The 288358-nt window shown below is 45.9% G+C and overlaps 4 protein-coding genes across 9 annotated transcripts in view; all 4 read right to left on the bottom strand.

Moving 5' to 3' along the window:
• VEGFD (vascular endothelial growth factor D) overlaps positions 1 to 10168 on the bottom strand; it is an 89212-nt gene extending 79044 nt beyond the window's left edge. Inside the window, exon 1 of the mRNA XM_068266211.1 lies at positions 9638 to 10168. Within this exon, the coding sequence (XP_068122312.1) occupies positions 9638 to 9724 (87 nt within the window). The 5' untranslated portion in view covers positions 9725 to 10168. The remainder of the gene's footprint in view (positions 1 to 9637) is intronic.
• A 5018-nt stretch (positions 10169 to 15186) lies between these two features.
• On the bottom strand, positions 15187 to 94958 carry LOC137547321 (pirin-like). 4 transcript variants are annotated; one of them, XM_068270786.1, is made up of 10 exons: positions 94872 to 94958; positions 89760 to 89998; positions 79588 to 79680; positions 59474 to 59557; positions 57966 to 58172; positions 44761 to 44845; positions 25394 to 25438; positions 21721 to 21803; positions 19665 to 19731; positions 15187 to 15810 (listed from the first exon to the last, which is right to left on the bottom strand). In XM_068270786.1, exons 2-10 carry the CDS (start codon positions 89988 to 89990, stop codon positions 15695 to 15697), a joined length of 1011 nt encoding a protein of 336 aa, XP_068126887.1. In that variant the 5' UTR covers positions 89991 to 89998; positions 94872 to 94958; the 3' UTR covers positions 15187 to 15694. The 4 variants fall into 4 exon arrangements, with proteins under 4 accessions (XP_068126887.1, XP_068126888.1, XP_068126890.1 ...); XM_068270787.1 differs by lacking the exon at positions 94872 to 94958 and adding an exon at positions 94481 to 94841; XM_068270789.1 differs by having other exon boundaries at positions 15188 to 15810; positions 89760 to 89907.
• Positions 94959 to 109920: 14962 nt separating this feature from the next.
• LOC137547322 (pirin-like) lies at positions 109921 to 145064 on the bottom strand. Of its 2 annotated transcripts, none has more exons than XM_068270790.1 (10): positions 144858 to 145064; positions 139575 to 139676; positions 136030 to 136122; positions 131382 to 131465; positions 128382 to 128588; positions 126113 to 126197; positions 122171 to 122215; positions 116599 to 116681; positions 115057 to 115123; positions 109921 to 113060 (listed from the first exon to the last, which is right to left on the bottom strand). In XM_068270790.1, the coding sequence occupies exons 2-10, from the start codon at positions 139665 to 139667 to the stop codon at positions 112945 to 112947; spliced, it is 873 nt and encodes a 290-aa protein (XP_068126891.1). In that variant the 5' UTR covers positions 139668 to 139676; positions 144858 to 145064; the 3' UTR covers positions 109921 to 112944. The 2 variants fall into 2 exon arrangements, with proteins under 2 accessions (XP_068126891.1, XP_068126892.1); XM_068270791.1 differs by lacking the exon at positions 144858 to 145064 and adding an exon at positions 142993 to 143061.
• A 9774-nt stretch (positions 145065 to 154838) lies between these two features.
• On the bottom strand, positions 154839 to 278666 carry ACE2 (angiotensin converting enzyme 2). Of its 2 annotated transcripts, none has more exons than XM_068270785.1 (19): positions 278606 to 278666; positions 256022 to 256397; positions 225621 to 225779; positions 218473 to 218563; positions 214329 to 214472; positions 212475 to 212587; positions 211249 to 211357; positions 209863 to 209960; positions 207633 to 207802; positions 206809 to 207038; positions 206113 to 206257; positions 197454 to 197552; positions 196020 to 196142; positions 195519 to 195697; positions 181862 to 181920; positions 174232 to 174332; positions 162134 to 162247; positions 157894 to 158088; positions 154839 to 156925 (listed from the first exon to the last, which is right to left on the bottom strand). In XM_068270785.1, the coding sequence occupies exons 2-19, from the start codon at positions 256208 to 256210 to the stop codon at positions 156760 to 156762; spliced, it is 2484 nt and encodes an 827-aa protein (XP_068126886.1). In that variant the 5' UTR covers positions 256211 to 256397; positions 278606 to 278666; the 3' UTR covers positions 154839 to 156759. The 2 variants fall into 2 exon arrangements, with proteins under 2 accessions (XP_068126886.1, XP_068126885.1); XM_068270784.1 differs by lacking the exon at positions 278606 to 278666 and adding an exon at positions 259770 to 259849.
• Positions 278667 to 288358: the final 9692 nt, after the last annotated feature.

Genomic DNA, 288358 nt, shown 5'->3' with positions numbered 1-288358 from the left:
ATATATATATATATATATATATATATATATATATATAAATAAAACACCTTAGCGCCCGTTTCTACTTGTGCGGTGCGGAATCCCCGCGGATCCCCCGCTGACGAATTCACATGCGGGAGCGAAATCGCATGCAAATTTTACTGCGATTTCACATGCGATTTTGCATAAGTTAGTGTATATGCGAATTTAACCATGTCAGTGCCTGTGTTCTTTTTACATTTCTTTCATGCGAAATTGCGTTAAAATTCGCATACCAAAACCGCATGCGATTTTCCTATTAAATACATTGAATGCGATTCATATAGCGGTGTCCGGTATGTGAATTCTGAGGGCTCTGCCGTGCAGATTTTTTCTGACAAGTGGAAACAGTCCCATCCACTTGTATTGTCTATGCGAATCTGCATGCAGGAAACGCATGCAGATTCGCTCTAATGGAAACGGGCCCTTAGTGAATTCAAAATTAGATTTTACCCATGAGGTAAATTATCAAATGTTTGATAAAGCTTAGGGAATTGAGGCCAATCTCTGTGCAGATAGTGCCCTGGCTGCAATTTAAACCTGGGACTGGCACTGCAAGGTGAGCGTGCTAACCACTACACCACCGTGCTGGCCAGCATAATCACACATAATATCTGACAAGGGCACCCCTTTGGGCAGCCATAATTATTCTTGTCAGACTATGTCTGACATTAAAAGGCTAAAGGGAAAAACTGTAATGTCGATCTGAAATGGCTAAAGTGAGCCCTTGAGAATAGAATTATGGAGGATGCCATAGCTTAATTGAACTGTATTGGCCATTTCCTCTTTCCTGGCTTGTTCATGGGTTTGGCATCTGGCATTTCTATTTTTGGTTTTATTGCTATCATTTACTCAAAATAAAAAGTCCTTCAGCACAATAGCTGAGCACATGCCTTTGATTAGCGGAGACATTGTCTGGTAATGTGTGGGGTGATTTCGGATACACATCTGGAACGCTTAAGATTGCAGATGTGCCGATGACCGCAGTGCAGAGACCACTCAATAAAAACCCAGGCTACGCTTGTCAGAAAGTCTTCGAAGGTCTCGAAAGGTCAGCTATAAACTCGGAGGACACAGGCTGGGGCTAAGAGGAATAACAATCCCGCTTATTGAGACAGAAGTAACAGCTTGCAATATTTTTACAAGGAGCTTTTAACTTTGAAGGTCAGACAACCCAAAACTGAGACTTATACTGTCGGTAGAGTGTAAAGAGTTAACCCACCAAAGATTCCTTTACAATTTACAAACATTCTGGTGCTGACTCTGAGATATTTGCAAGGAGAATTCAACTTTTTGGGTGGATTTTTAATGTATTTCGCATTAGGGAGAATACAGCAAGAACAACGGGAACACAGAGTGGGCAGAAAGGAACATCCAAGTTGTTGTCATCCAAACAGAAACAGAAACTAGGACAGTGAGATCTTCGCATTGGAGTCCGCGGAGTGAGAAGGCAATTCAATGCATGGGTGAGCCCACCAGGGTCGGACTGGGACACTGGGGGCCCACCAGAAAAATTTCAACCTGGGGCCCACACATCCCATGATTGCAGTGAAATAAAGGGCGTGGCCATGCACTGGAAGTTGGGCGTGGTCATGATGTATTATAGACAGGGCCAAATGTACATGATCTTAGCAGCATTGTAATTCAGAGACACTGCTGCCCAGCACAACTTTGCATAGAGTCCCCTCCTTCAATATAAAGTAATGTCCTAGTTACCATACATATGACATTGATTAGACTGTGAGCTCCTCTGGGGACAGTCAGTGACATGACTATGTACTCTGTAAAGTGCTGCAGAAGAGGTCAGTGCTATATAAACACATAATACAAATATAGCACACTAGGCTAGATATGGTGGGAATCATTTAAATGTGAGCAATGACAAGTAATGTCAGGTGCTAGCAATTGTGAGGCCCACCGAGGGAATAAACTGTACTACTGTGGCCCAGTCCGACCCTGGATCCGCCCATTCTTCATCTAGCCATGCCAGCACATGTACAATGGGCGTAAATTGGTGCTTGTGAACATATAATGCAAGGCTTTAGTGTCTGTCAATGTTGTGCTAACATTTGGTCACCAGACGCTTGTACATTTGTCTTTGCAATTAAAAGGACCACTATAACGAAAATCGTAAAACTTAAAATACATGTAAACACATACAAATAAGAAGTATATTTCTACCAGAGTAAAATGAGCCATACATTACTTTTTTCTTATGTTGCTGTCACTTACAGTAGGTAGTAAAAATCTCACAGAAAATACAGGTTTTGGACTAGCCCATCTCCTCATGGGGGGGGGGGGGAGGGGGGGATTCTCATGGTTTTCTTTATTTTGAAAACCACTTACTGAATGGCAGTTGCTCTGTCCTACTGCCAAAATAGTGTGCAGCGAGCAGGAAGGCTGGCCAGCATCTTTGTACAGATCCTTTCAGGGAGTGTCTTTAAAAAAAGTAAAGGCCATGCTGAGAATCCTCCATGAAAACATAGACTAGTCCAAAACCTCTCACTTCTGTCAGATTTCTACTACCTACTGTAAGTGACAGCAACATAGGAGAAAAGTAATTTATGGCTCATTTTACTCTGGAAGAAATGTGCTTCTTTTTTGCATGTGTTTAGATGTATTTTACATTTTATAATTTCTCGCGATAGTGGTCCTTTAAGTGTACTTGTTTTTGAGATAGTGCCTTGGATTCCATCTCTTTATAAATTGAGGGAGTTGCCTACAACCTTGAAAAGAAGCTCGAGTTCTGCTGCCTGCATGACTTTCATATAAACAGATAGTGTTGGTGTTCAAATTCGGGAGATTGAATTCTGAAACCCAAATTCTACCACACACCACACTTCAGCACCTGAAAAAGTGGACAGGGTCACGGGGAGGTCACTCATTTGCGGTTCACGTGGCCCTGTCCACTTCTTCAGGTGCTGAAGTGTGGTGTGCGGGAGAATTCTGGTTTCCAAATTCAATCTTCCAAATGTGAACACCAACACTATACAAAATGTGCTTCTGGTAGCTCTACATGGGCATCCTCTTTACTTGCCTTTCCTTTCAGATGGCTATGCCTGCAAGAAGAACATATCAATGCCTTAAAGGACAAATGAAGTGAGAAGAATATAGACCAGTGATGCCTAACCTTGGCACTCCAGCTGTGACAAAACTACAATTCCCATCATGCCTCTGCCTCCCCAAGTTATGCTTAGAGTAATGTCAGAGTATTGCAATGCCTCATGGGACTTGTAGTTCCACCACAGCTGTAGTGCCAAGGTTAGCCATCACTGATATATTTATTTTCTGTTAAATACCAGTTGCCTGGCCGCCCTGCTGATCTATTTGGCTGCAGTGGTGTCTGAATAACACCAGAAAGAAGCATGCAGCTAATATTGTCAGATCTGACAATGTCAGAAACACCTGATCTGCTGCATGCTTGTTCATTGTCTATGGCTAAAAGTATTAGAGGCAGAGGATCAGCCGGAGAGCCCGGAAACTGGCATTGCTTAAAAAGGTAATAAATATGGCAGACTCCCGCCCAACCATATTTACAGTTGAAAGTTTTTTGTATATTGTATGCATGCTTGCGGGCAGCTTGCAAGAGGTCTGCAAAAATGCTTACAATGTAAAGAGGCAAAATTTGTACTACTTTTGCCGGGGAGGTAATAGTATGTATGTAGTGTACAGAAAGTGTATGAGTACCTTCAGACTACAGATGAGTGTTCCAAATCATAACCCTGTTCCAAATGATTCGGAAGAGAACTTTAAAGGGAACCTAAACTGAGGAGGATACGGACTTTTCCTTTTTAAATAATACCAGTTGCCGGACTCTGCTGCTGATCCTGTGTCTCTAATACTTTTAGCCACAGCCCCTGCACAAGCATGCAGGTCAGATCAGGTGCTCTGGCTGAAGTCAGACTGGATTAGTTGCCTGCTTGCTTCAGGTGTGTGACCCAGCCACTACTGCAGCCAAAGAGATCAGCAGGACTGACAAGCAACTGGTATTGTTTAATAGGAAACATCCATATCCCTCTCATTTAAAGTTCCCTTTAAAGAGAGTCTGAAGCGAGAATAAATCTCGCTTCAGACCTCCTAGATAGCAGGGGCATGTGTGCCCCTGCTAAAACGCCGCTATCCCGCGGCTTAACGGGGGTCCCTTCACCCCCAAATCCCCTCGGTGCAGCGGGGGAGCGCTTCCTGGTTGGGGCAGGGCTAACCGCCGCAGCCCTGCCCCACGTGCGTCTGTCAGCGCGTATCTCCGCCTCTCCCCCGCCCCTCTCAGTTTTCCTTCACTGAGAGGGGCGGGGGAGAGGCGGCGATGCGCGTCTGATAGACGGCGCTGAGAGGCAGGGCTGCAGCCGTTAGCCCTGCCTCCAGGAAGAGAAAATTTTACGACCAACTTGCGACCAAGTCTTGCGGGGGTGGGTTTGGGGGTGAAGGGACCCCCGTTTAGCGGCGCTATAGCAGCGTTTTAGATGGGGCACACATGCCCCTGCTAACTATGAGCTCTGAAGCGAGATTTATTCTCGCTTCAGAGTCTCTTTAAGTTCAAGCGCAGCAGACCGTGGCGGGGAGGGTAAAGCCACCCTTGCTTCCGCCTCTGTGTGCTGCCCTCTACGGTGCGCTCCAGCTACTTCCTCCTTCAAGATGAGTACATACTTTTTTCCCTATGTCGCTGTCACTTACAGTAGTACAATAGTTTCCAGTAGCTAGTAAAAATCTGACAGATCTGTCAGGTTTTGGACTAGTCCATCTCCTCATAGGGGTTTCTCAAATTGACTTGGCCGAGGTCACCCTGCTTGCTCTCTGGCACTCCTCTGACAAGGAATACAAGGAGGGGGACATTTGGGAAGAGGGGCTGCCTATTGCCGCCCTCTAATTGTGATTCGTGTTGCTCCATGGAAGAATCGCCCCTGCCTGATTTACAATAAAACTATATAGTGATAGCCAGGCCAGCAATATTGAAATTGAGCATCTGTGTTATTTCTGCAGTCAGGGCCGGTTTAAGCTGCAAGGGGACCCTGGGGCAAAGGAAACCTGGGGGCCCCATAGATTACCTTCCCCCCCCTCCCCCCCAAGAAAAATCAGCTCAGCCTTCACGCTGGCACACCTTGTGGTCTGACTGCGTGCCCCGCTATTACATTGATAGGCAGGTACATACCGATGCTGGTCCAGCCAGCAACAGTCAGCACGTTCTCCTTACATGACATCCATGCCTGAGTCACATGATGGGAGGAGCGCTGCACTATGGCTAGCCCGGCCTGGCCGTGTGTATGTAATGCAGCCAGGTAACCATGGAGACCAGGACGCTGCCTGTCGGAAGCAGGTGCCCATGGCCTCGGCTCCCAGACCCCACTCTTTGCATGACTGCATCACTGCCCGCAGCGGCACCCAGCCCAGGCTGAGACCGCATGCACCCGGCCAAAGCATCCAGCGGCTGCCGTGGCCAGGACACACTGTGAGGGGAAGTGGCCGACATCTTTGGCTGGCAAAGGGGGCCCCCAGGGACTCTGAGGCCCGGGGGGCGATTGCCCCCTTTGCCTCACTTGTAGCGCCAGCCCTGTCTGCAGTCTCTTATATTACTCATGGCTGGAGACAGTGGAGAGAGAATCATTAGCCCCGCCCTGACCTTCCCCTGGACTTGGCCAGCAAAGAGATGTGCACATATCCAGAGAAAAGTTCAGTCTTCTTTTCTGTAAACTAAGGTTGGCCTGATTAATGACCAATTGAGCAAACAATTTCTGTCAGGAAACCTTTCAGTGTTTATAATTCTGCCCAGCCGCACGTCTGCTTCCTGCGCCGCGCAGTGACTCACAACCCGCAGAGTCTAATCGCCTCTCAACTTTCACTGTCCGGACTTCATGTAAGGTGATTCATGCTTATCCACAGTGACGCAGCATCAAAGCACAAAGTGATCGTTTTAGCCGTTCTCATAGGAATAGAAAAAGCAGACGGCACACTAGCCTTGCAACTCCCAATTCCAGAGATGGAATCCCGCTAAAAGTGGCCACACACAATACAGTAAAATGATCCAATTTTACGGCAATCCGTTAAAAAAATAAATAAATAAATAGGATTTTCCAAAAAATCGAAAGCTTTTTTTTTTTTTTATTTGTGCAAGAAATCTGATCGGATTTCCTATTTTTATTCGATAATAGTCTATAGGGATTGCTGGATTTTTCTGAACAATTTTTATGAAAACTGAGTGGTGTAAGATTGTAAGTTTTCTTACATAAATTTTCAAGCAATTTTCTCAGGCTGGGCGCACACATGGCTAGGCTGTGTATGGAAGGTCGAGTTTTCTGTCATGTGCATTTTTTTTGTGAGTGAGTTTTTAGTGTGTTTGCACTATTTTCCGCATATGCGGTTTTCTAGTGTTTTGCATGTGTTTTTACGCATTTGCGGTTCACATATACATTTTGTACGCGTTTCCCATGAGTTTTTTGATTGCATTTTATGCAAATCACTAGGAAGACACCAGGAAGCGGAAATACATCCGAAATCTGATATGTACGAAAACGCATGAAAAACGCATACAAAACGCATTGCATTGCATTACCGTTGACTTTCATTATGTGCGTTTTGGATGCATTTTTGAAAATTATGCAACAAAACCAGGGTTTTTAAAAACGCCCATTTGAAAACGCGTAAAAACGCATATGCGTTTTTTGATGCGGCACATTGACTACCATTAGGGGCAAAACCACTGCGTTTTTCGCTATGCTAGCATTTCTGCTAAGTGTGTCCCTAGCCTCAGAGTTTTCAATCATTTTTTTCATAATTGGGTAAAAATTGAACACATGTGGTACATTGGTCAGATTTTTTTTTTAAACGTTACAATCAGTCAGAAAAATGTATCGCAATTCTTGCAATTTTGTCAGTCGGAGCCAGTCTGACGTAAGCGAAGTGCGCGGTTTGCGCATCTCTCCAGCAGCCGCTGAAGAGATACATAGTGGGAACACTTCTCCTGCGTAGACTGGCCGCTATGACGGAAGTGCCGGGACCAGTTACTGGAGCATAGCATAACGTTTGCATCAACTCAGCATGATTATAAACCTACCTGTATTACTATTGTCAGGACAGTAGTGACAACTGCTGCACAAAAATGAATACGGCAAAAATAAAATATGTGGGTTGCTGCATAGTACAGATGATTTAACAGGTAATTGATTTGATTATAATGAACTGAAATGTCATTGGTAGCTGTGGATTACTGTCCTTTGCACATGATCACTGATTTATAAAAGACAGATAACTAACAGCTTTTGCTGTTCAAGACCTGCCAATCAGCCATAGTGTTGATCCTAATGAGTCATTTCAGTTCAGTAAAATTTGAAGGAATTCTTCCAAATACGATTCGTATCGCAAATACGATTTCATGGGTAGTCTTGGTTTTGTGCAATTTTCACACAAATGCACTGCAGTCTGTGAGGCACAAGAAAACACATTTTCGCATACATGCTTTAATAGGAACCTGAAGCGAGAGGGATAAGGAGGCAGCCATATTTATTTCCTTTTAAATAATACCAGTTGCCTGGCAGCCCTGCTGATCTTCCTGACTGCAGTAGTGTAGGAATACCTCTCCTGAAACAGGCATGCAGCTTATCTTGTCAGATTTTTGTCAGAAACATCTGCATGCTTGTTCAGGGGCTATGGCTAAAAGTATTAAGGTAGTTCTACATCTAGCGATTCTGTTACAATTGACAAAGCTATCAACTTTATTGGGCAATCAACTTCAGTTAAGTTGAACAAATATCGATTGACCAGAGGCCCAGACATTATAAGTGATAACTTACGTGATTCAACTTCACAAACCATTCTGACCAATGCTGTGTCTCCATGCTCTGAACGCAAAAATCAATTCAGAGTCGATTGATTGATATGTGAACAGTAGCCGATTCCTGTGCGATCAACATCTTGCATCCTGCTCGATTGACAAAGCTGGTCGATTCAACATGGTAATCGGCCACTTTTCACCGATTGGTCATACTGGTACACACTTTATTCTCTCTCAATTCGATAAAATGATCAAATCGAATGGTTGATTGTACAGCAAAATCGCAGGCTTATGGCCACCTTTAGAGACACAGGATAAGTAGGACATCCAGGCGACTGGTGTTTAAAATTAAAGGGGAACTGAAGTAAGAGGTATACGGAGGCTGCCATATTTATTTCCTTTTAATCAATACCAGTTGCCTGGCAGCCCTGCTGGTCTATTTCTCTGCAGTAGTATCTGAATCACACCAGAGACAAGCATGCAGCTAGTCTTGTCAGATCTGACTTTAAAGTCTGAAACACCTGATCTGCTGCATGCTTGTTCAGGGGCTATGGCTAATAGTATTAGAGGCGGAGGATCAGCAGGGCTGCCAGGTAACTGGTATTGATTAAAAGGAAATAAATATGGCAGTCTCTGTATACCTCTTACTTCAGTTCCCCTTTAACTAAAAAGGTCAGCCTCCATATCGCTGCTAGTACAGGTTCCCTTTTAAAATGCATATAAGCATAAGAAAGTTATATTTTCACATAATTATGCGTCACTGGGAAATTATGGATCATAATTACTATACATGCAAAATTAAGTTTGCAATAGTCTGAAATTTCACATTACGGTTTTGCATCGTCAATCCTTATTTCGTTGAAAAATAACTACGGAACTATCCGAAATGCAAGCTGATCATTAATCAGCCTCAGAGACTGACAAGTAAACCTACTATATACTGTACATACTGACTATATACCTACCTATACTTACTACTTACCAGGGACGGATCTAGGGGGGGGCAAGCGGGTCTCTTGCCCCAGGCGCAGTTTGTGTAATTCTTAAAAAGGCGGCAAAATTTGGATGGGGAATGGCAGTTTAGGCGCCAAAACCTGACCTTGCCCCAGGCGCAACTTGGGGCAACTTGGTCTAGATCCATCCCTGCTACTTACTGAGACACTGAAGCGAAAAAAAAATTATGATATAATGAATTCATTGTGTAGTATGGATAATGATGAGTAGAACATTAGTAGCAAAGAAAATATTCTCATTTTTATTTTCAGTTATATAGTGTTTTTCATAACATTGCATCATTCTCTAATATTTGCAGTTTACACACTACTCAGCATTCTAAATGATTTTACAGAGCAGGCCAGTGAACTATTGACCTGTCCTCTGCTGAAGAAAAAACAATAGTGACTGACAGTTGACATAACAAGCTTCAAAAGACAGAGCTCTCTGTGGAGCTCAATGGCTCTTTTGCATACAGTAGATAACTGGAGTTTCTTAACTCTTCCTGTACTGGAAACAATATTAGACGTATATGTCTCTGCTCCTAATGTTTTATTTCTTAGCTGTACTACACATACAAATCATATCATAATTTATTTTTTCGCGTCAGTGTCTCTTTAAGAGGTAGTTGGAAAAACGGAGGTTGGAAAAAATGAAAAATGTCTAGTGATTGGTCTACAATTAAAATTTTACATTCTCTGAGTTCTACGATTCGACTAAAATTACAGAGTTGAGGTAAATCGGATTTCCGATCTGAAATCCGGAAATTTCAATTCCGTGGTATCCGAATGTGAACCCCTACTTACCGCGGGTGAACCTACACAGCAAACCGCATTCTGCCACACAGGAAAACACGCCCCTTACCTTAACGCTTCCGCTGTCGTAGTCAAACGCCTGAAGAAGCTGCAGAGACGCCACGACGAAGCCTGCAACACCCCACAGAGCGCACATATTGGCTCGCTGCGTCGGCGGTAAGGATTATTAGGCGCTGGATAGGATGCAGCTGCAGACGCCTATTTTAATGTACATGATGTTAGGAGAAGTCCCACAAGGAAAACAGGCGGATTGCTGCAAGAAGCTCCAGTAATGATGGGAAGAGGCAATTAATGGCCAGAAATAGAACAGCTGCTAAATGACCTATGTGGAGTTCAGCTTGTGTCCAGCCTGTAGGACCATCCTGCAGTGAAGCCGGCGGACGACCAGGACAGGGATCACCGGGAAGCAGTCAGGAGGAGAGCTCAGGTCATTATCTCTGGACACTGGAGAGGGATCTGCAGCGGGTGGAGAAGAAGTAATCCACACAGAGAATAGAAAGTTTCCTCACAGCGCTGAGGGAAGCATGTGTGCTAAATGTGATACAGAGCTTGGCAGTACAGACAGCCTCTGGCTTCTCTCCCATCCCAGCTCTGGGAAGAAGATGACAAGAGCCAATCGCCTCTCAGGATTCCTCTAATGACTGACTGCTGCTCACCAGTATACCAGAGCAGATACCTGAGACAGGGCTCCGCCCACATCCTGCAGGATGCTGAAATCTTACTTGTTAGATTCATTCTGCCTGTTGCAGATAACTGGAAGTGGAAAATTATGTATTTAGTAGGGATGGTCAAGAAGTTACGTAAAATTGCCATCAACTTGGAATTATTAGCAAACTTATGCAGCGTGGAAATAGATCAAATGCAGTAGCGGCTACCTCTGATTGGGCCATTTCTGTTTTAGGACCATCTCAGAATTGTTAGAATGTCATTGGCTATTGATAGTATTTATATAGCACTGACATCTTCATCAGCACTTTACAGAGTACATAGTCATGTCACTGACTGTCCTCAGAGGAGCTCACAATCTAATCCCAGCATGGTCATAGTCTAGTGTCCTACCATATTATTATTATTTTGTATTTATACAGTACTGACATGTTCTGCATCACTTTACAGAGTACAGTCATGTCACTGACCGTCCTCAGAGGAGCTCACAATCTAATCCTACCATAGTCATAGTGTAATGTCCTACCATATTATTATTATTATGTATTTATACAGCACTGACATCTTCTGCATCACTTTACAGAGTACATAGTCATGTCACTGACTGTCCTCAGACTATGACTATGGTAGAATTACATTGTGAGCTCCTCTGAGGACAGTCAGTGACATGACTATGTACTCTGTAAAGTGATGCCCAAATTAACGCATTGGCCAATGTACCTGGATTGGTAGTCATCATTAATGTTCCCTTTTGTATATCTATTTGTAACTGTCCTTTAATAAGCACTGTGTAATTGTCATTGCAAAGCCACAGGCATTTAAATACAAAATAACAAAAACAAAAAACAAGCAAAATAAACAATCTGAAGAAAATTCTAGACTGAGTGATTTCAGTCGGAATACATGAAAAGGAAAACTGTCCAATTAGGTTTTTTAGAAATAAACTTTAATCACGACAAAAGACATAGGATTCCATATGACACTTTTTTTTTATTTCCTCCCATAGTATAAAAGGCACCTTTACGTATAGAAATGTATAATGGTTTGCTCCAAGTACTTTGGTTTCTGAAAACAAATCTAACGCTTGCACAGGACATGAGGAAAACAAAGACAATGTACCCTGTATGTATTTAGAGAGAGTGGCCTGTCTAATTTCCCCTCATCTGTGACTACTCACACGTGTGTCTACTTCCTGATTTCATGGAAGCAGACATAGGGTTAACATCCAGCATTTACACATTAGCTGCTCTGTTAAAGAGACTCTGTAACAACAAAAACCTCCCCTGGGGGGTACTCACCTCGGGTGGGGGAAGCCTCCGGATCCTAATGAGGCTTCCCACGCCGTCCTCTGTCCCACGGGGGTCTCGCTGCAGCCCTCCGAACAGCCGGCGACAGAGCCGACTGTAGCTTCAATATTTACCTTTGCTGGCTCCAGCGGGGGCGCTGTGGCGACTTTCGGCACGGAAATAGAAGGAAATACCCGATCTCCGTCGGGTCCGCTCTACTGCGCAGGCGCCGGAAACTTGCGCCTGCGCAGTAGAGCAGACCCGACGGCGATCGGGTATTTCCGCCTACTTCGGCGCCGACAGCCATCAGAGCGCCTGCGCAGGAGCCAGGAAGGTAAATATTGCGTCACGGCTGTACGGAGGGCTACAGCGAGACCCCCGAGGGACGCAGGATGGCGTGGGAAGCCTCATTAGGATCCTGAGGCTTCCCCCACCCGAGGTGAGTACCCCCCAGGGGTCGTTTTGTCGTTACAGTTCCTCTTTAAAGTGGACCCAAATTAAAAAAACAAGATTTCAAAAATAAAATCTATTTTCTAAATTATAATAATAAATAGCAGCCTTTTTTCAGCTGCATGATGACAAATATAAAATATTTTACATTTATTGGAGGAACCCCTCCCTTCCTTTCAAATTGCCGGGACAAAATCCGGCAAACTGGTGGAGTAGATGGTGTCCGGCAATGGAGGAATTGCTAATGGCTGCCCCCAGTATAATCCTAGTTATGAAAAGAGAAGGGTAAAAAGCATGCACTGAAATGCTCATAGGCTTGAAGGAGTATTTATTTATCTTTGTATGTGTCAGAGTGGTGCAACTAAATATTTTTAATTAAAAAAAATGTTTGGTTTGGGTCCGCTTTAAGGTGCGTACACACGTCTCATTTGATGCCTGATTGTCGCTCAAACCGGACGTTTGAACGACTTGTCATTCAAACAAAGTCGTTCAGACTCCTTGTACACACAGATGACAAAACGTTTGACATACTAATTAATTTCAGCTAATTTAAATGTCGTTTGACTGGTCAATAGACTGGATAGAACACTGGACCAGATCAAAAGACTGATGAAACGACTTGTTGTTTGAATGTCAAGTCGTTTGTACACATGTACAGATCTAACTGTCGTTTGAACAACAAACAGTTAATCCACAGATCCGCTGAGCGGATCAGTCAAAACTGCTGCTATCAGTCTAACGATCGAACATACACACGTTCAACTGTCGTTCAAACGGTTTAAACAGCAAGTCGTTCAGAAATATCAGACGTGTGTACGTACCTTAAAGTGGATCCGAGATGAACTTTTACTCATTGCATAATTGTGTTCCTTTCCTATTGTTTATAGGGCATTCCTCAAGCCAAATACTTTTTTGTTTTTGTTTTAATACTCTAATTCCCTATAAACTAAACAAGCGACGCCCACGGGTTTTCAGAGAGCCTTGGCATTTTCAGACAGTAGCAAGGGCTCATGGGAGCTCAGTCTGGGCAGGAGGAGGGGGAGGTATTGCTAGCCAGAGATTTCAGAGGCAGAGGGGAGGAGGAGGGGGGATTAGGTTTTTTTGCACAAGATGCAGATAAGCCTGCCTCCGTGTAATGTTTACAAACAACATGGCTGCTGTCATTGTATCAAAGGAAGAAAGAATCATATTCTATTAAAACGGTTTGCAGCTAGATTTGCTGTGTAAACTATCTAAACTTTAGATAAGATACATAGACAAGTTACTTGTTATAGTTAGTTTTTCATCTCGGATCCGCTTTAAGGCAGGCAGCTAACACAGCTGAGAGATCACACTAGTGATTAATCACAGATGAGGGGAGATTAGACAGGCTAAACTCTCTAAATACATACAGGGTGCATTTCTCTAGTCTTTTCCTACTGTCCTGTTCAAGAGTTCAGGTCCACTTTAAAGCAGAACCAGCCATAGTCATTATGAAAATACAGGTTTTTTTTTTTAGCTCATATAAATTGTAAACTGTAGCTCAAATATAACATGGAATAGCCCACTATCTGTTTTGTTTTTACTGTACTGTAATGATATATTGTGCAATTTTCCACACACATAAACATACACACGACACACAACGGTGCCCAGTTCTACATAAGCCCCGGCCCCATAAGCCAATAATTGGAGTAGGAGGAACTGACAACTCCGTAAGCTTTACTGTAAAATCTATGGCTGTTCCTCCCATAGTCTATAGTGGGACAGAGGCAGAGTGGGAGTCTAAAGTAAGCTCCACCCTCTCCTTCCTTTTTCATTAAATTAAGCCACACCCTCCTTTTTGAGACTTGCAGGAGAAAGGGGGAGTGGCATCATGGACCAGGCGCTCTATCATAAGGTGCTGCAAGCGGAAAGGGGGCACTGCAGGTTTTGCTGCTCGCCAACAGAAAAGCTTTTGACCGAGACGCCGGTTCAGACGCACATGTGAACCAGCCCTAATGCTGGAAATGAACTATTAACTATGGTATTAAATATAATTATATAGGCAAAAAAGCAAGCAATGGACAGACTGTCATCAAATTGCTCAGGGCCATTTTTGTCCCGATATAAAGTAAGCTTTGGTTGCACAGACTGTGTGTGGATTAGACCTATGATTATTAAAGAGACTCTGAAGCCTCTTTAAAAATCAGTTTTTAGCTTTTATTTATGTTAAGGATCTATGCCCAACCTAAAACGCCGCTATCCCGCGGCTGAACGAGAGTTTTATCACCCTCAAATCCCTGGGGCAAAAATCCACAACTTTCTTGGTAGTGTATTTTGCTGCCCGGGGAGGCAGAGCTTACCGCTGCAGCTCTGCCGTCATTTGCGTCAATCCACTGCGGATCTCCGCCTCTCCCCCGCCCCTCTCAGTGAAAGAAGACAGAGGGGCGGGGAGAGGCGGCGATCAACAGGGATTGATGTGAGGAGAGGCAGAGCTACTGCAGAAAGCTCTGCCTCATCCAGGAAATGCTCCCCCGTTTTTGCCCCAGGGATTGGAGGGTGATAAAACCCTTGTTCAGCTGCGGGATAGCGGTGTTTTAGGTCAGGCATAGATCCTTAAAACTGATTCAGAAGCTTCAGAGTCTCTTTAAGTTTAACTATGGGCACCTTTCAGCTTAAAAGGATACATGAGGCAAATAAAAAAAAAAAAAAAAAATCAGATTTACTTATCTGGGGCTTCCTCCAGCCCCTTGAAGCCTATGTGTCCCTTACCACAGCTCCGCTCTTAGGGATGTCTGTTGTGGTTTCTTTTGTAGCGGCCACTGACCCAGCCAGGTCGGCGCTTCTGCACTTATGCCGGCGCACTGCCGTAGCTGGGAGCGACCTGGCCACGGGTGCGCGACCACACGCTTGCACATGGGCAGAAGACGCCGACCTAGTCGGGTTGGTGGCCGATATGGTGGGGGCCCTGGGAGACTGGCTGAGAGCAGAGCTGAGATGAAGGACACATAGGCTTCTAAGGTGTGGGGGGAAGCCTCAGGTAAATTTGATTTTTTTTTTTTTAACTTGCCTCAAGCATCCTTTAATATAAAGGATCTGGAGACCTGGTGACTAGAGATGGCCCAGCCTTGGAGAACTCATGGAGAAGCATGTGATCAGTTTGATCAGCTGATAGATTTGTAAGTCTCTGATTTGCTGTGATGACTTCCTGGTTTAACACATGATCATGACCAGCAAATCAGAGGCTTACAAATCTATCAGCTGATCAAACTGATCATGTGCTTCTCCATGAGTTCTCCAAGGCTGATCCCTACTGGTGACCAGCATGCTTACTCCCAGCCTGCATGGCAACAACCCACTCATACAATATTGAACACATTGACAGAAGATACATCATTCATTCCCATCAACCAAAATTTATCATGACGGATTTAAACTTGGAGCTCAAACGACCCTCAGGCATCATCTCTTTCATGGAAGTTGGTAAGCTGAGGGCTGCAAGTCTTTTGTAATTTGAAAATCCTTCTTCATGCTCAGATACCACAAAAGACAAACATTTTGACCAACCTATTTTTTTTCCAGTCCCTAGCACACTCTACTCAATCAACAATACATACGAAGCAAGCTACACACAACGGCGTTCCAATCTGGCCAACACCCAAGCATCTGAGATGGCTTTTGTACTATCCTGTATCCATAATCAGAGCTTCAGGTATTGGGAGGAAGAGCAGGACCTGCCCGATTTATCTTTTCGCAATCTTAGACTGCCAGGTTTTGGCTTTTTCGAATCCATTTTTGCCAAGGCTGTAATCTTCAATGGCCTGCGAGATTTCATCTCTTGTGTTCATCACAAATGGACCTAAGAAAACAAAATGTTACCATTTAAAAACAAACAAAAACAACAACATAACTTTTTGGGAGGCGAGAAAACGTCTTCTTATATCTACTGAAAATGTCAAATGGAAAACTTTCTGCTGATTCATACCAAGTTTATTTACATGTAATGGAAAAACTCCAAAAAGATGAGAACATTCTGAAATGCTGGAAGTATGATCTGCTGGAAGTTATTACGGAGACGTGTAGAACTTCTTATGCTGTTTAGTCGCACGGTTGGTTAACTCACTTGTGGCACACTGCATAGCCAGAAAGATGACAACTCAAGTAATAGGTTCTTGCACCTTTCTGTGTCAACTCCCTGCCATGGGCTACTTACTGGATTATTAATGAGCAGTAGCAAGCTGCTAAGCTCCTCCTTGTGTTCGCTTCACTTGCATCCAAGCTGCTAAGCTCTTCCTTGTGTTCTCCTTCACCTGTAAGCCAAGCTACTAAGCTCCTCGTTTTCTCCACCTGTAAACCAATCTGCTATGCTCCTCCTGGTGTTCTCCTTCACCTGTAAGCCAAGCTACTAAGCTCCTCCTTGTTTTCTCCACCTGTAAGCCAATCTGCTACGCTCCTCCTGGTGTTCTCCTTCACCTGTAAGCCAAGCTACTAAGCTCCTCCTTGTTTTCTGCACCTGTAAACCAATCTGCTATGCTCCTCCTTGTGTTCTCCTTCACCTGTAAGCCAAGCTACTAAGCTCCTCCTTGTTTTCTCCACCTGTAAGCCAATCTGCTACGCTCCTCCTGGTGTTCTCCTTCACCTGTAAGCCAAGCTACTAAGCTCCTCCTTGTTTTCTGCACCTGTAAACCAATCTGCTATGCTCCTCCTTGTGTTATCCTCCACCTGTAAGCCAAGCTGCTAAGCTCCTCCTTATGTTCTCCATCTCCAAGCAAAGCTAAGCTACTCCTTGTGCTCTCTTCTGCCTCCAAGCCAAGCTGCTTAGCTCCTCCTTATGTTCTCCACCTCTAAGCCAGCTCCTCCTTATGTTCTCCTCCACCTGTAAGCCAAGCTGCTAAGCTCCACCCTATGTTCTCCTCCGCCTGTAAGCCAAGCTGCTAAGCTCCACCCTATGTTCTCCTCCGCCTGTAAGCCAAGCTGCTAAGCTCCACCCTATGTTCTCCTCCGCCTGTAAGCCAAGCTGCTAAGCTCCACCCTATGTTCTCCTCCGCCTGTAAGCCAAGCTGCTAAGCTCCTCCTTGTGTTCTCCTCCACCTGTAAGCCAAGCTCCTAAGCTCCTCCTTGTGTTCTCCTCCACCTTTAAGCCATGCTCCTTATGGCCTCTGCAGATGCTTAGATGACAAGATCCAGCAGTCCAGATCTGTCGCTGGCATATTGGGGGGATGGGAATAAATCGGCCAGTCACCTCAGCCGAGATCCATCTAGCACGTGGACAAGGCTTAAATTACTAAGCACGTTTTAGACGCAATATCCCTTTAGGGTGACCTACTGGAGCATTGCATTAGAAGGAATGGACTAGTTGCAGCAGCAATCTGTAGAGTCTAACAGTGGCCAGAGGAAGTGAACACCATTAAATTAAGACGTTAGAGTACCTTGCAACATGGCCTACCACAGAGAAGACATGTACATGCCTGTCCAAGGTCAGGCTGTTCTTAAAAACTGCTCAACATTACTATTATCAAATCATTATGTATTTATATAGCACCAATATCTTCCAGAGCTCTTTTACAGAGTATATGTCCAGTCTTGTCACTAACTGTCCCTCAGAGGAGCTCACAATTGAATCCCTACCATAGACATATGTCATTTGCAGTCTAGGGCCAATTTAGGGTTCTCCTTTAATGTTCTCAGACAGGAAATAGCTCATTATTTAGAGATTGCTACTTTACAGAAGGTCCCAGCTCGAAGCTTGCCTCAGAAACATCAGGTTTGTCACTCCAGACAGAGATCTTCAAGATGTTTGGCAAAGCAACGTGAACCCGGCACTTAAGTCCACATGTACATCTAGCACATTGTTTACAAAGTCATTATCAGGTGACCTTAAATGGAACCGCATGGCACACAGCTGTGCAGACTGTTGACCTTGAACACGGCATCCCAAATAATAGGGCAGTAATCACAGCTCATTGGGAATTCCTCAGTCTCTGCCAAGACTGCGACCTTAGATAACTAATACACTTCAGATAGTAGCAGGACAATAAATATCTTTGTCTCTCAAGCAAAATCACCAGGAGTTCTATCTTGCTGAAGTTCTGATAATTCTCCTACCCTGAGGTTGCTAAAGAGCAGAGAGTGTGAGCCTTACTCAGAATACCCAACATGCACTGCTTGCTTTAAAGGATACCCGAAGTGACATGTGACATGATGAGATAGACATGGGTATGTACAGTGCCTAGCACACAAATAACTACGCTATGTTCCCTTTTTTCTCTCAGCCTGAAAGCGTTAAATTATCAGGTATGTAAGTGGCTGACTCAGTCCTGACTCAGACAGGAAGTAACTACAGTGTGACCCTCACTGATAAGAAATTGCAACTATAAAACACTTTCCTAGCAGAAAATGGCTTCTGAAAGCAGGAAAGAGATAAAAAGGGTCAATAGTTCATAGATTTTAGCTCTGGCGTACTTCAATGAATGTGTCATTGAGCAAAAACAACAAAACAGTTAAAACTTAAAAAACAGATTTAAACATAAAATAAAAAACTGTGGTATAACTTAAAAAGTCATTTTTAAGTGAAGGAAGATAGATACAATCATTTATTTCATTCGTTTATTTTGACTTACCTGGTGCCCCCTCCAGACGTCCTGTTCCCACGGCGTCGCTAAGCGATTCTCCAGTCCCCCCGCAGCCACCCTTTTCCGGACGGCCAACTACAGCTCTGCATAGCCGCGCGCGCCCTGCTTGCGCAGTAGAGATTTTTTTCATGCTCCACATGCGCAAGCGCTCCCCCATGCACAGAGCACTCCCATCCACTGGAGCACTACCAGGAGGCGCACATCAAAACTAAAGTAGGGTGCTGCGGGGAACCAGAGGATCGCTTTGTGACAGCGCGGGCACAGAGTGGTTGCAGGGGGCTGGTAGAAGCCGCGGGTAAGTTAAAGTGAACCAGAGATGGTACACTGGCGCTTATTTATACTTACCTAGTGCTTTCTCCAGCGTAGCTTCCCTCGCCTTCCTCTTCAGCCCCCCTGTTCTGGTGCTATGACTCCGGTTAATCTGGTCAGTGGAAGTCCGTCATGGCCTTCTGCGCATGCGCAATGACCACGCTTTTCCCCTAGAGCACTCTGCTTACATGTAACAGGTTACATGTAAACGCATACAAATAAGTAGTATGTTTCTTCCAGTGTAAAACTGAGCTATCCATTACTTTTCTCCAATGTTGCTGTCACTTACAGTAGTTAGTAGAAAAAATGTGATGGGACTGACAGGTTTTTGACTATTCCATCTCTTCATGGGAGATTCAAAGTAATTCATTAATTATTTTCGAAAGCGCTCAATGGAAAGAATCTATACAAAGATGCAGGCCACGCCCCTTACCTGTTTGCACACTATTCTGGCAGTTGAACTGAGCAACCTGAGAATCCCCCCATGAGGAGTTGGGCTAGCCTAAAACCTGTCAGATCTGTCAAATGTTTACTGGCTATCACAGCATTGTCTGGATCTCTCGCCGACACATCAGGGAGGGTCGGGGCTGCCGCTGTACACACGCCAGATTCTCTGCAGAGGCGGCCATTTACGGAGCGCACAAGGCTAAACACAGAAGTTACCTGCAGAACTTGTCTGGCTTTATTAAGTGTCTTCTGTTAGTGGGGATCCACTTTCTTCACTAATAACAAATACATTTAGCTTAGGAAAAAAAATAATAAACTGCCTTACCATGCTGCACAACTGGCTCGTTTATGGGCTCTCCAGCAATTAAGACAAAGTGCGCCAATTCATCACCCTGTAGTAAGAAACATACAGAACTATATTGTTACACTTGCTTAAGAATGGTTTCTAATATTTCAACATATCATCTACACCATTCACCCACACACAGGCGACGTGAGCCCTGTCATTTATAGTGTGGTTGCCCTTGGTTACCGTCGGCACCAGCGAACAAATGACTACACTTAGGCCCAGTGCACACCAAAACCGCTAGCAGATCCGCAATACGCTAGCGGTTTTGGGAGCTGATTTCAGAGCGATTCTAGGTATGTTTAGAGAGGTTTTCTAAAACATACCTAGCGGTTTTGGGTGCGTTTTTGTGTAGCAGATTACACATATTGTTACAGTAAAAGCTGTTACTGAACAGCTACTGTAACAAAAATGCCTGGAAAACCGCTCTGAACTAGCGTTTTTCAGAGCGGTTTGTGTTTTTCCTATACTTTACATTAAGGACGAAACGCTTCCGAAAACCGCAAACGCGCAGCAGGAGGCGCGTTTGCGGCTTGGCAAAAACCGCAAACCGCCGGTGTGCACCATCCCATTGCAATACATTAGACAAGTGTTTTTAGAGGCGGATGCGGCCGGCGGATCGCTCCAAAAACCGCTCGGTGTGCACTGGGCCTTAGTCTCTTACCAGCTTTGACATTTAGGGCTGGTTCACACGGGCGTCTGCTGAGCTTTTGCTTGGCATTGCGTTCAAACGCCAGCGTTTAAATGCCAGCGTTTAAAAGCTAGCTTTTGAAAGCTTTTGAAAAGCGTTCAAGGCTAGCAGTTCTGGTCTCTGCTATTGTTTCCTCGCGTTTACTGCCTCTGAAAGCAGCATGTTGCTTTTGAGACTAGACGCAACGCTGGGATCTACTGCCAGGCTTTCATGAAAGCCTGCAAAAGCTAGCTCTAAACGCTCCCATTCACTTGCATGGGATGGCAGTAGATCCCAAAAAACGCTGCGTCTGAAACGCTGCGTTAAACGCCACAAAAACGCCCGTCTGAACCAGCCCTATCACACAGCTCTAGCAGGTCGATGTAGACCATGGACATTCGCAAGCGGTTTAAAGAAGAACTCCAGTGAAAATAACAATGAACAAAAGAGCTTAATTTTTACAATAATTATGTATAAATGATTTAGTCAGTGTTTGCTCATTGTAAAAGCTTTCCTCTCCCTAATTCACATTCTAACATTTATCACATGGTGACATTTTTACTGCTGGAAGGTGATGTCAGTGGAAGGAGATGCTGCTTGCTTTTTTGACGGTTGGAAACAGCTGTTATTTCCCACAACGCAATAAGGCTCCCACAGTGTGAGGGCAGCACCATGGTCCTGACATCACACTGTGGGAGGGGTTTCACCACAATATCAGCCATCCTCGATCCAGAACAGAAAATGGCCTGCTCAAAACTAGGACACAAACTTGCGCATGCGCAGTGCGGCCACATTCGTACATGGACGGGAGCGCGGCCGTGAGAACATACTCAACAAGCCATTGTCAAATATGTTCACAGGGCCCCAAAGCTGGATGGTGAGGAGGATGGGGGAAACCCCAGGAATATCCAGAGGCCTCCCACTACTAAGGGTAAGTATTTTCTTTCACTACCGGTACACTTTAATGCCCCAGTTAACCCCTGCAATGATATCCATTGCCACGTGTAGTTGTGGAGCTGCAGAGGGTGCAGCTTGTTGAGCAGATAAACTGACAGGAAGCTTCAGGTGGATAAAGCCCCATTCATTATCTTCACGTTCTGAGTACAGGTGGTCAGTAAGATGCAAATTGGACAGGCCAATCAGAAGGACTTCTAGTTGAATTTGATTTGCCGAACTCCAATCTGCATCAGAGCCAGAAAACGTATGAGTATGTTCTAAAACCTTGTTGACCGTCTGAAGTTTTGAGAACAACCTAACCTGTTTCAGCTACAATAGGATAAGGTGCCAATCCCGGCATGCACAGGCCACACAGACATGAGCAGGACGGACACTCATGAAAGCGGTTACCGTCTTCTCCAGACCTACCTTGTTCTCGAAGGTGACATTGTCTCCATCGTCCAGCACTGCTGTGTGGTGAGCTTCTACCGACTTCTGGCCATCGGCTGGTCCTTAAATGAAAGCCAGCGAGAAAAACAAAAACAGTAAACAAAACAAGGAACTGTTCTCAAACAATATCCAAATGTCAAAAAACAAAAACAATGCTGCAGTGTCTACCAGACAATATGGGGTCTAAGTTATTTTTAAATAATTAGCTCACCTTATTGGTTTTACCCCTCATCTATATACAATTGTTTCAGCACCCAACAAGAAACTACTAAAAGTAAGGTGAAAAAAATTATAAAATTAGGATCATTAGAAAACTTAATTTGAACGGGGGGTGGGGGGGGGGGGGGGGGTTGGAAAAAGGTGAACGCAGGAGGGTAGTGAGGAAGCATGTGGCTGGCCAGCTGTGTGAGAGATGCTTGCCAGGGGGGACTTTCACAGACATCATGGGGTTGAGGGATTTGAATTTTAAATAAAGTTATTTATACTTACTGAGTGTCTCGATGTCCGGCTTTCATGCATAGCTCCGCCCCCTAGCATAAGAGGTCACAAGCGCGTCTTTGAATGGTTCTAGAGAAGCACCTATGCCCAGTGGTGCTCATCCAGATTCCGGATATCCGAACTACCCAGATAATCCGAACTTTTTCAGCTATCCGACCTCGGATCCGGATTCCGGATTTCTGTGCAAATCCGAATAGCACTATCCGGGTAATGCGGATATTTATCCGCAATCCGGATATCTGGTCGGATATCCGTCGGATATCTGAATCCGGATACTGTAACCATGGAGATGACGTCCATGATGTCACTGAGCCAATCAGAGGGCTCCCAGCAGAAGCCCTAGCAACCGATCACAGAAGGGAACCCTGGCCAGCCCCTCCTGACCTCATTGGGCCAATCAGAGGGCTCCCAGCCTAAGCCATAACACCCAATCACAGAAGGGAACCCTGGCCAGCCCCCCTGTATATTAAAGAGACTCTGTAACAATTTTTTCAGCCTTAGTTCTTCTATCCTATGAGTTCCTATGCCTGTTCTAATGTGCTGGGGCTTACTGCAGCTCTTTCTAATTACACTGTCTCTTAATAAATCAATGTATCTTTCCTCTGTCCTGTTTGTCGGGCTAAGGCTTTGATTGTGTGGAATGTGCAGGGCTGCTTGTGATTGGTAGAAGCGATACACACCCTCTGCAGGCCCCCTGCATACTCACACACTATGCTTAGCTGAGCCTATTAGAAGCTGGTTAGTTTGTTTGTAAACATTGCCTAAAACTGTTAATTACAAGCCAGGATTGCAGCAGAGAGTGGCAGAAACAGCACAGAGGGGCACAGGAGAAAATAAGGAATAGAATGGTATGCTTTTTAGTGTAAGAATATTAGAGTACAGATTCTCTTTAAGGAGGAGTGCCATGATGAGAAATCCCGTCCTTGCTTGTGACTGCTCACTGAGAGACATGTTCCAGTGCTGCTGGCCTAGCAAGTGCTGTACACAGTGATAAAACTAAAGCTTTTCAGTGATTAACACCTTCACTACACTATTGTTCTATTGTTTATTAGGTAGCTAGCTTGATTTCATTCAGTGACAGTCAGAGTCTGTGGTGCAGGCCTGCAGCAGCTGCTATAGGTCCTGTCCTGTGTCTGTGTGTGTGCTGTGCACAGAGACCAGGCCTGCTGCTGGCCTGCTATTAGCCTTAGCTACAGTATAGGTTAGGAAATAGGATTACTGTGTTATTGTGTAGTTAGTACTGCAGTCAGTGCTAGTTAGTTGTTAGAGTAGTACTACTGTGTTAGCTTACTACAGAACTGCTGTACTGAGCAGTGTCAGTGTGACAGTTAGTGTGCACTAGTGTCTTCTCCTCTGCTGTCTGTCACTCCGTGCTGATTTGCTTTAAAGTCCAACCCCGATTTTAATAAAGTACAAGTACCTCACATCATGTGGCTGAAGCAAGTTGGCGCTGGCAGTGGTCAGACTCGGAGCACCAGAACCCCCTCTGCCACTCCTGCCGACACTGAGGCATCATCAGGCAGCCAGTCCTCAGTGGCCTCCTCTGCTCCCTCCACCGCTTCCTGAGCAAGGAAAAAACTCCGCCAGACCCTGTTGGGCGAGTCTTTCCCTGTTGTCGGTAAGAGGGGGACATGAAGTGGCTGGGAATCACTATGCTGGCCTTACCACCACCACCACAACCTCCTGGCTCCTCCTGATTAACTATTACTAACTAAGCCACCTGGTTCACAATTTTTTTTTACAGCCGTGGTACCACCAACGCTACGTGCCACGTACACATGCCGAATGCCACGTACACATGCCAAGTCCGGCATGCTCCTAGCACACGTTACACCTGCTGCTACTGCATTGCCCTGCTCCTGCTGCCTGTGCTGCTCCCACCGCCAGGGTGCCACAGGCCACTGCTGCTGTGCTGATACCACCTATATTTAACCCAAAACACAATTGCTGCGTAATTTTTTGGAGGTGTCCGGGCTGAAAACTTTTATGTCCCAGTTGTGCGGTTGGACTTTGGACACAATGTGGGCTGCATGACCGCTGTATGGAACCTAGTCCTGATGTTAATTGACAGCCATTTTTTTTCTTTTGGAATTTTAAGTCCCCACATCATCAATTAGTGTTTCTCTTTAAAAAAAAACCCATGATGCTACATGCCTCATCTACCCTAAAAAAACGTTTTAGAAGCAATTTAAAGGCCACTTTCGGTTTTCTATTCGGATATACAAATCCGCCCAGATATCCCGGATAATGCGTTCGGATATAATATAATACAATAACATTTGTAAAGTGCGTTTCTCCCATAGGACTCAATAGCGCATAGTTGTGTCTCAGATTAATACAGGGTTGCAGGCTGGGTTGTGTTACAGAGGAGATAGTCAGATGTTCATGAATGCCAAACTAAAGAGGTAGGTTTTCAGTTTAGACTTAAATGCTTCCAGGGATGGAGCTGTCCTGATTGGGTGTGGCAGGGAGTTCCAAAGTGTAGGGGCAGCATGACAACATGTATGCGGATATCAGAAAGCTCGGATTCGGATATCCGATCCGGATATCTGAGTATCCGGATCCAAATCAATTCGGATTTTGAAAAGGGGTATCCGAGCAGCACTGCCTATGACCTCTTCTAATAGGGGCGGGGCTACGGACAGAAACCGGACCTCAGAGCATTTTGTAAGTATAATAAAATTTATAGGGAAAAAAACAAAGCAACAAAACACTAATCCGAAGCACTGTATATCACTTTAAATCTTAGCCAAACACTACTGCAATTGCCCTAGGAAATCACTGCACACACTGCTGGTGCGATTTAAGGGCCGGTTCAGACGGGCGGCTGGCGGCGTCTCGTTCTGGGGCTTTTCTGCAGCGATCGTCGGCGTCCGTCGCATGAGGCGTCCAGGGTCGCCTGAAATGGTGGGGATATCGGGACCGGAATGCCGCGTTTGCGCAACCTACGGTAACCGCGCGATGTTAAACGCTCCCATTCCCTTGAAGGGGAACCTTTAACTGACGAGTCCCGGATGCTTGGCGGTAGACGCCACCAAGCGTCCGTGTGAACCGGCCCTAAAAGCGCTGCGGCGATTCTTAGCGGGTTCCAGCCCTAACAGTCTCATCTTGAGAACAACTCAACTGCAAAACGCTGCATACCCTGGAGACTTACCCACAGATATTACACCACACAGCGTGTAAATGAATGCCGTCCACCCTGCAAAGAGATAAAGAGGAACAATGTTGAAACGAATACTGGAAACAACGTCATATTGCAAAACTGTGGTCTCAATGAAATCATTGTGAATTTTCTGAGTATTCCTTACATGTTTCCAAGAGAAGTTTCCACACACAGACCTCTGTACAGCCACATACACACACTTAAAGGGAACCTGAACCGAGTAAAATTATTTAAAAAAAAAAACACATAATGTACCTGTAAATGAATATTAAATACTTACCTCATCGTCAGTTCCTCTCAGAAGCTCACCATTTGCTTCTAACAACGGTTCCTTCCAGTTCTGACAAGAGTTTGAAATAGGTCAGTTGCTGTCAGTTACAACTGAAAGGACAAATTATGAGCAAGGTCCAGGTTTCCCAATGGCTCAAGTGGGCGATATTACAGTTTAACATTGTGCTGACCAGGAAGCTGTTATGGGGTAATTGCCATTTTCAAAATGGAGGATGGAGAATTCCATTGATCACAGTGAACAAACAAGATGCAGGAGAGGAGAAAGAGATTGAGGAGTAGACTACACAGGAGGCAAGTATGATGTATGTTTGTTTATTTTGACTTCAGTCAAAATATTTTTTTAACTTTCAGTTCAGGTTTGCTTTAACCATGTTTGTCGCCAAACTACAGTATTTAGCAACAGTTGGTGACCACTTAAGTACCAGCGGACTCTGCCCCCTTAAAGAGAAGCTGTACTCTAAAATTATTACAGTAAAAAGCATACCATTCTATTCATTATGTTCTCCTGGGCCCCTCTGTGCTGTTTCTGCCACTCCCTGCTGCAATCCTGGCTTGTAATTGCCAGTTTTAGGCAGTGTTTACAAACAAAAGACATAGCAAGTGATAGGCTGAGAGGAGCACAGTGTGCGAGTCATACAGAGTGTGCAGGGGGCCTGGAGAGGGTGTGTATAGCTTCTGTTCAATCACAAGCAGCACAGCACATTCCAGCTTGACAGCCTCAGCCCGACAGAGGAGAGAAGATTAGATCATACAACTGAGATAATACAGCCTCTGTGCAAGTAGGAAAGGCTGCAGTTAGACAGAGCACATTAGAACAGGTATAGGAACTTATAGGATAGCAGAAATAAGGATGAAAATTTTGTTACAGAGTCTCTTTAAGGACCAGAGACCGCTGGTACCAGAAACGGCAGAATAGCGACGAATAGCCGCACTTACCCGCCGCAATCACCGCCACAGGTCGGGAACCTGGGCCAACCACTCTGCCATTTCTAAGACGGTAGAGTTCCTGGGAACCGGTCAGGCTCCTGACCCTGCCTATCAATGTAAGCTAATGGGAGCTGCCTACGTTGATAGGGTCAGGAGACAATGAAAATCGGCTCCTGACCGGCTCACAGGGCTCTGCTGTTATAGACCCACATTCATAATGATAACAAAGAATAAGATTCCTTGTTCTATTCTCCTATAAGCTTTAAAGAACAAGCGACACCCATGCTAACCTAGAAATAAAAACCACATATATAAGTAGATAAAAATACTACCTCTACTTACATGACAGATGTATTGTGCTATCCACATAATGATTCCTGTGAATTTTACAAAGGAAAAGCAGAAAATCCTTTTCTAGGCAGTGGCCATCTTGCCAAGATAATGCTGACATCATATCCTCCCTGACTCTTGTTTCCCCCCTCCCTTCTCTTGCTCATTGTGTATTCATTAGCTGCCCTCCTCCCAGAGTCTTTTTTTTTTTATTTACACATCCAATCACTGAGTCACCTCAGCCTTGCTTGTAAACACAAGTGATCAGCTAGGCAGGGAAATAAATGGAAGAGGAGGAATATATTATAGCTAAAAACAACTCCCAGCATTCAAAAGAACTCCCAGCATTCAAAAGAACTCCCAGCATTCAACTTTTTTGCACTGTTTGGCACTGTTTGGCACTAGGACCAGTGCTCCTATAGTATGTAATAACTCCAAACCATAACAGCAGAAAAAAGTTTTGAATGCAGGATTAGCATCTTTATCACTTAATACACTCAGACCAGTTGCTGTTGAAATTTGATTTTTATGGTGACAATATCGCTTTAAGAAACAGCTACCGTCATTTAACTATACAAGACCTCTAGGTTTAGCTACCCAGGTAATAGTTTTTTTCTTGTTCTTGTTTCTGTAGTTTCTATAGTTTGTTCATTTATGACAGCTATTAACCACTTCAGGACCGGCCGCCTAACCCCCCTTAAGGACCAGGGCAATTTGCATGGAGGGGGGGGGGGCTTGGTCGGGCGGCCGGATCCCATCTGTGGTTGGTTGGTTGGGCAGTGTCCCCCCCCCCCCATTTATGGTGGCAGGTGTCGGTGTCTCCCCTGTAGCTGGCAGCCATCACACACCTTCCAGGCTCCAGCGATGAGCCGCAGTAGCCACCTCTTCTTCAGCCGGCATCTGCGCCCCAAATGATGCTCAGGTTGGGTCGCGGCTTGATGACGTCATCAAGCTGGGACCTGGCACTGACGTCCGACAGAGCGGAGATGCCGGCCAAAGCAGAGGGGGGAGCCAATCGTCGCTGGAACGGCACGGAGGTGAGTGGATCCTCTTCTTTTCCCCCTTACCGCCGCAGCTGTCAAAGTGATCACTACGATCCGCCGGCGATCGTAGTGATCACGTGATCAGCAGCCATACGCGATGGCTGCTGATCACTTGGGGGAGATGCCAGCTGTCATCTGACAGCTTAATCTCCCCTTCCGGGTGCGCATGATCGCGTCGGGACGGTGTGTTAGCGCGGACGTTGAATCAACGTCCAGTCAGAACGGTAGCACCACCTGCTGGACGTTGATTCAACGTCCGTGGTCCCTAGATGGTTAAGCTCCACTGAAATAGGGTAACAATGTTGCATTTTGTCTAATAAAAATACAAGAACTGTCATAGTAGTAGATTTAGATTATTAAAGATACATTCTCCTATATATAGGATGCGACTTTGGGCCTTAGCAGGGTGTTTCTTAGGCCCCAGGCTTCAAAAGGAATCGCTCCTAGTAAATCTCCGTTTGTACATAATTGCTCCTACTCATAAATACTACTAAAATATGATGTAAAAAAATCTGATATTCAAATGTCCATGTATACTTATTCTTGGTCCATTATATGGAAAGATCACAAGCCTTAATGTATACAATTGTACTTATGAATATAACGATTAATTGTCATTTCTTTTTATCACAAATCCAATAAAAAATTATTGAAACACAAATATCAGAAGCAAAAGCTTTAATTTGATGTGTGTAGATTTTAGTTGCATTGGAATGATTCATTTGCAAAGGTGAATCTCTGCTTCAGTATTACCTGGCCAGTGCTGTTCTTTGCATATAAAACTACAGAGTTTTAGGAAAAGCCTTGGGTGTCAGGTTTCATACACCGTTACAAACCAGATACATTTCTCCTCTGCTCTCTGCAGACCGCTCATTCAGAGAGACACAGGCAGCTGCAGTTAAGCTAGTGAGACTTCTCACACACAGGGTTAACAGATGTAAGAAGAGGGATTTCCCCTCTCCTCATGATTCACTGGTCTGTCACCCTGCTCAGCCTGTCCCCATGAGTTAAGTGTGAAAGGAATTTGATAACAGTAAACAAAGATAAGCATTCAAATGTATACACCACTAGTTAGGAGCACTTCCCAAACTAGTCTCATCTCAATAAAAAAAAAAACGTTAATCGTTAGTGTTACTTTAAAGGAGTCATCAGCCAAATCATGCTGCCCAATGATATACGTACCCGCGGCTTCCTCCAGCTGACATGTCCCATGCAGCATCTCTGCTTGCAGCCGCCAGCCCCTGCCGATGCAGAGGCCGACCTCGAGGTCATCCTTTACTGCACCTGCGCCGCTGTCAATCAAGTCTACGTTGTCCGCAGTGTACTGTGGAATTTATTAACAGTGGTGCTCGCGCAGGCGCAGTAGGTGGTGGGTGGCCTCTGCACCAGTGGGGCCCCCGGAACCTAACTGTCTTTCAGAGGAGCTCACAGTCTAATCCCTACTAGAGTCCTATGTCTATGCATGTATCGTGTAGTGCATGCATCGTAGTCAAGGGCCAATTTTAGGGGGAAGCCAATTAACTTATCTGTACATTTTGGGGTGTGGGAGGAAACCGGAGTGCCCGGAGGAAACCCACACAGACACGGGGAGAACATACAAACTCCTTGCAGATGTAGACCTGGCTGGGATGACCACTACGTCACCGTGCTGAAGGTATGGAACTATTTGATTATGTTATGTGGAAGCATTTGACTTCTTCATAATTTTAATAATTTTTTTTTTTAGCTACTTTAATTTTGAGGTACTTAATTCTAATAGATGGGGTCCATGGCTACTCAATTTATGCATCCATGTCATTTTAAGTTATGGTACAATATTTGGGTAACCCACCTGCTTAACCCCCCTGGCAGTATGATTATATCCAGATTTTAGGGTCTTTTAGAAATGTTTCAGACCCTAAAATCAGGGAAAAAAATCATGCCGTCAGAACACCAGCAGCGGCCCCTTCTCTCACTCACCTCCCAGGGCTCCAGCGCTGCAATTTTACCTTCATCCTCTGGGTGGCACTGTAACTTTCATGCGATCAATGATGGCGAGAGTGATTCAGAGCCTCCGTGGACAGGAAGGCGAATGGCTACCGACGTCTGGATCCCCCGGGAGGTGAGTAAAAGCTCCCATTGCACGCTATACTCTGCATAGAGCTCCCGGCGGCTAGCCCGAGCATAGCTCGGGATCACTGCCAGGGAGGTCAATTCTGGTATCTAAGGACAACACAAGTAGCTTCTGCCATATCCCATGCACAAAACACAGATGATAACAGATATATGCGAGAAAAGAAGCTGTTATTATGGGGCATCTTACAATTCAGCACAATTTCAGTGTTTGCCATACTCAGATACGCCCCTGGTTCTGGAAGGTAGTTTTGCGTTCCCTTTATGGTGGGAGCACATCTGAAACCCCTTTCCTCATTACAAAGATCTTAGAAATCGTTGCCTCCAAATATGGACAGTGTCAGACATCTCCATTAACACGAGATTACTCTATAAACTTATCACAGGCTGAAGCAGGTCTGCACTAGAGTGCAGCTAATAGGAAAATAACCCCACAGCCAGCAGAAGAATGTTCAGAACAAACCATGGCAACACCGAGGTCCAGCCAAGAAGACAAAAGATTAACGACTGCGATATTTTAATCTTAGTATCCTCTTTGAAGAAGAAAGTTATATAATTTCCATCTTATTCCTTTACTAGTCAAAAGGCCCACTCGTTGAAAAACGGGCGCTAGGCCTCAGCCACGACCACCCCCCCTCCTCCCCACCACGTTCTCGATTTGTGCCATAACATGCACGTCCCCCTGTGCCCATCCTCCTCTGCTCTCTGTATGTAGGTATGCGTCGGCAGCGAGTTAGGCGCAGGGTGTGCCGAATGACGGCTCTTCCTGCTGCCGCAAAAAAAATCCCCGATGGTGTTATATACCATTTCCCCTCTGAGTTGTTGCAACTCGGCGGGAGAAGTAATTTGGGGTACAGCAACCGCCAGAGCCCCTAATTACATAATTACCCTTATGTGCCCTGCTTGGGGCGCCGAAACAACCTGCTTCACTCAGGAGGATGCAGCGACGGAGTTTATTATATAGGATTTCCTTATTTTACAAGCCTAGTTCTACTACAGTAACAAAGAATCTAGAAAGGTAAAGTTATAATAATCCTAACATTTGTATAGCACTTTTCTTCTGTTGGACTCGAAGCGCTCAAGAGCTGCAGCCACTAAGGGCGCCCTCAAGGGGCCACCCTGCAGTGTTAGGGAGTCTTGCCCAAGGACATCTTACTGAATAAGCACTGGCCCTAGCCAGGATTCAAACATTGGTAAGTGAACAGGAGATTTTGCTATCATTTTCAGATTTAATGCAGCCGTCTCAGAGAAATTCCCTATAGAAGTCAGTCACATAACCCAGAGATATGTGCACAAACTATAAAGGTGCCATTTAAGTGAGGGAACCTTCCTGTTCATGGAGCCTGACACTACCAAACTCTTCCCTCTGGGTGCTAAACAACAGCCATGACAGTCTGATGTAAAATTTGCTTCATTCAGCTGCAGAACAAAGTAGCAATGACTCTTTGAACATTTCAGTTCTAAACTGTTATCAGCAGTGTTTCCTCAGCCAGACAAAAGTATTTTGCCTTTTATTTACTTTTCAGGACAGCAGAGTGTATTCGACAAGCTCATTTGAATAGGGGACTACTTTTTAACACTTGCAGTGTAGGAAAATAGAAAGGGACTTCTATTTCTTAGCAAGAGGTCTAATGCTATATGTGCCCATGTTTAAGGTGGAAGGTTAGAGTTAGGGACTGTTTGGGTGTTATTTTAGGACAAAGTCAGACAGAGGGTTAAGCTGAAGCCACAACTCATTACAGACATGTTGTGCTTCCAATTCAATGATTGCGGTTTACCCATTTTGTTTCACTAGAACTGCAGTGATATCTACATTCATTCCAGAGTGTTTACTACCCTTAATCTTCCAAGATGAGGACACAGAACTCACATGAGTCATAAGGTAGTTAGGTTATAGTTTTTCCTAAGAATGTCTCCACTTGTTACGGGTACGTGAAAAGAATCCCCACTACTACAGTATCTCTAGCATCCTTGGGCGTCCCAGTACTGTATGTGCTTGTGCTTGTCCTAGCTCAGGGCTGTATGGCCTTGCACAGGGGCACATGCATGCCAGCAGCACAAACTGCTTTGCATTGCAATCCCGGGTATGGTAGCTGGCATGTGTACATACACATGGGAGTTCTTCTATGCCTACTGTAGATGGGTATTTAAGTCTCTTCCACTGGCAGGAGATGTGATAGTTCAGACCAGCTCCAGATCATGCAGAGAGTTCTCCTTATCCCAGTGTTTGCCTCCTCTCTGTTCTTGATTGCTTTCCTGCCTGTGTTGCCTGCCTCTTCCTGATCAACAACTCTGCCTTGCCTGCCACCAGTACTGACCTCTGCTTGTGCAACAACTCTACCTTTTCTGCCGCCAGTACTGACCTCTGCCTGTTCAACAATTCTGCCTTGCCTGCCACCAGCACTGACCTTTGCCTAGGCTGCAATAACTGCCTTGCCTACCACCAGCACTGACCTTTGCTTGTGCAATAACTCTGCCTTGCCTGCGCAATAACTCTGCCTTGCAAGCCACCAGCAATAACCTCTGCTTTTGCAATAGCTGCCTTGTCTGCCACTAGCACTAACCATTGCTTGTGCAATAACTGCCGTGCCTGCCAACAGCACTGACCATTGCATGTACAAAAACTCTGCCTTGCCTGCCACCAGCACTGACCTTTGCCTGTGCAATAACTCTGCCTTGCAAGCCACCAGCAATAACCTCTGCTTTTGCAATAGCTGCCTTGTCTGCCACTAGCACTAACCATTGCTTGTGCAATAACTGCCGTGCCTGCCAACAGCACTGACCATTGCATGTACAAAAACTCTGCCTTGCCTGCCACCAGCACTGACCTTTGCCTGTGCTGCAATAACTCTGCCTTGCCTGCCACTAGCACTGACCTCTGCCTGTACAATAACTCTGCCTTGCCTGCCACCAGCACTGACCTCTGAATGTACAATAACTCTGCCTTGTCTGCCATCAGTACTGACCTTTGCCTGTGCAAAAACTCTGCCTTGTCTGCCCCAAGCACTGACCTCTACTTGTTCAACAACAAGGCGCAGCCGCCGTGATGGGGAACATGCACAGCCGCACTATGCTTGCGCCGACTGGCCCAAGTTACCGGGACCGTAGTGGAGGATCCAGAAGGCAGAGGGAGCCATCAGGCCGAAGGGGGCTGGTGGAAGCCCCAGGTATGTAAAAAGGTTTTCTTTCAGGTTATCTCAGGTACATAAGTCAAGTTCCTCTTTAATTCGACTCCCCTGTATGCACATTCTGCTATTCGTTCACTCTTTATATACTTATGCTAGGTGAACCGCGTGCATCAAGAAGCAAAGTTTTGCTCTGAGTGCGCTACTTTTTGTCAATAGGCCCCACGGTTTTTAAGGAGCTGCCTTCAAAAGCATGGAGTGGAGTCAGCGAGCTCTGGATAAACTGGATCCATATGTCCATTATAGGTAACAGAATCCCGTTCATCTGATTTTCTATGAAGCTGTGCGAATGTGAAGAGCCCGATGGGTTTTATTACCCTGCAGAAGGAATCGATGTCCCTCTCTGCTGATCCCCTTTAATAGGCCTGGCTGCCGTTCCCCTTATCACACATACTGCTCATGCCAGAGTCCTCTCCCAGGAGCGGCCCTCCAGACTCCAGCAAAGATCCCAAAAACAGTTATCTGCTGAGCCTCGCTGTGTTTATAATGAAGCCTGGCTGCGTGTTTCTGGTGCCCAGAGACATATTTGGAGAGGAGATGGAAGGCGTATTTCTAGGAATGCTGCAGCAGAGCCGTCTTTTCGTGCAGACGCCGCCAGCGCAGCCTACAACACATCACTTACGTGGTTTATCGAAGAGGAACTCTGATGTTTTACTGGACTGGCCGTAGGATAAAGGTCCATAACCACAGCGCAATTTTTTGCAGTGACTTTTTTCCCGATGAACAATCGCTTCTGAGATTTTGTGACCGTGGGTACGTTTTCGCAATGACATGATAATTTTTGCAGCAATTGCGGCCGTCATGATGGATCGCATCACCACCAATCGTGTCATACCCGTCGTGTGTTCCTGTGGTAAAACATGGATCGGGGAATGATTGCTCATCGGGTCACAATACGCAGGGACGCAGCTAAGGCTTCTGTGTCCCGAGGTGGCCCATAATTTGTGACCACCCCTCATGTGCCTCTTTTGGCCCCCTCTAGAGATACAAAAGAACAAAAACACCCCTTATTTTATTAAATGTTAAGCACTATCTGTGAAAAAATACTGGTCAAAAGGCCGAGAGTATATGCAAAAAAGTGTATTGATGCCCACTACAAAAAATTAAAAGCAATACAGTTGTGCCTAGGTCATAGGGCCCCCTAGTATAATTAATGAAATGCCTGAACCCTGCAAACAAAAGATACAATGAAATGAATGTTAGGATATGTAAAACCTCTCTCAAGAGACGGTGGTCAGAATATAACAGTGTCCAATGAGTAAAAAATATATTGAAAAATGAGCTGACGCTGTGCCACAATCAAATCAAGGGAGAGGTGCACATAACCATCCTGTACGGATAAAAATATGGCTCTCAGTTTCCAATATCTGCACCAAAATATTGTTAAGGTGCCAGTGCTAAAAGTGCTACAGTACTACAAAAAATAGAAGAAATATTGTGCAAACGCCGCAATAAATGACAATCTATCACCCAATACGGTTATAATCTCGTAAACTTGAACACTTCATGACAGCATGCAAAAAACTGTGCTGAAATGCTTATACTGGTACTCCCAAAAATGGGTGAACAGTCTATAGAAATAAATATACATGTGAGGTAGATAAGAGATGTGAGGTAGATAAGGAAGTAAGACAATGGCCTCAATTCACTAAGATCATGCTGGAGATAATAAGGCAAGAGAAAATTTACCTCCACACAGTGAGAGAGTTATCTTATCTCTTCATTACTAACGTTACCTCCACTGTAGTTATTTTCACACACAGTTAATTAACAGCCTATCTTTACCTCTGGAGTTATTTTAAAGAGAATCTGTATTGTTAAAATCGCTCAAAAGTAAACATACCAGTGCGTTAGGGGACATCTCCTATTACCCTCTGTCACAATTTCGCCGCTCCTCGCCGCATTAAAAGTGGTTAAAAACAGTTTTAAAAAGTTTGTTTATAAACAAACAAAATGGCCACCAAAACAGGAAGTAGGTTGATGTACAGTATGTCCACACATAGAAAATACATCCATACACAAGCAGGTAGTGTTGGGCGAACAGTGTTCGCCACTGTTCGGGTTCTGCAGAACATCACCCTGTTCGGGTGATGTTCGAGTTCGGCCGAACACCTGACGGTGCTCGGCCAAACCGTTCGGCCATATGGCCGAACTAAGAGCGCATGGCCGAACGTTCCCCGAACGTTCGGCTAGCGCTGTGATTGGCCGAACGGGTCACGTGGTTCGGACCCGAACGCGCTCTGATTGGCCGAACTGTCACGTGGTTCGGGTAAATAAATACCCGAACCACGTCATATCTCCGCCATTTGTCTGTGGGTTTAGCTTTGGGTAGGCAGGCAGGGTAGTTCGCGCTCCAGCCACGCTAGCCAGGGTCCCCCCCAGTCATTGTGTGTCGCTGCTGGGAACAGTAGTACACCGCTCGTTCAGCCACACTATATAGCATTCTGTGTACTGTTCTGTGTCTGCTGGGAACAGTAGTACACCGCTCGTTCAGCCACACTATATAGCATTCTGTGTACTGTTCTGTGTCTGCTGGGAACAGTAGTACACCGCTCGTTCAGCCACACTATATAGCATTCTGTGTACTGTTCTGTGTCTGCTGGGAACAGTGGTACACCGCTCGTTCAGCCACACTATATAGCATTCTGTGTACTGTTCTGTGTCTGCTGGGAACAGTAGTACACCGCTCGTTCAGCCACACTATATAGCATTCTGTGTACTGTTCTGTGTCTGCTGGGAACAGTGGTACACCGCTCGTTCAGCCACACTATATAGCATTCTGTGTACTGTTCTGTGTCTGCTGGGAACAGTGGTACACCGCTCGTTCAGCCACACTATATAGCATTCTGTGTACTGTTCTGTGTCTGCTGGGAACAGTAGTACACCGCTCGTTCAGCCACACTATATAGCATTCTGTGTACTGTTCTGTGTCTGCTGGGAACAGTGGTACACCGCTCGTTCAGCCACACTATATAGCATTCTGTGTACTGTTCTGTGTCTGCTGGGAACAGTGGTACACCGCTCGTTCAGCCACACTATATAGCATTCTGTGTACTGTTCTGTGTCTGCTGGGAACAGTAGTACACCGCTCGTTCAGCCAGACTATATACCATTGTTTACTGACACTATATAGCAGACTATATAGCATTGTGTGTACACCGCTCAGCCAGACTATATACCATTGTTTACTGACACTCTGTGTACACCGCTCAGCCAGACTATATACCATTGTTTACTGCCACTCTGATTCTGCTGGGAACAGTAGTACACCGCTCGCTCAGCCAGACTATATACCATTGTTTACTGACACTATATAGCAGACTATATAGCATTGTGTGTACACCGCTCAGCCAGACTATATACCATTGTTTACTGACACTCTGTGTACACCGCTCAGCCAGACTATATACCATTGTTTACTGCCACTCTGATTCTGCTGGGAACAGTAGTACACCGCTCGCTCAGCCAGACTATATACCATTGTTTACTGACACTATATAGCAGACTATATAGCATTGTGTGTACACCGCTCAGCCAGACTATATACCATTGTTTACTGACACTCTGTGTACACCGCTCAGCCAGACTATATACCATTGTTTACTGCCACTCTGATTCTGCTGGGAACAGTAGTACACCGCTCACCCGCCACTGTATAGCATTGTGCTCTGTGTCACTGCTGACAATAGTGGTACACCGCTCACCCACCACTGTATAGCATTTCTGTACTGCCACTGTACTGCTGCCAGTCAGCGTGTACTTTAAGTGAAATGAGGAAGAAATCCGGTGAAAGAGGGAGGGGCAAGGGAAGAGGTGTTTCCCCTGACGGTTCACGTACAGGCCACAGGGGAGCACCCAAGAAAACCCACTCAATACTGCCCATGTTGTCCAGGACAACAACCCTCACAGATCCAAAAGAACAGGACCAGATAATTACTTGGATGACCTCTCAAGCGTCCAGCAGTGGGTTAAGCAGCACCAGCACATCACGCACGAGGTCCGAGTCCTCAGCCAGTTAAAGTCTGGGCTTTCTTTGAAGACTGCACTGAGGATGTTACCATGGCGATTTGCAAGGTGTGCAAGACCCGCCTGAGCAGGGGGAAAAGTATTAACAACCTCTCCACCACCAGCATGAGCCGCCACATTCTATCCAAACATCCCACTCTGTGGGCAAACGCGGCAGGACAGGGTACCACCGTACCACCAGCAACACTGCCTCCCTTGGGTTCACCAGACTCACCACCAGACCCGCCTCAGCAGCAGCAGTAGCCCAGCCATTGCGTGGTTCACAACATTCACAAACATCAGACGATGCTGACACTGTCACTTTCCGGACTAGTGCTCTTGAGGTCTCCCAGTGTTCATCAAACACAACAACCAACAGCCCTTCGGTGTGCAGTGCTACGGTTGAGTTGTCTGTCTCTGAGATGTTTGAGCACAAGAGGAAATTGCCAGCAAATGACCCGCGGGCCGTGGCAGTAACAGCCAGCCAGCATAGCCAAGCTTCTGGCCTGCGAAATGCTGCCATATCGAGTGGTGGAGACAAACAGCTTCAAGGGCATGATGTCAGTGGCCATCCCACGTTACGTGGTTCCCAGCCGCTACCACTTTGCGCGCTCTGCAGTGCCTGAGTTGCATGAGCACGTGGTCAGCTAAATAACCCGAAGCTTGAAGAATGCCGTTGCCTGCAAGGTTCACCTCACCACTGACACCTGGACAAGTGCGTTCGGCCAGGGTCGATACATCTCCCTTACCGCGCACTGGGTGAACCTTGTGGAGCCTGGCAGTGATTCCTCACCTGCTACGGCGCGGGTGTTGCCCACGCCGCAAACAGCTGCACCGCCGTCCCTCCCACTGGATAACAACAGCAGCACCTACCTCTCTGACTCCTTCTCCTCCAACGCATCTCAAAGCTGTACCTCATCCGGAAACGCTAACCCAGCACCAGCAGCAGTAGGATCGTGGAAGCAGTGCAGCACAGCTGTTGGCATGCGTCAGCAAGCGTTGCTGAAGCTGATCTGCCTTGGGGATAAGCAGCACACAGGGGAGGAAATTTGGAGGGGAATAAAGGAACAGACGGATTTGTGGCTGGCACCGCTGGACCTGAAACCGGGCATGAAGCTAGACACCTGGCACGAACTGGCAATGTACGCAATAGAGGTGCTGGCTTGCCCGGCAGCCAGCGTTATGTCGGAACGCTGTTTCAGTGCTGCCGGAGGCATCATCACAGATCGGCGTATCCGCCTCTCCACAGAAAATGCAGACCGTCTGACTCAAATTAAAATGAATCAATCCTGGATTGGAAACGACTACGCAACACTCCTGGACCCCAACCAAGTAACATGACCGATGAACATCTGGGATGGTTTAGCGTTTCCGGTCCCTGTTTATTGAACCTCTCATCTGTATTACATTTATGACTGCATGGCGGCAAAAAGCATTGCTGCTATATCCGCACGCTTTTTGTCCTCATGCAAGGCCTGGGTTGTTGTGTCTCACAAAGCGTGGCCTTCTCCTCCTGCGCCTCCTCCTGTTCCATCACGTGTGCTGCTGCTGCTGCTGCTGCTGCTGGGTTACCGTTGCCGGTCCCTGTTTATGGAACCTCTTATCTTTATTACATTTATGACTACATGGCGGTACAAAGCATGCTATCCGCACGCTTTTTGTCCTCATGCAAGGCCTGGGTTGTTGTGTCTCACAAAGCGTGGCCTTCTCCTCCTGCGCCTCCTCCTGTTCCATCACGTGTGCTGCTGCTGCTGCTGCTGCTGGGTTAGCGTTGCCGCGTGGTCCCTGTTTATTGAACCTCTTATCTTTATTACATTTATGACTACATGGCGGTACAAAGCATGCTCTCCGCACGCTTTTTGTCCTCATGCAAGGCCTGGGTTGTTGTGTCTCACAAAGCGTGGCCTTCTCCTCCTGCGCCTCCTCCTGTTCCATCACGTGTGCTGCTGCTGGGTTAGCGTTGCCGCGTGGTCCCTGTTTATTGAACCACTTATCTTTATTACATTTATGACTGCATGGTGGTACAAAGCATGCTATCCGCACGCTTCTTGTCCTCATGCAAGGCCTGGGTTGTTGTGTCTCAAAGCGTGGCCTTCTCCTCCTGCGCCACCCTCCTCCTGTTCCATCACGTGTGCTGCTGCTGGGTTAGCATTACCGGTCCCTTTTCCTGGAACCTCTTATATGTATTACATTTATGACTGCATGCCGACAAAAAGCATGTTACCTGTGCAAAGAAAACAGACATTTCCCGCATTTAAAAGACAGTTTTCCCTTTGAAACTTTAAAATCGATTTTCTCAAAAACTATAAGCTCTTTTTGCTAAATTTTTTTTTCCTCTTGTACCCACTCCCAAGGTGCACATACCCTGTAAATTTGGGGTATGTAGCATGTAAGGAGGCTTTACAAACCACAAAAGTTCGGGTCCCCATTGACTTCCATTATGTTCGGAGTTCGGGTCGAACACCCGAACATCGCGGACATGTTCGGCCTGTTCGGCCCGAACCCGAACATCTAGATGTTCGCCCAACACTACAAGCAGGCTGTATACACCCTTCCTTTTGAATCTCAAGAGATCATTTGTGTGTTTCTTTCCCCCTGCAGCTATCTTCCACTGAAGTGTCAGGCTGTTTCTTCCTGCAGAGTGCAGACAGCTCTGCCTGTATGTAATTCCTCAGTATGTGAAAGCCCAGCCAGCTCAGAGGAGGATTTATCCAGCTTGTAAAAGATAAGAGAGAAGAGAGAAGCTGCCCTACTCTAAATAATACACAGGCAGTGTGCAGAGAGGGGCCTGGAGGGGGAGATGCATCACAGAACCACAACACTGAAGAACTTGGCAGCCTTCCAGACACAGGCTGACAAGTCTGACAAGATAGAGATAAGTTGTTTTATTACAGAGATGGTGATAGTAGAACGTGCTGCAGTAAGCCAGAACACATTAGAATAGCTTTTGGAAGTTGTAGGATGATAAAAAACAGGATGCAATTTTTGTTACGGAGTCTCTTTAAAGACAGAAGAGTTAACTTTAGGTTTGCCTGAGGTAAAAGGTTTCCTGAATACTACATGCCTTATCACCATGGTGATCACTCTAGAAACGTTATTAAAGACAGGAGTTAAGCTTAGTGAATTGAGGCCATAGTCTCATAGTTCAGTAGAGAGACCCAGGAACGGCTGTGTCGGCGCGGGTAGCGCTAACACAGCCGTTCCTGGGTCTCTCTACTTAACTATTTAGGTGAGCCTTGCGTTGCTTCTTCCTAACTCTGCTCCATCTGATTTCACAGTCTTTTCTTATATTACTAACTTGAGTACATCTCAGTAATGATTAGAAAGCCAGCAAGAGAAATGTGTTGACATTCGCTGGTGAACGTCTGTTTGGCAACAAACTGATTTAGTGTTGTGTGGACACGCTGTGTGGACAGTCTATGTACGGGACATTACCCAAGACTCGCGTAAATAGCAGAGCATCTGTGTGGGACAGCAGGTGGAAGTGAACGGGGCCTGGACAGCTGTTTGGCATGTTAGCGCTTCCTATGTTGGCCGACGTGTAGTCCCAAGCACATGGAGCGCTGGACACATGAGAGCAGCTCGCAGAATGCTGCGGAGACGGGTAACAGACGATACTGGCTGAAATGTGTAAAGAAGCAGATCTGGGAATCCCCTGCCAGTAACTGCAGAATCTAGAATATAATCAGCTGGATACATTTTCTAGGTTCTAAAATTTAAAAAAAAAATGTTTACCGTAATTGCCATTACCTTACAAGCAAACTCTTTGGTTCAAATGAGGTGAAGGAGATGCGCAGAACCCGAGGTGAAAATAAACTAATGACAAACAATTGTATTTATCCTCCTCCTCCTCCAAATCACTTTTACTTTTTTTTTTTTTTTTTACATCCCATGGTTTTAATTTATGTTTAAGCATTTACAAAGTACTGTAGATTTTACATTTTTTGTCTCTGCTCAATAGCAGACTATTAAGTGTCCCAGAGCTAAATTATTTGAACTATTGACTTTTTCAATCTATCCCCATCCCTCAGATAGTTGTAATACCTCATCAGTGAAGGTTACAATATAATCCAAGAAGAGAGAAACTGTCACTTGCATGCCTGAAGGTTAACTCTTTCAGACAGAAAATGAAAATAAAAAGAAACACAGCCTAATTATGAATATGCTTGGCACTCGACATACATGTTTATCACGTCACCTCAGGTACACTTTAACCCGTTAGCAGCAATGCACCACATAAAAAAAAAAAATATCCCGTTTGCCACTATTAATGGCGACAGGGTGTTTTAATGCGTCGCTCCCCGCTGCAGCCATGCGCGTACCCGTCGGGAGTGACACATCTGTGATTGGTGAAGGGGAACAAGTGTTCCCTGAGCCAATCAATGTGCCAGTAAGGGAATGACCATGGCTTCAACAAGAAGCCAATCATCATTCCTCTAACACTGTCTGTGTGCTTGTTCAAAGCACAAAGAATATTGTGTGTAGGGACATAAAACAAATACAAATAAAATAATAATAAATTAATTATTATACTTTGCCTTCCATATCCCATCTCTCACAGTTAGCACAATATAATTTACAAATTGAAAAGCTCTTTAGACAACGTAATAACCAAACATTCATACGGAGGTGTGGTCTTTTGAGTGGCATAAGTGGATTTAAGGTATTTCTAAAGAGATTGTTCAGCTGTTTAACAGTATAGATAAGACTCGAGCCTGTTTGTAGAGAACACTGCATGAATATCCTTCCCTCCCTTTCTCTTCCCACCCTCCCCTTCCCTCTGGTTGTTGTGCCTCGATTTATCTGCATCCCAAAGCCAAAGTTTGAGGGCTTAGGGCCCTGCAGTTTAATCTTCTTATAAAGTGTTTGTTCAGTTCATAATATGTTCTTTATGCCTATATGTATTTATTGGTATTGACCACTTGATATTTGTTGTTCATTATTTGTGAATTGTTGTTTAACTCTCTTAAGCTACATGCGCACGGGAGACAATTGTCCCCCGTTGCATAGCTACAAGAGACCAGGGAGCGACAACTCCCTGGCGGCGACAGTTATCCACACATCTTGCCAGAAAGGCAGAGACGCGGCGGAAGCTGTCTGTGAATGGAGCATCCCCCAGCCGGATGCTGCATTCACTTGCATTAGGTCTCCTGTCGCTAGTCCGCATACACACGCGGACTAGCGACAGTTGCGGGGAAGTTGCGGCGACAGCTGTAGCCGGCGATTTAACAAATCAATCGCCTGGCGACAGCTCCGACGGGCGACGGTTCGGGCGCGCGCATCATACACACGGGCGACCTGTCGCCGCAACACGCGCGTGTGCATGAGCCATTATAGAGTACAGTTTCTTTATATTGTTCAACGATATTTCTTATTTTCATTCCGTTATTATTTTATTTGAATTATTTTTGCAAGATGTCTGGCTATTTGTATCAGCTGTAATGTCTTTAAAAACTTTTTTCAATAAAACGTATTGATTAAAAAAAAAAAAAAAAAAAAAAGGGAATTAATCAGTGATGATCAATCAGCCGCGGGATTGCATCGCTAATGGCCACCTTAACACCAATGTAAGGGCCAGAAAATGGAGTTGCTTATAAAGTGCCTTTGTAGAAGTAGTTTGATGTAGAAATAGATTTGGGGAGCGACACCAGGCAACAAAATCACAAAATGCTTGTTTGAAAGTAAAAAAAACTGCACAAGTCACAGATCGAATTACAGTGCATTTCTTGCCATGTGAAATGCAAGCTATGACTAAGGGCTGATTGTTGCCTGACATGTCAACTTCTATGATGTACGGTTTCTGCAAATAGAACATTTTATGCTCTCTAAAAGTGGGTTGAGTGGTCTCTCTTTGGATCAGGCAATATTATTATTTATTTAGTGCCAACATCTTCCTCAGCACTGTACAAATTATATTAACTACTGCAATGCCCTTCTGTCTGGTCTCTCTATGACCTGAATAGCCCCGCTGCAGTCCATCATGAATGCGGCAGCCAGAATCATCCACTCTTCCCATCACTCAACATGGTGGCTCCCCTCTGTAAATCCCTCCACTGGCTTCCTATCCAGTCCAGAATCAGATCCAAGATACTGTGTCTGACCTACAAATCTGTCCAACCTACATTTCCAATCTTATTCAGAGGTACACACCTAGCCTCTCAATCCACTCCTCCAATGAACTTCGCCTGACCGCCCCCCGCATCACCCAATCCCATGCAAGCTTCCAGGATTTCTCAAGGGCCGCTCCAACACTATGGAATCCTCTACCTTCCCTCATTAGGGCTGCCCCCTCCTTCAATATCTTCAAGAAGGCCCTCAAAACTCACCTTTTCACTCTGGCCTACCCCTACCCTCCCTGGTGGTCTAAACCCGCAGCTTAACTCTGGTCCCCTACCTTTCGTGTCCTTACCTCTCCCTCTAGATTGTAAGCCTTCGCCAGGGTTCTCCTACCTGTTCACGCACCTCCATTACCGTACACCCATCCTATGGATCTGAGTGAACTCGACTTGCCTAATCTCCATCTCCCTATGTGTCCCCTTCTCTTATTGTATCCTCCTTTGCTCCCCCGGTGTGTCCCCTTCCATCCTCCTTTGCTCCCCCTTCTACCCTTCTCTGCTCCCCTCCCCTCCAGTGACTGACTAAGCATTACTTTGTACTCCTACTATGCTGTATGATCTGGTTTTTCTTGTATTCCTGTATTGCCTTATTGCTGTATGTCACCCCTAAATATTGTCTGTAACCTTAACTAAATATTGTCTGTAACTTTAACTAAATATTGTCTGTAACCTTAACTAATGTTCAGCACTGCGTAATATGTTGACGCTTAATAAATATATATTTTAGTCACTTAAAGAGACACTGAAGCGAAAAAAAAAATTATGATATTATGATTTGTATGTGTAGTACAGCTAAGAAATAAAACATTAAGATCAGATACATCAGTCTAATTGTTTCCAGTACAGGAAGAGTTGAGAAACCCCAGTTGTTATCTCTATGCAAACAAGCCATTAAGCTCTCTGACTAAGTTTTAGTCGTGGAGAGGGCTGTTTTCTGACTTTTATTATCTCAACTGTAAGTGAACTGTTTACTTTTTATCTGCCAGAGGAGAGGTCATTAGTTCACAGACTGCTCTGAAAGACTCATTTTGAATGCTGAGTGTTGGGTAATCTGCACATATTATAGAATGATGCAATGTTAGATAAAACACTATATACCTGAAAATGAAAGTATGAGAATATTTTCTTTGCCGCTAATCTTCTAGTAATTATTCATAGTACACAACCAATTCACTAGATCATATTTTTTTTTTCGCTTCAGTGTCTCTTTAACTGTCCCTCAGATAGGCACAGAGTCTAATCCCAACCATAGTCACATGTCTATGAATGTATTGTATAGTTACCACAATAGTACGTGGCAGAAGACAGAAGCAATGCAATTTTACCATACATATTATGAGTTGCCTCACCTTTGGGCACCTCTTGGGTATGCTTTGCTCCTTTCTGTATTTTGAAGTCCAGGTACAGTGTTGGTGTCCGTGTGTAAACCTTTGACTGCAATTAAGACAATACGTTTACAGTCAGATAAACATAGGTCATTGGAAACATGTCCAACACAGACTAACGATAGCAGCAAACTAAATTCTGAAACTGATCCCTTTTTTTGTACAGTTTTACAGTACCAAATATGTTCAATATGGCAACAGGAAGCAGGTGAAAGAATCAGGTCAGCAAGAATGACTGATAAAATATGTGTGTGTGTGTATATGTGTATGTGTCTGTCTGTCTGTCTGTCTGTCTGTCTGTCTGTCTGTCTGTCTGTGTGTGTATCACATAGTTGCGTTAAACTGGACATTCTTACCTTTGCCACAATTCTTACAAAAATTTGCAGAAAGTGAAAAATGCATATTTTGGTAAAAAGTTGCTATTCAAATTATACACTCTTAATCAATATGACCTCTGCGAAGGGTTGGCTGGCCGAAACCAAAGACTTGCGATTGCATTATATCAGAATCAACACAAGTGTACACAATGCTCATAACAGAGCGTTATTTATCTGACACGCAGTGGTTTTTCCATATAAACAGTATTGCAGGGGGTCTAGTTTGTGTCTTCTGAATTGGTGCAAAATTTCCAGGTCTGCAGCTACAGTATGAAATATTATATACCACAGTGTTATTGTTAGAGAAACTGTAGTGAAAATAGGATAAGGAATAAAATTGCTTAATTTTTTACAAAATTCATTCATAAATTACTCGGATTCTTTGGCATATAAGATGCTCCGGATTATAAGATGCATCTAGGTGTAGAGGACAAAAACCAGGGGAAGGGAGGAAAAACAAAAATACATACTAAACCTGGTGCCTCCATGGTGCAGGAGCGTCTTGTAGATGTTCTCCACCAAATATTGTGCCCCACTTGTACTTCATGTCTCCTCCTGTGTCCCCCATGTGATGTGTCCCCATGTCCTTCTTTGCCCCCCTATGTGTCCCCTTCTCTTCTTGTATCATCCTTTGCTCCCCTGGGTGTCCCCTTCCATCCTCCTTTGCTCCTCTTCTGTCCTTCTCCGCTTCCCTCCCCAAGCCTCCTCTGCTCCCCATGCATAAATATGTAGCAGCAGCATGGCTCACCTAATCCATGGCTTCAGCAGCGACCAGAGACGTCTCCAATTCCTACGGCTCCCCTAGTTCTGGCTTCTGATGATCGCGTCATCAGCAGAAGCCGGCACTAGGGGAACAGAGAAGGAGGAGAGGTCTGATCGTCACTGATTAGGAGAGCCGTGCTGCCGCTACTTATATGTACGGGGAGCAGAGGAGACGGGGGGGGGGGAGCAGAGGAGGACGATACAGCCAGGCCTTTCCGGACATCGCGTTGGGTCGGCGGTCGTATCGGCGGGCATTTGTAAGTCGGGGACTCTGTATATTTGGCATAAAAGATGCAGGGACTGTTTCTCCCCATCTTGGGGGGAGAATAGGTGTGTCTTATATGGTGGAAAAAAAAAAACGGCATTTAGTGTTTGCTCATTGGAAATCTTTCTCTCTCTGATTTACATTCTAAAACTTAGCACAGGTGGTGACATCTTAAATTGCCAGGTGACATATTTGGTCGATAAAGAGTTTTGTTTTTAACCATTTACCGCCATCCTAACGTATTAAAACGTCATGCTTACCGCTATTAACAGCAACATGACGTTTTAATACGTCGCGCATTGCCGCCGCTGCTACCGCCGTGTGTCCGCCGCTACCGCCGCCATTACCGTCGGGATCCCGTGCTGGGTGATTGGGGAAGAGGACCGAACAGTCCTCTACCCAATCGCAGTGCCTGGAGTGAATGGACGTGACCGCGAACAGCGGCTACGTCCATTCACATAAACAGGAAATGTAACAGTTTGATAAAGTGTAAAAAAAAAAAAAAAAAAGTGAACACGTCCTATGAGTGTTCACTAGCGCCATCTTGTGGCCAAAAAGTATATTACACCTACAAAATACATACATTTTCAAGTATATACACATCATTAATAAAATTACACTTCCAACCCTCCCCCCCAAAAAAAACACTTGTAAAAAAAAAAATCAGCTTAAAAAAAATAAATAAATAGTTGCCTTAGGGTCTCAGCTTTTTTTATTCTATATTTTATGGGGGAAAATTAATTTTAATTTACCGTATATACTCGCAAGCAAGCCGACCCGCATGTAAGCCGACCCCCCCACTTTTACCCCAAAAAAAGGGAAAAAATGATTGACCCTCATGTAAGCCGGGGGTAGGAAACGCTGGCCGCGTGATCCCCCCAGTATGTCCCAGTATAGCTAGTATAGTGCCCAGTATAGGGAGGTAGTGCTCAGTATAGCTAGTAAAATGCCCCAGTATAGCTAGTATAGTGCTCAGTATAGCTAGTATAGTGCTCAGTATAGCTAGTATAGTGCTCAGTATAGCTAGTATAGTGCTCAGTATAGCTAGTATAGTGCTTAGTATAGTGCTCAGTATAGCCAGTATAGTGCTCAGTATAGCCAGTATAGTGCTCAGTATAGCCAGTATAGTGCTCAGTATAGCCAGTATAGTGCTCAGTATAGCCAGTATAGTGCTCAGTATAGCCAGTATAGTGCTCAGTATAGCTAGTAAAGTGCCCCAGTTTAGCTAGTATAGTGCCCCATTATAGCTAGTATAGTGCCCCATTATAGCTAGTATAGTGCCCCATTATAGCTAGTATAGTGCCCCATTATAGCTAGTATAGTGCCCCATATAGCTAGCATAGTGCCCCATATAGCTAGCATAGTGCCCCATATAGCTAGCATAGTGCCCCAGTATGGGTGGGTAGGTGCTGTCCCTCCCCGCTCCCCCGCGGCTGCCGCTGCTGCTATTACCTCAGGCGGCGCCGCTTCCTCTATCCCCGTCCTCCTCCGGTAACTCATTCACAGCAGCGCGCCTCTCGCTGCTGTGATGACGAGGAAACCATAGAGAGCGGCTTCCTGTAGCGGCGATGCCGTTACTATGGGAACCGCTCTCTATGGTTTCCTGCGTCATCACAGCAGCGGGGGGCGCGCTGCTGTGAATGAGTTACCTACCGGAGGAGGACGGGGATAGAGGAAGCGGCGCCGCTTAAGGTAATAGCAGCGGCAGCCGCGGGGGGAGCGGGGAGGGACAGCACCTATCCACCCATGACTCGCAAGCAAGCCGACCCCCCAACTTTTGGCCCACTTTTGGGGGGTCAAAAATTCGGCTTGCTTGCGAGTATATACGGTATTACATAGGGGCTTGTAATTATGGCCAGAACAAACAGAAAAATAACCACTTATATTTCAAAATAATATACTGTCGCCATACATTGTGGTAGGGACATAATCTAAACGGTTTAATTATCGGGACCACTGGGCAAATAAAACGTGTTTGTTTTATCCACAGGAGAATGTTTAATTTTAAAACTATAAAGGCTGAACACTGAGAAATAATGATTTTTTTTCTTTTTTTTCTGTTTTTCTCATTAAAATGCATTTAGAATAAAAAAATTCTTAGCAAAATGTACTATCCACAGAAAGCCTAATTGGTGGCGAAAAAAACGAGGTATAGATCATTTTCTTATGATAAGTAGTAATAAAGTTATTAGGGAATAAAAGGGAGGAGCGCTGACAACTGAAAATTGCTCTGGTCCGTTAGGATAAAAACCCTTGGGGGTGAACTGGTTAAATCTCATAATATGGCAGTTATTGATTGGTTTGTATCGCTAGAACCTGCAAAATCTGAATATCTATACACGCGATCTCTTAAAAGAATCAAAGACTAGGATAGTCATGTGACTATGGCAGGGATTAGATAGTAAACGCAAGGACCTTTAGTGACATGACTATGTACTCTGTAAAGTGCTGCAGAAGATGTCAGTGCTATATAAATACATAATTATAATATAGTAGGACATTAGACTATAACTATGGTAGGATTAGATTGTGAGCTCCACTGAGAACAGCCAGTGTCATGACTATTTACTCTGTAAAGTGCTACAGAAGATGTGAGTGCAATAAAAATATATAATAATAATAATAATAATAATATGGTAGGACATTAGACTATGACTATGGCAGGGATTAGATTGTGAGCTCCTCTGAGGGACAGTTAAGTGACATTCTGGGGAATTCAATTACCTTCTGGTCCTAGTGTCCTTATCTTATCTGAAATAAGAAGCTTTCTGTCATTTGCACGCCGAGATAAGCTTGTTACTGTAGATAAAATAACTTCCCACAATCTCGCTGCCACTGCACAGTTCCTGCAGTAAGGCACCCAGTCCAAGGCAATTATTTATTTTTTTTAAATGTTACAACCCCCTTTAGGACCAGGACGCTTTAGCCCAATTACAATCACAGGTTTCCAGAAATTTTTTCATATTTGTCATTCCGTGGCACTGGCGAGTGTAATATCGCAGCTATCAATCACGCGGAAGGAATTTACAGCCAGCGTTCCAGCAACCATACTGTAATTATTTATCGCCATTCCACACTGCAGTAACACTGCAAATAAACACCCATTGACTGTTTCCCTGTGATTGAGGGGAAAGGAAACTAAGAGAGACAACTGGCATCAGCCTATACATGTTATCAATTTACAAGACCGCTGTCTGCATTCCTTTTGCGTTCCCACAAAGCGAAAGCCGTACTTAGAAGATGGTAGGGGGCAGCTAAGGCGCTATGGGCCCCAGTGCAAGTTTAACATACCGCCACCGACCCCCGACCCCCGCGGCACGTTATATACAACAATTAAATGGCACATTAAAGAGGAACTTCAGCCAAAACAAACATACTGTCATTAAGTTACATTAGTTATGTTAATTGAAATAGATAGGTAATATCTCTTACCCACCATGTTTTAAAAGAAGAGGCAAATGTTTGATTTCATGAGGGCAGCCATCTTTTTGGTTGAAAGAAGGTGACAGGGAGCATGAGACACAGTTCCAACTGTCCTGTGTCCTGATCACCCCTCCCAGTTGCTAGGAAACGTGAACAACAACATAGGAAATACCATCATGCTTTGCACAGCATCAGGGGAAAAAAGCCTGGGCAGTTTTCTTTGATAGGGCGGAGCTTAGCTAAAAATGCAGCTAAAAATTAGACTTCTATAAGAAAAACAAAGTTCTGATGCTGTGAAACTGTTAAAGAGACACCAAGCCTTTTCAGTTCTGCTGAGTAGATTTTTAGTCTGGAGGTTCACTTTAAGACCTTCCAAGGACAGTGTCAGAGGTGCAAGAATGGGATGGGGAATAGTTTGTTAATGATCACTCCTAATTAAAGCATAGAAGTGATTATTACGAGCACAGGAACAATAGAGAGCTAATACCGTGGTTGAGGGTCGGCTCCTCGGGGCCCCTCTGGCCCAAGGGCCCCGGTGCAGTCGCAACCTCTGCACCCCCTATTGCTATGCCAATGGAAGGGGGCTGCTGTGCAGACAAAAAGATTTCTGGAGCCAATTTCTGTTTTTCTCCATTAAATATTATTATTTTAATGAAAAATGAATTTATAATACCTTTTTTTCCCCATCAGGTTTGTGAATAAATATTTAAAGGGAACCAGCAAGGGAAAAAATGCCTAATGTGGGTACTTACCTCAATAGAGAGAAGCCTCTGGAGGATCTAGATGCTTCCCCCGTCTTGGTCCTCGTTCTTCCATTGTTCCATTCAAAAATCTTCTTGTCGACCCTTGACAATGTGTAGTAACATGGCCCTGCTTGGGCGACAGCGCATGCATTTGCCATCCGTACATGCACAGTAGCACGGACTCGATTGGGCTTGTTTTTTCCCGCTGAAACCCGACCGGGTCCATGCTACCACACAGGCGTCGTGGCCGTGCTTCGGGGTCCGTGCTCACATTCAGCTTGGTGGAGGAAAACGGGAGAAGCCTCTTAAGGATCCAGAGGCTTCCCACTCCCAGGGCAAGTATGTTTTAATTTCCTTACGCCAACCTCAGATTTGCTTGAGGCCATTGCATTGCGGTGTGATGCTCTGCACCACACCACATCGCACCGCAGAAAACATTTATATGACCCTGTGGCAGAGTGCGCCGACAGGGTCATATGCATAGCGCCCTACTGGACAGGAAGTAAGTCACTCGGATTCCCTATCGTATTCACGTCATTCCACGCATGCATGCTGCTCCTGTTGACTTTGCTCATCTAAGATGACCACCAGGTACTGCCCCTTCTGGACAATCAGAAGATGCAGGCCAGATGGCCCCAAGCACTATGTGCCCAATGAGTTAAAACAGTGCAGAGGGAGAAAAGGGGTCTCAGTCATGAGTCAGTTTGGGGACCAGGACACTCACCAGGGAGTCAGCTATAAGGTTTAGGTTTACATGTTTGCCAAAAGATGAACTTTGTATACTTCTACGTAAGTGTGGCTAAATTAACAATCACCTGAAGTATACTCAAGGCAAATCTAAGCTTAAAAAGCAGATACCTAAGAAGCAAGCCTCTGGATCCAAGAGGCTTCCCACATCCTCCTGGTCCCTACCGTGGGGGTCTAGCTAGAGGGGAGCAGTCCCTGCGATCACAGTGGAGCTCAGAGCTTTGGGTGCCCCCCATCTACAAACCTTCCCATCCCTTCCCTTCCGCCTCAGAAGTGTTTTAGGAAGCTGGTCTAGAGGAACAACATGGTGAACCTTTGGAGGAACAACATGGTGAACCTTTGGAGGAACCAAAGGCTTCCCTCTTCTTAGGCAAGTATCTCATTTTTTACCTTCACATCGCCTTAGTTTCCCTTTAACTTATTATGTAACCTAAAAGTATCTAAAAAACAGACCACTAAGCTGTTATCAGAAGCAATTTCTAAGGAAACAAATCCTAGTTGCGAAATCCTTTCAGCATGGTTTCCGGGATGGAATGCACAATGCGGTCATCCCAGCCTACACGGATATTTCAGCTTTTGTTAGGTGATGACAGGTTGAATCACCGGCTGGGCTGCATACTTATATCTCTCAGGGGTCCAGCAATGACTTCCTAAGGAGGCTACAAAATTCCTATTCAGCCACAGGTCATACATCTGCAGCTAAACTTAAGGAAAACAAAAATACCCCAAAAATAACACTCACCTATGTAGAAGGAAGGCACCGAATCCCACAGAGCCTTTCCGGTCCTCTCTCTGTGCCTTTGGACCGCCGTCGTCCCCTATTGAAATCCCGAAACGTTAGAAGTCTTCTAAAGGCTCGAAAGAACTCGTGTCCCCGAGTGCACCCAAAGACATCGGCTTCATACTGTGCATGCCTAGTACTTGCCTTCTTGTCTTCAAAGGCACATGTGCGTCCAAAGCTTCGCCGAGGAAGGGGACGGGGCAGTGGAGGCCCGAGGGCATTGCTACAGTGAACCCAAAGCTAAGACAATTCTGCAATGTTTATATTTTTGGTGTCAAGGTGGATGACTGTGGAATATCCCCACCCGTTTCTATTGTGAGCGAGGCCATCAGCTAATCTCCCAGAATGCTTTGGGAGAGAAGACTGTGTGACCTCATAGCCTAGGCTTAACATGGGAGGGCTAATTACATACCAATACACACACAGCAATATATGTAGCTGTAAGAAACATTTATGTTGCTGAAACAAGAAGAATTAGGGTAAAAATGGGTGTCTTGAATAATTTATTAAGTTCTGTTATAGTTCATTACAGTTCAAGACCAATACCTCAGCTTTTTCTATCTCCCTGTCTCTACACAGTACCTGAAGATCTCTGAAAAATCATGATCACTACCGATGTGTTGTAGAGACTTCTTCACTACAGAAATTCTGGAGACCTTTCAGGTAATGCGTTCCTCACCGCTGAAGTTATAAATTAGACCCGCTGTTACTAAACAGCTTACAGTCAACTAGAGAAAGCATGGCTGCTGTTCTGATGTAGCCTGACATTGCCGAAGCAATTACCGTTATGTTGCCGATTTAAATGTGTATAAAATTCTCATCAGGTCATGCATGTAATTATTCATGACCATGTTTGTTGAGGGAATCAGGCTCTATGGCAAAAACAAAATATTCTGTTTCTCATTCTCTAATACCCCTTATTGTGTTAGTGGATAAAAGCACACAAAACAAACAAACAAAAAAACTAACAAAACATGTTCATATTAAAAAACAAAAATAGAAAAATACATCTAGTGTAGTTGCTCAGTTGTTCCATTTTTCATTAGTATTTTTTTGGTACAAAAACCTTAAAGTTACCATGACAGATTCCCCCTTTTCCAATAGAAATGAGAGAAAAAGGAGAGCTCCTCTTTGTGCAGTAACTTTTTATTTGTCTTCAGTTGCGCTTTTAAAATTACACTTACAGTGTTGTAGCAGTACATGGGCGCATCAATAGGCCTGCCAGCGAGTCGTCTCCACTCTCCTGCGCTTGGCCAGAGCTGCAGGAGCAATGTTCGTCGTGGAGCGAGGTGCGGTGGGCGAGGCCTGGCTGCACTGGAGCCGTCTGATGTCACGACGCGTTTCGGCGCTAAACCTTGCCTTTGTCAGGTCCCCCTTTTCCAAACCTGCCTTCCTATCTGCATTCCCCGTCTCCTGTCCAATCTGGTTTTGCTACAAACGGTCCCCACTACCTCCTGTCCATTCCTGCTTCCCTATCAATGGTCGCCCTGCCTCCTGTCCAGTGCTGCTTCTCTATAAATGGTCCCCACTACCTCCTGTCCATTCCTGCTTCCCTATCAATGGTCCCCACTACCTTCTGTCCAGTGCTGCTTCCCTATCAATGGTCCCCACTACCTCCTGTCCAGTGCTGCTTCTCTATCAATGGTCCCCACTACCTCCTGTCCAGTACTGCTTCTCTATCAATGGTCCCCACTACCTCCTGTCCAGTGCTGTTTCTCTATCAATGGTCGCCCTGCCTCCTGTCCAGTGCTGCTTCTCTATCAATGGTCCCACTAACTCCTGTCCAGTGTTGCTTCTCTATCAATGGTCGCCCTGCCTCCTGTCCAGTGCTGCTTCTCTATCAATGGTCCCACTACACCCTGTCCAGTACTGCTTCTCTATCAATGGTCACCCTGCCTCCTGTCCAGTACTGCTTCTCTATAAATGGTCCCCACTAACTCCTGTCCATTCCTGCTTCCCAATCAATGGTGCTCACTGCCTCCTGTCCAGTGATGCTTCTCCATCAATGGTCCCCACTACCTCCTGTCCAGTGCTGCTTCTCTATCAATGGTCCCACTACCTCCTGTCCAGTACTGCTTCTCTATCAATGGTCGCCCTGTCTCCTGTCCAGTACTGCTTCTCTATAAATGGTCCCCACTAACTCCTGTCCATTCCTGCTTCCCTATCAATGGTCCCCACTACCTCCTGTCCAGTGCTGCTTCTCTATCAATGGTCCCCACTACCTCCTGTCCATTCCTGCTTTCCTATCAATGGTCCCCACTACCTCCTGTCCAGTGCTGCTTCCCTATCAAGGGTCCCCACTACCTCCTGTCCAGTGCTGCTTCTCTATCAATGGTCCCCACTACCTCCTGTCCAGTGCTGCTTCTCTATCAATGGTTCCCACTACCTCCTGTCCAGTGCAGCTTCCCTATCAATGGTCCCCACTACCTCCTGTCCAGTGCTGCTTCCCTATCAATGGTCCCCACTACCTCCTGTCCAGTGCTGCTTCCCTATCAAGGGTCCCCACTACCTCCTGTCCAGTGCTGCTTCCCTATCAATGGTCCCCACTACCTCCTGTCCAGTGCTGCTTCTCTATCAATGGTTCCCACTACCTCCTGTCCAGTGCAGCTTCCCTATCAATGGTCCCCACTACCTCCTGTCCAGTGCTGCTTCCCTATCAATAGTCCCCACTACCTCCTGTCCAGTGCGGTTTCTCTATCAATGGTCCCCACTACCTCCTGTCCAGTACTGCTTCTCTATCAATGGTCGCCCTGTCTCCTGTCCAGTACTGCTTCTCTATAAATGGTCCCCACTAACTCCTGTCCATTCCTGCTTCCCTATCAATGGTCCTCACTACCTCCTGTCCAGTGCTGCTTCTCCATCAATGGTCCCCACTACCTCCTGTCCAGTGCAGCTTCTCTATAAATGGTCCCCACTAACTCCTGTCCATTCCTGCTTTCCTATCAATGGTTCCCACTACCTCCTGTCCAGTGCTGCTTCTCTATCAATGGTTCCCACTACCTCCTGTCCAGTGCAGCTTCCCTATCAATGGTCCCCACTACCTCCTGTCCAGTGCTGCTTCCCTATCAATGGTCCCCACTACCTCCTGTCCAGTGCTGCTTCCCTATCAATGGTCCCCACTACCTCCTGTCCAGTGCTGCTTCCCTATCAATGGTCCCCACTACCTCCTGTCCAGTGCTGCTTCCCTATCAATGGTCCCCACTACCTCCTGTCCAGTGCTGCTTCCCTATCAATGGTCCCCACTACCTCCTGTCCAGTGCTGCTTCCCTATCAATGGTCCCCACTACCTCCTGTCCAGTGCAGCTTCCCTATCAATGGTCCCCACTACCTCCTGTCAAGTGCTGCTTCCCTATCAATGGTCCCCACTACCTCCTGTCCAGTGCTGCTTCCCTATCAATGGTCCCCACTACCTCCTGTCCAGTGCTGCTTCCCTATCAAGGGTCCCCACTACCTCCTGTCCAGTGCTGCTTCCCTATCAATGGTCCCCACTACCTCCTGTCCAGTGCTGCTTCTCTATCAATGGTTCCCACTACCTCCTGTCCAGTGCAGCTTCCCTATCAATGGTCCCCACTACCTCCTGTCCAGTGCTGCTTCCCTATCAATGGTCCCCACTACCTCCTGTCCAGTGCTGTTTCTCTATCAATGGTCCCCACTACCTCCTGTCCAGTACTGCTTCTCTATCAATGGTCGCCCTGTCTCCTGTCCAGTACTGCTTCTCTATAAATGGTCCCCACTAACTCCTGTCCATTCCTGCTTCCCTATCAATGGTCCTCACTACCTCCTGTCCAGTGCTGCTTCTCCATCAATGGTCCCCACTACCACCTGTCCAGTGCTGCTTCTCTATCAATGGTCCCCACTACCTCCTGTCCAGTGCAGCTTCTCTATAAATGGTCCCCACTAACTCCTGTCCATTCCTGCTTTCCTATCAATGGTTCCCACTACCTCCTGTCCAGTGCTGCTTCTCTATCAATGGTTCCCACTACCTCCTGTCCAGTGCAGCTTCCCTATCAATGGTCCCCACTACCTCCTGTCCAGTGCTGCTTCCCTATCAATGGTCCCCACTACCTCCTGTCCAGTGCTGCTTCCCTATCAATGGTCCCCACTACCTCCTGTCCAGTGCTGCTTCTCCATCAATGGACCCCACTACCTCCTGTCCAGTGCTGCTTCTTTATCAATGGTTCCCACTACCTCCTGTCCAGTGCAGCTTCCCTATCAATGGTCCCCACTACCTCCTGTCCAGTGCTGCTTCCCTATCAATGGTCCCCACTACCTCCTGTCCAGTGCTGTTTCTCTATCAATGGTCCCCACTACCTCCTGTCCAGTGCAGCTTCCCTATCAATGGTCCCCACTACCTCCTGTCCATTCCTGCTTCTCTATCAATGGTCCCCACTACCTCCTGTCCAGTGCAGCTTCCCTATCAATGGTCCCCACTAACTCCTGTCCATTCCTGCTTCTCTATCAATGGCCGCCCTGCATCCTGTCTAGTACTGCTTCTCTATCAATGGTCCCCACTACCTCCTGTCCAGGCCTGCTTCCCCATCAATGGTCGCCATGCCTCCTGTCCAGTCCTGCTTCTCCATGAATGGTCGCCATGCCTCCTGTCCAGTCCTGCTTCTCCATGAATGGTTGCCCTGCCTCCTGTCCAGGCCTGCTTCTCTATCAATGGTAGCCCTGCCCCCTGTCCAGTCCCGCTTCTCTATCAATGATCCTTCTTGTACATTCATGTTTTCCTATCAATTACCCTTCCTATTCAGTCCTGATTCACAATCATAGGTTCCCCAGCCGTCTGTCCAATCATACTTCCCTATCAATGGTCCCCCTTCCTCATGTCCAGTCCTGCTTTAATATAAGTGCCCTCTCCTCCTTCTCCAATCCAATCAGTTTTCCCTATCAATGGACTTCGCTGCTTCCTGTCCAATCCTTTTTCGCCATCAGTGGTCCCCCTGCTGTTCAGTCCTTCACTATTAATAGTCCCCCTGCCTCCTGTCCGATCTGTTGCTTAACTAACACTTCATTGCTCCTCTGCCATTCAATTTGCTTCTGTCTTAAACCAGTACATTCTTACTGATTGCTACTGTCCAGTGCCACACTGTCACCACAGATCACTGCAACACTTCTTCACTCCCTGCTTCACTACGACAGATTCCATTGCCTCTTCCTCTGTCATACATGACAGTCACTAACCCCGAGGCCTACTGTTCTATCCAATGTTTCATCTCACTTTTCCATCACTCATTTGCTGTAGCCCCCTTTCCCATCTGATACACACTATAAATGCGTCCAATAGCAAATAATAATCTAGATTAGCTGAAGACCCGGCGTTGCCCGGGTATGTATTTGGTGGTTGTTGGGTCCGGCCACTTTTTCTAACCTTGACGCACAGTCACTCAATGACTAAGTTTGTGAGTTTTTGAGAACTTGGCATCAATAAAGTGGGAATGGAAGCAGTTTAAATTTTTCCTATTGAAATCAATCAAACAAATCTGATTGGCTGTTACCAGCCCCTCCCCCTTTTTAGAGTTTGAACCCGTCACCCAATGGCCGACTGAAGCAGGGTGTAAGCATCTGCCATTAACTGTGCAAGAATGGCAGCAATTTAAATATTCCCCTTGAAAATCAAAAGGTGAATTTGAATTGGCTGTTATAGGCTCCACCCACTTTCCTGAATATAAATCCCATTCACCCAGTGACCAAACACCAAGTTTGAGAGCCCTGGGATTAACAGTGTAATAATTGCTGCAGTTTACACTTTCTCTTTCAAAAAGAGTGGCTGAAATTTCATTGGGCTTTTTAATGCTCCGCCCACTTGCCCTGAATTTTTAACCTCGGTCACCAAGTGTGCCACGTTTGTTTAAGGGGTCTGGCTTTGTTACAGTGAGAATCAGTCAGTCTTTTAAATTTTCCCATTGACATGAATGTGTGAAAGCTGATTGGTTGTTTGTGGTTCTTCTCAGATAAGTTAGGGATCTGTATGCCAAGTTTTGTTGAAATTGGCCAAGCCGTTTTCCAGTGATGGTGACGCACACACTGGGTACAGGTTCATTATGTACATTTTTGACAACATGACATACCTTGACCCCCAGTGACTCTCCAGAGATGACAGCGACAGTGACTCCATCTTTGCTTGGTTTGGGAATGTCGGCGCTCTTCAGTTCTTGGTACTCAGGAGGAATCATCTTCTCTGAGCTCCTCAGATTGACCCAGAGTTGCAGCCCACGTGCTGGTTCTTGTGTAGAAGGCATTTCAGAATGGACAATACCGCGGCCTGCTGTCATCCACTGAGCAGACATTATGAAAAAGGCAATTGAAGAACATAGTTAATTATGTGAATTTTATTTATTTTTAATTTATTTACTGTATATCAAAATGTAGCAAGTATTCTGCTAGGCTGGAAATTATTTTTTAACAATGGCCTTTGGTTCTTTTAACTGGAGGCGTGCTTAAGGCCTGACGAGAGGTGTGGAAGTGTGCAGAAGGCCTGATGGGAGGTGTGGAAGTGTGCAGAAGGCCTGCATGATGGGAGGCGTGCTGAAGGCCTGTTGTGAGGTGGGCTGAAGGCCTCTTCTTCAATCCTGTTTCCCTATCAATGGTCCTTCAGCCTCCTGTCCAATCATCCCTATCAGGCCTGACTGGAGGAGTGCGGAAGGTGTGACTGGAAGTCTAGAAAATGAGAATGCCATTGATCACCTCTTATGTTATGTGCTTTAAAGTATCCCTTCCCTCAAACTTGGAGGCACCACAAAATGCCAGTGGAGAGCGTCACAAGTCTGGTGACAACAGTTTAAAGTGAAACTCCGACCAAGAATTAAACTGTATCCCAATCAGTAGCTGATACTCCCTTTTACATAAGAAATCTATTCCTTTTCACAAACAGACCATCAGGGGGCGCTGTATGACTGATATTGTGGTGAAACCCCTCCCACAAGAAACTCTGAGGACCGTGGTACTCCTGGCAGTTTCCTGTCTGTGAACCCTGTTGCATTGTGGGAAATAGCTGTTTACAGCTGTTTCCAACTGTCAAAAAGCATGCAGCAGCTACATCACCTGCCAACAGTAAAAATGTCGCCATGTAATAAATGTCAGAATGTAACTCGGGGATTTAAAATATTTTACAACGGGCAAATACTGACTAAATCATTTATACATAATTATTATATATTGTATATGTTATTGTGTGTTGTACGTTATTTTCACTGGAGTTCCTCTTTAAGGATTTAGGATTATTAATGATGTAAAAACCTGCACTATGATCTTTGTGGAATGGAAGAGAGTCCACAATCTTATTTATGGATGGATCATACCAATGGAAGCAACTTAGATTAATTAAAAGAGAAAACAGCATGATTAACAACACCATAGCTTTTGCCGTAAAAAGAAAAAAATACCCCCACAGCAGTGGTGTCTTCAAATTTTAATCACACTTTTTTTCTAAAAAGCCCAACACTGAGGTGTGAGTAATCTCCATTTCCCAATCAATGTTTGACTGGGAAGGATTCGAACGCTTGCCCTTGTGAGCGGTTATCACCCTGTGTATGGCTGGCTTTAGATCAAGCTCAATAGTTCCATCTATGTACCGTACCTGCAGATCCCCTGGATCCAGCCTGCCAGCGTGTCCACAGAAGTCTTCATGGTCTGTTGAGCCTCCATCAAGAAGATAAGTGACCTAGAAGATAATATAATACTTTTTTTCCCCCTTGACAACTTTATGATATTATAGATAGGAAGTGTCAGTGAGATGCAAATAATTCTCAGTTAATTAAAATATTCTGCTGTGTTTTCCATTCCTCGTGTTGTTGTTCCTTCCAATCCCCCACCCATTCACTTCTCTTCCTCACCAATTAAGGTGAATGGGGCGGGGAAGAGGAAAGAATGGGAGGAACATTGCCATAAGCCCACCTCTTCCTGTCTGAAAATTTGACTTTAGCAAAAAAAAAAAAATCTAATTTTTCAAGAAATGATTATGGAGACCAGGGGAATGAGGAGAGGAACGGACAACGCACAGAGGTATGTGGATCCAGCATGAATATACCTCTGTGCTTACCGTCGGTAGCTTTGTCTCAGGTCAGGTGTCCTTTAAAGGAGCTATCAGCCCAATAATGCTGCCCCCCGCTCTTCTTACCCAGGGCTTCCTCCAGCACCTTGCAGCTGACACGTCCCACGCTACAGCTCCGCCCCCACCCGCCGGCCCTGGGTCCCCACCGGTGCAGAGGCCGACCTCTACTGCACTTGTGCAAGCACAGCTGTCAATCAAGTCCACGTTGTCCAGAGTGTACTGCGCAGGTGCAGTAGAGGTTGACCTCGAGGTCGGCCTCTGCACCGGTGGGGACCCGGGCCAGCGGCTGGGAGCAGAGCTGCGACGTGGGGCGTGTCGGTTGCAAGGGGCTGGAGGAAGCCCCGGGTAAGTAGAGCGGGGGGAAGCATTATTGGGCTGATAACTTCTTTAAGTACTTTGGAAAACTGATGCACGATGAGAACACACAGCCGTGTCTGGATACTCAGTGCAGAGGACATGACTTGCGTAAGTTTTATTGGCCCTTATTTTGACTTTTTTATTTTATGACGACGGGACATTTCTCCAGATGTACCAAATATGGGTGGTCTGATCGCAGGATAAACAGAGCAGCCGTCAGCAATGTGATGATCGTTTCTTCAACAACAAAATACACAGGCTTGTTCAGTAGAAATGCCAGCAGTACGATTGTTAAAATGTATTGCCAGCAGGGGCGTAACTAGAAATCAACAGGCCCCCCTGCAAAACTTTGGATGGGGCCCCCTCCTTCCAAAACAAATCTATACATCTTTGTCTGCAAAACTTTGTATGATTCCTTATCAGCGGCTAAGCAGATGCAGTCATTGTTGTCAGGTGGAGAGAGCAGAAAGTTGTTTTCTCTCCTTGCCCTTAGTTGTCAGTCTCTCAGGACGGGGCCCCCTGTGGCTTATGGGCTCCCCTGCGGCTGCATCCTTTGCAGGGTCTATTATTACGCCCTTGATTACCAGCCAAGTACTCAAAAGACTGCAGCAGAAATTGTAAAATTAATGGAAAGGATATATTTAAAAAAAAAAAATCTAATTTTCTCAGTTTCAGATGGATGACCGTAATCAATGTAAGCAAAAGCACTCCCTGGAAAGAGTCTACATAAAGATGGAGGCTACCTATACCCCCCCCCCCCCCCCAACCACAAACACACACACACACACACACCTGGCAGTTGGGTTGTGCAACCGTTCACTAAGTACTTTTGCAAAATAAAGAAAACCCTGAGAATCCTCCATGAGGAGATGGGCTCATCCAAAACCTGTCATCCAGTCAAATTTCTACTACCAACTGTGACAGCAACATAGGAAAAAAGTAATTTATAGCACATTTTATTCTGGAAGAAATGTACTTTTTATGTACAGTATGTGTTTTTTTGTATTTTAAATTGTAACATTTTTCTCAATCGTGATAAAGGTGTCCCTCCCCAATCTGGTGAGTCCTACTCTACCATGCAAAATGCCAGTTTTTATCAGCAGTCTAGTGGGAACTAATCCAAAAACCCAAAAGTCAACTAAATGGGAAAAAAGGAAATTACATATACTCGCATACAAGCCGAATTTTTGACCCCCAAAAAGGGGGCCAAAAGTTGGGGGGTCGGCTTGTATGCGAGTCGTGGGTGGTGGTCTGCGCCCCCCGCCCGCCCGCTTGCTCGCCCCCTCCCTCCGCGGCCGCTGCTATTACCTGCTTCAGCGGCCGCTTCCTAATCCGGGTTCCCCTCTTCATCCTGCGGACTCCGTAAGTGTATCACAGCAGCGCGCCCGGCGCTGCTGCTGTGACGATGCAGGGGGCAGGAAAGAGCGGTTCCCCTGGTAACGGCGCATCGCCGTTACCAGGGGAACCGCTCTTTCCTGGCCCCTGCATCGTCACAGCAGCAGCGCCGGGCGCGCTGCTGTGATACACTTACGGAGTCCGCAGGATGAAGAGGGGAACCCGGATTAGGAAGCGGCCGCTGAAGCAGGTAATAGCAGCAGCAGCAGCAGCGGCCGCGGAGGGAGGGAGGGAGCGTGTGGGGCAGGGCACTATACTAGCTATACTGAGCACTATACTAGCTAAACTGGGGCACTATACTAGCTAAACTGGGGCACTATACTAGCTATACTGAGCACTATACTAGCTATACTGAGCACTATACTAGCTATACTGGGCACTATACTAGCTATACTGGGGCACTACCTACCCATACTGGGCACTTTACTAGCTATACTGGGACACACTAGGGGAATAAGGCTGCCAGCATTTCCTACCCCCGGCTTATATGGGGGTCAATCATTTTCCCCTGTTTTTTCAGGTAAAAGTTGGGGGGTCGGCTTATATGCGGGTCGGCTTATATGCGAGTATATACGGTAATTTATTTATAACTTTCCCCTGTGAGCCTGCATAACCACGCCCACCTCTAGCACAGTTAAGTATATAAATGAGTGGATTGCACATGTTCAGAGAGTTTGTTTGGTAGCTAGTGAAGGGTGAGGTGCTTTTAATTTCCTTTTTTGGGTTAGTTCCCGCTAGACTGCTTATAAAAATTGGCAATTTGCCTGGTTAGAGTAGGACTCACCAGATTGGGGAGGGACACTTTGGCGCAGTTGGTGAGCTTAAGCGCGTTAAAGCGTAACCAAGAGCCCCTGTCACGGTTTTCCTGTTGTGTGCTGCAGCCCCTCTGTATTTATAGATTTCTTATGGATATATATTTAGACACACAGTATATATCGCTTCGGGTTTGCTTTATATGAATGCATTCCAAACTTTCCCTTAAGTTTTTATATACCAGTGACTGATGTCTAACAGCGTACTTAGTCTGGCTTGTGTGTGATTTGCTACTTTATAAAACTGTAAAACTTATCCTGAATTTACATTGACAAGCAGAAGTACCCCTAATCCTATAACTCTCCCCCACCCCCATGGCCAGGAGTCTATACTCTAAAGCCAACCTGCAGTGTGGGGGTCACTGCATACTACTCAGCATTCCCATCTCAGCTTGCTGCTGGCCTCTGTCTGTGCTCTGTGAAGTTTGTGAAGTTTCGGTGAGTTAGCAGTGAAGGGGTGCAAAGTGATTACATATTGAAATGACATGGTAAGAATAGATCATCCTCCAAATGCCGAACATCACTGCAAATCATAAATCCACCAGCAGACTGACTACATAGGCAGATTCCTGCAGACATCTGAAAGACATCCGTCACATAAATGAGCCCTGGGCGATGGTCTGGACAAGAGAGACAGGCTGCCTGTGGAATTCCCAGAATCCTCTCTGGTGATGTCATCTCATCCATTGCTTTACATGATAATATGAACCTTTAGCAGATGTATTCCATGTGGTTCTTGTTTGCTTGCATGAAAAATACCAGTTGGTCTGAGGGCAATATATCCCAAATATTGTTTCACTTTTCAAACAGTGGGGCATATTGGTCAAACCAGCACAAGAAAAGTGGGAGCGGAGGAAAGGTGGAGCAGATGCCCAGATCAAAGGTTCTGATTGGTTGCCCAGAACAGCTGCTATTTTTTGGGTAGCATCCGGACTGGGCATGCATAAGTAAGGTTCGCACATGCCCAGTAGAACGAAGCACTTGTACATGAAGGAAAAAAGCCATGCATGAGTGTCTTCATTCTACTGGGCATGCATGGAAGTTACTCACTTATGCCCAGCCAGCTTAGCCATTATGCAACCTGGCATTTCTACATAACCGACATTAAAGAGACTCTGTAACATGAAAAAGATCCCCTGGGGGGTACTCACCTCGGGTGGGGGAAGCCTCCGGATCCTAATGAGGCTTCCCATCCTCTGTCCCACGGGGGTCTCGCCGCAGCCCTCCGAACAGCCGGCGACTGTGCCGACTGTCAGTTCAATATTTACCTTTGCTGGCTCCAGCGGGGGCGCCGTGGCGGCTTTCCGTTCCGAACTACACGGAAATACCCGATCTCATTCGGGTCCGCTCTACTGCGCAGGCGCAGGAAACTTGCGCCTGCGCAGTAGAGCAGATCCGACGGCGATCGGGTATTTCCGTGTAGTTCGGAGCCGACAGCCGCCAGAGCGCCTGCGCAGGAGCCAGGAAGGTAAATATTGACGTCACCGCTGCACGGACTCCACGGAGGGCTGCAGCGAGACCCCTGACGGATGGAGGACGGCGTGGGAAGCCTCATTAGGATCCGGAGGCTTCCCCCACCCGAGGTGAGTACCCCCCAGGGGATCTTTTCATGTTACAGATCCTCTTTAAGACTAGGTTCATACTTAAAGGGTCACTTTCAGCCAGGAATAAAAACAAACCGTTTTTCTTAGTTAATGGACGCTTAAGCCAACAATGAAAAAAGTTAGTTTTACTTGCCTGTAGCTTCTACCAGCTCCCTGCAGCCGTCCTGTGCCTTCGCAGCCACTCACAGAGCCTCCGGACTCCCGCTGCCAGCTAGTTTCATTTTGGCTGACAGGTCAGACAGGCCTGGCCACGCGTATTTTTCTTCGCGCTCCCGTCCGCAATAGCGTCCTGTGCCTGTGCAAGACACTATTGAGGGCAGGAACATAAAGGATAGGCATGGCCAGGGGGGCGGGAGGCTTCGTGACTAACTGCAAGGGCACGGGACGGCTGGAGGGGGCTGGTAGTAGCCCCAGGCAAGCAAGACAGATTTTTTTTTTATTCCTGGCTTAGGTGTCCCTCTAAAGGAGTAACAAATGAACTTTCCTCACGTGGGGCTTTCTCCATCCAGCTCCTTGCAGTCGGCTGTCACCTCCGCTGTCCCGCTCTCGCCGCTCGGTATTGCAGCTGCGCAAAGCGCTGTTGTCAATCATGGGCACGTGGGCCGCGGCGAACTGCGCAGGTGCGGCCCACGTGGCCATGATTGACAGTGACGCTTCACGCAGATGCAGTAAGGCCGACACCGCAGTCGGGCTGAATACCGAGCGGCAAGAGCGGGACAGCGGCGGGGAGCCGCGTGGGACAGTCGGCTGCAAGGGGCTGGATGGAGAAAGACCCATGTGAGTAAAGCTCATTTGTAGTTTTTTTCCCCGATAACTCCTTTAACCTCCTTGGCGGTTAATTTTTTTTTGCAAATGGGCAAAAAAAACGTTTTTTTAAATTTTTTTTTTTTTGTTTCATGTAAAGCTACCAGAGTGGTAGCTACATGAAACACCACTAGAGGGCGCATGTGGCCCTCTAGTGCGATCGTCGCCGGCATCAATAGCAAACAGGGGAGCGCGTATATAACGCGTTCCCCTGTTTGGCTTCTCCTGTCGCCATGGCGACGATCGGCATGACGTCATGGACGTCAGCCGACGTCCTGACGTCATGCGCACTCGATCCAGCCCATAGCGCTGCCCGGAACTCATTGGTCCGGGCAGCGCAGGGCTCTGGCGGGGGCCCTCTTTCGCCGCTGCGTGCGGCCGATCGCCGCAGAGCGGCGGCGATCGAGCTGTGCGCGCGGCTGCGCGCACAGCACTTTGAATGGGGCGAATCGCCCCAGCAGGCCCTGAGAAATCCTCCTGCGCAGCATAGCCCGAGCTCAGCTCGGGCTTACCGCCAGGGAGGTTAAGTAAGAAAATGCTTAAATTCAGAGGGGCACAAACGGATGTGTAAAAAGCACACACACACCTCCAGAACCTCTGGAACGCATTGACGAGTCAGCTTGCTTATCATTGCATTCCAGCAGTTTCAGACAGGGCTGTGGAGTCATTTTGGGTACCCGGAGTCGGAGTTGGAGTCGGTGGTTTCATAAACTGAGGAGTCGGATGATTTATGTACTGATTCCACATCCCTGATTCCGGGGGAGTGTTTAGCCATCAGGGACAATTTGCATATTCAGCAGTGATGCATCATGGTAGACCTCAAATGCCCACTTTAACCTGAATGTTAGCACATACCTTATGTTTTAAGAAGGCAAAATTCTGCTTTACATGAGGATAAGCGTAAAACAGAAGTATCTGCGATTATTCAGGTTGGAGTGAGCTCTGAGGTGCCCCACAATGCATCGCTTCTGAATATGCAAATCATCCCTTGATGTCCCTGTGAGCTAAACACACCTCCAGAACCTCTGGAGTGCAATCATGTGTCAGTTTGCTTATCAATGCAGTTCTGGAGGCGTGTTTAGCTATTAGGGACAGCAATGGGGCGTTTTGCATATTCAGCAGTGATGCCTTGTGGGGCACCTCAGAGCTCCTTCCAACCTGAATAGCTAAGAAGGAAAAATTCTGTTTTGCACAGTTTTTTTTTTTAGTACATAGGCTTTTTTAGTACTTTCCAGCCTCTTACACACTCCGGGACACTATGAGCTTGCCGGGCAAAACCTGTAAACCCATCAGGTTTACAGGTGAGACTGGTGAGACTAAAAAGGAAAGGACTTCGCTCTCCAGTCCCGGCCATCCTCCTGGCAAATGTATGCTCCCTCCCAAACAAGGTGGATGAGCTACTCCTACTGCTTGACAGCAAATCCTCCATCGCCAAGAACACTCCTGTCCTCTGCTTCACCGAGACCTGGTTGAATGACAACGTACCGGACAACTCACTACACGTGCCAGGCTACAACCTCCTCCGTGCAGATCGCGATCAGGCCCTTTCCGGGAAAAAGAGGGGAGGAGGCATATGCTTTTACATAAACACCGCTTGGTGCACTAGCTCAGCAACCCTATGTAAGGTCTGCACACCAGACGTTGAGCTCCTAGCCTTAAATTGCAGGCCACAGTATGCACCCAGCGAGTTCTCCTCATTTGTCCTCATCGGGGTCTACATCCCCCCGGATACTAACACCACGAATGCCATTCGAACACTTAGCGACACCATCTCCCAGTGGGAAACTGCACTTCCGGAAGCCCTCTTCATCATTCTGGGGGACTTCAACAATGCAAATCTGCGTCAGGAGCTGCCTCGGTATAAGCAGCACATCACGTGCCCCACCAGAAATCACAACACCCTAGATCATTGCTACACAGTTCTAAAGAACGCGTACAAAGCTGTTCAGGGAGCTGCCCTGGGGAACTCTGACCATAACCTTATCCACCTGATCCCCACCTACAGAAGGCTCCTTGAGTCCTCGAAGCCCATCACCAAGACTGTCAGGAAATGGACAGAGGAGGCAAAGCTTGAGTTACAGGCATGTTTCGACTGCACTGATTGGACGACCCTGGAGGCACCCTCCCTGGAGGAGTGGACAGAGAACGTCACTTCCTATATCAGCTTCTGCGAAGAGTCATGCGTCCCAACTAAGACCTTGAAGGTCTTCCCAAACAACAAGCCTTGGTTCAACAGCAAGCTGCGCCGGCTGCGAAAAATCAAGGAGGAGGCACACAAGTCCGGCTCCCCTGAGGATTTCAGGGCAGCTAGGAACTCCCTAAACCGAGAACTGAGAGCTGCAAAAAGGGCCTACTCTGACAAGCTGAGTCTTAGTCTCCAGTCCAACAACCCACGGGAGGTATGGAAAGGCTTTAGAGCGGTGACGAACTTCAAAGCCCCCACACATCATGATGCGATCCCAAGCACCGAACTGGCTGCAGAGCTCAACGAGTTCTACTGCAGATTTGAGCACCAATCTGTGCAGCTAGGGGTCCCTGCACCCGTGCCAAGGGGAGCTCCTCCCCTCCCATCCCCACCGCCGGATCACAACCCCCCTGTGCCAGTTGTGGTCCAGGAAGTGGACGTACTGAGACTCCTCCGCAGAATCAACCCCAGGAAAGCCGCCGGTCCAGACGGTGTGTTATCAACCTGCCTGAGAATCTGTGCAGATCAACTTGCTCCTGCACTGACCCCCATCTTCAACAGGTCCCTAGCGGAAGGCAAAGTACCCTCCTGCCTCAAAAGATCTCTGATTATCCCAATTCCCAAAAAGCCAGGGAACACAGAACTTAATAACTTCAGACCTGTAGCCCTTACCCCTGTCATCGCAAAGATCCTCGAACGTCTTGTTCTGGCCCTCCTGAAGTGCTCCACTGACGCCCTCCTCGACCCGCACCAGTTTGCATACAGAGCCAACAGGTCCGTGGAGGATGCCATAAACATCAGCCTGTCATACATCACAGAGCACCTTGACAAACCAGACTCCTATGCTAGGATCCTGTTCTTGGATTTTAGCTCTGCGTTCAACACCATCTGCCCTGTCATCCTGCTCGACAACCTTAGGCAGCTTGGAGTCAATCCCACCCTGTGTGCATGGGTCAACGACTTTCTCTCCAACAGAACGCAGCGGGTTAAGCTCGGAAAATGCTCCTCCCACGAAAAAACCACCAACGTAGGGGCTCCGCAAGGGTGTGTGCTGTCCCCGCTACTTTTTTCTCTGTACACCAACAACTGTACCTCATCTGCAGACTCCGTCAAAGTCATCAAATTCGCAGACGACACCACTATCATCGGCCTCATCGACAACAGAGGTGAGCACACTTACCAAAGCGAGATTGAGAGGATCAGCAATTGGTGCAAGGGAAACAAGCTCGTTCTCAATGCGACAAAAACTGTTGAGCTCATTGTAGACTTCAGGAAGCACCCCTCCACACTCTCCCCAGTCCTCATTGATGGAGATACAGTCTCCAGGGTGTCCGACGTACGGTTCCTCGGTACAACCATAACTAAGGACCTTAGGTGGGAGCAAAACACCTCCAGGATACAGAAGAAGGCCCAGCAGAGGCTATTCTTCTTGCGTCAACTGAAGAGATTCGGTATGCCACGCGAACTGCTGACCAGCTTTTACACTGCTACCACGGAATCCATACTCTGTTCCTCCGTCATTGTATGGTATGCAGGGGCATCCACCAAGGACAAGTACAAACTCCAAAGGGTAATTAACACGGCGGAGAAGATCATAGGATCGCCCCTGCCACCACTGGACCTCCTCCACACAGCGAGACTGGGGTCGAGGGCTTCCAAGATTTCACAGGACCCCTCTCACCCGGGGAACCGCTACTTCAAATTTATGCAAACAGGCCGACGTTACAGGACCATCTATTCCAGAACTACCAGGCGCAGGAACACATTCTTCCCTCAAGCTGTCCTCCACCTTAACTCCAAACCCTCCCTCCGTCACCGTCCGCAGCACCTAGCCCCTAGCCAATGCTCGGATCCTTGAACTCTCACCACTGTGGGCAGTACTGCCCTTCACTCTAGCTGCCAGTGCTCTCAAATGAACTGTTCCCCAGTTTCTACAATCTATGCTACTATATCTGTCTCGTTGTATATTCCTGTCTGTTCTTGTTTTGTCCGTCATGTAAGAATGCCTATGCCATGTGTACCACAACCAATTCCAGGCACGACAACTGTCGTACTTGGCGAATAAAGTGATTCTGATTCTGATTCTGAGGTTCTGTACATGAACTGAAGCATATCAACTTTAGTAAAACAGTGACCTCTAGTGGGCATTTTGCAGACTTCTAAAACAAAATATTAAGAGAAGAGAACTGCCCTGTATGTCTTATCTGTCAGAACTGCAATGTTGTGTGGCGGTAGGTGGCCTGTCTCCCTCACACTGTCTGACATTTTTCTGAGACAAAAGACCAATTTACCTCTGCCTAGAATCAGCGATCCTCCAGCCTCTCTCCCATAGGCAAACAGACTGCGTATCCTCATACATGTGTCGCCTAGCATAAGTGTGCAGGAGGTGGGACCAGCTGGATCTAGCAGACAGGAGTGCAATCCTAGCTTCCTGCAGAATGATAGGCGCTGGCAGAGGGCCAAGCCAATGACCACTACATGACTGAAAAGACAGGCAGGGCAGCAATACTGTACTCACAGCACTATCTCCGCGGCTTGCTTTCCACTTTTTCTTTAGATGGGCTTTAGCTAGTTACTGCACAGCATGCAGTATTTCTATGTCCTGCAGTACATCATCTGAAGTGCCAGGGACATAGATATTAGTATACTGCTGCTGTGCCCACTCTCTGATTGCTCCCGAACCCACCTTCTCATCACTACCCGTTTGTTCCCATTCACCACTGTAAATGCCCATGATCAATGAAACTGGTATCAATGAGATGCTGTGGTCATTGACCAAAGTGAAAGTAAGGCATACACGCTTTACTTCCTGTAACGCGAATATGCAGTAAAAGATACACACATCGGAATAAAGAGAGGGGGAACATCTAGAGACCAAATAGTAAAATTACACCTACATACATCTCATTAAATATACATACATAAAATCCCCTGCACACCCCAATTAACCCCCTTACCGCCCTTCCCATATTTACAAAATAAAACACTTTTTTTTTTCTTTTTTAAATAAAAAGTGACATTTAAAAAAAATACATATATAAATTGTTACCTTAGGGACTCAACTTTTGTAATATGTAGGTTATGAGGGTGTATTACTGTTATTTTTGCAAAAAAAAAAAATAGCGTGTAATTAGTGAAGGACCCAAAACAGAAAAGGGAACCTTAACTGAGAGGGATATGGATGTTTTCTTTTAAACAATACCAGTTGCCTGGCAGTCCTGCTGATCTCTTTAGCTTCAGTAGTGGCAGCTTTTGACACAGTAGGTAATCCCCTACTCCTTCAGTCCATGGGAATTCACGACCTCGCCCTGACCTGGCTTTCATCCTACCTCTCCTTCACAACCTCTTTCAATGAGTCCTCATCCACCCCCAACCACCTCTCGGTGGGAGTCCCCCAAGGCTCGGTCCTTGGCCCCCTACTGTTCTCCCTATACACATTTTCCATTGGCAAGGTTATCTCCTCCATGGGTTTTAACTATCATATGTATGCTGATGACACCCAGCTCTACCTCCACACCCCTGACATATCCCCCCACTACCATGGACAAGGTCTCCTCCTGTCTATCAGCCATCTCCTCCTTGTTGTCCGCTAGGTTCCTGAAACTAAACCTAGACAAAACGGAATTTATGATCTTTCCACCCCGGACATCCATAAACCTCCCAGATGTGCATGTCACTGTTAACCACACTACCATTCACCCTACTTCTCAAGCCCGCTGTCTGGGTGTCACCCTGGACTCCGCACTCTCCTTCACTCCCCACATCCAAAACCTCACAAAGTCCTGCAACTTCCACCTTCGTAACATCTGCAGGATCCGCCCTTTACTGACCTCTGCCACCACCAAACTCCTCATCCATGCCCTCATAATTTCCCGCCTTGACTACTGCAATGCCCTTCTGTCTGGTCTCCCTATGACCCGAATAGCCCCACTGCAGTCCATCATGAATGCGGCAGCCAGAATTAACCACTGCTCCCATCGCTCCACCACGGCGGATCCCCTCCTTGAATCCCTCCACTGGCTTCCTATCCAGTCCAGAATCAGATTCAAGATACTGTGTCTGACCTACAAATCTGTCCACAAAACCTGTCCAACCTACATTTCCGATCTCACTCAGAGGTACACACCTAGCTGCTCACTCCGCTCCTCCAAGGAACTTCACCTGACCGCCCCCCGCATTACACAGTCCCATGCACGCCTCCAGGACTTCACAAGAGCTGCTCCAACACTATGGAACTCCCAACCTCCTCCCATTAGGGCAGCCCCCTCCTTCAACATCTTCAAGAAGGCCCTCAAAACTCACCTTTTCACTCTGGCCTACTACCCCTCACAAGTGCTCTAAACCCACAGCTGAACTCTGGTCCCCTACCATTCGTGTCCTTACCTCTCCCTCTAGATTGTACGCCTTTGCGTAGGGTCCTCCTTTTGTGTCCTACCTGATCTTGCACCTCCATTACTGTGAACTCATGCTATGCATTTGAGTGAATCTAACTTGCCTAATCTCCATGCTCCCCTCCAGTGACTGACTAAGCATTACCTTGTACTCATACTGTGCTGTGTGATCTGGTTTTCTTGTATTCCTGTATTGCCATATTGCTGTATGTGACCCCTAAATATTGTCTGTAACCTAAACTAATGTTCAGCGCTGCGTAATATGTTGGCGCTTTATAAATACAATAAATAAATAATAAATCACACACCTGAAACAAGCAGCTAATCCAGTCTGACTTCAGTCACAGCATCTGATCTGCATGCTTATTCAGGGGCTGTGGCTAAAAGTATTAGAGACACAGGATCAGCAGGAGAGTCAGGCAACTGGTATTATTTTAAAAGGAAAAACCCATATCATTCTCAGTTTACGGTCCCTTTAAATGGTGTAATAACTGGGACAAATGGACAAATACAATACGTAGGTTTTAATTACGGTAGAATAAATCTAGAACGGCTGAAAATGCTAAAAAAAAAAATAAAAAAAAATAAAAAAAATTATCCATTTTGTTCGTATTATTCCCACAAAAATGCATTTAGTATAAAATAATTCTTGGCAAAATGTACCACTCAAAGAAAGCCTAATTGGTGGTGAAAAAAACAAGATATAGATCATATTGTTGTGATAAGTAGGGATAAAGTTATTGGTGAATGAAAGGGCGGAGCACTGAAAGGGGAAAATTGCTCTAATCGTTAAGGAGCAAAAATCCTCAGGCTGGTTTCACACTGTAAACCAGCGTCAGCGATGCAGTGCGTCACTTCCGCCGCACCACACTGCCAAAAACAGGCCTTCAGGGAACACCGCGTTAGTACACAGTGTTCCCTGTCTGGCCACCAGCCAAGCAGGAAGTGGTGTGAGCTTGCGGTCACTTCTTGCTTCGGGTATCCGGAAGCGTATTGTAAAAATACGATTCCACGCCGCAACACCAACTTTAAAAAAACAAAACAAAACAAAAAACACTATGTTACCATAGAATAACATGACTTCTGCGCCAATGCAGATCGCTGCAGGTCGCCACGGGTCCCGCACAGTAACATAGTTCAGCGCTAGCGTTACATTTCCCACCTCAACGTGGGAAGTAAGAGCTTCCCCATAGGGTTACATTAGGCTGCGGTAACTGTGCGGCAATTTGCCACAACGCACCGCGCCAGTGCGAAAGGGCCCTGAGTGTTTAACTAGTTAAATGCATTTGATTTGTTCTGAGGTTAAAGCAGGAGGATCAGCCATACTATGGCCTTGATTCATCATTGAATTTGAGATAACTCTTTATAGTTCGTTAAACTACTGAATTCGAAGTTTATCGATTTCTAGTTGTATTCATCAAGGTTTTTCCGCATTCGGTGTGAATTCGATAAAATATCGATAACAATGCGGTAACCATTCGGTAACGTGTCGATATTTCTATTTTACAGCAGTAATTTAACACAAGGCTATAAGATTCCCATGGAATTGTGGGTAAAAGGCAGTCATTTGAACACCACATAGCAACATTCCTAATAGGGCTTAACACCTGGACCAGGATTCTGGAAGTGGCTTGGGACAATCCCACAATTTCGCCAGCTACAGCTTGATAGGAGCCTTTTCTGAAAAAATATAGTGCAGCTAGCAAATTAGTTAACCCTGGCACTGCCTGACTGTGTGTTCTCTTACAAGATGATTAAAGAGAAGTGCCGATGTCCTGTTATAGCAAATAAATCCATTCTCTTGCAAATTGATCTGGTTCTAGACCTTATTGTTGCCCTTCTGCGCCTTTGAATCACTCTCAGCTGATACATAACCACTTCAAATGGCTCCATCTTCTCTGTCAGCAATGATCTGACAGGAATAACGACAGAGCAGTGAAGGAGATGACTAATCCTAAATTTAACGGTCAACCACGCCCACTTTCATTTTCATGAATTGCACCTTTCTTACGTTTTACCGCATCATTAACGAATGATTACCGAATGCTCGCTAACAGCTGTAGATAACTATGATGAATCCTGAAATCAACTTACCGAGTTCGGTATTTTACCGAGCTGTCAATAATTTATTCGATAAGTTTTGATGAATTGAGGCCTATGCCAGGGAAAAAACACACACACACACGCACACACACACACACACGTTTTGATTTCAGTGAATATAGTAAATGAAGAAAATTCTGTTCCTGGTGGGAACCGTCTTTTGCCCACAGTTTAGACTAAATCCTGATGTAATTTCTGCCCTTTACTTTTTTTCTTTTGTCCTCCAATCGCTGAATCACCGCAGCCTTGCTTGTAAACACAAGTGAGTAGGGGATCATGTATTGGATAAACAGCTAGGCAGGGAAATAAATGGAAGAGGAGGAATATATCTATATATATATGTTACGGCCAGAACCCGAAGTGTGGCCACTTCTAGTTCTGGCCGGCCACTTCGGGTTCTGGCCGGCCAATGTGCGAAGTGGCCGCAGCGCAGCGGCCAATGTCAGAAATGTAATGTTTACACTTATTTTACGGCCGTCTCGCTGCGGCCAAATGTATTAAAAGTTGCTTCATATAATTAAATATAGCCGGCGGCAATGAGATGAAGCCGCCGGCTTTCGCACTGCCTCCTCCTCCTCTCCCTGCCTCCCTATACGACATACGGAGCAGCCGGGCGGGGACACGCGTGTCCCCGAGAGTCGTTCGTCGCGGCAGGGGAATCCTGCCGTTCCTGCAGAGCGGGCGCTGGCAGAAGCAATGTCTGCAGCCTCCCCACTCTGCTCTCCTGCCACGACGAACGACTCTCCCGGCGGCTCCGTATTGTATGGAAGGCAGGGAGAGGAGAGAGGCGGGGGGGGGGAGGAGGAGGAGAGGAGGAGGAGGCAGTGCGAAAGCCGGCGGCTTCATCTATCACATTGCCGCCGGCTATATTTAATTAAATTAAGCAACTTTTAATACATTTGGCCGCAGCGAGACGGCCGTAAAATAAGTGTAAACATTACATTTCTGACATTGGCCGCTGCGCTGCGGCCACTTCGCACATTGGCCGGCCAGAACCCGAAGTGGCTGGCCAGAACGCGAAGTGGCCACACTTCGGGTTCTGGCCGTAACATATATAAAATCGGGGGGGGGGGGGGGGGGGGTGTGCGTGTGCGTGTGTGCGCGTGCGTGCGTGTGTGCGTGCGTGCGTGCGCGTGCGTGTGCCGCGATCACGCGAAAACGGCTTGACCGATTTGAACGAAACTTGGTACACAGATCCCTTACTACCAGGGATGATATGTTCTGGGGGTCTCGCGGCCCCCCTGCACACGTGGGCGGAGCTACAAACAGCAAATCAGATTTTACCCATTCAAGTCAATGGAAAAAATGTAAAAGGCTGCCATTATTACAGTAATCAAGCCAGAGTCCCCACACATGGCACAGTTGGTGACCGAGGTTACAAGTCCAGGAAAAGTGGGCGGAGCATAAAACTGCCAATCAAATTTCAGCCATTCATTTAAATGGGAAAATGTAAACTGCAGCCAGTCTTAGACTGTTAATCGCAGGGTTCTCAAACTTGGTACACTTGGTCACTGGGTGAATATGATTACGATTCAAGAAAATGGGTGGAGCCTACAACAGCCAATCAAAATTCACCTATTGATTTTCAAGGGGAATATTTAAACTGCTGCTATTCTTACACTTTTAATGGCAGAGGCTTCAAACCTGCTACAGTCGGTCATTGGGTGACTGGGGTCCAAATTCACTAAAGGGGCGGGGCCACATACAGCCAATCAGATTTCCTTGGTGAATAAACTGCTTCCATTCACATATTTTTTATGTCAGGAACCTGAAAGCTCACAAACTTGGTCATTGAGTGACTGTGTGTGTGTCAAGGTTACAAAAAGTGGGCGGAGCCCAAAAAACTTTTATTGGGAAAATATAAACTGCAGCCATTTTTACACCTTTAATGGCAGGGTTCTCAAACTTTGCACAATTGGTCACTGGGTGACTGAGATTAAGATTTTGGAAGGTGGGTGGAGCCTACAACAGCCAATAAAAATTCACCTTTTGATTTTCAAAGGGAATATTTCATCTGCTACCATTCTCTTATACTGTGAAAAGCAGATTCCTCAAACCTGGTACAGTTGGTCGCTGGGTGACTGGGGTCCAAATTCGGAAAGGGGGCGGAGCCACAATTAGCCAGATTTGTTTATTTTTCAATGGGAATATACAAAGTATTGATACCAAGGACCCCAAAGTCGATAAACTTGATAACTTAGTGACTGTATGTCAAGGTTAGAAAAAGTGGGCGGTGCCAACAACTACATTTTTAACATGGCAGGGTTCCCAAACTTTACACAATTGGCCACTGGGTGACTGGGATGAATATTCAGAAATGTGGGTGGAGCCTACAACAGCCAATCAAAATGTACCTATTGATTTTCAAGGGGAATATTCCCATTGCTACCATTCTCACACTGTTAGTGGCAGAGGCCTCAAACCTGATACAGTCAGTCAGAGCCGGGATAAGGTCCTTCAGCACCCAAGGCTGATACAGCGAAGTGCGCCCCTCCATCCCTCCCACCCCAGCCGCCACACACTAATTGCTGTTAGACTAAGACAGACTAGACTAAGGGCCCCCAAAATCCCCAACACCTTAATCTCTAGTTATCTGGCTTCCAGTCACTGCTATGTATGCCCTTTTCTTATTTCTTTGTGCTTCAAGCACAATAGGGAATGACAGCAGAATGAATTGTGCGCCCCCCTCCTACACTACGCCCTGAGGCTGGAGCCTCTTCAGCCTCTGCCCGGCCCTGCAGTCAGTCATTGAGTGACTAGGGTCCAAATTCACTAAAGGGGTGGAGCCACAAACAGCCAATCAGATTTGTTAGATTGATTTCAGCCATTCTGTTATTGGCAGGGTTCTCAAACGTGACACAGTTGGCCACTGGGTGACTGGGACTAATATTCAGAAAAGTGGGTGGAGCCTACAGCAGCTATTCAAAATTCACCTTTTGATTTTCAAGGGGAATATTTACATTGCTGCCATTTTTACACTGTTAATAGCAGAGGCCTCAAACCTGCTACAGTTGGTCATTGGGTGACTGGGGTTCAAATGCTGGAGAGGGACGGAGCCACAAACGGCCTATCTGATTTGTTTAATTTCTATGGGAATATACAAATTATTGATGCCAAGGACCCCAAATCTCACAAACTTAGTCATTGAGTGTTTGTGCATTAGGGTTAGAAAGTGGGCGGAGCCCACACCAGTCAAATACATACCCGGGCAACGCCGGGTCATCAGTGGGTGGAGACAAATACAAATTTCACTGGGAAAATGTAAACTGCAGCCATTCTGTTAATGGCAGGGTTTTTAAACTTTGCACAGTTGGTCACTGGGTGACTGGGAATAATATTCAGAAAAGTGGGTGGAGCCTACAAAATTAGGCTCCACCTATTGCTTTTCAAGGGGAATATATAATTGCTACCATTCTTGAACTGTTAATGGCACAGGCCTCAAACCTGGTACAGTTGGTTATTGGGTGACTGGGGTTCAAATTCAGAAAAGGGGGTGGAGCCACAAACAGCCAATCTGATTTTTTCATTTCAATGCAAATTATTGATACCAAAGACAGCAAAGCTCACAAACTTGGTCATTAAGTAATTGGGTTAGAAAAAGTATGCAGAGCCAACACCAGCCAAATACATACCCGGGCAACGCCGGGCAATCAGCTAGTTATAGATAAAAAGAACCCCCAGCATGTAACTGTTTGGCACGAACTACTAAAGAGCCAGTGCTCCTTAAAGGGAAGATCCGCGCTGCTGAAAAAAAACAAACAAAAAACTGCACTCACCTGGGGCTTCTTCCAGCTCCTGGCAGTTGATTGGTGCCCTCGGCGCAGCTCCTCTCCCTCCGGGCGTCCAGCGGTGAAGAAGCCGACCTTGCCAGGTCAGCTTCCGGGTCAGCGTCATGTGCATTCCGCGGAGCGTGTCACGTGGTGTACGTGACGTCATCGGGTCTCTACTGCGCAGGCATAGAGACCCGATGACGTCTCTACACCACGTGATCCCGCGCCGTGGAGCGCACGGAAGCCGACCTGGCGAGGTCGGCTTCTTCACCGCTGGACGCCGGGAGGGAGAGGAGCTGCGGCGAGGGCATCGATCGACTGCCAGGAGCTGGAAGAAGCCCCAGGTGAGTGCAGTTTGTCTTTTTCAGCAGCGTGAACCTTCCCTTTAAGTATGTGATATAACTACAAATCATAACAGCAGAAAAAGTTGTGAAAGTTTTGAATGCAAGGTTAGCATCTTTATCACTTAATACACTCAGAGCAGTTGTTGGTGAAATTTGATTTTTTTATGGTGACTATACCGCTTTAAATCCTTTCTACATCACATCCAACTATCATCAGCATTTGCTATGCAAATAACTAAGTACGGGATGCAAATAAACTGCAAAAACTTGAAAGCACACCACCAAAAATGAAAGCGGGTGTACACAATGAACTACATGGAGATGGTCTCAGCACTCACAGTGAAGATTAAATAGTGACACAGTATTCTCACAATAAACACAATATAATAGGACACATTAGAAAATAAAAGGAAGATTATGTGTAACACTGAACTACCAATTAATGGTGTTACATAAAGCGCACCTGACTTGAGGCAAAGCTATGCAAGGTTAGCACAGCAGTATGTTTATGCTGGAACCACGTACCTCTGTGTGTTGTCCGTTCCTCTCCTCGTTCCCAGTGATCCCTGCAGCCACTAAATGGAAAATCTGACTTTTGGCTAAAGCAAAAAATTTCCAATAGGAAGAGGTGGGCTTGCTGAGATTTGTTCCCAACTCCTCCACCATATCACCCATTCAAGATATCACCAATCATCATTCAAGGAGAATGAAGGGAGCGGGGAAGAGGAATGGAAGGGAACATTGCATCAAGCCTGCCTCTTCCTGTCTAAACATTGGACTTAAAGTGTAACTGTCAGGCATAAAATCAAAAATCAATTCTTTACTTTTATCTGGTAAACAAGTAATAAGGATGCTAACCAGGCAATCCAAAAGTTTAAAGTCACTATTACTTTTATTGTTTATAAATGATCATTCCCTAGTTTACCTGAGTCTTATTTGGTACGTTGCCGCACAAAGGAAGTTGCAGGGCATGCTGGGTTATCTTTTTTTTTTGCTTCTTTATTTCCCCTCAGACTTAACTAATGTACAGAAGCATAAAAGGACAACCCAGCATGCCCTGCAACTTCCTTTGTGCGGCAACGTACCAAATAAGAGTCAGGTAAACTTGGGAATGATCATTTATAAACAAGAAAAGTAATAGAGATTTTAACTTTTGGATTGCCTGATTAGCATCCTTATTACTTGTTTACCAGATACAAATAAATAATTGATTTTTGACTTTATGCCCGACAGTTACACTTTAAGCCAAACTATTCAAGGAGCCATTTCAGGGACCAGGGGGAGCAAGGAGAGAAACAGGCAACACACACAGGGAGAGGTATGTGGATTCTGACCGCTGCAGCACTGCAGAGGAAAGAGTCTCAGAAAATGGAGGGGAGGAAGGACAGCAAGTAATCAATTCAGTGGACAAGCTACAGACCTCGGGGCCCCTTATGTGGAATTTGGACCCCCTCACCCACTTTAAATAATGTGCTCCCTCCCACACCAGTGTATTCGACGCACTCCCTCACCCTTCCCCAGTATGGTAGCCAGGTAAAGGCTAGCAGCACCTATGAGAGGGAGCTTACTCACCAGCTGCATGCATTCCAGTGCTGACGTCACTCTTCAGCAGAAAAGAATTGCATGCATTATTCACAGTGTGAAAACACACATAATACTCCCCTATGGACAATCGCAGGTAAGTGGAGTTCATGTGTTTTCCCACAGCAGTTCCCTATTGCCGACAGTCAGCTGCTCTCAGCCAACACTGCAGATTGGTTTCCATTTTTTCAGACTGAATAGCGACTCTTGCCTCAGAGTTCTTCTTTAACTGCTTGGTAAAAACCCAACTGCACGTATAGAGGTATAAGACACTTATATAGCGGTAGCTCTTACGGTTTCGAAGCCTCGGTGAGGGTGGTCTGGGAAACCGGCTGGTCGGCCAACCTTGAACTCATCCAACATCAGGAACGGATCCAAATTTCTGAGCTAAATAAAAATAAAATAGCTTTGCTTAACTGCTGAAATACAAGTAACATTTGCAGAGTTTAAAGAGGCCCTGTAGTGATATAGAGCCGAATGCAGTATATTATTCAGGATAGCCACTTTTAATTACATTTTCCTAGTTTCAGCAGAAGAACATTTCCTGTAATTAAATATTGCTGTATATTGGTATGCAATGCCCTCCTAGTGATGTGAGGTTTAGCCTAGGCTGATTAGCTATGCGGAATTCTTCTCCAAGAGCATTCTGGGGTGCCAGGTGTATTTTGGAACTGTAAGTATCCAAACATTCTGCAGAGCTGCAGCTGACAGGACTATAAAGGTCGCCACCTGTGATACTTTTCAAAAATGTTAATCAAAGTGAGGAAAGATTTTACAATGGGCAAACACTGACTAAAATCTTGGTGAGCTGCGCAAGCACAGAACGCTTCCAGCCCCAGGAGTGTGATTGAGAGAGGCGCGCGGACGCCTCTCTGGGTTTCAGCGTAATATCTCAGAGGGATGAAGGGGGGAGCTTCTCTTTTTCCTCATTTCACATGGCGGTGCTTGCAGACTCTCCACAACAGGGGACAGACTCAGGCCTGGTGCACACCCAGCGTTTTTGGTAGAGTTTTCAAAACCTCTTCCTCCCGTGCGGAAGCAGAGCTGACGTTCGCGTGCAAAAGTCTGCGTTATTGCACGCAAATGTCCGCGATCGCAGCACTTCACGTGCTAACTGTTTAGCACGCCCGTGCTAAACAGTTAGCACGGCTTTGTGAATCAAGCCCATTGTATTACCACCAGTGCATTTCTTCCCACTCTACTTGTGTGATTTAACTTACTTAATCATAGCTCTCTTTGTGGGTAACACTGCATAGATACAGATATCTGTGTGGGTTACTTGCACACTGCATACAGGCCACAGTCAGTTTCTGGGCCTTGTAGTTTTAATATACTCTTCTAACTGTTGCAAGCAAGCCAGCACAATGTATATAGAGGCTCTATTGGGGGTGATGGGGGCACCTAAACAAGCTAGCCTAGTGCTAGGTAACTTGTAATAAAGCCACTAAACCCATTAGATTTACACTAGGGACCACCTGAGGCCAGCAAAACCTCTGAAGCGGCATGCCTGACACAGTGTCGGGCATACTGCTCAGGAGGTTAAAGAGAACCTGTACTGAGTAAAAATATTTAAAATAAACACATGAGGTAACTTCAAATGAACATTACATAGTTACCTTGCCATCAGTTCCTCTCAGAAGCTCACCATTTTCTTCTGACAATAATCCCTTCCCGTTCTGACAATATTTTGTCAGATCTGAAATATATCAGTTGCTGTCAGTAATATATCAGTTGCTGTCAGTTATAGCTGAGAGGAAAACTGGTGTACCAGGTAATGTCCATGTTTCCCAATGGCTCAAGTGGGCGATGTTACAGTTTAACTGTGTGCTGACCAGAAAGCTGTTATGGCTAATGGCCATTTTCAAAATGGAGGACGGAAAATTCCCTTGATCACAGTGAACAAACAGGACGCGAGACAGGTGAAAGACACTGAGGAGTAGACTACATGGAAGGTAAGTATGACTTGTGGATGCTTATTTTGACTTTTAATTTTCAGTTCAGGTTTTCTTTAAAGGACCACTATTGAAAAAAAAAATTAAAATTTTAAAAAACAGATAAATAATAAAAAAAGTACATTTCTCCCAGAGTAAAATGTGCTATAAAGTACTTTTCTTCTATGTTGCGGTCACTTACTGTAGGTAGCAGAAATCTGAAAGGTTTTGGAATAGCCCTTCTCCTCATGGGGGATTCTCAGGGTTTTCTTTGTAAGCACTTAGTTAACAGTAATTGCTCAGTCCAACTGCAAAAATAGTGTGCAAACAGGTGGGGGCGCAGCTTTGTATAGACAACTTCCCAGGAGTGTCTTTGTAAAAATTAAATACTGAGAATCCCTAATGAGAAGATGGACGAGTCAAAAATGCGTCAGTTTCGTCAGATTTCTACTAACTACTGTAAGTGATATCAACAGGGCAGTTTCTAGGCTAAATTGCACCCAGGGCGAGGGTGTAAAACGTTATGCCCCCTTCCCCCCTCGACTCGTGAACCCTTACTCTTCAGGGACAGTCACACAGTCACAGATCACAAGTCGATCTGCCTACTTACTAGTGACCAGCTGCTCATCCAGGAGGAAGCAGGGACCAGGAAAACACGCAGGGGAAGAGAGCCCGGAAAGACGACTTCTCCATGGGCGGCGCTCACGGACAGCCTGCAGTACTGCTACAGGACATCAGGGGTCATCCCACGGTGGTGACGCGATGATGACTTGACGTCTGACGCAGGCAGCAAAGGGGGAGTCAAGGAAGGTGATTGCGCTGGTAATCCTCTTTCTTCTTCCATTTGGCACTGTGCATCACCAGCTCCCTAGCGGTTATGTCCTTCTGCCTGCGCCACCCTTCTTCTACTTGCATGTCTGCACCCAGGGCGGTCGCCCTGCCTGCACTGCCCAAGAAACGGCCCTGGATATCAACATAAGAGGAAAGTCATTTATAGCTCATTTTACCCTGGAAGAAACATACTTATTTCTATACATGTATTTTAAATTTTACATTTTTTTGTGATAGTGGTCCTTTAAGAGGAAATAAATAGGGCAGCCTCCATATCCCTCTCAATTCAGGTATAGCGATATAGAGGGGAGCCAGACTGTAGTCAGCTCTGGAGAGGCAGGTCACATGATTAAATTAAAATGAGTTTTAACTGTAGGAGCCTCCTTTAAAAAACAAACAAACAAGAAAAAGTAACCTGAGCACTGTGTTTACGAAGCTTCCTGATGGAATATGCAGCTCACTCCCTAGAGATGAGCTTATAAAAGGCTGAAAAACATCAAAGATAAAACAAAGTATGAAGCATAGTTTCCTTCCACAGACAAAAGGATTCGCTGGATGTGTTCCTAATTTGTTGCGCGATCGTTTACTTTGCTAATACCAAAGAAAACAAGAATGGCGTCACGGAATGGCAGTTGGCAAGATCTGTTCAGCCGAATGTAAGCGGAGGCCAGGAGAACACACTGAGGGCAAGTCAGGAGAGGGAAGGGAGGGGAGCCACTGATCATACAACAGGGTTCAACAGCAAGATATTACTATCTTAGCTATATTAGCCAGAGCATGGACAAGGTCCTCCAGCACCCAAGGCTGAGACACCAAAGTGCGCCCCTCCATCCCTCCCACCTCAGCCATCACACACTGATTGCTATTAGAATAAGAGGTGCCCCAGGGCCCCCAACACCTTAAAGCGGTTTAAAACTCTGACAAAATATTCAACAAAAATGTTTTTCCCTAGTTTTTATAACCCATACAATTATCATATTTGCTTTTGTGCACAAGTATTATAATTCATTTAGAAATAACTTCCCAAAGTTCAGTTTATTTACTTTGAAAGCTGCTGGTGCATTTTATTCATAACGGCTGTAGTTCTGTTGTAAATGCAGCAGCAGTGATTTCTGACCTGTGTTTCAGGGCCCATTTCCACTATCGCGAATCTGCATGCGTTTTTCGCATGCAAATTCGCATAGCAATACAAGTGAATGGGACTATTTCCACTTGTCAGGATTCCTTTGCGTTTCTGTGCAAAAAAAAAAAAAAAAAAAAAAAAAAAAAAAAAATCGCATGGCAGAGCCATCATAATTCACATACCGCTGTGCGAATCGCATACAATGTAGTTAATAGGAAATTCGCATGAGGTTTCGGTATGCGAATTTTCATGCGAATTTGCATGCGAATTCGCATAGTAACAATGGAACAGCACACCAGCACTGCCATGGTTAAATTCGCATACATCGTCATCCATGCGAATTCGCATGGGCCCGCATTTACCGCGGCGATTCGCACCGCACAAGTGGAAATGCAGCCTCACTCCAGAAATGCAGGCCTCACTCCACACTCACCCCAGGACTCATTAGCATAAGTTTCTGCACAGCCAGAGAATGTTTACTTAATTGTATCAAGTAAAGAATCTATACAGAGGATAAGCTTATCACCAGTTCCTATGGGGGCTGCCCCTGCAGGAGAAAAAGTCAGCCCTGTGATGTAACCCTTTAAATGCGGTTTTACTAAAAAAAAAAAAAAAAAAAAAGTGTTAGTATATTATATGCTGTAAATAATCTTTTAGAAATACTGGGTTATATTCCACTTCAATCTCTAGTTATCTGGCTTGCAGTCACTGCCATGTATCCCCTTTTCTTATTTCTCTCTGCTTCAAACACAGCAAGGGAATGATAGCTGAGTGAGTTGTGTGCCCCTCCTACACTGCACCCTGAGGCTGGACCCTCTCTCCCCTCGGCCTGGCCAAAGCAGGTCATTTTGGCGCACGCTCTTTCGTCCCCGCGCTGCGCCTGACCTGAGTACCGCCACAGACATGTTATCTCTAAGGCAACGCCGCAGTGTAATTGGAGTGCTGTCAACGATTGGACCCCAAATTACATCTCCCACAAGTTGCTCGGAGGGGGAATAGTATTTAACGCCGCCGGGAATTTGAGTAGCAGAAGCGAAAGCCGTCATTCAACTCGCCTTGCACTAAAGTGATCGGGTGGTGAAAACCCATGTGCACATCTACAGTGCAGCTAAACTTCCCCAAATTAAATGAGTTTCTGGCCACTGAACTCTGGGACAGGAGCCGACCTGCAGCAAGCTCATGGGGAACCAGGACTGCTAGGAGTGCGTAAGGACCAAAAAGCACTCTTACTACTCTAAGGCCCTGTTCACACTTGCAGTTTTTTAGAAACCGGAACGGATGTCCGGACCGCACCGGATCCGGACCGGACCTGATCCGTACGGTTCCTATCCGGATCCGTTCCGGTCCATTTGCATCCGTTTTCCGTGCGGTATGAACATGGTTGCGGTCCGGATCCGTTTGAGATAACAAGCTGTATAATAATACCTGGGGTCTGGGAGGTCGGCAGAAGCTCTGGGGTCGTTGTAGGGCCTCACCTCCTCGTTATCAGACGTATCGGACATGTTGCTGCCGGGGAGCTCCAGCGTCAGGTCGCTGCTGCTCCACTCTGTGGGCGCTGGGCCCATGTGTCCCCGTCCAGGATGGCCGCTGTAGCATGGAGGAAGCATGGGAGGTGGGGTGGAGCGTCCGTTTTTTACGGCCAGTGTGTTGTGCGCTCTCCGGTTCTCATTGCTTTGTATTGGCCGGATGCAACAGTCCGGCTCCGCTCCGGATACGTCTGCCGGAGGAGCCGGACCAAAAAATAGCGCATGTTGGGTCTTATGCCGGAGTCCGGATCCGGTCCGGCTCCGGTCCGGACGGAACGGACGCATGTGAACGGACGCATAGATTTTCATTGCTGTGCCATGCGTCCGTTCCGCATGCGGTCCGGCTCCAGCACGGCAATTCCGGACGGCGACCGCCAATGTGAACCGGGCCTTACTTACTCGTAGTATGCTATTCTTAAAAAAAAAAAAAAAAAAAAACACACCTCTGGGGGATACTTACCTCAGGGCCCCAATCCCAGCTGCAGGCAATCAGGCGCTGTCTCCCCCGAAACACCCCCTCTACCCCCCAACAAGCTGTAATATATTTACCTCTCCGGGGTCCAGTGCAGGCGCAGTAGCGGCTCTTAATTCTGGTAAGGTGGAAATAGCCGCACCTGATTGTATCCGCTCTACTGCGCCGGCGCAAAGGACTCGCACCTGCGCAGTACAGCGGATCCGATCGGGTTTGACTATTTCCGCCTTACCCCGAACAGAGAGCCGATGGTGCACCTGCGCAGGATCGCGGTAGGCAAATATTTACCTCGGTTTACCACGGTTCAGGAGGCTGCAGCGCTGGATTGCCGAAACACTGGAAGACGGGGGAAGCCTCGTTAGAATCCAGAGGCTTCACCCCCCGAGGTAAGAATCCCCCAGAGGATTTTTTTCTAACAGATTTCCCTAAAGTGGATCCGAGATAAACTTTTACACATTGCATAATTGTGTTCCTTTCATATTATTTATAGGGCATTCCTCAAGCCAAATACTTTTTTTGTTTTTGTTTTAATACTCCTATTCCCTATAAAACTAAACAAGCCTCGCCCACAGCTTTTCAGAGAGCCTTGGCACTCAGTCCCAGGTAGCAAGGGCTTATGGGAGCTCAGTCTGGACAGGAGGAGGGGGAGGTGTTACTAGCCAGAGATTTCAGAGGAGAGGGGAGGAGGAGAGTGGACTGAATTTACACAAAGCCAAGCTGATAGCATCTCCAGCCCTCAGCCTGTGACAATGCGACAAACAGAACATGGCTGCCCTCATTGTAGCACAGGAATAAGTAATCATAAACTTTGGAAGCTGTTTGCAGCTAGATTTGCTGTGTAAACTATCTAAACTTTAGATAAGATATATAGACAAGTTACTTTTTATAGTTAGTTTTTCATCTCGGTCCTGCTTTAAAACAGAAGGTATTTCTGTTTGCAATGACACATCATTTCATTCCAGCCGTTCTGGAGGTGTGGCTAGCTTAAAGGGACAACAAAGAGATGATTTGCATATTTAGCAGTGATGCATCATGGGATACTTTAGAGCTCACTCCAACCGCAGATACCTTCTTTTTTAAGAAGGCAAACTTCTGTTTTACGCCTATCATCGTGTAGAACAGAACAGAATTTTGCCTTCTTAAAACAGAAGCAATTTGCGATTATTCAGCTTGGAGTGAGCATATGATGTCACCCACAATGCATCACAGCAGAATATGCAAATTATCTCTTTGCTGTCCATGAAAGCTAAACACACCCCCCAGAACCGCTGGAACACAATGATGTGTTGCGCTCTCGCCTTGCAGCGCTGCGTTCCTGATTCGATCCCGGCCAGGACATCGAAATCGGTCAAATGGATTGATTGGGCATGGCAGAAAATGTCGGTCTCAAGAGCTCAATCAAGCGTACAACAGTGTTTGAATTCACAAAGAATGACGGACCCCAGCCTGTCTCCCGGCTGTAGGCATCCCTTCCCGTACCAAATGCTCGATTATCTACCGGCACAACTCCTCCTTCGGTGTCACCGTTGTGGTGAACATTACGGAAAGTTGTGTGTAATCGCCAACGATTTTCGTATGGTCCAGCACCATTACTGTCAGTCCTGTGTAAATGTACAATAGATGTCTTTTCCCTCTCTTCTCTTATGGCCCATACTCACGGGCAAGCTCGTCGCCAGGTCCCTCCGCTGTGTGTATATACACACAGCGGAGGGACCTGGCAACTGATGCGGCGGAAGCTGTCGCTGTTGTCCCTCCCCCCGCCAGAAGCGCCGTCTATTTGCAATTATGTTGCTGTCGCTAGTCCGCGTACTCACGGGGTGCGCGCCCGTGCAACGCCGCATACTCACGGGCGACCTGTCGCCGCAACACGCGCGCGCCGCATGTTGCGGCGACAATTGTAGCCTGTGAGTATGGGCCATTAAAAGCAGAGCCCCTCACCCCCTCCACTTCCTCCAGCTTTTCACACGTAACTGGTGACACATAGGTGTTACAAGCTAGGACTAAATGGTGGCCATGGAGTAGCTTCAGCAGACTCAGCAGATAACAATCAGCCCTTCTCCCAAAAAGCCAGCTCGAACTGGCAGAGGTAAGAATCCCCGCCAAAATCATACAATCAAACAAAGAGAACTTTTATTTATTAATAATTCAAAATAGGCTTGTCACAGAAAGACAAAAATTACATTTTCTGATACCCATAAGCCAGTTCTATCATTCATCTGAATTACAATTTTCTAACGGTCCGGAATCAGTAGGGAAACTGCTTTATTCAGCCTGCATAGAGCGAATGCGATAGAATAGGCATGTGTAGCCTCATACAGGGTTGCAGGCCGCTTATAAATATAGCCTCGGATTTGCGATGCGCCACTCTGGGGCGGAGCCACACAGATTATTAATAAATGGTATATTTTCTTGCTCTGAGTCTGGGGGTGGCAACCTTGCTGCCAGGAGATAACCCCGCCTTCCCTCCAACTTATTTGGAGGTAACCCAGCCCCAATTCTAAGATTGTATAAATATGGGGCCAGCAGAGCCCGCCCCTGTCTTTTCATAATTTCATCTGCTAGAGAAGAGCTTGGAGCATGGGTTCAAGGAGGACCGAACTCATGCTGTGTTTCAAGGACTCTTAACATTAACCACCTTAGCGGTAATGACGAGCTCAGCTCGTCCATTACCGCCGCAGTGGATATCTCCGGCCCCTGTGGGCCGATTTTGATCATTTTTTTTTTCATACATGCAGCTAGCAGTTTGCTAGCTGCGTGTAGAGTCTGATCGCAGCAGCGTAAGGGAGCCCCCGCCCAGACCCCTTGCACAGCCTGGCCAATCAGAGCCACGCTGCGCTATTGGGCTGGATCGGACACCCCCCGACTCCATGACGTGGATGACGTCATCCCGATCGTCGCCATGGCGACGAGGGAAGCCAAGCAGAAAATCCCATTTACAACGGGATTTTCTGCTTGCTATAAAAGCGATCTGGCTAGATGGGCAGATGGGCCCTCTAGTGGTGAATCATGTAGCTAACTTTCAGTTAGCTACAATGATTCACAAAAAAAAAAAATGAAAAAAAAACTGTCTGCACGCCACCCTGGCGATTTTAATGGAACGCCAGGGTGGTTAATGCCTAAACTGTTTCTTCATTCTCCAAATGGACTTGCTCATCCGTAACTAAGTAAGAACTTTCTAATTTTATCACTTTTATTTTTAAGCTTTGTGTGTATATGTTAATTGGTGTATATAACTGTATGTAATGCATTTTTGCTATTAAACGTTTTAAAAATCGTTTAGCGGTTATGACCTGTTGCTGAACATACACAATCGTACTCATTCTTCTGAAATCGCTACCCTGTGTTTAATAGAAGTATACATTTATAACCTGTATGCGAGAATCCGGCTCAGATAGTCAGAGCTGACCCAGATTCCTGCATACTGCAAAGGGTTAACAGAGCGTTCTCGAAGTATTAGCATAATTACAGTAGCGGGCTGTGTAACACGCTTGGCGGCAGATCTTTGAATTGTATGTGTGTGGTAAATCCTTTGGCGTCCGAACGCTCCCTCCATTAGTCAGTTCATCAAACTGCAAAGTCAGGTTTACGCTTCGTGATGGACAAAATGACCGTGTGAGAGGATTTCTGACTCTGATCGATTGACCCGCCCGCAGACCGGCCTTGCGTGACCCCCTGACCGTGACCCCCTGAACTCCGCTACACGGGCGCATGCATTGATGTCACTATCTCTGTCTCCAGTCATGTGTAGAGGAACTCAGAGTCACGCCCACCACACATATACTTGAAGGGAGGGGGGGCGGCCTGGCACAATTTCCAATGCTGAAATCTATTGAAAATCACAGTGCAGTCAGTGTGTGGCCAGGCAAAAGCTTCCTCTTTGATTAGATTGGGATCTAACGAATGGTCGATCTGGCCTACATCCAGTGATGTATGGGCACCTTAAAAGACAACTGAAGTGAGAGGGATATGGAGACTGCCATATTTATTTCCTTTTAAACAATACCAGTTGCCTGTCTATCCTGCTGGTCCTCTGTCTCTAATACTTTTACCCATAGACCCTGAACAAGCATGCAGCAGATTAGATGTTGCTGACATTATTGTCAGATCTGACAAGATTAGCTGCATGCTTGTTTCTGGTGTGATTCAGACACTACTGCAGCCAAATAGATCATCAGGGCTGCCAGGCAATTGGTATTGCTTAAAGGGAACCTAATCTGAGAAGGATGTGGATTTTTCCTTTTAAAATAATACCAGTTGCCGGACTCTCCTGCTGATCCTGTGTCTCTAATACTTTTAGCCACAGCCCCTGAATAAGCATGCAGATCAGATGCTGTGACTGAAGTCAGACTGGATTAGCTGCATGCTTGTTTCAGGTGTGTTATTCAGACACTACTGCAGGCAAAGAGATCAGCAGGACTACCAAGCAACTGGTATTGTTTAAAAGGAATCATCTATATCCCTCTCAGTTAAGGTTCCTTTTAAAAGGGAATAAATATGGCAGCCTCCATAGTCCTCTCACTTCAGGCTCTCGTTTTTCAGTTAACATAAGGTTTATATCAAAATCTAAAGTTTCATGCACATACCTCATGCCTGCCGATACTCCTGCGGACGCGGGCCCCGACGCCCTCCGATTGCTCCACACTGAGGACAGTCTTCACCACTTTTCTGCCGGCCATCCTTGCTGCTTGTGAGAACATGCACAGGTCGGGGTTCTGGTTGTGGAGCGGCGATCTGTAACACGAATCAACAGCCTCAGCCAGAGAACTCAGTGCAAAAACCCTCCACACAAGCAGCAGGCCAACAGCTATAAACATGGGACTTCCTGCCAAAGAGGGAAAAAAACGTACACTGTTAGAGGATGACTGTGCTCCACTGCAAATGCAAGAAAAAAATAAATAAATAAAAACACACCTTTAAAATGTATCTGAAAAAAAAAGAAAAAGCAAACATAAAGAAGTTTTCTGACTGCTCAAAGGGAACCTGAGACGGGCGAATAAAGACAATCTGGGGCTTCCTCCAGCCCGCTCTGGCCTTATCGCTCCCATGCTGTCCTCTTCTGACTCTCCGGTCGTCCGCAGCTGGCTCCGGAAAGTCCTCAGGTCTGAGGCCAACTGAGCATGCCTGGGCCTGACCGCGTTTCCGTGGCCTGGTGCGTTCTGTGCCTGCGCTGTACTACTGCGCAGGACGCTCCCGGCGTTGGGTGCGAGACGGGAGCGCGCCTGGCCGGACGGCACCAACTCAGGTGCACTTTAAAGGAGAACTGTAATGAGAGGGATATGATGGCTGCCATATTTATTCCCTTTTAAACAATACCAGTTGCCTGGCAATCCTGCTGATCTATTTGGATGCAGTAGTGTCTGAACTACACCAGAAACAAGCATGCAGATAATCTGGTCAGATCTGACAATAATGTCAGAAACACCTGATCTGCTGCATGCTTGTTCAGGGTCTATAGCTAAAAGTATTATAGGCAGAGGATCGGCGGGATAGCCAGGCAACTGGTATTGTTTAAAAAGGAAATAAATATGGCAGCCTCCAAATACCCCTGCTGACAGTTGTCCTTTAAAGGCATATACAAAAATGTCATAATTGGTAAACTCTGCAATACCTGTATAGCAAATATCAGGCCAGTTCTAAATCTGGGCACTAGTCTAGTTTAGGGAACCCAGCAGGAAATCAGGGCTGTGGAGTCGGTACAAAAATCTTCTGACTCCAACTCCTCAGTTTATGAATCCACCGACTCCAACTCCGGGTACCCAAAATAGCTCAGAATCCGACTCCTTAGTCTAATACTTACCAGGGCTGTGGATTTTGTAAAAAAAATCATCCAACTCCGACTCCTCAGTTTATGAAATCACCGACTCCAACTCCGGTTACCGAAAATTACTCCGAATCCTCAACTCCGACTCCAACTCAGCAGTCCTACAGGAAACCTCATAGGGGAATTCTGCCAACGTGTTTGGGTGGACGGCACCCTCTCGAACTGCTAGATTTCAGATAGGCTGTAGTAAGCTACACATGATTCTGCCAATCCCAACGCTTCGCACTGTGGAGGGTGCTGTGATTGGAGAACTGTTCCTTATGAAGTTTGCTGCTGGGTCCACTAAACTAGACCAGCAGCACCACATTCTAACTGGACGAATAGTGTGGGCATATTATCACTACGGTTCAACCTATCTCAAACCTAGCAGTTCATGAGGATGCTATCCATCCAATCATGTTACCCGAATATCCCTATGGACTTTCTAGCTGGCTCACCTCAATCATACTAGCTCCTAAAGTTTCCTTCTGCATCCCCAAAAAATATATTGATAAGTTAATTGGCCCTAGACTATGATGGACTGTGGACATAGGAGTATGGTATGGCAGGGATTAGATTGTGAAATGGTGACAAGACTATATGCTCTGCGCAGTGGCATAGCTGGGGGGGGGGGGGGGGGGGGCGGCAAGGGGGAACTTCTGTCGCCGGGCACAGGATCTGGTGGCACAAAGGACATGCACGGCTGGTTGCCCACCTGCCGCCTCTCCCCGCATGGCCACATGGCACTGGCAGTAGTTTATTAAATAACCGGAGTCCCCGGTGCCAAGACCCTTCCTCCTCCCTGTGCATCACTTGCCCTCATAAGCCGTCATCAAAGAGTTGGGAGGTGTGGGCCAGCTGTGTGCTGCTGCTAGGCAAGCTAGGAAGCCAGGCTCTGTAGCGGCACCAGCTTCCTGCAGCGTTGCCTAGCAAGGTAGAGAAGAGTGGCCCAACTTTAGCAGGACAGGGGTGAGTGAGTCTGCGCAATGTAAGTCCAGGAGGATTGGGTGATGTCTGGCCCCATCACGATTGATCAGGAGGACAGAGGATAGGAGGCAACAATGACAGCGAGTACCCTCCATGCCTCTGGAGTGGATGTCAAGGACGGTCTGTGTGGGACAGGGAGCGATGTTTCAAGGATAGCCCGGTGGGGCAGCACGGTGGCATAGCGCTGAGTCTCCAGTTCAATGTATGTGTGGGTTTCCTCCAGACACTCCGGTTTCCTCCCACATCACAAAAACATACAGATAAGTTAATAGGCCCTAGACAACGATACGTACACTACATGATGACTATGGTGAGGATTAGATTGCAAGGGACATTTAAAGGACATCCGAGGTGAAAATAAACTGATTAGAAAAACAATTGTATCTATCCTCTTTCTCCTAAAAATGACCTTTTTAGATATTCCACCGTTTTATTTTATATTTAAATCTAGATTTTTAAGTTGTTACTGTTTCATTGTCTCTGGTCAATGACACCTTCATTGAAGTATGCCAGAGCTCACATCTATGAATTATTGACCCTTTTCATTTCTTTCCTGCTCTCAGAAGCCATTTACTGAAAGTGTTTTATGGCTGTAATTACTTATCAGTGATGGTTATGCTATAGTCTGACCCAGTCCGACCCGGGCAGTAACTGTCACTTGCATACCTAATGTTTATCTTTTTCAGGCAGAGTCAGGCCCAGTGCACACCAAAACCGCTAGCAGATCCGCAATATGCTAGCGGTTTTGGGAGCTGATTTCAGAGCCATTCTAGGCATGTTTAGAGAGGTTTTCTAAACATACCTAGCGGTTTTGGGTGCGTTTTTGTGTATCAGATTACAAATATTGTTACAGTAAAAGCTGTTACTGAACAGCTTCTGTAACAAAAATGCCTGGAAAACTGCTCTGAAGTAGCGTTTTTCCTATACTTTACATTGAGGCAGAAACGCTTCTGCAAACCGCAAACGTGTAGCAGGAGGGACGTTTGCGGCTGGGCAAAAACCTCAAACCGCCGGTGTGCACCATCCCATTGCAATACATTAGCCAAGCGTTTTTACAGGCGGATGCGGCTGGCGGATCGCTCCAAAAACCGCTCGGTGTGCACTAGGCCAAAGAAAAAAGGGAACACAGCCTAGTTATTTGTGTGCTTGGCACTGTAAATACACATGTCTATCTCATCATGTCACATGTCACCTCGGGTATCCTTTAAAGCGGAACTGTAAATTCCTGTAATAAAAACAGTTTCACTTACCTGGGGCTTCCCCAAGCCCCCAGCAGGCGTCCTGTGCAGCGCCGGTCCTGCACGAGCCTCCATTCTCCCAGACCAGCTACTTTCATTGCCGCCGACTTGCAAGTCAGCGGCAACTGTGCGCCCCGGGCTACGCAAAGCTTTCTTCGCGTTCTAGCCCGCAATAGCGTCCTGCGCTAATATCGCAGGACACTATAGCGGGCAGAAATGCAAAGAAAGCTTCGCATAGCCCGGAGTGTGCAGGCGCAGTTGCTGTCGACGGCAGTAGCGAAAGTAGCTGGCGCTGGAGAGCGGAGGCTCGTGCAGGACCGGCGCGGGACAGGACGGCTGCAAGGGGCGGGCAGAAGCCCCAGGTAAGTGAAACTGTGTTTTGTTTTTTTACAGGAATTTACAGTTCTGCTTTAAAGAAAATCTGTAACGAAAAACCTCCCCTAAGGGGTACTTACCTCGGGTGGGGGAAGCCTGAGGATCCTGTTGAGGCTTCCCCCGTCCTCCACGGTCCCACAGTACCACGGTGGCGGTGAAAATCCTCCCGGGCGGCGGCAATGTAAATATTTACCTTTTGGCTCCAGCACAGGCGCAGTATCCGCTCTTCCCATGGAGACAGGCGGAAATAGCTGATCTCCGTTGGGCCGCTCTACTACGCAAGCGCAAGTCTCCTGTGCCTGCGCAGTAGAGCGGACCCGACGGAGATCGGCTATTTCTGCCTATCTCCGTCAGAAGAGCCAAAACAGCGCCCCCTGCTGGAGCCTGGAAAGGTAAATATTGAACTGGCTGTCGGGTCGGCTTTGAAGGGCTGCAGCGAGCCCCCGTGGGAAAGAGATTAGTACCCCCCAGGGGACGTTTTTCTTGTTACAGTGTCTCTTTAAGACAAAACAATAAATTTGGTTAGGGCGCCGCAGAAGATGTCAGGGCTACATAAATACAAAATAATAATAAGGGACATGCTGCACTATACCAAATGCAGGCTGCTATAAGCACACTTGCGTTGATGATTACGTGGGCGCGCCACCCAGGACCACACCCACATTCTAATACATAGCCACGCCCTTTTTTGCACACCACAAGTGTTCCCGGGCACTCCAATGCTGTATTTTTCCCCCAGGCTCTGAACACCATGGCTATGCCTCTATACAGTGCTGTCCCATATCAACAAGCAACAAATAATGTAAATATACATCAATAAGCAACAAATAATGTAAAGATACATATATGCAGCACACACATATAGGCTAGAATAGATTATACAGACACATATAATGATAGTTACCTGCTGCAGCTCAGAGGAAGCCTGGGCTGAAATGACAGGGCAGTGTGTGCTACAAGCTTATATAATGACTGGTTGTTACACTAGTTCACAATGATTCAGCATAAATCCAGCCTGCTGTGTAAAGAAGGGATCAGCAGTGACTTTCACTATTCATATAAGCTATGACTGTACCCCAGCTGTGACTGTGGCTGCCCTGCACTCTGCATGACCTCACTCACAGATCAGGGGCTGCATAGTTACTAGGGGGGTACTATAGATACAGAAAGCAAACTTTTGTTTTTCTATAGATACAGAGGGAGGTTATTCTGCTCATTAGAGTATAATGACAGCATGACATTATTTAACATGCAGCCAATCAGGAGGAGCCATGCTGCAAATGCCAATCACTCACCAGTCAATCAGCTGACTGCACCGGTGACGTCACGCACTGAAACCACACATGCTGCAGACCACTCTGTGTATGAGTACAGGAAGTCCCGCCTCCTCCTAGACTGACAGGAAAGGGAACCAATCTCGGAGAAGCTACAGTTACTAGGGAGACAGCTTGCTGATTTGTGAAGGAAGTGTTTGTTATTGTGATTATATTGTGTCATATCCTGCCTGATGCTGGAATATGTACACACACAGCAGTGCACAAGTTGAGGCTCAGCCCTGCTAAAAACATTGAGAATGCAGATTTTCTGCTTTCAGTAGAACTGTAGAAGAGCATCACTGATTGAGTGGCCATACATCTGTTTTTATAATCGTTCATTATCGATTGTGCCCATCAACTGAGATTATTTACAACCAATCCGATCAGAATTTCTGATCGCTCAGCGATTTTTCGCTAGAAATTGGACCGTTAGTGGCCAGCTTAGGAGCCTACACACTAGTCGATTTCAGCCATTGATCGATCAATCAATCAGGAATCGATTCTATCAAATTCTTCATTCGATCGATTTGTGGCCGATTTTGATCGATTTTTATGGATTTGATCTATCTGACAGGAAGGAGAATCTAGGTCGATCTGCTGCTGGACGCAGATCGATGGCCCATAGAGTTACATTGGATCTAATGGTCCAATAATGCATTTAGATCAATTTCCAATAGATTTAATTCTGAAATCTATTGGAAATCTGTTCCTAGTGTGTGGCACACATCAGATTTCTGTCAGATTGGACTTGACAGGCATCTGCCAGAAATCTATCTGATAGTCGAATCTGCTGCAAATCTATACGTGTATGGCCATCTTTAACCATTTGTCCCTCTTTTAGGACTGATGTACAGATCTATGTAAATATATGAATTTTTCTACTGAAAAATGTGTTTAATTGACTGACTCTAAACTTTAGTCCCACCCTTTAAATTGATATATTTCTTATTTTCCAATGTTAATATGAAGGAAAATGAACCAGGATAGAAAGGACCAGTGTGGTTTGAATTATAAAACTACATATATGTACTATGAAATCTTTAAATGACAACTGTAATGAGAGGGATATGGAGGCTGTCATATTTATTTCCTTTTAATCAATACTAGTTGCCTGACTGTCCTGCTAATCCTGTGCCTCTAATACTTTTAGCCACAGCCCCTAAACAAGCATTATTATTATTATTATTATTATTATTATTTTTAGTATTTATATAGCGCTGACATATTACGCAGCGCTGTACAGTATATATATTGTCTTGTCACTAACTGTCCCTCAAAGGAGCTCACAATCTAATCCCTACCATTAGTCTATATTATGTAGTGTAAGTACTGTAGTCTAGGGTCAATTTTTTAGGGGGGAGCCAATTAACTTATCCGTATGTTTTTGGAATGTGGGAGGAAACCCACGCAGACACGGAGAGAACATACAAACTCTTTGCAGATAGTGCCCTGGCTGGGATTCGAACCAGGGACCCAGCGCTGCAAGGCGAGAGAGCTAACCACTACGCCACCGTGCTGCGCCAAGCATGCAGCAGATCAGGTGTTTCTGACATTGTCAGATATGACAAGATTAGCTGCATGCTTGTTTCTGGTGTGATTCAGACACTACTGCAGCCAAATAGATCAGCTGGGCTACCAGGCTATTGTTATTGTTTAAAAATAAATAAATAAATCGGGCAGCTTCCATATCCCTCTCCCTTCAGTTGTACTTTAAGGTATTTGTTAGGGTGTGCCAGGGACTTAAGTGTCCCTCTTTCTTATATCAAAAAGTTGGTAGCTATGACCATCCGATTTGATTATTATAATTGGATTGGAGGAAAATAGGTGCCGCCAGGAGCATGCCTGATTGGCGATGCGCCGCCAAACTGCATTACAAGTGTGCTGGCTGTCCCAGCTGTCACTTCTCCCTTACTTCACTTGCCCATCATAGGTAGCTACGGGTGCCCTTTAGTATTAGGTAGCCAGAAGTACCATCAGTATTAAGTAGTTAGAGATGCCACCAAGTACTAGGTAACTAAAGGGATTCTCAAATCGAAAATTGCGCAAAAGGTGGATCAGCGCAACACCAGGCCGCCTCCGAATGGCCTCCAATTAGAGATGCGCTGAGCCCCCCCAGGAACTACAAACGCACCTTGAACCCAAACAGAAGCTCTGTATATACACCAAAAGCTTTTGGTGTATATGCAGAGCTTCTGTTTGGGTTCAAGGTGCGTTTGTAGTTCCTGGGGGGGCTCAGCGCATCTCTGATGGAGGCCATTCGGAGGCGGTCTGGTGTTGCGCTGATCCACCTTTTGCGCAATTTTCGATTTTTCAATTTTATTTGGTAGCGCACCCAGGCTATGCATATACATAGGTTAGGATTTAGTTAGTGTTAGGCCCCTCCCATGGAGGATTGACTTCTTTGCAGTGGGAGGGACGAGTACTTAATAGGTTGCATGCAAGCTGTTACAGGAAACCAACATCCTCCTCCAGTGGTAGACAGGTCATGTGTATGCTCGGTGTGTATTCGACCCCACAAGTGGGGCTTGCACTCTTTTGCAGGTAGGCACTAGTCTGTTTTTAAGTAGCGCTGCTCATTTCCTTGCTATGCACTAATTTAATTTGTTTTTGGTCAGCTGCTCCCACTTAACAGCCATGCTTTTGGTGTATATGCAGAGCTTCTGTTTGGGTTTAAGGTGCGTTTGTAGTTCCTGGGGGGGCTCAGCGCATCTCTGATTGGAGTCCATTCGGAGGCGGCCTGGTGTTGCGCTGATCCACCTTTTGCGCAATTTCCGATTTTTCAATTTTATTTGGTAGCGCACCCAGGCTATGCATATACATAGGTTAGGATTTAGTTAGTGTTAGGCCCCTCCCATGGAGGATTGACTTCTTCGCAGTGGGAGGGACGAGTACTTAATAGGTTGCATGCAAGCTGTTACAGGAAACCAACATCCTCCTCCAGTGCTAGACAGGTCATGTGTATGCTCGGTGTGTATTCGACCCCACAAGTGGGGCTTGCACTCTTTTGCAGGTAGGCACTAGTCTGTTTTTAAAGAGGAACTCCAGTGAAAATAATGTAATAAAAAAGTGCTTCATTTTTACAATAATTATGTATACATGATTTAGTCAGTGTTTGCTCATTGTAAAATCTTTCCTCTCCCAGATTCACATTCTGACATGTATTACATGGTGACATTGTTACTGTGGGCAGGTTATGTAGCTGTTTCTAGCTGTTCTGGCTTTAACAGACAGCTGTAAACAGCCATTTCCTGTCTGTGAACATTGTTACATTGTGGCAGTTTGCCCAGAGTACCGCGGTACCAGAGCCTCTTGTGGGAGGGGTTTCAGCACAAAATCAGTCATACAGCGCCCCCTGATGGTCTGTTTGTGAAAAGCATTATATTTCTCATGTAAAAGGGGGTATCAGCTACTGATTAGGATAAAGTTAAATTCTTGGTCGGAGTTTCTCTTTAAGTAGCGCTGCTCATTTCCTTGCTATGCACTAAAGGGATTCTCAGTACCCCATTTGATGGGAGATCTCATCAGTGAAATGCTGAGAACACGGTGAGTAACCTGTTTCCAAGATGGCGCTGTAGCAAGACACCGCGGCACACAGGGCTCCGGCTCTTCTTCTTCTATTGCTCTTCTCCCCCGTTATCCACCCGTTTTTCTGGGCGGGATGGATCCCTCTCCACCAGGGGACACAGGCAGGCCAGGCGCCGGTCACCGGAGCGCCAGCGGTCACGAGTAGCCGCTCGTTTAAGATAGGGTCGCCACCCACATGGCTGGCCGCTGATCCCCATGCATGCTGCCTCCTGCTCCGCTCTCCAGCATCCGCCGCTGCCAGCAATCCAGTAACCCAGGACACCCAGCTAACACGACTGGGAGATAGGCAGGCCGGGTGCTGGACACCAGAAGCCCGTGCACGCAGCTCCTGCTCCACTCTCCAGCGAGCCGCTGCCAGCGACCCAGCGACACAGGCAGGCCAGGCGCCAGCGATCATGAGGGGCTTCTCGTTTTTGGGATCGCCTCCCCTTCATGCTCCCAGTGGGAGCCGCTCCGCGTGTGCAGCCACAGAGGACCAGGCAGCCGCTGCTGAGCCTACCGCGGGAGCCGCCGCTGCCTTCCAACACAGGTAACGGGTCTGGGAGCCGCAGACAGGAGGTCCAGGCTGCCGCTGTCTCCCTGCCAGGACACATCTGCCGGGTCAGGGGGGCTGGATGGAAGCACAGCAGCGGACAATCATCATCAGTCCCTTCAGGCGGCGCAGGCCAGGCTAATTTTTGCAAATCTGCATCGGGAGCTGTGGGGCCGTGACTATTAAGGACCATGTGGACTGTTTAACAACCATGGGGACGAAGGGACTCTGTGTCTATCTCTCACTATATGAGTGCCGCTCAGATTGTGAGAGCGCCGCTCAGATTGTGGCTGGCAGCTCCACTCGACATAGCTCTTGGACAGACCCCTCTGGTCTTTCTTTTCTTTCTATCGTCAATGTGCAATGTGTTCTATGTAAGGTATGCTTTGAGAAATGCTTAATGTTTGTCTACTGTAATTGTTTTTTAACTTGTGTAATGCTTAACGTATGTTTACTGTACCATCACCGACCCTGCTTGTGCCAAAAATAATTCCGGGTACAACTCACCATTGTACTTGGCGAAATAAATGATTCTGATTCTGATTTACACTTTCATCAGGACTCTCTATAGGGAAGGAAAAAGGGAGGCACTGGGGGAGGGGATTGAGCCGCCTTCCCATCATCAGGCGCCTGTAAGCACGTGCCTACAGTGCCTTATGGTAAATCCGGCCCTGAATGGTGTGTACCAGGCATTAGGCGCGGGGCCCACTAGCAGTGCTTTTCCGATTTCAGAAATGACTTTTGATTCCTGAAGTTGCCAAGCCCCGTGATTACTCAATTCTCAGCAATTGCGGCTTGCCCCTCGTCCCTTGAATGCTATCGCTCTGGGATTGCTGGGATCACTCTGCGATAGCTACTGGAACCACCCCCTACTTTCCACCACTGCAGAACTTTGCCAATTGCTGACGATCGCCAACCGCTGCAGGAATCGATCTAGCTTGTACCATGCACATGTGGGTGATTTTTTTGTTCAAAAACCCGATCAGATTTCCATATTTTTTTTTTCAATTGGGTACGAACCAGTCGAGAATGAATCAAAAGGACATACACATAGAGATGAGCGTAATGACTTAATTACGATTTCGCGAAATTTCGCGTAATTAGTGTAATTACGATTATGGCCGTAAGTACATAATCGTAATGAAGAAGGATTTCGCGAAATTCCACGTAAGCGTAATTTTTGCATTACAGTGGGTATCGCGAAATTACGTTTGCCTTGCATGCAACCGTTTGTAAGCGTAGTTACATAACGTAATTTTGCGATAGTTCATATTACTGTAAGCGTTAATTTTCGCGTCATTTTCGCGTTACGGTGGGTATCGCGAAATTACGTTTGCCTTGCATGCAAACGTTTGTAAGCATAGTTTACACCCTTGAACTGTGCATGCTTAGTTTTTACATTATTTAACGCGAAAAAGCGTTTATATGCGAAAATTTGTTAGCGTTCGTCTGACTACCGCTGATTCGCTTCTGATTGGCTAATGCGAACAAGTAATTTTTTATAGCTAACAAGTAATTACGAAATTCGCGAAATTACAAAGAAATGCGAAATTACGGTATGGTTTAACGCAAAATTACATTATGGTTTAACGCGAAATTATGTTATGAACAAAACGCGAAATTACGCGTTGAAAATTACGCTTACGGTATTTTCAATTACGATTTTAATGGCAATTGCGCTACCATAATTTCGCATCGTAATAGCAAATTTCGCATACGTAATTATAGTAACGCGAAATTTCGAAAATTTCGGCTTAACACAATATACACCCGTTTGTATGCCAGTATTGATAACCATATTCCGTATATAGGGAAACAAAAGAAGTGATGATAATATCCTCTCAGGTGTGCCACAACACCTACATAGACTTTATACTAATAAAAAGGATATATATAGCAAAAAACTGAAGAAACTTGAAGAGTTTATATGCAAAAATACAAAAGATTTTTATTGAAGACAACACTCGTGCAAAAATATTCATAAAAAGTATCCGTCAGGGAACATTTTCCATAGCAAAGAATGGCAAAAATGCATCAGTTGTTAACATCAAGATTAGTGCAGTTGTGCAAATTGAGGCGACAACGTCGACTTGTTTCGGGATAAACCCTTCATCAGGCCTCCACAAATAGAGACAAATCTAAAAACAATAAATATAAAGACATTAAAACCATATGGCAATGAAATACAACTGAAAAGTGAAACATACTGGTTGGTGAACAGAATTAGAAAGTGAATATGGGTGAAAACAGTAATAAAGAGCACCGACATAGTGAAAGATCAATAGAGCCATACTGTTATAGTGATAGGACCCAAAGAGTAAAATACCAGGAACCCTGAAAAGTGATAGCAAAAGCCACCAATTAAATAATAAATTTCAAAGATATCAAACAGGTACCTGTATAGTTAACACATGTTCTTAATAAACATCTGGACAACATCAAGTCAGGTATAACCACCTATAGAATTATAAATATACTCTATCACTAAACTGATACACAAAGACCAGCAACCGGATCACATAAGGCGACCAAACAATGACCATGGAGATTACTACAAACGTTAATACCTTAACAATGGAACAGGAAACATCCAAAATTACTATGCCATAAAAAGAAATAACTATGCCATAAAAAGGGGCAACATTGTGATGGTTATAGACCTAAATACAAATCATGGGCTAAAAAACAATTCCACAAGTCTATCTATATTAACAATACAGCAGTTACTACTTACTCATCCAATTTTCAAACACAGGAACCGCACAAGGCAGGAGCTGGAGAGGAATGGCAACTGAGATGAACTGCACACGGGTTTAAATACCCATAACTCCACCCACAGAGGCTAGACCCAAAATTTCAAGAGCCAATCACCATCAAACATGACCAAATAAGGAGAAAACAGATCAAAGAGGGTCACAATACCAGAAATCCGGCCACAAAGCATGCTGGGCGGAAATGACGTAATGCGTAACAATGCGTATAAAAATACGCATGACCAATACAAAAATACGCATGTAACATACTACAGGCATAAGAATAGGACGCATACTAATACAAAAATACGCATGGGACACATACAAAAATACGCATGGAACACATACTGCAGATATACGTATGGGACGCATACTGATACAAAAATACGCATGGGACACATACAAAAATACGCATGGAACACATACCCATACGCATAGGCTACCAACTAATGCGCATGATTGCTTACAAAAATACGTATGCATATCAAAAATAGAAAACTATGTATAGAACCCAATTCTATCCGACTTCCCCCTAAACGGTCAACTATCATGGAAACAATCAATATTAAACCCTCCAAAAGATAAGAGGCATAGTATAATGAATAGAATATAGAGAGAGAGTGTATGATACTTGCCACCCAAGACAATAAATGAAATTAGACACCAAAAGGTGGGCCTTCACCCGCAGGTAAGCCATGGACCTAAGATGGAGAAAAAATAATAAATGACAGTGGACAAAACCATCACAGAATAATTTTCAAGGACTATAGTCCAAATTCATACCATATGGAACTAATGTATTTAAAAATTTGATCCAGAAAGCCTCCCTTCTTAATAGATACGCTTGGCGATCTCCTCCCCTGCGTGAAGCATAAACTACTTCAAGAACTAGAAACTTCAGTTGGCTAACAGAATGTTTTGCTTCCCAAAAATGTTGGGCAACAGGTGAAGTCAGTGTAGACGGGTCACCATTGCGTTTAAAGGCTAAATTAATATTAGAGCGATGTTCCCCTATACGGTCTTTAACTGACCGTGTGGTTTCGCCTACATAAAATTTGCCACATGGGCATTTAATGCCATACACAACATATTTTGAATCACAAGTGGCAAAATTGCGTAATTTAATGGGAACTCCACTCATAGGGTGATTAAATTCTTTTCCCCTTAAAATATATTTACAATTTACACATTGCAAACAAGGGTAAGTGCCACAACGCAATGGCGCCAGTCTAGACTGTCGACTCGTGCTAGACGGACCAATATCAGCCTTTACTAAATGATCCCTAATTGATCTAGCACGCTTATAAGCCATCATTGGAGGAGATTTAAACGCAGGGATTTCCGGAGACAAAGCTGACAAAACATACCAGTATTTCTTAATTAATGATGAAATTTGATTAGATAACGTGTTGTAAGAAGTGACACACACCATTCTGTCAGGGGTCCTATCCCTAGGTTTTGGAGATAATAACGCACCTCTATTCATGGAGGATACATCATGTTTCAAACGATTAACCAATTGAACAGGATAGTCACGGTCAATGAATTTTTCCGCCATAGATTGCAATCTACAATAACTAGTATTGGGGTTGCTAACAATTCTTTTAACTCTCATAAACTGAGATTTAGGAAGGGACTCTCTCAGTTGCTTGGGGTGGAAACTTCTAAAGTTCAATAAAGTATTGCGGTCTGTTGGTTTACTATATAGATCAAAACTCAAAAGCTGACCAACAATAGAAACATTAACATCCAAGAACGGGACCGAGACAGGACTAGTGTGTGCCGTAAATTTCAAAAATGGGGAGGCTTCCTGAATTTCAGAGAAAAATACATTAAATGAATCAACCGAACCTGTCCAGATCATGAAAATATCATCTATGTAACGGAGCCAACATAAAACATGCTGGCTGAACATCGAATTTACATATACCCAAGATTTTTCAAATTGTTCTACAAAAACATTAGCATAAACGGGTGCTACATTGCTGCCCATAGCAGACCCTCTGAGTTGTAAATAAAAAGAATCCTGAAATAAAAAATAATTCCTTCTGAGGACCATATCCAACAAGGTAAGGACAAAATCAATCTGTACTGGATTGACTAATTCATCAGCAATCATAACTTCCTTAATGGCATTAAGACCCTCATGGTGTGGTATACATGTGTACAAAGATTCAATGTCCAGAGTAATTAATAGGCAGTTTTCATGCGGTAATATAATACCTTGAATAGAATTTATAAAATCAGAAGTGTCCCTCAAATAAGAAAGTTGATTAATCATATATTTCCGAAGGACACGATCAAGAAAAATTGCCACCCTACTGAACACTGAATCAGTACCTGCCACGATAGGTCTCCCTGGAGGGCTAATTGGATTTTTGTGAATTTTAGGTAAACAATAAATCACTGGGGTAACAGGTTTTTCATTATACAAATAATCATATAGCTTTTGGTCTATAACCCGGGTGGACAGGGCCTCATCCAGAACTAACTTAAGGTCACTCAAATAAGATCTTGTAGGATCAGCATGCAATTTACAATATACTTCTGAATCATCCAACTGTCGTACAATTTCAGCAATGTAATCAGTTTTGTTCATAACTACTAGAGCTCCACCCTTATCCGCGCTTTTAACTACAATAGAGGAATTTGATTTTAAAGAGGTCAAAGCCTGTTTTTCCTCCCTTGTAAGATTATTATAAACATAAGGACATAAGCCTCGTCTAAACTTGGACTCCAACGTGCTCAAATCATTCTTAACCAATTTAATAAATGATTCAATATGAATATTATCATGGGGAGGTTTATTTGTAGTATTGATCTTAAGATTCAAACTTTCACTAGTAAATAACGCCTTAGGTCTTAAATTTGTAAAGACTGGCCTTTGTTTGGACCAAAAACCTTTCCACCGTAATGAGTTAAAGAATTGAGCCATTTCAGAGTCCAATCGAAAAAAATCTGGGGTGGCTGTAGGACTAAAGGAAAGACCTTTTGACAAAACTGACATTTCAAAATCCGACAATACATAATCAGAGATATTTATTATTGGGGAAAGCTGACTCTTCATAATGGGCGACTGCGCATGAAATAAGGGTTCTTGTAATTCTGGGGTAGTTGTCGCCTCAATTTGCACAACTGCACTAATCTTGATGTTAACAACTGATGCATTTTTGCCATTCTTTGCTATGGAAAATGTTCCCTGACGGATACTTTTTATGAATATTTTTGCACGAGTGTTGTCTTCAATAAAAATCTTTTGTATTTTTGCATATAAACTCTTCAAGTTTCTTCAGTTTTTTGCTATATATATCCTTTTTATTAGTATAATGCCAGTATTGATAGCCAGTATTTTCAATCAATAATACTATAATATCAGCTTGTCCGATCTGCTTCCGGTCAAGAAACATGACTATGTGGTTGCACCTTTGAGGGTCTCTGACCAGGGGAAGGGCCACAAATGATGTGGTGCTTGGGGCCATAAAAACTATAACTGCACCCCTGAGATAAAGGATGCGTCTGTACTAGATCATGCCCAGAACTCTTGCCCGAGGGGCCTGATCACAACAGGCAACACTGATTGCCTTCATGTACGTAGCTTAAAGAAAACCTATACTGAAAATTAAAAGTAAAAATAAACATACACAAGTCATACTTGCCTCCCATGCAGTCTACTCCTCAATCTATTTTTCCTCTCCTGCGTCCTGTTTGTCCACTGTGATCAATAGAATTCTCTGTCCTCCATTTTGAAAATGGCCATTACACCATAACAGCTTTCTGGTCAGCACACAGTTAAACTGTAACATAGCCCACTTGAGCCATAGGGAAACATGGACACATCAGTTCTCCTCTCAGCTGTAACTGACAGCAACTGATATATAACTGGCAGCAACTGATATATTTCAGTTCTGACAAAATGTTGTCAGAACTGGAAGGGATCACAGTAAGAAGAAAATGGTGAGCTTCTGAGAGGAACTGATGGCAAGGTAACTATGTAATGTTCATTTGAAGTTACCTCATGTGTTTATTTTAAATAATTTTACTCAGTACAGGTTCTCTTTAAAGAGGAACTCCAGTGAAAATAACATAATAAAAAAGTGCTTCATTTCTACAATAATGATGTATAAATGATTTAGTCAGTGTTTGCCCATTGTAAAATCTTTTAAATCCCTGATATACATTCTGACATTTATTACATGGTGACATTTTTACTGCTGGCAGGTGATGTAGCTGCTGCTTGCTTTTTTGGCAGTTGAAAACAGCTGTAAACAGCTATTTCCCACAATGCAACGAGGTTCCTAGACAGGAAACTGCCAGGAGTACCACGGTCCTCAGTTTCTTGTGGGAGGGGTTTCACCACAATATCAGCCATACAGCGCCCCCTGATGGTCTGTTTGTGAAAAGGAATAGATGTAAAAGGGGGTATCAGCTACTGATTGGGATAAAGTTCAATTGTTGGTCGGAGTTTCTCTTTAAAGGAAACCTGAGATAACTGCTTCCTCCAGCCCACTCCAGGCTTGATCTGTCCCTCACCATCCTACTCAGTTGCCTCATTCCTCTGCTATGGCTCCCAGAAATTTTGGGCTTACTGAGCATGCACAGCCTTGTCGCACTCCTTTGCCAGGAGCGTTCAGCGCCGACCCAGAACGCTTCCGCCCACGGCCCCAACTGGCCAAAGTTAACAAGAGGACTGCGGAGGATCCAGGAGGCAGAGGATCAGGCAGAAGGAGGCTGGAGGAAGCCCCAGATATGTATACATTTTTCATTTTAACTCAGGTACACTTCAATGCTAATTCTCTCAAATAGGTGAGTTGGCCAGCCGGCTAGAGAAATTGTTTAAAATTTGTGCAGGTGATAACAAAATAGGTTTGAATTATAAAGTTTTTAAATTGTTTTTCGAAATGAGCTGGACAGTAATACTGCTGCACTGCAACAGCCTAACAGTCCTCAGCAGGCTGCACCCAACCCTTATTCTTACCTCCTGGGGCGTGCTGTGGCCCGCTATGACTTGGCATCTCTGTGCTTCTTCTGTGCCAGGAAAATCACAGTGTTTAACTAACTTACCACAAATCCCAAGTACTTGCTAGTACCTGTACTGTACACTGCAAGACGCACAAACACTGAATCTCTTCCATGGAAAAGCTTTGTTGCGGAAGTCCCTGGCACACCTCCCTACTGTCCTGATTTGCTTTGGACTGTCCTGGGTGAGAAGGTATGGTCCTGTGTCCCGTAGCAACCCCCCTGTGTCCCGGCACGAGCCCCCTGTCCTGTGCGCCCTCAGCTCAGTCTATGCAGAGTGAATGCGCAGCGATAGCCATGCTTCTTTTGCCTCTTCTAGGCTCCGATGATGTGTGTGCGTCCATCCTCTCACCTCTAGTGCCTGCTTCTCCTCCTGCGTTGCACGATTACCGTAGTGACAAACAGTACAATGTGGTAACAGAGGCGTAGCTAGGTTTTTCAACGCCCGGGGACAAAGACAGTTGTTGTGCCCCCCTCTGGTAAAAAATGGGCGTGGTCACATATCAGAATATGGTCAAGGTCATGGGTGGAGTCAAATATACAAATGCTGTTTAGATAGCCAGATGTGCCCCCTTCCCCCCTTTCGATAGCCAGATGTGCACCCCCATAGATAGACAGATGTGCCCCCTGTTTAGATAGCCAAGGGGCCCCCCCATAGATAGCTAGATGTGCCTCCCTTTAGATAATCAGATGCCCCCCCCCCCTTTAGATTGCCAGACGTGCCCCGCTTTTTCTGCTGCTTTTAATGCTTCTGCACTCCTCTGCGGAGGGAAAGAAAGAAGCAAGGGCACTTCAGGCAACCAGCGAGCCACCTCTCATGCATGTGGGGGTACAGCGACCGTACTGAGCCGCCCTCATAGTGCTGCGCCCAGGGACATATGTCTCCCCTTGCACACCCATAGCTACGCCTCTGTGTGGTAAATGCCAATAAAGATGAATTGATTTATTTTTGACTGGCTATTCTTTTCTCTATATAACACTGCATTTAATATATATTCTGTGACTACAGCAGACTCTGTCCGGTGCATGGTGCCGCCCACCCATGGCCTTTCCTATAGTTTTCTGAACCTCATGAAGAATTAGACGGATAGGAAATCCGAAGGAGAAAGAAAACATTGAAGCCGAGTGGTGGCATAACGTCATTAATCTGTGTATCAGACCCTATTCCTAGACATGTGACTGTGCATCTATCCCAGCGCTGTGCAGACTACAGCCCACAGGCTGTATCTGGCCCGCATACGCTGTGAATCCGGCCCGCCGCTGGGCAGTCAGATTCCTCTCCTCGATCCCTCCCTCCCTCCCTGCAGCGTTGCGAGCAGGCTTAAAGAGGAACTCCAGTGAAAATTATGTAATAAAAAAGTGCTTCATTTTTACAATAATTATGTATAAATGATTGTCAGTGTTTGCTCATTGTAAAATCTTTCCTCTCCTTGATCTGCATTCTGACACCTATCACATGGTGACATTTTTACTGCTGGTAGGTGATGTAAGTAGTAGTAGCTGCTGCTTGCTTTTTTGGCAGTTGGAAACAGCTGGAAACAGCTATTTCCCATAATGCAATGAGGTTCACAGTCAGGAAACTGCCAGGAAAATGGTCCTCACAGTCTCCTGTAGGAGGGGTTTCACCACAATATCAGCCATACAGAGCCCCCTGGTGATCTGTTTGTGAAAAGGAATAGATTTCTCATGTTAAAGGGGGTTTCAGCTACTGATTGGGATGAAGTTCAATTCTTGCTCACGGTTTCTCTCTAAAGCTAATGGGAACCCTTAAAATTTTTTTAAAAAAAGTCAGATATTCACCTAAGGAGAGGGAAGGCAAGGTCCTAATGAGCCTTCTCTCTCCTCTCCCGGTGCCCCCGGTGCTGCGCTGGCTCCTCCGTTCACATCCCCCGCTGAGGGGACTTCGGAAGTCTTCGGGAGCCGAGTCCTCCCGAAGACAGGCGGCTCCACACTGCGTATGCGCGAGTGCATCATAGAGGGGGCTCGCACGTGCACAGTGTAGAGCGGCCCGTCTTCGGGAGCACTAGGGCTCCTGAAGCATTTCCGAAGCCTCCCTTCGGCCGGGAGACAGCGGTATTTGACCGAAACGGTTGAATACCGCTACGGAGGAGCCAGGACAACAGCGGGGACCTGGAGAGGTGAGGGGATGCTCTATGGGACCCAGAGCCTCCCTCTCCTTAGGTGAGTATCTGACTTTTGTTTATTTAATACGGGTTCCCATTCACTTTAAGTGAGAGGGTTAACTCACTTAACGGCCGCTTCCAGCATCTGGTCTCTCATGTGTTACACGCTGGCACTTGCTGACGCTGTGACACATGACGCCGCTGTGGCCATGGAGACCTGACCCTGGAAGTGGCCATTAACCTCCCTGGCGTTCTATTAAAATTGCCAGGGAGGCTGCGGGAGGGTTTTTTTTAAATTAAAAAAAAACTGTTTCATGCAGCCAACTGAAAGTTGGCTGCATGAAAGCCCACTAGAGGGCGCTCTGGATGCGTTCTTCCGATCGCCTCCGGCGCCCAGAATAAACAAAGAAGGCCGCAATGAGCAGCCTTCCATGTTTTGCTTACATCGCCGCCATAGCGACGAGCGGAGTGACGTCATGGACGTCAGCCGACGTCCTGACGTCAGCCGCCTCCGATCCAGCCCTTAGCGCTGGCCGGAACTATTTGTTCCGGCTGCGCAGGGCTCGGGTGGCTGGGGGGACCCTCTTACGCCGCTGCTCGCGGCGGATCGCCGCAGAGCGGCGGCGATCAGGCAGCACACGCGGCTGGCAAAGTGCCGGCTGCGTGTGCTGCTCTTTATTTTACGGAAATCGGCCCAGCAGGGCCTGAGCGGCGACCTCCGGCGGTAATGGACGTGTATACTCGTCCATACCGCCAAGGAGGCTAAGTGGGTTAACCCTCCCACTTAAGCCCACCTGCAACTCTGAAGGAGGAAAGGAGAAGAAAAATGTGGCCCACGGCCTGAGCCAAGTAAAGTTTGCCCAGCTCTACACTGGGCCCCTGTGTGGAGTAAATAAATGGAGCCCCATGTGAGTGGCTGTGGTCATAACAGATCATGGGTGGATCCAAATAATGTCAATAAACTGAAGGTACATGAACCCAGGTCACATTCTGTAGGCACTGTATTAATATAGCACACATTTTTAGGTAAGTTTTTAATAAAAGTTTTCAGTTATACAAAAAGAAAAAACACAGTCGGTTCATATACAGCAGAGCCGTCATTTTAATAAACACACAACACAACCTTAAACATCCCAACCACCTGCGTGCTGCCAATAAATACTACCCCTCCCTTCCCTCTTGTTTGAGAATGGTTGATCTCAGTCTCCCCTCCCCCAGTCCCCGCCGCAGTCTCCATTCCTATCCTGGAGCCATAATGATTTGCATATTCAGCAGTGATGCCTCGTGGATGACATCATATGGCTCACTCCAAACCGAATTATCGCAAATACCTTCTGTATTAAGACAGCAAACGTGTTTTGCTTTACAATTTTCCAATGTTTTTAGGGTATATAAAGCATTTCAGCACATCCCCTTTATCAGTCCAATCTAGTTTAAGTTTGTAATGGCTACTCCTACAATTTGAGTCTTTTAAATATTTTCATGACATTCCTATTTCCTACCTTTGTAAACTCCCTTGATCAAGGGATCGGGAATGGATCTAGCAGCTTGCTAAGGAGCCCTGGGGGTGGTTTGGTTGGAAGGGGGCATCAGGTCGGCCTCGAAGTTACTTTTGACCCAAGGACCCAGAGTAGCTAGAACCGACCCTGTTTGTAACAATAATAGACCACTGGAATGCTGTCTGGCCGCATGGAAAGCAATATTGTCCTACTGCTGTGATTGGAGATATGTATTGGCCTCTCTATACTTATTGGTCTCTTTTTACCTAGCTCTCGAAACACACTTAAAGAGACTCTGAAGTCTCATGAAAATTATCTTTGTATTAAAAAAATGTGTTTAGCATGCTAGCCCTACCTAAAACGCCGCATCCCCGTGGCTGTAATCTAACTAAATCCTCCCAAACTCCTTGGGGGGCAATCCGGGCAGCGCTTCCGTGAGAGGCAGAGCTTTCAGCTGCAGCTCTGCCTCTCAGCGCGTCTGTCAGCGCCAGATCGCCGCCTTTCTCCCGCCCCTCTCAGTCTTCCTTCACTGGAAGGGCGGGGGAGAGGCAGAGATCCGACGCTGATAGACGCGAATGGAGGCAGAGCTGCCTCCAACAGCAGCAGAATCCACGACCAAGAAAGTCGTGGATTTTGAGGGAGGGAGTTAGGGGGGGATTTAGTTAGATTACAACCACGGGGATACGGCGGTTTAGGTTGGGCTAGCATGTTAAACACATTTTTTACATAAAAAGTTGATTTTTATGACACTTCAGTGTCTCTTTAACCACTTCCCAACTGAGGGATTTTACCCCCTGACCACCAGAGCAATTTTCACCTTTCAGCGCTCCTTCCATTCATTCGTCTATAACTTTATTATTACTTATCGCAATGAAATGAACTATATCTTGTTTTTTTCGCCACCAATTAGGCTTTCTTTAGGTGGAACATTATGCCAAGAATAATTTTATTCTAAATGTGTTTTAATGGGAAAAAAGGAAAAATGTGGGAAAAAATTTATTATTTTTCAGTTTTCGGCCTTTATAGTTTTTAAATAATGCATGCTACTGTAATTAAAACCCATTAAATGTATATGCCTATTTATCCCGGTTATAAAACCGTTTAAATTATGTCCCTATCACAATGTTTGCCGCCAATATTTTAGTTGGAAATAAAGGTGCATTTTTTTCAGTTTTGCGTCCATCCCTAATTACAAGCCTGTAGTTTATAAAGTAACAGTGTTATACCCTCTTGACATAAATATTTAAAAAGTTCAGTCCCTAAGGTAACTATTTATGTATTTTTTTTAAATTGTAAATTTTTTATTTTTAAAAAAAAAAAATTGGGGAATGTGGGAGGTAAGGAGTTAATTGTTTGTGTAAAACAAGTTTATTTGTGTGTAAAAAATGGTTAGGGTGTAGTTTTACTATTTGGCCACAAGATGGCAACATTACAAATTTGTTTCATGCGACCTGCAAGCGTCCTTCCGGACGCTTGCAGGAAGTAGAAAGAGGCTGGGACTTTGTTATTTTTTCAGCCGAGCGGCAGCAGATCATTGCGGGGCTGAGATCAACGAACGGGAATGGATTTTCCCTTTCGTTGATCTCTGGGCGAGCGGGCGGCGGCGTGTTTACTAGCGGCGGGCGGCGTGTTTACGAGCGGGAGCGCGGACAGCGGCGGGAGTGCGCAGAGTACGGATTTCTCCGTCCCTGGGGGTGAAAGGATGGAAAAAGGGGCGGAGAAATCCGTACGCGCGGGGGTAAAGTGGTTAATACCACCCATTAAGCATTTGTACACAGGAAATAATTTATTTACAGTAACATTACAATGGGCTCGATTCACAAAGCGGTACTAACCCAGTAAAAGACTCTAGGCATGATAACCATTGCACCACGCTGGTGAAAAGCCAGTTTAGGTGTGATAAGTTTAGGCGTGATAAGTTTAGGCGTGATAAGTTTAGATAAGTTTAGATCGCGCGCAAAGTCTCGCACACAAAGCAGTGCCATTAAACTCTATGCGAAGTGCACCAGACTTTGCTAGCGCAAAACTTTTGATCAGCTGTGCATTGCGGTGCTAACCCAGTTGGTGCTTAAACTTATCACGCCTAAACTTATCACACCTAAACTTATCATGCCTAAACTTATCACACCTAAACTTATCATGCCTAAACTTATCACACCTAGGCCCATATGCAATTCACTTTTTCCCCTGAGATTTCTCCTAGGGGATAATTTTAAACTTTTCAATAAAATGACTTTTAAGCCACCGGAAAGCAAGAAAATACTAAAAATAATTTTGATAGTACTTTTTCACCAACTTTTTGGTACTTTTTGAATTGAAAAGTACTGGAAAGTTATTTTAAATCGAAGATGAAAAATTATCTCCTAGGAGAAAGCTCAGGTGAGAAAGTGAATTGCATATGGCCCCTAAACTTATCATGCCTAAACTGAGTTTAGGCGTGATAAGGGGCTTTTCACCAGCGTGCTAACTGTTAGCACTGCTTTGTGAATCAAGCCTATTGTCTCCAATATTGCAGCATCCACAGTTGGAAACGGCTGATTTACTTTATCTGTTCCCAATCTTCGATTTCCATGTCTTAGCATTTTCGAATCCGTTTTTACATGAATTGTAATCTTTAATGGTCTGCGCAATTTCCTCTTGTGTGTTCATCACAAATGGACCTAGAAAATGAAAAATCAACATAAAATACACAAAATGCACTTTGCACATCTAATGACAACGTTGAATAGAAGAGTTGCTAATTCCTATCTACAAGTCACAGTCTGCCGTCACATTGAACATACATGCCGACTTTTTTTCAGATAAGAAAGAGGGACACGTTAACCCCCGCTCTGCCACACCTCTAACCACACCCCCTGCCACACCCCTCGCCATGCATATCACAAAGAATTCAGAATAAAAAGATGTAGTTTTATCATTCAAACCACACTGGTCCTCTCTATCATCAGTAGTTTTCCTTAATTTTAACATTTGCAAATAAAAAATATAATACATTTAAATTGATGTGAATAAAGTTTAGAGTCAGTTAAAAACATTTTTTTGGGGAGAAAAATTCATATATTAACACAGATCTGTACATCAGTCTTAAAAAGGAACAAAAAAGAGGAAGACTGAGGGACAGAGGGACTGGGTTCCCAAAGAGGGACTGTCCCTGCAAAAGAGGGGCAGTTGGGAGCTAAAGTGTACCTAAAGGGGAAAAAAATCCCAAATTGGTACTTACCAAGGTAGAGGGAAGCCTCTGAAAAATCCAGAGGCTTCCGTCATCCCCCTCCACCTCGCCGTTCTAGTGCTGAGACCCAGCAAAGCCTGCCGACAAGAGCTTGTTGATGGAGCTTAGCCACACTGCGCCGGCATGGAGAGCTCGTGCCTGTATGCTAACATGGAGCCAAATGGGCCCAGCCAGCTTATTGCAACCACGCTCGTTCTTGTATGTGAGCACGGGCAGTAGCTTCAGGGGTCCTAGCCCTGGACTGGCGAGTTGGAAGGAGATGGGAGAAGCCAGAGGCTTCCCTTTACAGAGGTAAGTACACTAGAGTTCCAGATAATTAGAACTCAGGCATCCGACAGTCTCAACTAAGATACCTGGGAGGAATAATGGGGGTGGGGCTTTTGAGTTTTGCTGAGCTTTTTCTTCTATACTTCCTGCATCTCCCAGGGGCTTTCCTGCATGCATGTACAGCTCCCGGTGTGTCATGTGACCTGTATTTGGAGTTGTACACAGAGGACGCAAAAAAATGCTGGGACCTGCAGGAAGTGTAGAAGATGGCACCCAGAGATTCGGAAAGTCACTTCCGCTGTGCACAGATCTGCAAGGGAGAGGTTCGTGTTTTATCACCAGTTGCTTGACTTTTCAAGCAACCAGCAAAAAGTCAGAAGAGAGTTTCTCTATACAGAATTCAGAGACTTTAGGTGAAGTGCTTTTGATTAAAATGGATATGTTACAATGACAGCTCCCAGCACTGCTGTACTGCTGTACTTTGAGCTGGAGGACTTGTGATTTTTACACAGATGACCTTAATTTGGGAAAAAGAAAAAAGGATAACTATATGGAAAATAAACAGTGGGGAAACAAGTTTTTGTTGTATGTTATGCCATAACATACATACTCTAAGACCTCCTTCAGATGAGTGGTGGATGCATCCACCCCTATGGTTTTCCCCACCTGGAGATATCCAGTCAGGGAATGCATCAGATGGGGGCTTGCACAGTGTAGAAGTAACGGCAGCTGTAGTTTGGTTGTCCTGAAAGTTCGGAGTGGTATGCAGCTGCCATGTGGCACATGACTACTGCAGTGTGAATGAGGCCATTTGGTTCAGTTCACACTTTAATAGGAGGATAGGTGCACTTTGGTGTGTTACTCCTCTTATGCTGGGATTACAAGTTAAGTTTTTTGCGAATAATCATTCCGATTGAAAGCCTTCGATGATAAAATTCCGACATGTCCGATGTTCCGCTCAATTCTATTCCGCTTGATTTCTCATAGAAGTGAATGGAAAAAAGATAAGAAAAACGAGTGGAAGATAAGAGAATTGAGCAGAAAATCGAATGGCTAATAGATCGTGTGCAGAATTGAACGCGAAAAACGTAATGTGTAATCCCAGCATTCTACTCATATACATGCACTCAGGTACATAGCCAAACAATAAAACGTCATACCCCGCTGCACAACTGGCTCATTTATGGGCTCTCCAGCGATCAAGACAAAGTGGGCCAGTTCATCACCCTGTTGGGAAAAAAATGAATGTACAGTATATAATTAATTAGATGACCTTATACCGGCTGCGCGTACTGGCAATAATTACAGCTGCACTGTTACCGAAACTTAGCCATGTAAAACCCAAACTCTGATTCAATATACCTCCAACCAATGTGCCTAAACCTCCTTCCGAGATGCCTAACCCTAACAGCTAGCCTTCCCCTACACTGTCCTTTAACACTAACCCTCCTACCAATATGCCTAACAGTAATCCAACTACCTCCCACATCCCAAAAACATACAGATAAGTTAATTGGCTTCCCCCTAAATTGACCCTAGACTATATGATATATACACTACACGATACATACATAGACATACGACTATGGTAAGGACTAGATTGTGAGCCCCTCTGAGGGACAGTTAGTGACAAGACAATATACTCTGTACAGCGCTGCGTAATATGTCGGCGCTATATAAATACTTAAATAACCTGATACTAACTCTGCTACTGATACGCCTAACACTATCTATACTACGGATACGCCTAACACTAACTCTCCTAGTGATACGCCTAACACTAATTCTGCTACTGATCATACGCCTAACACTAACCCTTCTACCAATACTCCTAACACTAACCCTCCAACCAATACGCCTAACACTAATTCTCCTACCGATATATGCCTAACACTAACCCTCCTACCAATACGCCTAACACTAATTCTCCTACCGATACGCCTAACACTACCCCTTCTACTAATACTCCTAACACTAACTCTTCTACCAATATGCCAAACAGTAATCTTCCTACTTGACACTAACTTTACTACAGATATACCTTACAGTAACTCTCCTACCAGTATGCCTAACACTAACTCTGCTACTGATACGATTAATACTAACTCTCCTAACGATACGCCTAACACTAACTCTGCTACTGATACGCCTAACACTGATATGTCTAACACTAACTCCTACCGATATGCCTAACACTAACGCTCCTACCGATACGCCTAACACTACCCATTTTACCCATACTCCTAACACTAACTCTTCTACCAATATGCCTAACAGTAATCCTCCTACTTGACACTAACTTTTCTACAGATATACCTTACAGTAACTCTCCTACCAGTATGTTTAACACTAACTCTCCTACCATTATGCCTAACACTAACTCTGCTAGTGATACGCCTAACATCGGAGCGCACATCACACTATCCTCTCCCGCTGGTTCGGCACAAGTGGGAGCTGAGCCTAAAACTGATAGAAAACTGATGCAAAACTGACAAAACAGGACAGGACAAGACCGCAAATGTGCAGATTTATGTGTGAATGAAGCCTGACGCTTCAGGCACATTTCTTTCCGTAAAACACTCCACTGACGGTACATTCAGATGATAAACAGCAGCCAGCTCAGTCTACTGGTATGGGGGCAGCATTAGAGATAAGGCTAATTGCTGAAGTAAATGTTGGCAGTGATGGTTGGAGGCTCTTACCTTGTTCTCAAAGGTGACACCCTCTCCATCATCCAGCACCGCTGTGTGGTGAGGCTCCACCTCAAACTGTTCACCCGCTGGTCCTGAAAGAAAACATGTGACCCTTTATAGGTTATCCAATGGGAATGCTGAACCACGAGGTGTGCGAGTTATACTACCACATGTTTCTCAGTTCCCCCAGCTTCTGCCCAAGACGTATTCCTCAATCCGCTATTAGGCTGGGTTCACACATAAAGCAAGTGTGGCCATCAGGATCTCCACACCCATAGCATGTGTAGCCACAAAACACCTGATCTGGAGTATCAGAGGAAGGGAAGGTTATTAGTTGGGGCCCCTTCACACCTGTGGGCCCCCTGCAGTCGCATGGCTGTTCTCCCCTAGTTACGACCCTGGGCACTTTGAAAAGGGATCTGCTCAGGATACGCTGTGGTCCATTGCATGTCCGTGCACGTTGTTCACATTATATACAATGAACAGAGGCGCCAAATGTATAAGATTAGATTAAATGAGCTTAAAAACCAACTTAAATGGCAAAATTGAAGGAGGAAGTGGTGGTCTTACCTCCCTCAAGCAGACACGACAACGACTGCGATTCAGACAGTCAAACACATTTATTAGGAACTCCAAAAAGAAATGCAACGCGTTTCGCAGGTTCAACCCCGCTTCATCAGGCAATATAGGGAGGAGTATCAAACAATCTGCACAAGGATTCAAATTAAGCGCCTCTGTCCATTGTGCACCTACTGCCGCTATCCATTCAGTTCCACTGCCGCTGCTGGCACCACCGCTAGCATCCACTGCAGGGTATAAACGCAGATATACAGATGGCAGAAGCATATGGGGCTCCCCATTGGATTGCAGCAGTTGGAATCCTCCCTTTCACCAGGGAGGTTTCTTATTGGTCCACCACTCAGTGAACCAATGTGAATCCTCACTGAAGAGAAAGAATTCCCATTGGCCTGTTACAATCCAATCTCAGTGTTTTTTATTGAAATTTTTCATTTTCAAAACATACAGTCAAATTAATGACATATCACTTTACATATTAGCCTTGTACATATATAAAAAAACATATTAAAAGAGTTAACAATATACCCAAGGTATACTAAAACAGCTTAGTTTTACTTTTGAACATGTGTTAAATTACAACATATAAATAAACGAAGTTGTTACATTGAATATTATTAAATCTTAGGGAGCAGTACTACCAGGAAATGGTGGTAAAAACCAACCTACTGAGATCCTGGAAGACGCATCCCGTACTATTCACTCTTTTTAAGGTTGTAGCAACTACATAAGGTAAAGGTTGTTCTTGATTAAGGCTGCTTACACACCAAGACGTTACAGGCGCACGTTAGTGCGCCTGTAACGCTCCCCCAACGCACAGCAATGTAACACAAGTGGGCTGTTCACACAGCCCACGTTGCGTTACATGTAACGCTGCACGTTCTGTGCAAAGTGCAGCATGCTACGGCGTTGGAGCGGCTATAGCCGCATTAGACTGTTTGCACATGCGCAGTGGGGGGCGGAGAGGAGGCGGGGAGAGCCAGCTACAGTAGCCGCGCACATGGCTACTTAATATTCACTGCACTGGCGCCACTCTGGGAGACATTATAGGACTCGAGCCGCCTAACGCGGCTCACTCTACCGTCGGCTCTTGCAGCGCCATACGTTGTGTTAGGTGCACGTTATGCGACCTTAACGTGCCACCTGATGCAACGTCTTGGTGTGCAAGAAGCCTAAGGATATAGATATGCCATAGAATAATTCTAACTTGGTGGAAGTATTGTGTTTTGGTTAAAACACAGATTGTTATTTGGAACTATTTAAACGATTCTATACTACTCTAAACTACACTACACTACACTACACTACAAAGGTAAAGAACTTGAGGTTCTGAACTCAATTGGAGGTACCATCTTGGTGTTTGATCATCAGATAATAGTAAGATAACAATTAACATAAATCTTAAATCATATAATCTATTTGGCAGAGACAGGTATTAATATTATAAATGTGAGAAGGAGAATCAGTCATACTCTAAAAGTCTAATAATTTAGTATTAGGGTAAAGAGTAGGCCACAGGCTTGCCCTGTTGAGAAAAGACTGTAAATCTCCACATCGAATTGCCCAAGATCTTTCAGCTATTAAGTTTGAGTCGACTCTTTTTAGAATTTCTTCTAATGTAGGAATTACTGGTGATTTCCAGTTTTCTGCTATACACATTTTAGTAGTGATACATATGTGGTTAAATAATAATCTTTCCTTGGGGGGCAAGTCTGTGGTCTTCAAGCGTAGCAAAGCCATACTAGGCGGAATTGTTGACAAAGACATAGGTAGTTTTCTAAGGAGATTGCCTATAGAGTCCAATAAACCAGAAATTTTTGGACATGTCCAGAATATGTGAATTAGTGAACCTACATTTCTACAGTTTCTCCAGCATGAGGATGATGTTTTGTTATCAAATTTTGCGATCTTCTCTGGGGTAAGATACCACTGCCAAGTCTGGTGGCTGGAGAGTGTACTGGTTAAGGGCTCTGCCTTTGACATGGGAGACCAGGGTTCGAATCCTGGCTAGGTCAAGTACCTATTCAGTAAGGAGTTCAAGGCAAGACTCCCTAACACTGCAGGGTGGCCTCCTGAGCGCGTCCCAGTGGCTGCAGCTCTTGAGCGCTTTGAGTCCGACAGGAGAAAAGCGCTATACAAATGTTCAGATTATTATTATTAAGTCAATTTGATGAAATTCTCAGGTGGGAAACGCAATGAGTGGATTTTTTGAGAGACCTATATGCCATGTACCAATCATCTTGATCTATATCAACTTATAGGAGTTCCTGCCACTTCCGTAACTGCCATTTGGGAGTTTCATTCTTTAAGGATAATAAGGTTTTGTAGAATACTGAGGTACCCTTCATTTTATGATTCTGTAGATCAAAAAGCTTATCTATTTGTGGAGAGAGGGGGATTGGTTGGGAAATATATTTGGATAAGAATTTTTTAATTCTGAAATATTTTGGTTTATCTGCTAAAGGGATCTTATATGAAGCTTCTAAATCTTCAAAGGTTTTGATGTCTGTGTTTATCATTAGGTCCTCTATCCAAATAATTCCATTTTCAATCCAGTTGTCTAATGACAAGCCCTTCAAGGGCATAGTCAGGTTATAAATGGGAACTTTTTTAATTTTTGCCAATGGATCTGTATTACAGAGTTTAATAATTTCTTTCCAGATTCTGAGGGTATTAGCTGATATGGGGTTAGTTATCTTTGGTGGGACTTTCCAATTGAGTCTGGATTCTAAGAAGGATATGTAGTTGTTGTTAGGGAGTTGAATTTGTTCTATTGTAACCCACTGTTTGGATTCATCGTTGATCCAAATTGCTCTGGATTGCTCTAAGATAGATGCTTTGTAGTACTTTTCCATGTCAGGTACTCCCATACCCATTTCAGATGTATGAGTAGTGAGGATTTTATTAGAGAACCTTGAGGACTTATGCATTAAGACAAATTTATTGATAGGTTTTGATTTATTGATAAGTCTCCGTCTAGATTGTAAGCCTTTGGGCAGGGTCCTCCTCCTTTAGTGTCCTACCTGATCTTGCACCTCCATTACTGTGAACTCATGCTATGCATTTGAGTGAACCTAACTTGCCTAATCTCCATGCTTCCCTCCAGTGACTGACTAAACATTACCTTGTACTCATACTGTGCTGTGTGATCTGGTTTTCTTGTATTCCTGTATTGTCTTATTGCTGTATGTCACCCCTAAATATTGTCTGTAACCTAAACTAATGTCCAGCGCTGCCTAATATGTTGGCACTTTATAAATACAATAGATAATAATAATAATAATAATGGTAAAAAAAGTTTGAGGGATATTTATTGGTATATTTCTGAATAGGTACAATAATTGTGGTAGGATAATCATTTTAAACGCAGCTGATCTGCCTAGCCACGAAAATTCAAGTTTGGCTAGTGATTCTAATTGTAGTTTCAGCTTATTTATCCACGGTTCAAAGTTTTTTGTATGGCCTGTTACAATCCAATGGGTAGTCCCATCTGCTCTGATCTGTATACTGGCACTTCTACCCTGCCATGTACTGATCGGCGGTGGCAGAACCGGATGAAATGGTGGCAGGTGAGTAAAATTAGCCAAATGTATGCAGCAACCAGTATAGTGAGGACAGACACTCTCCGTTCTGATAGGCTTCCGCTGATTACATTGGCATCCGCTTCGGTCCGTATCCAGAATGATCTTGTACTGCAAATTCTTACGTTCTGCTCATCGGATTGGAACAAACCAGAGATGGACTAACATGTAATGGGGCTCAAGGCAAGGTAGTAGATTTGTGCAGGGGCGTAATTAGACATCACTGGGCCCCCCTGCAAAACTTTGGATGGGGCCCCCCCACCTCCCTCGATTTCTGCACAAGAAAACTGAGGACCAATGTGTTTTCCCCATGCAGATAAAAACAGTTACACTTAAAGGAAACGTCAGGCAATCTATGCTACAACTAGATGTACTTACCCGGGGCTTTCTCCAGCCCCTTGTAGCCAACAAGTCCCTCGTTGCAGCTCTGCTCCCAGTACATACATACACACACAGCTGTATCATTTTACTACATGAGAGCACATGCTATATGGAGGAACAACAATGACATGCTGAACATAAGATATAGTATCACTGTAACTTTGGCAAAGCATTCAGAATGTCACTGATTGATACTGTTATTACAGGATCTGGGACTCCGTGTGAGACAACAAGCTCTCAATGAGACAGCGACAGTCAGACATCAATCTTACCCACTCCACTGTAATCAGACACCATAAGGTCACTAGCCTGTGTGTGGTAAGAATCTAGGAATCTCTTCTGAGGGATTGCTGAATGAGGACCAGTCTAAAACTTTTTTCAACCTGTGACTCCTTTGTTTGTAAGGTTGTACATGAAGTCATCAGAACTTTGCTACAGTGTGAGAAATGTGTTTTTTACGAACCCTAGAGAGTAGGGACAGTGTACAAATTCCAAAGTGTGTATGATTCCTTATCTGTGTGGTGGACACATGCAGTCATATAACAATGGTAGGAGAGCCGAATAAGTTTTCTCTCCATGCCCTTAGTTTTCAGTCTTTCAAACTTCCCCCCCCCCTTCCGGGGCCCCCTGTGGCTTCTGGGCCCCCCTGCAGAGGCATCCCTTGCAGGGTCTATTGTTACGCCCCTGGATTTGGTCCCCCTTGTGGTCCGTGTGATAAGCTGAAGTGGAGAGAGGTCAAGGAAGGTGGCTGGTGTGCCCCTCACACCCACTAAGCCCCAGGCACCTGCCGAGGTTGCCTAGCAGATGATCCTGTTCTGGAACAAACGGATTAGTTCTGAATGGACTGATGTGAATGGATCCTACTGCTTTGCAAATAATCCATTCACTTGTCTCCCTGCCAATCCATTCAGTTCTAAGTGGGACTTTATTTCTGATAGTGTGAACCCAGCCCTAAACAGTGCGTCATCTGCACCTCCTCATCCTCATGACTGCACAGAAATAATAATAAAAATAATAATCTATAAAGCATGTTGCAAACTTACCTACACATACCACACCGCTCAGTGTATAAATGAAGGCAGTCCATCCTGCAAAGCAATGAAAGATTTATATACGAGGTAACAAAACTGCATACTACGAAATAAACATTAAAACTAACCTTCTTGGGCAAAACAAAAGGAACAGGAGGAGGAATATTGGCACAAACTGCAAGTAAATCCTTGTAACAACCTGCTCCTTTAAAAAGGTGGATCCTAGATTGCGCACCCAACGCCAGGAGCACAATGTGCATGCGCATGACATCATGACTACGTCATGCACATGTGCAGAGTGGGTGATGAAGGACGCCTGTAGCCAGCGCCTGCGCACTGTTGTGCAACTTGTCAACCCGGAAGAGCCTGCAGGGGGGCATTTAGGTGACAAAGCAGGAGGACGGAGGACAAAGGGGGAAGTGGTGGGCATGGGGACTGCTTCTCAAACATGCCTGCTCCCCTCGTTTATCCAATTGCTTTCGGCTCTGGCATCCTTTAAAGAGAGTCTGAAGTGAGAATAAATCTCGCTTCAGACCTCATAGATAGCAGGGGCATGTGTGCCCCTGCTAAAACGCCGCTATCCCGCGGCTTAACGGGGGTCCCTGATCCCCCAAATCCCCTCCGTACAGCCGGGGAGCGCTTTCGCATTGGGGCAGGGCTAACCGCCGCAGCCCTGCCCCACGCGCGTCTGTCAGACGCGTATCTTCGCACACATGCCCCTGCTAACTATGAGCTCTGAAGCGAGATTTATTCTCGCTTTAGAGTCTCTTTAAGTAGCCCATACACTTGGTCGAATTTCCCGGCAGATTCAATCATTATCAGATTAACTAATGAGCAGGGATGCTCACAAATTCGAATTCGGATGAAATTCGAATAGGGTTATTCAAATTTCATCCCACTAATTACATCAGCTGTGCAGGTGGACGGGAGGGGGGGGGGGGGGTTAATCTTACCCATCAGCCATCTTATTGCTCCATCCCTGGGCACCTCCAACGCTGCGTTCCAATCTGCCGTCACGTGATTACATACACTTCCTCCTTCCGGGTGGAAGGAGGAAGTGTATAGTCATGTGACGCCGGAATGGAACGCAGCGTGGGAGGCGCAGAGGGACGGAGCAAGAAGACACCAGATGGGTAAGATTAACCCCCCCCCTCGGCCCCCCGCACAGCTGATGTAATAAGTAGGATGAAATTTAAATAACCCTATTCAAATTTCATCCGAATTCGAATTTGTGAGCATCCCTGCTTATGAGATAACTAATAGTATGTGTGATAATTGTAAATAGAAGATTAGTAACAGAACATTCTCATATTTTTATATTCAGTTTAAGATCTAAATTTTTAAGACAGAATCCTAAACAGCAGCTGTGACGGTCTGATGTAAAATCTGCAAAACAAACAGAAGTAATGACCCTTTAACCTATGCTGGACAAGTAATTGAATCAATTGTCACCAGGGCTGGATTTCTACAAAGGCCACAAAGGCCCAGGCCTTGGGCAGCTGCACAGAGTTGCTGCATAGAAAAGAGGAGGCTAATATTGGGGAGCAACACATGGAAAAGAGGAAACTGATGCCCAAGGGAGCTGTTCATGAAAGAGAGGGTCTGCTGTACATGGATGATACACATGGAAGAGAGGGCTGCACATGGAATGGGAGGGGCACTGCTGCACAAGAAAGGGGAGTCACAACATACTTGGCCAAGGGGCTCGATAAGTGTAAATTCGGCCTTGATTTTCACCGCACACTTCTGCCGTACTCGTTGCTACTGCAGTCCTCTTGCTTAGCTGTCTATTGACAACTGAGCTCCATACGCCGATCAGGAGCCGATATCATTCACAGTGATCACAGCTCAATTCCGGCAAAAAAGGGTCTGGTTCCTTAGGGGCAGGGAGCTTGCCAGTACTTACAGGGTTAAAGTTTCAGCACTAAAATATCAGCATTGTTTCCTGAGCCAGATAAAAGTGTTTTGTCTTCTATTTACTTTTCAGGATAGGCTGTGTTGGACAAACTGTTTCACTGTCTCACTTGCATAGACAGGAGTTTGCTTTCTTAAAACAGAAAGAATTTGCGATAATTAACCACTTCAGCCTACAGCTTCGAAAATCTTATGCATCCAAGCAATGTTCACCTCCCATTCATTCGCTAATAACTTTATCGCTACTTATCAAAATTAATTGATCTATATCTCGTTTTTTCCGCCACTAATTAGGCTTTCTTTAGGTAGTACATTTTGCTAAGAGCCACTTTACTGTAAATACATTTTAACAGGAAGATTAAGATAGAAATGGAAAAAAAACATTATTTCTCAGTTTTTAGCCATTATAGTTTAAAATTAATACATGCTACAGTAATTAAAACCCATGCATTTTATGTGCCCATTTGTCCCGCTTATTACACCATTTAAATTACGTCCCTATCACAATTTATGGCGCCGATATTTTATTTAGAAATAAAGGTGCATTTTTTCAATTTGCGTCGATCACTATTTACAAGCTTATAATTTTAAAAAATGTAATAAGATACTCTCTTGACATGTATATTTAAAAAGTTCAGACCCTTAGGTAACTATTTATGTAGTTTTTTTTTTTTTAATTGTAATTTTTTTTATTATTTTTTTTAATACAAAAATGTATTTGGGTAATTTTAGTTTGGGAGGTAAATAGCCAATTTTAGATGTAAAATAATGTATTTTTTATTCAATACAGGTATGTGGGTGCAGTTTACTATTTGGCCACAAGATGGCCACATTCAAAAAGTTCCTAGATGCGAACGATGTCGCATCTAGGAACTAAAATGAAGAGAAGTTGTTTCCTGGGGGCAGAAATACCACGCTCTCTGATGAGAAAGCGTCGGTATTTCTGCCGGGGACTTGGATCGGTGAATGGGAATTATATTCCCATTCACTGATCGGGGGGGCAGCGGGAGGTAGCGGGGGCGCGCGCGGGCGCGCGCCCGATCGCGCGCAACACACGGCTGCAGCACCACTGCCTATCTGGACGGATATATGCGTCCAGATATGGCGAAGTGGTTAAGGTTGGAGTGAGCTTGAGATGTCTCCCAGTGCATCACTGCTGGATATATGCAAATTAACCATTTAACCTGATTTATTGCAAATTCTGTTTTAAGAAATCAAACTTTTGTTTTCCTTAGTATTTTAGTAAGGGGGCTTTTAGGACCATTGTAGCCCCTTACACACCCCAACGAGTTCTGGGTCACCATGAGCTTGCTGGGTAGCCTGTACCTCTCGGTGTTACAAGCCCTACTGCATAGAGCCAAATTAATCCATGTCATGCACTGATGAGGATCAAACAATCCAAAACAGTCTGTATGCATGTTGGATTATTCTGGCTCTGTACAAATTAACAAGCTGACACATCATTGCATTCCAGCGGTTCTGGAGGTGTGTTTAGCTTCTAAGGGCAACAATGGTTAATTTGCATATATTCAGCAGTGATGCACTGGGAGACATCTCAAGCTCACTCCAACCTGAATTATCGCAAATTCTTTCTGTTTTAGGAAAGCAAACTTTTGTTTTCCTTATTATTTTAGTAAGGGGGCTTTTAAGATCATTGTAGCCCCTAACACACTACAATAAGTTCTGGGTCACCATGAGCTTGCTGGTTAGCCTGTACCTTGCATAGACAGAAGCACTATTTTTATTTATTTTTAACACTTGCTGTAAAGTAAAATAAAAAGGTTAAGATTATTAATTTAAGATTATTTATTTATTTCTTTGTAGGGCTAGTACTACAAGTAGCTACAGTATATTTATCCATAATCTCATCATGTCAAATGTCCCTCTATGTACCACTTAACAGCAGAGCAGCCTTAGCTGGTTTGTGGCATTCATGGCATTAGTACAGTTATTGCTAACAAACAAGTTAGCAAGATGAGGCAAAAGTGAAGCATTTAAAGAAACGACAAAAGTGAGGTTGTGGTTAATGTGTCGGCTCACCTTTCGGTGTCTCCTGAGTATGTTTTGCTCCCTTTTCTAGCCTGAAACCCAGGTACAGGGTGGGTGTCCGTGTGTAAATCTGTGACTGCATTTCAAAGCACAAAAGAAAAAAAACAACAACAAATAAAACAATAAATAAGGACACATCAACACTTAAAGAGACTCTGTAACTTTAAAAATATCCCCTGGGGGGTACTCACCTCGGGTGGGGGAAGCCTCCAGGTCCTAATGAGGCTTCCCACGCCGTCCTCTGTCCCACGGGGGTCTCGCTGCAGCCCTCCGAACAGCCGGCGACAGGCCCGACTGTAATTTCAATATTTACCTTTGCTGGCTCCAGCGGGGGCGCTGTGGCTGCATTCGGCTCGGAAATAGACGGAAATACCCGATCTCCGTTCGGTCCGCTCTACTGCGCAGGCGCCGGAGACTTGCGCCTGCGCAGTAGAGCGGACCCGACGGCGATCGGGTATTTCCGCCTACTTCGGAGCCGACAGCCATCAGAACGCCTGCGCAGGAGCCAGGAAGGTAAATATTACGTCACGGCTGTACGGAGGGCTGCAGCGAGACCCCCGAGGGATGCAGGACGGCGTGGGAAGCCTCATTAGGATCCGGAGGCTTCCCCCACCCGAGGTGAGTACCCCCCAGGGGACGTTTTGCCGTTACAGTTCCTCTTTAAAGAGAATCTGTATTGTTAAAATCGCACAAAAGTAAACATACCAGTGTGTTAGGGGACATCTCCTATTCCCCTCTGTCACAATTTCGCTAATCCCCGCCACAAGTGGTTAAAAACAGTTTTTAAAAGTTTGTTTATAAACAAACAAAATGGCCACCAAAACAGGAAGTAGGTTGATGTACAGTATGTCCACACATAGAAAATACATCCATACACAAGCAGGCTGTATACAGCTTTCCTTTTGAATCTCAAGAGATCATTTGTGTGTTTCTTTCCCCCTGCAGCTCTCATGCACTGAAGTGATAGGCTGATTCTTCCTGCTGAGTGCAGACAGCTCTGCCCTTGTCTGTAATTCCTCAGTATATGAAAGCCCAGCCAGCTCAGAGGACGATTTATCCAGCTTGTAAAAGAGAAGAGAGAAGCTGCCCTAATCTAAATAACACACAGGCAGTGTGCAGAGAGGGGCCTGGAGGGGGGAGTGCATAGCAGAACCACAACACTGAAGAACTTGGCAGCCTTCCAGACACAGGGCGACAAGTCCGACAGTGGAGAGATAAGCTGATTTATTACAGAGATGGTGATAGTAGAAAGAGCTGCAGTAAACCAGAGCACATTAGAATAGGTTTTGGAACTTGTAGGATGATAAAAAACAGGATGCAATTTTTGTTACTCTTTAAGTCTGACATGAGTCTCTTTAACCTCCTGAGCGATAATCCCGAGCTGAGCTCGGGGTATATCGCGCAGGAGGATTTCTCAGGCCCTGGTGGGCCGATTTGCATAATTTTTTTTTGTTACACGCAGCTAGCACTTTGCTAGCTGCGTGTAACTTCCGATCGCCGCCGCTCGCCGCCGATCCGCCGCCGCTCGCCGTGCCGTGCAGCCCCCCCCCCCTACCGACCCCTTGCGCAGCCTGGCCAATCAGTGCCAGGCAGCGCTGAGGGGTGGATCGGGACTCCCTCTGACGTCACGACGTCCATGACGTCGGTGACGTCATCCCGCCCCGTCGCCATGGCGACCGGGGAAGCCCAGCAGGAAATCCCGTTCTGAACGGGATTTCCTGCTTACTCTGATCGCCGAAGGCGATCGGAGTGGGTGGGGGGATGCCGCTGCGCTGCGGCTATCATGTAGCGAGCCCTGGGCTCGCTACATGATTTAAAAAATAAAAAAATTTAAAAAATAGTGCTGCGCCACCTCCTGGGCGATATAATTGTATCGCCCAGAGGGTTAAGTAAACATGAATTACTTAACAAAAAAGACAAAAAAAAACAACTACTAATCCTCTATCCTTCAATACAAGGACTATACTTCAGATTAGATGTTTTTGTGACTACACTTGTTATGGGTGTTGAAATCATGATGGCCACACTTCATTTATGACCCTTGTGAGATGGGCCCACAAGGTTGTGAAGAGGAGGCAAGGGATCGGATATGAACACGGGGGGGCAAAGTTTCACGGGGGTGGGGGGGCGGTATGAATTGTAGTAAGGCCACTGCTATGGGGGATGATTCTGGTCATGCTCACACCTCAAGGATAGAGCTACTAGAGGAAATGTCTTCTCCTCCGCAGTAGTAGAGTTACTCTTTATGTAGATGACATACCTTGACTCCCAGTGACTCTCCAGAGATGACAGCGACAGTGACTCCATCTTTACTTGGTTTGGGAATGTCGGCGCTCTTCAGTTCTTGGTATTGAGGAGCGATCATCTTCTCTGAGCTTCTCAGATTGACCCAGAGTTGTAGCCCATGTGCTGGTTCTTCTGAAAAAGGCATCTCAGCATGGACAATGCCACGCCCTGCCGTCATCCACTAGGAGACCACAAGAAGAAAGTGAAATATGGGGCACGTAGACAGCTGACTTGTGCTATCAGATGATGCACAGTAGTCTGCAACAGTTCTAGGTTTCCGTTTTGCACATTTACCAGTCCATCCCCTACCTTGGCTTAATGAAGACTTGAAACAGCAGGATGTATTGTGTACGTGTAAAGGATAAAGCCACAGGAATGATAACCACCAGCTGTTCTAGATGTACACATGACTCACAAGGCCATAAAGGAAAGATCTGCATGGCTTCGCCCATTTAAAGGGATACTGTAGGGGGGGGGGTCGGGGGAAAATGAGTTGAACTTACCCAGGGCTTCTAATGGCCCCCCGCAGACATCCTGTACCCGCGTAGCCACTCACCGATGCTCCGGCCCCGCCTCAGGTTCACTTCTGGAATTTCAGACTTTAAAGTCTGAAAACCACTGCGCCTGCGCAGCTGCATCCTCACTCCCGCTGATGTCACCAGGAGCGTACTGCACAGGCCCAGTATGGTCTTTGGTCTGCGCAGTATGCTCCTGGTGCCATCAGCGGGAGCGAGGACACGGCAATGCAGGCGCAGTGGTTTTCTGACTTTAAAGTCAGAAATTCCAGAAGTGAACCGGAGGCGGGGCCGGAGCATCGGTGAGTGGCTGCGCTGGCACAGGATGTCTGTGGGGGACCATTAGAAGCCCCAGGTAACTTCAACTCATTTTCCCCCTACCCCTACAGTATCCCTTTAAAGCTAACTGACATAAAAGTATGTTTAAAAGGCAAATGAGTATGTATAGGGAATGGATTACAAGATTCTTGCACAGCTGGATCATTTCATTTCCATCAACTGCCCTATGCCCGGCAGTGTAACTGTAATGAGGAAATAAAACCAGCATTGGCTTCAAAATAGACGCAGTTAAAATGGGAAATGCTAAGAAGGATTTTCTCTTTTTTTTGCTGTAGAAAAATCACTAAAATCAAAACAGACAGTGCAATACATATGTTATGTAAGTAGAGCAAGTATATATCTAATTATACAGTATATGTGTTTTTTTTTCTGAGATAGTATGGCTGACAGCTCCTCTTTAAGAGGAACTAGTCACAAATTGTGTAATATCCTGAATCTCTGCCCTGTGATTGGCCTAAGGCCTCTTGCACACTGCATGCGTTTCTGATTCCGATTTTTAATCGGTTTTTACATCCGATTCCGATTTTTAATCTTTACTGCATGCTGCATTTTTTGATCCGTTTTTCTGTTGAATGTATTCAGGAAAAATTGGAATTGAAAATTGGAATCGGAAACGGAATCGCAAAATGGATTTGCAGTGTGCGGAGAGCCTAAAGGTGGCCGCACACAATGCAATTTTATATGTTTTATTTTTTCAATTTATTTCAGTTCTTTGGATTGAATGAAACATTTGAACAAAAATCTGACCAATGTGTCACACACGTTTAAATTTTCCCCAGTAATGAAAAAAAATTATTGAAAACGCTAATAAAAATTACTTGGATCTGTACATCAGGAAATTGAGAGTCTACTCTAAACTATTCAATTTTCATAGAAATTGATCAGAAAAATCAGCCTCTCCCAGTTGACTGAGGCTTCTTTTACACTGCAAATCGTAATTCCAATTTCTGATACCGATTTGCAACTTCGATTTGTGATTTTCACTGGATGCTAGCAACACAAAAGGAAAAACACAGAAAAGAAAACCAGCAGGCAGGACTTTTTTTTTTTTTTATTGCATCAAAAATCAGAACCGCATGTAGTGTAAGAGTTCCTTTTTTTCAGCCCTTATATTGATTTCAAAAGAGAAATTCAATGAGATTTCTCCTTTGAAAAAATTAATAAAAAAAACTACATTTTTCTGTACAACCGATTTTTTTTTAATCAATTTACAGTAAAATGTAATGTTTTTATTGTGTTGTGTGTGGCCACCTTAACAGGTACATCCTACCAGCCTAGAAAGAAATGTAATTTACCATAATTGTATTATTATCCAGGAACGAAAGGAAGGACCCAGTAAGGCTGTCTATTGCACTGCTGGTACTTAGAGCTTATAACTCTTGTGCCCACGCAGCCACTCACCAATGCTTCGGCCCCTGCCGCCGGTTCACTTCCGGAATTTCGGACTTTAAAGTCGGAAATCCTCTGCGCCTTTTTGGCTGCGTCCTTGCTGCCACTGACATCACTAGGAGCGTAGTGCGCAGTTGCAGACCATACTGCGCCTGCTCAGTACACTCCTGGTGACGTCAGCAGGAGTGAGGACATGACCTTGCGGGCGAAGTGCCCTGACAGCAGGGACCGGAGCATCAGTGAGTGGCTGCACGGGCGCAGAACATCTGCGGGGGACCATTAGAAGCCCCAGGTAAGTTAAACTCTTTTTTACCCCTGCCCCCCTACAGTACTCCTTTAAATAGAACCCTGTGATTCATATAAAAAAGAGATATAGTACACCGTATTAAAGTGAAAAAGTGGAAACATTCACTTTCATTGTAAAATATCCATGAATCTTTAGTGGTGTTGCAAATCTTTTTGAAATAATTTAATGTAATTAATTAATATATTTTTTTTAGTTTGAGTTGCAGCCAGCTAAGAATTTCCCAAAATTGACAAAAAAAAACAGCAATTTGCAACCATGACAACAGCACTCTTGAGTACGGATTGTGCAGAAACTCCCACGTTTGTAGCATGAGTAATTAGCTGCACCGAGCACCAGCCATTATTAGTCACTACTAACACCTGCACTAGCCCAGTGATCGATAGCAGTTTCTGACACTCTCATCTGGGTAATATGGGTGCTTTACCTGGAGATCCCCTGGATCCAGTCTGCCAACATGTCCACAGAAGTCTTCATGTTCCATTGAGCCTCCACCAAGCAGATAAGACACCTGGAAGAACATAAATCACTTTCATAAGGCAACTGGTGTGCAGCTGAGACAAAAAAAAAAAACTCAATCCACCTAGGTCTCTATTGTATAGGGGTTGTTTTTTTGGGTGATTCTTGTAGGGACCTCTTAGGTGAGCAGTAGGGAGAGACCGGGAGCCCAATGGTGGAGTATCGTCAGGTATAGGGAGGATAAAAGTGTACAGGTAGTCTCGGTAATGAACGAGATAGGGACTGTAGGTTCGTTCTTAACCTGTTACCTGAATCTGTTCTTAAGTTGGAACACTGTGCTATCTCTGTCCCCTGTACCTCCTCTGGGCATCCAGTGTCCCCCTCTGTGTCACATCTGCCTTCTGTACCTGCTTTATACAAGTTTAAATGCTATTTTTTCTCTGAAGTTTTTAAAATTGATTTTCTCAAAAACTACAAGTTCAATTTGAAAAAACATTTTTTGACTTGTTTCCATGGAAACACAGAATCCATGCCCTTCGTATCGGCGGGTCGTTCGTAAGTCAGACGTTCGTAAGTTAGGGACTACCTGTATATATAAATACTTAAAAGATGCGTTCCTGCAATATAGGCCTGCACGGAATTAACCGTCCCTGCTCGGTACTACAGGTCTCGCTGGATACTGGATGGTCACTCTCCTGTAGTACGATAGACTTTCCAGAAAAACTGCAAAGCTATTACCTCCAAAGGAGGACTGACTGGTATTGGGTAGGATGGAGGCACCCAATGTGTGTTTTATTTTATTGTTTTAAGATATAAAAACATTAAATAAAAAAAGAGAGGTAATCGCTTACCCCTCCAAAAGATATAGACACCAGCACAACTGGAAAAATGTTTATTCAAAAAACGTTTCACGGGTCATGGCCTGCTTCCTCAGGTCCATACACAATGCCTTGATAGTATAGGGGATGGCGTGTAGGGGCCTCTAAATCAATCTTTTTCAGTTCTTTGTCAGTTACATATTGGGGAGTAGGCATAGCAATAGGAGATACAGGGGGTTGTGACCGCAACCGGACCCCTGGATCTGACCTTGGAGAGACAGTTTAGGTGGTCTGCATCATGCAATTATTATACACTAGCTGATGGCCTGGCATTGCCCGGGTATGTATTGGTGTTGGGTTCGCCACTTTTTCTGACCCTAACACCCAATTACTCAATGACCTAGTTTGCGGTCTTTGGCATCAATAATTTGCATTGAAATGAAACAAATCTGATTAGCTCTTTGTGGCTCCACCCCCTTTTATGAATTTGAACCCCAGTCGCTCATTTGTATTTGTCTCTGCCCACTGATGACCCGGGTATGTATTTGGCTTGTGTTGACTGTGCCCACTTTTTCTAACACTAACACACTATTACTCAATGACCAAGTTTGTGAGCTTTGCGGTCTTTGGCGTTAATAATTTGCATTGAAATGAAACAAATCTGATTGGCTGTTTGTGGCTCCACCGCTTTTCTGAATTTCAACCCCAGTCACCCAATGACCAACTGTACCAGGTTTGAGGCTTGTGTCATTAACAGTGCAAGAATGGCAGCAATGAAATATTCCCCTTGAAAATCAATAGGTGAATTTTGATTGACTTTTGTAGGCTCCACCTACTTTTCTGAATATTAATCCCAGTCGCCCAGTGACCAACTGTGCAAAGTTTGAGAACTCTGCCATTTACAATGTAAGAAAGGCTGCAGTTTACATTTTCCCAGTTAAATTTGTATTTGTCTCTGCCCACTTTTTGGTTATGGGGATAAAAAGTATCTTTTATGTTATTCCAGGTAATGTACTATGTGTGTGCCAAATGTCATTCAAATCCGTTCAGCCATTGTTGCGTGATTGAGTAACAAACATCCAAACTTTCATATTTATAATATTAGTAAGATACTATGCCACGGGAAGGGGGTGGCAGCATACAATTTTCGCTGGTGCTCATGGCTCTGCAGTGCCCCCTTCCCTTCCAGTTCTCTGGTATCTAAGTGCTTTCCCCCTACCATATCCACATCCCTGGCGATCTAGGGCTTACCCTCCAAGTGGGGAACCACCTGAGAGCCGAATATGATGGCTCTGAGGGCCAGATTTGGCCAATGGGCCGGAGTTTGACATGTATGCTTTAAACCATAGATGAACCTTGATGACAGTACGATCACAAAACAAAAATATGCATGTACCTTTATATATGTAGCTTTAGTGTCAGGAGTTATCAGGCAAAAAAAATGAGTTTCACTTACCTGGGGCTTCTACCAGCCCCATGCAGCCATCCGGCGCCCTCGTAGTCACTCACTGCTGCTCCAGTCACCCGCCGCCAGCTAGTTTCGTTTTTGCCGACCTCGGAGGTTGGCGGGCCGCATTCTTTACATCTTTACGTATTCCTGGTGGTTCAGGAACATTAACACATACATTTTTACGCGTTAGGGGTTCAATGCGTAACTTTTTATGCGTTGGACCACTAACATGCAAAAATGTATGTGTTAATGTTCCTGAACCAGCGGGAATGCGTAAAGATGAGCGCAATGCGGCCCGCCGACCTCCGAGGTCGGCAAAAACTAAACTAGCTGACGTAGGGGGACCAGAGTAGCAGTGAGTGACTACGAGGGCACAGGGTGGCTGCATGGGGCTGGTAGAAGCCCCAGGTAAGTGAAACTTTTTTTTTTTTTGCCTGATAACTCCTGATAGCTAATAGCTTCTCCTCCTGTCATCTCGTATTCCTCGTTGGCAAAATAAATTATGCTCCGTATTTGAATGATTTCAATGTACATTTCACTTTCAGATACTGTAAATGTGTATCTCAATAATAAGTCTGATTACAGCCTGTGTTAATGAATGCTTTTAGTGCGGCTGCAGTCAGGGCGTGGCCACCAAACAATCATAGCAAACTCGAATTGCAACTTTGCAAAACCTGTTTCTGATTAGAGCTGCTTGTAGTGGCTGAAATCCCATATACACGTGCCAGGGAGTAATTCCTGAATACCCAGCACACAGCCAAGCCCTCAACAACCAGGGATGCTTGGAAATGCTGATTTCAGATTCCAACAAAACTACGATTTCTATAAATGGCGATTACCAATACCAGGAGAAACATCCCAGCAATTAGTTTTCTCAATGACAACCGTGGTCCATCAGATAGTGTAGCTTAGTTCCACTGGACCAAGTAAAGGCTATTCCATTGTAGAGTTAGACGCTGACTCAAACCATAATGTGTCAAAGTAGCCGTGATGAACTTCGGACACATATGGTTTCAGTCGGTATGGGTTTAACTACAGGGGAGCGAGCAGCTACTGCAACCTCAGTGGGGCCCTGAGCTGTCATTGTTGCCCGAGCCCCCTTAATGTAAATGGGAACTGTGCTTTTAAAAAAAGCAAGATACTTACATAAGGACAGGAAAGGCTCTGGGTCCTAATGTGCCTTCCCTCTCCTCTCCCGGTGCAGCTCTGTCCCCGGGAGCAGTATTTGACTAATTTGGTCAAAAGCAGATCCAAGATGAAAAACTAACTATAACAAGTAACTTGTCTATGTATCTTATCTAAAGTTTAGATAGTTTACACAGCAAATCTAGCTACAAACAGCTTCAACAGTTTATGATTATTTATTCCTGTGAAAAAATGAGAGCGGTCATGTTCTGTTTGTCACATTACACACAGGCAAGCTGATCTGCATCTCCAGCCCTCAGCCTGTGAAAACTTCACTCCCCTCTCCTCCTCCTTCCTCCCCTCTGCCTCTGAAATCTCTGGCTAGTAACCTTCTCCTCCTCCTGCCCAGACTGAGCTCCCATAAGCCCTTGCTACTAAGGCTTAGAGTGCCAAGGCACGCTGGAGAAGCTGTGGGCGAGGCTTTTTAAGTTTATAGGGAATTAGTGTATTATAATAATAATCCGAACAGTTGTATAGCGCTTTTCTCCTGTCAGACTCAAAGCGCTCAAGAGGCCCCCCTGCAGTGTTAGGGAGTATTGCCTTGAACTCCTTACTGAATAGGTACGTGACCTAGCCAGGATTCGAACCCTGGTCTCCCATGTTAAAGGCAGAGCCCTTAACTAGTACACTATCCAGCCACCACTATTAAAACAAAATAAAAAAGTATTTGGCTTGAGGAATGCCCTATAAACTATATGAAAGGAACACAATTATGCAATGAGTAACAGTTTATCTCGGATCCACTTTAACTATTACACAATGGCTGGATAGTGTACTGGTTAAGGGCTCTGCCTGTGAAACAGGAGACCTGGGTCCCAATCTCGGCTCTTCCAGTAAGCCTGCACCTATTCAGTAAGGAGATCTTGGGCAAGACTCCTTAACACTGCTACCACCTATAGAGCTCGCCCTAGTGGCTGCAGCTCCAGCACTTTGAGTCTGCCAGGAGAAAAGCGCAATATAAATGCTGTGTGTCTTGTCACTCTTGGATTAAATTACTAACATGGTAGAATTGTCCAAATATTGCTTCAAACGATTGTTGTGTGCCACCACCATATTTTTCCTCTTCCTAAAATTAAACCGTTTTATATGTTCTGAATATGTAACAACTGTCTGGTATAAAATGACAACTGTGGCTTGCACTTTGTGGCATAGGCCATTCTTACCGTTTCGAATCCTCGGTGAGGGTGGTCTGGGAAGCCCATTGGTTTGCCACCTTTGAACTCGTCCAGCATAAGGAATGGATCAAAATTTCTGAGCTAAATAGAAAAGAGAAGACAATCATGAAAAGTTTTCAGTTAGCCAATAAACATAACTTTACCGTCTGCAGGCCCAATAGCAAGCAAGCAGACACCAGCATGTGCAGTCCTGCCCAGGTGGCCATGCTTATGCACGCTGCCAACCAAGACCAATAATCCATGGTCAGATACTCACCCTTGTGGATTTACCACTGTGCAGACAGGTGGCCTATAGCTGACCAGTGACCACCACCAGATCATTATTTTTGTGAAGGTACCCAGTAGAATATGGGTCTGTTAAAAGTAGGGCTACCATCATTTTCTTAGATCTCCACCTATTGCACTTTCAGCCCTGTGTGTCCTTGTTTTTTTTAGTAACCCCCATAGCATGAGGCCCCGGAGCATAACTATAGGGACTGCTGGGGGAACCGGAGCTTTGGTGGACCCCTCCGGCGCAGGATTCCTATTGCGCCTGTGCGTGCAGCACTTAAGAGTCGTGCTGACGTCACCTGGACTGTACTGCGCAGGCGCAGTAGTTCTGCGCCTGCGCAGAACAGCCCAGATGACATCCGTGCGACTCAGTGAGCCACACAGTGGAACGCAGCAAAAGGGAGGAAAATGCCGAACTGGCGAGGTCAACCTCTGCACCGGAGGGGACCAGGGGCCAACGGAGCTACGGCGAGGGCACAGGTCGGTTGCCGGGGGCTGGAGGAAGCCCGAGGTAAGTGGATTTCTTTTTTTTTCTCCTTCGACCACTCCTTTAAGGCTAACTGGCCCAGGCCTTGTAAGGTTTCTCGCCTTCCACTGGATCTACTGGGAAAAGTGTGGGTTCAAGATGGTTAAGTTCCTGTGTCCCTCACCGCAGTTCCACTCTCACCTGTCCCATCCCTAGCAGCTGGGGACCTGGCCAGTGTGGCAGATTCAGCGCATGCGCAAGTGTGCACACCCGCCGCTTGCGGTCATGTTCCCGTGGCATGCACAGAAGCCGCCGGCCGCTATGGAGGGGACAGCCTTATGTATCCTTTAAGGAGACTTATTGGAGGCATGCCAGTGTCTTCCTGTCTGAAAATTTGAATTAAGCTAAAAGTCATATTTTTCAAGGAGTGATTACGGGGACCGGGAGAAATGAGGAGAGGAACGGACCATACACAGAGGTATGTGGATCCAGCATGAACATAACTCTGGGCTTATGGTAGCTTTGCTCTGGTCAGGTATCCTCTAACCCCTTGCTGAACGCTCCACGCCAATTGGCATGAAGTCCTGGGGCGGGGTTTTGCAGGAGATCGCGTGTGCACCTCCGCTTGAATGATGGAACTCCGCTGCAGCAAGGCCTTAAAGCTGCAGTGGCCTAATTTGTAAAAAAAGGGCCTGGTCACTAGGAGGGTGTAAGCCTACAGTCCTCAAGTGGTTAAAGTAACGAGAAAAACATCCCCTGGGGGGTACTCACCTCGGGAGGGGGAAGCCTCAGGATCTGTCCTCTGTCCCACGGGGGTCTCGCTGCAGCCCTTCAAAGCCGGCGCGACAAATTCCCGAAAGCCTGTTCAATATTTACCTTTCCAGGCACTAGCGGGGGCGCTGTTTCGTCTCCTCTAATGGAGATAGGCGGAAATAGCCGATCTCCGTAGGGTCCACTCTACTGCGCAGGCGCAGGAGACTTGCACCTGCGCAGTAGAGTGGCCCGACAGAGATCGGCTATTTCCGCCTATCTCTGTGGGAAGAGCGAATACTGTGCCTGCACTGGAGCCACGGAGGTAAATATTTACATCGCTGCAGCTCCGGGTGGATTTTCGCCGCCACCGTGGGACCGAGGAGGACGGGGGAAGCCTCAATAGGATCCGGAGGCTTCCCCCACCCGAGGTGAGTACCCCCAGGGGACGGTTTTCGTTACAGATTTTCTTTAAGGAGAGTTGACTTTATTGTCAAAAACTAACTGAAACTTGATTTTACTATTATTATTTTTGAGAGAGGGTTTTGGTTGGCTGAGTTCCTCATGTCTTGCCTATTTTCTTCTAACTTATATTCCTGTCCAGTAAGCCAACACCTATTCTGTAGGAGACCTTGGGCAAGTCTCCCTAACACATCTCCCTACTGAGTGCGCCCTAGTGGATGGAGCGCAAGCTCTTTGAGTCCGCCAGGAGAAAAGCGTGATATAAATGTTATTTGTCTTGTCTTACAGAGCACAATTCCTGTCGTACTGGTAGGAGACTGTATCTTGCCAAGTCTAAACAACCGCAGAGTAAACGATGAGGACATTGGATGGGAGGAGACGCTTACAAAGTTTTACATAACTAATGTATACTTGTGGGTATGTTTCATAACAGTGTGTGAATCATGGCTATAATTCATCAAATGCAATAAATGACAGCAGTCACAATGCAGAAAACATCCCAGACTAGCTATGATGTGGGGGTTGTTTGCAGGAGACATTTCTTTGTAACACAAGCACATTCTTTTATTACGATACCGCATTGTGTTCATTTAGTTTTAACTATATCAATCCATTTAATCATTTCATTACTTTTTTTTAAATCTTTTTTTGTTTGTTTCCCTTTGAAGGTAACTGTTGTGAAAGTCTGTCATAAATCCCAATTCAGTGTTGATGAAGAAGAGAGTTTGTAAAATAACCAAATACATTTTTTCCTGTAATCTTGGCTGCACCTTTGATAATAGGTGGCAGGAGCTAGTGATGAAAAACCTGCTTCATTCAATTGCAAAACAAACAGAAGTATTGACCATTAGCAGGTAAACATTATCAGCAGTGTTTACTCAGCCAGATAAGGGTGTTTTGCCTTCCATTTACTTTTCAGGACTTCTGGCTAAATTCTACTTAACTACTTTACTGTATGACTGCATCATTTATATAGAGAACACCTTTTGTTTTTAACACTTGCAGTGCAGGAAAACAGAAAGTAACTTCAGACAATTTTTAGTAAGACCAGTACTATATGTACCTATGTTTATCTTATGTCACTTCAGGGGAGTAGGTATTGTAATGGCACTGCTTGAGTTCGGTGCCACGTGGTGCTGGTAATTTAGTACTAACATTTTACTATTAACTACCAGGCATACATTCTCTATGTGCCTAAACCCAAACCCCACACCTAATCTCTAACCCTAAGGCCCTTTGTAAGCACAAAACCGAACCCCCCGACTAATGCATAACCCCCCCCCCAAAGTACCAAACTGAACTCCCCCCACACCTAATGCATAACCCTAACCCCCCACCCCCCACTGTAAGTGCCTAAACCAACTCCCCTCTCCTTTCCCCACCTAAACCAACTCCAGGTACCCAAAAGTGCTCTGACTCCTCAGTCTAACACTCACCGAGGCGAGGCCTATGGAGTTGGTATAAAAATCATCCTACTCCTCAGTGTATGAAACCTCCGACTTTGATTCCAGGTACCTAAAAATTGCTCCGACTCCACAGCCCTGGAATTTTTTACTAACATTGATGTGAATTATAATCCCCATACCTCAGGTCTGCCGATACTCCTGCGGACACGGGCCCCGACACCTTCTGATTGCTCCACGCTAAGGACAGTCCTCACCACTTTTCTGCAGGCCATTTTTCGCAACTAGAGAGAGCAAACAAACGTCAGGACCCTGTTTGGGGTACTGGGGGTCTGCAACACATATCAACAGCAGGAACAGCCATGCTATCCCAGGGGAAAAAACACCTACTGTATATAAGTAGATAAATACTTGTTCTACTTACATAACAGATGTATTGTACTGTCCACATTTTTTTATTTCAGTGAATTTTAACAGTATATAAAGAGAAAACTGTTCCAGGCATTTTCCATCTTTTCTGCCTCTGACTGAAGCCAATCCTGATGTCATTTCCTCCCTTACTCTATTTTTTTCTCCTAGAAACTGCACTGTCATATCTAGCTTGCTTTGGAAACACGTGAGCACAGCATAGATTGTATTTCAGCTCTGAAGGCTTTGCGTTAGGATTGCGGCGGATTGGATACTTCCGTGCATCAATTCGCAATGCCATAGGTTTGAGAGGCCCCGCTCACTTGTAGTGCTGTTCAAGCATGCTCAACTTCTACCTGGTAGAAATCCGGATAGTTGCTATTCGGATATCTCCCAGGAATGCTGTGCGGGGGCGGGGGTCAATCTTACCTGAATGACATCTTCATCGGGTCCGTACGCGTCGCCTCCCACCATGCGTTCCAAGAGCCGCATTCGCCGGTCACGTAACTACAAACACTTCCTCCTTCCGGGTTGAAGGAGGAAGTGTTTGTGTCACGTGACCGGCGAATGCGGCTCTTGGAACGCATGGTGGGAGGCGACGCGTACGGACCCGATGAAGACGTCATTCAGGTAAGATTGAACAGGGTAACACAACACACACTTCCAAGGGAAGCGTAAAAGGGGCCAGAATGACACACAGTGTTTTTATTTCTTTTTGTGCTCAGTTGAAACAATTCCTTCACATTCTGATGCACAGAGGGAACATATTTAAAGTGGACCTGAACTCTTGCACAGGACAGAAGGAAAACAGAGAACAGAGAAATGCACCCTGTATGTATTTAGAGAGTTTAGCCTGTCAAATCCCCTCTCATCTGTGACTAATCACTACTGTAATTTGATCTCTTCAGCTGTTTCAGCTGGCTGCCTGGCAGAGAAGCTAATTTGTAAACACAGAATGTTAACCCTATGTCTGCTTCTATGAAAGTAGAAAATAGGCACACTGCAGATTTTTTTGCAGGATTTTTATTAACTGTAACAAAGAAACGCTTTTCTGTAAAGGTTATGATGCTGTTGTGTATCTTTTAATGCAGAGAGGAAGTTCTGAGTTCAGATCCGCTTTAATCAAATCTCTCCGACAGGGAAAAAGACAAAGCAATTAAAACTGGCAGATGATGAAATATTGCTCCTTATCCAATGAAGAAAAACAGGTTCATCTGGAGATGCGTTTTACAGTATATAATTGCCATTTGTACAAACTTTCTAGTTTTAAGATTTTAGAAAATACAACTATGTAAACACAGACACAAGAATATCCACAGCTGACAAAAAATCATTGCTCATAAATTTGTAGAGATGTCCCGAATGGTTCGCCCGCGAACGGTTCCAGGCGAACTTTAGGTGGTTCGCGTTCGCCGGTGAAGGTGAACTTTTGCGGAAGTTCGATTCGCCCCATAATGCTCCATTGAGCAGAACTTTGACCCTCTACATCACAGTCAGCAGGCACATTGTCACCAATCAGACTGCACTCACTCTTGGAGCCCCACCCCTCCTTATAAAAGGCAAGGTTCTGCAGTCGTTTTACTCACTCGTCTGCCTACAGTAATTAGTTAAGGGACAGCTGCTGACAGACTCTGCTAGGGAGCGTTTAGTTAGGCTCTTGTAGGCTTGTTCCTAGCTGATTGTTGTTCCTTATATTCCTCTCTCCCTCCCTCTCTCTCTCCCTTTCTCCCGGAGGGAGGAGGGTCTTGTCTTCCAGGGAATTGTAGTATTTCAAAAGCCAGCTTACATACCTTGGCTGGAAATTGAACCCAGGTCTAGTGCACGGTAGGCAGCTATCCTAACCATTATACCACCAACACAACACACTGCAATACTACATGCTGAAGCCAGCCTAGCATGTACCATTATGATATATCCAAGAGAAATGTGCTTAAGGATTTGTAGTATGTCAAAAGCTAACTCACATTGGCCAGGAATAGAACCCAAGCCTACCGCTCTGTAGGCTGCTATCCTAACCATTATACCACCAACACCACACACTACAATGCTACATGCTGAAGCCAGCCTAGCATGTACCATTATGATATATCCAAGAGAAAATTGCTTAAGGATTTGTATGTCAAAAGCCAACTCACATTGGCCAGGAATAGAACCCAGGTCTACCTCTCTGTAGGCTGCTATCCTAACCATTATACCACCAACAGAACACACTACAATGCTACATGCTGAAGCCAGCCTAGCATGTACCATTGTGATATATACAAGAGAAAAATGAGCTTGCTTAGTGAAATGTAGGATTTCAAAAGCCAGCTTACATACATTGGCTGGGAATTGAACCCAGGTCTAGTGCTCTGTAGGCTGCTATCCTAACCATTATACCACCATCACAACACACTACAATGCTACATGCTGAAGCCAGCCTAGCATGTACCATTAACCTACCCAGCTAAAATTACGCAAAATAACAATTCCTGATTTCATTTATATATGAAATGAATTACGATCTTTCCAGAAACTTCCCATTACGATTTCACATCGCAATTGCGAATTATGATGCAATATTACATTTACGCAAATTTTTGCTCATCACTAATTAGCATTATACCGATGCAGAGACACACAATGTGGCTGTCGATCTTCCACCTTTCCTCCGACTTCTAGGAAGATTGTTCGATATATCACTCTATCATAGGATAAAATGCTGAAAGTAAGCCGATTGGATCTGTTGCGAACGACAGATTTCCTGCAGAATCGATGAAAGTGATTGGATCACCTGCAGAAATTGATAGCTGTACACCTGGCCTAAATCCTTTTTACACACAGACACATATACTGGCATAGTAGTTAGTGCTCTCCCCTTGCAGTGCTGGGTATCTGATTTGAATCCCAGCTGGGGCACTACCTGCACAGAGTTTGTATGGTCTCCCCATATCTGTGTGGGTTTCCTCCGGGCACTACAGTTTCCTCCCACATCCCCAAAAACATACAGAAAAGGTAATTAACTCCCCCCTAAATTGACCCTAGACTATGATACGTGCACTCAATACATACATGGACATGTGACTATGGTAGGGACTATATTGTAAGCCCCTCTGAGGGACAGTTAGTGACAATAAACTCTGTACAGCACTGTGGAAGATGTTGGTGCTATATAAATACTAAATAATAATAATAATAATAATAATAATTTACCTGCTACCATGTGCTGCTCAGAGGAAGCCTGGGCTGAAATGACACTGCAGTGTGTGCTACAAGCTTATATACTGACTGGTTACACCAGTTCACAATGATTCAGCATTTGTAAAGTCAGCATTTTTGGGAAGAGATCAGTCATACCTTTCACTATTCACCAAATGACTTTACAGCAGGGCTGATTATTAGGATAATTACTGCTCTCCACATTCCCTGCCCGTCTGACAGGCAATGCAAATCTGCAGCTGGGAGTGTTTTTCAGTTTCCCAATTGTTTTTTACTCTTTGGGCTGGGACCCATTAGAGCGATTTTGGCAGCAGCATTTTTTGGATTGCCAGCAATCACCGGCTATTCCAAACAACGCTTTGCCAATGTATCTAAATGGTGGGGAACCCACTAGTGCAATGGTAATTAGGGTTAATCACATTCGCAGGGCATACATCATTTTGAGCGTGCTCAATGCTGTGTATAGAAGCGGTGCAAATATGCTTTGAAAATCGATTTTGCAGTGATGGGGGGGGGGGGGGCGTTTGGAGTTTTAAATAAAGTTATTTATACTTACTGGGTGTCCCGATGTCCAGCTTCTGTCTGTAGCCCCGCCCCCTAGCAGAAGGGGTCACTGGCGCTTCTCTGATTGGTCCGAGAGAAGCATCTTTGAACTCTTCCTTTAGGAGGCGGGGCTACAAACGGAAGCCGGACACCTGTCAAGTCGGGACACCTGGTAAGTTTAGTAAAGTTTTAAAAAAAAAAAAAAGTAGAATGGAAATTGGATTGCCGTGGTAATTATAGGCCAATCAAAAGACTCGAATACTATAACAAGTATTTTTAACTCTTCCAACTGGTCTAAAATTTCCATTGTTTTCCCATACTACCGAGTATTTCTGATTTTCCGCTCTAAAAAGACAAATGGAGAATCGGAAATGCTCGGAAGTATTGGACCGTCAGAGAATGCTGTGATTTGCCATGAAAATAGGAAAAACCACAGAAATTTTAGGACAAGCAGAAGACTCGAAAATACTCGATAGTATCCGAGTCTTTTGAGTGGCCTGTAATTACCACGGCCATCTGATTTTCATTTTAAAAATTCTGTATTCTCTGATTCCATGAAAGCATGAAGTAGACACACTGCAGATTTATTGCAAGAGTATCAGCTGTAACAAAGAAATGGTTTTCTTTAAAGAGACACTGAAGCGAAAAAAAATTATGATATGATTTGTATGTGCAGTACAGCTAAGAAATAAAATATTAGGAGCAGAGACATAAATCTAATATTGTTTCCAGTACAGGAAGAGTTAAGAAACTCCAGTTGTTATCTATGCAAAAGAGCCATTGAGCCATCTCAACTGTCAGTCGCTGTATTGTTTTCTCTTCTGCAGAGGACAGGTCAAAAGTTCACAGCCTGCTCTGTAAAATCATTTAGAATGCTGAGTAGTGTGTAAACTGCAAGTATTAGAGAATGATGCAATGTTATAAAAAACAATATATAATTTGAAAATAAAAATATGAGAATATTTTCTTTGCTTCTAATGTTCTAGTAATTATCTGTACTACACAACCAATTCATTATATCATAATATTTTTTTTCACTTCGGTGTCCCTTAAAGGTTATTATGCTGTTGCTATTCTTTTAGGGCAGAGAGGAAAAGTGTATACATTTACATAGATCTGTACAACAGTCCTGAAAGAGGGATAAATAAGGAAGAAAGAGGGACAAAGGGATCGGGTTCCCAAAGAAGGACTATAAAGGTACAGTTGGGAGCTATGGTAACTTTACAGCGACCCTTACTAACTGAAGCAGCATTGCAAGCCTAGCCAGCAGTAATCTGCATGCAGACAGGATTCTAGGCTCACAGCAGCAGACTCACCTACAGACGGTCTTAGGACAGCTGGGCTGGATATGCTGGTAATTCTTGCTCTATATTACTCCAAGGAAATCACAGACAGTATTCTGCCTCTTACACACCCCCTTGTTACACTGGCTGTGTCTCCCATAGGTTTACACTACAATACATCAAGCATTGATAAGATATCCTTCCCCCAGCATTTGCTCCCTCCTTCCACCCAGTGTATCTACAGGAAGCTCTGCCTCCTCCTAGACTGCCAGGGGGAGAAGCCAATCAGCAGTGATTGTTACTTGGCTGGTGTTACAATGTAACAAATAAAGGAAACAGGGTTAGGATGAGGTCTTCCAGTGTCCAAGGGTGAGATGCCAAGATACACCCCTCTGAAGAAAGACATTTCTGCTGCTCAGAGCCAACCTATGTCATGCTAGTGATGTTCTGCAACAGCCTGGGAATAGCAACTCCCCCCTCCTTCCTTTACAGCGAGCACTGGAATAATCAGATATGTGACATCTGAGAAGATAAAAAAGATAAAATGTGCATCCATGAATCAGTGACACGTGTGAGTTTAGTGAAGAGATAGATAGTATAGAGATAGAAGATAGATATAGAGATTAGATAGATAGATAGATAGATAGATAGATAGATAGATAGATAGATAGATGGATAGATACTGGGGCGTAGCAATAGGGGTTGCAGAGGTTGCGACTGCATCGGGGCTCTTGGGCCAGAGGGGCCTTGAAGGGCCCTCCCTCAACTACAGTATTAGCTCTCTATTGGTCCTGTGCTGGTAATAATCACTTCTATAGATACTTTGAATAGTGGTCATCATTAACAAACTGTCCCCCATCCCCTTCTTGTACCTCTGACACTGTAGTTGCCATTGGCAGGTTTTGGTGCGTCATATCAATTGTCATGTATAGAGTGCTGGGGGGGGGGGGGGGGGGGGCAATGTAAAAGTTGCATCAGGGCCCATAGCTCCTTAGCTACGCCACTGGATAGATAAAATAAGGGTGCAGAGGTTGCAACTAGTGTTGGGCGAACATCTAGATGTTCGGGTTCGGGCCGAACAGGCCGAACATGGCCGCGATGTTCGGGTGTTCGACCCGAACTCCGAACATAATGGAAGTCAATGGGGACCCGAACTTTCGTGCTTTGTAAAGCCTCCTTACATGCTACATACCCCAAATTTGCAGGGTATGTGCACCTTGGGAGTGGGTACAAGAGGAAAAAAAAATTAGCAAAAAGAGCTTATAGTTTTTGAGAAAATCGATTTTAAAGTTTCAAAGGGAAAACTGTCTTTTAAATGCGGGAAATGTCTGTTTTCTTTGCACAGGTAACATGCTTTTTGTTGGCATGCAGTCATAAATGTAATACATATAAGAGGTTCCAGGAAAAGGGACCGGTAACGCTAACCCAGCAGCAGCACACATGATGGAACAAGAGGAGGATGGCGCAGGAGGAGAAGGCCACGCTTTGAGACACAACAACCCAGGCCTTGCATGAGGACAAGAAGCGTGCGGATAGCAATTTGCATTTTGTCGCCATGCAGTCATAAATGTAATACAGATGAGAGGTTCAATAAACAGGGACCGGAAACGCTAACCCATCACAGATGTTCATTGTTCATGTTACTTGGTTGGGGTCCGGGAGTGTTGCGTAGTCGTTTCCAATCCAGGATTGATTCATTTTAATTTGAGTCAGACGGTCTGCATTTTCTGTGGAGAGGCGGATACGCCGCCGATCTGTGACGATGCCTCCGGCAGCACTGAAACAGCGTTCCGACATAACGCTGGCTGCCGGGCAAGCCAGCACCTCTATTGCGTACATTGCCAGTTTGTGCCAGGTGTCTAGCTTCGATACCCAATAGTTGAAGGGTGCAGATGGATTGTTCAACACAGCTACGCCATCTGACATGTAGTCCTTGACCATCTTCTCCAGGCGATCGGTGTTGGAGGTGGATCTGCACGCTTGCTGTTCTGTGTGCTGCTGCATGGGTGTCAGAAAATTTTCCCACTCCAAGGACACTGCCGATACCATTCCCTTTTGGGCACTAGCTGCGGCTTGTGTTGTTTGCTGCCCTCCTGGTCGTCCTGGGTTTGCGGAAGTCAGTCTGTCGGCGTACAACTGGCTAGAGGAGGGGGAGGATGTCAATCTCCTCTCTAAAGTCTCAACAAGGGCCTGCTGGTATTCTTCCATTTTGACCTGTCTGGCTCTTTCTTCAAGCAGTTTTGGAACATTGTGTTTGTACCGTGGATCCAGAAGGGTATAAACCCAGTAATTGGTGTTGTCCAGAATGCGCACAATGCGTGGGTCGCGTTCAATGCAGTCCTAGGCCGAAGAGGTCATAGCCTAGGGTCACAAAACCTGTTTATTTGGGCAATTTCAATGGTGGCGAGTCTGACGTACATAAATCGCAGCAATGGCCGTTAGCAACGTCTGAATCTCACGAAATGTCTCATGCAGGTAGAAGACATATTGTTAGACTTGGATTCCAAAGATGGGGTCCCTACATCTCTGCAAACCAGAGTTACAGGGGTCCAAAATTGGTAAAATCCCCCATAGGCTTTCATTGGGCCTCCTATTTACAGTTCCAAAATCTCACATCTTTTCAAAGGGCAATTACTCAGCAGTACCAAATTTTCTAGCATTGTAGGGACCCTTAGGGGGAACATGACTGGTGAGTTTCCGGCCCCTAGGCCAAAGAGGTCATAGCCTAGGGTCACAAAAACCTGTTTATTTGGGCTATTTCAATGGTAGTGATGGTGACATACATAAATCGCAGCAATGGCCGTTAGCAAAGTCTGAATCTCACGAAATGTCTCATGCAGGTAGAAGACATATTGTTAGACTTGGATTCCAAAGATGGGGTCCCTACATCTCTGCAAACCAGAGTTACAGGGGTCCAAAATTGGTAAAATCCCCCATAGGATTTCATTGCCTCCCTATTTCACTTTCCAAAATCTCACATCTTTTCAAAGGGCAATGGCTCAGCAGTACCAAATTTTCTAGCATTGTAGGGACCCTTAGGGGGAACATGACTGGTGAGTTTCGGGCCCCTAGGCCGAAGAGGTCATAGCCTAGGGTCACAAAAACCTGTTTATTTGGGCTATTTCAATGGTAGTGATGGTGGCGTACATAAATCTCAGCAATGGCCGTTAGCAAAGTCTGAATCTCACGAAATGTCTCATGCAGGTAGAAGACATATTGTTAGACTTGGATTCCAAAGATGGGGTCCCTACATCTCTGCAAACCAGAGTTACAGGGGTCCAAAATTGGTAAAATCCCCCATAGGATTTCATTGCCTCCCTATTTCACTTTCCAAAATCTCACATCTTTTCAAAGGGCAATGGCTCAGCAGTACCAAATTTTCTAGCATTGTAGGGACCCTTAGGGGGAACATGACTGGTGAGTTTCGGGCCCCTAGGCCAAAGAGGTCATTGCCTAGGGTCACAAAAACCTGTTTATTTGGGCTATTTCAATGGTAGTGATGGTGACGTACATAAATCGCAGCAATGGCCGTTAGCAAAGTCTGAATCTCACGAAATGTCTCATGCAGGTAGAAGACATATTGTTAGACTTGGGTTCCAAAGATGGGGTCCCTACATCTCTGCAAACCAGAGTTACAGGGGTCCAAAATTGGTAAAATCCCCCATAGGATTTTATTGCCTCCCTATTTCACTTTCCAAAATCTCACATCTTTTCAAAGGGCAATGGCTCAGCAGTACCAAATTTTCTAGCATTGTAGGGACCCTTAGGGGGAACATGACTGGTGAGTTTCGGGCCCCTAGGCCAAAGAGGTCATTGCCTAGGGTCACAAAAACCTGTTTATTTGGGCTATTTCAATGGTAGTGATGGTGACGTACATAAATCGCAGCAATGGCCGTTAGCAAAGTCTGAATCTCACGAAATGTCTCATGCAGGTAGAAGACATATTGTTAGACTTGGATTCCAAAGATAGGGTCCCTACATCTCTGCAAACCAGAGTTACAGGGGTCCAAAATTGGTAAAATCCCCCATAGGATTTTATTGCCTCCCTATTTCACTTTCCAAAATCTCACATCTTTTCAAAGGGCAATGGCTCAGCAGTACCAAATTTTCTAGCATTGTAGGGACCCTTAGGGGGATCATGACTGGTGAGTTTTGCCACTGCTGAGCCATTGCCCTTTGAAATGGTGTGAGATTTTGGAACGGTAAATAGGAGGCCCAATGAAATCCTATGGGGGATTTTACCAATTTTGGACCCCTGTAACTCTGGTTTGCAGAGATGTAGGGACCCCATCTTTGGAATCCAAGTCTAACAATATGTCTTCTACCTGCATGAGACATTTCGTGAGATTCAGACGTTGCTAACGGCCATGGCTGAGATTTATGTACGCCACCATCACTACCATTGAAATAGCCCAAATAAACAGGTTTTTGTGACCCTAGGCTATGACCTCTTCGGCCTAGGGGCCCGAAACTCACCAGTCATGTTCCCCCTAAGGGTCCCTACAATGCTAGAAAATTTGGTACTGCTGAGCCATTGCCCTTTGAAAAGATGTGAGATTTTGGAAAGTGAAATAGGGAGGCAATGAAATCCTATGGGGGATTTTACCAATTTTGGACCCCTGTAACTCTGGTTTGCAGAGATGTAGGGACCCCATCTTTGGAATCCAAGTCTAACAATATGTCTTCTACCTGCATGAGACATTTCGTGAGATTCAGACGTTGCTAACGGCCATGGCTGAGATTTATGTACGCCACCATCACTACCATTGAAATAGCCCAAATAAACAGGTTTTTGTGACCCTAGGCTATGACCTCTTCGGCCTAGGGGCCCGAAACTCACCAGTCATGTTCCCCCTAAGGGTCCCTACAATGCTAGAAAATTTGGTACTGCTGAGCCATTGCCCTTTGAAAAGATGTGAGATTTTGGAAAGTGAAATAGGGAGGCAATGAAATCCTATGGGGGATTTTACCAATTTTGGACCCCTGTAACTCTGGTTTGCAGAGATGTAGGGACCCCATCTTTGGAATCCAAGTCTAACAATATGTCTTCTACCTGCATGAGACATTTCGTGAGATTCAGACGTTGCTAACGGCCATGGCTGCGATTTATGTACGCCACCATCACTACCATTGAAATAGCCCAAATAAACAGGTTTTTGTGACCCTAGGCTATGACCTCTTCGGCCTAGGGGCCCGAAACTCACCAGTCATGTTCCCCCTAAGGGTCCCTACAATGCTAGAAAATTTGGTACTGCTGAGCCATTGCCCTTTGAAAAGATGTGAGATTTTGGAAAGTGAAATAGGGAGGCAATGAAATCCTATGGGGGATTTTACCAATTTTGGACCCCTGTAACTCTGGTTTGCAGAGATGTAGGGACCCCATCTTTGGAATCCAAGTCTAACAATATGTCTTCTACCTGCATGAGACATTTCGTGAGATTCAGACTTTGCTAACGGCCATTGCTGAGATTTATGTACGCCACCATCACTACCATTGAAATAGCCCAAATAAACAGGTTTTTGTGACCCTAGGCTATGACCTCTTCGGCCTAGGACTGCATTGAACGCGACCCACGCATTGTGCGCATTCTGGACAACACCAATTACTGGGTTTATACCCTTCTGGATCCACGGTACAAACACAATGTTCCAAAACTGCTTGAAGAAAGAGCCAGACAGGTCAAAATGGAAGAATACCAGCAGGCCCTTGTTGAGACTTTAGAGAGGAGATTGACATCCTCCCCCTCCTCTAGCCAGTTGTACGCCGACAGACTGACTTCCGCAAACCCAGGACGACCAGGAGGGCAGCAAACAACACAAGCCGCAGCTAGTGCCCAAAAGGGAATGGTATCGGCGGTGTCCTTGGAGTGGGAAAATTTTCTGACACCCATGCAGCAGCACACAGAACAGCAAGCGTGCAGATCCACCTCCAACACCGATCGCCTGGAGAAAATGGTCAAGGACTACATGTCAGATGGCGTAGCTGTGTTGAACAATCCATCTGCACCCTTCAACTATTGGGTATCGAAGCTAGACACCTGGCACAAACTGGCAATGTACGCAATAGAGGTGCTGGCTTGCCCGGCAGCCAGCGTTATGTCGGAACGCTGTTTCAGTGCTGCCGGAGGCATCGTCACAGATCGGCGGCGTATCCGCCTCTCCACAGAAAATGCAGACCGTCTGACTCAAATTAAAATGAATCAATCCTGGATTGGAAACGACTACGCAACACTCCCGGACCCCAACCAAGTAACATGAACAATGAACATCTGTGATGGGTTAGCGTTTCCGGTCCCTGTTTATTGAACCTCTCATCTGTATTACATTTATGACTGCATGGCGACAAAATGCAAATTGCTATCCGCACGCTTCTTGTCCTCATGCAAGGCCTGGGTTGTTGTGTCTCAAAGCGTGGCCTTCTCCTCCTGCGCCACCCTCCTCCTGTTCCATCACGTGTGCTGCTGCTGGGTTAGCGTTACCGGTCCCTTTTCCTGGAACCTCTTATATGTATTACATTTATGACTGCATGCCAACAAAAAGCATGTTACCTGTGCAAAGAAAACAGACATTTCCCGCATTTAAAAGACAGTTTTCCCTTTGAAACTTTAAAATTGATTTTCTCAAAAACTATAAGCTCTTTTTGCTAATTTTTTTTCCCTCTTGTACCCACTCCCAAGGTGCACATACCCTGTAAATTTGGGGTATGTAGCATATAAGGAGGCTTTACAAAGCACGAAAGTTCGGGTCCCCATTGACTTCCATTATGTTCGGAGTTCGGCCATGTTCGGCCCGAACCCGAACATCTAGATGTTCGCCCAACACTACACATGACCCGTTCGGCCAATCACAGCGCTAGCCGAACGTTCGGGTAACGTTCGGCCATGCGCTCTTAGTTCGGCCATATGGCCGAACAGTTTGGCCGAACACCATCAGGTGTTCGGCCGAACCCGAACATCACCCGAACAGGGTGATGTTCTGCAGAACCCGAACAGTGGCGAACACTGTTCGCCCAACACTAGTTGCAACCACAAAGGGGCCCTTTGGCCAGAGGGGGCCCTCCCTCAACCACAGTATTTGCTCTTTATTGGTCCTGTACTGGTAATAATCACTACTACAGATGCTTTGAATAGTAGTGATCATTAACCCACTGTTCCCCATTCCCTTGACACTGTTTTGGTTGTCATTGGCAGGTTTTGGTGAGACATATCAGTTGTTATGTACAGAGTGCTTGGGGGGGGGGGGGGGGGGGGAAGGGGGGGGGGTAATGTAAAACTTGCATTGGAGTCCATAGCTCTGTACCTACGCCACTGGATAGATAGACAGATAGTGAAATGGAGTTACTTTTTTCTGCCCACAGTCACAGGTACCTGTAATGATCCCAAAGTGCACTTTTAATAAGGGACCTACCTTATCCCAGCTTTACATTAACTCCATCCCTTCAAGAGACAAGTCCTGCCTCAAACGTGTTGTTTACCAGTTCATTGCCAGATCCTTCGAGTCAAGCAGATGCCTTTTTGGAGATGGTATTAAAGAGAACCCGAGGCAGTGCGGGGAAAGGGGGAAGCAGATGGGACACAGAGGCACGTTCCCTGCCTCATGACATGGCTCTGTGTTCTCCCACCGCTGCTCTCTGCCCCTCCCCCCCCAACGCCGTGCTATAACACCCTGATATTAGCAACAATACTTGTTGCTATCTCGGAGGGAAATGGGAGGAGAGGGATTCCCTGCTCAAAACACCCACTAGGGGCACTCCTGCAGGCTTTCCAGAGATGCCATTGGCAGCTCTCTCTCCCTGGCCACGCCCCATGCCGCTCCCCCGCCTCCCTGCATGCTGAGAGAGATCTCTCTCCTTCCAGCATTGTGACCCAGAGGTCAAAATGGGGAAGTGTGGGCCTCAGGAGTGACGGAGAGTCGCATGGATTGCGGCTACCTGATCCACCCAGCCCCCCAGATCAGGTAGCATAGTTTTTTTATTATTATTATTATATAAGCCCATCTCAGCCAGGCTCTCTTTAAATGGAAATGGCATCAAGTGAAAAAAGGACAATGATACCCATAGTCCCAAAAAGGACTTGCCTGGAATTCCAATTTTCAAGCACCATGCTTGCTAGAAAACACACAGCTCTTCGGTCAAGCACTGTGCTTGGTAAAATGCATGCAGGTTTTCAGTCAAACACCGTGCTTGCTAGAACACACACAGCTCTTCAGCAAAGCACTGTGCTTGCTAGAAAACATGCAACTCTTCAGCCAAGCATTGTGCTTGCTAAAAACACACAGTTCTTCAGCCAGGCACCGTGCTTGCTAGAAAATTAAACAGCTCTTCAGTCAAGCACCGTGCTTGCTAGAAAAACACACAGCTCTTCTATCAAGCAGTGTGCTTGCTAGAGAACTCACAGCTCTTCAGCCAAGCACTGTCTGTGCTTGTTAGAAAACACAAAGCTCTTCAGTCAAGCTACTTGTTTGCTAGAAAACACACAGCTCTTCACTCAAGCACCGTGCTTGCTAGAAAAACACACAGCTCTTCAGTCAAGCACTGTGCTTGCTAGGGAAACACACAGCTCTTCTGTTAAGCACTGTGCTTGCTAGGGAAACACACAGCTCTTCTGTTAAGCACTGTGCTTGCTAGAAAAACACACAGCTCTTCAGTCAAGCACCGTGCTTGCTAGAAAAACACACAGCTCTTCAGTCAAGCACTGTGCTTGCTAGAAAAACACACAGCTCTTCTGTTAAGCACTGTGCTTGCTAGGGAAACACACAACTCTTCTGTTAAGCACTGTGCTTGCTAGAAAAACACACAGCTCTTCAGTCAAGCACTGTGCTTGCTAGAAAAACACACAGCTCTTCAGTCAAGCACTGTGCTTGCTAGGGAAACACACAGCTCTTCTGTTAAGCACTGTGCTTGCTAGGGAAACACACAACTCTGCTGTTAAGCACTGTGCTTGCTAGAAAAACACACAGCTCTTCAGTCAAGCACTGTGCTTGCTAGGGAAACACACAGCTCTTCTGTTAAGCACTGTGCTTGCTAGGGAAACACACAGCTCTTCTGTTAAGCACTGTGCTTGCTAGAAAAACACACAGCTCTTCAGTCAAGCACCGTGCTTGCTAGAAAAACACACAGCTCTTCAGTCAAGCACTGTGCTTGCTAGGGAAACACACAGCTCTTCTGTTAAGCACTGTGCTTGCTAGGGAAACACACAGCTCTTCTGTTAAGCACTGTGCTTGCTAGAAAAACACACAGCTCTTCTGTCAAGCACTGTGCTTGCTAGGGAAACACACAGCTCTTCTGTTAAGCACTGTGCTTGCTAGAAAAACACACAGCTCTTCTGTTAAGCACTGTGCTTGCTAGGGAAACACACAGCTCTTCTGTTAAGCACTGTGCTTGCTAGAAAAACACACAGCTCTTCAGCCAAGCACTGTCTGTGCTTGTTAGAAAACACACAGCTCTTCAGTCAAGCACTGTGCTTGCTAGGGAAACACACAGCTCTTCTGTTAAGCACTGTGCTTGCTAGGGAAACACACAGCTCTTCTGTTAAGCACTGTGCTTGCTAGAAAAACACACTGCTCTTCTGTCAAGCACTGTGCTTGCTAGGGAAACACACAGCTCTTCAGTCAAGCACTGTGCTTGCTAGGGAAACACACAGCTCTTCTGTTAAGCACTGTGCTTGCTAGAAAAACACACAGCTCTTCTGTCAAGCACCGTGCTTGCTAGGGAAACACACAGCTCTTCTGTTAAGCACTGTGCTTGCTAGAAAAATACAGAGCTCTTCAGTCAAGCACTGTGCTTGCTAAAAAAACGCACAGCTCTTCTGTCAAGCACTGTGCTTGCTAGGGAAACACACAGCTCTTCTGCTAAGCACTCTGCTTGCTATAAAACACGCAGCTCTTCTGTCAAGCGCTGCATCCCTGATGGCCAACATTAGAAATAAAGAGCATTTTTTTTATTTTTTGGGACAAAGATACACTTTGCACAGTCCAGAAAGTCAGAAGGTTTTTATTACTGTAAACTGTATTCAGGGTCTTGTTAAGGAAAACTCTACATTTTTTTATAAACAATGATATAATACATTCGATTAAACAAGCCATTTACAGAGCTATGATTAAGGACGTTTGAGTCCGAAACATGTCAGCTATGATGCCTGCCGAGTTTTAATCTGGATATGTCCTTAATAAAGGTTACTTCAATCTGACAAGTGCGGACCTTCCCTTCTGTACTGCATCCTTTGGTCTTGCTAACCTGGGTCGAGCACTGCAGTGGAAGGGGTGGAGTGGAGCTGTGTTCACTTTGCAAATTGGTCTTCTGTTAAGCACTGTGCTTGCTAGGGAAACACACAGCTCTTCTGTTAAGCACTGTGCTTGCTAGAAAAACACACAGCTCTTCAGTCAAGCACCGTGCTTGCTAGAAAAACACACAGCTCTTCAGTCAAGCACCGTGCTTGCTAGGGAAACACACAGCTCTTCTGTTAAGCACTGTGCTTGCTAGAAAAACACACAGCTCTTCAGTCAAGCACCGTGCTTGCTAAAAAAAACGCACAGCTCTTCTGTCAAGCACTGTGCTTGCTAGGGAAACACACAGCTCTTCTGCTAAGCACTGTGCTTGCTAGAAAAACACGCAGCTCTTCTGTCAAGCGCTGCATCCCTGATGGCCAACATTAGAAATAAAGAGCATTTTTTTTTATTTTTTGGGACAAAGATACAGTTTGCACAGTCCAGAAAGTCAGAAGGTTTTTATTACTGTAAACTGTATTCAGGGTCTTGTTAAAGAAAACTCTACATTTTTTTATAAACAATGATATAATAAATTCGATTAAACAAGCCATTTACAGATTTAATGTTCTTTAGAAAGATTAGCACTGCAATGCAAAATACAGCCTTCTGTGATTCTGTAGAAATTCCCCCCCAAAAAATAATTTTTCTTTTATTTTCATGGCTAGAGCACAAACAGGAACTGTAGTGAAAACAATGTAATGAATAAAATTACTTTTTTTTAACAATATTCATTTATAAATTACCAATTCAGTGTTTTGCCCATTGAAAAATGTTCCCTTTCCCTGATTTACATTCTGAAATTTGTCACGGGTGGTGACATCTTTAGTTCTGCCAGGTGATCTGTATGGATTGTTCGTTACTAAGAGTTCTATGCACAGAGGGAGAAACTTCTTGCTTGGCAGTTGAAAACAGCTGTCATTTCCCACAATTCAACGAGGTTCACAGACAGCAAACAGTCAGGGCCATGGCCTTGACATCACACTGTGGGAGGGGATTTCACCACGATATCAGCCATACAGATGTCCCCAATGATCTAGTTGAGAAGAGGTAAAGATCTCTCAGGGAAAGAGGGTATCGGCTATTGATTGGGATGAAGTTCAATCTTTGGTTACAGTTCCTATTTAACTGTACACAGAAATTCCTTATTTGTAGATTTTTATTTATCTCCCTGATTGTACAATTGGTTCTGTGTCTTTCCCAGATGTCAACACTGATTACTTTGGCAAAGGATATTGTACATAGGACAGGATGGTGAGGATGTCTCTGTTCTCTTTTATTTTTACTGGGAATGATCAAGTAATTACAGCAAGCAGACCCTCCCATTTAGCTTCTTCTAAGGAACACATTGGACATTGATAGGACCTGACTCATCACCATCTGAATACAGGTAAGAAGTAATGTTTATAGTCGATCTAGAGAGAATTGTCGTTTTTCCTTTAGTGAAAATGGAATGTCAGTTCAATTGAAGGAATGATGTAAGGCGACACAATGTCAATCTCTGCAAGCAAATACGGTCATCTCTATTTGGTCCTTCTAAAAACATTCAAGTTGTTGTTGATCTAGCAAATGGCCAATTTAGGGATCCCACAAGGATGGTAACTGATGGACTTTAGAACTTCCCGAACAGTCCTGGCTGGTTTTCATGGCCTGATCCACAGTACTTTATGGTTTAAAAGGCTGTTTGTGGTTCATCCTCATCTTGAAAAGCTCTGTTCAGATTTTCAACAGTCTCGTAGGTGTTGATTGGCATTCTGGTCTCCTCGTCTTCTACCAGTTTTGCAGTAGTATTGGTTGGATCTGGGCTCTCGGGTTGTTCTCTGGCAGCTTTGCGTTTCCTTCAAAAACAGATGATGCCAGTGGTGAGAGAATGGTAATACTTCAAGTACATCACAAAACTAAGCTCGTATTTGTCCATTTAGAAATAGAGATGTGGCGAACTGTTCGCCCAACGAACATCTCTGGAGGTTTTTCTACTTCCGGGTCGCTCTGACCCGGAGTAGTACGCCTGCACTGCCCGACAGAGCACGTCCTAGATCACGCTCCTGTTGCCGGGCACTCTCTGCGCATGAGCGTGATGTCGTTCATGATGTCACGCACATGCGTAGAAAGTGCCCAGCAACAGGACTGTGCTCCGCGGGGCAGCGCAGGCGTACTACTCCGGGTCAGAGCGACCCGGAAGTAGTAAAACCCCCAGGGATTCAGAGATGTTCGCCGGCGAACGGTTCGGGAACCGTTCCCCACATCTCTATTTAGAAATAGAATGATACCACTTATTTGCTAACTTTACAAGATTACAAGAGTAAATGTGGCCACACACCATACAATAAAATGATCCAATTTTACAGCAATTCGATAAAAACGATCGGTTGTCCTGAAAAATCGTAAGCTTTTTTTTTTTCATTTGTTTGAGAAAACTGATCGAATTTCCCATTTCTATTCCATAAAAGAAGATGGGGAGTGTTGGATTTTTCTCATCAACGTTTATGAAAATTTAATGGTGTGTGGTAGATGGTCCATTACTTGATATACAGACCCAAGCAATTTTTTTTTGAGTTTTCTATCATTTCTTTCAGAATTGGGGAAACATTGAATATAGGTGTGTGGTACATTGGTCAGATTTTTTGAAATGTTACAATCAGTCAGAAAAATTTATTGCAGTTCTTGAATTGGAAAGATATTTAAAAAAATGTATGGTGTCTCCCCCATTCCTGCAGAATTAAGATAGAGCCTGACATGACAGACTCTGTCTTTTTATACCGGAGGTACTCTTTTTTTGAAAAAGAATATGTAACTGAGGACTTACTTCTTCTTGTCTTTATAACCCATGTACAGAAGAATGACCATAGCAATGACAATCACTCCAGCCAAAACACCAAACACCACTAGCCAGATGGAGAATCCGTGGTCTTTAGGGGGCGACAATGTCGGTTGGATCCCCAGGAACTCCAGAGAAAATTCATCCAGAAAGAACGCACTGTTGATTCGACCTCTTGACAACCTGCAAATTGAAAGGGAGTAAAATCATAATACAGACTTTTTCTGGTTTGTATAATGGGGAAAAACGGACAAAGAGAACAACTAACTTTACAAAGTTGATGGCTTCTATCTGCTGCCTTAGGTTGTCGGATTTATTAAGTATCAATGTTAGAGAACAGCAGGCCTGGAACATTCAATTAAAAAATACCATTTATTGAAAAAAATACTTCAAAGCAGATACTATTCCAAAGCAGCATTCAAGGAATTGGAGAGGTGGCACAAAGCATGCAGAATCATAATGCAGAATGTCAGTTTTTTTCTGCACGTGAAAAACACATAGGCCTCGATTCATAAGGCATTTCCGCATGCGGTAATGCTGAAAACAGCTGACTTTACCGAACACTTAGCAAAATGTCAATTCATAAAAGCAGTTACCACATGAAAAGCTGACATTCCCGAGCAGTGAGGTAAATTACTGCCTTGTGCGGTAAATACCTGAACACATGTCAGTAAATGTCAATTCATAAAGATTAGAGCAGGCGATAGTGACACGGAGAATACCGCCTGCTTTGAAGAGGTGATAAAGGAGTGATAAGAGCTCGGGACTGTGTAAAAGCAAACAGCAGAGTGATCGGAACAAAAAAGGCTTCCCAGAATACCCCAGGCTGTGTTTTTTAACCTCTTGGGTAGCTGTTTTCAGATGGTATTTCACATCAGAAAGCCTGCATGTGAAAAAGTTTCTTGAAGTTCTTCTAAAGCTGGCCATTAACGGTCTAATTTCTAGCGAAAAATCGTTTGAGCGATCAGAAATTCTGATCGGATTGGTTGTAAATAATCTCAGTTGAAGGGCACAATCGATAATAAACGATTATAAAAACAATCGTCTGATTCAATTTTCGTCGAACCAAAATTTGGATTTTCTTGGTGGTCGTGATAGATAGGAAGCAATGATTGGTTAGTTGATGGTGTAGTGAATGATTTTTCGTCCGATCAGAATTTCTGATCGCTCGAAAGATTTTTCGCTACAAATTGGATTGTTAGTGGCCACCTTTAGCTGTGGCAATTAAATAGATTGTTTAGAAGGACCAGACAGATTCAGAGCAGATTTAGGGCAAGCAGAGGCAGTATAACAAAACATGCACATCTAAAGGGAAGTTGGGGATGCCTCTTTTATTGTAATGCTGTCTCTGTACAGAGAACAGGAATGGAACAACTCAGCCAGCTACTCTTCTCATTTATTACCGACAGTTTAGTTTGGTAAATCCCCGCATTTCTATTGCAGCTGTAAAAATGTTTATGAATGTTCGGTCCCATCTTTAAAAAATGGGTTCAACTTCTTTACACAAAACCCAGTGCGTGCATTAGAGTTAATGGCCAATTATTTAACCCCTTTGCAATTAGCAGGGGCACTCGTCAGGGATGCCCCCTCTCACCCCTCTTATTTGCTCTTGCAATGGAGCCTTTAGCTGCTTTTATCGGAGAAGACCCAAATATTGGTGTTTGGATTATTAATAAAGTACATGAGAAAGTTTCATTTTATGCAGATGATGTACTGTTATATCTTGTCAATCCGTCGTCTTCTTTGCGGAGAGTGCTGGAGGTTTATGAATTATTTGGGAGGGGTATCCGGGTTGAGGGTTAACTGGACTAAATCCGTTATGCTCCAGGTGGACTCATTTCCCCAGGAAATTATACCATCAAATGTGCCTTTAAAAGAAGTCTCTAAATTTAAATATCTTGGGATAGTTATCTCTAGACATAACACTACCTTTATCTCCAATAATCTAACACCTGTGTTGACTAATATAGAAGAAAGACTGAAATGCTGGGACTCGTTGCCATTGGATCTGCTCGGCAGAGTAAATTTAATAAAAATGATAATTGCTCCTAAAATATTGTATATCGTTTTAATGTCTCCATGCTGGATCAATGCCTCACAATTCCATACAATAAACTCCCCTATATAAAGTTTTCTCTGGGCCGGTAGGATTCCTAGACTATCCCTGGACGTGTTACGTATGCCTGTTAAGCTTGGAGGATTAGCCCTGCCCCATTTTCAACTTTATTATTTAGCGTCTCAACTCACATATGTTAGGAGATGGGTTCATCATATTAGAGATAATGCCTTGCTTGATGCTGAAGCTGACATTGCCTCCTCTTATGAAGCACTTTGCAATGTTATCTATAAAAAAAGAATTGGTTCCTCCTCAAAGATCTGAAATTTTAGCATACTCTCTTAATGTATTTCAGAAAATAGTGGGCGATAAGCCTAATGTGTGCCCCCCCCCAGTTCTCCTACATGGTGCAACCCGAATTTACCTGAATTCTTATCTATTGACAATGCCGAGTTCTGGATCCAGAGGGGGGTTAAGTATATTCATCAGTTATATCAGAATGGTATATTTAACTTGGTCTCTTCTTGTTGCTGAATTCCAACTACCTAGATTTGCCAAATGTAAATACTTTCAGATTAGACGTGCTGCTATGACCCAGTTTAGAGCATCTAATGTTAGTCTATCCCCCGGAATTGTGGAAAGTTGGCTTCTAGCTAAAGATGATGATAAACGTATCTCTAAATTTTATTCCAACCTTTCGGTATTCAAATATTCATACCGGCTGAGCAGATCCAGGGCAATGTGGCAGGAATGGGGGGAGGAAATTTCACAAGAAGAGTGTTCTGATTTTGAGGAGACTTGTATGAAAACTGTGATATGTTCGCGAGATAAGCTAATTCAACTTCGTTGGTTTCATCAAATATATATTACCCCGGTTAAACTAGCTAAATTCTGAAGTGGAGTTAGCGATGTCTGCTGGAGATGTGGGCATAGTCCAGGCAATTTCCTTCTGGAATAAATTAACTCATTTTCTGTCAAACACTCTAGATATCCAACTTATACCTTCATATAAGTCAATCCTATTAGGAATGTTACAAGAATGTTCTCTAAGCAAACACAAACGAACTCTAGTTAGACTTTTGCTCCTTTATGCTAAAAAAAACCATCGCTATGGAATGGAAGCTCTCAACCGAGCCCTCTATCACTTTATGGAAAAATCTCATTAATGGATCTCTCCTTCTATATAAACTTACCTGGATAGCAAGGGGCTCTTTACTCAAATTTGATAAAGTATGGAATGTATGGTTAGATTCTTCTGACTCAACTGTTGAGAATATGGCTGTTACCCCACATGTTCTGGATAGTATCTAAAATCTATCTTTAAATATATCTACCAGGTTGCTACTGTACACTCTGTCACTATTCATGTGATACCATTATATGTATTCACCTCTGCATTCTACTGTTTTAAATTTTCTGTTGCTTCTCTCAACTTAATGTATGTGCCATCTGATTGTATGACTTGATTGCATATTACTGTCAATGGATGAGTTTTGTTCATCTCTTTGTTTGAAAACAATAAAAAGAGTTTAAAAAACAAAAACAATTTTTTATGAATTAGCACACAGAAGTCTAAAATACCGAATGTGGTATTCTCCCGACCAGATTTTTTTTTATTGCACATGCTTTTATGAATCGAGGCCATAAAGTGTGATCTATCCCATTGATTAACATCAGTTCTCAGTTTTTCTGTGCAGAAAACGCGCACAAAAACAGTCAAGTATGTTCCCTGCCTGAGGCTAAGGTCACACTTGTCCATGCGGAAAACCAACCACGGGCGTTTTTTACGGATTTTTGCGGTTTTGCGTTTTGTTCATTCATATTCATATTCAACACATAAATAATTTTCAAATTAGTTTTTACCTTATTAGGGACAAAAACGTATCGGAAACGTTTTTTTTTTTCACCATAGGAAAGCATTGCATGCAGAATGCATGCGTTCTGCATACAGTATGCAGAAAGAATAAACTTGTTGAGCGTTTTAAAAACACATCTTAAAATGCATTAAAAAACACATACCAATGCGTTTTTTGTGCGGCCCAAACGTATTATGTGCGTTTTTACATGCGTTTTCTAAAACGCATGCACTTCACGTAAGTGTGTGTGACCCTGGCCTTAGCAGTTTGGAAGCAATCAACAAAGTAGAAAAATAAATAAATAAAACTGGCTTACCGAACAGCAGCTTCAACTTCTGATTTTTGTACGATGTCGAGAGAGTTTGGCATGGTGACATAGAAAAAGAATGAGATTCTGCTGGTCTCATTGAAAATGTGTACGTCATTGTCTCTGCAACACAAACAGAGGAGTAAAGTATTAGAAGGGCTAACCAAAAGTATAGAGAAAACATCAGTTAACATTCTGATCTATTAAAGGACAACTGAAGTAAAAGGGATATGAAGGCTGACATATTTATTTCCTTTTAAACAAGGCAAATTGTCTGGCAGTCCTGCTGATCTTCTTTTAAGGCCCATTCACACTGGGGCGATTTGCGGGTGTTTACTGCCGATCGCCGGCAAGCGCTAGCTTTTTCAAAAGTGCTAGTGTACTTCAAAGTGTATGGCAGTGATCTCACTGCCACGATTGCCGGCGATTCACAGTAAATGCAAACATGGGGTACGCAGAGATCACAATTGAAATGTTAAAAAATGCGAATCGCGACCGCTCAAAGATCGCGTCATCGGGACCTTACTGCGCAGACGCAGTACGAAGTTTTCTAGTACTGGGCCTGTGTAGTAAGCTCCCGATGATGCTCGCAGGAGCGGGCACACATGCGGCCATGGCCACGCAGCCGCAGTTCTATTCGTCTAGTTAGACTAATAATTTGCAGGTTACCGGCGGCAGGAAACGGAAGATTGTAGGAAGACCCACCTAGGTGGGTGGGTGCACAGTGAACAACAGGTAGGTATATGCAGTGGGTATTACAATGTGCACCTGTGACACACACAGGTAGTCACTGAATGTGCTGGGCCTGGTAGTGGCACACACACAGTAGGAATTAGCAAGGCTGTCTATGCAACACAAGTGTCAGTGGGACACACAGAAAAAAAATAGATCACAAGAAAAAGATTAGCTCTCAATAGAGCTGTTGTGGGGTGCTATTATAGCAATAAGAATCAGCCAGGAGCAAGCTAACAAGTCTACAAAAGCCTAACTAATCTTTCCCTATGAGAGTCTGCAGCAGCAGCTGTCCCTTTATTATTTACTGCAGGCACACAAGTGAGTAAAATGGCCGGCGATGCCTGCCTTTTATAAGGGGGGAGTGGCTCCAGGAGGGAGTGTAGCCTGATTGGCTACAATGTGCCTGCTGAGTGTGATGTAGAGGGTCAAAGTTGACCCTAATGGTGCATTATGGGGGCAAGCCGAACTTCCGCAAAAGTTTGCGGTTCTCCACGATCGTGAACCACGGAAGTTCGCCGGCGAACAGTTCAGGCCATCTCTACTTAGAAGTATGTGCCACTTCCGATAATTACCGCTCCCACCAGCAAACAAGTACAGTCTGTATGTTAATCTCCCCCCCCCCCCCGAAAATAGCGCAACCGGTGTGCTCACCCCCTTCCACAGGTAGTGTGGCCAATGTGTTCCCTATTTGAGCACACTTATCTGATCTATCGCCTGGCCCTCTTCTCTTCATTCACTGTGCTCTACTATTACCATGTGGTGCCTCTCAATAGGCTCCTGATGTCACATGGCGTGCATCGGGAGGCTACGTGGAGACACTACCACACAATGATATGAAAGGCACAGTGCAGAAGAGGAAAGGACACCCGGGTACACAGATAGTGTGACCAGTGTGTTCCCATCCTCCCCTTACATTATGCAGAGCCAGTGGCGTAGCTAAGGATCTGTGGGCCCGATGCAAGTTTTACATTGGGGCCCCCCAAGCACTCTATGCATAACAATTGATACGGCGCACCAAAACCTGCCAATGGCAACTACAGTGTCAGAGGTGCAAGAAGGGGATGGGGAACAGCTAGTTAATGATTACCACTATTCAAATATCTATAGAGGTGATTATTATGAGCACAGGACCAATAGAGAGCTAATACTGAAGTTGAGGGAGGGACCCTCGGTGCCCCTCTGGCCCAAGGGCCCCGATGCGGTCACTACCTCTGCAACCCCTATTGCTACGCCCCTGTGCAGAGCGGTTGTAGTGGAGCACACATATCTGGTCTATCGCCGGGTCCTCTTCTCCTCATCCTCTTTGCTCTCCTATTACCACGCGGTGCCTCTCCATAGGCTCCCGATGTCACATGACGTGCATCGGGAGGCTACGTGGAGAGGCTGCCAGCCTGCCACACAGTGATAGGAGAGGGACAGCGTAGCTAGCTGCTCTGCACATAACGGCCAGAGACATGCTTGACATTGTGGGAACTTTAAAGCGCAGTTTTGCAGTATTGACCGCTGTAAGATGGATGCCCTGGTAGAGACCAGAGACGGGGGCTATGGAGCAGTGCCCCTAGGTAAGCTAATTTAATGGACAACTGTAAGGAGAGGGATATGAAGGCTGCCATATTTGTTTCTTATTAAACAATACCAGTTGCCCGGCTTCTAATACTTTTAGCCATAGACCTTGAACAAGCATGCAGCAGATGAGGGGTTTCTGATATTATTGTCAGATAGTGATGCTCAAATACCCCTTTTTAAAATTCGAGTTTGGTCGAATTCGAATAGTAAATTATTCGAGGTCAGTCGAATATTCGAGTCGAATAATTTTTACTATTCGATTCGACCTCGGACTTCGAGCTCACTATTTGAGTCGGTATTCGAGCTAACTATTCGAGCTGACTATTCGAATTGGCCTTAAATAGCTTCCCAACACTTGTTTTGAGGGTTAATGATGCAAGAAACATATTTTTTTCCAAGTGACAACAGCAAGTGATTATGTGGGGATGTTCCTTTAAAAAAAAAAAAAAGGTGAAAAGAGAAGTTGTGTCCAGAATTTTGTTCAGTACTGTATATACTTCTTCTTCTTCTTCTTCTTTATCTTCTATATCTTCTTCTTCTTCTTCTATATCTTCTTCTTCTTCTTCATCTTCTTCTTCTTCTTCATCTTCTTCATCTTCATCTTCTTCATCTTCATCTTCTTCATCTTCTTCATCTTCATCTTCTTCATCTTCTTCTTCATCTTCTTCATCTTCTTCATCTTCATCTTCTTCATTCTCTTCTTCATCTTCTTCATCTTCATCTTCTTCATCTTCTTCTTCTTCTTCTTCTTCATCTTCTTCTTCATCTTCTTCATCTTCATCTTCTTCATCTTCTTCTTCATCTTCTTCATCTTCTTCATCTTCATCTTCTTCATCTTCTTCTTCATCTTCTTCATCTTCTTCATCTTCATCTTCTTCATTCTCTTCTTCATCTTCTTCATCTTCATCTTCTTCATCTTCTTCTTCTTCTTCTTCTTCTTCATCTTCTTCTTCATCTTCTTCATCTTCTTCTTCATCTTCTTCATCTTCATCTTCTTCATCTTCATCTTCTTCATCTTCTTCTTCATCTTCTTCATCTTCTTCATATTCATCTTCTTCATCTTCTTCTTCATCTTCTTCATCTTCATCTTCTTCATCTTCTTCTTCTTCTTCTTCTTCTTCTTCTTCTTCATCTTCTTCATCTTCATCTTCATCTTCATCTTCTTCATCTTCTTCTTCATCTTCTTCTTCTTCTTCTTCTTCTTCTTCTTCTTCTTCATCTTCTTCTTCATCTTCTTCATCTTCTTCTTCATCTTCTTCATCTTCATCTTCATCTTCATCTTCTTCATCTTCTTCTTCATCTTCATCTTCTTCATCTTCTTCTTCATCTTCTTCATCTTCATCTTCTTCATCTTCTTCTTCTTCTTCTTCTTCTTCTTCTTCATCTTCTTCTTCATCTTCTTCATCTTCTTCTTCATCTTCTTCTTCATCTTCTTCATCTTCTTCTTCATCTTCTTCATCTTCTTCTTCATCTTCTTCATCTTCTTCTTCTTCTTCTTCATCTTCTTCTATATCGTCTTCTTCGTCACTTATTTCTCTTTTCATTTTTTTTTTTTTAAAGAAATGCAGCTATTTTTGAGCGTAACAACAAATAGCTGGTGGCGCACGCATGTTGGAAGCGCCATTGTATGTGCTCCCTGGCAGTGGAAACACACAGACAGCAGGAGGTAAATTTAGCAGCAGGAGGAGGAGGATGAGTGTGTGGCAGCATGCAGTCAATGAGGCAGGCAGCGTGACATAATAGCCCTGGTACCTAGCGGTGATACCATGGCTGTAAATAAACACAACAGGAGGTCCCAGACAGCGGTCGTGCAGCCCACATTGTGTCCAATACACAACTGGGACAACACAGTTTTCAACCCGGGCACCTCAGAAAAATTAAACCTTTTTTTGTAATGGTTTTGTAGTTTTGGTTTTACAACCAATTACACAGATATATAGCTATTTTTTGACGTAATAGCTGGTGGCAGAGTGGCAGCAGAAGGTAAATCTGTGTACCCTGGCGGTGGGAAACACAGACAGACAGCAGCAGCAGCAGGAGGAGGAATGGAGGAGAGTAATTATGTGAGCAGCTATTGTTTGACGTAATAGCTGGTGGCAGTGTGGCAGCAGAAGGTAATTCTGTGTACCCTGGCAGTGGGAAACACAGACAGACAGCAGCAGCAGGAGGAATGGAGGAGTAGTGTGAGTGTGGCAGCAGGTAGGCAGCGTGACATAATAGCCCTGGTACCTAGCGGTGATACCAGGGCCGTAAATAAACACAACAGGAGGTCCCAGACAGCGGTCGTGCAGCCCACATTGTGTCCAATACACAACTGGAACAACACAGTTTTCAACCCGGGCACCTCAGAAAAATTAAACCTTTTTTTTTTTAATGGTTTGTTTGGTTTCGGTTTTGCAACCAATATAGCTATTGTTTGACGTAATAGCTGGTGGCAGAGTGGCAGCAGAAGAAGGTCATTCTGTGTACCCTGGCAGTGGGAAACACAGACAGACAGCAGAAGGGCAGTACACAGCAGCCCACTGTAGGTGTAAAATGTGTGGCTGCAGGCGACGTAATAGTCAAAGTGAACCAGGCTGGCTTAGTGAGCAGGAGCCAGGAGGTGGTAAAGGGTGGTAAGGCACATTAACGATGGTTCCGGCAGCCAGTTCATGTCCCCCTCTCGCCGACAACAGGGGCCAGGAACTCGCCTTCCACCCACGCCTGGTTCATCTTGAGAAACGTCAGTCTGTCCACAGACTTGTGAGACAGACGTGAGCGTTTCTCGGTGACCACGCCACCAGCTGCACTGAAGCAGCGCTCGGACAGCACGCTGGAAGGGGGGCAGGACAGCACTTCCAGGGCGTACTGCGCTAGCTCGCTCCAGATCTCCATGCGCTTGACCCAATACTCCATGGGATCAACAGGGGCATCGCTGTCAAGCCCGCTGTACGACCCCATGTAGTCAGCCACCATGCGGGTCAGGCGCTGGCTGTGACCGGAGGAGGATGCTGCTGCATGCATCTCCTCTCTAGTCACTGCTGCCGGAGCCTCTACAGTCCTGTAGAGCTCGTGGCTGAGAGACAGCAGGTCTGTGGGGCGCTTGCTGCTGCTGGATGCAGGCACCTGCTGCTGCCTCTGTGCTGGCTGCTGGACAGTGGGGGTGGAAGGCTGGGGGAAGGCTTCCTCCAAGCGCTCAACAAGGGCCTGCTGCAAGCTCCTTATTTGTTGCGCTGGGTCTCCTCCTGCAGGCGGCAGGAACTGGCTCAACTTCCCCTTGAGGCGTGGGTCCAACATCATGCTGATCCAGATGTCCTCCCTCTGCTTCATCTGGATCACCCTGGGGTCCCTGCGCAGGCACGCCAGCATGTGCGCTGCCATTGGGAAGAGGCGGGCCACATCTGCTGGCACATCGACGTCAGTGCTGTCCTCATCCTCCTCCTCTGCCGCCTCATCCTCTCTCCACCCCCGCACCAACTCAGCTGCGCTGTGCTGATCCCCCTCATCAGCAGCCAGGTCAGGGACCTCCACCAAGTCCTCCTCCTCCTCCCCCTCAGAGGTGGACTGCGCAGCTGGTTGCCGCTCCTGCTGGTCCAAGGCTGCCGCTCCCTGTTCCAGCAAACCATCGAGGGCCCTGTTCAGCAGAGAAACCAGGGGCACCCACTCGCAGACCATAGCATGGTCCCTGCTCACCATGTTTGTGGCCTGCAGGAAGGGAGCCAGCACAAAGCACACCTGCTGCATGTGCCTCCAGTCATCATCGGGGACGATGGACGGGATGTTGCTGGTCTTGTCCCTTCTCCGAGCTGCGGAAACAGTGGCCAGGGCAAGGTACTGGTTGACAGCGTGCCTCTGTTCAACCATACGCTCCAACATCGCCAGGGTGGAGTTCCAGCGAGTCGGAACGTCAATGATCAGCCGATGGCGTGGCAGATCCAGCTCCTTTTGCACGTCTTCCAGGCTCGCACAGGCTGCAGCCGAGCGCCGGAAGTGACGCACAACATTCCTTGCCGTTTCCAGCAGTTCGCCCATCCCCTGGTAGGTGCGCAGGAACTTCTGCACCACCAGGTTCAGCACGTGGGCAAGACAGGGGATGTGGGTCAGGTTTCCCCTGTCTATGGCAGCAACCAGATTGGCCCCATTGTCGGACACCACCTCTCCGACTCTGAGGCCTCTGGGGGTCAGCCAAATCCTCTCCTGCTCCTGGAGTTTGGCCAACACGTGGGCTGCCGTCAGCTTGGTCTTGCCAAGGCTGACCAAGTGCAGCAGCGCTTGGCAGTGGCGGGCCTTCACGCTGCTGCTGAGGCGGGGGGTTTGGCCAGGTGTGGCGGAGGATGGCAGAGGATCGGAGGAACCCGCTGCAGTTCCCCTGACCCTGCGGGGTGGCACCACCCACTGTGTTGCTGCTGCTGCTGCTGCTGTGCCCGCTGCTGCTCTCCCATCCTCACCCCCTTCCACCAAGCTGACCCAGTGGACAGTGAAGGACAGGTAGCGGCCTGTCCCGAAGCGGCTGCTCCAGGAGTCCATGGTGACGTGGACCCTTTCACCAACCGCGTGCTCCAGCCCTCGCTCCACATTGGCCATCACAAAGCGGTGCAGTGCTGGAATGGCCTTGCGGGAGAAAAAGTGTCTGCTGGGGAGCTGCCAGTCTGGGGCTGCACAAGCAAGCAGCGCCCGCATGTCGCTCCCCTCCTGCACGAGCGTGTACGGCAGGAGTTGGGAGCACATGGCCCGTGCCAGCAAGCCGTTCAGCTGCCGCACGCGACGGCTGCTGGGAGGCAGAGCCCTAACCACCCCCTGGAAGGACTCGCTCAAAAGGCTCTGGCGTGGCCTTTTGCTGACACGGGAATCACCAGACACAGCGGAGGAGGCCACTGAGGACTGGCTGCCAGAACAGGCCTCAGTGTCGGCGGCAGGAGTTGCAGAGGGGGGAGGAGCAGTGCGTTTCCGCACTCCTGCTGGTGCTGCTGGAGGAGCAGGAGGGCGGGTGGCTGCTGTTGCTGCTGCTGAAGGCTGTGCAGTGATGGGTGTGGTGCCACTGCCAGCACCAGATGCCTTCAGCCTCTGGAACTCCTCATGCTGGTGGAAATGTTTAGCCGCAAGGTGGTTGATCAGCGAGCTGGTGCTGAACTTTAAGGGGTCTGCACCTCTGCTCAACTTCCGCTGACAGTGGTTGCAAGTGGCGTACTTGCTGTACACAGTGGGCATGGTGAAAAAGCGCCAGATTGGTGACAGAAACATCCCCCTACGGCATGGAAGCGCTGCTGCCTGTCTCCCTGTGGTGGTTGGGGGGGGGGCTTGGGTGCGGCTGGTGGTGGTACTGGCTGATGCTGCTGCTGCTGCTGCTGAGCCTGAGACACCAGCAGGCTGTGGGTCGCTGCCAATGCTTGCAATGAAGCGCCTCCTTGCAAGGCCCACAAGCGCATCCTCCTCCTCCTCCGAGCTGCTGAGGACGACATCCCCTGGAGGTGGTGGCACCCAGTCTCTGTCTGTCACCGGGTCATCAACATCATCCTCCCCCTCCTCAAACATGTCCTGCTGGGATGATGACCCCCCAAACTCCTCTCCTGATGCATGGATGGGCTGCTTGACTGTCGCCACAGTCTTGCTGTCCAATCCCTCATCCCCCAAAGTGCCCATCAGCATCTCCTCCTCAAAATCGCCAACAACAGCAGACAATTGACTCATGATGCCTGGGGTCAAAAGAGTGCTGAATGAGAGGTCGGCGACTGACGGTGAACTGGCCTCCTCCCCAGACCCTGCTGGGCGGCTGCTGCGAACAGGGGTGGTGGTGGTGGTGGTGGTGAGGGTGGAGGCCTCGGATGCAGAGCTGATGGCGGGCTGCTCATCCTCCGTCATGAGTTGCACCACAGTGTCTGCATCCTTTTCCTCAATGGGACGTTTCCGACCCGGCTGGAGGAAAATCGGAGCAGGTGCTACACGCTGCTGCTGCTGTGTCTCTGCAGCGTGAGTTGCAGATGCTCCTGCTGGGCGGCGCCCAAGGCGTCCACGGCCAGTGGCTATGGGAGGAATGTTAGCCACTGACGCTGCTGCTGCTGCTGCGGAACTGTGCATGGTGGCGCGCCCGCGGCCGCGGCTTGCCACAATGCTGCTCCCTCTCCTCCTGATTCCCTTGCTGCCCTTCCCCTTGCCCAAACCGCGCTGGCTGCCACTTCCAGACATCTTAAATGTTTTGGGCGTATAGACAAAAGTTTTGTAAAAGGGCGGGTGAAAAGTGGGGTACTTTAATGGAGTGGGTTGGTTGGTGAGGTGACTGAGTGAGTGTCCCCTAGTACAGTAAGTAAGTAGTAACAGTCAGGAAGTACAACTAGCAGTTACAATAATCAGTAGTAATCACAAGTAAATTTAGTGTGTGTACACTCAGACAGTGAGTGCACGCACGCAGGAGCTAGTAGCCTATGAACACAGTGACTGAGTGTCCTAGACTCCTAGTACAGTAAGAGTAAGTAGTAACAGTAAGTAGAACTAACTAATTACAATAATCAATCAGCGATCAGAAGGAAATGGAGTGTGGGTGGTGTGTGTACACTCAGACAGTGAGTGACCGCACGCAGGAGCTAGTAGCCTATGAACACAGTGACTGAGTGTCCTAGACTCCTAGTACAGTAAGAGTAAGTAGTAACAGTAAGTACAACTAACTAATTACAATAATCAATCAGCGATCAGAAGGAAATGGAGTGTGGGTGGTGTGTGTACACTCAGACAGTGAGTGCACGCACGCAGGAGCTAGTAGCCTATGAACACAGTGACTGAGTGTCCTAGACTCCTAGTACAGTAAGAGTAAGTAGTAACAGTAAGTAGAACTAACTAATTACAATAATCAATCAGCGATCAGAAGGAAATGGAGTGTGGGTGGTGTGTGTACACTCAGACAGTGAGTGACCGCACGCAGGAGCTAGTAGCCTATGAACACAGTGACTGAGTGTCCTAGACTCCTAGTACAGTAAGAGTAAGTAGTAACAGTAAGTAGAACTAACTAATTACAATAATCAATCAGCGATCAGAAGGAAATGGAGTGTGGGTGGTGTGTGTACACTCAGACAGTGAGTGACCGCACGCAGGAGCTAGTAGCCTATGAACACAGTGACTGAGTGTCCTAGACTCCTAGTACAGTAAGAGTAAGTAGTAACAGTAAGTAGAACTAACTAATTACAATAATCAATCAGCGATCAGAAGGAAATGGAGTGTGGGTGGTGTGTGTACACTCAGACAGTGAGTGACCGCACGCAGGAGCTAGTAGCCTATGAACACAGTGACTGAGTGTCCTAGACTCCTAGTACAGTAAGAGTAAATAGTAACAGTAAGTAGAACTAACTAATTACAATAATCAATCAGCGATCAGAAGGAAATGGAGTGTGGGTGGTGTGTGTACACTCAGACAGTGAGTGACCGCACGCAGGAGCTAGTAGCCTATGAACACAGTGACTGAGTGTCCTAGACTCCTAGTACAGTAAGAGTAAGTAGTAACAGTAAGTAGAACTAACTAATTACAATAATCAATCAGCGATCAGAAGGAAATGGAGTGTGGGTGGTGTGTGTACACTCAGACAGTGAGTGACCGCACGCAGGAGCTAGTAGCCTATGAACACAGTGACTGAGTGTCCTAGACTCCTAGTACAGTAAGAGTAAGTAGTAACAGTAAGTACAACTAACTAATTACAATAATCAATCAGCGATCAGAAGGAAATGGAGTGTGGGTGGTGTGTGTACACTCAGACAGTGAGTGACCGCACGCAGGAGCTAGTAGCCTATGAACACAGTGACTGAGTGTCCTAGACTCCTAGTACAGTAACAGTAAGTAGTAACAGTAAGTAGAACTAACTAATTACAATAATCAATCAGCGATCAGAAGGAAATGGAGTGTGGGTGGTGTGTGTACACTCAGACAGTGAGTGACCGCACGCAGGAGCTAGTAGCCTATGAACACAGTGACTGAGTGTCCTAGACTCCTAGTACAGTAAGAGTAAGTAGTAACAGTAAGTAGAACTAACTAATTACAATAATCAATCAGCGATCAGAAGGAAATGGAGTGTGGGTGGTGTGTGTACACTCAGACAGTGAGTGACCGCACGCAGGAGCTAGTAGCCTATGAACACAGTGACTGTCTGACTGAGTGTCCTAGACTCCTAGTACAGTAAGAGTAAGTAGTAACAGTAAGTACAACTAACTAACAATAATCTATCAGTAATCAGAAGGAAATAGAGTGTGTGTACACACAGACAGTGAGTGAGTGCACACACGCAGGAGCTAGCTAGTAGCCTATAAACAGTGACAGTCAGTGAGTGTCCTACTCCTAGTACAGTATAACTACAATACTATTAGTAAAGGACAGCAGAAATACTGGTATAGATGAGAGAAATAAACAGAGGACAGCTGCCCACAGAGGCAAGGCCCCCCTGAGGCCTAAACCTGTAAGCTTGCAGCAGCTGCCTGTCTCTAATGTAACACACAAGCTACTAACTAAAATACAATGTCTATCTAACTAACAACAATATAGGTGTATATGGCAGGTGTAGGTGAGCAAAAACGCTAGGTAAATGATCACAATAGAGCACTTGCTAAGCCAAAGCACAAAGGAGCAACTCTCTCTCTGTACAAGTCTCAGGCAAGCATGGAGAAACGTAACATGGCGGCCGCTATTTATAGGGTAGGGGCTGGCCAGGGTCCCCCTCTGTGATTGGCTGCCGTCAGAGGGCCTGGGAGCCCTCTGATTGGCTCTAAGGACATCAATCTGGGCTATGACGCTATTCGAGCTCGGTACCGAGCTCGAATAGCGCCGAGTTGCTCGAATAGCTCGAATAGTGAATGGGCTATTCGAGTGTACTCGGATAGCCCATTCGAATAGCTCCAGCTATTCGGAGCTCGAATACCGAGCTCGAATAGCTGAAAAAGAGCTCGAATATTCGAGCTACTCGAATATTCGAGCTCTGCTGAGCACCACTGTTGTCAGATCGGACAAGATTAGCTGCATGCTTGTTTCTGGTGTGATTCAGACACTACTGCAGCCAAATAGATCAGCAGGGCTGCCAGGAAACTGGTATTGTTTAAAAGGAGATAAATGCGGCAGCAGCATATACTTATCACTTAAGTTCCCCCCCCCCCCACCCCTCTGCCAAAGCACACATCATTTATGTACCTCCCTAATGCTGGGAATGCACTATGAGTTGTTTTTTTTTTATCGATTTCAATCCACTTCTATGAGAAATCGATCAGAAAAACGATTAACAATAAGATCGGACCTGTCGGAAATTATCTATCAAACCATCTATCTGCCAAAAAATCTCATGGTGTTTTCCCAGCATAATCTACACAGTGCAATTTTCCGTCAGACCGGATCTATTAGACAGATCTATTAGATAATTTCCAAACGGTCCAATCGGATCCCGATAGATTTTGCTATAGATTTTGGGTACTTATCAATGCAAAATCTATGGCAAAATTGATCTGAAACAATTTGGACGTCTACACACGATGCAATTTCTTATCAGATCATCAGTCGATCTGATGGAAAATTGTACTGTCTAGACCAGGCATGGGCAAACTCGGCCCTCCAGCTGTTAAGGAACTACAAGTCCCACAATGCATTTGCCTTTGAGTCATGACTGTGGCTGTCAGATTCCTGCAATGCATTGTGGGACTTGTAGTTCCTTAACAGCTGGAGGGTCAAGTTTGCCCATGCCTGGTCTAGAATGTAGATGAGGGTTTAGAGGGAAGTTGGTTTTCAATATTTTTACAGGCCCCCCTAACAACTTAGAAAACTTAGAAAGTAACACAACAAATAAACTCGGGGACATAAAAATACTTACGAGAATTCCACCATCTGGTTCAGGACAGTATGGAAATACTTGGACATGGCATAGGCAATGGCCGACCTGAATAAGTTGAGTTCGCTTTGATCCCAATTATACTGTCAGGATAGAGAAACAAATAAAGTTTCAAAACAAGATGTCCATTCTTTTTTCCATTTAGGTGGTATTTTCAATTTGTTTACTACTTTACAAACATAACTAGCCGACCCGCGGCGTACCATACGCCGCATAAGAGGGTAGAGGGCAGGAAGGGGGTATTGGGCACAGCGGCAGGGAGGGGGGTTGGACCCCCCTCAACTGGGTCCCCCATGTGTGCTCTACCTCCAGCCTAAGCTCAGCAGGAACCCCCACCCCCTCACCTGGGTCCCCCATGTGCACTCCCCCTCCTGCTTAAGCACAGTAGCAGCCGCCACTATTACTAAGAGGCAGCGGGCGGGGATGACTCACCTCTTCCGTGTTCCATCGTGCATTCCACTGTCGTCACTTCCTGCAATGCCGCACACTGTATTGGTGTAATTTGCCTTTTTAAAACAGAAGGAAATCTGCAATAATTCAGCTTTAAGTGAACATTTGTGGTTACCCACAATGCACTGCTACTAAATATGCAAATTACCCCTTTTCCCCCGTGGTAAGCCAAGCAAGCATCCAGAGCCGCTGGTGTATAGCAAGCATATAGCTTTAAATTTACACAGTCATATCAAACCCACATGTAGACAGCCTGTTTCAGACTTTTGGTCCTCATCAGTACATGGCAGGGATTGATACGGCTGTATGAGATAGGGCTTGGACCAGTACAACAGAGTAACCAAGCAGCTCAGGGTGACCCAAACCACTCGGAATGTATAGGGGGATAAAAGGGACCAAAAAGACCTCCTACTAAAAAAAGCAAAGCTTGATGTAATTTGCCTTCCTAAAACAGAAGGAAATGTGCAATAATTCAGCTATAAGTGAACATTTGTGGTTACCCACAATGCACTGCTACTAAATATGCAAATAATTCCTTTTCACCCTTGATAAGTCAAGCAAGCCTATAGCTTTAAGTTTTACACAGTCATATCAAACCCACATGTGACAGCCTGTTTCAGACTTTTGGTCCTCATCAGTACATTGCTTGGTAAGTCAAGCAAGCATCCAGAGCCACTGGTGTATAGCAAGCATATAGCTTTAAATTTTACACAGTCATATCAAACCCACATGTAGACAGCCTGTTTCAGACTTTTGGTCCTCATCAATACATGGCAGGGATTGCTACGGGTGTATGATATAGGGCTTGGACCAGTACAACAGAGTAACCAAGCAGCTCAGGGTGACCCAAACTACTAAGAATGTATAGGATGATAAAAGAGACCAAAAAGCCCTCCTACTAAAAAAAGCAAAGCTTGGTGTAATTTTCCTTCTTAAAACAGAAGCAAATCTGCAATAATTCAGCTATAAGTGAACATTTGTGGTTACCCACAATGCACTGCTACTGAATATGCAAATTATCCCTCTTTGCCCTTGGTTTAATATGGCACTACTTCTTGCTTGGACCAGCCCTGGGGGCAAGGCGCTACTTCTTCTTCTTGTTTGAAGGTTGAGGCACTTACTCTATTATATAATTACTATTCCCCCTCCAGGCCGCCATGGATAGTGGGGGAATGATATAATTCGGCTTCCAGCGATTGCTGGAAGTCGAATTATTGTGTTTTTTAAGCAACTTCGGCTCCGTCTTCTGACGGCGCCGACGTTACTCACTGAGCGCCGCTATAGACTGATTCCCATTACAGTCTATGGCGGCACTCGCTGCGCCCAAATCTAGCAGTGCTGAAAAGCACTGCTCCACGACCGCTTTGCAGTATTGGTTTTTTGACCCTGCATAGTTTGACATGCGAAAGCAAATGCATATTTGCATGAGCATTGCCTCATGAATAGTCAATTAGGCCAGATTTGCAAAGCCAGACTTGCTAGGGTTAAGCCTCCTTTCCACAGACTGTTGATAGGCAGTGAAATGCCTCTCAAACTCTTTTAACTGCTCACTGCTGCCTAGTAACTGCTTGTTGCTGCCTGATAACTGCTTGTTGCTGCCTGATAACTTCTTACTTGTGCCTGGTAACTGCTTGCTGAGCACACAGCTCAACAGTCCGTGGAAAGGAGGCATCAAACTTGGTCTTTGAGCACGCATACATTTTCTCATGCAAAGTACTTCTTCTTCTTGCTGGAAGGTTGAGGCCCTTATTCAATTATGAATAGCCAATTAGGCCAGATTTGCAAACCCAGACTTGCTAGGGTTAGGCCTCCTTTCCACGGACTGTTAATAGGCAGTGAAATGCCTCTCAAACTCTCTCAACTGCTCACTGCTGCCTAGTAACTGCTCACTGCTGCCTGGTAACTGCTCACTGCTGCCTAGTAACTGCTTGTTGCTGCCTGATAACTGCTTGTTGCTGCCTGATAACTTCTTACCTGTGCCTGGTAACTGCTTGCTGAGCACACAGCTCAACAGTCCGTGGAAAGGAGGCCTCAAACTTGGTCTTTGAGCACGCATACATTTTCTCATGCAAAGTACTTCTTCTTCTTGCTGGACGGTTGAGGCACTTACTGAATTATATATATAGATAGATGATAAAGACTATAGCCTTTCTAGTGATAACATAAAACTATGATCTATTAATAAATGTGTGTATTGACTGTTTACTTTAAAGTAAACTTGAGACAAATAAGAAAAAAAAAGTTTTGCACATACCTGGGGCTTCCTCCAGCCCACTTCAAGGCTGATCTGTCCCTCACCGCCATCCTCCGCCTTCTGGATCCTCCGCTAGGTGCCCGTCGCCGAGAGTGTTCTGCCCCTGCGCAGTAATACTACCAGACTGTTGCCGACTGGCAAAGATACCGGGAACACCTAGCAGAGGATCCATTCGGCTCAGGAGGATGGCAAGGGACCGATCAGCAGGGATGAGCAGAAACTACGCCAGTGTGAATTTACGCATCGTAGATCGCATCTACGCATCGTAGTTTGTAGGTGAGGTTTCAAAACTACGCTTACAAATTTACGCATAGCGAAGTACCGCTACGCGTAGCTTACGCCAACTATGTGTAGTTAACGTATGTTGCGTAGTGAAATACGAATGCGTTACTCACGTCTAATTTTCTGCGTGCGATTGTATGCTTACAAATTTGGAAACATTGGAAACATTGGAAAGGGGAATGTACGCATAGAAGAGTTCCCGGTTTAAGCATTTACAGAGAAATTAATGCGTAAAATTTTCTGCATACGGGCATAAGCATCCGCACGCACTATGCGTAATTGTGTCTTTTAACGCGTAGTTTGCGAAATGCATACGAAGCGAATATTTGATTTTGAAGCCATAGTTTGGTGAAGCGTAATTGCGTAAAACTACGCGTAGTTCCAGCGTAGCGAAGTTGGCTGACTACGATCATCCCTGTCGTTCAGCCTGAAGGGGGCTGGAGGAAGCCCCAGTATGTATGAAACTTTTTTTTAATTTCATCTCAGGTACCATTTGAAGTGTAACTGTCAGCCATAAAATAAAAAATAAATTCTTTATTTTTATCTGGTAAACAAGTAATAAGGAGGCTAACCGGGCAATCCAAAAGTTAAAATCACTATTACTTTTCTTGTTGATAAATGATCATTCCCCAGTTTACCTGACTCTAATTGGTACACACAAAGGAAGTTGCAGGGCATGCTGGGTTGTCCTTTTTTGCTTCTCTACTTTCCCCTCAGCCTGATTGGCTGAAGCCTCTTTCCCTCCTGTTTTCCCCTCCCACACCTCTGTTCCTCTCTGACTGGCCAATATTTCTCATGCTGAGACAATGCACTTTCTATAGTGGAGGGCGGGCAATGCATACACAATCAGGCAGAGGAGAGTGAGGGAGGAAATGACATCAGGATTGGCTTCAAAATAGCCACAGTTAAAATATTAAGTAATGTATTGACACCTTTACTCATTGCAGGCTTATACACATAGATAGATTAAGATGAAATTGGGCCCTAGGCAAGGTAGTAACTGTGGCTCCCCTTATGGTCATTTTGGTAATCTGGAGGGAGAGGCAGGGGCGGACATACGGCCGTGCAGGCCGTGCCGCCGCACGAGGGCCCCTGAAGTTCCGTTTTCTTCAGGGGCCCATGGCATTAAGTACTTTTTTTTTTTTTTTTTTATATTTTTTTTTTTTTTTATTATTTTATTCCCGGGGGCCCCCCGACTCCTATCCTCCCTCCCTCCCTCACCTCGGGGGCCCCCTCCCGATATGCGCGGCGGGAGAGCGAGCGAGCGGCAAATGCAGGAAGGGCTCTCCAGGCATCCGCTAGAGGCCCAGCCGCTTGGTCTCCAATATGTCTCCAGTTGGAGACATATTGGAGACTCAGCGGCTGGGCCTCTAGCGGATGCCTGGAGAGCCCTGAAGACTTCCTGCATTTGCCGCTCACTCTCCCGCCGCGCATATCGGGAGGGGGCCCCCCGAGGTGAGGAAGGAAGGGAGGGAGGGAGGATAGGAGTCGGGCCCCCCACCCGGATAGCTACCCACCCGGCTACCTACCCACCCGGCTACCTACCTACCCACCCGACTACCTAACCACCCACCAGGCTTCCTACCTACCTACCCACCCGGCTACCTACCCACCCACCAGGCTTCCTACCTAACCACCCACCCAACTACCTAACCACCCACCCGGCTACCTACCCACCCGGCTACCTACCCACCCACCAGGCTTCCTACCTAACCACCCACTCAACTACCTAACCACCCACCCGGCTACCTACCCACCCGGCTACCTACCCACCCGGCTACCTACCTACCTACCCGGCTACCTACCTAACCACCCACCCGGCTACCTACCTAACCACCCACCCGGCTACCTACCGGGCTAGTTACCAACCCACCCACCAGGCTACCTACCCACCCACCCGGCTACCCGGCTACCTACCTAACCACCCACCTGGCTACCTACCTAACCACCCACCTGGCTACCTACCTAACCACCCACCCGGCTACCTACCGGGCTAGTTACCAACCCACCCACCAGGTTACCTACCCACCCACCAGGCTACCTACCTACCCACCCACCAGGCTACCTACCCACCCACCAGGCTTCCTACCTACCCACCCGGCTACCTACCTACCCACCAGGCTACCTACCCACCCACCAGGCTACCTACCTACCCACCCACCAGGCTACCTACCCACCCACCAGGCTTCCTACCTACCCACCCGGCTACCTACCTACCCACCCGGCTACCTACCCACCCACCAGGCTTCCTACCTACCCACCCGGCTACCTACCTAACCACCCACCCGGCTACCTACCTACCCACCCACCCGGCTACCCACCCACCAGGCTTCCTACCTAACCACACACCCGGCTACCTACCTAACCACCCACCCGGCTACCTACCGGGCTAGTTACCAGCCCACCCACCAGGCTACCTACCCACCCACCCGGCTACCCACGCACCCACCAGGCTACCTACCTACCCACCCACCGGGCTACCTACCTACCTACCGGGCTAGTTACCCACCCACCCACCAGGCTACCTACCCACCAGGCTACCTACCCACCCACCCACCAGGCTACCTACCCACCCACCCACCAGGCTACCAACCCACCCACTCAACCAGGCTACCAACCCACCCACCCACTCACCCACCCACTAGGCTACCTATCCACCCAACCACCCATGGGAGCTGCGCGCCGGATGGAGGCTGGGACAGGAGGTCTGCTGCTGCAGGTGAGTAAATGTTTTTGTTTTATTTATATTAGCAGGTGTATGTTCTGGGCAGGTCTGCCACATGATTGCATGTATTTTCTTCGCAAATCTGCCGACATGATTGCATGTATTTTCTGGGCATATCTGCCGACATGATTGCACGTATTTTCTGGGCATATCTGCCGACTTGTTTGCACGTATTTTCTGGGCATATCTGCCGACTTGATTGCATGTATTTTCTGGGCATATCTGCCGACTTGTTTGCACGTATTTTCTGGGCATATCTGCCGACTTGTTTGCACGTATTTTCTGGGCATATCTGCCGACTTGATTGCACGTATTTTCTGGGCATATCTGCCGACTTGATTGCACGTATTTTCTGGGCATATCTGCCGACTTGATTGCACATATTTTCTGGGCATATCTGCCGACTTGATTGCACATATTTTCTGGGCATATCTGCCGACATGATTGCACGTATTTTCTGGGCATATCTGCCGACATGATTGCACGTATTTTCTGGGCATATATGTGTATTTTCTTGAGAAAACCTGCACAATTATGTGAATTTTCTGGGGAAAGGGTCACCAAAACTTGGGCCCACTGTCTTTGCGTTGCACTTTTCAAGGGAACCTGAGGTGAGAATAATATTGAGGCTGCCATATTTCTCTCCTTTTAAGCAATACCAGTTGCCTGGCTGCCGTGCTGGTCCTCTGCCTCTTATTCTTTCAACCATAGACCCTGAACAAGCATGCAGCAGGTCAGGGGTTTCTGACAATATTGTCAGAACTGAGAAGATTAGCTGCATGCTTGTTGCTGGTGTAATTCAGTTTATTACTGCAGCCAAATAGATCAGCAGGGCCGCCAGGCAACTAGTATTGTTTAACCATCCTGGCGGTATGGACGAGCTCAGCTCGTCCATCACCGCCGGAGGCTGGCGCTCAGGCCCTGCTGGGCCGATTTGCACCAAATAAAGTGCAGCACACGCAGCCGGCACTTTGCCAGCCGCGTGTGCTGCCCGATCGCCGCCGCTCTGCGGCGATCCGCCGCGAGCAGCGGCGAAAGAGGGTCCCCCCAGCCGCCTGAGCCCAGCGTAGCCGGAACAAAAAGTTCCGGCCAGCGCTAAGGGCTGGATCGGAGGCGGCTGACGTCAGGACGTCGGCTGACGTCCATGACGTCACTCCGCTCGTCGCTATGGCGACGGTGTAAGCAAAACAAGGAAGGCCGCTCATTGCGGCCTTCCTTGTTTATTCTGGGCGCCGGAGGCGATCGGAAGAACGCCTCCGGAGCGCCCTCTAGTGGGCTTTCATGCAGCCAACTTTCAGTTGGCTGCATGAAATAGTTTTTTTTTAATTTAAAAAAAACCCTCATGCAGCTGCCCTGGCGATCTTATCAGAACGCCAGGGTGGTTAAAAGGAAATAAACCCTCACCCCGGGTTCGCTTTAAGTTACAGTTAGCTCCGCCCTCATCCGGTCATTGCCACGCCCATTTTTTTGCCGCGGCGCTACGCGCCGCAGGTTCTGTCCACTAATTTTTGCCGCGGCGCGCTCAGCGCGCCGCAGGTTGTAGCCACGCCCATATTTTGCCGCGGCGCGCTATGCGCGCCGCAGGTCATAGGGGGCCCACAATTACAATTTTGCACAGGGGCCCACTGCTGGCTGTGTCCGCCACTGGGGAGAGGTGTCAGAGAAGGTGGCAGGTGGGCCCTTTGACATGCACAGGGACCCAGGCACCTGCCTAGGGTGCCTTGTGGATGATCCTGCTCTGCTTACACACACACACAGACTCACTGAACACCAGCCTCTCAAATGCAGTCAGTTCTCTTCTGCTCGGTAGTGTGTGTGTGTGTGTGTGCGTGCGTGCGTGCGTGCGTGTTAAACCCGACTGACCTTTTTCACCAATAAAACAAAAAGAGAGCAGGTCTTACCGCATCATCCCCTAGTCCAGCTTTAAGGCTTATCCTCACTTTAAATGACTCTTGAGTATCTGGAAATAAAGAACAAATGACAGATTATTTTTGTGTTCTTTTTTTTCTATCAATGTTTCCTACTTATCTAACTTGCAAGTACCTGAAGAGTGACTCATAGCTGTCAGCAGACAGAGCACAGGCATCCGGCCACTGACCAGGCTGGGAGAGGGGAGGGGGATTAGCAATGCATATAAAGGGGCCCACACACTGGTCGATTTCAGCAATCAATTGGCTGCAAAATTGATGCACGATCAAACGGACAAACGATCAATTTGCAGCCAATTTTCATTGATTTGATCTCTCTGACAGGATGGAAAATCTGGGTCGATCGGCTACTGACAGCAGATCCATGGCCCATAGAGTTGCATTGGATCTAATGGTGCAATAATGCATTTAGATCGATTTTCAATAGATTTGGAAATCTGTTCCTAGCGTGTGGCACACATCAGATAGATTCCTGTCAGATTCTACGTGGCAGGCATCTGACAGAAATCTATCTGATGGTCGAATCTGCTGCAAATCTATCAGTCTATGGCCACCTTACGGGATGAGAACACCTCTCATTGTGTATTGCAGCGTTTTTCAACCAGTGTTCCGGAACGTTGCCTGGTGTGCCGTCCTCTTATCCCCCCGCTCGCCCGTCCCCGCGGCCTTAGCAGCGGCCGCTCTCCCCTCTCCGGCGCGTGTATATTCAAGCACCGTATCTCCGGCTGCTCTGTATGTGATGCGCAGGAGGCAGGGCTCGGTTACCATAGTAACGGCGATACAAATCGCCGTTACAGGAAGCCGCTGCCATGCTTCCATCCGCATCACACAGAGCAGCCGGAGATACGCTGCTTGAATATACACGCGCCGGAGAGGGGAGAGCGGCAAGGTAATAACAGCGGCGTGGACGGGCGGGGGGCACTATACCGGGGCACTATACTGGCTATCCTGGGGCACTAAACTGGCACTATTCTGGGGCACTATACTAGCTATACTGGGGCACTATACTGGGGCACTATTCTGGCTATACTGGGGCACTATACTGGCTATACTGCTATACTGGGGCATTATACTGGCTATACTGGGGCACTATACTGGCTATACTGGGGCACTATACTGGGGCACTATACTGCTATAATGGGGCACTATACTGGCTATACTGGGGCACTATACTAGCTATACTGGGGGGCTATACTGGGGCACTATACTGGCTATACTGGGGCACTATACTAGATATACTGGGGGGCTATACTGGGGCACTATACTGGCTATACTGGGGCACTATACTGGCTATACTGGGGCACTATACTGGCTATACTGCTATACTGGGGCACTATACTGGCTATACTGGGGCACTATACTAGATATACTGGGGGGCTATACTGGGGCACTATACTGGCTATACTGGGGCACTATACTAGATATACTGGGGGGCTATACTGGGGCACTATACTGGCTATACTGGGGCACTATACTGGCTATACTGGGGCACTATACTGGCTATACTGGGGCACTATACTGGCTATACTGCTATACTGGGGCACTATACTGGCTATACTGGGGCACTATACTAGATATACTGGGGGGCTATACTGGGGCACTATACTGGCTATACTGGGGCACTATACTGGCTATACTGGGGCACTATACTGGCTATACTGGGGCACTATACTGGCTATACTGCTATACTGGGGCACTATACTGGCTATACTGGGGCACTATACTAGCTATACTGGGGGGCTATACTGGGGCGCTATACTGGGGCACTATACTGGCTATACTGGGGCACTATACTGGCTATACTGGGGCACTATACTAGCTATACTGGGGGGCTATACTGGGGCACTATACTGGCTATACTGGGGCACTATACTAGCTATACTGGGGGGCTATACTGGGGCACTATACTGGCTATACTGGGGCACTATACTGGCTATACTGGGGCACTATACTGGCTATACTGCTATACTGGGGCACTATACTGGCTATACTGGGGCACTATACTAGCTATACTGGGGGGCTATACTGGGGCGCTATACTGGGGCACTATACTGGCTATACTGGGGCACTATACTGGCTATACTGGGGCATAGTGGTGCTCAGCAGAGCTCGAATATTCGAGTAGCTCGAATATTCGAGCTCTTTTTCAGCTATTCGAGCTCGGTATTCGAGCTCCGAATAGCTGGAGCTATTCGAATGGGCTATCCGAGTACACTCGAATAGCCCATTCACTATTCGAGCTATTCGAGCAACCCGGCGCTATTCGAGCTCGGTACCGAGCTCGAATAGCGTCATAGCCCAGATTGATGTCCTTAGAGCCAATCAGAGGGCTCCCAGGCCCTCTGACGGCAGCCAATCACAGAGGGGGACCCTGGCCAGCCCCTACCCTATAAATAGCGGCCGCCATGATCCGTTTCTCCGTGCTTGCCTGAGACTTGTACAGAGAGAGAGTTGCTCCTTTGTGCTTTGGCTTAGCAAGAGCTCTATTGTGGTCATTTACCTAGCGTTTTTGCTCACATACACCTCCTATACACACCTATATTGTTGTTAGTTATTTAGACATTGTATTTTAGTTAGTAGCTTGTGTGTTACATTAGAGACAGGCAGCTGCTGCAAGCTTCATACCAAAACATAGAACAGATAGGTCTAAGCACTACTCATTGTGGCAATAGTGGGTACAAAAGGATATTTATTACACATATAGAGCTCACAGACTTGCTATTTGAAAAGAGCCAGACACAATATTACTTTAAAATAATTTTCTGCGCAGAAAGTGTTTAAAAACCACAAGGGGCCATCAATGTCTCGATTTTTTTGTGTGTCAGGTCTCATCTGCTTACAGGGACGGCGGCCATGCTGACTCAAAACGTCCCTGCAGTCAGACGCTTACCTCCTACTGCCTCAATCATCCAACAGTATTACTGCATTCATACAGCAGCTGCCTCCCTGCTAGCAGGGACAAAGTCCATATAACTGTTACATGTACATGCAATAGGCCGGCAAAGAAAATGGGATGACACTTCACCAATTCTGCTATTCAGCTATACTCAGTAAAGGAGAAGCTTCTTTTTAAGCAGAGCACAGCAGCATGACACAGAGAGGCAGCTTAATAAATTATGCTATGCAGATGCAGTCATTAATGAGGCGGTATGCTAGCAGCTTATAGCGTTCAAACTTTTGCATTTTCCATCAGCATATAGCCAGCTTGAAGGCTCAGCAAGGCAGCATGCACTAGCTAGTACAGTCACGCAGTATATGACACTGGATGGTTTGGGATATACTTGCAGCCTCCTATTTAGGAGAGATGTCGCTTTTTCCCCATGCCTTTGCCTCAAGGGTAGATCGATATTTCCCCGTCAGTGGATATGATCCTCCGCTCCTGGGTTAGATATCGCGGCTTCCTCTTATGGGTTTCAGTGTAGCTGCATGTGCCAGCATATGCTGCTGCAAGCTTACAGGTTTAGGCCTCAGGGGGGCCTTGCCTCTGTGGGCAGCTGTCCTCTGTTTATTTCTCTCATCTATACCAGTATTTCTGCTGTCCTTTACTAATAGTATTGTAGTTATACTGTACTAGGAGTAGGACACTCACTGACTGTCACTGTTTATAGGCTACTAGCTAGCTCCTGCGTGTGTGCACTCACTCACTGTCTGTGTGTACACACACTCTATTTCCTTCTGATTACTGATAGGTTATTGTTAGTTAGTTGTACTTTATTACTACTTACTCTTACTGTACCCGTAGGGACACTCACTGTCACTGTTCATATAGGCTACTAGCTCCTGCGTGTGCGCACTGCACTCACTGTCTGAGTGTACACACACAACACACACTCTATTTCCTTCTGATCGCTGATTGATTATCGTAATTAGTTAGTTGTACTTACTGTTACTACTTACTCTTACTGTACTAGGAGTCTAGGACACTCAGTCACTGTCCATAGGCTACTAGCTCCTGCGTGCGTGCACTCACTGTCTGAGTGTACACACACCCACACTCCATTTCCTTCTGATCGCTGATTGATTATCGTAATTAGTTAGTTGTACTTACTGTTACTACTTACTCTTACTGTACTAGGAGTCTAGGACACTCAGTCACTGTCCATAGGCTACTAGCTCCTGCGTGCGTGCACTCACTGTCTGAGTGTACACACACCACCCACACTCTATTTCCTTCTGATCGCTGATTGATTATTGTAATTAGTTAGTTCTACTTACTGTTACTACTTACTCTTACTGTACTAGGAGTCTAGGACACTCAGTCACTGTGTTCATAGGCTACTAGCTCCTGCGTGCGTGCACTCACTGTCTGAGTGTACACACACCCACACTCCATTTCCTTCTGATCGCTGATTGATTATTGTAATTAGTTAGTTCTACTTACTGTTACTACTTACTCTTACTGTACTAGGAGTCTAGGACACTCAGTCACTGTGTTCATAGGCTACTAGCTCCTGCGTGCGTGCACTCACTGTCTGAGTGTACACACACCCACACTCCATTTCCTTCTGATCGCTGATTGATTATTGTAATTAGTTAGTTCTACTTACTGTTACTACTTACTCTTACTGTACTAGGAGTCTAGGACACTCAGTCACTGTGTTCATAGGCTACTAGCTCCTGCGTGCGTGCACTCACTGTCTGAGTGTACACACACCCACACTCCATTTCCTTCTGATCGCTGATTGATTATCGTAATTAGTTAGTTGTACTTACTGTTACTACTTACTCTTACTGTAAACTAGGTGTCTAGGACACTCAGTCACTGTCCATAGGCTACTAGCTCCTGCGTGCGGTCACTCACTGTCTGAGTGTACACACACCACCCACACTCTATTTCCTTCTGATCGCTGATTGATTATTGTAATTAGTTAGTTCTACTTACTGTTACTACTTACTCTTACTGTACTAGGAGTCTAGGACACTCAGTCACTGTGTTCATAGGCTACTAGCTCCTGTGTGCGTGCACTCACTGTCTGAGTGTACACACACCCACACTCCATTTCCTTCTGATCGCTGATTGATTATTGTAATTAGTTAGTTCTACTTACTGTTACTACTTACTCTTACTGTACTAGGAGTCTAGGACACTCAGTCACTGTGTTCATAGGCTACTAGCTCCTGCGTGCGTGCACTCACTGTCTGAGTGTACACACACTAAATTTACTTGTGATTACTACTGATTATTGTAACTGCTAGTTGTACTTCCTGACTGTTACTACTTACTTACTGTACTAGGGGACACTCACTCAGTCACCTCACCAACCAACCCACTCCATTAAAGTACCCCACTTTTCACCCGCCCTTTTAAAAAACTTTTGTCTATACGCCCAAAACATTGAAGATGTCTGGAAGTGGCAGCCAGCGCGGTTTGGGCAAGGGGAAGGGCAGCAAGGGAATCAGGAGGAGAGGGAGCAGCATTGTGGCAAGCCGCGGCCGCGGGCGCGCCACCATGCACAGTTCCGCAGCAGCAGCGTCAGTGGCTAACATTCCTCCCATAGCCACTGGCCGTGGACGCCTTGGGCGCCGCCCAGCAGGAGCATCTGCAACTCACGCTGCAGAGACACAGCAGCAGCAGCGTGTAGCACCTGCTCCCATTTTCCTTCAGCCGGGTCGGAAACGTCCCATTGAGGAAAAGGATGCAGACACTGTGGTGCAACTCATGACGGAGGATGAGCAGCCCGCCATCAGCTCTGCATCCGAGGCCTCCACCCTCACCTGCACCACCACCACCACCACCACCACCACCCCTGTTCGCAGCAGCCGCCCAGCAGGGCCTGGGGAGGAGGCCAGTTCACCATCAGTCGCCGACCTGTCACTCAGCAGTCTTTTTACCCCAGGCACCATCAGGGTATTGTCTGCTGTTGTTGGCGATTTTGAGGAGGAGATGCTGATGGGCACTTTGGGGGAGGAGGGATTGGACAGCAAGACTGTGGCGACAGTCAAGCGTCCCATCCATGCATCAGGAGAGGAGTTTGGGGGGTCATCATCCCAGCAGGACATGTTTCAGGAGGGGCATGATGATGATGACCCGGTGACAGACAGAGACTGGGTGCCACCACCTCCAGGGGATGTCGTCCTCAGCAGCTCTGAGGAGGAGGAGGAGGATGCGCTTGTGGGCCTTGCAAGGAGGCGCATCATTGCAAGCATTGGCAGCGTCCCACAGCCTGCTGGTGTCTCAGGCTCAGCAGCAGCAGCAGCAGCCAGTACCACCACCAGCCGCACCCAAGCCCCCCCCCCAACCACCACAGGGAGACAGGCAGCAGCGCTTCCATGCCGTAGGGGGAAGTTTCTGTCACCAATCTTTTTTCGCCATGCCCACTGTGTACAGCAAGTACGCCACTTGCAACCACTGTCAGCGGAAGTTGAGCAGAGGTGCAGACCCCTTAAAGTTCAGCACCAGCTCGCTCATCAACCACCTTGCGGCTAAACATTTCCACCAGCATGAGGAGTTCCAGAGGCTGAAGGCATCTGCTGCTGGCAGTGGCACCACACCCATCACTGCACAGCCTTCAGCAGCAGCAGCAGCAACAGCAGCCACCCGCCCTCCTGCTCCTCCAGCAGCACCAGCAGGAGTGCGGAAACGCACTGCTCCTCCCCCCTCTGCAACTCCTGCCGCCGACACTGAGGCCTGTTCTGGCAGCCAGTCCTCAGTAGCCTCCTCTGCTGTGTCTGCTGATTCCCGTGTCAGCAAAAGGCCACGCCAGAGCCTTTTGAGCGAGTCCTTCCAGGGGGTGGTTAGGGCTCTGCCTCCCAGCAGCCGTCGCGTGCGGCAGCTGAACGGCTTGCTGGCACGGGCCATGTGCTCCCAACTCCTGCCGTACACGCTCGTGCAGGAGGGGAGCGACATTCGTGCGCTGCTTGCTTGCGCAGCCCCAGACTGGCAGCTCCCCAGCAGACACTTCTTTGCCCGCAAGGCCATTCCTGCACTGCACCGCTTTGTGATGGCCAATGTGGAGCGAGGGCTGGAGCACGCGGTTGGTGAAAGGGTCCACGTCACCATGGACTCCTGGAGCAGCCGCTTCGGGACAGGCCGCTACCTGTCCTTCACTGTCCACTGGGTCAGCTTGGTGGAAGGGGGTGAGGATGGGAGAGCAGCAGCGGGCACAGCAGCAGCAGCAACACAGTGGGTGGTGCCACCCCGCAGGGTCAGGGGAACTGCAGCAGGTTCCTCCGATCCTCTGCCATCCTCCGGCACACCTGGCCAAACCCCCCGCCTCAGCAGCAGCGTGAAGGCCCGCCACTGCCAAGCGCTGCTGCACTTGGTCAGCCTTGGGAAGACCAAGCTGACGGCAACCCATGTGTTGGCCAAACTCCAGGAGCAGGAGAGGATTTGGCTGACCCCCAGAGGCCTCAGAGTCGGAGAGGTGGTGGCCGACAATGGGGCCAATCTGGTTGCCGCAATAGACAGGGGAAACCTGACCCACATCCCCTGTCTTGCCCACGTGCTGAACCTGGTGGTGCAGAAGTTCCTGCGCACCTACCAGGGGATGGGCGAACTGCTGGAAACGGCAAGGAATGTTGTGCGTCACTTCCGGCGCTCGGCTGCAGCCTGTGCGAGCCTGGAAGACGTGCAAAAGGAGCTGGATCTGCCACGCCATCGGCTGATCCTTGACGTTCCGACTCGCTGGAACTCCACCCTGGCGATGTTGGAGCGTCTGGTTGAACAGAGGCACGCTGTCAAACAGTACCTTGCCCTGGCCACTGTTTCCGCAGCTCAGAGAAGGGACAAGACCAGCAACATCCCGTCCATCGTCCCCGATGATGACTGGAGGCACATGCAGCAGGTGTGCTTTGTGCTGGCTCCCTTCCTGCAGGCCACAAACATGGTGAGCAGCAGGGACCATGCTATGGTCTGCGAGTGGGTGCCCCTGGTTTCTCTGCTGAACAGGGCCCTCGATGCTTTGCTGGAACAGGGAGCGGCAGCCTTGGACCAGCAGGAGCGGCAACCAGCTGCGCAGTCCACCTCTGAGGGGGAGGAGGAGGAGGACTTGGTGGAGGTCCCTGACCTGGCTGCTGATGAGGGGGATCAGCACAGCGCAGCTGAGTTGGTGCGGGGGTGGAGAGAGGATGAGGCGGCAGAGGAGGAGGATGAGGACAGCACTGACGTCGATGTGCCAGCAGACGTGGCCCGCCTCTTCCCAATGGCAGCGCACATGCTGACGTGCCTGCGCAGGGACCCCAGGGTGATCCAGATGAAGCAGAGGGAGGACATCTGGATCAGCATGATGTTGGACCCACGCCTCAAGGGGAAGTTGAGCCAGTTCCTGCCGCCTGCAGGAGGAGACCCAGCGCAACAAATAAGGAGCTTGCAGCAGGCCCTTGTTGAGCGCTTGGAGGAAGCCTTCCCCCAGCCTTCCACCCCCACTGTCCAGCAGCCAGCACAGAGGCAGCAGCAGGTGCCTGCATCCAGCAGCAGCAAGCGCCCCACAGACCTGCTGTCTCTCAGCCACGAGCTCTACAGGACTGTAGAGGCTCCGGCAGCAGTGACTAGAGAGGAGATGCATGCAGCAGCATCCTCCTCCGGTCACAGCCAGCGCCTGACCCGCATGGTGGCTGACTACATGGGGTCGTACAGCGGGCTTGACAGCGATGCCCCTGTTGATCCCATGGAGTATTGGGTCAAGCGCATGGAGATCTGGAGCGAGCTGGCGCAGTACGCCCTGGAAGTGCTGTCCTGCCCCCCTTCCAGCGTGCTGTCCGAGCGCTGCTTCAGTGCAGCTGGTGGCGTGGTCACCGAGAAACGCTCACGTCTGTCTCACAAGTCTGTGGACAGACTGACGTTTCTCAAGATGAACCAGGCGTGGGTGGAAGGCGAGTTCCTGGCCCCTGTTGTCGGCGAGAGGGGGACATGAACTGGCTGCCGGAACCATCGTTAATGTGCCTTACCACCCTTTACCACCTCCTGGCTCCTGCTCACTAAGCCAGCCTGGTTCACTTTGACTATTACGTCGCCTGCAGCCACACATTTTACACCTACAGTGGGCTGCTGTGTACTGCCCTTCTGCTGTCTGTCTGTGTTTCCCACTGCCAGGGTACACAGAATTACCTTCTTCTGCTGCCACTCTGCCACCAGCTATTACGTCAAACAATAGCTATATTGGTTGTAAAACCAAAAACCAAAAAACCATAAAAAAAAAAAAAGGTTTAATTTTTCTGAGGTGCCCAGGTTGAAAACTGTGTTGTCCCAGTTGTGTATTGGACACAATGTGGGCTGCACGACCGCTGTCTGGGACCTCCTGTTGTGTTTATTTACAGCCCTGGTATCACCGCTAGGTACCAGGGCTATTATGTCACGCTGCCTACCTGCTGCCACACTCACACTGCTCCTCCATACCTCCTCCTGCTGCTGCTGCTGCTGTCTGTCTGTGTTTCCCACTGCCAGGGTACACAGATGATTTACCTTCTGCTGCCACTCTGCCACCAGCTATTACGTCAAACAATAGCTGCTCGCCTACTCCTCCATTCCTCCTCCTGCTGCTGCTGTCTGTCTGTGTTTCCCACTGCCAGGGTACACAGAATTACCTTCTTCTGCTGCCACTCTGCCACCAGCTATTACGTCAAACAATAGCTATATTGGTTGTAAAACCAAAAACCAAAAAACCATAAAAAAAAAAAGGTTTAATTTTTCTGAGGTGCCCGGGTTGAAAACTGTGTTGTCCCAGTTGTGTATTGGACACAATGTGGGCTGCACGACCGCTGTCTGGGACCTCCTGTTGTGTTTATTTACAGCCCTGGTATCACCGCTAGGTACCAGGGCTATTATGTCACGGCGAGCTGCCTGCCTCATTGACTGCCTGCTGCCACACACTCATCCTCCTCCTCCTGCTGCTGAATTTACCTCCTGCTGTCTTTGTGTTTCCACTGCCAGGGAGCACATACAATGGCGCTTCCAACATGCGTGCGCCCACCAGCTATTTGTTACGCTCAAAAATAGCTGCATTTCTTTAAAAAAAAAATTGAAAAGAGAAATACGTGAAGAAGAAGAAGACGATATTGAAAAAGAAGGAGAAGGAGAAGATGAAGATGAAGAAGAAGATGAAGAAGAAGATGAAGAAGAAGATGAAGAAGAAGATGAAAAAGAAGAAGAAGATGAAGAAGAAGAAGATGAAGAAGAAGAAGATGAAGAAGATGAAGAAGATGATGAAGAAGATGAAGAAGAAGAAGAAGAAGAAGAAGAAGATGAAGAAGATGAAGAAGAAGAAGAAGATGAAGAAGAAGAAGAAGAAGAAGATGAAGAAGAAGAAGATGAAGAAGATGAAGATGAAGAAGAAGATGAAGATGAAGAAGAAGAAGAAGATGAAGAAGATGAAGAAGAAGATGATGAAGAAGAAGAAGAAGATGATGAAGAAGAAGAAGAAGAAGAAGAAGATGATGAAGAAGAAGAAGAAGAAGATGATGAAGAAGAAGAAGAAGACAATATAGAAGAAGAAGAAGAAGATATAGAAGAAGAAGATCTAGAAGAAGAAGAAGAAAGATAAAGAAGAAGAAAAACAAGTATATACAGTAACACTACTGAACAAAATTAAGGACACAACTTCTCTTTCCACATTTTTTTTTAAAGGAACATCCCCACATAATCACTTGCTGTTGTTACTTGGAAAAAAAGATGTTTCTTGCATCATTCACCCTCAAAACAAGTGTTGGAAGCTATTTAAGGCCAATTCGAATAGTCAGCTCGAATAGTGAGCTCGAATACCGACTCGAATAGTGAGCTCGAAGTCCGAGGTCGAATCGAATAGTAAAAATTATTCGACTCGAATATTCGACTGACCTCGAATAATTTACTATTCGAATTCGACCAAACTCGAATTTTAAAAAGGGGTATTTGAGCATCACTACTGGGGCACTATACTAGCTATACTGGGGGGCTATACTGGGGCACTATACTGGCTATACTGGGGCACTATACTAGCTATACTGGGGGGCTATACTGGGGCACTATACTGGCTATACTGGGGCTGGGGCACTATACTAGCTATACTGGGGCACTATACTAGCTATACTGGGGCACTATACTAGCTATACTGGGGCACTATACTAGCTATACTGGCTATACTGGGGCACTATACTAGCTACACTGAGGCAACTAAACTCCCTACACTGGGGCAACTATGCTAGCTATGCAGCCGCACCCCAGCCCCCCCCCCCCCCATAGCCTGCTGCGCACGGCACTGTCCACTAGGTCACGCAAACAACCGGGGGCCGCATCCAACCCCCCCCCCCCCCCGCGCCGTTCCCCGGTGAAAAATTTGGTCAGACAGTGTTCCCCGGGCCGGAAAAGGTTGGGAAACACTGGTGTATTGTGCAACTGAAGGAGTTGCCAGAAAACAGAGAAGGCCAGCTTCCAGAGACAGATAATTTGCCCTGCTTTATTGTGATACAGGGTACTGGCTGTGAACTTCAGGTGGGTGGGGCTAGGGTGAGGTTTCTCCACCCACAGCTGTACCCAACATGTCAGGCAAGACTGTAAGCTGCAGTCTGAAAGTAACAAATCCGCAGTAAAGCACCTTCCAACCAACAGAACAACTGAACAAGGAATGCAGATTTTCTTTTGTAACAAAATCTTTGAATGTCTAGAATCTTTGCTTTCCTCCCAAAAGGTCAGTTTACCAGGAAGAGCAGTCAAGTGTGGAGGCGGAGGTTGGAAGTTGTGCCAGCTGAGAAGAAAGACTTTAACACTCCACAAGGGCACAGGAAGGGGACACCAGCCGGGGGTCCATCGGTCATTGCAATATTTAATGCTGTTAACACCGCACACCTGATTGAGCCCCTGTGACCGAGATTTTCTCAGCAGGCAGTCATGTTGCGGCACCAATTCTCTTCTGGATTTGATAAAATTATAGAATTAGAAGATCGAAAGGGCCGTAATAGGCCTCGATCCCAAGCTGTGGGTGGAGGTGGCATCATGTAGGTGGACTAGGGAGCAAAGTCATATTGCGACGACCAATTAACGCAAACGGCGCCACTTGCCTGGCCGCCGCTAAGTGTAAATGTCCCAGTGTAAAATCTCATCTATACTGCTAGCGCTAACTTCACAGTCACCTCCATGTGGCATCATGTCTCATGTCACACAAGCGCCATGGGGTACACGTGCCACTACGCGTTGGTGCTTGGTGCGACGCCAGACACTTAGTGACAACGGAGGCCTGGGAGTCATGGCAGCAGGACAGGTGAGATGTTACACTGTACGGGCACCGAGGGGGACCTTACACCTGGGGGTGTGGCCATGATGAAGGGGGCGGCTCTAGGCCGATTCCTGATAGATTTCATGCATCTATCAGGAATCCCCCTGTAGTGTATGGGCAGACAACAGATCTCTCGCCGATCAGAGAGGGATGTTTCTGGGTTGATCTGCTCATCATCGCTAGATGTATCAGCACCTTACCGTGGACCTGAACTCTTGCACAGCACAGAAGGAAAACAGAGAGAGAAATGCACCCTGTATGGATTAAAGCTTTGTTCACATTGGCCTCGATTCACTAACCGGCGCTAAGCCGGTTAGGAGTCCTTAAGAGCTTGTGGGCGCAAAACACAGTGCTAGGTGGTTTGCACACACAGGATCACCCGCATCGCATGCAGCGCGGCGGGACAGTAATAGTGCGTGGTGCAACGTTATCGCCACACCCGCTGCCCTGTAAACGGCGCACCCGGTGCGATCGCGTCGTTTCCAGGGCACCCGATGTGCCGGGTTTCGTCGCACCGGGGGCTCCGTTTACAGGGCAGCGGGTGCGACGATTACATCGCACCGCGCACTATTACTGTCCTGCGCGCGATGTGGGTGGTCCTGTCCGCGAAGTAGCTCTGCGTGGGCGTTAGTGCGCGCAGAGCTACTTAAGGGGCACTAAAGACTTTTCACGGCGGTGCTAACACTTAGCGCCGCTTTGTGAATCAAGCCCATTGCGTTCCGTCCGGGTGTCCATCCACATTGGCCAGTTTTTAAAGCTTTTTTTTCCCATTTCTCTGCGTTGGACATGTTACTTAAGCGCTTTTCTAAGCGGTTTTGCCGAGCGATTGTGTTTTTTCACTTCCTAACGTCAGTCAGGAAGTAAACTCTCTGATCCGGAAAAGAATACATACAATGTACAGTATTTATTCTTAAAAACGCGAACGCAATCGTTGCACAAAGCAATTTTATGAGTGTTTTGCGTTTTCCTATACCTTCCATTGAGGCGGAATCACCTCGAAAATGACCCAAGCACCGCTTCTCTGAGCCGATCACAAACACACCGCTCAGATCTGAACGCTCTCATAGGGAATCATGGCACAAGCGCTTTCAGGGCGATTTTCAAAAACTCCCCTAGTGTGAATGAGCCCTTAGAGAGTTTAGCCTGTCTAATTCCCCCTCATCTGGGACTAATCACCACTGTAATTTGATCTTTCAGCTGTGTCAGCTGGCTGCCTCGGCAGAGCAGCTAGTTTGTAAACACAGGGTGTTAGCCCTATGTCTGCTTCCATGAAAGAAGGAAGTAGACACACTGCAGATTTATTGCAGGATTTGTATCAGCTGTAACAAAGAACCTTTTTATTTTCTTTAAAGATTATTATGCTGTTGCTTATCTTTTAGAGCAGAGAGTAAGTTCTGAGTTCAGGTACGTTTTAATTGTTTCTAAAAAGTCTGTTTTTAACTTACATGGGTCCCAGTGTGTATTCCAGCCAACTGTCCTCTTTGCATCTGCATTATTCTTCTTCAGCCATTCATATAAGGGTTGAAAGTAGCTCAGCAGAGGTACTGCATTCATCTTCAGCTCCCCTGTTATACTCTCCAGAGCCGCAGTCCAGGGTTTTGAATTACCCAGCTCCAGCATAGACCTGCGAGAACGAGGATGCACTGATATCAGGGTTATACTGTCTTTTAATTATACTGCTAGTGCCTGTCTGACGTTGGCTGCATGGCATAAGGCAAAGAGGTGTCATACATTTGCATACCTCCCGACATTTTGAGATTAGAAAGAGGGACACTTAAACCACGCCCTTGCCACACCCCTGATCATGCCCCCGTCACACCCACAGCCACGCATACCATAAAGATTTCATAAGAAAAATAGGTTATTTTACAATAAAATGAGGAGGAAAGAGGGACAGAGGGACAGGGCTCCCAAAGAGGGACAGTTGGGAGCTGTTGTTCACTCACTTTAGTTTACCTCCCGCTTCCACAGAGTTTGTGATGTCACATGAGTGAAGAGGACCATTGTGATTGGCCGCCTTGCAAAGAGCATCCTGGAACTGGAACTGATAAATGGTTCTTGTGTAATACCTGCAGGAAATGGACATTTCTTGCTTGTTAGAAATCTGGCCATGAAATATGTGATGTGATACTCAGTGAATTCAGAGAAACAAGCATGTGATCGATTTAAGCAGCTTGCTGATTTGTAAGACTCTGATTGGATGATCACGACTGTGTGATCATGCCTGACTTCCTGTTCCTGTGCGTACTGAAACAGGAAGTAGAAGGGTGACATGAGCAGCATATGAGGAGATTGATTATTCTATGATCTCTGTAAAGAAAAAGTCTCATGCTAAATATATATGTAGATGCTTAGAATCCCATCAGAACCTCAGTTCGTCTTGGGATAGTTAGTTAGTTAGTTAGGTGTCATTAGATTATTGTGTCTTATGTTAGTTTCACTGTGTTGCTCACTTGCCTGTATTTACACTAATTGACAAATACTTTCTCATTTATGATTTCCATCTCAGTTTTTGTCGCAATGTGTGGTCTGTTTGTTTTGCTGCTTAGTGCAGTTGTAACCAGGGGTGTGGAGTTGGTACAAAAATCATCCGACTCCGACTCCTCAGTTTATGAAACCACGACTCCAACTCAGACTCCTCAGTTTATGAAACCACCAGCTCCGACTCCAGGTACCCAAAATTGCTCCAACTCTGACTCCTTAGTCTAACTTTTACAAAGGCTATGGATTTGGTTAAAAAAATCATCCGACTCCGACTCCAGTTTATTGAAACCTCCGACTCTAGGTACCCTGCATTTTTAACATTCTTGGCCTCCACTTCTCTCTCTTTCCCCCTTCCCTCCCTGTAGAGTCGTGAGCGGACAATTAGCGGGGTTAAAACTTACCCATTTGCCACTTCCTGCGTCACGTCTCCATGGTAACAGCATCATGTGACAAGTGTCACATGATACACCATCGTATCCCACGCTGGCAGCCAGCGTGTCATGTGACGATGTGCAGGGAGGGAGCAGTAAAAGAGGAATCTGGCCACCTATCGGCGGGCCGGAAGCACAGCACATGTGTGCTGTATCTGGCACACGGGCCGTAGTTTGCCCAGCACTGCTCTAATTGATAAAGTTTTGATCTCTTTTGGACGGTAATTCAATCAAAGCGTCATCAGTTATGGTTTTTTTTTTACTGAGTGGGAAGAGTAGCTGTAGGGGACTGACTGCATTGCAGATAGGGGTTCCGTGATTCTCTATTAGATATATGTGGGGCAGGCTTGTAGATTGATTGCTGCTCCCTGAATGATCAACCAGGGAATGATCAATCTCTTGCTGGATCGTTATCGACTTGTAAGATGAAAACAAGACCAGTATTGAGGACGTGTGTTGCAGTACCTGATGAAGGAATAGTCGTTGGCCACATGGAAGAGAGCGGCTGGATCGCAGTAGGTCTCATCATGAGGAACCGGCTCCACAACGCCCACCAGATCTCTCCTGCAAGCAGAAGGCACGTAATATAGATATGTGGCAAGAATAACACACTGAACATTATACAGTAATATTTATTATTCACCCCGTCTTTGCCTGTATTATTTATTTAACATAAGCCCTATAGTAAATTTACAGGCAAAGTCAGGCTGTATGACTAGAAACAGGCCAGCTACAGAGTTACCTGCAAGCTCTTTGGGTAAGGCAGCTACTGCGCCTGCTTCTTCTCTCTCCAGCATTAAGCTGTTCAGACTTGTGGGTGAAGGGGGGGGGGGGTCACAGGCTAAGCACACTAATGAAAGTCTGTGTTGTAGGGGATGGTTGGTGAGACAGTTCCTGATCAGTTCCTGTGTTTGGCCTACAGCTCCCTCCACAATATCCGCCCGACCTACATTATGAACTTATTATCCACAGACAAGTACACACCTGGCCACACACTTTGATCGTCCAATGACCTGCGCCTGACTACTCCGCGCACTAATCACCCATTCCCATGCAAGACTACAGAACTTCTCTAGAGCTGCCTCTGCTCTCAGGAACTCCCTATCACCCCCCCATCTGGTTTGCCCCCACATTCAGTGCCTTCAAGCAAGCCCTAAAAACACCCCTGTTCCCATTGGCCTACCATCCCTCATCAATACCCTAACCCCCACTGCTAAGAAGCTATGCATCGTCTCCCACCTAGTGTTCTTACCCCCCCCCCCCCCCTTGAGAACGTACGCCTGTGGGCAAGGTCCTCTCACCTTCTGTTTCCTACTTAATCTTGCACACTACCCCACACAAACCCTACATGTTTAACCCCCTCAAATGGGGAGCTTCATCAGGGGTACAAAAGTCAACCGGCTGTGAATATGTGATACTTGTTTTGAATGTTGTATTTATGTAAATTGGCACCTTAGCACTGAGCACTCTAACACCGGGCACTTTGGTACCCCTGATGAAGCTCCCCATTGGTGAAACATGTAAGGTTTGTGTAGGGTAGTGTATTGTTTACAGTATTGTATTACCTCCATATATTCAGCGGCCACGTGTTAACAATATTGCACCACCCTTAAGGGGAGTCACTCCAGTACCCTGAACAATATTCAACAAAAATGTAATAACCAGAGCGTCTACATGTGCTTATAAATTTATTCTTGAGTCTGCAAAATTATTAATACAAAACATGGTTCACACTACTTAAAACTCTAAAAACAACTTGACCACGTGAGCTAACAATTCTTCTCCCACTGTCCCGATGACGGTATGTTACCAGATTGATCGCCCGGCTGTGCCTATGCAAATCAATCGGTTACCAGATCATATTTGGACAATCTTGGGCCCTCCACCCGGCGCACACCATGAGGCCTCTTCACTCACATTCAATCCGACAGTGAACTGTCACTCATGGCTTGTTGCTGTTGTCACTAGCCCAATTTCAATTCTTACATGGAATTGACTCATAAATACTGTCTCACTGTAAATGGGGACGTAGCCTCTATCATGTCTCCAATTGCCATGACCCTGACATGATCATATCACATGTGCTGGTTGGAAAAGTGACAGTTCAACAATAACTTCAATTCCTCAGACTTCCGTCCACTCCCGGACTTCCGCACTAGATGTACAATGTGCGTTAGCGTGGCTGCTAGTACTCACGACCTTGCTGTCAGCTGATCCAACTATTCAGGGGGAGCTATGCTCAGGGCTCGTCTGCCCGACGCTGTGCTGCGTCACCTCACTCTGGCTCCTTCAGCTGGCTGCTCCGGTCTCCTCACTTCAGCAGTGCATGCGGCAGTACATGGCGTGTCCCGGCATCCCGGGATGGTGAGCGCTCACGTGGTCAGCTAGGCCCCGCCCACTGATGCGTTTCGCCCCGCCCACGGGGCTTTCTCAAAGTGCGTGGGGTTAGCTCCTCCTTACAGCAACACCTCTTTATACATATTTTCCAGCACGACCTCCAGCTCCTCCCCTATCACGATCCACCATCTTTGTTTCTGTTACATTGAGGGCAGCTTCCATCCAATTCTTTTCCTTATTTTCTCCAGATTGTTAACTCCTCATAGCAACAATTATATGTTATAAGTCACATCAAATCCAACCTTTCTTCATTTCTTCACTACATCTCCATTATTATTTCAAAAAATAAATGATGTGCAATCTTGCGCTAATCACACCAGGCTTGGTTGGGTATCTCTTGCAAACACTAGCAGCTTCTTAATCCTGGCTGAAGGAATGGCAAAAACTGAAAAACATATACAAAAAGGAGCGCTCCGTAGTGCATTAATGTTATTTATTCCTCAGATGCGCAAAGAATTTAAAACACTTACAAGAAAACAATAAGATATACGCGTTTCGGCGTATCCACGCCTTTGTCAAGTGTCACTTGACAAAGGCGTGGATACGCCGAAACGCGTCGTGTAGTCACTGCACACGGGCATCCAAGGGAAAGCACCAGTGTCCATTACCACCTGGGACACCCATCCACTGCAGGCCACAGAGGAGGAACAGGTTGCCACCCATGATTGTCTGACTGGGCTGTTGCCCATGATATGCTTATATCTTATTGTTTTCTTGTAAGTGTTTTAAATTCTTTGCGCATCTGAGGAATAAATAACGTTTATGCACTACGGAGCGCTCCTTTTTGTATATGTTTTTCATTATTTAAAAAAATACACCATATTCAAATCAGAGTTCAGTCCCTCTGGGATACGTGTCCCCAGACGATAAATCCAGGTTGCTTCAATTTTATAAAGTTCGTTCTCAATGTCACCTCCTCTGTGTGACACTTTCTGCTTTACAATTCCCTTGAAGCGTAACGTAGTTGGGTCTCTATTATGATAACGTGCAAAGTGTAGCCCCAGCGGGCTATCCTTTTCAGCCTTTTCAATATTTTTAACATGCTCCCCAATACGTGTACCTAATCGTCGTTTGTTTTTCCTATATACAATAAATTGCAAGGACACTTAATACAATACACAACTCTTTCTGGGTTACAGTTGTAAGAATTGGACTGTTTGAAAATCCATTCTTAGACCACATGTTTCTAAGACAAAAGACTTCACTTCCTGCTAACTGACCCTGGGCGGGGATAAAGTTCAAATCTGCTGAAAAGCTTTCTTTCAGCCAATCACACTGAGCCTTCTCACAGGGAAGTGATGTATGGTGAGGGGGTGGAGTCAAGGGGTATATTGTCCTTGACCATGTGCTGTGAGGGGGTGCTTTTGCTGGAATGGGCTGGTGAGGCTGTTAGCGGGAAACCATGGCTAGGTAAGCTGTATCTGCACATTGTGGGCTGTATTTAGAAGATATATTGGGAAGCTGCACTAATGTTATGTATTAATGGATACATTGTGAGCATTGTTTCCTAAACTTTATGTGTGTTTATGGTTGGATTGCTCTGTACATGTTGTTTTCTGTAGTTCATCAGTATCTGTACCTGTATCGCAAATACCACTTGCAATATAAACTTTATTTATACTGTTGTTGATGTGTATTTCTTTGCCAAACGACCACCTAGAACTTACGAGAAATCGGTATTGTTGTCTTTATTATTATCCCATTGTTGATGCAATATTTTCAGCAATATCGTATTTCTTACATAAATGGTGAGCGGCAGGTAGGAGGTGTGTTATGATTTGGCGGGAAAGCATATTAATAACCGTATAATATTGGATGTTGGATTTGTGATTTAGGTTTGATATTGATGTTATACTGCAGACAGTTTTTGTGAGAACTTGTGTAAGCAGCCACATGGTTTCAGTGTAAACTTTGCCTATTGTTGTGTCCAGAGATCAAAGTGTTTGCATTGACCATTGACTTGTTTTGGGGGTAAACAGAATGGACAATGCTGTGGAGCTATTGCTTGGTAAAATCACAAAAGTTAAAGATTTGCAAACAATAGTCAACCAGATACAGGACTCAGAAAAACCATGGCTTCAGATTAAAAGTTTTATATCTGAGGCTATGTTGGCCAAGAAATATTCCAAGACAGAAGCAAAACATGCCTTGGTATTTGCAGCCTGTTGGATGGCAAAAGAGTTTGAATGTATGAGAATAGAGAAAAGAAAATTAGAAGACAGGGCGGAATATTTAAATAGTACAGTCAGCAGATTGACCATTTCTGCTCAAAATGCTGCTGCTCTAGGATTAAATAATCAGAAGACAATGGAGGCAAATAAGGAGTTGCAAAGTGAGAATGAGAGATTAACTGAACGTCTCAAAGATGCAGAGGCAGCCATAAGATCTTTAGCAGTGTCCCATACACAGGCAGACATTGATCACTCTAAGTGTTTAGCCCAGATAGAGTATTTGAAGCAACAGTTGGGAAAACACAGTGCAGTGGTTGCTGCTTTTAACGTTTCCATGTCAGAGAGTGATGAGTGTGACTGGGATGATGCATGGATGAATGAGATGGATGGTGAGGAGGCTTGCTATGAGAGAGTGTTAAAGATAGCTCCTATAAGTATAGAACACATGGTGGATCCTCTAGGCATGCCTATCTCACAGACTACTGTTGTAAGACCATTGTCCAGCTCAGAAATTCATGCTTTAAGTCAGGAGTTAGGATGTATCGATTTGAATGATGATCCTATAGAAATTCTGATGAGAATTGAGCAGTTTGAAAAAGTGCATAGGAATCTGAATCCCAATACTGATTTGTTTGATGTCATTGTGGCCAGCTTGGATAATGCTCTAAGATCAAGCTTGCCTCATTCAGTGTTTACAGAACCCAGAATTAAACATAATTTAGTGAATGAGGTGTTGAAGTCTCTGGGTATTGAAGAGATGGATTATCATGCCCATTTTGGGAACTGTACACAAAGAGGGCAAGAATCTGTCCAGGGTTTTGTTGACCGATTGTTTACCTTGTACAAATATACATTGCCAGCTGGAACACAAGGGACATTAAATGATGAACTCTATAAACGTGCATTACTTAATAGAGCTCTCCCTGAAGTACGCAGATTAGTGGGATTTGTGATTTCAGCCCAAAGCTCTTACACTGAAATTATAAATTGTTTTAAGAGGGCTGAAGCAATGTTAAAAGAACAAAACAGGTCTAACCAAAGTAGAGTGTCCATTATGGAGAGGCCTGCTCCAGCCCATAGAGTTCATAGTAAGCCCTCGCCCCAATGCAGAGATCCCTCTAAGAAATGTTTTGCATGTGGAAGGAGTAACCATATTGCACGAAACTGTTCCTTCCATCAAGCAAGAGCACCTCTACCACAGGCTTTCCACAGTAATGAGATACGGAGGTGCTACCACTGTGGGGAACAGGGACACATCAAGCGGTTTTGTCCATCTTTTGGAGGAGACAGAAATAATGTTATGAGAAATAATAGCTACCGTACCATGAGGAGAGAAACTGAGGCATATTCTCCCAGGTGGGGGAATAGGCCCTGTATACAGGATAGAGCCTGGGTTCCTTTTAGAGTAATTGAAGCACAGAAAGCACAGTTAGAAGCTGAGGTGAATCGGCTCAAGGAAATTCTGCAAACCAGAGCAGAATAATAAAGCAAAATGTATGGGAACTATAACAGTGCAGAAGGTTCCAGAACCCTCTCACTCAGGAACTTTGTCAAATGTTGCTAATGGTTTTTCAGTTTCTGTTTCATAGGGAACAGAGGAACAAAAGAAGATCCCAGCTGTGTTTTGTTGTTCGTCTGTCTATGTATGAGTTTATGTATGAAGAGGATCCTAACAAATTTTAGTTTGGAATAAGCCTCTTATTTAATTGAGCATTTTATCTACAGTCAAAAAAAAAAAAAAAAAAAGTCAAATGCTAAAATACTTTTTGTAGTCTCAGGTATTCTGACTGTAGCTATGTAAATCTGAATGGGTTGCCTTTGTTACTTTACTATAGTAGAGGGTTTTGTGAATGGCCTGAAGGCATGGCAGGTGAGATTGTATTTTTGTTTTCTCACCTCTTGTAAGGATCCATGCACAAAGTTGCGGGCCATTGAAATGTTTTTGAATATAGCGTTTTACAAAGGCAAAAAAAATTTATTTCGGGAAAACCAGATTTAAAATGCCTTAAAATTTGTAATGTAAGGTCAATTATGTTAATGAACAAATGGTAAGGCCTTGCTCAATCTGGAGTTTTTGTTTCTGGTTGTGAGCTTTGTTTCAGGTACTTTGCATATACTTGAGAATTGCAAAGCACACAACAACAGTTTTTGCTTTCAATCCTTTTACTGGGGTGGGGGTTTTATAGATAGTCAAGTGGGGGATGTTTGCTCTAGAACAGATGTTTTGTTGCAGAAAGCACAATTGAAACTGTTCATATTGTTAATGTAAATGCCCAAATAATTGAATGTACAGGTACAATATGCAGACCATATCTCAGCCAAGATTTAGCCAGAATTGTTGGTCAGATTTTGCAGAAGTTGAAAGCCCCATGTGCTCTCATTATGAGCATCTTAACCCTTGAGAATTTTAGTAAATGCAGTCAAAGGTCCACAGAATTGTATAACTATGTGTTGGGATTTAACTGTTATGTCTACCTTTTACAGAGATCGTTTTCCAGAGTGTTGAAAAACATTGCATTTAGAGCGTTACAGTCCAGATATAAGAGTCTGTTATGTTTTTATAATGTTTTCTATGTGTTGCAAGTCTACAGAGTCACAATTGGAGATGATGCTGATGTACAGAGACATGGGAGACCCTAGTGATTGGTTCAGTTTGCAGTACTATTGTACTTAGTGGGTAATATAGTTCATGCATATGCTTTTGAAGCTATGAAATCATAATGAGGTTCAATTGCTGTGCTTTGTCTGCTAACCTGTCTGTTTCAGAATCACGGAGTGGAGAGCTCTTTGGCTAATTTCCCAGCATCTGTGGCATGTGAGGTGCCGTGTGCTGCACAAACTGAGTGTGGGAGCCTCATGAGTCCATCCTTGCTTGGTAAGTGGCATGCTTGAGTGCTGCCAGAGAGAGACGTGGTACTGTCAGTGCGGGCTGAGTAAGTGGAGAGGCAGGTGTAACTTGCCATAGAAGTTCAAAGCTCAGCAACCGCGTAAAACCACTGTGAACCAGTGAAAGCTGGGAGAGGGACTCGGCAGAGGAAGCCACACAGAGCTGGAGTGTGACCACCCAGAGTGGTGAGTGATCAGAGAGCTGAGACTGTGAGCTGGGCAGATAATTGCAGATGTGTGCATTCTAGGCGTGGCCTGATATTGGAGTAGTAGTGGACAGAGCATGTGCTAGTCTCCAAATTGGTAATTTTGGGAAAATTCGATGGGTCCCATGCAGTGTCTTGATATATCATTGTCATTTTCAATCAGAAGTCCTATCGAAGCTGTTTAAAGTAAATAATGGGGTAGGACTTGTGATTCTGTGAACTGTGTTGTTTTGTGTTCTGTTATTTTGTGCAAATGTAGGTTAACCAAGAATCCAGTGTGCTGGAACCCTGAGCCGAATGTGCTATCTACAGACGTCTTGATAACTTCTGGGACTGTGCAAGAGACTGAATGCATCCACACTGGAGTCATTATGAACTTTTACATCTGCAATTTGGAAAATATTTGCATAAAAGGAGAACTTTATGGACTGTTTTTGTGGGAAACTTACATTGATGGACTTTTTATATGGACATTGGAATCCAATCTAATCCCATTCATGGATCTATGGACTGTTACATTTTGGTGAAGGTTCTCTCATAAATTTCGATCACCTTCAAGTGGGGGATTGTAAGAATTGGACTGTTTGAAAATCCATTCTTAGAGCACATGTTTCTAAGACAAAAGACTTCACTTCCTGCTAACTGACCCTGGGCGGGGATAAAGTTCAAATCTGCTGAAAAGCTTTCTTTCAGCCAATCACACTGAGCCTTCTCACAGGGAAGTGATGTATGGTGAGGGGGTGGAGTCAAGGGGTATATTGTCCTTGACCATGTGCTGTGAGGGGGTGCTTTTGCTGGAATGGGCTGGTGAGGCTGTTAGCGGGAAACCATGGCTAGGTAAGCTGTATCTGCACATTGTGGGCTGTATTTAGAAGATATATTGGGAAGCTGCACTAATGTTATGTATTAATGGATACATTGTGGGCATTGTTTCCTAAACTTTATGTGTGTTTATGGTTGGATTGCTCTGTACATGTTGTTTTCTGTAGTTCATCAGTATCTGTACCTGTATCGCAAATACCACTTGCAATATAAACTTTATTTATACTGTTGTTGATGTGTATTTCTTTGCCAAACGACCACCTAGAACTTACGAGAAATCGGTATTGTTGTCTTTATTATTATCCCATTGTTGATGCAATATTTTCAGCAATATCGTATTTCTTACACAGTTTATGTTATCTCTGTTTTCAAAGGTATTGTTTACAGTAGCAGTGTGAGTTTTTGGAGTTATCCTATGACGTAACAAACTAGGATCAACTTGGGTGACTCCATTTCCAACCCACTGTACATTTAATTGCCACGTGGTGTATATAGTCGGCCACAAATGATATTTTAACCTAAATGAATTAAAAGTTAAGTTTTAGCTAATTACTCTCCTCCAGCAAAGTTATATTTGTGGAGTAGTTTAATCAGGTCTGTGTATTTATGATTTTTTATTCATTAGCAAGTATGAGCTCTTACTTCATTTCCCACCAGGTCTTCATCCATTGGTCCTTTGGGATTTCCCCCTCGAAGACCTTCCATCTCCATTTCTCCAGCATGTAGGTAAAGGGTAAAGTACCGACAATGGTGAGAGCTTGTCTCAGCAAGAAGTTGATTTCTGTTTCTGGAAATCACATCATATCAACAGATAATGTTACATCTACAGTCAGGGGCAGATTTACTAAGAAAATGTGCAGAGAAAAGCGTGGACAGTTGTGCGCATGCGTAGTAGGGACTCCTCCTCTGTCTCGCCGGCGCCTGCTTTATGCATGCGCCTGCGCAGTATGAAGGGAGGGAGCGCATTGCGCTTGTGTTGACTGGCCCTGACTGGCCGAAGTGACGGGACCCGGTACCGGCGATAGAGGCGGCGGAGGACGGCTGCGTGGGAGCGATCCATGCCAATGGGGCTGGAGGAAGCCACGGGTATGTATAAATCTATTATTATTTTCGTCTCTGAGCCTCTTTAAGCCCCAATACATGTTGACATAAATTACAGGTTCAATTTATGTACAGATATTATATGCAGTATCTGTGTTTCTGATTCTCATTTACAAGCACAAGGGAAGGTCGTGGTTTTGTAGGCTCCATTAACCAAATTAGAATTTCCTAGTGAAGGCTGTAACTATATTCTGATCTACACAGAAGTTGACTGCTTTAGTTTTGCTTGTAGCTTACCTTGGTCATCTTCCACAAATGATGGTGGCAACAGCTGGAGAGACTTTAGATGTTTTGGAGTAGCTGCTGAAAGAGACATGATCTCCCCCACCGCTTCATGGAACCCTTCGTTGGCTCCATCTCTCAGCAGCATGTGAAGAGGGTGATAGGCCATGTCATACTGGATATGTCCCAGCTCGTGGTGGACGGTCAGGAAGTCCTCCATGTTCACCTTGGTACACATCTTTATCCTGATAGGAAAATCTGTCATTATTTTTCTTATGACTGTAATTAGGGAGGGTCAATGAGATGACAATAACTCCAACTTAATTAATATTAAAACGGAACACCCAGAGCTCAATATAGTGCTGTAAGTACTGGAAATGTTAAAATATGTAGATTAACAATGTAATACTCACAAAGCAGGGTCACCTCAAAAGCAACCACTGCAGGTGGGGAGATTAGACCTGTCCCCACTCAGGATTAAGAAGACGCTCTCCATAGACAAGAAAAAAAAGGGGTAACACCTGGCCCAGATTTACATCACAGGAGCCTATACAAAATTGTTTTTTTAACGTGTTCCCACTCTTTTCTTTAATATACTTAGCAATTTGGGTGACAAAAGCATGGATGGCGGCTTTGCTATTAACCCCTAAAGTTGGCACAAAATTACGCAAAAATTACACAATTACGCGAAATCAATTGACTTGTGAAACTTTATGCCACATTTTGTGCAATAGTGATTAGCAAATTACGATCATCAAGTCTATTAGTTGGCTTGGATATCCAGTTTTTGTGCTTTGCCACGTAGGTTAGCCCAGTACTTCCATGACTGGATGTGGTACCTGAAATCGTTCTGCCCCAGATCCCAGGCTGTGGGGTGGCACACAGCTTTCCTTCCATCAGTGGGCTCCACCAGCATGGAGTCTGTCCAGAAGTTGTCGTTCAGCGGGAACAGGCTGACGGACATGAAAAACTTTTCTGCTTCCTTAAACATTCTTTCCACCGTCCAGTTCTGGAATTCAGGAAAGAGGATTGCATCAGGCATAACATCAGTATTAAATAAATAGAACAGGGAGATTATCCAACCCAAGGGAAAGAAGTTTGTTTTGCTGGACCTACGGTATGTTAGTTAAACCCAAATTCCAACCATGCCTCGTTTTAACCCTGATGTGAGGACCCACCCCCTGACCAATACTAGCCCACATGATCCATAGCATTCATTAGATTCAATCTACAAAATATGGGCAACAGAATCTCCCCTTTGTCCTCTTTGCAAATTGCCGCTGTCCAGTGTTGAGTACCAGAATAATCCCCGCCTTGTGCTAAGGGAGGAATTGAAACCTACTGACCTCCCCTCTACACCAACGATAAAGTAGAAAGAATCCGGGCACCATCAAACTGCAGCTTCCAAACTTTATTTCATCCCCACATATAGACAGATACAAGTATGCAAGGCTGGTCTAACAGCCGTTTCACAAGCAAATACGCGTATTTGCTTGTGAAACGGCTGTTAGACCAGCCTTGCATACTTGTATCTGTCTATATGTGGGGATGAAATAAAGTTTGGAAGCTGCAGTTTGATGGTGCCCGGATTCTTTCTACTTTATCGCTGGTGTGATTGGTTCCTACTGTCTGGAGGCACGTTCAACCTTCCATTAATGACCCCCACTGGTATTGCCAGCAGCAACTAATGCCGTTTCGACCGCATCTCTCATCTACTGACTGACCTCCTCTCTAACATTCTCCCTCCTGACACCTTAACCTACCTAACCTCTTCCCCTAGCATTAGTCCCCCTCCTAACACCTAAAACTAACCTCTTTCCTTGACATTTACACCCTCCAGATACCTCAGGCTAACCTCTTCCCCTAACATTACCCCCCTTCTGACTCCTCAACCTAACCTCTTCCCCTAACATTAACCCGCTTCTGACACCTCATCCTATCCTCTTCCTGTAACAGTAACCCCCTCCTGAAATCTAAACTCTTCCTCAACATTAGGCCCTTACTGAAACTTCACTTTAACCTCTTCCCCTAACATTAACCCTCCTGACACCTCTACCTAACTTCTTCGCCTAAACTTATCCCTCCTGAGTCCTCACAACTAAATCTAACATCTTTTCCTAACATTATCCCACTTGACACCTCAACCTAACCCAACCCCCCTAACAATAGCTTCCTCCTGACACCATAACCTAACCTCTTCCCTCAACATTTACTCCCTCCTGACACCTCAGCCTAACCTCTTCCCTAATATTAGCACACTCCTGACACCTCAAGCTAACCTCTTCTCCCAACATTAACCCCCTCCTGAAACCTCAACCTAACATTTTCCCCTAACATTAGCTCCCTCCTGATATATAACCCTTTAACAACATTGACCCCTCCCTTTCTGACACCTCAACCTAACCTGTTCCTGACACCTCAACCTAACCCCTAAAATTAACCTTCTCCTGAAAATTTAACTGTTTCCACACATAAACCCTCTTCTTGGCACCTCACTCTAATCTCTTCCCATAGCATTAACTGTTTTCTATTGCTCCTCCGTCAAATATATAATTATAACCATTATCTCCCAAGCCTAACATGTAAAGCTGCACTTCCCCTACCCAAACTCCAAACCCACCAGATCTATGTCTAATCTAATGGATACCTTCTGCAATCTTTACTCCTAGCCCTGAATTCCAGTACTGATGACTGAAATCTTAACAGCCAACTTCAACAATGTAACCCAATGCGGCTTCAATATTGTTATATCGTTTGAAAGAAGTTCACTGCTTTTGACTTCAGTCTGCAGAACTCGTTGTGCTGTAAATTCTTGGAATGCTTTGATATCTCTCTACTAGCAGAAAATATAGAAACTGAAAGCAGAAGTCCTCTGTTATTGTCTCGCACTGCCCCCTAATGACAAGTGGCCATAAATACACATTACAGCAGTACTAATTAGGAGCAGGGAAATGTAATGAATAAGAAAAAAAAATAAATTGACCTTGAGCACTTGCAATCCTCTAAATAAATTGGCTGCCAAAGGGTCAATAGCTCAAATCAATCAGTTTATAAACGTATGATAGTTACCTGGGCAACCATTGTGGGCGTCACATCAATGCTTTCTCTGTCAGGATACGGGACGGCCAGAGGATATAAATTTGTCCAGAATCTGCCCCACATGTCACCTACAACACAAAGGGTTACAGATGTTAGTGATTTAATTATTGCATTGGGTGAATTTGCTCCTTACTATAGCAGATCATGCTGGAGCATAACGGCATACCTCCCGATGTTTTCAGATAAGAAAGGGGGGGGGTTCCTATAAGACACACCCCTGCCCCATCTCCAGCCATATTTTATAAGCTGAAAAAGGGACAGTTGGGAGCTATGTAATGGGTCCTCTACTTAATAAGAGAAAATCATGGCTTAAAGCAAACCTGAACTGAAAAATAAAAGTCAAAATTAACATACATGGTTCATACTCACCTCCTGTGTAGTCTACCCCTCAATCTCTTTCTCCTCTGCTGCATCCTGTTTGTACACTGTGATCAATGGAATTTTCCATCCTCCATTTTAAAAATAGCGATGACTCCATAACAGCTTTTGAGTCAGCACTCTGTTAACCAGTAATATTGCCTGAGCCAAAGGGAAACATGGGCATTACCTTGCAAATCAATTGTCCTTTCAGTTATAACTGACTGCAACTGATATAGTGGAAAAGGGCCCTAAGGCTTTCAGCTTCCGGAGAGATAAGTATGGCTAGATCTAATCAGAACTGGAAGGAATTGTTGTTAGAAGCAAATGGTGAGCTTCTGAGAGGAACTGACGGCGAGGTTAGTATGTAATATTAATTTGCAGGTTCATCATGTGTTCATTTTAAGAAATTTTCCTTGGTTAAGGTTCACTTTAAGGTGCCCACTAATGATACACTCTTTCGTGTACAATCTTACTGATCAGATTAATGGAATCAGATTGTTAGCAATAATTCGTCCGTTAATGTACATGGCCAATTGTTTCCGATTCATTACTTAAAATCGGAAAAGATCTTTCGGCCGTGAAATTGTACCGTTAATGGGCAATGGTCAATGATCATTCTTTTCCGGAAATGCTTATAGGCTAGTCGTTGTTTTCTTTTACAGCACAGATCTGAGGAAGTGGCTTGGTGCCACGAAACGCATTGTCAAGTGGTTAATAAACCTTTTCGGCCTATGGTCTGTGCAATCATTAAGGAAAAGTGTTTCCCTTACTCTCCTTTTCCTTCATATGTTTAAATTATTCAGTTGATCTTGAACACCTTTTGTTATTTTAATTTATATTCAGTAATGTTCTAGAGTGCTCCTGCTAATGACAAGATGGAAAGAAAATGATCAGGGGGCATGTAAACAAATTTTGCTAAGGTATCCAGCTATATTTGGTTGTGACTTAAAAAAAGTACAGCATAACTAATATAAAGTAATAGAAAGAAAAATACACCTAATAAATGAGCAGGGAGACATCCTGTGGAAGTGATATATCTCTCCCCGTAATGTTGCTGCAGTTTCGCCCTGACGTAGGCATGGAGCTCCCTGTAGAGAGGCACAATCTGAAATACACACAGGGGCATATTCAGTATGTCAGTAACACCATTCCTGACACCTAATAATAAAACCCCCCTTTCTGATGCCTCACCTTAAAACCCCCTTCCTTACCTTATAATTTTGAAAACGATACATTTTAGAATGATAATTTTCAAAAATGAAAAATTTGTAAATACAAACCTTACAACATTTCAAAAACTATAACGTTTATTTATAGCATACGGTTAAAGTGAACCAGAGACGAAGCACCCACATGTATTTTACCATATATATTAGTGGGAACATTAGAGAAAACACCTACCCTGCTCTCTGTTTCATCCTTCACTGCTCAGCGTGCTTGTTACCAGCCCTAATAAAATCCCCGACTGAGCATTCAGTCTGGCTTTGCTCAGGAATCATTATAGCTGAGTCTGTCTTCCCTGATGTCTTTTCAGGCCCAAGCCTGCCCCCTTCTGGCTCTGCTATAATGACTCAGCTATAATGATTCCTGAGCAAAGCCAGACTGAATGCTCAGTCGAGGATTTTATCAGGGCTGATAACAAGCAGGCTGAGCAGTGAAGGATGAAATAGAGAGCAGGGTAGGTGTTTTCTCTAATGTTCCCACTGATATATATGGTAAAATACATGAGGGTGCTTCATCTCCGGTTCACTTTAAGCACCAATGGATCTCAGTGCTGTGCTTGATCCATCCCCAGGAGCTTAGAGGGAAATATGTTGAATATTCTTCATATAAGGATCTGCACCATCCAGTATAAAGAGCTTTATCCAATCTTCATTAAAATTCCACTAAAAATCACAAATGTGCCGAGTCACTCATGACGACGCTCGGCGTTTCGATTGTAATCATTCTTCTTCAAGTCATCAGACACAAATGCACCATGCATCCTTATATGAAGAATAAAAAACTATAACGTTCTAAGTTTCAGAACGCTAAAAAAAATCAAAAACTACAATGTTCTAAACGATATTTATTGGGCGCCCACATTTCTGCTTTCTGTGGCCAATAGCCAATATTTGCATTGGTCCAGATGGTTGGGTACCCAAATTGTTCATTAGCCCCAGGCGCCCAAATTTCCTGCTTCCCTTTGAACTAAGCAGAGTCTGGCATTACTGACAATGTACCTGTTCGAAGGTTTCGTCCACGTCTTTCACAAGATCTTCCCGGCTGTATTTATACTTATCCGTGGCCTGAGTTTCATAGTTTCCTCTCCAGTAATCTCCATAGTCCTTGAAATCTGAAACATCATAAAAAAACACAAGTTTTTGCACTGTAAATTTTCTAGCAGTCATCAGCTTGTCCTGTGATGTTGATCTGTGATTGACTGTCCTCAGAGCTTATAATGTAATCCTACCACAGTCTTGAAGCAGTAATTGGTGGGTTTTGCCGCTCTAAGCAACCGCTATAGCCAGTAATACCGTCAGATACATTTTTGGTACATTGGCCTCAATTCACTAAGCTTATCTCCTGTCTTTAATAACGTTTCTAGAGCTGTCACCATGGCGATAAGGCATGTAGTATTCAGGAAACATTTTACCTCAGGCAAACCTAAAATTAACTTTTCTGTCTTTAAGTTAACTCTTCAATCAACTCCAGAAGTCTAACGTTAAAGACAATTAACTGTGTGTGAAATTAACTACAGAGGAGGTAACTTTACTACAGAGGAGGTAACTTTACTACAGAGGAGGTAACTTTACTACAGAGGAGGTAACTTAAGGAATGAAGAGATAAGATAACTCTCTCATTGTGCCGTGGTAAGTTTTCTCTTGCCTTATTATCTCCAGCATGATCTTAAGCCTCATCTACACGGGTAGATGAGGCGGCGATGTGGCTTATCAATCGAGCCACTGATGCGGCTCGATTGATAAGATCCGACAGGACGGATCTCCCCACCGCCGATTCCCTGCTCGTTCCCCGCGAGGGAACAATGGCAGGGAATCGAGCGGAAAATAAGCAGCGCGGCGACGAGCGGGGACGAGCGGGTATCGAATCCAGCGCTCGCGCGGGCGAGCGGGGACGCGGCAGGGACGCGGAAGAGGCGAACCGGCGGCTGATCGAGCCGCCGGATCGCCGCCTCATCTACGCGTGTAGATGAGGCTTTAGTGAATTGAGGCCATTGTAGTGGAACTTTGTAGTGGATAAAATAGATTCTTTGAACAGTACAGTGTTCTGATACTAGAAACTTATCCCACCACCTCACCTGTCTCCTGATCTTAGCCAGGCAGATACATGCAGCCTACTCAGTCGGTAAACTCCCCTCACATTCACGCTGTCATGAATGTGTATACAGCAGTGTGATTTATTATTTTAACTAATTCTTAACCCTTCACTATCCCTTCTACTAGCATTCTGTTCAGTATAAATCTTTTTCAGCTTTATTTTTTATACATTTTGCGATAGTGGTCCTTTAAATCACAGCAAAGCTCCCAACTTGTGATTAGCCTTTTCTAAGCGCTAGTGATTTGAAAAGCTCTTGCTAATGCAAGGCTATGGGGATTTTTTATAAAATCACATTGCTCAAGTGGGATCACACCCATAGCATTACATTAGCAAGAGCTTTTCAAATCACAAAGCGTTCAGAAAAGCGCTCCTAGCCGGTTCCAGGCCTTACTCTTTTTTTCCTCCTAGAAACTGCACGGTCATATCTAACTTGCTTTGTAAACACATGTGAGCACAGCATAGATCTTATTTCAGCAGCTTCACGCTGACTGAACTGCCCTTAGCCAATCAGTTAAGAGCAGGAATGTGGGAGGGTAGATAACAAGCTTCCTTTCCTCCATCAATGTACCAGAAGAGAGCCAGGCTGACTGAGATAAGATTTATTACAACTGAAACATTTATGATTATAATGGAATGCTTGCGATGCAGGATCAGGTTGTAGACTACATAATAAACACAGAGCAGTGGGTAAATGAAATTTGATTTTATGGCTGACAATCCCGCTTTAACATGGAAACATAACAAGAATGACTTCTTACTATTCAGTCGGGCAGCTTCATTCTCCAAGTCGACGTAGTCTTCATAGAGCTTCCTCATTTTCTTCCCTGCCTTTGCTCTCCATCCTTCCCAAGCCCAGAGCCTCTCCAGGTAATCAGTGCTTTGTAGCATGATGGAGTCCAGACCTGAAAATACAAGATCATGTGATAACTGACACATTTCAGCGTCATTATGCATTCAGATTGTGGAAAAAAAATATGTGTTTTTTTTTAATACGCAGTTCAATTTTCTTTCATGTTTAAAAGACTCACAAGGCTCAGAACTGCAAATCCAAATCGCAAATCAGAATTGCGGTTTGCAGTGTAAAAAAAGCTTGAGGCCCTATTCACGCAAAACGCAGGCGATTCTCTCTTTTGCAGGAGTTATTTTTCCGCAATTTCACGTGGAAAAATCACTGAACACTGCGGCGATTTTGCCGCGATCACGTTTAGCGATTCTATAGCATCAAACCGCGATCGCCGGCAAATCGCCTGAAAATTGCGCAGGTGCCGCGTTTCTGTTTCACGTTTTTGCCAGATTTGGGGCGAATTGCGGCGATTAGCGCAAATCGCCCAAATAAGAACGGGCCCATAGGGTTTCATTACACTAGCGATTTTAAAAAAAACACTAGCGTTTGAGCGTTTTGCCGAAATCGCGGCTAAACACTCTAGTGTGAATGGGCCCTCAGAGCTGATTTTTGCAGGCAACCAATAATTAAAAAAAACTGATTTAGGGCAACAAGAGCAGTTCTGAGTGTTTTTAAAAACTCTTGCGCTTTGAAAAGCGCTTGGCTAATGTATATGAATGGAATGGTGCACACCAGAGCAATTCATTTTTTTCCCCAAAAGCAAACTTGGGTCCTGCAGCATTTTTCGGCGATTCAGCATCAATGTTAAGTATAGGAAATTGGAAAATCGCTCTGAAAAGCTCTAGATCAGAGCAATTGTCCAAGTGTTTTTGTTATGGAAGCTGTTCAGTTCCAGGGCTACTGTAACAAAAAATAAAAAATGCTACAACAAAACGCTCTAAAAATCGCTAGGCATGATTAGAAAATCGCTAGGCACATGCCCAGAATCGCTCTGAAAAATCACTTTAAAAAGCGCTGAGCGTTTGAAATTATGCTATCGCTTTTTGGTGTGCACTGGGCCTTACTTGTGATCTTAAAGGACTCACAAGGCGACAGTTTATTTTTACTCACCTGGGGCCCCTTGCAGGCCGCTAGCAGCCAATTCAGTCCCTCACTGCAGCTCTGGTCCTCCTCGGTGTCCGACTGGCCGCCCATAAAGAGCGGGACCTGGAGCACTTACTACTGCACAGGTGCTGTACGTGCCAGATGACGTGGACACGTGGGCAGGTGCAGAAGTGCCAACCCGCCGCTGGGTCACTGCTCTTTACAGATGGCCAGCAGGACACTGAGGAGGACCGGAGCTGCGGTGAGGGACTGAATTGGCTGCTAGGAACTGGGAGAAGCCCCAGGTGAGTAAAAATAGATTGTAACTGTCGCCTTGTGAGTCTTTTAAGATCACAAGTAAATCAGGTTTTTTTAGTTATTAGTTACCTGCAAAAATCAACTTCGAGGCTTTTTTTTACACTGCAAATCGCAATTCCGGTTTGCAATTCTGATTTTTACTGGATGCTAGCCACATAAGAAGAAAAAAAGCAGCGTGTGGGACTTTTTTTAAACCCCTTAGCAGCCATTTTTTTCTTCTTTGTTAGATTTCCTAGCTTCTAATTAGTACTGCTGTAATGTGTAATTATGGCCACTTGTCACTAGGAATCAGTGTAGGACAATAACAGAGGACTTATGTTTTCAGGTTTTATATTTTCTGCTAGTAGAGAGGCATCAAAGCATTCCAAGAATTTACAGCACAACGAGTTCTGCCGACTGAGGGCAAAAGCAGTGCACTTATCTCAAATGAGATAATTCTATTGCAGCTGCTAACGGGATAATCGCATCAAAAATTGGAATAGGAATCACGTGTAAAATCACATCAAAACCGGAAATTGGAATCGCATGTAGTGTAAAGAGCTCTGATTTCCGATGCACCTGCTGCGCTGTGCATTGCAGTGTGGAAAGCCGTGTTACAAAGCAGCTATTATGTCTCAACGCACTACTGTCAACGTAGCCTTGCAGAGTACAGTATATCATTCTGTCACAAACTGTCCCTTGGAGTGTCTGACCCTCTAACCACTGCCTCAGTTGTAGTACTGCGCAAGCGCAAAAAAATGCTCCCAGTCTCGGGAGCCAATGGGGGAGCACTCCTGGCCAGGTCGCGCATGCGTGATGAAGCGTGATGCGGCCAGGCTTTCGGGGTGTATTGCGGGTGACAGGAGCCACCCGAGGACACAGCGAGGGACTGATCAGCCTCAAGGGGGCTTAAAGAGAACCCGAGGTGTGTTTAAAGAATGTTATCTGCATACAGAGGCTGGATCTGCCTATACAGCCCAGCCTCTGTTGCTATCCCAAACCTCACTAAGGTCCCCCTGCACTCTGTAATCCCTCATAAATCACAGCCGTGCTGTGAGGCTGTGTTTACATCTGTGGTGTCAGTCTCAGCTGCTCCCCCGCCTCCTGCATAGCTCCGGTCCCTGCCCCCGTCCCTTCCCTCCAATCAGCAGGGAGGGAAGGGATGCAGGCGGGGACCGGAGTTCTGCAGGAGGCGGGGAGAGCAGCAGACTGACACTATAGAGATAAACACAGCCAGCTCTGACAAGCTGTTTGTCAGCAGCGTGGCTGTGATTTATAAGGGATTTCAGAGTGCAGGGGGACCTTAGGGGGGTTTGGGATAGCAACAGAGGCTGGGCTGTATAGGCAGATCCAGCCTCTGTATGCAGATAATATTCTTCAAACCCACCTCGGGTTCTCTTTAAGGAAGCCCCAGGTAAGTATGGTACCTGAGATGGCTTTCTTCTCAGGTACACTTTAAAGGACACCTGATTCCTGAAGTGAGCAGGATATGGAAGCTACCATATTTATTTACTTTTAAGCAATGCCAGTTGCATGACTGTCCTGCTGATTCTCTGCCTCTCATACTTTTAGCCATAGACCCCGAACAAGCATGCAGCAGATCAGGAGTTTCTGACATTATTGTCAGATCTGACAAGATTAGCCGCATGCTTGTTCCTGGTGTTACTGAGACACCACTGCAGCCAAATAGATCAGCTGGACTGCCAGGCAACTGGTATTGTTTAAAAGAGAATAAATATGGCAGCCTCCATATACTTTATTACTTCTTGTTTCCTTTAAAGGGAAACTGAAGTAGGAGGTATACGGAGGCTGCCATGTTTGTTTCCTTTTAATCAATACCAGTTGCCTGGCAGTCCTGCTGATCTATTTCTCTGCAGTAGTATCTGAATAACACCAGAACCAAGCATGCAGCTAGTCTTGTCAGATCTAACTTTAAAGTCTGAAACACCTGATCTGCTGCATGCTTGTTCAGGGGCTATGGCTAATAGTATTAAAGGCAGAGGATCAGCAGGGCTGCCAGGCAACTGGTATTGCTTAAAAGGAAATAAATATGGCAGCCTCCGTATACCTCTCACTTCAGTTACCCTTTAAAGAGACTTTGAAGCCTCGAAAATTACCTGTTTTTATTAGCCAGTCCTTCTCAGCATTAATGGCGTAGATTAAACGCTGCAGTCCTGTGGCTAAACGAGGCCTTCATCACCCCAAAATCCCAGGGCAAAAATTCCATGACTTTCAAAGTTGTGGATTTGCTTTGTGCTGTAGCTCTGCCTCCAGTCGCGTCAATCCCTGTGAATCTCCGCCCCCTCCCGCCCCTCTCAGTGAAAGAAGACTGAGAGGGGCGGGAGGAGGCGGAGATCCGCAGGGATTGACGCGAATAGAGGCAGAGCTACAGCCCAAAGCTCTGCCTCTAACAGGAAGAAGCCCCACAATTTTTCCCAGGGATTTCGGGGTGATTAAGGCCTTGTTTAGCCACGGGTATGCGGCGTTTCATCTATGCCATTAATGCTGAAAAGGACTGGCTAATAAAAACAGGTAATTTTCGAGGCTTCAGACTCTCTTTAATAGTGACTTAAAAGGCAGTTCATAGATAAGGTGTGAAAATATCACCTAGGAGAAAAGGTGAATTGAATAATACCCTTAGACCCTTTCACTCAGTATGTGATTGATCTGCAGCATACCTGGCTCAAAGGGCAAGCACTCTGATCCATCCGGAGGGCAGACCGTTTCCGTACTGTAGATGGTGCTCATGTCATTGAGAACTTGCCTCAGCTGTAAAACACAATAGTTACAAAGTCAACCGAGCTCCAGAAAAGTCCATTCACTTCACCTGCACTCTATTCCTGCAGTTCCCTGGACCAAGGTTGATCTTTGTGGATAGTTAGTGTATTTCTTTTTATTTTAAGCCAAAAAAGGTAGAGTACTACAATACTGCAACCAAAGTCCATGTCTATGGACAGTTCAACTAATACAGTATAAGAAAAGCGTCCATGACACAAAAAATAACTGTACCTCCAGCTCCATATACAGAATAATAATCTTTATTAAGGAATCCACAATTAAAAACAAAGGGCAGCATTAGGGTCTAACATGAGTGCGGAGGCCATAGCCAATAATATTCAGTACTCATATAGTCATATATCTATATATATCTAATCCCTGTTCAGGTGGAACAATCCCAGTAGTTGCACATATGTACAGAAATAAATGACAAGCAAGGCAGCTACAAGCGCCGCCAGAGTAACCTGTCTGGGCAGAACCGGCCAATAATCTCGAGCAATTAGTGTATGCTACAATGTCAATTTGTGCACTCACCCTCAAGGGAAAAGAGACCCGCACACTGAAGGCCAGATGCCGCGCCAATCACACGCGTTCCTGACCTCTGTCCTTCGTCGGAGATCAATCTCCGACAAAGGACAGGGGTCCGGAACGCGTGAGATTGGCTTCAGTGTCATATGGATATATGACTATATGAGTACTGTATATTATTGGCTATTGCCTCCGCACTCATGTTAGACCCTAAGGCCAGAAACCCACTGGGAGCTGTGTAAGCGTGAGTGATTTGAAAAAGCTCTTGGTAATGCAATGCTATGGGGTATTTTTATAAAATCACATCACTCAAGTGGGATCACACCCATAGCATTATATTAGCTAGAGCTTTTCAAATCACAAAGCGCTCAGAAAAGCTCTCCTAGTGGGTTTCTAGCCTAATGCTGCCCTTTGTATTTCATTGTTTTTTATTGTGGATTCCTTAATAAAGATTATTACTCTGTATATGGAGCTGGAGGTACAGTTATTTTGTTGTATCATGGACGCTTTTCTTGTACTGTATTTCTTTTTATTTTGACAGAACCCATGCCTCCAAATATCTCACAGCATTGCTGTAAAGTGCCCTGCCATCTCTATGTACCTTCTGCCATGTGCACTGTACGGAAATCAGGAAATATGGACCCCTGCGGTAAATGGACAGTTTGGGCACAGCATTGGCACTAATGTTAATTAGCGGCAACAGGGCACTCAAGCACAAATTTGTGCATTCAGTAAAATGTATTGTTGTTGTTAAGGTTAGGGGCGGTTAAGGTTAGGTGTTAGGAGATGGGTTTGTGCTGGGGGGATGGTTAAGGTTAGGTGTCAAGAAGGAAATTTGCACTGGGGTGAATGGTTAAAGTTAGGTCCAGCCAAGCACAACGTTTCGGGCTTGTCGCCCTTTTGGAGCACTTGACAAAAGGACGACAGGCCGGAAACGTTGTGCTGTTTTTTTATGCTATACCGCCACAATTAAAAATGCAATAAAAAGAAGTTGGATATATAGTCTTGGAGGGTCGAGTCCTGTATGAGAATTCTGTTTTTGGTTGGACTATTTAATGAGAGGCTTGATAGACCTCTCAACCCACTAGGACAGTGTTCTTCAAGCCGGTCCTTATGGCCCACCAACAGTACATGTTTTGCAGAAAATCACAAACATACACAGGTGAGGTAATAAGTGCTGATTAACTACCTCTGTGGATTTCCACAAAACATGCCCTGTTGGTGGGCGTTGAGGACAGGGTTGGAGAACACTGCACTAGTACTCGCCCGCTATCTGTGGTGAACACTCAATTTAGACGGTTAAACTTAGGTGTCGAGAGGTGGTCTTGTACCGGTTGGGGAGGAATAGGGATGGTTAAGGTTAGGCGTCAGGAAGGGGATTTTCGTGGGTGGGGGCAGTTAAGGATGGGCATCAGGAAGAACGTGTGCGGTTAAAGAGAACCCGAGGTGGGTTCTGACAATGCTAGCTACACTCAGAGGCTGGGTCTGTCTATGCTGCCCAGCCTCTGTTGCTATTTCAATCCCCCCTAAGCCCCCCCTGCACTCTGCTATCCCCCATAAATCACAGCCACGCTGTCGACACACAGCGCGTTGCAGCGGGCTGTGTTTATCTATGTACTGTCAGTCTGCTGTTCCTACCGCCTCCTGCAGAGCTCCGGTCCCCGCCAGCGTCCCTTCCCTCCCCGCTGATTGGAGGAAAGGAACGCGGGCGGTACCAGAGCTATGCAGGAGGTGGGGGGAGCACGCAGAGTGACAGTACAGATGTAAACACAGCCCGCACAGTGCGGCTGGGATTTATGGGGATTGCAGAGTGCAGGGGGAACTTAGGGGGGATTTGGATAGCAACAGAGGCTGGGCTGTATAGGCAGACCCAGCCTCTGTATGTGGATTGCATTGTCAGAACCCCGCCTCGGGTTCTCTTTAAAGGAGTTATCAGGCAAAAAAAAAAATGAGTTTCACTGACCTGGAGCTTCTACCAGCCCCATGCAGCCATCCTGTGCTGTCGTAGTCACTCACTGCTGCTTTGGTCCCCCTCCGTCAGCTTGTTTAGTTTTTGCCGACCTCGGGGTCGGCGGGCCGCATTGCGTACATTTTTTACGCATTCCCGCTGGTACAGGAATTTTAACACATATGTTTTTACGCGTTAGTGGTTTAATGCGTAAAAATTTACGTGTTGAACCACTAACGTGTAAAAAACCGTATGTGTTAATTTTCCTGTACCGGCGGGAATGCGTAAAAAATGAACGCAATGCGGCCTACCGACCCCGAGGTCGGCAAAAACTAAACGAGCTGACGGAGGGGGACCAAAGCAGCAGTGAGGGACTACGACAGCACAGGATGGCTGCATGGGGCTGGTAGAAGCCCCAGGTAAGTGAAGCTCATTTTTTTTTTTTTGCCTGATAACTCTTAAGGCTAGGTGTCTAAAAGGGGGAATTTAAGGTTAGGCGTCAGGGGGGTTGGTTACGGTTAGGCATTGCTTAAGCATTGGAGGGAGGGTTCTGTGTTAGAGTAAGGAATCCGAGGAGTAGAGTACACCACTGTGGAAATGCTGGACCTGAGTAACAGTCAATGATAAATCCAGAAGGTCCGCACACTCATAGGTAGACCAAGTCTGCTGTTTTATTCAAAAAGCGTGACACAATTCCATTCCATAACCAACTATTCTTTGCGGGGCCCCGAGGGGTCCCCTTTGTCAAGGTAAACACTATTCTATGTGTTTACCTTGACAAAGGGGACCCCTCGGGGCCTCAAAATGAATCGTTGGTTATGGAATGGAATTGTGTCACGTTTTTTGAATAAAACAGCAGACTTGGTCTACCTATGAGTGTGCGGACCTTCTGGATTTATCATTGACTGTGTGAGAGTAAGGTTAGGTTTTGCTGTAGTAATATATCAGTAATTTATTCTAAAATCAACACTTTAAACTAGTCAAATATCGGTAAATGTTACCGATATTCTATTATTGGCTATATCCTGGTGCCCAAATTACCTGGCACCTTTGTTTCATGTGCGCCACTGTATGACTGTGCTCTCTGTGCTATCTGTTCCTCCCATCACATTGGCCTCAACTCACCAGAGAAAAGTTAGTAAGAGATAAAAGGTCGGTATTTTATCTCATGCGGTATTTTAACACTTTGTTTGCAATTCACCACTGTGAGAGGATAGAGAGAGAAGTGTTCGGTAGCAGGCGATAATGATGCGATAATAGAGCGATATGGATGCGAAAACCGTGCGATAAACGGCCGATAGTTATGCGGTGTTAGTGATTTGCATGTGATACTTTGCCTCTCTGGATGCTGGAAGTAAAGGATTGTGGGTAGGAGGAGGAGGTTATTACCAGCATGTGACCGCAGAGGGTTTCCCTCCCTGTTTTTGACCCTCTCCTTCCATTACAAATCTCTCCCTTCGTTCTGCATATTAAGTATATTAAGCAATATTAAGCATTTACAATATTAAGTGGATGGGTGAAACGGAGGAGGTATTTGGATACATTTTCACACTCACTCCCGATGAAAAATGTATCCAGATTCCTCCTTCCTTTCGCCCATCCACTTAATATTGTAAATACTTAATATTGCTTAATATGCTTAAAGTGAACCTCCAGACTAAAAATTGACTCAGCAGCACTGAAAAGGCCTGGTGTTTCTTTAACTGTTTCACAGCATCAGAACTTTTTTTCTCTTATACAAGCCTCATTTTTAGCTGCACAGAAAAAAACTGCCTGGGCATTTTTCCCCTAATGCTGTGCAAAGCATGATGGGATTTCTGATGTTGTTGTTCTCGTTCTGCTGTTTTGGTGCATTTGTTTTTGTTTTTTTTACATTTTGAATTTGACATTTGAAGCCTAGCGCATGCAGCTGGGAGGGGTGATCAGCACACAGGACAGTTGGAACTGTGTCTCCTGCTCCTTGTCACCTCCTTTCAACCAAAAAGATGGCTGCCCTCATGACAAAGATGGCAGCCCCCATGAATCACAAACATTTGCCTGTTCTTTTAAAATGGGGTGGGTAAGAGATTATATTACCTATCTATTCTAATTAACATAACTAATGTAACTTAATGACAGTATGTTTGTTTAGGCTGAAGTTCCCTTTTAATATTGTAAATGGGCTGCTCTCTGGTGCCTGAAATATGTACAGTATAGGCTGTTACTGTGTGCTGCTAGTAAACTAGCTGCAGAGTGAGCTGCAGTAGCTGTGAGAAAAAACAGATATCTCCAGGTACATTCAGGGGAAAAATAGATGAAAAAATAATGAATGGCCACACCCCCTTTTTTCCCTGGTGAATTGTGATTTTGAGAAAAAATAACGACTAACTATCGCCTATTTATCGCACATTTATCACATGGATTTCTCTCTGTCGATATTTCACCCTATACTTCTGGAGAATTGCTATTTGGAGATATCACAGGAGGTAAATTACCTCCCATGAGATAAATAGGTCGGTAACCTCTGGTGAATTGAGGCCATTGTCTTCCCTGTTCCATTGTGTCATCCTCTTTTGCTGTCTCTACATTTGGATCTTCAGGGGAGGGGACTACATAATTAGTCTATTGCCAGTATGATATTTTAACTCCTCATCTAGTATTTTGTTTTGTGTAAAAGGTGTTTTGCGACTTCTTGAATGGAAATATAATAACTGCATGCCAAACCGTGAAAAGCATACTGAGGGCATTAGAGTTAAAGAGACACTGAAGCGAAAAAAAATATATGATATAATGAATTGGTTGTGTACTATGAATAATTACTAGAAGATTAGCAGCAAAGAAAATATTCTCATATTTTTATTTTCCTCTAGCAGATAAAAAGAAAACTGTTCACTTACAGTTGAGATAATAAAAGTCAGAAGACAGCCCTCTCACGACTTTAAAAGTCGTAGAGATTAATGGCTTTTTTGCATAGAGATAACAACTGGAGTTTCTTAACTCTTCCTGTACTGGAAACAATTAGACTGATGTATCTGATCTTAAAGGGGAACTGAAGAGAGAGGTATATGGAGGCTGTCATGTTTATTTCCTTTTAGACAATACCAGTTGCCTGGCAGCCCTGCTGATCCTCTGCCTCTAATACTATTAGCCATAGCCCCTGAACAAGCATGCAGCAGATCAGGTGTTTCAGTAGTTCAGACTTATAAGTCTGATCTGACAAGACTAGCTGCATGCTTGTTTCTGGTTTTAATCAGATACTACTGCAGAGAAATAGACCAGCAGGGCTGCCAGGCAACTGGTATTGCTTAAAAGGAAATAAACATGACAGCCTCCATATACCTCTCTCTTCAGTTCCCCTTTAATGTTTTATTTCTTAGCTGTGCTACACATACAAATCATAATATCATAAATTTGTTTTCGCTTCAGTGTCTCTTTAAATACTGAATGTATAGATTTATTGGAATGAATTGCTACAGGTGAGAAACCTTTCACAATATGCTTCTAAAAGCCACAAGGTTCACTGACACTTCTATGTGCAGATAAGGGCAGACACTTCAGCATCATGATCAGGGCCGGATTTGTACTCTTTACCACCCAAGGCCATTGTCAGCAGTCGCCCCTTCAGTATAGGTAGCTAGATGACCCCTCCTTTCCCTCCAGTAAAGGTATCCTGATGACCCCTTCTCTCTAGTATAAGAAGCCAGATGACCCCTTTCCCTTTCCCTATAGATAGCCAGATGACCCCCCCTCACCAGTATAGGTAGCAAGGTGACCCTTCCCTTCCCCCTAGTATAGCCTGTTGCCCACCCGCCCTTGATCCTGTGGTGCCCTAGGCCATGGCCTATGTGGCCTTGGCTTAAATCCAGCCCTGATCATGAAGCATTTTGATGCAGACAGCAACACTGTACAGATTAGTCAACAGGTCCAAAAATGTTACATTCAGTGACTGGCTGGTTCACTGTCTACTGTACATTTTTTTGTTTTAGCCTGTGTTAATGGGCGGAATTTAACAACATGCAGATCCGTTGTCTCTGGCCCCTTGAAGAGAACCTTCCCCCAGCCCCAAGACCACCGTTGCCCCCCTCGCCGTTCTCCTGCGTACCTCCGTTCACTTGCTATTGACCCTGATAATCTGCCTTCAGTCACATCTGTCAGGCTCGTCTGCGCATGCATTCGCCGCCAACAGTGTTCTGTATCTGTGTGGCTGATAGTGTGGTGAAACCCCTCCCACAGTGTGATGTCATGGCTAAGGTCCTGACAGTTTGCTGTCTGTGAACCTTGTTGCATTGTGGGAAATAAAGTTTTTTTCCAACTGCCAAGCAAGCAGCATCTCCTTCTGTCCATAGAACTCTCAGAACATTCCGTACAGATCACCTGACAGAACTAATGATGTCACCACCAGTGATACATTTCAGAATGTAAATCAGAGAGAGGAAAGATGTTACAATGGGCAAACACTGATTAAATAATATATAACTGAATATTGTAAAAAATAAGCAATTTTATTCATTGTGCCATTTTCACTACAGGTCCTCTTTAAATGAGTAGGATGTGTGGCGTAACAGGTGCGTGCAGGCAGGAATTCAGTCTTACTCTTTTATATTTATCGTCTGGCAGAACCGATGCCCCCTTCTCTCCGAGATAGGTGAGCTGCAGTTTGGTGCTGGCATCTGATATCCGATCCAGTGGGTAGTTTGCAGAGAAGTCGCTGGCATTGTTGTAAAACGCAGACCACTTGGCTCCAGCTTCATTCTAGAATAAAGATGCAAAAGTATTGTAAGGGAGTCAGCTGTGTATCTTCAGAATCAGAATCAGGTTTACCGTATATACTCGCATATAAGCCGACCCGCGTATAAGCCGAGGTACCCACTTTCCCCTCAGAAACCAGGAAAAAGTGATTGACTCACGTATAAATCCCCTCCCCAGCATAGCCCCCTCCCCAGTGGCCAGATGTGCCCCCAGTACAAGTCAGCCCCACTCCCCATAGCCAGATGTGCCCCAAGGATGGTACAGGTGTGTTTTAAGATGCCACTAGATGGCGTCATAGATATGAGACACAGCGATTGCCACACAGGAAGAATCCCTGATCATTGCACCGCTGACACGTTGCTTGCACATTCCGCTCCACAAGCCAGGGGACACAGGTGGTCTTGAGCAGTGTACTTTGCACACCATGTTGCAGGGGATGGGGGGCAAGAGGGGATGGGGGGCAAGAGCAGGATCACTAGTGCAAGATTCTTACACTCCTCTGCCAGTAACAAAACCTGCTTCACCACTGTTCTGCTCCACTGACTCACATATAAGCCGAGGAAGTAACTTTTCAGTAAATTTTTTGTGTTGACAAATTAGGCTTATACACAAGTATATAAGGTATTCGCCAAGCACGACTGGGCCATGCCCCGAATTGGGTTAAGCACGGAAAGACAGCTCAGAATAGGAATACAGCAATCGTTTAGACAATTGATGAGTAGAGCAACCATGACAACAAGCAAAAACAACGACTAAAACAGCCATAAAAACTAACAACCATAAACAGTAGTGATTGACCATGCAATAATCAATGTAGCTTTAAATATAGTACGGCACTGGAGTGTGACAGCGGCGACAGGAATACAAAAAAGCAGCAGCTATACCATTCCCTGTTCTTTGGGGAGCACATGCTCCGGCTACAGACCTAAAGGGGAGACAGTGTATAGAGTTCAAGAAGTTGACAGCAGAGGGGAAGAAGGAGTTCATATGCTGTCTTGGTGGAGTTTGCCCTAACCCGGGAGCAGGTTAGTGGTGACCTGGATGTATCACAAAATGTATGCCATATCTGCCTTACTTACTGTACACCTCAACTATAAGGTTCACATGTATCATTTTGCAAAACTGAAGGTTTTTTCCAAATGCTTTTTTTTTGCACTAAATTCTCCTTCATGTGTTTGTGTGAATTTTCGAAAGCGTTTTTTTTGCCGCAGCTAATGAAAGTCAATGGGAATTTGCATGCGATGAGCAAATTTATGCTGAAAGATTTAAGTATTACGTGCAAAAACAGGAAAACAAATTAGCAAATTTCAGCTGAAGGGCAATTCTCTACTGACATTCAGTAGATGTGCAGCGTCATTCTGTTCCATACCCTGACAAAGGGAACTTTGCATGGCCCCAAAACGATCGTTGGTAATTAAATGATACTGGATCATGTATTAATAAGAAACATCTGTTGACTCCATACAGTGTACGGGACCCTCTTGGACTTACATTGAACAATATTCCCGCTCCAGCTGCAGTGAATGCATTTTTGCACATTCCCAATTTGCATGCAAATTTGAATAAGTGTGAACCCTAAAGCAATAATTTAAAACAAATAAGGGACCTGATGCAATAAACATAGAGAGCGCGCAGCATTTTTTTTTTTTTTTTACTACCGCTGGCAGTGTAGCAGCCAGCGGGGAGGGAAGGGACGCGGGCGGGGTCCGGAGCTATGGAGGAGGCAGGGGAGTGGCGAGACTGATCCAGCCTCTGTGTGCTGATAGCATTGTTAGTACCCACCTCAGGGTCTCTTTAATGGTAGAAGATCAACAGGACTGCCAGGCAACTGGTATTGTTTAAAATGAATTCAATATGGCAGCATCCATATCATGCTCATCTCTGGTTCACTCTGTGTGAAGTGCATCAGGTCTAAGTACAAAAAATTCATGAGATAAGACAATTCAGGACTGATTAAGACAAGGAGACGTGAGCGTAACTCAAGCAACATTTTTATGGGCCACCTGGACGGAATGGAACAACAGCAAGGGACCTAATACACAGTTGCCCCTGGTAAGTAAATCTGATCTGATCCCCCCCCCCCCCCCCAATTATTTGCATGACCCTTCCCCCCCATTCTATAACTCAGCATCAACATGGGTTTACTAAAGACAGGTCCTGTTTGACTAACATGCTCAGCTTTTATGAGTTCGTAAACTCTAATGTGGATATTGGGAATGCTGTAGATGTGATATACTTGGACTTTGCAAAGGCCTTCGACACTGTTCCCCACAAAAGTCTGGTGCAAAAGTTGAGGATGCAAGGACTGGGGAAGAGTTTGTGTGCATGGATAGGGAACTGGCTAATGGACAGAAAACAAAGAGTTGTGGTCAATGGATCATATTCAAAATGGGTGACTGTTAGCAGTGGGGCCCCACAGGGTTCAGTACTGGGTCCAGTGCTCTTCAATTTATTTATTAATGATCTAGTAGATGCAGTAGAAAGCAATGTTTCTATTGTTGCAGATGATACAAAATTGTGCAGAATCATCAACTCTCAGGAAGATAGTGTCATATTGCAACAGGATCTGGATAGGATGGCTATATGGGCACATAAATGGCAGATGAAATTCAATGTTGAAAAATGTAAAGTCATGCATTTTGGTTTTACCAATGGTCTAGCACAATACAAAATAAAAGGGATACAGATGGGGACATCACACTTGGAGAAGGACTTAGGAGTACTCATCGACAACAAGTTAAATAATCATACTCAATGCCAAGCCGCTGCAGCTTACGCTAATAAAATTTTGGGATGCATTAAAAGGGAAATAAAAACTCGAGATGCTAGCATAATATTGCCACTGTTTAACTCTCTAGTAAGGCCACATCTGGAATATGGAATTTAGTTCTGGGCACCACAGGAAAGATATTGCAGTTTTAGAGCAGGTGCAGAGATGAGCAACAAAATTGATATGTGGGATGGAAGGTCCCACTTACCAAGAAGGTTAGATAAACTGGGTTTATTTAGTCAGAGGGCAATATAAAAGCTTGTCAGATGAGCTTTTTGTCCCTAGGTCTTCTTAAAGGACTAGAGGACATGATCTGCGCATGGAGAAAAAAACGTTTTAGCCATTTATTTAGGAAAGGGTTCTTTACAGTAAGAGTGATTAAGATGTGGAATGCATTGCCACAGGAAGTCGTTATGGCAAACTCTATACCTGCATTTAATGGGGGCTTAGATGCTTTCCTTGCGTTGAAAGAAATCCATGGCTACAAAAATGCCTAATGATGTTGATCCAGGGATTTTATCTGATTGCCATCTGGAGTCGGGAAGGATTTTTTCCCTTTTGGGGCTAATTGGACCATGCCTTGTAAGGTTTTTTTCACCTTCCTCTGGATTAACAGGGATATGTGAGGGAGCAGGCTGGAGTTGTACTTTGTACTGGTTGAACTCGATGGACGTATGTCTTTTTTCAACCAAAATAACTATGTAACTATGTAACTATGAAAGACATCCATGGCTATAATTACTAGGTGATGCCCAGTGGTGTTGATCCAGGGATTTTATCTGATTGCCATCTGGAGTCGGGGAGGATTTTTTTTTCCCTTTTGGGGCTAATTGGACCATGCCTTGTAAGGGTTTTTCACCTTCCTCTGGATCAACAGGGATATGTGAGAGAGCAGGCTGAAGTTGTACTTTGTTCTCTGGTTAAGACAAAAGAAATACCGAGAGCCCAATATAGTGTAGTATGCAAAACAAAGGGTTGGAAATGAAAAGTATATAATGTATATACTCACAAACGTGGGTTACCTCCTAGGTAACCACTGTATAGGCAGGCGAGGAGATTAGACCTGTCCTTACTCAGGATTAAAAGTCGCTCTCTGTAGATAAGGAAATAAGGGGCAACACCCCTCCACCAGGGGTGGATATTGATAATGTAAGAGTGAACAGAGGCGCCAGCAGGATAAAAGGTTCTAAAAAAGGCTTAAAATCCCTCAGGAGGTGGTGGTGGACTCGCCTTCCCGAAGCAGACAAGATACCGTCAGTTTTATGACAACAGGTTTATTAATATACTCCAAAACAAACAGTGCAACACGTTTCACGGGTATGTTCCCGCTTCCTCAGGCAATAAACAGATAGGAGTACACAGTATAGTCTCAAGGTCACGAATAGCGCCTCTGTCATTTGTTCTCTGGTTGAACTCGATGGACGTATGTCTTTTTTCAACCCAAAAAACTATGTAACTACGTAACGTGCATAGTATTTTTTTTGTAAGGGCCAAGATTTATCTAGCATTTTTTATCTGAAATTATGATTTATAGCAATGAATGAAGAAAGCTAAGTGTATGAACAGAAAGGTGGTGATCCTATCATATAATGTACTTAATATGTCAGCCATGTGCCATTACATATTCACTTTCTAGCAATAGCTGTCTTTATTTTAGGCAGTAATGAAGACTGACACCTAACATGGGAATTTATGACCAAAAGATAACATCTCTGGGATGTAGATAAACATTACTGAATGCAGATACTACAGTGCATGCTCTAAAATAACGCCTCCTTCCATCTAGAGTGAATGTTTAACTTGTTTATTACAGATATTTACAGTTGGAAAGCTTAGTGAGGAATCTTGAGACATCGTAGCCCACATGCCTTTACCTTTTTCTTCTGCGTTTTCTCCTAGGTAATATTTTCACATCTTGTCATAAAATGCCTTTTAAAGGGGCACTATGGCGCAAAATTGTAAAATTTAAAATATGTGCAAAATAGACCAATAAGAAGAATGTTTTTTTCCAGAGTAAAATGAGCCATAAATTACTTTTCTCCTATGTTGCTGTCACTTACAGTAGGTAGTAGAAATCTGACAGAAGCGACAGGTTTTGGACTAGTCCATCTCTTCATGGGGGGATTCTCGGGGATTTATTTATTTTCAAAAGCACTTAATGAATGGCAGTTGCTCTGTCCAACTGTCAAAAAACTGTGTAGCGAGCATGGAAGGTGGCCAGTATCATTGTATAAAGCCTTTTTAGGGAATATGTTTATAAAGAATAAAAGCCTTGCTGAGAATCCCCTATGAAGAGATTTGGACTAGTCCAAAACCTGTGGCTTCTGTCAGATTTCTACTACCTACTGTAAGTGACAGCAACATAGGAGAAAAGTAATTTATGGCTCATTTTACTCTGAAAAAAACATACTTCTTATTTGTTTATGTTTGCACATATTTTAAATTTTAAAATTTTTCGCCATAGTGTTGCTTTAAAACACCAGCAAGCAAGAAAATACTCAAAATGATTTTGATAGTACCCTTTCACCAACTTTGGGGTACTTTTTCAATTGTACAATGTTTAAAAGTTATTTTAAAGAGAATATGAAAATTATCTCCTAGGAGTTAACTCACAGAAAAAAGTAAATTGCATAGTACGGCGGTAGCATGTAGCACGGCAATTGAAATCTATGCTCTGGCAGGGATAACAGGTCCCAAACAGGGCGTAGATCAATTATCAACGTCCAGAAGCGGTTAAATAATATACACAAATCTCTAATTATAAAGGATACAATCAGCCAGATCACCGCAGTGCTGTCATTTCTGCTGTTATTTCGGCACAAAGAAAAAAAAAATTTAGACAGCTATGGGGCCCCTAGCCTTCGGGAGGCTCATGTGCATGGCCAGCAGTGATATTGGGATCCAAGATAGGCTAATTCTCGCTACCTATACTGGGGCCCATCTGGCCACCGGGAGGGAAGTTGTTCCTTGATGCGCCATCATCAGTGTATATATATATTGGTGTATATATGTTAGATTGGATTGAGAGGGAAGCACATGGAGGGACTGCCTGTAATTATGGCAAAAACATACAAACAATATATAGACAGAATCCCTGGTGGAACGTGACCCGGAACCCTTCAAATCAAGAACACTGAGACCTTGTCCTCTAAAGGTACATACACACGTCTAATACAGTGGGATGCGAAAGTTTGGGCAATGTTGTTATTCGTCATGATTTTCCTGTATAAATTGTTGGTTGTTAGGATAAAACATGTCAGTTAAATATATCATATAAGAGACACACAAAGTGATATTTAAGAAGTGAAATGAAGATTATTGGATTTACAAAAAGTGTGCAATAATTGTTAAAACAAAATTAGGCAGGTGCATAAATTTGGGCTTAGGAGAAGGATACAGAAAGCTGTCTCAGAGATTTCAGCTGTCTGTTTCCACAGTTAGGAACATATTGAGGAAATGGAAGACCACAGGCTCAGTTCAAGTTAAGGCTCGAAGTGGCAGACCAAGAAAAATCTCGGATAGACAGAAGCGATGAATGGTGAGAACAGTCAGAGTCAACCCACAGACCAGCACCAAAGACCTACAACATCATCTTGCTGCAGATGGAGTCACTGTGCATCGTTAAACCATTCGACACAATTTACACAAAGAGATGCCTTTTCTCCACCCACAGCACAAACAGAGCCACTTGAGGTATGCTAAAGCACATTTGGACAAGCCAGTTTCATTTTGGAATAAGACGCTGTGGACTGATGAAACTAAAATTGAGTTATCTGGGAATCTTGTCAAAGTTGAGGGACGCATGGATTCCACTCAGTATCAGTAGATTCTGGAGACCAATGTCCAGGAATCAGTGACAAAGCTGAAGCTGCACTGGGGCTGGATCTTTCAACGAGACAACTACCCTAAACACTGCTCAAAATCCATTAAGACATTCTTTAACTACTTAACAACCGCCCCACGCCAACGGGCGTGGTCGCGGCGGCAGCCCCAGGACCGCCTAACGCTTAATTGGCGTCAAGTCCTTGGGCTGGGATTTGCAGGAGATCACACGCAGGCTGCGCACGCATCTCCTGCTTGAGGGGCGGAGCTCCGCCCCGACTTCAGTCTCCAAGCGGCTATTGACTGTTAGAAGGCGACATCGCCGTATTTACACAGTGTACAGCGCTGCGATAAGCAGCAGCGCTGTACTGGGGACAGCCGTGTGACACGGCTGTCCCCCTGGGGGACTCAGAAGCGATCCTCTGTGATAGGCTGAAACCTATCACAGCCGATCGCTGTGATAGGCAGACGGGGGGAGGGAGGGTGGGAGGAAGGGTAATGTGCATAGGGGAAAAAAATTATAAACAATTACACAGAAAATGTTTCTTTATAAACAAACAAACAAACAAACCTGGGGGTGATCAGACCCCACCAACAGAGAGCTCTGTTGGTGGGGGGAAAGGAGGAGGGGATCACTTGTGTGCTGTGTTGTGCGGCCCTGCAGCTTGGCCTTAAAGCTGCAGTGGCCATTTTCATAATAAAAGGCCTGGTCTTTAGGGGGGTTAATCATTATGGTCCTCAAGTGGTTAAGAGGAACAAGTACAATGTTCTGGAATGGCTATCTCGGTCCCCAGACCTGAATATAATTGAAAATCTGTGGTGTGAGTTAAAGAGAGCTGTCCATGCTTGGAAGACATCAAACCTGAATGAACTAGAGATGTTTTGTAAAGAGGAATGGTCCAAAATACCTTCAACCAGAATCCAGACTCTCATTGGAACCTACAGGAGGCGTTTAGAGGCTGTAATTTCTGCAAAAGGAGGATCTACTAAATATTGATTTCATTTATTTATTTTTTGTGGTGTCCAAATTGATGCACCTGCCTGATTTTATCTAAACAAATATTGCACACTTTCTGTAAATCCAATAAACTACATTTCACTTCTCAAGTATCACTGTGTGTGTCTCCTATATGATACATCAGAGTTACCAAGCAGCTTGGCCTGCAAGTTGTTTCCCCACTTTGCATTATGTTTTGCCCACTGTAGACCACCAGAGACGCTATATTGGAGGTGAAGCCCTAGATCACCAGGGCACCCATAGGGGGAGGTAGGGGAGATTTGGCCCGCGGGCCGGAGTTTGACATGTATGATCTAGAGGATCTTTTAATACCACTGAAAAAGACAGGCAGAAGTCATGCATTTCTCCAATAAATAAGTCATGGAAATGATTATGAGACAATGTTCTGGTGAGGCCCATGGACCTACTCCAGCTCCCAAATAGCTTTTATTTGCAATAGCCAAAATGGCAAAAAACAACAACAATGGAACAAAGTTATAAAGGTACCCATACATCTATCGACTTGCCAGCCGATTGACCATCTGATTTGATAATTTTTTTTCGAATAGGATGAAAATCGGTGCTGCCAAGGGCATGCCTGATTGTCGATGCAACCAATTTCGGGCTAAGTATGTCAATGGGACATCATGCTGCAAGATGTTGGGCTGTCATGGCTGATCAGGTGCCGGGTGGTAACGGCGAGCGATATCAGGACAAGCAATGTCCGCCACTGGCTCCGGGCTCCATCCTATGTCCATCCGCAAATACAAGTATGTGCTTTCCAACGTCCACGTGGACCCGTGTGTGAAGTCACTCATTACTCTGGCAACCACATGGGGCGCGTGTATGGACTGAGGACAAAGCCTAGAGCCAGCGGCGGACACGGACCGGTAATGTACAGTGCATTGGGCACCAGGGTGGGGAATATTTGACATTAGGGGACAGCGTCTGGCTGGCGATGCAGCATTATAAGGCCAATTCCTGATACATTCCATCTTAAAATTTATCAGCCTGCTTTGTATGGGCAGCGGACAGATCTCACAGATCAGATTCGATCAGAGAGAGATTTGTCTCCTGGTCGAATTTGCCGATCATCGCTGGATGTATGGTTACCTTAACTATTGCAGAGGCAGACCCTGCAGTTGCAGGTGGCCCAGGACCAAGGGAGGCTCCACCTTCTTACTCTCCCTTCCTGTGATGCAGGGCTCCTCCTTCCAGAGCAGATGTTCCGGATTGTTATGGCTGGGGTGTGTCATGAAGGCTGCACTGTTATAAGGGGTTATATTGACCACACTGGTTATAGACTCCTGTCAGATGGTGTACTTGGCCATGGAGGTCACCATAGAGGAGGAGCAAGGGAGTTTTAAGATGAGGCAGTCCCATTAAGGATTGTCTTGTGGGCCCATGATCTATAGCAATGGTTAAGCCAAAACAGAGGTGTTGGTGGTAGCCAGGCCACATATGATGGATAAAGTCCAAAACTCTCCCCACTTCAAACTAGCAGTTGGGGGAGATACCGTACAGTATAAAGACTCTGTGCGAAACCTTGGGGTGATCCTGGATGGAAAACTAACACTCAGACAGCACGTATCAGCTGTGGTCAAGTCTTCCTTCTTCCAACTGAGAAATATAGCAAGAATCAAGCACATCTGAAGACCTACCTGCCCTGGTTCATGCATTTGTATCCTCCCACCTAGACTACTGCAATGCCCTGTTCGACGGATCCCCAGATAAGGTTCTGCACCCCCTACAACTAGTACAGAATGCTGCAGCCAGACTCCTAACGAATGCCCCCCACAGCTCACACATCTCTCCAGTGCTGCAATCTCTTCACTGCTTGCCAGCAAAAGGGAGAATCCATTGGTCAGCATGGTGGCGTAGTGGTTAGTAGTGTTGGGCGAACAGTGTTCGCCACTGTTCGGGTTCTGCAGAACATCACCCTGTTCGGATGATGTTCGAGTTCGGCCGAACACCTGACGGTGCTCGGCCAAACCGTTCGGCCATATGGCCGAACTAAGAGCGCATGGCCGAACGTTCCCCGAACGTTCGGCTAGCGCTGTGATTGGCCGAACGGGTCACGTGGTTCGGACCCGAACGCGCTCTGATTGGCCGAACTGTCACGTGGTTCGGGTAAATAAATACCCGAACCACGTCATATCTCCGCCATTTGTCTGTGGGTTTAGCTTTGGGTAGGCAGGCAGGGTAGTTCGCGCTCCAGCCACGCTAGCCAGGGTCCCCCCCAGTCATTGTGTGTCGCTGCTGGGAACAGTAGTACACCGCTCGTTCAGCCACACTATATAGCATTCTGTGTACTGTTCTGTGTCTGCTGGGAACAGTAGTACACCGCTCGTTCAGCCACACTATATAGCATTCTGTGTACTGTTCTGTGTCTGCTGGGAACAGTAGTACACCGCTCGTTCAGCCACACTATATAGCATTCTGTGTACTGTTCTGTGTCTGCTGGGAACAGTAGTACACCGCTCGTTCAGCCACACTATATAGCATTCTGTGTACTGTTCTGTGTCTGCTGGGAACAGTAGTACACCGCTCGTTCAGCCACACTATATAGCATTCTGTGTACTGTTCTGTGTCTGCTGGGAACAGTAGTACACCGCTCGTTCAGCCACACTATATAGCATTCTGTGTACTGTTCTGTGTCTGCTGGGAACAGTAGTACACCGCTCGTTCAGCCACACTATATAGCATTCTGTGTACTGTTCTGTGTCTGCTGGGAACAGTGGTACACCGCTCGTTCAGCCACACTATATAGCATTCTGTGTACTGTTCTGTGTCTGCTGGGAACAGTGGTACACCGCTCGTTCAGCCACACTATATAGCATTCTGTGTACTGTTCTGTGTCTGCTGGGAACAGTAGTACACCGCTCGTTCAGCCAGACTATATACCATTGTTTACTGACACTATATAGCAGACTATATAGCATTGTGTGTACACCGCTCAGCCAGACTATATACCATTGTTTACTGACACTCTGTGTACACCGCTCAGCCAGACTATATACCATTGTTTACTGCCACTCTGATTCTGCTGGGAACAGTAGTACACCGCTCGTTCAGCCACACTATATAGCATTCTGTGTACTGTTCTGTGTCTGCTGGGAACAGTAGTACACCGCTCGTTCAGCCACACTATATAGCATTCTGTGTACTGTTCTGTGTCTGCTGGGAACAGTAGTACACCGCTCGTTCAGCCACACTATATAGCATTCTGTGTACTGTTCTGTGTCTGCTGGGAACAGTAATACACCGCTCGTTCAGCCACACTATATAGCATTCTGTGTACTGTTCTGTGTCTGCTGGGAACAGTGGTACACCGCTCGTTCAGCCACACTATATAGCATTCTGTGTACTGTTCTGTGTCTGCTGGGAACAGTAGTACACCGCTCGTTCAGCCACACTATATAGCATTCTGTGTACTGTTCTGTGTCTGCTGGGAATAGTGGTACACCGCTCGTTCAGCCACACTATATAGCATTCTGTGTACTGTTCTGTGTCTGCTGGGAACAGTAGTACACCGCTCGTTCAGCCACACTATATAGCATTCTGTGTACTGTTCTGTGTCTGCTGGGAATAGTGGTACACCGCTCGTTCAGCCACACTATATAGCATTCTGTGTACTGTTCTGTGTCTGCTGGGAACAGTAGTACACCGCTCGTTCAGCCACACTATATAGCATTCTGTGTACTGTTCTGTGTCTGCTGGGAACAGTAGTACACCGCTCGTTCAGCCACACTATATAGCATTCTGTGTACTGTTCTGTGTCTGCTGGGAACAGTAGTACACCGCTCGTTCAGCCACACTATATAGCATTCTGTGTACTGTTCTGTGTCTGCTGGGAACAGTAGTACACCGCTCGTTCAGCCACACTATATAGCATTCTGTGTACTGTTCTGTGTCTGCTGGGAACAGTAGTACACCGCTCGTTCAGCCACACTATATAGCATTCTGTGTACTGTTCTGTGTCTGCTGGGAACAGTAATACACCGCTCGTTCAGCCACACTATATAGCATTCTGTGTACTGTTCTGTGTCTGCTGGGAACAGTGGTACACCGCTCGTTCAGCCACACTATATAGCATTCTGTGTACTGTTCTGTGTCTGCTGGGAACAGTAGTACACCGCTCGTTCAGCCACACTATATAGCATTCTGTGTACTGTTCTGTGTCTGCTGGGAATAGTGGTACACCGCTCGTTCAGCCACACTATATAGCATTCTGTGTACTGTTCTGTGTCTGCTGGGAACAGTAGTACACCGCTCGTTCAGCCACACTATATAGCATTCTGTGTACTGTTCTGTGTCTGCTGGGAATAGTGGTACACCGCTCGTTCAGCCACACTATATAGCATTCTGTGTACTGTTCTGTGTCTGCTGGGAACAGTAGTACACCGCTCGTTCAGCCACACTATATAGCATTCTGTGTACTGTTCTGTGTCTGCTGGGAACAGTAGTACACCGCTCGTTCAGCCACACTATATAGCATTCTGTGTACTGTTCTGTGTCTGCTGGGAACAGTAGTACACCGCTCGTTCAGCCACACTATATAGCATTCTGTGTACTGTTCTGTGTCTGCTGGGAACAGTAGTACACCGCTCGTTCAGCCACACTATATAGCATTCTGTGTACTGTTCTGTGTCTGCTGGGAATAGTGGTACACCGCTCGTTCAGCCACACTATATAGCATTCTGTGTACTGTTCTGTGTCTGCTGGGAACAGTAGTACACCGCTCGTTCAGCCACACTATATAGCATTCTGTGTACTGTTCTGTGTCTGCTGGGAACAGTAGTACACCGCTCGTTCAGCCACACTATATAGCATTCTGTGTACTGTTCTGTGTCTGCTGGGAATAGTGGTACACCGCTCGTTCAGCCACACTATATAGCATTCTGTGTACTGTTCTGTGTCTGCTGGGAATAGTGGTACACCGCTCACCCGTCACTGTATAGCATTGTGCTCTGTGTCGCTGCTGGGAATAGTGGTACTGTATAGCATTTCTGTACTGCCACTGTACTGCTGCCAGTCAGCGTGTACTGTAAGGATAAGTGAAATGAGGAAGAAATCCGGTGAAAGAGGGAGGGGCAAGGGAAGAGGTGTTTCCCCTGACGGTTCACGTACAGGCCACAGGGGAGCACCCAAGAAAACCCACTCAATACCGCCCATGTTGTCCAGGACAACAACCCTCACAAATCCAAAAGAACAGGACCAGATAATTACTTGGATGACCTCTCAAGCGTCCAGCAGTGGGTTAAGCAGCACCAGCACATCACGCACGAGGTCCGAGTCCTCAGCCAGTTACAAGGAGCCAGTGGGCACAAAGCTGACACAACCGGCAGCGACACCACGCACACAACTGCCAGATAACCAGTCCGATGAATTACCTCAGGACACAATGGGGTATTCGCAGGAGCTATTCCCAGCCCAACAAACTTCCACCTTTCAAAGGTCAATGGAGGAACAGCCAGAAATGTTGTGCCTGGATTCACAACCGTTAACTGTGGGAAATGCACCGCGCACTGAAATACAAGGCGAGTCCGAAGAGGACTCGGAAACCCAAATCCCAGAGCAATTTGGGCAGGAGGGGTTGCAATTGCAGGAGGTCGGCCGACAAGATCTGGAAGACGACGTTGGAGTGTGCTGCGCAGAGGTTGTTGTGGGGAGCTCTACTCCACGGCGGTGGCCCACAATGACATATGACGAGTTTGAGGAGATGGAAGAGGAGGGTATGGACAATGTGGACAGAGACCCAGATTTTGTTTGTGAACGAGAACATCGCCGTCGTAGCAGCAGCACAGATGAGTCTGTTGAAGAACACACTGCTGCACGAGTTCGCCTTGTGCCACAAGGTAGGCGGCGCGCAATTTCAGGCACCACAAGCGTGGAAGTTCAAGTGAGAGGCAAAAGAGGAGCAAACAGAAATCGCCAGCAAGGAGGCAGGTGCTCCAAAGTCTGGGCTTTCTTTGAAGACTGCACTGAGGATGTTACCATGGCGATTTGCAAGGTGTGCAAGACCCGCCTGAGCAGGGGGAAAAATATTAACAACCTCTCCACCACCAGCATGAGCCGTCACATGCTATCCAAACATCCCACTCTTTGGGCAAACGCGTCAGGACAGGGTACCAGAAACAACACTGCCTCCCTTGGGTTCACCAGACCCGCCTCAGCAGCAGCAGTAGCCCAGCCATTGCGTGGTTCACAACATTCACAAACATCAGACGACGCTGACACTGTCACTTTCCGGAGTAGTGCTCTTGAGGTCTCCCAGTGTTCATCAAACACAACAACCAACAGCCCTTCCGTGTGCAGCGCTACGGTTCAGTTGTCTGTGTCGGAGATGTTTGAGCGCAAGAGGAAATTGCCAGCAAATGACCCCCGGGCCGTGGCAGTAACAGCCAGCATAGCCAAGCTTCTGGCCTGCGAAATGCTGCCATATCGATTGGTGGAGACAAACAGCTTCAAGGGCATGATGTCAGTGGCCATCCCACGTTACGTGGTTCCCAGCCGCTACCACTTTGCACGCTCTGCAGTGCCTGAGTTGCATGAGCACGTGGTCAGCAAAATAACCCGAAGCTTGAAGAATGCCGTTGCCTGCAAGGTTCACCTCACCACTGACACCTGGACGAGTGCGTTCGGCCAGGGTCGATACATCTCCCTTACCGCGCACTGGGTGAACCTTGTGGAGCCTGGCAGCGATTCCTCACCTGCTACGGCACGGGTGTTGCCCACGCCACAAACAGCTGCACCGCCGTCCCTCCCACTGGATAACAACAGCAGCACCTACCTCTCTGACTCCTTCTCCTCCAACGCATCTCAAAGCTGTACCTCATCCGGAAACGCTAACCCAGCAGCAGTAGGATCGTGGAAGCAGTGCAGCACAGCTGTTGGCATGCGTCAGCAAGCGTTGCTGAAGCTAATCTGCCTTGGGGATAAGCAGCACACAGGGGAGGAAATTTGGAGGGGAATAAAGGAACAGACGGATTTGTGGCTGGCACCGCTGGACCTGAAACCGGGCATGGTTGTGTGTGATAATGGGAGTAATCTCATTCGCGCTTTAAGGTTGGCTAAGCTGACACACATCCCTTGCCTGGCGCACGTGATGAACCTAGTAGTTCAGCGGTTCCTGAGGACATACCCAGGCGTGCCCGATCTGCTGTTGAAGGTGCGTCGAGTGTCCAAACATTGTAGAAATTCCAGTACTGCTTCGGGGGCACTCGCCAAGATGCAGGAGCGCTTCAATCTCCCCCACCATCGCTTGCTGTGTGATGTCCCTACGCGCTGGAATTCTACGCTGCACATGCTAGCCCGCTTTTGCGAGCAGAAGAGTGCAGTGGTCCAGTACATGACGGCGCAGTACCGAGGCGCATCCGGCCAGCTGCCAAGCTTCTGTGGATCCGATTGGGCCAACATGTTGGACCTCTGCCAAGTCCTCCAAAATTTTGAGCAATCCACGTTGCTTGTGAGCAGTGACAACTCTTCAGTCAGCATTACCATACCACTGCTGTGTTTACTGAAGAGGTCGATGTTAAAAATCAAGGAAACAGCTGTCATGATGCAACTGGGGGAATCTGAAGGAGAAAACGATCAGCGTGATGGTACCAACATCAGGCCATCCGCCTCAGGGAACGCTGGCCCCAGCAGCTATGACGAAGAAGAGGAGGAGGAACAGCTGGAGTTGGAGCAGGAATTTCATGCCACCACTGACGAGGGCCAGAGCGGTGCACGTTGGACTTCCACAATTCAACGCGAATGGTCAGCAGAAGCAGACCAGGAGGAAGGTGACGACTATGATGCATCACAACAACTATCACAACGCTCACAAGAGGATGATGAGGATTCTGGTAGGACTCTGGCACACATGGCTCAATTCATGCTAGACTGCATTGAACGTGACCCACGCATTGTGCGCATTCTGGACAACACCAATTACTGGGTTTATACCCTTCTGGATCCACGGTACAAACACAATGTTCCAAAACTGCTTGAAGAAAGAGTCAGACAGGTCAAAATGGAAGAATACCAGCAGGCCCTTGTGGAGACTTTAGAGAGGAGATTGACATCCTCCCCCTCCTCTAGCCAGTTGTACGCAGACAGACTGACTTCCGCAAACCCAGGACGACCAGGAGGGCAGCAAACAACGCAAGCCGCAGCTAGTACCCAAAAGGGAATGGTATCGGCAGTGTCCTTGGAGTGGGAAAATTTTCTGACACCCATGCAGCCGCAGCCCACTGAACAGCAAGCGTGCAGATCCACCTCCAACACCGATCGCCTGGAGAAGATGGTCAAGGACTACATGTCAGATGGCGTAGCTGTGTCGAACCATCCATCTGCACCCTTCAACTATTGGGTATCGAAGCTAGACACCTGGCACGAACTGGCAATGTACGCAATAGAGGTGCTGGCTTGCCCGGCAGCCAGCGTTATGTCGGAACGCTGTTTCAGTGCTGCCGGAGGCATCGTCACAGATCGGCGTATCCGCCTCTCTACAGAAAATGCAGACCGTCTGACTCAAATTAAAATGAATCAATCCTGGATTGGAAATGACTACGCAACACTCCAGGACCCCAACCAAGTAACATGACCAATGAACATCTGGGATGGTGTTGCGTTTCCGGGCCCTGTTTATTGAACCTCTCATCTGTATTACATTTATGACTGCATGGCGGCAAAAAGCATTGCTGCTATATCCGCACGCTTTTTGTCCACATGCAAGGCCTGGGTTGTTGTGTCTCACAAAGCGTGGCCTTCTCCTCCTGCGCCTGCTCCTGTTCCATCACGTCTGCTGCTGCTGGGTTAGCGTTGCCGCGTGGTCCCTGTTTATTGAACCACTTATCTTTATTACATTTATGACTGCATGGCGGTACAAAGCATGCTATCCGCACGCTTCTTGCCCTCATGCAAGGCCTGGGTTGTTGTGTCTCACAAAGCGTGGCCTTCTCCTCCTGCGCCTGCTCCTGTTCCATCACGTCTGCTGCTGCTGGGTTAGCGTTGCCGCGTGGTCCCTGTTTATTGAACCACTTATCTTTATTACATTTATGACTGCATGGCGGTACAAAGCATGCTATCCGCACGCTTCTTGCCCTCATGCAAGGCCTGGGTTGTTGTGTCTCACAAAGCGTGGCCTTCTCCTCCTGCGCCTCCTCCTGTTCCATCACGTCTGCTGCTGCTGGGTTAGCGTTGCCGCGTGGTCCCTGTTTATTGAACCACTTATCTTTATTACATTTATGACTGCATGGCGGTACAAAGCCTGCTATCCGCACGCTTCTTGCCCTCATGCAAGGCCGGGGTTGTTGTGTCTCACAAAGCGTGGCCTTCTTCTCCTCCTGCGCCACCCTCCTCCTGTTCCATCACGTGTGCTGCTGCTGGGTTAGCGTTGCCGCGTGGTCCCTGTTTATTGAACCACTTATCTTTATTACATTTATGACTGCATGGCGGTACAAAGCATGCTATCCGCACGCTTCTTGCCCTCATGCAAGGCCTGGGTTGTTGTGTCTCACAAAGCGTGGCCTTCTCCTCCTGCGCCTCCTCCTGTTCCATCACGTCTGCTGCTGCTGGGTTAGCGTTGCCGCGTGGTCCCTGTTTATTGAACCACTTATCTTTATTACATTTATGACTGCATGGCGGTACAAAGCCTGCTATCCGCACGCTTCTTGCCCTCATGCAAGGCCGGGGTTGTTGTGTCTCACAAAGCGTGGCCTTCTTCTCCTCCTGCGCCACCCTCCTCCTGTTCCATCACGTGTGCTGCTGCTGGGTTAGCGTTACCGGTCCCTTTTCCTGGAACCTCTTATATGTATTACATTTATGACTGCATGCCGACAAAAAACATGTTACCTGTGCAAAGAAAACAGACATTTCCCGCATTTAAAAGACAGTTTTCCCTTTGAAACTTTAAAATCGATTTTCTCAAAAACTATAAGCTCTTTTTGCTAATTTTTTTTTCCTCTTGTACCCACTCCCAAGGTGCACATACCCTGTAAATTTGGGGTATGTGGCATGTAAGGAGGCTTTACAAACCACAAAAGTTCGGGTCCCCATTGACTTCCATTATGTTCGGAGTTCGGGTCGAACACCCGAACATCGCGGCCATGTTCGGCCTGTTCGGCCCGAACCCGAACATCTAGATGTTCGCCCAACACTAGTGGTTAGCGATCTTGCCTTGCAACGCTTGGTCCCCAATTTGAATCCCAGCCAGGTCAACATCTGCAAGGAGTTTGTATGTTCTCCCCGTGTCTGTGTGGGTTTCCTCCGGGCACTCTGGTTTCCTCCCAAATCCCCAAAACATACAGATAAGTTAATTGGCTGCCCCCCTAAATTGTCCCTAGATTACAAACATACACTACACAATATAGACATATGACTATGGTAGGGGCTAGATTGTAAGCTCCTCTGAGGGACAGTTAGTGACAAGACTATATATACTCTGTACAGTGCTGCGGAAGTTGTTGGCGCTATATAAATGCTAAATAATAATAATTTTAAGATCTGCCTGCTGACATTCAAGACTCTAAACCACATGGGACCAAATACATAGCGGATCTATTGGAAGTTTATGCCCCTCCACGCTCCCTCCGATCTGCCAGTTAGATGAAGCTGGTAACCGAGAACCAAATGTTAAGTATATCCTGAGAATAACCAGCAGCTGGTTATTCTCAGGATATACTTAACATTTGGTTCTCGGGCTTTTTCCTATGCAGCCCCTACTCTACGGAACTCGCTTCCACAGTCAGTACGAGAGGCTGGACAGCTTTAAAGAAAACCTGTACTGAAAATAAAAGTCAAAATAAGCATACACAAGTCATACTTACCTTCCATGTAGTCTACTCCTCAGTGTCTTTCTCCTGTCCCGCGTCCTGTTTGTTCACTGTGATCAAGGGAATTTTCCGTCCTCCATTTTGAAAATGGCCATTACCCATAACAGCTTTCTGGTCAGCACACAGTTAAACTGTAACATCGCCCACTTGAGCCATAGGGAAACATGGACATTACCTGGTACATCAGTTTTCCTCTCAGCTATAACTGACAGCAACTGATATATTTCAGATCTGACAAAATGTTGTCAGAACTGGAAGGGATAATTGTCAGAAGAAAATGGTACGCTTCTGAGAGGAACTGATGGCAAGGTAACTATATAATGTTCATTTGAAGTTACCTCATGTGTTTATTTTAAATATTTTTACTCAGTACAGGTTCTCTTTAGGAAAAGGCTAAAAAACTCACCTCTTTTCCTGAGCCTTTGAGAATGTATAACGCAGGTCACAGCGCTTTGAGTCCCCAGGAAGAAAAGCGCTATAAAAAATATTATTGTTATCGTTAAGCCACCATGATGGACATTCCCATACATCTCCTGGATACCAGCCCTGCCACATCTAGCAACAGAATCTAATGCTGGGCATACACGGTGAATCGAACGGGAGATAAGAAGCGCTGGCGGGGACAAGCGGGAATCGATTCGGGTGCACGTGCGGATGAGCGGGGTCGCGGCGGGAGTCGATCCGGCAGCTAATCGGTCGCCGGATCGACCCGTGTATGCCCAGCATGAGACAAACAAATGCAGCAAATTCCTGAGAATGCTTATAACCAGTGAGGAGCAACTTCCAGTGAAGCCATTCTGGAATAACACCAACATCAAAGTAAATATGAGTAAATAATCCCTGTGTTTTGTTGTTTGCTGCAGGTGAGTGAAAATCCACTTTTTTCCCAAATCCGATGTGCTTTATGGGGAGTGGATTGGGGTAGGCGGACAAAGAGACACGGTGATGTGGTTAGGTTTAGATAAAGAGCTATATATCCTTTTTTTTCCATGTTATGTTTGTCTGGCAAATGCTAAACATTCTATAGCTGCTGCTGTACTCTGAAATGTAAATGGTGTAAGCCTGGGTGAACCACTCAGAATCCAACAATCCATGTAGCCAAAACTAATATGCCAATCAAACCAACTGCATCAAGCTCATATGTACCAGGCTTTCTCCCAACTAAGCTAAAACAAGCAAAGGCCAGGATCCAAAATATTTCAGAGAAGTAAAGGGTGAGTCTTGAATTTAAGCGAGAAGACCTGGTCTGGTGGTTGTCTTCTGCTAACCTAAACCTTAGATATCATTCTAAGAAGCTTGCAGGGCCAGTTCTTGTAACAGTGGGGCCCCAGAGCAAAATTAGCCTAGGGCCCCCCAACAGACACCCCTTGGCTAAAAAGCAGCATTAGAGGCCCTTTGTTGCAGTAAAATGCAGTGCTGGGCCGAAATTACGCATTAGCGTAATTACGCATCGTAATTCACTACAAATGCACCGTAAGCGTTACGTGTAAGGTTACGGTATTACGCGTAATTAATTACGCGTAGACCGTGGGGTTACGTTTTACGCGTAACAAATTACGCGTAAGACAGTAAACTCCCATTGAAATTACACAGTCTGCCGTAATCGCGTAATATTACGCTCCCGTATAATATAAAAAAGCCGCCGACTTTAAGGGTTAATAGCAAAGCCCCCTTAAGTGCTAAGAGCCTCAAATTTGGAGAATATATTAAGGAGATCAGAAGGAATAAGAGGAAAAATTTTTTTTCAAAAAGACCTTATAGTTTTTGAGAAAATCGATGTTAAAGTTTCAAAGGAAAAATATATACATTTAAAAACCCGCCGACTTTAACGGTTAATAGCAAAGCCTGCTTAAAATTTAGGAACACCAAATTCACAGGGTATATTAAGGGGATCAGTGGGAATAAGAGGAAAATTTTTTTTTTCAAAAAGACCTTATAGTTTTTGAGAAAATCGATTTTTAAGTTTCAAGGGCGAAAATGTCTTTTAAATGCGGAAAATGTCAGTTTTTTTTGCACAGGTAACAATAGTGTTTTATTTTCATAGATTCCCCCAAGTGGGAAGAGATTTACTTACTTCGTTCTGAGTGTGGGAAATATAAAAAAAAAATGACGTGGGGTCCCCCCTCCCAGACCTCTTTAACCCCTTGTCCCCCATGCAGACTGGGATAGCCAGAATGCAGAGCACCGGCCGCGTGGGGCTCCGCACCCTGACTATACCAGCCCGCATGGTCCATGGATTGGGGGGTCTCGGAAGGGGAGGGGCAGCCAAGCTTTCCCCTCCCCCTCCGAGACCTTGTCCAATCCAAGGACAAGGGGCTCTTCTCCACCTCCGATGGGCGGTGGAGGTGGAGGCTGCGATTTCCTGGGGAGGGGTTCATGGTGGCATCTGGGAGTCCCCTTTAAAAAGGGGTCCCCCAGATGCCCACCCCCCTCCCAGGAGAAATGAGTATAGAGGTACTTGTACCCCTTACCCATTTCCTTTAAGAGTTAAAAGTAAATAAACACACAAACACATAGAAAAAGTATTTTAATTGAACAAAAAACATAACCACAAAAAAAAGTCCTTTAATATTCTTAATTAACCATTAATACTTACCTGTCCCTTTAAAAGCCAGTTCCCACGCAATATCCTCGGAAATATACTAATCAGTTACAATGTAACAAAGTTATTACAATGTAACAACTTTGTTACTTTGTAACACCGCCGCACCCGACGTCACTCGCCGCTCACCTGCCGGCCGCCACATACACGCTAGTCCCCGCCGTCCACTCCGCCCACACCTGTCACCCATTTACATGCTGGCACCCATGGGTGCCAGCATGTATATAGGTGACATGTGGGAGAGGCGGGGAGGGCAGCGGAGTCGGCGGGGACTTAGCGTCCCTTCACCCGACAGAGCTCTGAGCTATATTAGCTCAGAGCTCTCGAAAGCATCTTTGTATTTGGGCTCCAAGGAGCCCCATTGGTCCTTAGCAGACCAATGGGGTTCCTTCTGATTTGAAGGAACCCCATTGGTCTGCTAAGGACCAATGGGGCTCCTAGGAGCCCAAATACAAAGATGCTTTCGAGAGCTCTGAGCTAATATAGCTCAGAGCTCTGTCGGGTGAAGGGACGCTAAGTCCCCGCCGGCTCCGCTGCCCTCCCCGCCTCTCCCACATGTCACCTATATACATGCTGGCACCCATGGGTGCCAGCATGTATATGGGTGACAGGTGTGGGCGGAGTGGACGGCGGGAGCCGGCGGGGACTAGCGTGTATGCGGCGGCCGGCGAGTGAGCGGCGAGTGACGTCGGGTGCGGTGGTGTTACAAAGTAACAAAGTTGTTACATTGTAATAACTTTGTTACATTGTAACTGATTAGTATATTTCCGAGGATATTGCGTGGGAACTGGCTTTTAAAGGGACAGGTAAGTATTAATGGTTAATTAAGAATATTAAAGGACTTTTTTTGTGGTTATGTTTTTTGTTCAATTAAAATACTTTTTCTATGTGTTTGTGTGTTTATTTACTTTTAACTCTTAAAGGAAATGGGTAAGGGGTACAAGTACCTCTATACTCATTTCTCCTGGGAGGGGGGTGGGCATCTGGGGGACCCCTTTTTAAAGGGGACTCCCAGATGCCACCATGAACCCCTCCCCAGGAAATCGCGGCCTCCACCTCCACCGCCCATCGGAGGTGGAGAAGAGCCCCTTGTCCTTGGATTGGACAAGGTCTCGGAGGGGGAGGGGAAAGCTTGGCTGCCCCTCCCCTTCCGAGACCCCCCAATCCATGGACCATGCGGGCTGGTATAGTCAGGGTGCGGAGCCCCACGCGGCCGGTGCTCCGCATTCTGGCTATCCCAGTCTGCATGGGGGACAAGGGGTTAAAGAGGTCTGGGAGGGGGGACCTCACGTCATTTTTTTTTATATTTCCCACACTCAGAACGAAGTAAGTAAAACTCTTCCCACTTGGGGGAATCTATGAAAATAAAACACTATTGTTACCTGTGCAAAAAAACTGACATTTTCCGCATTTAAAAGACATTTTCGCCCTTGAAACTTAAAAATCGATTTTCTCAAAAACTATAAGGTCTTTTTGAAAAAAATTTTTTTCCTCTTATTCCCACTGATCCCCTTAATATACCCTGTGAATTTGGTGTTCCTAAATTTTAAGCAGGCTTTGCTATTAACCGTTAAAGTCGGCGGGTTTTTAAATGTATATATTTTTCCTTTGAAACTTTAACATCGATTTTCTCAAAAACTATAAGGTCTTTTTGAAAAAAAATTTTTCCTCTTATTCCTTCTGATCTCCTTAATATATTCTCCAAATTTGAGGCTCTTAGCACTTAAGGGGGCTTTGCTATTAACCCTTAAAGTCGGCGGCTACCTAACATTGATCCATGCGTCAACTTTTCCGCTTGGCAGCATGACCTTACGCATTAATTGCTAGTAGGATTTTACGCGTAAGCCTATAACGTAATAACCTGAATTACGGTATACTTACGCGTAATTGCGTAAGTGCTATGCGTAATTACAGACATGTACCGAAATTGAATGTCTATGCCGTAAGCGTAATTTCGTAATGCGTAATAGCGTAAAATTACGCGTAATGATCCGTAAGCGTAGCTTTCTCCATTACGACCAGCACTGGTAAAATGTCCTTTCTGGGCCCTTGAGCCAGCTGCTCCCTCCCCAACTTAACTGTTTTCCCCGGGGCTCTGCAGAGCTCGGCACGGCAGCACAGATGAGACTCTACTCTGCCAAAGAGTATGCAGAGTCCTGGGGAGCAACAGTGAAGATGGGGGGAAACCTCGGGGGCCCCTACAGGCACTGGGGCCCTGGGGCAATTGCCCCCCTTGCCTCTATGGTAGCGCCGGCCCTGGAAGCTTGGGCCTATGTTCTTTGGTCCTTTTTTCTGTAAGTAAAAAGATTAAGTAGGTAGCCTTCAAACTAACATTTCCCTGTACCGTTCAAATACAGTACATCCAGTATTTTATGTGTTCTTTCTGAAAACATTTGTACTAGATTGCTCCTTGTGTTTGTCACCACCAGATCTGCCATCTCCTGATCTTGGTGATGGTGAAAAGCAGTTTGAGATGAGAAAATTATGGACTGCAGGATTAAAGTAATAATTCTTCAGTATTTCATGAAGTAGAGAAGTTTTGGTCATGAATAGAGGTGGAAAATGTTCATACTGCAAGACTGGTGAGATCTTTCCTCAGTTCCCATCTGGAGAAGACAGCCCCTTTGGGCACCGAGGGACCTAAAAGACTACAAAGGACTAAAATCGCAAGGTAAGTGAAAATCCATTTTTTCTCCTAAATTTATCTGTGCACAAAACCTGCCCAATCAACATTTACGATCTTACTCAGAGGTACACACCTAACCGCTCATTCCGCTCCTCCAATGAACTTCACCAGACTGCCCCCCACATCACCCAGTCCCATGCATGACTCCAGGACTTCTCAAGAGCTACTCCAACACTATGAAACTCCCTACCTCTCCCCATAAGGGATCCGCCCCCAAAAGGGATCCTTTTCACTCTGGCCTACCCCCCTCACTGGTGCTCTAAACCTGCAGCTGAACTCTGGTCCCCTACTTTTCGTGTCCCTACCTCTACCTCTAGATTGTAAACCTTCGAAAGGGTCCTCCTCCTTGTGTCTCCTACCTGTTCATGCACCTCCATTACTGTACACCCATCCTATGGATCTGGGTGAACTCTTGCGTGAACTCGACTTTTCTAATCTCCATGCTCCCATCCAGTGACTGACTAAGCATTATCTTGTACTCATACTGTGCTGTGTGATCTGGTTTGCATAAAGACACTGGTAAAAAGAGTGGCACTCTTCCAAAGCAGGGATAAGGGTGCCCAAGCCTCAAAAGATCCTCACACCTCTGGATCAAATCAATGTAGAAAACGTATGGGAGGCTGGCACTTCCAAGCATGAAAAAAGCTCTTTTATTGAAACATTAAAAAGTGGTAATACAGCGACAGCCCGCTGTTTCAGGTGTCAGCCTTTCTTCAAGTGGTTGAAACAGCTTGAAGAAAGGCTGACACCTGAAACAGTGATCTGGTTTGCATGTATTCCTGTGTTGTCTTATTGCTGTATGTCACCCCTAAATATGTTGGCGGTTCATAAATACAATAAATAAATAAAATATGTTTAGTAAGTGCTGAATTTAAAGGGCCCCCGAGCAGTGCAGAAACTATGGAAAGATGCATATCATTTTAAAGCTCTCTTTCTCCTCTTTCCAATGATATATAAACCGCCATCCTACGCCTTTTAGTTTTCGCTATTTTCGCAATTGAAATTGCCGCGGCCGCGATTTCAATCGCGAAAATAGAGAAAACTAAAAGGCGTAGGGTGACGATTTAGGTGTCGTCGGAAAGAGGAGAAAGAGAGCTTTAAAATGATATCCATCTTTCCACAGTTACTTGTATTACACAGGACGACACTTTCCCCAGTGTCAGCAGCTCCATTCAGCAGAATGGAGCTGCTGACTTTAGGAAAAAGTCGCCCTGTGTAATACAAGTAACTATGGAAAGATGGATATCATTTTAAAGCTCTCTTTCTCCTCTTTCTGGCGACACCTAAATAGTCGCCCTACGCCTTTTAGTTTTCTCTATTTTCGCGATTGAAATCGCGGCCGCGGCAATTTCAATAGCAAAAATAGCGAAAACTAAAAGGCGTAGGGCGGCGATTTATATATCATTGGAAAGAGGAGAAAGAGAGCTTTAAAATGATATGCATCTTTCCATAGTTTCTGCACTGCTTGGAGTCCCTTTAAGCAAGAAGACCTGTTATAGTTGTTTTCTGCTAACCTAAGCTTCAGATATCAATTTAAGAAGTTTCTCAGTAAAGGATCAGACAGTAATTCAATAGGGGTACTTAATATTTTAACTCTTTAGCACTTATTCACAATTTTTCTCTTGAGTTTTACCCAAGGAGATAATTACTTTTCGGCACTAAGCAATTAAGGAAGTTCTAAAAAGTAAGTTTAATGAAATATCAACCTTATTTTGAGGATTTTCATGCTAGCTGGGAACTCCAAAGATATTTTACAAATAAGGTGTTAAAACATATATTTGGATAAAACTCAGAAGAAAAAAAGCAATCTACAAAAGACTACTTCACTTCTGTGGTGGCTGGATAATGTACTGGTTAAGGGCTCTGCCTTTGACATGGGAGACCTGGGTTCGAATCTTGGCTCTGCCTGTTCAGTAAGCCAGCACCTATTCAGTAGGAGACCTTAGGCAAGTCTCCCTTACACTGCTACTGCCTATAGAGCATGTCCTGGTGGCTGCAGCTCTGGCGCTTTGAGTCCGCCAGGAGAAAAGTGCAATATAAATGTTCTGTGTCTTGTCTTTAGCTGGGTTGGACTACTTTCTAATCAGCCCATTAAGAAAACAACTACGGTATGTAGCACTTAACCCACTCTCCTAGTTTTAACAGAGCATGCCCAGCCCACTAGGCCAGTGGGACAATTAAAGAACCCAGAGCTTATCGACCTTTGGCATTGGTACTTTCCAAGAAAGGAACCTTTCTTGCTCCCCGCCCACAAGGAATTTCCCCGATGTTGAAAGACACATTGGCTGGTTGGATTAAGAAGATAGGGAGGGGTGGAAAACTCTTACTGTTGCTCTCTCTCTGAAGACATCAATAAAGGTAATAGCTTACACTCCTCTGTGTGTCCCAACATTTACTAACCTGATGTTTTGGTGACATATAGGACCCCTTTCTCAAGGACAACAATATAGTTAAGCCATAGGCTTCCACTGGGACCTCAAACACTCACTCAGTGCTTCTTGCATGTAGCTGCAGCTTACCCAGCACCCAGCAGGGCCTATGGCTTCATCATATTATTGTCTTTCAGAAAAGAGTCTTGAACCAAAGCAAAACCTTGAACCGAACCAAAAGTCTAGAACCAAAAGGAGTGCAGGCTATTTCCTATATTGACGTTCTTCATCCTGTAGCCATTGCACCCACAACTTATGACCATTACTGGCCAAAAGTGTTGTGTACAAATTACTTTAAATATCTCTCTCAGCAGAGAGCCACCAGCCTGTATGCATCACTGGAGGAGGGAGGCAGAACTTTTTGTTTTCATTTTTATTTTCATGAGCACATACCCTCTATATTTGTGGGCCTCTTCTCATGCCATTTTGTTGACAACATTTTGCTTTCCAGCCCTGGCCTGTACTAGGAATTAAAAGGGAGCCTTAAGTGAGACGGATATGGTGGCTTCCACACTTATTTCCTTTTAAACAATACTAGTTGCCTGGCTTGTGGTTAATCGAGTCAGACTTGGGTAAAAAAATCTGATCTGCATGCAGAAAAGGATTATATGAGGCCCTAGGCAAGATAGCAGTTTTTTCCCACCTTTGATGATCATCTGGCTTTTCAGATTTGGTGGGGGCTAGCATCCGCCAGGCCCCGAGACTCTCTTCTGGCCCTAGGCAACTACTTAGGTTTGCCTTGTGCATAATCCGGCTCTGTCCGCATGCTTGTTCAGGGTCTATGTCTAATAAGGATCAGCAGGACAGCCAGACAGCCAGGCAATTTGCATTGTTTAGAAAAAAACAAACAAATATGAGCCATATCTGTTTCACTTCAGATTCCCCTTAATAATTATAAGAAATTATTGCTAAGTCATAAATTTTCAGCAGTACGCAATTACTGATTTGGCCAAAATGAATGTTTTTCCTACTTATAAAACAGAAAGCCGAGAGCCCAATATAGTGTATTATGTATTGCAAAAAGATGAAAATATGAAACGTAAATATTTATACTTACAAACCAGGGTTACCGCTAAGGCAACCACTGTTAACCTCCTTGCCGGTTATCCCGAGCTCAGCTCGGGGTAACCTGCGTAGGAGGATTTCTCAGGCCCCGCTGGGCCGATTTTCACAATTTTTTTTTCCTGCACGCAGCTAGCACTTTGCTAGCTGCGTGCAGTTTCCGATCGCCGCCGCTCACCGCCGATTCGCCGCTACCCGCCGCGCCGCCCCCCCCCAAAACCCCTTGCGCAGCCTGGCCAATCAGTGCCAGGCAGTGCTGAGGGGTGGATCGGGATTCCCTCTGACGTCCCGCCGTCCATGACGACCGGGGGAAGCCCAGCAGGAAATCCCGTTCTGAACGGGATTTCCTGCTTACTCTGATCGCCGAAGGCGATCAGAGTGGATAGTGAGATGCCGCTTGTCAGCGGCTATCATGTAGCGAGCCCTCGGCTTGCTACATGATTAAAAAAAATTTTTTTTTTAAAAAAGTGCTGCGCTGCCCCCTTGCCGCCAGAAATGTAACGGCAAGGGGGTTAAGGCAGGTGAGGAGTTTAGGCCTGTCCCCACTCAGGACTAAGAAGTCGCTCTCTGTGTACAGGAGATAAAGAGGGTGTTGCACCCCTCCACCACCAGGGGTGGACTTGTAGAACTGCAGAGATGTACAGAGGCGCCAACAGGATAAAATTCACTAAAATTGTTAAAAATGATTAGGAGGCGGTGGTGGACCAGCTCACCCAACACAGACACGATGCTGTCAATTAAAGCAATACCAAATTTATTTGCATACTCCTAGATACAACTGGCAACGCGTTTCGCAGGCAAATCCCCGCTTCATCAGGCAATAAACAACAGGAGTATCACACAGCCAGCGGTCCAACATACACTTGGCACCTCTGTCTTTTTTTCCTACTTATGCAATGTGGAACTCATAAGGATGCAAAAGGGGGCGGCCAGTCGATACAAAAATTGTGGTTGTGTAATTGGTTACTTAGAAATATATATATATGTATGCCTCCTAGGTTTAGGCTAATTATGCAAGATGAACCCCTATAGAAAAATGAATTACCCTCCTGTTTAATGATCTGCAGTCCAAGATCTGTGCTATGTTAGAGCTGGAACAAACACTAAAGAAGAGTATACTTATATGGCAATTGTACAGGAGAGGCCAAATTCATTCATAAACGTGTGGCCTTTTGATTTATTAGTCCCACCACATATAAGTCCATGCAAAGAAATCCCACACCTGTGCAGTTCTTAGATGTTGTGTGGTGCAAGACCAGTTGGTGGGCACCAACAGATCAATAAAGCAAATGGTTTTCCACACATACATCTAGCAATAGATACATGTCCTTTATCCACTCCTTTGGGGGTCATGCAAGGTCTCCTTTATCAAGGAAGTGGACAAGAGCAGATCAATTTTGTTTGCCACCTAGATAAAGGGGATCCTGCATGGCTACGAAACAATTATCAGATCTTTGTGAAGAAATAAAGGACACTTATTTGTCTCTGGAGACCCCAACTGAAGATCTCCTCATCACTAACAGGAACAACTTTGGTTCCAGGTGCAGAACTAGTTGGTGGGTCCCAGAAGATCAAAAGAGCAAATGGTGATCCACACATACATCTAGTAATAGATAAGTGTCCTTCATTCACTTCTTAAGATCTAGTGATTCTTTAGGGGTCAAGCAGGGTCTACTTTATCAATGAAGTGGACAAGTGCAGGCCAAGCTCAGGCCACTTCTTGTTTTCCACATAGATACCTGGACACTTTCTATTATTTGACCCATGTCCCCAACTGAAGAGCTCTGTCTTCATCACTCACACAGGATCTACTTTACTCCAGCTCCACCACTGACGGTAGCTTAGAATGTCAGAGAGCTGGCACCACCTAGGGAAAGCGAGCAATGAGACCTGTAGCAGCCTGGACCCACCCCCTTTTAGTGACAGTTCAGTGGTATAGCCTGTTGTTGCCGTGGGCTGAAGGTTAGGCAGGTTACGAGGAATGTTGACCCCATGTAGCTTATCACAGGTCAAGGGGCAGCTGGGCAGGGCCAGGCCAAGGCAGAGGCAAGAGAAGCTCCAGCCTCAGGGCGCAGTGTAGGAGGAGACGCACAACTCACTCAGCTAACATTCCCCTATTGTATTTAAAGCAGAGAAAAATAAGAAAAGGGGATACATGGCAGTGACTGCAAGCCAGATTAAGGTGTTGGGGGGGTTGGGGCCCTAGGGAGCCTCTTAGTCTAATAGCAATCAGTGTGTGACGGCTGGGGTGGGAGGGATGGAGGGGCGCACTTTGGTGTCTCAGCCTTGGGTGCTGGAGGACCTTATCCCGGCTCTGCAGCTGAGTGTTTAGCAAGGTAACAAGGTTAGATAGGTTATAAAGGCACCTGATGGGCTAGTAAGCTTATCCGGTCAGGATTTCAGAGCTCCATCCCATTCTATTATGGTACCAATTATGTGGTCTAGTCACCCTGGCAAAGCCGAGCAGGCTTGATCAAATGTGACACATTATATACCAGTGCTGTGATATGAAAGTTTTAGTCAAACGTCTTCATATGTACGTTAATTCCAATAATTAAATACCACAGCCTCTAACTGCCACTAAATTAATTAATTTGGTCTGTTTCTCTAATATTCATAGTAGAGTATTAAGTTTATTGTTGGAGTTTGAAGGTCTGGGATGCTGCCTACGGTCTCATGTTTTCTCTCAACATCCATTCTTTGCACCGCAAGCAATACATATTTTGGCCAGAAAAGCAGTGGCGTAACTACAATTCATGAGGCCCCCCAGCGAAACTTGGATGAGCCCCCCCCAATGTTTACGCCCCTTCCCTTGCCTCCCCTTGGTGCCCTACACAGCCTGGGGGCCCATCTTACAAGGGTCATAAGACAAGTGTGGCCATCATGATGTTCGCACCCAAAACAAGTGTAGCCCCAAAAACACCTGATCTGAGGTATAGTCCCCTGTATTGGTGGAAGGGAAGGTTAGTAGTTGAACACCCCCCCCCCCCCCCAAAGCTCTGGGCCCCTTTAGTTACACCCCAGCAGAAAAAACATTCATAAAGAACTTAAACTTACCATCTTCTGAGCATTTTCATCGCTGATGTTGGTGTTGTACGCCCACTGTGCTACCGCAGACTGATGATACAGAGGTTCTCCTACATCTTGGAACTCCTTTAAAAAATCCTGGGCTTGCTGGGTTAGATCTTGTGAAGAACAGGTCCAAAACAAAGCCAACGAGGAGAGCAGCCAGAGAAGACCCGACATCTTCTCTGCTGGCTTACAATCCCTCGTCTGATTGCAGCTCTTTTCACCCAGTGCTGTTCCTGAACATCAGTGTGCCTCCAGCCTTTGTACCACGCTGCCAAAGGTCCCTAGAGCAATTCAGGAAGTGCTTGTCTTGTTTGGATAAGATGCTTTATTATGGAGATACCGTGCACTGCGATGGCTATCACTGGCAGGAGGTAATGAGAGCAGATTTTTATATTTCACGAGGAAATCAACCAATAATAAAAAATCAAATGCTATCTCTGAGCCACTGAATCTGATGGTTTCTGCTTGATAACAGTTAACTGTTTAAAGATATGTAGCAAAGTGGAATCTCAGCCTTCATGTCTACTAGCACTCCCATAGGAAGGTCAGGTGTTCTTTGTTATGGACCTTCTGAATGTATAGTAGACCAATAATATAAGTTAACAACTCTTATTGTAACTCTTAAGTAGATATTAAAATGTTACTGTCAGCAAAGGTTTAACAGAGACCAGAAGTTCTCAGTGTTCCTTTCTAAGCCTTGTCCTCACATAGCACAGAGTTCTGGAAACTGTTCTCTGAACCAAAGACCAGGAGTTCCTAGTAATATCGTATTCCCGCTTCACATGACCTCTCTTCTCTCAGGGCCTCGGTCTGTGAACTAGGCAAGTAAGCTTGCACGTTTCCTTGGGAAATTAACATGATTAAAAATTGTGGTCTGGTTCTATATGACAGCACAGAACTGTAAGTGAAAAATTAGTTCTCTCATCCCGTTTTACATTATTTTTTTAAATGATTATTGTTCATCTTTATTTATAAAGAGCTAACTTATTACACAGCATTGACACAATAGATAGGGGAGACCAGGGGCGTTGCTAGCCCTACAGATCAGTGGCAGATGCCCAGGATCTATACTGGGGTGCCCCGGATGTCCCCCTGGCAGAGTCAGGCAGTAGGCGGCAATACTCACCTCTGGCCAATTGGTCTCCAGATTCTGCAGACATCTTCTCTTCCTGACTTCTGCCCCTTCTCCATCACAACACCCAGCATGCCCAATAGAGACACTACAGCACCCAGCATGGTACCACACAGGGCATCTATGTGAGCATGCTGGATGCTGTGGTTCCATGCTGGGGTCTGTGATGCCTTTATGGGGGTATGGGGAGCTGTGGTTCTTCTATGGGGGCATTCTGGGAGTTGTGGTGCCTCAATGGGAGGCCCGTGGGAGCATGGGAGGGAGTCCACTAGAAGGTCAGGGAATGCTATGGGGGAACTTCCAGATAACCTGGCAGGCAAGCCCACCCAGCATAAAGCCAGACCAGCCAGCACAGAAGCCTATTTATGTGATATGCTGCGTTTTTTGTATTAATGGAGAGGGGGGGGGGCTTAATCTAACATTATGGTGGGCAGGCCTACTTAGATTAATGTTAAGTAAATGTAAATTTGGCTCCACCCATGGCCAAACCCACATTCTGGTGCATGACCACACCCATTTTTGGTCCATATGGTGGGGTAGAAGAGCCAACGGGAGGAGATGGGCACGATCGGCCCAACGTGTGCGTTCTGAACATCATGTTGGACTACATGCGCTGAAAAAGGCCCATAATGAAAGGCAGTTTCTTTACAATGATGAAATCCTCACAGAGTTCTGGATTTTGAGCTCTGAACCAAAGACCTGAGGTTAGTAGGAAGGTTGTATTCCCGGATCACATGACTTTGCTTCTCACAGGGCCTCAGCCAGTAAACCAGGCAAGCAAGCTTGCACGCTTCCTTGGGGAATGAACATGGTTAAAGTGAACCTCCAGACTAAAAATCTACTCAGCGGCACTGAAAAGGCTTGGTGTTTCTTTAACAGTTTCACAGCATCAGAACTTTGTTTTTCTTATAGAAGTCTCATTTTTAGCTGCATTTTTAGCTAAGCTCCACCCCATCAAAGAAAACTGCCCAGGCTCTTTTCCCCTATTGCTGTGCAAAGCATGATGGGATTTCCTATGTTGTTATTTATGTTGCCTAGCAACTGGGAGGGGTGATCAGGACACAGGACAGTTGGAACTGTGTCTCATGCTCCCTGTCACCTTCTTTCAACCAAAAAGATGGCTGCCCTCATGAAATCACAAACCTTTGCCTATTCTTTTAAAACAGGGTGGGTAAGAGATTATATTACCGATCTATTTTAATTAACATAACTAATGTAACTTAACCTTCCTGGCGGTAACCCCGAACGTAGTTCGGGAGCCACGCAGGAGGTTTTCTCAGGCCCTGCTGGGCCGATTTGCGCAATTTTTTTTTTGCTGGACGCAGCTAGCACTTTGCTAGCTGCGCCAGCACACCAATCGCCGCCGCCCGGCGCTCGATCGCCGAAATCCGCGCTGCCGTAGAGCCCCCCCTAGACCCCTGCGCTGCCTGGCCAATCAGCGCCAGGCAGCGCTAAGGGGTGGATCGGGACTCCCTTAGACTTCACGACGTCCATGACGTCGGTGACGTCATCCCGCCCCGTCGCCATGGCGACGGGGGAAGCCCTCCAGGAAATCCCGTTCTTTGAACGGGATTTCCTGATCGCCTATCGCCGGAGGCGATCGGAGGGGCTGGGGGGATGCCGCTGAGCAGCGGCTATCATGTAGCGAGCCCTAGGCTCGCTACATGATTTAAAAGAAAAAAAAAGAAAAAAACGGCAGCGCTGCCCCTTGCCGGTTTTTAATATACCGCCAGGGAGGTTAATGACAGTATGTTTGTTTAGGCTGAAGTTCCTCTTTAAAGGAATACTAAAGTCAAAATAAAAAATGATTTTTACTCACCTGGGGCATCCCTCAGCCCCCTGAAGGTGTATGGTGCCCTCGCAGCCCCACTCCGATCCTCCTGTCCCCGCCGGTGGCTACTTCTGGGTTCGGCGACAGCCGCCGACAGGCTGGGAACGCGAGTGATTCTCCGCGTTCCCAGCCACTATATCACCCTCTATGCCATGGTGACGCCTGTCTGGCCATGGGTGGTAGAGAGGAGGGGTGCCGAGCTGAAGGAGGTAGCAGCCAGGAAGGGGAGCAGCGGACACAGCAATGGGGAGGGGGATCAGACCTCCCCTCCCTCACCTGGGTCCCCCCATCCGCTCTCCCCCTCTAGCTATGAGCGCAGCGTGTGTCAGGCAGCAGGCGGGGAAGTAATTACTCACCTCTTCCTTCCGCGTTCCAGTGCTCGTCACTTCCTGCAATGCCGCCCACTGTTCTTGCGCAAGTACAGTGGGCGCCATTGCAGGAAGTGACCAGCGGGTGGTCCGACCCCCCGCTCCCGACGCTGTTCCCGCTGCCCCCTTCCTTCCTTGCTGCTACCCCCTCCAGGCTACCTATACTGCGGGCAATTATACTACCTATCGGGGTGGGGGGGGAGCGGCATCCTCACAAGTTTGCCTCAGGCGGCAAAACATCTAGAACCGGCCCTGGGCAGGATAGAGAGAAGACATGCGGCGGTGGATAGGTGAGTGTAAGCTCTGCTGCCAACTCGGCAGTCATCCCATAATTGAACGCCACTACTACCGCGGTCCTGACTCTCCGCTACTCAGAACCAGAAGGATTGTTAGCGTACTTACTGCTTATTAATAAACATCTTGGATCTCCAAAACACAAAAAAAGTCCATCTTTCAATCCATTCTTAGCAGTACCAGACTGATATTTATTCCAGGCTTGCTGTCATCAGAAGCAGGTGGTGAAGTAGTGTAGATGTCGTTTTGTCTTGTACAAATCTGATGGTTTCTGGCTTTACAATGCACTGATATCTCAGGTGGCTGCAGCATTTGTTATTGTAAAACGGATGAATTCGCTGATCAGGAGAACCCTACGAACACATACGGACGCGTGGTATTTCTATTTCTATTTCAGCATTGTTTCTTATATTTATTTTATGTCACATGAGCGTGTCACTGTGACATGAAATGACTTTAATAGTGGAGTTCTTTACTTGACATTTACAAAAACAATCAGACCATTTTCTATTACCGTACTTAAAGTGATACTTAAGTCAAAGCTAAAAAATGAGATTTACTCACCTGGGGCTTCCCTCAGCCCCCAGCAGCCGATCGGTGCCCTCGCAGCTCCGCTCCGATGTCCCAGGACCCGCCGGCGAGCACTTCCGGTTTGGCCGTCACCGGCCGACAGGCATGGGAACGCGAGTGATTGTTCGCGTTTCCAGCCTGTATATCGCCCCCTATGCTGCTATAGCAGCATAGGGGGCGATATACAGGCTGGGAACGCGAACAATCACTCGCGTTCCCATGCCTGTCGGCCGGTGACGGCCAAACCGGAAGTGCTCGCCGGCGGGTCCTGGGACATCGGAGCGGAGCTGCGAGGGCACCGATCGGCTGCTGGGGGCTGAGGGAAGCCCCAGGTGAGTAAATCTCATTTTTTAGCTTTGACTTAAGTTTTCCTTTAAGGGCTAGTTTTCAAGAGAAACTTGAAAAAATAAATCAATACATTGCAAAGTGAGAAGTTAATAAATAGGATAGAGATCAAGAAATGATTAATATTCGCCATGTAATTCATTCATGTTGTTCGATCAACAATTAGCCGGCACGTCATCATCTTTACTACTGGCAGACATGAAAAAAAACAGACAGCACCAACTGCCATATCTGTAACGACACTCACTAACAATGCGATAGGCTAAAAGGTTGTTTTTTTTATAGCTATACATATGGACAAAGGGCGTTACTAGTTGCTTCGCAGTTGGAAACCGATGTTATTTCCCATAATGCCACACTGTTCACAGATTGGAAACTGTCAGGACCTAGGTCCTGACATCACAACATGGGAGGGGTTTCACCACAATATCATCTGTACACACCCCTCTGATGATCTGTTTGAGAAAAGGTAAAAATTTCTCATGGAAAATGGGGTATCAGCTACTGATTGGGATGAAATTCAATCCTTAGTTACAGTTCCTCTTTGAGGTAATGCCGTTTTAGTCATTTTGGGCAAATCACTACCTTAAAAACGTCCGGCCAGCAAACTTACCTGAAACATGATATTTACCCAAAGGCTTTATTTTATAGGCTTACTAGCTGATGACCCAGCGTTGCCCGGGTATGTATTTGGCTGCTGTTGGCTCTGCCCACTTTTTCTAACCCTGACACACAAACAGCTAATGACCAAGTTTGTGAGCTTTGTGGTCCTTAGCATCAATAATTTGTATTTTCCCATTGAAATTACACATCTGATTGGCTGTTTGTGACTCTGCCCCCTTTCCAGAATGTGAACCCCAGTCACCCAATGACCGACTGAACCATGTTTGAGGTCTCTGCCATTAAGAGTGTAAGAATGTCAATAGTAAAACAGCGCAGGTCTGCACAATCATAAAAAGGATTAGAAATGATGTCAAATCACCAAAAAGTGTACAAAGCTGTCTCAAACGTGTTCACCATCCCCAATATAGCAAATGAGGCTTACCAGATACTAACAACTCACATTATAAGGTTGCATATAGGCTGAAGGATTTTTTTTTTTTTTAGTAAAACCTGAGGAGGTTTGGGGAGGTCCAAGCCTAAAGCTTGCGATGTAGACAATGTTGCTGCACGTTCTCACATGTACAAGAAGGACACCAATGGTCTCCATACACATTCTCACATGATCAAGAAGACCACCATGTTCTCATATGTACACTAGTGTTGGGCGAACAGTGTTCGCCACTGTTCGGGTTCTGCAGAACATCACCCTGTTCGGGTGATGTTCGAGTTCGGCCGAACACCTGACGGTGCTCGGCCAAACCGTTCGGCCACATGGCCGAACTAAGAGCGCATGGCCGAACGTTCCCCGAACGTTCGGCTAGCGCTGTGATTGGCCGAACGGGTCACGTGGTTCGGGCCCGAACGCGCTCTGATTGGCCGAACGGTCACGTGGTTCGGGTAAATAAATACCCGAACCACGTCATATCTCCGCCATTTGTCTGTGGGTTTAGCTTTGGGTAGGCAGGCAGGGTAGTTCGCTCTCCAGCCACGCTAGCCAGGGTCCCCCCCAGTCATTGTGTGTCGCTGCTGGGAACAGTAGTACACCGCTCAGCCACACTATATATAGCATTGTTTACTGCCACTGTGTACCTCGCTCAGCCACGCTATATATATAGCATTGTGTTTTCTGACACTCTGTGTACATGGCTTAGCCTGACTAATATAGCATTGTGTGTACTGCCACTGTGCACCTCGCTCAGCCACGCTATATATAGCATTGTGTGTACTGCCACTGTGCACCTCGCTCAGCCACGCTATATATAGCATTGTGTGTACTGCCACTGTGCACCTTGCTCAGCCACGCTATATATATAGCATTGTGTTTTCTGACACTCTGTGTACACGGCTTAGCCTGACTAATATAGCATTGTGTGTACTGCCACTGTGCACCTCGCTCAGCCACGCTATATATAGCATTGTGTGTACTGCCACTGTGCACCTCGCTCAGCCACGCTATATATAGCATTGTGTGTACTGCCACTGTGCACCTCGCTCAGCCACGCTATATATAGCATTGTGTGTACTGCCACTGTGCACCTCGCTCAGCCACGCTATATATATAGCATTGTGTTTTCTGACACTCTGTGTACACGGCTTAGCCTGACTAATATAGCATTGTGTGTACTGCCACTGTGCACCTCGCTCAGCCACGCTATATATAGCATTGTGTGTACTGCCACTGTGCACCTCGCTCAGCCACGCTATATATAGCATTGTGTGTACTGCCACTGTGCACCTCGCTCAGCCACGCTATATATAGCATTGTGTTTTCTGACACTCTGTGTACACGGCTTAGCCTGGCTATATAGCATTGTGTGTACTGCCACTGTGCACCTCGCTCAGCCACGCTATATATAGCATTGTGTTTTCTGACACTCTGTGTACACGGCTTAGCCTGACTATATAGCATTGTGTGTACTGCCACTGTGTACCTCGCTCAGCCACGCTATATATAGCATTGTGTTTACTGCCACTCTGTGTACACGGCTCAGCCAGACTATATAGCATTGTGTGTACTGCCACTCTGTGTACACCGCTCAGCCAGACTATATAGCATTGTGTGTACTGCCACTCTGTGTACACGGCTCAGCCAGACTATATAGCATTGTGTGTACTGCCACTCTGTGTACACCGCTCAGCCAGACTATATAGCATTGCGTACTCTGCCAGTCAGTGTGTATATTGCTGGGATCAGTAATACTCCACTCACCGCCAACCACTATATGAGCTCACCATGAGTTCCTCAGAGACCTCCGCTGTGAGCAGCACTCCCAACAACAGCAACAGCCAACGCCCCACGCAAGCTATAACATCCACTACAGCAGCCAGTGGTCAGCAGCAGCCCTCTCCGGAGGAGAATGTTGTGTCCATCGGTCCGTCGCCAGAACGATTAATGAGGGCTGCCATTGAGGAGATGATGGGGCCTGATGTGGAGGAGGAGGTCGGGCTCAGGCCAGCATCCCAAGTTAATGTTGAGGACGATGAGGGGTCTGTGTCTGGGGATGTTGGGGTGGCAGAGGTGGTGGGTGGGTCAGACTCAGGAGAAGAGTTGTATGATGAGGATGATGATCGGGACCATCTGTATGTGCCTCAGAGTCCGACCCCGGAAAACATGTTGTATCGTGTGTTTAGGTACTAAAATCTGCGTTCCCACTTCCCAGTACTGCCTGCAGTGCCCGGGTCCACGGATCCATATAATTTTTTGGGCAGCACTATCAAACTGTGGTACTATGAGTGAGTTGCCATGGTCCTTCTGTGCTGCCTGTCACACTCACCGTCTGTCTGCAGATGGATTGTTCAACACAGCTACGCCATCTGACATGTAGTCCTGGACCTTGACCATCTTCTCTAGGCGATTGGTGTTGGAGGACGTGGAACTGCCCGATTGCTGTTCTGTGGGCTGCTGCATGGGTGTCAGAAAATGTTCCCACTCCAAGGACACTGCCAATACCATTCCCTTTTGGGCACTAGCAGCAGCTTGTGTTCTTTGCTGCCCTCCTGGGTTTGCTGAAGTCAGTCTGTCGGCGTACAACTGGCTAGAGAAGGAGGAGGATGTCAATCTCCTCTCTAAAGTCTCCATCCTCAAGGGCCTGCTGGAATTGTTCCATTTTTGACCTGTCTGACACTTTCTTCAATCAGTTTTTTAACATTGTGTTTGTATAAACTGGGTATAAACCCAGTAATTGGTGTTGTCCAGATTCCAGAATAATGAATAATAATGAATAGTGAATAATGCGCGGGCCGCGTTCAATGCAGTCTAGCATGAATTGAGCCATGTGTGCCAGAGAGTCCTGCCAGACTCCTCTATCTTCATGTTCTTGTAAGCGTTGTGATTGTTGTGATGCACCATATTCGTCACCAGCATCACTTTCTTCCTCTTCTGCTGTCCTTTCCCGCTAAATTGTGGAAGTCCAACGTGCACCGCTCTGTCCCTCGGCAGTGGGGGCATCCAATTCCTGCTCCAACTCCAGCTGTTCCTCGTCCTGTTCTTTGTCATAGCTGGGACCAGCGTTTCCTGAGGCAGGTTGCCTGATGTTGGTATCATCACGCTGATCGTTTTCATCTTCAGAATCCCCCACTTGCATCATGCCAGCGGTTTCCATCTTCAACATTGATTTCTTCAGTAAACACAGCAGTGGTATTGTAATGCTGACTGTAGAGTTGTCACTGCTCAGTCACGCAACGTGGATTGCTCAAAATTTTGGAGGACTTGGCAGAGATCCAACATGGTGGCCCAATCAGATCCACAGAAGCTTGGTAGCTACTAGCTGCTGGAATGCGCCTCGGCACTGCGCAAAAGCGTGCTAGCATGTGCAGCGTAGAATTCCAGCGCGTAGGCAGGGACATCACCCAGCGAGCGATGGTGCGCTAGATTGAAGCGCTCCTGCATCTCTTGGTGAGTCCTTCAGAAGCGGTACTGGACTTTTAACAATGTTTTTTTTTTTTCCTTCAACAGAAGATCTGCCACGTTGGAGTGAGGAGGACGCCGCCGACCCCGACACCAAGCTGAACCCCGGCGAACTCCAAGCAGAGGATCTTCAGAAACCCTCAAGGCTTTGAGCAAGCTGAGGAGGATCAGCAGTCCCGACGAGACCTCTCCTCATATGCGACTGAGTGCAGTGGAGCTCCCCAGAACAACCTCTCAGTTGTCACTTTGTCACTGGTCACTTTGTCACTTTGTCACTTGTCACTGGTCACTTTGTCACTTGTCACTTTGTCATTTTGTCACTTGTCACTTTGTCACTTGTCACTTCTCACTTTGTCACTTGTCACTTTGTCACTTGTCACTTTGTCACTTGTCACTTCTCACTTTGTCACTTGTCACTTTGTCATTTTGTCACTTGTCACTTTGTCACTTGTCACTTCTCACTTTGTCACTTGTCACTTTGTCATTTTGTCACTTGTCACTTGTCACTTTGTCATTTTGTCACTTTGTCATTTTGTCACTTTGTCACTTTGTCACTGGTCACTTTGTCACTTGGTCACTTGTCCAGATGATCTCGGTACACCTCCTGAGATTCAAATTCCTGCACACATTGCTCTGGGATTTGGGTGTGATGAATGATGCATCTAACTGGCCACCGGAGGCAATTAAGGCCTTCAAAACATTGAAAGCAGCTTTCTGTTCCGCCCCCATTTTGCGTCATGTTGAGTTGTTGACGTCATGTTCATCCTCGGCCTCGCCTTGCATTTCAGTGCGAGGTGCATTTTCCACAGAAAAAGGTTGTGAATCCGGGCACAACATTTGTGGCTGTTCCATTGACCTTTCACAGGTAGAAGATTGTGGGGGTGGGAATAGCTCCTCCGAATAGCCCATTGTGTCCTGAAAACTACTCATTGCATTGCTTTGCGCACACATTTTTTTGTCCTCATGCAAGGCCTGAGTTGCACCTGAAAGCGTGGCCTTCTCCTCCTGCGCCTCCTCCTGTTCCATCACATCTGCTGCTGCTGGGTTAGCGTTGACGCCCGGTCCCTGTTTATTGAACCTCTTATCTTTATTACATTTATGACTGCATGGCGGTAAAAAGCATGCTATCCGCACGCTTCTTGTCCTCATGCAAGGCCTGGGTTGTTGTGTCTCAAAAAGCATGGCCTTCTCCTCCTGCGCCTGCTCCTGTTCCATCACGTGTGCTGCTGCTGCTGGGTTACCGTTACCGGTCCCTTTTCCTGGAACCTCTTCTCTGTATTACATTTATGACTGCATGGCGACAAAAAGCATGTTACCTGTCCAAAGAAACATGACATTTTCCACATTTAAAAGACAGTTTTTCCTTTGAAACTTTACAATCAATTTTCTCAAAAACTATAAGCTCTTTTTCAAATATTTTTTTCCTCTTGTACCCACTCCCAAGGTGCACATACCCTGCTAATTTGGGGTATGTAGCATGTAAGGAAGCTTTACAAAGCACGAAAGTTCGGGTCCCCATTGACTTCCATTATGTTCGAAGTTCGGGTCGAACACCCGAACATCGCGGCCATGTTCGGCCTGTTCGGCCCGAACCCGAACATCTAGATGTTCGCCCAACACTAATGTACACGACAAGAAGGCCACCAATGGTCTCCATATACCTTTTCACATGTACAAGTAGTCCACCAATGGTCTCCATACATGTTCTCTCGTACAAGAAGGCAGTGGAAGTGTGCTGGGCCCATAACCCAGAGGTTGATGGATCAAAACCATCATCTGCTAGGTATAATTTCATTTTTGCACCTCGCTTTATCGCATGGGCAAAACGGTTCCCATAGCCCTGTAAGAGAAAGTGTAATAAGGGCCCTGCCGTAACATAGATATTATGGTAGCTAAGACTACTCCTGGGCCTTTCTTGTAGTTCAAGAAATGAGTGAACTGTGATACCACACTTAAAAAAAAAAGCAAACTGTCACGGACGGTTGCGTCCTGTAACCGCCCGTGAAGGAAAGCGATCGCACTCGATTCTCTGCATCGATTGTGCTTCAAATCGATACAATCTGGGTTGAGTGTGTAGGGGCAGCCGCAGTCTCTTCTCAACAGACAGAGAGCACCAGCATGCTGGATGGCTCTTTTGATATGCTAATGAGCCTGAGCCTAATCTGCACTGGAGAGTCCCTGGCTTCAAGCTGTGCTGATGGCCCATCCATCAGGTATAAGGTGACAAGCAGCTGGCAGGAAGACTGGCCCTGTGACTGCTGATCAAGCCAGAGGTGTAAACTCAAAGTTGTCTAAGCAGATTTCACATTCAGATGTTAATTGAAGGAGCCAACAGGGCCTTTCATAGACAAGAAGCAGACACAGCTGGACTCCAGTCAGGCTGACTCCGGCCTTAGCAGGAAGAAATGAATGTACAATATAATCTTTTGCCCATTTACAGAATACAATAAATAGGGTGGTTATGAGAGCGGTATCATTGGATCCGTAGGGTCATGCTGGATCTCTTGATACCAGTCGAGAGGGGCCCGGGGCCCCTACCACCCAGGTATGAATCTACTCAGGACCCTGATCTGATGCACTAGCCATGTCAGGTATCATATTAATCTGTATTTTCCTCCAAGTATGAAGCTGTTACCCCCCTAAATGTAACGTGTATGGTTCAGGAGTTACAGCAATTCATAAGTTTAGCTCTAAAATCTCTGAGAGGGAATGAACTGTCATTTGCTGGTAGTTCAGAGGGGGCCGGCATTGCCACACCCCCAAACCAGCTTCATCAAAAGCACAGAGCCAGCAGGCGGGCTTCTGTCCTCCACTCTGAACCATCTTGCACTCATCAGATGCCAGCTTGAGGATATGCTGGCATCCACCTGGTCTGAACTCTGAACTCTGGACTTTGAAACCAAGGACTTTATGATTCTTCCCACAATAAGGACATCTTTCCAGGAACTAAGTATTTTTCTCCCTTCTTTTATTTTTCATACTGGCTATTACTGTTTTCATAATTGTTGATTTTCATAATTGTCTGTATATATTAATTATTTATATTGCGTGAATAAACGACTTTCCCCAAGTCATTCACTTTCCGCTACCCTGCTTATCAGCACACACAGAAATGATCCCGGGTCTCTGAAGATACGCTACTGTTTGTTTGTTGTTGGCTAGACAGAATATCGTGTGTTTAACCGTTTTATTCGCAGGATTAGTCAGTCAGTTAGTGGGCCCCACGGTCCCATGATAACCGCGGTGGTGGCAGTTTACTCTGAACCAGTGGGTGAAGTGGTAATCACCCGTGTCTCACAGGCTCCCTTCTGAGTTGTCCGCGGCTAATTCTTAACGGTTCCTGCGCATTGACTGCGACCAGAGTTCGCACGATCTGTGCGCTAGCACCGGTTAGAAGGCTGAGTGCGGTCAGCCACTGAGGGCTCCTGTGACAGTGGTGGCAGCGGTGGGATTCCCAGAGTTCTGTTTAGGACAGTGGCCCAAATTTAATATCAAAACACTCACAAGATCCGGACCAGCAGAATGATATAACTTCCACATTTCTCACCTGAACGGTATTGCTTAAACATGCTCAAAATACTAAACTCCATGCTTTCTAATATGGCTCCGGCCGGTCTGAGCAGAGCAGATTTTTTGAATAGCCCCCTGCTGGGAGCTCATCCTGTCTTCCCCAAATGGCAGAGTGAGTTCTCTGCTGACTAATTAACATCTAGGTGTCACCTGGTTCCCAGAGCCAAAAGGGAAATTGTGCCTTCCACAGGGAATATGTCCAAGCTAATTAACACCTTCCCCCCAGGCTGTCATTTCAGCTAAGACAGATTTCCCAGCTGTTCCTAAGCAGAGGGATACTGCACATCAGATCTTGGCTTTATTGATCTGAGGCGCAATCGATGCAGGAATCGAGTGCGATCGTTCTTTTCTTCACGGGCGGTTCCAGGACGCGCCTGCGTCCCCGCAATCGTCCGTGACAGCCCTCCCCCTTGTCCGTGGCTTAGCCACTCATCCGCAAGATGTGTGGCGGCGCCGCTAACCTGGCTGACGGGCCTCGAGTTGCCGGTACGGCGGGAAAACCTATTGGAGCCTGTGGACCGGTCGCGGTCTGCTACCCTCAGGGTTGACCCAACCTGGACCGTTCTGGACAGGGCGTTTGCGCCACTGCAGTCGGACGTGGTGCCTGCCGGGACTGCTGACAACGGGCAGTGGGTTGGTTAGGTCAACAGCCAGCCCACGCAGGGTTCCCCTGCTGAGTGGCTGTGGACCTAAGGGAACCCCGCGGGAATCCCTGGACCTTCCCAGCTCCTGACAGACGGCACATGCCCTGCAGTAGTTTGCTACATCCCTGTTCATCCGGGGCCAATAAAACTGGTTCCGAATACCGGCGAGTGTCTTGCGGACACCCGAGTGCCCTGTCAGAGGATTACCATGTGCGGATTTCAGCACATGTCCCCTGAACGCACTCGGGACCACAAGCCACTTGGTATTCGCGTGGGATCTACCTGTAGGGGGCTGTACAGACTCACTGTACAGTCTCCCACCTTCCCAGTACACCTTGAAAGCGGCCCCGTCTGCGAGGGGCTCAGCGGCTTGCTGCCTGAGCACCTCCAGGCTTGGGTCACTTTGTAGTGCAGCTGAGAATACGGCGCTGTCAGTTTCAGCCAACTGGCTCATGTCACACGAGGCCAGCGGCTGAAAGGTCTCATCCCTGCGGTCAGAGGAGGGGGAGGAGGCCGGAACCCCCTCCACCTGTTCCGAGCCCAGGTTCTGAGCAGTGCAGCTGCGCGGTACTGCTAGCACCGGTACACTGTCAGAATGGCACAGACGGACAGTACTCAAATCATCATTGCATGCAGTAATGATATTGACAGGTATAGACATTTTTTCATTACAGATAGGTTGTACAGTAAACTCAGGTACAGTTACAGCATCATCACAACAGACAGTCTGTACATCAAACTCAGGTGCCTTTGAAGCAGTCACTATTGAACCTGGTACCCTTGAACTGGGCACATTCAACCCACCTCCCCCTGGTGCTCCCCCAAGTGTATAAAGTACCTGGTGGTGGGTGGAGAGTCCGTCTCCTTCCGTGAGCGACAAGGCGGTCGTGGCAGGTTCATAGTAGGACACAAGCTTGCCCAAATCAGTCCCAAGCAACACAGGGACTGGGAGATCCTTCATAACCCCAACAACCCGTTCTTGGACTCCTCCCACTCCCCAATCCAGCTTCACTTTTGCGTGGGCTATGTGGAAAAGGGTGCCCTCTACTCCAGTAAGGGCAAGGGATCGGCTGGAGCTGATGCTCTCCTTTGGCACAAGATGTGAGTGAACTAACGTGATGTCAGCTCCGGTGTCTCGAAATCCGGTGACAACTTTGCCGTTCACTCTAACAAGTTGCTGCTGGTCGGTTCGGTCGCGGATTTCCTGTCCGCGTGCAAACAGGACAAAATCTGATGATCCAGGCTGTGGTTCGCTGGCGGGTTGCCTCTGCTGTGGGTGAGGTGCAGGTGATGCAGATGATCCAGGTGCTGGTGGTGTCTGTCTCCGCTCCGGACAGTCGAATTTCATGTGTCCGGGCTGGCGGCAGTAGTGACAGGTGACCTCTCCAGGCGCTGCGGGCCTGGGTGCAGCAGCTGCGCTGGGTGGCCTCTGTGGCGGACGGCTCACAGGGGCAGGAGGGTCTGCCGAGGTATTGGGCTGACCTCCTCTCCAGCTGGATGGGACAGTTCTGCGTGTATCAGCCACCCGGGTAGTTGCAAAAGTCTCAGCAAGGTCTGCAGCGACAGTGGCTGAAGCCGGCCTGCGTTCTAACACAAACTGTCGTACATCAGCAGGGCAAATGTTCAGAAATTGTTCCAGGACTATCAAGTCCTCCAGGACGCCATAAGACCCTTTGGTGAGGCCTAGAGTCCACTGCCGGAGTGTGGTGAGCAAGCTGCTGGCCACATCTCGGTACGAATCAGAAGGCTTTTTCTGCCAGGCCCTGAACTTTTTCCGATAGGCTTCTGGCGTCAGCTGGTACTTAGTAATGATAGCGTCTTTTATAGCATCATAATCATTATCCTTTTCCGCAGGCAATTCTGCGAAAGCATCAAGCGCTTTGTAGCGCAGCAAAGGTGTCAGATGTCTGGCCCACTGGTCTTGGGACAGACGATACTGACGGCATGCTTTTTCAAAAGACCGCAAAAACAAGTCAATGTCAGTGTCTTTTTCAATATTAGCAAATTTAAATTTTGCACTTACGGGTGCTGCAGCTCCTTCAGCAGGGAGGCTGGGCGGTGAACTCCGGCTGGCCTGTTGCACCTTTGCCATGTTGAGCTCATGCTGTCGTCTCTCCCGCGCCTCTGCGGCATCCCTCTCCGCGTGGCGTTCAGCAGCAGCAGCAGCAGCAGCAGCTTTGCGTTCTGCAGATTGGCGCTCCCGTTCCTCTCGTGCTTCCATGTACTGCATGTACTTTTCCAGGTCAGTCTCCATCAGCTTTTGTAATGCCTGCTGCATTACCGGGTCAGCACCCATGGACAGTCCAGTACTGGCCAGTTCCGGGCGAGTAATGTCAGAAACTCTGGGATTGGGGTCCATACTGACAGTCTCTGGCGTAACTGTTGCAACAGGGCCCGCAGGATGCTCAACCTCTGTACGCCTAAGATCTTCAGCCTCTGGTTCCCCTAGACTGTCAGATGGGCTGGTATCCACCTCAGCGGACACTCCCGGCTCCCGCAGTTGCTGGGCATCCCATCTGGACAAGTCTGCTATCAGGTCCCGTTTTGTCTTGCGGAGGATGCCAATGCCCCTCTCTTCGCAAAGATTTTCCAGGTCTGCTAGGCACATGTTCTGGTAGTTCCCGGACATTTCCATGCCAAATAAAATAAAACTTTGGGGAAGGGGTACTGGCTACACAGTCTCTCTGTATATATAAAAAATATATTGCCTTCCAGCTACACCAACGAATTAGTTCGTTTCTCGATAGCGCTAGCGCTATCGCAGATACTTTCAGCACAACACAGATCCCAACCGCTGCCTAACACTGTCACAGGGCCAGTCTTCCTGCCAGCTGCTTGTCACCTTATACCTGATGGATGGGCCATCAGCACAGCTTGAAGCCAGGGACTCTCCAGTGCAGATTAGGCTCAGGCTCATTAGCATATCAAAAGAGCCATCCAGCATGCTGGTGCTCTCTGTCTGTTGAGAAGAGACTGCGGCTGCCCCTACACACTCAACCCAGATTGTATCGATTTGAAGCACAATCGATGCAGAGAATCGAGTGCGATCGCTTTCCTTCACGGGCGGTTACAGGACGCAACCGTCCGTGACACAAACAGAGAAGCTTCCCCATATTGGAGCATTGGATTTGGTAAAGTCTTAAGCCAATGTGTTGACTCACCATACAGCCCTGCACCCGGCATGTGTCTCGTATGACTGTCTATAGGATCATTCACTACACAGCCCTGCACCCGGCATGTGTCTCATATGACTGTCTATAAGTAAGCTTTAGGTTAGCAGGAATGGTTGTATGGCCACCTAGCTTTTCATCCTTCCCACCCTTGCCCTGGAATGTTCCAGACTTCAAAGTGTTGTCCTTTGCTGTGTGTGTGGTTGGTGGTATAGTGGTGAGCATAGCAGGCCTCCACACAGTTGACCTGGGTTCGATTCCTGGCCAAAGTATGTGAGCTTGCTTTTGACATACTACAAATCCGTGCAAGACCAGAGAGAGAGAGAGGGTGGTGGTGGTGGTGGTCTTATTGCCGACTTGTAATTAATCCGGATTCGGATATCTGGGAGAAATCCGCGGATATCCGAGTTGGCCGTGAAACTATCCGCAGATAGCTATCCGGATTTCTGCACAACTATCCGGAATCCGGATCTGGCCTGAGTGTAAAAATGGTCGGATATCCGGGTAATCCTGATGAGCATCCCTGCTCTATACATGTTCTCTCATATACAAGAAGGCCAGCAATGGTCTCCATTCACATTCTAACTTGTACAAGAAGACAGCCACCAATGGTCTCAATACACGTTCTCTCATGTACAAGAAGGCCACCAATGGTCTCTATACATGTTCTCATATGTACAAGAAGGCCACCAATTGGTCTCCATACACGTTCTCTCATGTACAAGAAGGCCACCAATGGTCTCCATACACATTCTCTCATGTACAAGAAGGCCACCAATGGTCTCCATACATGTTCTCACATGTACAAGAAGGCCATCAATGGTCTCAATACACGATCTCACATGTACAAGAAGGCCACCAATGGTCTCCATACACGTTCTCACATGTACAAGAAGGCCACCAATGGTTTCCATACATGTTCTCACACGTACAAAAAGGCCACCAATGGTCTCCATACACGTTCTCACATGTACAAGAAGGCCACCAATGGTCTCCATACACGTTCTCACATGTACAAGAAGGCCACCAATGGTCTGCATACACGTTCTCACATGTACAAGAAGGCCACCAATGGTCTGCATACACGTTCTCACATGTACAAGAAGGCCACCATTAATCTCCATCAGGGACGGATCTAGGGGGGGGCAAGCGGGTATCTTGCCCCAGGCGCAGTTTGTTGAATTCTTAAAAAGGCGGCAAAATTTGGATGGGGAATGGCAGTTTAGGCGCCAAAACCTGATCTTTAGGTGCCAAAACCTGACCTTTAGGCGCCAAAACTGGATGGGGAATGGCAGTTTAGGCGCCAAAACCTGACCTTTAGGCTCCAAAACCTGACCTTGCCCCAGGCGCAACTTGGTCTAGATCCGTCCCTGATCTCCATATATTCCTCTGTACTGGTCAGTATTAGTTGCAGCTCAGATCTCGTAGTGACTAAGTTTTGGGGAGACCCATATAGACCCACCATAATAAAAAGTCAGAAAACGACAAAAAAATTCTGCTTACCAAATAATGGCCTATGTCACTGACAAGATATTATATAGACCATAGTAAAGTTATTTGCTTTGCTCAATATTTGCATAACACCTGTCAAGATTACTCATTCTTTCTGGAAAGTGATTGTAGGGTGTACTTTAGCCTGTGAAGTTTATGTATCGCTCTTAGGAATTTTAATGATGTGCTATATTCAAAATTGCCATGGTGCGAATAAGTCGCAAACCATAGTTAATTATCAAAAGCTGAGGCATTTATCAGATGCAATCTACACTTGCTGCAAGAAAATAAGAGTGATCTCCCTCTGCATGCCTGTGTGTGTGTGTGTGTGTGTGTGTATATATATATATACTAGCTGGTCGCCCGGCGTTGCCCGGGTATGTAATTGGCTAGTGTTACCTCTGCCCACTTTTTCTAATCCTAACACACAATTATTCGAGGATGACCTAGTTTGTGAGCTTTGCGGTCTTTGGCATCAATAATTGGCATTGAAATGAAATAAATCTAATTGGCTGTGGCTCCACTCCTTTGAAAATTAATAGGTGAATTTTGATTAGCTTTTGTAGGCTCCATCCACTTTTCTGAATATTAATCCCAGTCACCCAGTGACCAATTGTGCAAAGTTTAAGAAACCTGCCATTGACAGAGTTAGAAAAACAAAAGTTTGCTTTCTTAAAACAGAAAGAATTTGCGATAATTTAGGTTGGAGTGAGCTTAAAATGTCTCCCAGTGCATCACTGTTGAATATATGCAAATTAACCATTGTTATCCTTAAAAGCTAAACACACCTCCAGAACTGCTGGAATGAAATGATGTGTCAGTTTGTTAATTTGTACAGAGCCATAATAATCCAACATGCATACAGACTATTTTGGATTGTTTGATCCTCATCAGTGCATGGCATGGATTAATTTGGCTCTTGCAGTAGGGCTTGTAACACCGAGAGGTACAGACTAACCAGCAAGCTCATGGTGACCCAGAACTCATTGGAGTGTGTAAGGGACTACAATGGTCCTAAAAGCCCCCGTACTAAGATGTTAAGAAAAACAAAAGTTTGCTTTCTTAAAACAGAAAGAATTTGCGATAATTCAGGTTGGAGTGAGCTTGAGATGTCTCCCAGTGCATCACTGCTAAATATATGCAAATTAACCATTGTGCACTTAGAAGCTAAACACACCTCCAGTGTAATAGTGTAAGAATGGCTGCAGTTTACATTTTCCAGTGAAATTTGTATTTGTCTCCACCCCCTTTTTGGTTATGGGAATAAAAAGTATCCTATACTTTATTCCAGGTAATGTACTATGTGTGTGCCAAATTTCAGTTTACATTCTAGCAGTGAAATTTGTATTTTTCTCCACCCACTGATGTCCTAATGTTTCCCGGGTATGTATTTGGCTGCTGTTGGCTGTGGCCACTTTTTCTAACCCTAACACACAATTGTCAATAGTCAATGACCAAGTTTGTGAGATTTGTGGTCTTTGGCATGAATAATTTTCATTGAAATGAAACACATCTGATTCGCTGTTTGTGGCCCCACCCCTTTTCTAAATATTTAACCCCATTCACCCAATGATCAACTGTACCAGGTTTGAGGCTTGTGCCATTAACAGTGCAAAAATGGCAGCAATTAAATATTTGCCTTGAAAATCAATAGGTGAATTGTGATGGGTTTTTGTAGGCTCCGCCCACTTTTCTGAATATTAATCCCAGTCACCCAGTGACCAACTGTGCAAAGTTTTAGATCCCTACAATTAATAGTGTAAGAATAGCTGCAGTTTACATTTTCCCAGTGAAATTTGTGTTTGTCTACGCATTGCCCAGGTATGTATTTGGCTGGTGTTGGCTCCGCCCACTTTTTCTAACCCTAACACAAAATTACTTAATGACCAAGTTTGTGAGCTTTGCGGTCTTTGGCATCAATAATTTGCATTGAAATAAAATAAATCTGATTGGCTGTGGCTCCACCCCTTTTCTGAATTTGAACCCCAATCACCCAATGGCCAACTGTACCAGGTACAGGTGATTAACAGTGCAATAATGGCATCAATTAAATATTCCCCTTAAAGATTAATAGGTGGATTTTGATTGGCTTTTGTAGGCTCCACCCACTTTTCTGAATATTAATCTCAGTCACCCAGTGACCAACTGTGCAAAGTTTGAGAACCCTACCATTAACAGTGTAAGAATGGCTGCTGTTTACATTTTCCCAGTAAAATTTGTATTTGTCTCCGTCCACTTATGACCCTGCGTTGCCCGCTTATGTATTTGGCTGGTGTTGGCTGTGCCCACTTTCCTAACCCTAACACACAATTAATCAATTACTCAATTACCAAGTTTGTGAGCTTTGCGGTGTTTGGCAACAATAATTTGCATTGGAATGAAACAAATCTGATTGGCTATTTGTGGCTCCACCCCCTTTCTGAAATTGATACCCAGTCACCCAATGATCAACTATACCAGGTTTGAGGCTTGTGTCATTAACAGTGCAAGAATGGCAGAAATATTCCCCTTGAAAATCAACCAACTGTACAAAGTTTGAGAACCCTACCATTAACAGTGTAAGAAAAACAAAAGTTTGCTTTCTTAAAACAGAAAGAATTTGCAATAATTCAGGTTGGAGTGAGCTTAAAATGTCTCCCAGTGCATCACTGTTGAATATATGCAAATTAATCATTGTTACCCTTAAAAGCTAAACACACCTCCAGAACTGCTAGAATGCAATGATATGTTAGTTTGTTAATTTGTACAGAGCCATAATAATCCAACATGCATACAGACTGTTTTGGATTGTTTGATCCTCATCAGTGCATGGCATGGATTACTTTGGCTCTATGCAGTAGGGCTTGTAACACCGAGAGGTACAGACTAACCAGCAAGCTCATAGTGACCCAGAACTCATTGGAGTGTGTAAGGGACTACAATGGTCCTAAAAGCCCCCTTACTAAGATGTTAAGAAAAACAAAAGTTTGCTTTCTTAAAACAGAAAGAATTTGCGATAATTCAGGTTGGAGTGAGCTTGAGCTGTCTCCCAGTGCATCACTGCTGAATATGCAAATTAAGCATTCTACCCTTAGAAGCTAAACACACCTCCAGTGTAACAGTGTAAGAGTGGCTGCAGTTTACATTTTCCAGTGAAATTTGTATTTGTCTCTTTTTGGTTATGAGAATAAAAAGTATCCTATACTTTATTCCAGGTAATGTACTATGTGTGTGCCAAATTTCATTCAAATCCGTTCAGCCGTTTTTTGCGTGATCGAGTAACAAACATCCAAACTTTCCCATTTATTATATTAGTAGGATACTGTGTATGTGTATGTGTATGTGTATGTATGTATATATATATATAGGGCAGGATTTACCATAAGGCACTGTAGGCGCGTGCCTAGAGGTGCCTGATGATGGAAGGGCGTCTCATTCTCCACTCTGAGCGCCTCCTTCCCTCCTTTATTATGCAGAGTCCTGAGCAGTACGTAAATAAGAGGTCACTCACCCAGGTTTCGACATTCCACTAGGGGTCATCACTAACTACTTAAAGGGATACTGTAGGGGGGTTGGGGGAAAATGAGTTGAACTTACCCGGGGCTTCTAATGGTCCCCCGCAGACATCCTGTGCCCGCGCAGCCACTCCCCAATGCTCCGGCCCCGCCTCCGGTTCACTTCTGGAATTTCAGACTTTAAAGAGGAACTCCAGCCTAAACAAACATACTGTCATTAACCTCCTTGCCGGTTTTCCCGACCTGAGCTCGGGGTAGAAAAAACAAGCTATTAGCGGTGATCCCGAGCTCAGGTCGGGGTATGCATTGCAGAGCCTTACTTGTGGTTGTGGAGTCCCGCGCGCGATCTCGCTGCACAGCGGGACTCCAGCCTCTCTCCCCGACAGTGTGGGGTCTTTCCCTGGCCGCCGGGATCCCCCATGTCCCCGCTATTCTTCCGGGGATCCGGCAGCCAGTTGTAGCAGCGCAGCCGTGGTGGTGGCAGCAGAGCGATGGTGGCAGCGTGACGTCATCGGGGGCGGGGCTAATATTGAAAACTAACTTCTCTATATTAGAGAAATATAGAGAAGTTCGTTTATATGTATATTAGCGCCATCTTGTGGACAAAGAGAAAACTGCAGCCCAGGAGCCCAGGAAGGTACATTTTTTTTTATTTTGCTGCAGATCTCCCTGCCAGAATGATTTTTTTCAGGTTTTAGGGTCTGAAAGAGTGAAAAAAAAATTGCACCGCTTTTAGACCCTAAAATCTGGAAAGAATCAGACCGCCAAGGAGGTTAAAGGGGAACTGAAGAGAGAGGTATATGGAGGCTGTCATGTTTATTTCCTTTTAATCAATACCAGTTGCCTGGCAGCCCTGCTGATCCTCTGCCTCTAATACTATTAGCCATAGCCCCTGAACAAGCATACAGCAGATCAGGTGTTTCAGTGGTTCAGACTTATAAGTCTGATCTGACAAGACTAGCTGCATGCTTGTTTCTGGTTTTAATCAGATACTACTGCAGAGAAATAGACCAGCAGGGCTGCCAGGCAACTGGTATTGATTAAAAGGAAATAAACATGACAGCCTCTATATACCTCTCTCTTCAGTTCCCCTTTAAGTTACATTAGTTATGTTAATTAAAATAGATAGGTAATATAATCTCTTACTCACACTGTTTTAAAAGAACAGGCAAATGTTTGATTTCATGATGGCAGCCATCTTTTTGGTTGAAAGGAGGTGACAGAGAGCATGAGACACAGTTCCAACTGTCCTGTGTGCTGAGCACCTCTCCCAGTTGCTAGGCAACGTAAATAACAACATAGGAAATCCCATCATGCTCTGCACAGCATCAGGGGAAAAAAAAGCCTGGGCTTTTTTTCTTTGATGGATGGAGCTTAGCTAAAAATGCAACTAAAAATGATGCTTTGGTAAGAAAAACAAAGTTCTGATGCTGTGAAACTTTCAAAGAAACACCAAGCCTTTTCAGTTCTACTGAGTAGATTTTTAGTCCGGAGGTTCACTTTAAAGTCTGAAAACCACTGCGCCTGCATTGCCTTGTCATCAATCCCGCTGATGTCACCAGGAGCATACTGCGCAGACACAGACCATACTGGGCTTGCGCAGTATGCTCCTGGTGACATCAGCGGGAGCGAGGACACGGCAACGCAGGCGCAGTGGTTTTCAGACTTTAAAGTCAGAAATTCCAGAAGTGAACCGGAGGCGGGGCCAGAGCATCGGTGAGTGGCTGCGCGGGCACAGGATGTCTGTGGGGGGCCATTAGAAGCCCCGGGTAAGTTCAACTCATTTTCCCCCGACCCCCCTACAGTGTCCCTTTAATACTGAGAGTACACCTGTAGCTACCTATGATGGGCAGGGGAAGTAAAGGAGAAATGACAGCTGGGACAGCCAGCACATTTATGGCGCGGTTTGGGGTGGGGTGGGGAGGGTTTGTAGGTTCATGGAGGGAGAAGTCTAGGGTGCAAGGAGATCTGTGCCTATAGGCCCCTGTGAGGTAAATATTATTAAACAAAAACCATACAGTTTGATGCATTTATGCAATTTATGCATGTAGAGAATACAAAGGGTGTTGTATGAACAAATTCACTTTAATTCTTGAATCACCAATCAAAGTTGTGGACATAGCATGCAAAAACGCTTTCAGAATTCCAAATCACAAAAGTGACTGGCTGACATTTGTTTCATTGCCAAAGGCCACTTCCTCAGAGGCACACAGGATGTAAACACATCAACTGCGGATCATGGGAAATGCACCACCGCAATCTGTAGTGAAAAGAGAGAAACCACACTCTGCCGCAGGGTCATATGAATGATGCTTTCTGTGTTGGGATGTGATGGGGGGCGGAGCATGGCAACGCAGCACAATGGCCAATGGCCATGTGTGACTAATAAGAGAAACTCCGACCAAGAATTGAATGTTATCCCAATCAGTAGCTGATACCCCCTTTTACATGAGAAATCTATTCCTTTTCACAAACAGACCATCAGGGGGCGCTGTATGACTGATATTGTGGTAAAACCCCTCCCACAAAGAAATTCTGAGTACAGTACTTATGGCAGTTTCCTGTCTGTGAACCTTGTTGCATTGTGGGAAATAGAGGTTTACAGCTGTTTCCAACTGCCAAAAAATCATGCAGCAACTACATCACCTGCCAACAGTAAACATGGCACCATATAATAAATGTCAGAATGTAAATCAGGGATTTAAAAGTTTTTACAATGGGCAAACACTGCCTAAATCATTTATACATGATTATTGTAAAAATGAAGCACTTTTTTTTTTTTACATTATTTTCACTGGAGTTCCTCTTTAAAGAGATTAATGTATTTAAAGGGAAGGCACATGTATTTTGAATGTGGCACCGGAGCATTCATTAGCACAGCTTACTGATGAACTCTGTGAGATGCGATGCAGGTGGGAGCAAGTGGCCGAGTCTGCCTCATCTCCTTCACACATTTTATGCCCTATGGCTTTGCATGCTTCATGAATTCGATACATGGAAGTACTATACTGTATGCTAACTACAGTACATGTCCTCGTTTGGCTTGCACAAGTGCATTTAATTATTGTTAAAGGGGAAACCTGTATCGTATTATTCTAACTTGCCCACCATAGCCTCACATACGGATGCTTGGGGGGGGGGGGGGGGTCTATTAAAGCCAATGTAAATTGGAAAAAAACAAGCAAACAAACATATACTTACCTAAGGAGAGGGAAGGCTCTTGGTCCTATAGGGCATTCTCGTTCTCCTCCCGGTCTCCACGTTCCAGCGCTGTCACCTCGTTCCGGTCTGCCGCCGCGGGAGGCTTCAGAAGACTTCCGGAGCCCAAGTTCTCCCAAAGACAAGTGGCTCCGTCAGGGGTGTTGCTAGCCCCAAAGATCAGTAGCGTGTGCGCCGGATCTATTCTGGGGTGCCCCGGATGTCCCCCAGGCAGCAGTACTGACCTCGGCCGGTTGTTCTCCAGATTCTGCAGACATCTTCTCTCCCAGGCTTCTCCTCCTAGTGCCTCAGAATGAATCAGATGCTGGAGCTCCTAGAGTCTGATTCTCGGATGCTAGGGGGAGAATCGCCAGATACAGAGGATGTCTCCAGACTTGGAGAGCGGATGAAAGGTAGTAGTTGTTGTAGTAGTACTAGTGCTACTCTACTGGGGGAGTCAGGGGGAGGAACAGTGAGGACACACACAACAATGCATGCTCCCTATGGAGGCTCCAGGCACCACAGCTTTGAGCGTGTCTCCACAACACCCAGCATGCCCCATAGACGTACCATAGTGCCCAGCATGGCACTGCACAGTACTCAGCAGGTCCCATATGTGACATTGCCTATTTCTGTGATGTGCTGCATTTTATTTTTTTCTGCGAAGGCCTACTTAGATCGCTGTAAAGTTCATGTAAATTTGGCCCCACCCATGGCCACACCCACCTTCTGGTGCATGGCCACACCTATTTTTCAACTGGAGTGCCAAAAAGTGCCCCCGATCTCTTAGGATCCTAGCTACACCCCTGGGCTCCGTACTGTGCATGCGGGAACGCGCAAGAGAACGTGCTCGTGCAGACGCAGTACTGAGCCGTCCAGGCTCCCAAAGACTTCCAAAGGCACCTGCGACAGCACAGAGCAGTATTCAACCGATCAGTTGAATACTGCTAACGGGAGTGACAATGCTGCAATGAGGGGACCAGGAGAGGAATGGGAAGGCTCTATAGGACCCAGTGCCTTCCCTCTCCATCGGTAAGTATCTGTTTTGTTTTGTTTTTTAATGATGGTTTACATACATTCACTTTAAATGAGAGTTATAACATGCTGGCTTCAACGCAGTATAACTTTTTTTTTTGTTGCTTCTATTCCAGTTGTGGATTATATATTTTTTCCTTCTGTTTGGAAGTGGTTGAAAATGTTTGACAGTGTTTTTCATATTATAGCTCCTAATAAAGTATTTATGATTACTATTGTTCATTATATTGGTTCTGATTCAGTAACCTAAGGACAGAAAGCTTTCTAATGTTCCAAATGTGTGCAGTTTTGATGAGTGCAGGGAAAGAAACAAGGCGGGGCTTTTTCTTGGTGCAGTACTAACAGTCCCTCCCCAGTTATAGGAGACAGTAATGAGCTGAGTCTCCCTCAGTCCTAGATACTGACTCCTATGTCTGTCAGCAGTGGGGGAGGAGCATATTTTCAAGTTGGACAGCACGGTGTCCTCCTCCTTGCAAAGTCCCCAGATCACTGCTGGTGGGCAAGGAGCTCTTTGGGCTCTCCTTAGAACAGTGAAATGCTTGGTAATAAGGGACAGTGGTTCATTGTGCTCTCTAATTGCCCCAATATCAGGGTGATCAAAATAAGCATTTCTGCTCCGGCTAAAAGCTAGAGTCAATAAAAAAACCGGAGATAGTAATTTTTTATCTTTTGCAAGTTGCTAGAATTCTTTGAAGTTCATCTCCAGGACCCTGCCTGGTCCGCCACCTGATTGCAGACTCTTCTCCTGTCTACTGTAGTTTGGCACCCTTTGTATTATTTGTAGTCTCATCCGCTAGCTTAAAGAGATGCTAGGAAAGTGTCTATCCCCTTTAAAGAGTACGTGAAGTAAAATGAGGATATATTCACTAAACTTTGTTAAGCAAATCATATAGTGCACATTTTGCACATTATCCAAGGGAGAAGGGATGCTGGCTCTGCGTACAAGCATTTGACAATCACTCCCATCTCTGCAGCAGCTGTCAGCACTGCCAGGCAGATTTCACAGCAACCATGCAGAGTGCCTGAGCAGTGATTAGGTGAAACAACAGAACAGATACAGGTATGTGTGCATCATACAGCTTGTTCAATACTTGAAACGAATAAAGATAATTTGATAAGGGTTGCTTTTCTCTGGGGGAAGAAACACACTAGGCAGAATCGCGTATGCGTTTTCCATAGCACATAGTAGGAAACGCATATGCGATTCTGCCCAGTGTGTTCCTACCCTGAGGGAAAGTGGAGGTTTGATTTTAACATTCTCCTGGATGCTGGAGTCTAGATTTGTTCTACTGTCATTGCACAAACGGAATCTCTAATCTAATCACACCGATTTCAGCTGATCTTTGAGTCACAGCAGGTTGTATTGAGCTCTGCAGGGAATGATGTTATGACAGAATATATCTTTTTATGACTCTGGCATGGATTATTATATTGCTGGCTAGTTGTACAGCATGACGTTTGTATTACTTTTATGATCTTTTAAGTATTATTATTATGAAGTTGTAATGTGCTGACATCTTCTGCAGCACTGAGTACATAATCATGTCACTTACTGTGCTCAGAGGAGCTCACACTGTAATCCTACCAAAGTCATAGGGCTTGATTCGCTAACATTAGCACCAGGGCCGGTTTACCATAAGGCACTGTAGGCACATGCCTACAGGCGCCCAATGATGGAAAGGCAGCCCACTCCTCTCCCCGAGTGCCTCCCTCCCACCTAACCTATGCAGAGTCCTTATGAGATAGTAAATGAGGTTATTCATCCTGCTATCGGCATTCCACTGATGAGGTCTCCCTTCAATCAGGGAACTTGTAGCTACTTAATACTGAGGTTCCTCTAGCTGCCTAATACTTGGGGGCACCTCTAGCTGCTGAATACTGAGTGTACCTCTGGCTACCTAATGCTAATGGACACCTGTAGCTACCTATGCCGGGCAAGGGAAGTAAAGGAGAAGTGACAGCTGGGACAGCCAGCACACTTGCGGTGCAGTTTGGTGGGGGTTTGTAGGTTCATGGTGGGAGAAATCTAAGGTGCCAGAACCAGGGCCGGTTCTCTAATGAAGCAAGGTGAAACATTGCATCAGGCGGCAGAGATTAAAGGGGCAGCATATTTGTACTGTGTGTTTACACTTACAGCATGCAGTCAGAGTAGGAGAAGAAGCAAGAAGAGGAGGTCATCATTGGGGAAAAGCAACTACTACTGTGTAACGTGGCATGCAAATAGTCGGGTGCTGTGCGATCATTCCAAATCGGGAAAGGGGGGAGGGGCGCATCCTCACAAGTTTGCCTCAGGCACCAAAAAGTCTAGAACTGGCCCTGGCCAGGACAACTGTGCCTATAGGCTCCTGTGAGGTAAATCCGGGCTGCAAGTTAAATGAACTTACGCTCCCTGATGACATTAGCATGAAGTAATGACAGAGCGGCCATGCTACGCGCAAAAAATAAAACAAAACACAAAATCCAGGCTCCTCACCTCGAGCTAGGACATTTAAAGTACGGTGACCATACGTCCCGCTTTACCCGGGACAGGTCCCAGATTCGGGGTCCCCTGTCCCAGGCTGCATGAGGTCCCGGGAAACGTCCTTCTTTTAGCCGCGGGACATCCCGGCCTCAGGACTCAGGCCACCGTACGATTGCATGAACTGGGCGCGGTGTATAATAGACGCCGTGCCAGTTCATAGCCTGCAGCCCGCACCAGCCTGCATAGTCTCCCGGGTTCCGGCAGGCAGAGCAGGGCTACAGGAAGATGGCGTCCAAAGCCCTGTACTGGAGACTATTTGTGTTTTCAGTACAGGGCTTCGGGCGCCATCTTCCCGTAGCCCTGCTATTCAGTTCAGTGCGGGAGACTGCAGGAGGAAGAACGTCCGGGGGAGATGTGCGCCAGAGGCTCGCCGGGACAGAAGACTTCTGCAGGTGAGTAAATTCCTTTTTTTGCAGGTGAAATGTTGCCCACTGTGTTATTTTCTGCTGAAATATTGCTCAAATAGCGTTTGTTTTTTGCTGAAATGTCGCCCAAATAGCATTTGTTTTCTGCTGAAATGTCGCCCCAAATTGCGTTTGTTTGCAGCTGAAATGTCGCGCAAATTGCGTTTGTTTTCTGCTGTAAACACGTGAAACAAATATTGCCCAAATAGCGTTTGTTTTCTGGTGAAATGTTGCCCACATTGCGTTTGTTTTCTGGTGAAATGTTGCCCACATTGCGTTTGTTTTCTGGTGAAATGTCGCCCAAATTGCGTTTGTTTTCTGCTAAAATGTTGCCCACATTTCGTTATTTTCTGCTGAAATGTTGCCCAAATTGCGTTTGTTTTCTGCTGAAATGTTGCCTAAATTGCATTTATTTTCTGGTGTCTGGGGTAACTTGCTGCATTTATCATTTAATGGTCATAGTTGGCTATATTTGCTGCTTTGGGGTTACGGTTACGCTCCGCCCATACAATGTCATGGCCCCCCCGATCCCCCCCACACCCATTTTTCGCTCCCCCACCAGGTTGGAACCAGAAAAATCTGGTCACTGTATTTAAAGAGAATCTGTACTGTCCAATTTGTACAATAAAAAACATACCAGTGGAGTCACTGTGATCTTCTGGATCCCTCTTTGCCATTTCCGCCGCGATCCTGGCTTTTAATCGCCAGTTTTAGGCAGTGTTTACAGACAAAAAACATGGCCGCTAACCAGGAAGTGATGTTTGTATATGGGGGACCAGGGCAGTGCAGTGTCTGGGGACAGGCACAAGTTGAGACACCAGAATATCTGCAGGCATCCTGCAGCTCACAGCACTGCCCCCTTTCTTTCCCTGATACAGTTTACTTTGGATGTGGCAGCAACAATGTGTGTACAGACCATGGAACAGCAGTGTGTGTACAGAGCATGCAGCAGCAGCGTGTGTGCAGAGTATGAAGCAGCAGTGTGTGTGCAGAGTATGTAGCAGCAGTGTGTGTACAGAGCATGGAGCAGCAGTGTGTGTACTGTACAGTGCATGGAGCAGCAGCGTGTGTACAGAGCATGGAGCAGCAGCGTGGGTACAGAGCATAGAGCAGCAGCGTGTGTACAGAGCATGGAGCAGCAGCGTGTGTACAGAGCATGGAGCAGCAGCGTGTGTACTGTACAGTGCATGGAGCAGCAGCGTGTGTGCAGAGCATGGAGCAGCAGCGTGTGTACTGTACAGTGCATGGAGCAGCAGCGTGTGTGCAGAGCATGGAGCAGCAGTGTGTGTACAGAGCATGGAGCAGCGGCGTGTGTACAGAGCATGGAGCAGCGGCGTGTGTACAGAGCATGGAGCAGCGGCGTGTGTACAGAGCATGGAGCAGTGGCGTGTGTACAGAGCATGGAGCAGCGGCGTGTGTACAGAGCATGGAGCAGCGGTGTGTGTACAGAGCATGGAGCAGCGGCGTGTGTACATAGCAAGGAGCAGCAGTGTGTGTACAGAGCATGGAGCAGCAGTGTGTGTACAGAGCATGGAGCAGCAGCATGTGTACAAAGCATGGAGCAGCAGCGTGTGTGCAGAGTATGGAGCAGCAGCGTGTGTACAGAGCATGGAGCAGCAGCGTGTGTGCAGAGTATGGAGCAGCAGTGTATATGCAGAGTATGGAGCAGCAGCGTGTGTACAGAGCATGAAGCAGCAGCGTGTGTACAGAGCATGAAGCAGCAGTGTGTGTGCAGAGTATGTAGCAGCAGTGTGTGTGCAGAGTATGAAGCAGCAGTGTGTGTGCAGAGTATGTAGCAGCAGTGTGTGTACAGAGCATGGAGCAGCAGTGTGTGTACTGTACAGTGCATGGAGCAGCAGCGTGTGTACAGAGCATGGAGCAGCAGCGTGTGTACAGAGCATGGAGCAGCAGCGTGTGTACAGAGCATGGAGCAGCAGCGTGTGTACAGGGCATGGAGCAGCAGTGTGTGTACAGAGCATGGAGCAGCGGCGTGTGTACAGAGCATGGAGCAGCGGCGTGTGTACAGAGCATGGAGCAGTGGCGTGTGTACCGAGCATGGAGCAGCGGCGTGTGTACAGAGCATGGAGCAGCGGTGTGTGTACAGAGCATGGAGCAGCAGCGTGTGTACAGAGCATGGAGCAGCAGCGTGTGTGCAGAGTATGGAGCAGCAGTGTGTATGCAGAGCATGGAGAAGCAGTGTGTGTACAGAGCATGGAGCAGCAGTGTGTGTACAGAGCATGGAGCAGCAGTGTGTGTACAGAGCATGGAGTAGCAGCATGTGTACAGAGCATGGAGCAGCAGCGTGTGTACAGAGCATGGAGCAGCAGTGTGTGTACAGAGCATGGAGCAGCTTTGGGGAACATAACAGAGTCAGGTATGAGCACAGCCCTGTGCCCTGCTGTGTGAATGCTCCACTTTCACCTTCATTAGCAATGTCAGCTGTCCTCATTAATATCTGTATCCAAACTGCTCCTGATTGACCCCGTTGTTGATCAGGAGCAGATTGGACATTAATATATAGGTGGGGAAGGAGTAATGGGTGTCAGGCCCCACGTGTCCTGAAGAGGCGTGTTATACACGTGAAACAGCTGTAGACTGAGGGGCGCTTTTATGTACCTGTAACTTGAGGCGTGAATAAAGAGAAGAAATTGGTGGAGTGCCGGAGTCTGTTTGAATTCTTTTGAAGCAGATTGGACATTAAAGGGACACTTAAGTCAAACAAAAAAAATGAGTTTTACTCACCTGGGGCTTCCAATAGCCCCCTGCAGCTGTCCGGTGCCCTCGCCGTCTCCCTCCGATCCTCCTGGCCCCGCCGGCAGCCACTTCCTGTTTCGGTGACAGGAGCTGACAGGCTGGGGACGCGAGTGATTTTTCGCGTTCCCAGACACATTAGCACCATCTATGCTGCTATAGCATATATCATATACAATATAGCAGCATAGAGGGTGCTAATGTGTCTGGGAACGCGAAGAATCACTTGCGTCCCCAGCCTGTCAGTTCCTGTCACCGAAACAGGAAGTGGCTGCCGGCGGGGCCAGGAGGATCGGAGGGAGACGGCGAGGGTACCGGACAGCTACAGGGGGCTATTGGAAGCCCTAGGTGAGTAAAACTCATTTTTTTTTGTTTGACTTAAGTGTCCCTTTAAGGTAATCATTGTCAGATCCTGTCAGCTGGATGGGGAATTGCATTATGTGTACCCAGCATGATGTCCTACCATATTATTAGACTGCTGAGTGGCTGAGGGAGACCTTTCAGGACCCCCCCCCCCCTTTGAAAATCATGGGTTTTCCCCTGGTGAGATGACAATGTACATCAGCTATGTGTGTCCTCTCTGTGGACAGTTACAGGCGATGACAGGTACACTTTGAGGTACAAGCCAGGTAGTGTAATCTATAACTGGTGTAATGGCTTTCTGGGGAATGATTGCTTTGGGAAAGATGTGTCAGTAAATTCTTATTACTCTCGTTACCTATTTTTGTAACAGCTAAAAAAAATAATCTGTAGCCTCAGCTTCAGCGCGAAGATGGTCAAAGGTCACCGGAGTGTAATCCGTAACAGCAATGTGCACTTAGCATGCGGTAATTAAAGCCACATCCGCCCTCAGCATAGGGATACAAAGTTCACCGCAAGTCCTGTATTTGCTAACCACCAGTGGCACACTGAGCTCCCTGGCCTTTACACCAATGCTCTTAAAGAGACTCCGTAACAAAACTTGCATCCTGTTTTTTATCATCCTACAGGTTCC

This window comes from Hyperolius riggenbachi, chromosome 2, assembly GCF_040937935.1.
Source record: "Hyperolius riggenbachi isolate aHypRig1 chromosome 2, aHypRig1.pri, whole genome shotgun sequence".
NCBI classification, from domain to species: Eukaryota; Metazoa; Chordata; class Amphibia; order Anura; family Hyperoliidae; genus Hyperolius; species Hyperolius riggenbachi.
This window is presented reverse-complemented; position numbering and strand designations above follow the sequence as displayed.

Excerpts from the sequence above, each read along its gene's own strand:
- ACE2 (XM_068270785.1), bottom strand. The coding sequence starts at position 256,210 with ATGTCGGGTCTTCTCTGGCTGCTCTCCTCGTTGGCTTTGTTTTGGACC. Across the intron at positions 196,143-197,453 it reads AACGACTATTCCTTCATCAG|GTATTACACAAGAACCATTT; the intron begins GTACTGCAACAC and ends CATTTCCTGCAG. Across the intron at positions 158,089-162,133 it reads GAAGTTGAAGCTGCTGTTCG|GTTGTCAAGAGGTCGAATCA; the intron begins GTAAGCCAGTTT and ends TTCAATTTGCAG.
- LOC137547321 (XM_068270786.1), bottom strand. The coding sequence starts at position 89,990 with ATGTTTATAGCTGTTGGCCTGCTGCTTGTGTGGAGGGTTTTTGCACTG. Across the intron at positions 79,681-89,759 it reads GGAGTATCGGCAGGCATGAG|CTCAGAAATTTGGATCCGTT; the intron begins GTATGTGCATGA and ends ATTTTTATTTAG. Across the intron at positions 58,173-59,473 it reads TGGATCCAGGGGATCTGCAG|TGGATGACAGCAGGCCGCGG; the intron begins GTACGGTACATA and ends ATGTCTGCTCAG.
- LOC137547322 (XM_068270790.1), bottom strand. The coding sequence starts at position 139,667 with ATGGCCTGCAGAAAAGTGGTGAGGACTGTCCTTAGCGTGGAGCAATCA. Across the intron at positions 128,589-131,381 it reads TGGATCCAGGGGATCTCCAG|TGGATGACGGCAGGGCGTGG; the intron begins GTAAAGCACCCA and ends GTGGTCTCCTAG. Across the intron at positions 126,198-128,381 it reads GAGAGTCACTGGGAGTCAAG|TCACAGATTTACACACGGAC; the intron begins GTATGTCATCTA and ends TTTGAAATGCAG.